The sequence below is a fragment of the Prionailurus viverrinus genome, chromosome C1 (genome assembly GCF_022837055.1).
Source record: "Prionailurus viverrinus isolate Anna chromosome C1, UM_Priviv_1.0, whole genome shotgun sequence".
NCBI classification, from domain to species: Eukaryota; Metazoa; Chordata; class Mammalia; order Carnivora; family Felidae; genus Prionailurus; species Prionailurus viverrinus.
Window position 1 is genome coordinate 136,493,864 of NC_062568.1, and position 288,358 is coordinate 136,782,221.

General features: G+C 41.8%; 1 protein-coding gene and 1 pseudogene across 1 annotated transcript; both read left to right on the top strand.

The window, feature by feature from the left end:
- The first annotated feature begins 3,298 nt into the window (after positions 1-3,298).
- On the top strand, positions 3,299-212,932 carry TGFBR3 (transforming growth factor beta receptor 3). Its single transcript, XM_047870799.1, has 18 exons — positions 3,299-3,622; positions 17,348-17,401; positions 29,534-29,716; positions 91,770-91,954; positions 136,056-136,193; positions 158,984-159,167; positions 164,108-164,276; positions 166,013-166,160; positions 170,931-171,120; positions 173,031-173,365; positions 173,771-173,923; positions 176,543-176,683; positions 176,872-177,030; positions 181,975-182,274; positions 185,447-185,567; positions 195,197-195,238; positions 197,481-197,588; positions 209,456-212,932. The coding sequence occupies exons 3-18, from the start codon at positions 29,656-29,658 to the stop codon at positions 209,572-209,574; spliced, it is 2,553 nt and encodes an 850-aa protein (XP_047726755.1). The 5' UTR covers positions 3,299-3,622; positions 17,348-17,401; positions 29,534-29,655; the 3' UTR covers positions 209,575-212,932.
- LOC125172558 (60S ribosomal protein L17-like) lies at positions 116,418-117,034 on the top strand (annotated as a pseudogene).
- Positions 212,933-288,358: the final 75,426 nt, after the last annotated feature.

The window sequence follows — 288,358 nt, forward strand, 5'->3', positions numbered from 1 at the left end:
GCCCTCTACTTACAATTCTTTTTGAAATATTTCTGAATAACCAAGACACCACCTTGGGCCAAAAGAATCTTGTGTCTTATGGTGACAAATATTATAACTTGAATGTAGTCCTGATTTGTAACCAATGGAAGGAGAGGCTTCATCCCCCCAAAATCAGTTAATATTGCTGTTAATAAAGGGTAAGGGTATCCTTTTTTTCTTTTTTAAACTTTGCTGGAGAGCCAAAAATTTATTTTAAAGCTTTGCTCAATGCTTCAGGTGTCTGGATTTATGCAAATAGTATCACATTATTTGTGTAAAGATTTAAAGAGGGGGCGCCTGGGTGGCTCAGTTAAGCATCCGACTTCCGCTCAGGTCATGGTCTCATAGTTTGTGAGTTCGGGCCCCACGTCGGGCTCTGTGCTGAGAGCTCAGAGCCTGAAGCCTACTTTGGAATCTGTGTGTCCCTCTCTCTCTACCCCTCCCCCACTCATTCTCTGTCTCTCTCTCAAAAAATAAATAAATGTTAAAAAAATTAAGATTTAAAGAGGAAACATCTCTAAGACATTGTCAGTTTTGTAAATTTCCATATAATTTCTTGTATTTTTCCATATCATCTACTGAACTAATTAAATAAGCCCTGAATTTTATTTTATTTATCTTTTCAAAAAAAATTTAATGTTTTACTTATTTTTGCAAGAGAAAGTGCAAGCAGGGGAGGGACAGAGAGAGAGGGGGACAGAAGATCCAAAGCAGGCTATGTGCTGAGAGCAGCAAGCTCTATGGGAGGCTCAAACTCACAAACTGTGAGGTCATGACCTGGGCAGGGTCAGATACTCAACCTACTGAGCCACCCAGGTACCCCAAACAGCCCTGAGTTTTAAAGATGTTTTGGCAAAAACAAACAAACAAACAAACAAACAAACTCACAATAAAACCCAACCAACCCCACATCTCTCAAATCTTTCATTTTGCCAATATGTGAAGTTTTGTGGAGAGTATGTCCTGGTAGTTGAAGACTTGGGCCAAGAGCTAGATGGATGTAGGTGTGAATCCCGGCCCTCCCACTTATTAGTTATACTCTCTTGACAAGTTATAAGGCCTCAGTATATATGTAGGTTTGTTGACAGGTCCCAGTTTGTATATAGCCTTATAGGACTGTAAGAAGTAAATATATTTACAAGTATAGAATATTTTGGACTCTGCTTGGCACAGAGTAATTGTTCAATAGATTTCGATGGTTACATGACTGAGAATGTGGCTCCATTGTGAACAGTCACTTCACTGTTAAAAGACAAGACACTCCTAAGAATTAAGTTACTTTGGTTTTTCTCTCTCTTCTTCAACAATGCCATTTTATCTAGAAATTAAAAAGCCTTCAGGCACCTGGCTGGCTCAGTCAGTAGAGCAGGCCACTCTTGATCTCAAAGTCATGAGTTGGAGCCACATGTTAGGGTAGGGTTTACTTGAAAACAAAACAAAACAAGACAAAATAAAAACCCTTAAAAAATTAGAGAGCTTTGGGGCGCCTGGGTGGCGCAGTCGGTTAAGCGTCCGACTTCAGCCAGGTCACGATCTCGCGGTCCGTGAGTTCGAGCCCCGCGTCAGGCTCTGGGCTGATGGCTCGGAGCCTGGAGCCTGCTTCAGATTCTGTGTCTCCCTCTCTCTCTGACCCTCCCCGTTCATGCTCTGTCTCTGTCTCAAAAATAAATAAACATTAAAAAAAAAAATTAAAAAAAAATTAGAGAGCTTTAACATGACTGATACATTTAAATGTGGGATTAGATATTCATACCCAATTCAAGTGTTCATGTCTGCACTTGAAACTAAAACTTGACAATGTGAGGCATGAATACTATGTAATTTGAGTCTATGTGAAATCTAAGGCCTTAAATCTATAAAGACTGTCAAAACTGAGGCTAACTTCACCTAGACTGTTTCTTTCTTAAGGGTAGTATGCCTATGTATATCTCCGAGGACTAGCTCAACCCTCTCAAGCTAGGTGGTCCATAAATATGGGTAAGGAACAAATGGTTCATGGAGGAGGTTTTTACAGGTAATTAGGTAACCCAGGTAATCAAAGACCATTTGACCTTTATAAAAATATCTCGTGGATTCCCTCTGTATTCGCACAAGACAAAGGAGGATAAGAAATACTTCCTCTTCAAAGAAGGGATTAGGGAAAGTAGGGAAGGGAAGTAGGGAAATCGAATAACTTCCCAAATAATTATATAAGCAATAGTGTAAGAAACCTCCCTATTCCATTCCAATATATTAAAGGCCTAGGTCCAGGGCACTTTAAAGCTGGGAGAGGGGTCCTAGGCCAAGGTCCTCATTTTGCGGAGGAGAAAACAGCCTTGGAGAGTTGAAGTTGTCTGTCTAAGGTCCCACAGCTGGTCTAAGGGTGAAAAGACAGGACTGGAAGTCCAGTCTCAGAAACTTCTCACCACATGATCACTTCAGCAGCCTGTTGGTAAAAGTGTCCTGTGCCTTAAGCATGTCTTGTAATAGAAAAACAAGGTGTAAACGGTAGTGTCAAAGTGGGGTTCTGATTACTGCATTCGTCACTCTTGCGGTGTACAGCTCGCAGGCGCAGGTACGCAGAGGCTGCACCTTCGTTTGCATCGAGCGGACGACAGGATCACGCCAGTAGTGTTGACTTAGCTCCTCTATTTGTATTCATGTATTTATCGAGCACGGAGAATGGCCGGGTAACGCGCTCTCCGCTGTTAGGAGGCGGCAAGACCCCATTGGCGCCCACCCTCAGAGCGCCACTTGAGAGAACAAGCAGGATCGGAGGTGGGAAAAACAAACAGGGACAGAATGAAGGTGTGCATGAAGGAGTTTTGCTAAAAAGTGGGCAGGAGGGTGTGATCAGTTTACTGGAGGATTTAGAATTTTTGTATCGAGCCCGAGGTAACCAAATAAAAACCCAACTCCTCCAGAGACCTAGAAAGTTTGAAGGACGTAGTTTGAGGGAGCGAACCCCTGCAGCTAGGCGAACCCCTGCAGCTAGCGTCCGCGGACCCCCACCGCCCGCAGGACGGAGACACCCACTCGCCGCCCCACCTCGGGCGCGCAGCAGCCCGGCCGCTCCCCGGTGCTCCTCCTCTCCTCCACCACCCTCAGCCCAAAGGGAAACGCTGGCTCCAGCAGCGCTCGGGGCTCATCCATCAGCCGGGGAGGAAAAGGGGGAGGGGGAAGGGGCGGGCGGCGAGAGGAGGAGTTTCTCCGCCGCGCGGAGCCCTCGGTGGGGCGGCGGGGGAGGAGCGCCCCTCCCCCCGCGCGCTGATTGCTGCGGCGTCCCGCCCGGCCCCGCCCGCGTGTGTGTGTGAGGGAGAGCTATAGCGCTGGGTCGGCCCGATGGGGGTAATCGAGGGTTTCGGGGACGCGGAGTGGCGCTTTCCTCTTCCCAGTGAGTGAGGGAGGGCATTCGGCGGCTCTCGTGCTCGGCCACTTTCCCTGGACGATTCCCGGAGCTCCCTGCAGGAGGTGAAAGTCCCGGCGGGTCCGGATGGCGTAGTTGCGCCGCGGCGCAGCAGCTGCTGGAGCTCACCGCCGCCGAGAGCTGGGCGGGGAAACTTTCCTCCGCGTTCCTCCGACTTGCGGCGGGTGGATCTCTGCGTGACACGCCGCTTCCGAGGTACGTGCGGGCCCGGCCCCGCGGCGCTACAGCCCGTGCCGGGACGCCCCTGGCCGCGCCACTAGCCCTGCACACGTTCCGGCCTCGGGCTCTGCAGGCTGCGCGGTGCCTGTCGGCTCTGCACGAGGCTCCGTGTCTGTTCACGGCCGGGGTCGCTCCGGCCGCACGGACCCCTCGGGCTCGGGAGGGCGGCGTTGGTCCAGCACTGTTTACGCTCGGAGGAGCCGCGACCCGTGGCCAGCGGTGCGTGGGGAGCGGCCGTCTTGGGTCGGGTGGGCAGCGCTCCCGGCGATGCGCTGTCCTGGGGAAGACGTCTCCTCCTCCACGCCTGTCCTCACTCTTCCTCTCCACGGTTTTTTTTCCGACCCCCGCGGGGCGCGCCGGCCACTTACCCCCGGGCGCGTGACAGCGTCGGTGGGAAAGGTTTGTTGTGGGTTTGCACTCAATTGCAGTTGCAGAGGCTGCGCCCGGAGACTCGCGCACCGACGGGAGCTGCGCTCCCCTCAGCCGGCGCCCTCCGGGTGTAGTGAGGGCGGCGCGGAGCGCTGCAGACCCGGGCCCCGTAGAGAACGCGCCCCTCTGTTAACGGATTAGCCCCTTACCCAGTTCATTTTGAAGGCTTCCCTTAGCATCTTCATTTGGTGAGAACAAACTGGAAATCTTGGGCTGTGGCTACAAGAATCTGCTTGCAGACTTGTTATTAAAGTGGGCATTTGCCCACTTTCCAGAATCACGTAGTGCAGGGAGTCGGCGTGGTCAAGCGGGAATTACCTTGGCACAGTGGAACTTAGTTTAGTGTGTACCAGAAGAGCTGAGAAAAGAAAATCACTCAATATCCTTAGCTGTGAAATGGGAATAATAATAGGTCTGGTCTCATAAAGTCACTGTGAGGATTGAATGATTTAGTATGTGTAGAGTACTAGAACCGTGCTTGGTGCCGAGCAAGCGCTACACAGGTGTGAAAGCTGCTTGTCCGGAGACGGAGGTGATGGGAAAAGAGCAAAGAGGGTGAAGGATGCTAGGAGTGACAGCCGGAGATGGGGAACCAGGCATTTTCTGAACATCTGCCATCTAAGAAAAGTAAGTGAGCGGTTTGGGTGGAAAGAAGCATCTAGAGGTAACAAAGCACATGCCAAGCCCTTTTAGTTGTCCTGAAATGGTACTTTAAGGCTGCAAACAGTTACTTCACTGTGAAATCAGCTATTTCTCTCTAGTAATAATAGCTACCGTTTATTGAGCCCATGTCACTCTCCTGCATGCCTTGAGGACCATTTAAACCTCATACCAACTCTGTGGTAAAAACATTATCAGGGCCATTTTACAGGTAAGACTGTAGAGGTTAGTAATTTGCCCAAGCTAACGCATAACTTTCTGTTAGTTCTGACTCCAGAGCTAACTTAGCCAGGGAGAGCTAACAAGTGCAATCAGATTGTGTGGGGTGAGCCCAGGCATCTTCTGTTGTTCAGGTTCCCATTTGAGTTGGACATATCTCTTGAAACAGTAATAAGGTATCTGTAATTAATTTAGGTGATATACTTACTGGGATGCCAAATTATAGCTCTGAAACTGGATCCAAGTAATTAGAAACAGAATCTTGATTTGGATTAATTCATATGAATATTTATTCTTAATTTCTTTTATTCTCTACACATTGTCAGAGTTACTTGGCTTCCTTAGGAAACAGCTTGGGGTTGGCACAGGAGGCAGGGAAATAATTCTTACCCCCTTAAGGGCTATTAAAATGAAATTGATTTCATGCCATTGTGTCAGTTAAAGGATGTTGCTCTGTTTCTTGGTGTTCTCTGCTTTTGGCTTGAATTCTGCATTGTTTAGTGTTTCAAGGCTTCAGCATAGTTTCAGCCCTTCACTTTGTCTTTGTCATTTGTCAACTTTAATTTTTCCTGTTTTGATGGAATCTGACCATTACATGGCAGCTTTGCTTAACAACTGTTGATCCAGCTCATGTTTTTAAATATAAAAATCACCAACTTACTTTTGAACCCCAGCACTTCAAAGGCAACCCTGGGGGAATTCACTGTTATTTTGAATATTAGCCAATAGGGGGAGTATAACACACTATTGATGTCTGTCAGACACTTAAACCAGTTTTTAGGGTATTAAAAATACATTTAAGAAATGGGAAATGTGGCTTTATCTAGCGAAATCACCAAGTTGTTTTCTGAGTTTACACTGGAAAACTGGGTTTAATTTCAACTGATTATAATAAGAATGACCTTGAGGACAAGGCCTATATGTTGGATATATGTCAACTCTCTCGTGGCTGGACAGATATTAAATACACGTGCATGTAGTTTTTTCCATTTGTTTTCCCTAAGAAGTGTATGTAAGATAATTTTGTGTAATTTGAACAATATTTCAATTATCCAGGAGAACTGGGAGTCCAGAGAGATCCATTGTGTATCCTTTTGTAATGGTCCTCATTTGTCTTTTGTAGAAAATTGAATGTAGTGAGTTTGTTTTCGGGAAGGTTGGTACACTCACAATCCTGTCATTATAATTCTTCATTAGCATCTTCCAAGTGTAAGACTGAGGGATTGTTATCCTGAGTAGCAGCAATTCTAGGCATTCTTCAGAGGCTTATATTTTGGTACATAGTAACAGTTCAGACGTATTGTATTTGTCTTGTAGAGGTGTGACGTGTCTATAGACACTGATCTTGTAAATAAAATATGAACATTATTTAAGCATTAACATGCCTGGGGGCACCTGAGTGGCTCAGTCGGGTAGTTGTCCGACTTTGGCTCAGGTCATGATCTCACTGTTCCTGCGTTCAAACCCTGCGTCCTCCTCTAGGCTGGTGGTGCAGAGCCTGCTTGGGGTTCTCGCTCTCTCCTCCCTGTTTCCTCTCCCCCGCTGGTGCTTTCTGTCTCAAATTTTAAAAAAACTTAAAAAATTAACGTGCCTGGAAAAACAGTTAAACTGACTTTTAAGCAAAGTTTTCAATCTTTGCCTGCAGTTTGGTAGGCCAGTTTCCCTCCTCCTCCTCCTCCTCCTCCTTCTTTGTTTATTTATTTATTTTGAGAGAGTGTGTGTGTGATTGGGGGCTGGGAGGGAAGGGCAGAAAGGGAGGGAGAGAGCGTGATGTGAGCCGATACCTTGACTGTGAGATCATGACCTGAGCTGAAATCAAGAGTTGGACGGATGATCAACCAACTGAGCCACCCAGGTGCCCCAGCTTGTTTCTTGTGTATTAGGTAGTTTTGACTTTATTTCATTTAGCAAGTTAGGATCATGTGAATCCTTTTAAAAAATAACTTTAAAATTTAGTCTCTTCTTTGAAAATCTCAGCATTGCAGAAGCTACTTCAGATTAGCATTTTACTTAGGATTTAACTTAATTTTCTATGTTCTCATGTAGTTTACACTCCTTTAGCAAACATTTTTCAAACCCCCTACTTCTAAAAGGCTTCTGGTGCCTAGTCTTGAAGTTGGTGAATTAGCTGTCCTCTTTCAAGCCTCTGATAGCAGGGGGCCAAGATGCCTTAAGGCTTCCTAAGGCTTTGTCTTGGAAAGCCTTTATAGATTGACAGAATTGGTTAATTTAAAGGAAGGGATTGTCCAATTCTTTTTAAGACTCAAAGGAATTAGGGGTGCCTGGGTGGCTCATTCAGCTGAGGGTCTGACTCTTGATTTCGGCTTAGGTCCTGATCTCACGGCTCATGGGTTGGTGCTGACAGTGAGGAGCCTGCTTGGGATTCTCTCTCTCTCTCTCTCTCTCTCTCTCTCTCTCTCTCTCTCTCTTTCTCTCTCTCTCTCTCTCTCAAAAATAAGTAAACTTAAAAAAAAAAAGATTCAAAGTAATTAATCTTTCCCTTTTGCATGCAAACTTAGTTGTAGCTTGTGAAAGTCAGGTGAGTTTCCTGCAGGGAGAATCTGGGCTTAACCTCTCAGGGAACTCAAAGTGTCCTTTTGAGTATGCTGCTAAGGTGATCTCTGCTGACTTCTTTAGTACCTAAGTGATCACCAATTTCCTGGGATCATAAATCTGTGGAAAGTTCTGACTTTACATTTCAGGCTTAACAAAACAGTTAGAATTCAGACTGATAAGTATTAACATTGCTGTAATGTATTTTTCTGGATGAATTTGCTGTCGTCATTTTGAATTATCCCTATTCTTGACAATCTATCTTGAACATGTTTTTTTTGTTTTTTTTTTCCCCTTTGTTGCTATTGGACAAAAACTAATTATAATTGTCAGGTTCATTAGTTAATGAGGACAGCCTTCCCTTTTTTTTTTCTTTCTTTTGCTCTTAACAGCTATTTGAAAAACGATTTTGTTACTTTTATTCTGTGTATTGGAGCATTTTCCTTGTGTTTTTTTAACTTGAAATTTTGAAACTTAAGAAATATTAACTACTTTTTGAAATTTGCATAACTCAAGTAAGCAAATGTTTTTAAGGATCTTTAACTTATAAGTAACCTTGTATCACCTGTAGGAATATTGACAGTTTGCAATGTAAAGTAATTTGCGGTTATATGAAAAACTAGCCTTTCACAAATAACAGTTAGCCTTTAACAGTTTCAGCAAGAGCTGTTGTGGTTTTGGAAGAAAATTACTGCACCAAGATACACAGCAGTAATTTCTCTGGTTCCACATCTTCAGAGCTAATACTTGGAATGATACAGCATTGTCTCTTTGTAGCATTGCATAAAACAAAAGCTATTGCTAATTTGTTTGGTTTCCAGTCAAGCTGAAATAACACAGTTTGGAAGGACTTTATAAAAAATGATCTAGGTCCATTTCCTGGGCTCTGTTCATTTCTGTACCTTTTTGAAATACAACATTTGTTTGTTAACTGACATTGAGCTTTCTTTTCTCTGTTTGCAAAGCCCTTGCTAAAGATTTAGGACAGATTTCCAAGCAATTTTCCTTCTTTCAGAGAGAATAATGATTTTTATACCAACCAAGATGTGCACAGTATTTAGTGTTTGGAACAACATTTGTAAAAATTCTGCATGAGGCCACTCTCATTTGGACCTTACACACTTTTTTTTTTTATTCTTTAGTTTCCTAGGCCAACCATCAAGACTTATAGAAGGACAACTAAGGGCATCTTTATTTAATTTATTTAATCTTCAATTATTATTGAAGGTCTGAAACAACAGCCCTAGAGTTATGCCCTCAGGCCATCCTGATATCTCCAGCTTAGGGTAATTACAGGGGGGAAGAAAAAAAAGATTAACACTAGTGTTTGTGCTGAAAGTTTCTTCAAGTCTGGGAAGAGGACTCTGAATAAGAGTAGAGTGTGGCAAAGTTCATTTTTAGGATTTACTGTTAAATTGTTGCCACAATAAAAATTTAAGATAAAATCTAAAATGCAAGCTCTATCTCTATGAGAAAGGATGGTAATACAGAAGCATATAGTCTCCCTGCGTCTTGGGCACTGGACTCCAGGGGGAAGGGGGTCAGAGTAGGGTGCTGTTTGTGGAGGAAGAAGCACCTGCTGGCCTTTCCTTCCAAGTACCATAATTCATTTCCCTGGTACATGCTGAAGGTCAGGATTTTGTGTGAAATTGCAAATGGAACATTTGTAAAAACACGTGTAAGTTGATTAGTCCTTGAAAGAATGATCTGTAGAAAACAGTCTTTACAGATACTAGTCCTTGAGTTTTCCTGTTGATCGGATTGCCCTGTGAGACAAGGGCTGCAGTGTGACAGGTGAGATGACTAACCTCCATTGATGGGTAAGGACACCAGATGGACCAGGTGGATGGTCTACCAGAACTTTGGATTTCTTGTTTTATTCTTACTGTTTTATTAATGGAAACTTGGTGAATACTTAATTTCAACTTGGCACATGAAAAGATTCCCTTTTGAGAGTATACTTCTATTAGCATTTTTAGTGATTTATGTGTCTTGACAGTATGAAATTGGTCAATGAATGCAAAAATACACGGGTGTGTATTTGCAAATTCCATTTCATCATTCACTGTATGATGGTTGCTGGAGAAGAATGTGGCTCCCCTCCTCCCCCATAATTAGAAGGTTATTTTAGGTGAAATACTTAGATTCCAACGTGATACCCAAGTCCTTTTGTGTGGTATTGCCTGTGTTGTTATACGTGATCTCTTTTTCTGTTTTTCCTTTAAAACAAAACATACTCAAACACAGAACTCTCTTCTGAGTGTCCATAAAGAATAAATGTCTCCTTTTGTTATATTAGACTTTGTGCAGTTGGCTGGCAAATTAACTTCAACTTTGAGGGAAAGCACCACTGACTCATTACATACATTTTGTATTATTACATTGTAAGGTCTTCCCTATGTGTGTGGGAGAAGTTTCTGATCTTCTAAATCAGCATTGTGTACTATTGTTGGTCTGTCTCCTTTTGTCAAAGCCTTTCAGAGCAGACATTGCTTAGTTTTTAAATTTTTTATAGAGATTGTTACCTGTCGTCGTATTCATAATATACCATCTGAATCGTGAAAAAAACATTTAAGATAACAGCCAACTTTGTGAAGGCACTCCTGTCTTTTTCTTTTGACTTCATCATACTCATCCATGACAATTGTTGCATCATGTTTTTGGAGCCTGAGGAAGGATGACCTACTTTGATACATTTCATATTCTTTTGTATTTATGCCTTTTTCAGTTTGTGGCATCTTTATTTCATTATTAGAGTGGTTGCTTTCTAAGATATTCAAGATTTTCATTTCATTCAGTGTGTGGGCAAACAGTTTCCTGTAGAACCCGTCCTACTAAATTCTTAAAAATAGTTCCAGAAGGTACCCCATTTAGATACCTTGTTGGGTGGAGGGCTTTTGGTAAAGTTCAAATGGGAGATAACTGAACACAAAGCAGGATTCTGTTTAGTTTAACCAGGTAGAAAAGGGAAAGTAGCATCTAATTCATTAGGACAAAATTCACTTTTGTATAATAATGAGGGATTTAAGTGTTTTCTTTGGAATTAATATATACTTTAACTACTTAAAGGTATAGGTAAAAGGTTTGCAAAAGAAACTTTGCTAAGGCTGAGGTTCTGGAGTTGGCAACTCCTGTAACCCCAAAGATCCTGTTCTCTGAAGCCAGGAAAAAGCGGTCTGTTTCCAATTATATATCACAAAAATAGGAAAATTAAGCCAAGAAAAATGATCATTTGGGGGTTGGGCTCCTTTTTTGTAGAGGGTAAAGGAGGAAAGACTATAGATGAATATTTTTAAAAAAATCTGTCTTTTCTGGTTGGCTTTCAGAATTTTCTCAAGTGTTCTCTATTGGAAATGAAGAATAATTTTGGGATTAAAGACTCCTCCTTCAGTTCCTTTTTGTTTCTCACAGAGCAAATGGAAGAGTAGTCAGGCAGCTTCTGCTGACACGAGGGTGTTTGGTCCCAGTGTTCTGGGACCTGGCTGGTATTTTTGGTAAAGCCTTTTCCAGTCTGAATGGTGCCACGCTGTGGGCTCCCAACATCATACCAGGTAGTTGGTGCTGTGTTTTTTTGGTACACGTTTTATCAGACTTGAATGGAAATGTGGTCCCTGATGCCGAGCATCATTCTGCTGGTGAAGAAAGAAAGGCTAGGGATGCTGGTGTGAGAAGCCTAACTGGAAGCTGGATGATGTGTGGGTGCATATAGTGTCCTCAGCACTTGTCAGAAGCACCTAGCCTTTCTGAGTGCCTACGGCTGGTTTCAGGATTAGTGGTCCTGTGAGACCCAGGTGTTAACTAAGAAATCTCCTTTCTACCACCAGAAGATCGCCCCCAGCAGGTCTTAGTTCCTGTTTCTCACACCTTACACCTCCACAGAGTGTTGAATAAAACTTTCCTAATGGTACAGAATCTTTGGTAACAACACAGTTTGTCGGGGCTAGTGGTGTTTGGCTATTGGCTCATTTTTTCTCACCTCCTATTGAAGTCCTTGGCCTGCTGCAGGCCGGCTCCCACACCCACCATACGAAGGCAGGGTGTGAGAAAAGGGGCAAAGTGTGAAACTTGTGCTTGCTTTAAGTGGTGTCTGCATTGTCCTCTCTCTGGGGCCTTTGCTGCTTAACTCTTGTCTTTCCCCCACCTTTTTATCATCTTAGTTTCCTTGGAGCTCTTTCTTCTGGTTTTCTCCTTACCTTCTCGATCTCTCTTCAGGTTGCCTTTCCAGTGCTTGATTCCTATGTGTTGGCATTCTCCGAGGTTTTATATTTTCCCTTTCTCTTCTCTTCTCTTCTCTTCTCTTCTCTTCTCTTGTCTTGTCTTGTCTTGTCTTGTCTTCTCAGTTTCCATATAGTTGCTCGTATTTCCATGCCTCAATGGCCATGTTTCTGCCAGTAACTTCCAGTTTTATATTTCATACCTTTATTTCCAGTAACTACCTTGTTGTTCTGTAGGTCTTTCTGTTAAAAGCAAGTCCCAAACCCAACCTACTATTTCTCTGTGCTCTCTAGTCTCAATCCTTTATTTCCTGTGTCAGTAAATGGCACCAGTTACCAGGCTAGGAGCCTCAGGCACACTAAACTTGCTTCTGCTTACTTCCCTGAGCCGAGTAATACCAGTCACGTGTAGCTTACCTTTAGCAGATCTCAGTTGACATTTTCTTTCCCTTTCCAAATCATCATCTCACGTGCACTATTGCAGGGGTCTTCCAGTTGGTTTTCCTGGCTTCATCATCTCTATCTTCATCTTTTTATCCATTTTGGTTGGTACCTTCTAAAACACAGATCTGTGTTTTCATTTCTTGCATTTTATTTTAAAGTTTATTAATTTTGAGAGAGATTGAGAGAAAGAGCATGTGTGCATGTGCAGGAACTAGAGAGGGGTTGAAAGAGAGAGACAGACAGACAGACAGACAGAATCCCCCAGGCTCTGCACTATCCACACTGAGCCCCTTGAGGGGTTCAGTCTCATGAACTGTGAGATCATGACCTGAGCCGAAATCAAGTGTGGGGCATTTAACTGACTGAGCCACCCAGGCACCCCATGTTCTCTTGGATTTTAACGGTTTTTTTTTTGTTTTTTTTTTTTAATTTATTTTTGAAAGAGAGAGACAGAGCACGAGCAGGAGAAGGGCAGAGAGAGAGGGAGACACAGAATCCAAAGCAGGCTCCAGGTTCTGAGCTGTCAGCACAGAGCCCAACGTGGGGCTCAAACTCACGAACTGCGAGATCATGACCTGAGCCGAAGTCAGATGCTTAACCGATTGAGCCACCCAGGCTCCTTTTGCATTTTATTTATTTATTTATTTATTTTTTTAAATTTTTTTTTTCAACGTTTATTTATTTTTGGGACAGAGAGAGACAGAGCATGAACAGGGGAGCGGCAGAGAGAGAGGGAGACACAGAATCGGAAACAGGCTCCAGGCTCTGAGCCATCAGCCCAGAGCCCGATGCGGGGCTCGAACTCACGGACCGCGAGATCGTGACCTGGCTGAAGTCGGACGCTTAACCGACTGCGCCACCCAGGCGCCCCACATTTTATTTATTTATTAAAAAAAAAAAATTTTTTTTTTAATTTTTTTTTTTTTTTTTTTTTTTTTTTTTTTTTTTTGCGACAGAGAGAGACAGAACATGAGCAGGGGAGGGCCAGAGAGAGAGGGAGACACAGAATCGGAAGCAGGCTCCAGGCTCTGAGCTGTCAGCACAGAGCCCGATGTGGGGCTCGAACCCACAGACTGTGAGATCATGACTTGAGCCAAAGTTGGACGCTTAACCAATGAGCCACCCAGGCGCCCCCCCAAAAAAAATTTTTTTTAACGTTTATTTCTTTTTAAGACAGAGAGAGACAGAGCATGAACGGGGGAGGGGCAGAGAGAGAGGGAGACACAGAATCAGAAGCAGGCTCCAGGCTCTGAGCCATCAGCCCAGAGCCCGATGCAGGGCTCGAACTCATGGACTGCGAGATCGTGACCTGAGTTGAAGTCGGATGCTTAACCGACTGAACCACCCAGGCGCCCCTCCTTTTGCATTTTAAAAGTCACTGCTCTTCCATTATCCTTGGCACAAGATGTCTGGTTATTAATAATGTAGCCTCAGCTGCTTTTTCAAGCCATTTCTCCTACTTCTCCCTAAACCTCTCTCTTCCCATACCAGAGCCTTTATGGATTACAGAGCATGCTGGGTGCTCTCAGGCTCCTTTGCTTTTGTACTTGTCTCTCACCTAGCGTATCTTCCCTTCCTTTCTCTGGTGGTCTTCCGCTTACTCATGCAAGGTCTGTATCTACGTTGTTAGAGTCTGTAGGGAAGCTACACATGGCTCTTCCTGGCAGGTGGTTGGTTGCATCTTCCCTTAATTTATTTTACAGCACTTTTGCTACCTCTGGAGAACTTATTTTCTTTGTCTGCCAGATTGTGGCATTATCATGTCTCATCATCTCTGTATCCTGGGAGTGTGGCATGGGCTTGGTATATAATATATATTATCACATTGAATTCTCCAACTCAGTTCCACTTCAGTTAAAGGTTTGGAGAGAGGCAAAGCTTACAGTGGATGTGAACTGTAACCATACAGAAACTGCAAAGGAAATAAACTCAGAATCATAGAGTTTAAGGTTAGAGTGGGGGTTAGAAATAATCCTCTTTAAGTACCTTGAAAGATGAGAACAGGGAGGTTACATGCCCTGCCCAAGATCACACTCTGCCCAAGATCAGACCGCTGGGGAGTAGTGCTTTTTTAAAAATTTCTCTGCAGTATACTCCACCCAACAGCCAAAATGGCCCCGATGAAGCCTAAGTCAGATCCTGTTATTCCTTTGCTTAAAACACTCTAATGATCCTATCTTAGAGTAAAAGCCAGAATCCTTACAATGATCTGTAAAGCCCCACACAACTAGCCATCACTCCCTTGTCACATCCGTTACCTTTCTGATCTCATTCCTGTGCTCTCTGGTTCACTCACTGTGCTCCAGCTTCCTGGCCTGCTCTCTGTTTCCTAACCATGTCAGACATGCTGTCTCAGGACCTTTGCATGTGCTGTTTCCTTTGCTTGAAATATTTTTCTCTCAGATATCCACAGAGTTCATTTCCTGTAAGTCCTTACCCCAACAAAGAACCAAACCAAAGACCCCAAATATTTCCTTTCCCTCTTCTCTGCTTTGTTTTCTTAGCATTTATCTATATCTCAGACACAATTTTATATTTTGTTTATAATTTGTCGCCTCTGACTAGAAGGTAAGCTCCATGAGGGCAGGGATTTTGGTATGTTTTGTTCCATATTGAATCCCTGTACCTGGAACAGTGCTGGCATGGAGCAGGCACTTGATAAATATTCGTTAGATGAATAAATGAATGAGAAGATTTTGTGGATTTCTTATATCTCCCGTTAAATGTACACTTAGGCATTTCAAAGGGAAAACTATCAGATCTGTCTAGAAGGAGGAAAATCTGACGTTTAAAATGCCTCATTCAAGACCTGTCATACTAGAACATTGACCTCTTTTTAATTGACTGAAAACAGCAATCGTGGGCTCTCCCCAGCCTTACAAGTGGTTTGGGAAGACTCCCAGTTTACCTCTCACAGGCTTGGGCTTGCTGTGGTTTCTCTCTGCCTGTGATTTGCCCTTTAACCCATTGGGCTGCATAGATGAAAAGTAAACATAGCATTAAAGAAAAGAGCACGGGGAGAGGGTATAGGGCAGAGGAGCAGAATTTCCCTGCGGCCCTGACATCTTCCCTTGGCTCTGGGCCCATCCACAGGGCCACTCACCGACCTTCCTGAGTTGCTTCGGGGTACGCTCTAAGGAATAGTCTGGAGCCGGCTGGGCCAGATGACTCTAGAATTTGCTTTGATGTTCTAATTTCTTTGAAAAGAAAGTTAAGTTTAGGCCAAAGGGACAATGGAGAAAGGTTTTTTTTTCTTTTTTTTTTTAATTTTTTAAATTAAATTACCATCTTCATTTTGAAGAGAAGTTTTAACCCTTCTGAGGACAGGATTGCAGTTGAAATTACTGCCTGCTTCTGTCAGTGATGCTAGTGAGGAGTTAAGACTGGTGGGATCTGTTTTATGAAACCAGTGACTTAAATCCAAGGGACAGTAAGTTACAGTTCTGAAGAAGCATTTGATTCTTCAGGGTAGGGGTTATGTTGAACGAAGAGCATAATTTGTATTAGTGTAACAGTGTTGTTAGAGTCATTTGCCTCCTGCCTCTTTTTTTTTTTTTTAAGTTTATTTATTTTTGAGAGAGATCGAGAGTGCAAGTACATGCAGGGAAGGGGCAGAGAGAGGGAGGGAGGGAGAGAGAGAGAAAGAGAGAGAGAATCACAAACAGGCTCTGTACTCTCAGTGAGGAGCCCGTTGTGGGACTCAAACTCACGAACCATGAGATCATGATTCAGTAACCATGAGATCACGACCTGAGCTGAAATCAAGAGTCTGAGGATCAACCATCAACTGATCAACCAGACTGAGCCACCCAGGTGCCCTTCCTCCTACTCTTTTTGTGATAACATCATTATGGTTCCTCATCAGGACAGGAAGCCCAGCTAAGGAAGTCAAAGGCTTAGGAGGAAGTTATTGGCCATGTACAAAGCTAACAGCATAATTTAACCCTTGGATTCAAAACTATCAAATTGAGAATAAATTGTCTTGAATGGAGATGTTATCAATGACCTGGTTAAAAATCATCATCACTACCATTTCCTGAACCCTGGGAACATACTAGGTATTAACATAAAGCATTAACACATGCTTTATGAGTTACTAATTTACTTAATTCTAATAACAGCCCCCTTAGGAAAATAGAATCATTATTTCTATGTTATAGATGAGACTTGGAGGTAAGTTGCTCATAGTTCCACTGCTAGGAAGAGGCAGGGCAGGGATTTGAGGGCCTGGGGCAGGGTTTCCCAACACTTGCACTACGCTATATGTAATCTCCAACAACACATCAAGCACACGCTTTATATTTACTAACTGCACTGTCTGCGATGCTTTTCTTTCCGATATTGTCATAGCTCTGTCTTGCTCTGTCATAGCCCTGTCCCTGTGCTCAAATGTCGCCTCATCTGAGAGGCCCTCTAAAAAGGTTTCTGGTAACCAGTTCCTATGTGTGTGGGGGGCTGTCTTCCCACACACCACTAATTCTGACACTATTTACTCTACCTGGAGAGATAACATTCGATTCCACAGTCCCACAGGACTGCCTTCTGCTTGACGGGTCACAAGCCCAGGCTGCAGGTTGGAGATTCCCACAACCCCTCCTTGGGTTTGATTAACTTGCTAGAGCTGCTCACAGAACTCAGAAAAACATCTTACTAGATTTCTGGTTTATTGTAAAAGGATATAACTCAAGAATAGCGAGACGGGAGTGATACACAGTGCAAGGTGTGGAAAAAGGGCATGGAGCTTCCATGTTCCCTGGGCAAGGCACTCTCCCCAGTCTCCAAACCCCATCCTTTTGGGTTTTTACAGAGGCTTTGTTACATAGGTATGGTTGATTAAATCTTTGGCGATTGGCAGTTAGTCAACCTCCAGCCCCTCTCTGAAAAAGAACTCAAAGTTTCCACCCTCTAGTGAGCTGTTGGTTCTCCTGGTAAGCAGCCCCCATCCTGAGGTAGGGTCCAGAAGTCACCTCATTAACACAACAAAAGACACCTTTATTCCTGTCATCACTTAGGAAATTCCAAGGATTGTAGGAACTTTGTGCCAGAATCAGGGAATAAGACCGAATGTGTATTTCTGGTTATAAATCACAATATCACAACTTCCGTGACCACCCTAGGTCTAAAATAATATTCCTCCTCTCGGCACTCTCTCTCCTTAACCTGCTTTATTTTTCTTTCATAGGACTTCGATCACTTGACACATTACAAATTTGTTGTCTTTCTCCCCCATGAGAAGGTAAGCTCCGTGAAAACAGTGCCGTGTTTAGTTCATTGCTATGTCCCCAGCTTCCCCAGCACTAGCCTGGCACGTGGTAGGTGCTAATAAATGTTTAGTGAGTGAATGAATGAAGTGAAATAAAACCACCCATTGAGCCTTGCCTCTCTGGTTTCAAAACAAAATAACTTGTCATAGGTCGGATCGAATCATGCCCACTACAATGCAGGGCCTGGTTGGCATCCATAGAGGAGGAGCTCCCATTTGTAGTGTTAAGAGAATCAGACAAACCTGGGCTTCAAATCTGGTGCCAGGACTTAGTAGCTGGTGACCCTGGGGCTGTTGAGTGTCTTGAAGCCTCACTTTTCTCACTATAAAGTAGTATTCTTGGGTTGTTGAGAGGATGAAATGAGAAATTGTGAAAAACGCAGTAGGTGCTCAATAGGTGGTAGCTGAGTATTTTGTGGGGTCAGAAGAGGAAAGCAGGGTGTTAGCCTCTACTAGGAAGGGGAACGTGGAATAAAAACATGAACAACCACAGAATAATTACAAAGCAGCATGCGGACAATTCTTGGCTGTGCTACAAACTAGCTGTGTAACGGTGGGCCAGTCACCGAGCCTTTCTAATTCCTGGTTTGCTAATCTGTGAAATTAGAGGGCTGGAGTAGATGTTATCTATTTCTAACATTCTGGGTTGGCTCTGAGTAGAAGATAACACGGAACAAATTATCCACAAAATGTCAAGGAGACTGTGTTCGCAGTGGAATGGGATTAATTAGAATGTTTTTTGGAATGAGGTGAGGGGGATGAGTAGAGTTCTTGGAGTTTTAGGAATAGAGTAAAAATGGCAGTTTTGATAAATTGGGCAGATGTGACAATATTTAGGTTTCGTGTGTGTCTACATTGCTCAGAAAATAACGATTTAAATATATTTTGTTGGGGCGCGTGGGTGGCTCATTCGGTTAAACATCTGACTCTTGATTTTGGCTCAGGTCATGATCTCATGGTTTGTGCGATTGGACCCTGCGAGTGGGGCTCTGCATTGACAGTGTGGAGCCTGCTTGGGATTCTCTCTCTCCCTCTCTCTCTCTACCCTTCCCCCTGCTCATGTGCTCTCTCTCAAAATAAACTTAAAAAATATTTTTGTTTATATCAGCTATGTATTAAAAGTAGTTACTATAGTCTTAATATTTTATTTACACTTAGGTTGTCAAATTGAATGTTTTTCTTGGCTAATACTTTCCAGTTTTGTTAAGTCATTCGTGCTAGCCATTACATGACCATGTATTTCAAATTTCCACAAGTGTGTTTGAAGTCTCATTTTATAGGAGGGATTCAGGATTAGTTGTTAGTACATATAATGACAATTATAAGTACGGTATAGAACAAAAGATTTTTTTGTTTAATCTCTTCGTATTAGAGATGAAGAAATTAAAGCCCAGAATGGAGTGGCTTGTCTAAGCTTGTAAAACATGTTGATGCCAGAACTCTTGTCTTTCCTGTTCCTTTGAAGCTGCCTGAGATATAGGTTCTTTCTTATACACAGCTGTTATTTGTCAGTTTATCATTTATTATTGAGAAATGTTTTGATAATTCACCATCTTTCCATCCTTTTAGCTGTAATGTACAGAATTGTGTTTGATACTGGTTACCCATTATGGTACCTTCATTGGATGCCTACTATATGCCAAGTAGGTAGACTACTGCTACTAGCCGGGAGACTGCAGTCCTTCTTTCTAGAGTGAACAGATGTAGGAAAGCCATGCCTGGAAGGAAATAATCACATAAACATCTATCTGCAGAGTTGACTTGAACTACATTCCAGGTGTCTAAGTTCAACTGTGTCTGAGGGAATCATAGGAGGCTTCCTTAAAGAAGTAATGCTTATACACAGAGTTGAGACCTGAAGATGTTAGTAAGTGGCTGTGTTAGGGAGATTACAGAGCATCACTGAGTTCTGACAGGGTTGGAACATTGCTTCTGAAAGCAAGGGCTTGGCCCTTTTGTGGGACTGAATTGAGGCAGGTGTGGCTGGAGCATACAGAGGATGAGGTCAGACTAAATAGGCAACATCCAGCAGTCATGGGAAGGGTTTTGGTCTTTATTCTTGACACCAGTGGGTGACTACTGAAGGATTTTAATTTTTTTTTTTTTAATTTTATTTATTTATTTATTTTTTACATTTATTTATTTTTGAGAGACAGAGTGAGACAGAGCACGAGCAGGGGAGAGGCAGAGAGTGGAGACACAGAATCCGAAGCAGGCTCCAGGCTCTGAGCTGTCAGCAAGCACAGAGCCCAGTGCGGGGCTCGAACCCACGAACCGTGTTTCATGACCTCAGCTGAAGTCGGATGCTCAACTGACTGAGCCACCCAGGTGCCCCAGGATTTTAATTTCTAATGTTTCACATGCCTCAGCTGCTGAGGCCTTTCTTTACCAAATAATCAGTTAAATAATTGAAATGTTGTCTATTAAGGGATTACCCCCATTTAAGAGAAATAATGTTTTATTGAAAGTCAGTGGAAAGAAAGAAAAAAATGTGCTAAATTGTAATTAGCAGACTAGAATAGTCTATTGCTGAAGTATTTATTCGGAATTCATTTATTTGCAGAATCCCTGTGAATGTAAATAAACGTGAATAAAATATTTTAGTAAATTACTAAATTACAAAATAGTCTAATGGAGGTCTAGTAGATGTAGCTTCCCAAAAGTTTTTTTTAATGGCCTAGTGCTTACTAGGGCCTAAGTGATGTTGACTGGTGTCCTGATACTCAGCTGTGCTGACTTTTGCTGTAATAATTGCAGCTTCGTGATTCAGTAGGCCCTTTTGGTGATAGCTGATTCCTCACTCCAGGCAGCTTGGTTGGTGCCATTGCCAGCATGAGTTCCTCAGCCTCCGGCTAAACCCCTGAAGCTAAATTGGGAATGGTAAGGTAGAATTGAGGAGGGCCCTGTCGCCAGATTCCTGAAACTTACACCAGTGCTGTTGAGGCAGTCAGTCGCTTTAGCACCCTTTCGCAGCAGCTTTGCAGTATTAGGACTATCTTTAGGACTCCTATCTTGTATTGAGTTTGGAGTCATTGTTTTTTGGTAATGGAGGTATTTTTTTGAAATTCTAGATGATGAAGTCTAAAATTAATACAGATTTTTGGTATAAACTATATTATCTCACTACTAGTAGTTTGCTTGGTTTTTTGAAAGTCTAGGGATATTTTAGCCATAAAAAACTTCAGTGACTACTATTTAAAAAAAGTTTTTTTAACATTTATTTTTGAGAGAGAAAGAGCATGAACAGGGGAGGGGCAGAGAGAGAGAGAGAGAGAGAGAGAGAGAGAGAGAGAGAGAGAAAGAAACACAGAATCTGAAGCAGGATCCAGGCTCTGGGCTGTCAGCACAGAGCTGGGCACCCCACATGGGGCTCGAATTCACAGACCGCAAGATCATGACCTTAGCCGAAGTCAGACACTTAACCGCCTGGGCCACTCAGGCGCCCCACATATACATATATTTTTAATGTACTTTGGGCCAGGTATTGTTTTAGGTAACATGCCCATATTCTATCTCACATATTATAATCAGAATGTCAGATAAGGGAGTGGTAGAGGCTGTCCAGTGTAACATGTCTGGGTAAGCCAGGTTTGGAATCCCCAAGTACAGTTCTCTATTAATTAGCTTATAGTTATGAGCAACAGCAATCTTTGAATCCAAAAATATTAAGTGTGAAGGATTGTCCTTGAAATATTGCAAGGGTGGGTGAAAAATCTTTCCTTTGTGAACTTGAATAAAACGTGGTCTTTTACAGCAGTATGAAGTGCATCCCTTTCTGCTGTATTTTGCTTGGGCAGTGAGATCTGTTGTGCTTGGGATAGACAGAGGGGCTTTTAAGGACTGGCTGAAGGTCAGCCTCAAGGTAACTAAGGATTCTGGGGCCAGAGATGTGTTGGTCATACTCTGGGTCAGGAATGAGGGTGGGCCAGGCCCTGGAGGTGCCGGGGAGAGCAGAGTCCAGCGTCTCTGAACATCTTGTAACCTCTGTGCCTCCTGCCTCCCTTCATGTGGGAGTCTTCATGTGGAATTCCTTCCCATGTGTAAGGTAGTTCAAAAGTAATTCTTCTTTTCCTGCCACTGGCAGCCACAGAATGTTGGAACTTTAATCTTAGGCCTCAGGATTCATTCTCTTTGGTAGAGATAGCCTGCTGTGACAAATAATGATAGCTCTCTTGCTGTTACACGTACAGTCTTATTTGATTCTTGCAATGACCCTGTTATGTAGGGAAGGTTATTTTCTTCTAAAAAATGAAGAAACCGAGTCTCCATTCTCATCTAAAACTCTTTTCTTGTGTGATCTGCTTCTAAGAGTCTTTTTTTTTAAAGATTTTATTTTTTTAATGTTTATTTTCGAGAGAGAGAGAGAGAGAGCATGAGCAGGGGAGGGGCAGAGAGAGGGGAACAGAGGAGTCAAAGTGGGCTCTGCACAGCAAGCCTGACATGGGGCTTGACCTTATGAACCATGAGATCATGACCTGAGCCAAAGTCAGATGCTCAATCAGCTGAGTCACCCAGGTGCCCCAAGATTTTACTTTTAATAACCTCTGTACCCAACATGGGGCTCAAGCTTACAACCCCAGGATCAAGAGTTGCATGCTTTACCAGATGAGCCAGCCACGAGGCTCTCTGCTCTGAGAGTCTCCATGGATTTTCCGTGCACTCTAGGCTCCTTTCAGTATATTCTCAATAGGGTACTCAAGAAAATGTTTATTTATTTTTATTTTTTTCCTGTTATATTGAGATATAAGTGACATAATGTTGTGTAAGTTTAGGGTGTAAAACATAATGATATGTGTGTATATATAGCAAAATGATCACCACAATAAGTTTACTTAACATCCATCACCTCAGTCACAGATTTTTTTTTCTTGTGATGAGAACTTTTAAGATTTACTCTCTTAGCAACTTGCAAATATGTAATACAGTATTGTTAAAATGTAGTCATCATGTTGTATATTACATCCCCAGGACTTAATTGATCTTATAACTGGAAGTTTTTACCTTTTGATCATCTTCCCCCACTTCCTCCACCCCTAACCTCAGGCAACCATCAATCTGTTCTCTGTTTCCGTGAGTTCAGTTTTTAGATTCTACATATAAGTGAGCTCATAGACTGTCATATGAAATGTCTGAGGTATTTCACTTAGCATAATGCCCACAAAGTCCTTCCATGTTGTTGGAAATGCAGCATTTCTTTTCTCTTTCTTTCTTTCTTTCTTTCTTTCTTGCTGAATAGTATTCCATTGTGTATATATGCTGCATTTTTTAAAAATCCATTTACCTGTTGATGGACATTTAGGTTGTTTCCAGGGTCTTGGCTATTTTATTTATTATTTTTATTTATTTATTAATTTATAATTTTTTTAATCTTTATTCACTTTTGAGAGACAGAGACAGAGCATGAGTGGGGGAGGGGCACAGAGCGAGGGAAGACACAGAATCTGAAGCAGGCTCCAGGCTCTGAGCTGTCAGCACACACAGCCCGACGCGGGGCTCAAACCCACGAACCGTGAGATCGTGACCTGAGCTGAAGTCGGACACTCAACCGACTGAGCCACCCAGGCGCCCCAAGGGTCTTGGCTATTTTAAATAGTACTGCAGTGGACATAAGGGTGCAGATATTTCTTTAGCACAGTGATTTCATTTCCTTTGGATGTATACCCAGAAGTAGAGTTACTAGATCATATATGGTAGTTCTATTTTTGATTTTTTGAGGAACGTCCATACTGTTTTCCATAATGTCTGTACCAGGGAAATCTTTTTTTTAAATTTTATGCGAGAGACAGAGCGCGAACAGAGGAGAGGGATGGAGGAGAGAGAGAGAGAATCTTAAGCAGGCTCCATGCTCAGTGTGGAGTCCAACGCGTGGCTAGACCTGACCTGAAATCAAGAGTCAGACACTCAACCAACTGAGCCACCCAGGCCTTCCCCCCTGCTTTTTCAAGTAAACTCTATGCCTAACGTGGGACTTGAATTCATGACCCTAAGATTAAGAGTTGCAACCTCTACCCACTGAGCCAGCCAAGCGCCCCTATACAGGGGAAATCTTAACCCAATGGATCATAACTCTTCCCTGCTTAAACCCTTTCTTGAACCTTATTTCTATCTCTCTCTTTTCTTTTTTGGCTTTGCAGCCTCTTTCCCTCCAGTGCCAGGGGCCTTTAATAGTTCCCGTACCTGGAAATCTTTTAAACCTCACTGTTTTAAACCTCTACTTATCCTTCAGGTTGTGGGTACTTTTCCTTTAGAGCTCTTATCATAGCATGTAATTACAAATTTGTGAGCATTTGTGGGTTTATCTCACCAGACTTTAAGCCCATGAGGGCACAGAACGTATCTCGTTCCTTGGCTGTTATATTCCTATTGCCTGACACAGAGTAAGCAATAACTAAAGACCTACTGAAGGAAGAAATAAAGCTCAGGAAATTAAATATCTTACCTAATGTCACAATAGGTGCCACTTCTAAATAAAAGTTCCATGAGGGCAGGATTTTTGGTTCCTTTTTCAGTGCTGTAGCTTTGGCATCTTCAACAGCACCTGGCTCATCGTAGTATTTGTTGAATGTTGATTGCGTTTGAATGTGATTCCAAAGAGTTCTTATCCAAATCCAGAACTTTCCCCCTTTTGCCAAATCTGTCTGAAAATGGGGATTTGGAATTAACCAGTTTCTTTGTATAGTAGAGAAATCTGAGACTTGCTGTTGTGATTCAGTAAGGTGGCTTTGCTTTCTCTGTGTACAGGTCTTAAAGGGCATCCAAATGTCATCAGACAAACAACAGTATCTCTTCTACATCCTGTATACCCCTTTTTATAAGCTGCCAAGCTAGATATTGATGTCATCCATCCTGCCTCTTTTTTTAAATCCCCTGAATAACATGTTGAATAACCATGAGACGAATTCCTTTACCAACTTTTCTTTAACCATTTACAGACTTAGCAGTATATTTTCTCCCCAAAATTCACGTACATGGCCAACCAGAAACATTTTAATGATCCGTTAAAAAGTAATTTCATGTTTAAGGGACCAGAAACTCAGGTGTTATTTTGGTGTTTTTTAAAATTCCACTCAATGGTATTTTTTTTTTTTATTCTACTCAATATATTTCTGTCTTGAAGATCTTCAGATTTGTTGAATATTTTCCTCATTGACCAAAGTCTTAGTGTTAAGATAGGACAATGCACATGTTTGTGCTTCATCTTGCCCTTTGCATTTTCGGAGAGCTTGGGAGTCATACCACATTACCATGGATTCTTTATTTATTATAGTTGCCACCTTTAGTCCTGAAGTCAAGTCGTAGTTTGAGATCCATAATGATTTGTACAGAGGGTATATGTCAGTGTGGAAGTCCCAGTGTGTGATGGCAGCCCTGTCAGGCTTCTCCCTCTCTTGGAAAAACTGTTTTCCAACAGAGATTGAGAATTGAGGGGGAGAAAATGGTGTCTTGTTTTTTGTGACAGATCTGGATCTGGGAGGTAGAGCCTGCAATGGGAAGACCTGGTTTCTAGTCTTGAAGCTGCGGTATTATTTTGGGCAAGTGCTGGGCTTGGAGACTGTGTTCCTCTTCATCATTGAAATCATGTTGCTCTCTTCTACCTTAAAAAGCTATGATGTATCTATCTCTAGCATGCTAATTCCTTTAATTGAGAAATAGATCCACTCCAAGTTAATTGTAAATTCTGATTTTGAATAATCTTGTGGATATAGCCAGAGCTATTTGGTCATCAGACAGTGTGGGGCAGCATGCTCTGTTTAATGGCCTCAGAAATAGAGGAACTCTGAAATTAGAAGAATTAGGGGTGCCTGGGTGGCTCAGTTGGTTAAGTATCATACTTTTGATCTCAGCTCAGGTTTTGATCTCAGGGTTATGAGTTCAAACCCCATGTTGGGCTCTGAGCTGGTCATGAAGCCTATTAAAAAAAAAATTAGTAACACATTTGTGTGTGTGTGTGTGTGTGTGTGTGTGTGTGTGTGTGTGTGCATGTTTTAAATCCATTAAACTCTCACTCAGAATTTTTTTCTGCTCATTTGTAGGTACTAAAAGTTCTGGTACCCTTTGAATGGAACACATTACCTTGACATGTGAACAAAATGAGTGGACCCCACATTGTTCTTTCAAGATCGCAGAGTACCTTATTTATATTTCTAAAAGAAGCATTTAGTTCATGAAGTCCAAAGAGATTCAGTGAGTTTAGAAAACCAGGGTGGTGAGTCTGGTCTTTACAAATTGAGTGTGATAGAACCTTACAGAAAAAAGAGGAGTTTTTATTTCCTCAGTTTTATTTCAGATCTACAACTTAAAAAAATTTTTTTTAATGTTTATTTTTGAGAGAGAAAGCGTGTGTGCAAGAGCATGAGCAGGGGAGGGGCAGAGAGAGAGAGAGAGAGAGAGAGACAGAATCTGAAGCAGGCTCCAGGCTCTGAGCTGTCAATACAGAGCCGGATGTGGGGCTTGAACTCACGGATCACGAGATCGTGACCTGAGCCCAAGTTGGATGCTCAACCGACCGAGCCATTCAGGCACCCCTCAGATCTACAATTTTTTAGAAGCCTCAGTCATGCAGCATTGTTCTAGTTGGGGAACTGATCCCTAAACTAGATGCTGATATGTGCAAGTCTTGGCCAAAATTGGAGTTTCACAGAACGGGAATGACACGCTTCCCTTTTTATTCTCCTCTGCCTTAGGATCCTGTCACCACTTTGAGAAGATTAGACAAAAACTCTTTGCAGTTTATTTTCTTTTTGAACAAGTTACATTATGAAGGGACTTTTAAGCTACAAGAAGAAAAGCTCCCTCTTTGTTAGAAGCAGCAGTGTGCAGTTTCAACTTGTCCTGGACTTCCTCGGAGATGTTTTAAGATCCGGTGTAAACTTGCTGTGGTTTGCCTTTGGGCATCAAACTGTTTAGCTTGGCTCTGTTATATCTGTAATTGCTGCATTTTAATAATTGCCCAATATTCTTGTCAGCAATTTGCAGTCTATATTTTTAATAGAACGTTTTGCCTTTCTTTTCCCCAGGTTCATTCAGACCTGGTTTAAGCCCCTGGATTAATTCTCACAGTCCCACAGACCCTCTGCAGCTGTGGGTAGGGGGTGACACATGCTCATTAAATATTCCCACAAGCCTTGTGCTGGTTATAGTTTATGTGCTCCATAAAAACCCTCTGGGAAGCCATCTTCTCCTCAGATCTCCTTACAGGCTTTGCTTTACAAAAATTGCCCTTAGCATTTGCTCAAATAACATATTCTTCTGGAGAGAGTTTTCCTTATCAATCCATTCAGGAAATTTAATTTTTTGAAGGGAAAAAATAGGGACAAATTCTTTGCTGTCATTGACTTTTTAAGTTCACGGAGGAGACTTCCATTTCATCTGAGGTGAATGTGGAATTATGGTGACAGCAGTGTTGGATTCAGGGGATGATTGAAGTCAATTTCATGGCTTCCAAAATTACCTAATTTAGTCAGTTTTGAGACAGACCATTGTGTCACAATGACTTGTGCCTCTACTTGACTGGCAATTTTGTTCTTTTAGTGATTCTATTCTTTAGCTTCTCTCCTTTTTGTATCTGTTAAAGTGTTCATTTTTCAGTAAATGAAAGATTGAACTGGTTTTTACAGTAGCTAAGGATTATATTAATAACCACACCCGAATTTTTCCACTGTATCGAGGTATAAAAATCCCTCAAAAGTAATGCACAGGTAGCATTTATTGATTGCTTATTATGTGCTCTGCGCTGTTCTAAGCTTTACACACACACACACACACACACACACACACACACACAATCCTCACAATATCCCATATGATAGGTTTATGCATGCAGAATAATCTACCCAACATAACCCATTTGGTAGGTGACAGAGTAAATTCATACCTAGGCAGGCTTTTAACGGTTACCATAATCCATGTTCTATTTATACTGGGCTTTTAATCACTGTCTCTCTCTCTTTTTTTTTTTTTTTTACGTTTATTCGTTTATTTTTGAGAGAGAAAGCACAAGAAGGGGAGGGGCAGAGAGAGAGGCAGAGAGAGAGAGAGAATCCCAAGCAGGCTTCGCACTGTCAGCCCAGAGCTCGATGTGGGGTTCCATTTTAAGAACCCTGAGATTATGACCCGAGCCAAAATCAGGAGTTGGACGCTTAACCGACTGAGCCATCCAGGTGCCTCTTTGTAATCACAATATTACATCAAAATTGAACAACTGTACCTCCTGCATATATAACAGTTTAGTTTCAAGGCATACATAAATAATTCTTTTTGATATTAGGACCTGATTGTTATTATTTCTGGATAGGTAATACCTGCAATACCCCAATGGTACAAAACTCAAATGAGAATCAGTAAAAAGGCTCCTGTGCTCTCCCACCTCTGTCCCCAATCGACCTCTTTCCCTCCTTCTCACAGGCAGTTAGTTTACTACTGAAAAGAGCCATTTTAAATATCTTTTCTTGAACACTTGATTCCATGAACTAAGATCACTTAATTAGAAACTCATTTTGCCATTATCTTTTTATATTTTTGTACTGTATCTACAAGTACCCAAACTGGCTTTGTCTGTGAAGTTAGCAAGCCGGTTCTGTAGATAGTATTTCCTGCATGAGGGTAACAAAGCTGTAGTCCCCAGATATTCGAATTGGTTCCTGAAAACTCCATGATCTTATCTGCTCAGCACCTAGATCAGGCAGGGTCTTTGTGCTTTTAGCCATGCCCTTACACAGTGCCTGGAACATAGTAGGTGCTCAATAAATGCTTGTTGAATCGAACAACTTCTGTGGGTTGTGCCAGGATATAGGGCTGGAGAATATATTTGGTGCTTCTAAATGAGGTAATCTTTAGGGCCATTGGAGGGATATTCAAGTTAAACAAACCACCATAAAACTTGTTATTCAAGGCTCTGGTTAGCATAAGGTTAGAAAGGACCTCTGGATCCTCTGGTCCAGTAATCAGAGAGAGAGTCTCAGATGGGATTGAGAGACAGGGAAGACTTTCCTCCTATTAAAATGTCAGACAGTTGACATGAGAATCTCTCCTTTTGATGGTTCTTTTTTTTTGTATCTTAATTTGATGTATCTTAATGTATCTTAATTTGATGCTTGTAATGACTCTGTCATTATAACAATAGATTGAGTCTCTGATCAGAGTTCTTTGTATTTCCTTGTTGACACTAGGAAATTAATATATCAAGTGTCATTGATTACTTTAGTGTCACAGCATAACTGGTAATATTCTATTGTAGATGCACCTTGATTTTCTTCTGTATTCCTGAAAATATTATATAAAACCAAAGGTTTAAAGTGTCTGGGGTACCTGGCTGGCTCAGTCAGTGGAGTGTGCAACTCTTGATCTCAGCGTTGCAGGTTTGAGCCCCATGTTGGGTGGAGAGATTACTTTAAAAAAAAAAAAAGGGTCAAAAATAAGCATTTCTTTATAAAAGTATTTGCTTTAAAAATCTTTATTAGGTAATTAGCACCCCCCACTTCAGCTTCCTGGAGTGCTGTCTAAGCATGTTTTAAGATAAATTTATCTTACACCCTTTAGAAATTCTTTTGTTATTATTATTATTTATTTATTTATTTAAAAACATTTTTTTAATGTTTGTTTATTTTTGAAGGAAAGAGAGACAGAACCTGAGCAGGGGGAGGGGCGGAGAGAGAGGGAGACACAGAATCCAAAATGGGCTCCAGGCTCTGAGCTGTCAGCAGCAGAACCCAGCGAGGGGCTGGAACTCACAAACCGCGAGATCATGACCTGAGCTGAAGTCGGTCGCTTAACCGACTGAGCCACCCAGGTGCCCCAGATGCTTTTTTTTTTTTTAATGTTTATTTATTTATTTTGAGAGAGAGAACAAGAGAGAGCATGCACATGCCCAGGAGGGGCAGAGAGAGAGAGAGAGAGAGAGGAAAGAGGGAGAGAAAATCCCAATTGACTCGGGGCTTAATCCCACAAACTGTGAGATCATTACCTGAGCTGAAATCAAGAGTCAGACACTCAACCGACTGAGCCACCCAGGCACTCTTAGAAATTGCTCATTTCACTTTAATGTGTGTTTTTGAAAAGGTGTTTCTGCGTTTAAGTTTTCTTCTTGAAATATGTTTATTTTTACAGGCAATTTGAAAATTGGAAAGAAGGATTTTTTAAGGCCACTTCTGATTTGCAAAGGCTGTCTACAATCTGAAGAAGTCTCGGCTGAGGGTGACCAAGTGGGGCACGCTTCTGGAGAAATCAAAATGGCTTCTTACTATGTGATCGCCATGTTATCCTTGCTGAGTTCCTGTGTAGCCACTGCCGGTGAGTTGTATAATATAGGTTGCAGACTCATTATATTCTTCTGGGTATATTTTTCCTCAGCCTCTTCAGTTTGGAAAAATTTAGGAAATGTGATGCTTATGCAAAACGTATTTATGTTCTTCGAGGAAATAAAATATTTGACCACAGATTACATAGTATGTTTGCCTGTGTTACATTTTACTAGACTGGTGCTAGACATTCTCATGTTGGTGATGTAGATACCTAACTAACCATCAGTGGTGACATAGGTAGAGAACAAATATGCTAATGTTTAAACCTGCTTCATTTTGTTACATGCATAGATTACATTTCTTTTCTTGTCCTAAATTAAAATTTCAAGAAAGCTTTTTTGTTCTTTATCATAAAATAAATAGATCTTGTAGATAGAGGTGACATTCCATCTCTGCAGAGATGCTTAGGAGGTTATTAATTTTGTCTATTCAGATATTTTAATGTGTAACTTTAGGAAAAGTACAGAACTGTGCTTCCTGGAGGCCATCAGAGTATGAGATTGGAGATAAGAAGAAACAAAAGATTTGGTGGGAACATTGTAGCTTCAGTAAGAGTATTAGATCCCCCATGCCAACATCTTAGCGTTCCCAGTCAGGGTTACTTAACAAATTTGGAAGCTTAATTTGCCCTATTTTGTGGTAATTTGCTTTGTGTCTGTTCTATAATGAGCTACATGAAAGAGTTTGTTGGACCAGTTCTGTGAAGTGGCTGGTCTCCACAGGAGTGCATGCATTAACTTGGAAAATGATTAGCCTCTTGGTTTTGGCTATTGAATTCACCTACAGATGAGATGATAGTGATCATAATAATAACCATTTATTGAGTGTGCACTACAGCCAGGCACAGGGCTAAACAGTTACAGGATATAACAGTGAATAAGGATGTTATTTCATGAGCTCTCTTAATCACAACTCTAAGGTAGGTAGGATTATTTTGTCCCATTTTACAGTTGATGAAATGAGGTATGGAGTGATTAAATAATGTGCACAGCGTCGTGCTGCTGGGGAGTGGAGGAGCCAGGTTTTACCTCTATGCTCTTATCCTCTGTGCTCCACTGAAGAAGCCAGTAAGAAGCTGTTAAGGCTCCAGTAGATTCAGACCAGGAGTCATTTGGAGGCACAGGCTGAGTGAAAGTCAGTTTGTAGAACTTGGTTTATGGGATTGGACGGCAGACTGTCGCTCTTGTTGCAAATACCTTGGGAGAAAGTCACTAGTTTTTTTGTTTTGTTTTTTAAGTGATGGTGTGAATTTGAACTGCCCACTCTCTGTCAGCAGTTTCATCTTGCCTCATGATTGAAGAGTTATTTGTCTTTTAGCCTCTATGTCAAAATTGATCTTAATTAAAATTTAATTGAAAAGTAGTAGCGAGAGAGAGGGAGCGAGGGAGAGAGAGATGGCTTGATTGAAAATGTGCCTTTAAAAAAAAAAGTGTTGTTTTGATGACAAGACGTATAATCATACCTGGTGGGTTTGAGGCAGAATTTTCTGCTTTCACTGATGCCTGGGACAGACTGAAAAACATAACTGAAGAAGATACTTCATGGGAAAGTGGTGAGTTTGATGACTCTGTATAACCTTGATGTATTAGATAATGAATCCGTTTTGGTTAAGACCTTCCTTTTTCTTCCAGGCCATCGGTAAAATATTTTTTTGAATTGTATACATAATCAAAATTTTGCTGAGAATTACAGTAAAATTGAAGGTATAGTAGAGTTACAAATTTTGTAGCAACCTGAAGCAAGTGATTAATGGTAGAGGTAGAGATACCTTTTTTTAATGCTAAATTTTTATTGAAATACAGTTTACATAGAGAAATGTACACATGAAGTATGTCGCTCAGTATATTTTCACAGACTGAACACAACTATGTGAGTAGCATTAGAGATGCCTTTTTGAACAAACTATTGCCTAAACGAACGAATAAGAAGGAAGAAATGTTTTGTATATACTGATAGCCAGTAAATCACATATTCACTGAGTCCTTCTGAGTGCAAAGCACAGTACTAGTCACTTAGGGTCATACAAAGGAATGTTAAGATTCATCCCTTCCTTTGAATCATTTGTACTTTAGTTAGGTATATAAAATAAAACCATATAACAAAATAATCAGTACATGGTGAATACCAAATAAAAGCCAAAAGACCTCAGAGAGGTCAGAAGGGGAAGCCCTGGTGGATTGGGGCAGCTAGGGAGAGCTTTGTGGATGTGCGGATGTGCTCCATCTTTTTTTTGTTTTTTGTTTTTTGAGAGAAAGGGAGAGAGTGTGTGCATGCGTGAACGTGCAGGAGAGGGACAGAGAAAATCTTTTTTTTTTTTAAAATTTTTTTTTTTCAACGTTTATTTATTTTTGGGACAGAGAGAGACAGAGCATGAACAGGGGAGGGGCAGAGAGAGAGGGAGACACAGAATCGGAAGCAGGCTCCAGGCTCTGAGCCGTCAGCCCAGAGCCTGATGCGGGGCTCGAACTCACGGACCGCGAGATCGTGACCTGGCTGAAGTCGGACGCTTAACCGACTGCGCCACCCAGGCGCCCAGAGAAAATCTTTTTTAAAAATGTTTTTTATTTTTTATTTTTGAGAGAGGGCACAAGTGGGGGAGGGGCAGAGAGAAAGGGGGACAGAGGATCTGAAACGGGCTCTGTGCAGACAGCAGTGAGCCCAAAGTAGGGCTGGAACTCAGAACTATGAAATCACAGGATCGTGACCTGAGCTGAAGTCGGACACTCAACTGACTGAGCCACTGAGGTGCCCCAAGAGAGAGAATTTAAAGCTGGCTCCATATCCAGCATGGAGCCTGACCCAGAATTTGATCTCATGACCATGAGATCATGACCTGAGCCAAAACCAAGAGTCGGACGCTTAGGGACTCCTGGGTGGCTCAGTCAGTTAAGCATCCGACTCTTATTTTGGTTCGGGTCAGGATCTTACAGTTCCTGAGATCAAGCTCTGCGTCACGTTCTGGGCTGACAAGGTGGAACCTGCTTGGGATTCTTTCTCTTTCTCTCTCTCAAAATAAATAAATAAACATTAAAAAAGAAAAAAAGAGTTGGACATTTAACTGAGTCACCCAGGTGCCCTGATGTGCTCGATCTAGAACTCTGTTTTGAAGGCCAGTCAGAATCTAAAAAGACAAAGGCACGGGGTTGACCAGATGGGGGGAACCATGCCTAGCATGATACATGGCATGTAAGAGCTCGATGTGTTTTTAAAGGGTGGATGACCTGGAGAAGTGATACGGGAACATAGCAGGAGGTCTGTTTGGAAGGAGGGATGGGAGTAGATTGTGGAGGGCCTTAAATGTCAGAGCGAGGCTTGTGGTTTTCATTTTGAGGTTTGGATTCTGTCTTTTTCCATTCCCATGTAGCCAGAGATATATACTGTTTAATCTTAGAATTCAAACTGTGGCTTCAGAAAGTGAGGCTGAGAATATGGTTTCATTAGCTTCAAAGACAAAACTGATTAGCATATAGGCCAATAATTTATCAAGGGCTTGCTTTCTGCTAGCTAATTTCTTTTGTCTTTATAAGAAACCCTATGAAGTGGGTGTTAGTATTATCGTAATTTGCATTTTACTAATGAGGAAACTGAGACTCAATTTGGTTAGTAATTGTATGAAGTCCCATAACTAATAAGTGACCAAACTGGGACTTGAACTGAACTCGGGCAGTTTGCTCTAGAATCTAGCCCATCCAATATTCCACTGGTACCTCTGTGTAGGAGCCACCAATGAGTCATCCTGGGACAAGATTAAACTCCTTTCACCTTAGAAGAGATATCTAAATCATCGGAATGGAAGGACCCTCAAATAATGGGTCATCTTTATTTGTGTTCTTATTTCACTGACATGACTGTGAAGGTCTATTGTAGGGTTCTTAGTAGTGAAAGAGATAGTTAACCAGGGAGGGCAGAGAACAGCACAACACATAAAATGAACTCAAGTCAGGATACTAGGCCTGTTCTAGCTCCATAGACTAGCCTGGGCCTTTAGTGAAAGCCTTTCCTTCTCTGCTGTGTTTGAGGGTGAAGGAGGCAAGGAAGGGCCAGCAAGCCGCATCCTAGGGTTAGAGATTGCTTTGACAAAACTCATATTTTTCCTCCCCTCTCTTTTTCCTGGGTCATCTTACAGCACTGTGGGTAGGGAGGGCCTTGCTCTTGGTGAACAAAAGCTGTGTGAGGACCATTAAGCTTCCTGGTTAGAAATTATCTTAGGTTTTTGGCACCTTGTCTTAGATTCTGCAGTCTCTCTAAGAAAAGTGGAAAGTTAAAAACATAAATGCTTGCTCCTGTGGGCTTAAGGCTAAGTTTTCAGTTTAAGAATTGTTCGACTACACATCTTTTGAAAATAATTAATTTCTCTCTCCGAGGCTTGCCAGAGTTAGATAGGGCTATGTTTCCAGGAGCCTTAATAATGAGAAAAAGAGGCACACAGAATTCAAGGAAATCAGTTTGGTTGGAAGGCATGGACTTGCCTGCAGTCCCCTGGCCCCTCGTGCCAGGTCCTAGGGCACTGCTGCCATGAGCTCTGTAGACACCCTCCTCGCCTCAGTGCCAGCAGCATGTTGGTGGGACGGCTGTTTCCCTCTTTCCATTGTTGCCATTCTGTGCCTAGATGCATCTTTTTGGAGGCTTGTCCATGATCTGCTCACACATTTCTACTGAGCAAACATTTCTTTGCATCTCTACTGAGTGTACCTGGAGCTCCAGGTATAGTCCACAGGACAATAGAGATGCTTTTATTTGGAGCTGTTTTCCTGCTACTACTTTTTTTTTTTTTTTTTTTTTTTTTGAGACAGAGTGATTGAGTGCAAGCAAGGGAGGGACAGAGAGGAGGAGAGAGAATCCTAAGCAGGCTCCTCATCGGGCTTTGCCCGATGGCAGGCTCAAACTCACGAACTGTGAGATCATGGCCTGAGCTGAAACTAAGAGTTGGACTCTTAACTGACTGAGCCACCCAGGCACACCTGGAGCTATTTTCCTAAGAAAGCTCTGAACTCTTTGTGTCCATGGGACAGCAAGCAGAGAGATTAACTGGTTAATACTTAGTTTGGAATGGGACCAGCTGGCAGCCTTGTGGGGAGGCTAAACTATTGGTAATGTCATTTTATATTTATAGTTTTCAAATGCTCTTCCACATACTATTTCATTTGATTCTCGTAGTCCCTGGGGTAGGCAGGTATTGTTTTCTTTATTTCCAGAATAGGGATTATGGGACTCAGAGAAAGTAATTTAAAAGATGGTTTGATTCTTGGTCAGACCAGAATACAACACTCTTCTGTAGACAAGCTGCACCCAACAAGTCTTCTGGTCTTTATATGGCAGTACACCCCTTAGCACCTCTTGAAACGGTGCTAGCTGGGCACTCTGCTTGGCGCTCTACACCCGTTGTTCATCGGATCCTTACAGAAGAAAAATGTAATATATAATGAGAGACAAATCAGTTAAAAAAATTTTTTTTTAAGTTTATTCATTTTTGAGAGTAAGAGAGACAGAGCATGAGTGGGTGAGGGGCAGAGAGTGAGGGAGACAGAATCCAAAGCAGAGTCCAGGCTCAGAGCTGTCAACACGGAGCCTGACATGGGGCTTAAACCCGCGAACCGCAACATCATGACCTGAGCCAAGGTCAGAGGTTTAACCAGCTGAGGCACCCAGGTGCCTCAAGACACAAATCAATTTCTTTTTTTTTTTTTTTTTAATTTTTTTTTTTTTTCTTCAACGTTTATTTTTATTTTTGGGACAGAGAGAGACAGAGCATGAACGGGGGAGGGGCAGAGAGAGAGGGAGACACAGAATCGGAAACAGGCTCCAGGCTCTGAGCCATCAGCCCAGAGCCCGACGCGGGGCTCAAACTCACGGACCACGAGATCGTGACCTGGCTGAAGTCGGATGCTTAACCGACTGTGCCACCCAGGCGCCCCCACAAATCAATTTCAATAAAAGTTAAAGTGGTCATTTTTATGCAGTCATACCAGTAGTAGCTGGCAGAGAGGCATCAACTCCAGAGTTCATGCTCTTTCCATTATGCTGTCCAGGAGGAGCAGCCATGCTTTCTCCTGGACTTGCGATGAATGCCCAAGGACTACAGAAGTGGCTCTTCCACAGTTTTCTCCTCTCTGCCACCTGTGTGATCAGAGGCTGCAGCTCATAATGAAAGGACGATGGGGAGAGTGCCAGTGGGGGTGGCCACCAGAGCATATAGAGGGCAGAGGAGGGATAGACTTAAAGATCCAAAGCAAACCTGGCAAAGCCTTCTCTTGCTGATACTACGTCTCTGGACCCAGCTAGTTGATTTGGTCTGTGATTATTCTTGTTTTCGGGTTGTTATTATAACCACTTTTGAGTTTAATTCCTCTTTTGGATATCTAGGGAAAAAGATGTCAATTGTGATGCCAGCTTTCACCATGGTATGAACTTTCTATTTATCTTAAAGAGTAAAGAACTGTAATTAAAAGACCCAGAGTGGAGAGAGTGACCTGTGTTTTATGTTGTGTTCTTTTTGGGGGTACCATGCCCACCCAAGCATGATGAGGTCCCCCCTGCTCCATGTTTTTGCACAGAAATGGTAAACGAACATGCATGTGCACGCACACACATGAAGCTGCAACACTTAGCAGTAGTCAAGTAAACGATGGATTTGTTTCCCAAAGATTCCCTTACCCTGAATCTACTAGGGTGTGTGTGTTGGGGAGGGTGGGCAGGGTGGAATATGACATGATGTGCAATAAAACTTTTTTTTTTTTTCATTTGCGAAGATGGTTTACCAGCAGATAGTTGGGTAACTAGCTATGCATAGACTAAGAAAAATGTTCACCAGGAACACGAGTAAAATTGTACATAGGCTTGATGTCAGACAAGTGAATAGAACCCAGGTTTCTCCCTACTTTGCATCCTTACCTTAAACTGTATAACTACTATGCTGCTTTATGGATTCTTGATTTATTGGGGTTATTTTAGGTCACTGGCAGTGGTCTGTTTTATAAACACTAATCAACATTTCCACCAGCACAGAGCTATCTGTATGTACCCACACAGCTGTTTGATTGCTCAGAGCCTACACTTTCACACACTGTGGATGTAGGAAATGAGGCTTTCTCAGCTTGTTTGCTTTGATAACTAATCTTTCATGCTCTGGGGCTACCTTGAATCATTGCTAGAGCTCTGAGCTCCGAGTGCTGGTTTTGGAAGCATTGTAGGATCAGGGAGTGTTCCGGGAAGGATTCCAACATGAGGCCTTCATTTAAGATGGCCCTGCACATGGGCATTGAGGTATTGAGGTGCTTGGCCCTCCTGGAAGATTGGCCTGGACTGCACGGCATCCCTGTGAGCTGCTGCTTGCTGAATTACGCTTTTTTTTTTTTTTTTAAACCATTCTCTGCCAGAGTGGCCTAAAAAAAAAAAAGATTTATTCTGAAGTCCAGTATAGTCACATTTTTGTTCTCTGAGAGGACACTGTAAATCAGGCAGAATTCTAGAGGGCTTAAAAAATGCACTTGTTCTCAGAATGTTCCTTCCAGGGACCAGGCAGCAGGTGCTCTGGGGACTGAGGGCCAGCTATTCTCCTACCCTATCCTGCCAACTCATAGCAATCTTACCAAAAAAAAAAAAAAAAAAAAGAAAGAAACAAACCCAAAACCCAAAAAACCTAGAGTGGAGTATGGAAAATCTTAATGCCTTCGAAGGAAAATTGATTTTTCTTTTTAAGTTATTCTCTGTGTTGGCAGTGAAGGGAACTTTATAGTGAGAAGTTGTAGTTATGGCAGAAGGAAAGAGTTCCAGTGTAACTGCTTTAAGTTCTTTGCATTGCTTCCCTTTGTCCTCATATGCTTGGATGAGTTAGTCCTAGTCTAGATGATAGACTAGAACTGTCAGGAGGAACAGCTCCCTTCCTGCTCTTCTGCCCCATCCAGGAGGATGCTAGGGTAGCCCTGCCTCCGGCCTCTGGGGAGAGCAGAGCACCAGCTTCCAGAGTTGCACCTGGACTGTTGTTTCCATCGGTGACGCACTGAGCTGCTGTAGCACTTTGCTGTGCAAGTTTTCCAGTGTGATGCATCTGTGTGTGCACTCTTGTTGCCGCATGGTGAAGCACAATGCCGCATAGCTCCCACCTGCCCCTTTCTTTTGAGTGAGAGGAGAGCACCATTGATCGTTTCACCTTTTTTTTTTTAATTTAAATTTTAATTTATTTTTAAACGTATCTCTACCTCAGACATAGGGCTCAAACCCATGACCGTGAGATCAAGAGTCAGACGCTCCACTGACTGAGCCAGCCTGGCACCCCTCATTTCACCTTTTCAGTCATCTTTTAAATAACTGCTGTGTTTGGATAAGGACATGTAGTCTGGTCAGTAAACTTGACCTGCCTAACCAAGCCTCATGTACTTTGCTAGCTTCTGAGGCACAGAAAGGGGAGAAGTTGGGTAGTGCAACAATGACTTTTTTCTACCTTGTAACATGGTTGTTTCTTAAAGAGTTAACTGATTTATTCAACAGGCATCTATTGAGCATTCTAGACACTATTCCAGGTGTGGGAGGTATAGCAGTGAACAAAATAGACAACAGTTGTTGTCCTTCGGAAGCTTACATTCTAGTGAGGAGAGACTGACCAGGAACAAAAGAATTATGCATAGGTTAGCAGGTTCAGTGGAGAAAAAGCAAAGGGGCTAGGGATTGTTAGTAAGGGACTACAGTTTAAAGTAAGGTGGATAGGGGCACGTGGCTGGCTCAGTCAGAAGAGCATGTGACTCTTGATCTTGGGGGTCGTGAGTTTGAGTCCCACATTGGATGTAGCTATTGTTAAGAAAATAAACTTAAAAAAATAAAGAAAGGTAGATAGGGAGCACCTCACTGGAAAGAGGACTTGAATAAAATTTTTGCAGAAGGTAAGCTAAGTGGCTATCTCAGGGGAAGGAGCCTTCTAGGTAGAAGGGAAAGCAAGTGCAAAGGTCCTGATGTGGCAGTTTGCCTGATGTGCTCAAGCAGAGAAGTAAGCAGGCCAGGCAGCTGCTAGAATGGAGAATCCAAGAGTTCACTGGGGGCAGGTGCAGGGCTGTGTATGCACCCTTGTTGTCCTTGTAAAGTCTTTTTTTTTTTTTTTTAAATGTATATTTATTTTGAGAGAGAGAGTGTGAGCACAGACGTGTGGCAGGGAGAGAGGGAGAGAGATTTCCAAACAGGCTCCTGGCTGTCAGCACAGAGCCCAACGAGGGGCTCGATCTCATGACCCTGAGATCATGACCTGAGCCAAAGCCAAGAGTTGGATGGTTAACTGACTGAGCCAACCAGGCACTCCCATTGTAAAGTTTTTACTCTGAGTGAGACAGAACCACAGCATTTGAGCAGCAGAATGATATGATCTGGAGGATGTTTTAACAGGATCCTGTGGCTACTGTGTTGAGAATAAACTGTTGGGTGAAGGTACATTTGGGGATTACTGATTGATGGCTATTAGGATATTTGAGCAAGAGTTTGACGGGGGCCAGGATCAGATTTTAGAAGAGAAGACCCTTGGGAGTGATATGCTTATGAAATTAAGAATGATTTTGTGATTTTTAGTTTTACTTTTTTCAAAGTTTATTTTGAGAGAGAGAGAGAGGAAGCATGAGGGAAGGAGGGGCAGAGAGGGAGAGGGACAATCCCAAACACTGTAAGCGCAGAGCCCAGTGTGGGGCTCAAACTCACAAACCGTGAGATCATGACTTGTGCTGAAACCAAGAGTTGGACCGTTAACGGACTGAGCCACCCAGGCGCCCCTGATTTTGTGATTTTAATGTGTTTCTTTAGGGGGAAAAAAAGGATAAAGACTTGTATCTCATATCAGTGGAATACTATGCTATAACCTATTAGTAAAAGTAATTACTTCTGCATAACAGTAAAAGCTGTATCTTAAACCATCTAAAGAAAATCTCTTTGCATTGTGAATGACTGTTCTTGAATATTCACGGTCTCAAAAGCCTGGACCTTCTCTTCCCAATTTACTGACTCTCCTGATTGCCACGTCTCGTTCTTTTCATTCCCCATGTGGTCTTAATTTCAGGATTATGGATTTTGAGGATCTTACCACTTTTTGCAGAAGTGCTTCTCATAACAAAACTAGTGTTTGAGGTAAATACAGTTGTGCCCATCTTTATATAGTAAATGAATGTGTGTAAAGTGATTTTTATAGATTAAGCTGTATTAAGCTTAAGGTTGATTTAGCAGGTTTTTTCCTGTGAAGAAAATAATCACTTTAAAATATGTTTTATAATATGGATATTTATAGTGGTTTTGCCTGAGAGTGGGGTATACCCCCCTTGCTTTTGGAGTTGGAAATTCTAAACAGACCAACATTAGAACAGTTCTTTCTAAACTTTGATGTGCATACAAATCCTCTGAGGTCCTTGTTAACATACAGATTCTGCGTTAGTTCTTTTTTTTTTAATTAAAAAAATTTTTTTAACATTTATTTGTTTATTTATATTATTATTTTTTTAATATTCTTTTAATGTTTATTTACTTTTGAGACAGAGAGAGACAGAGCATGAATGGGGGAGGGTCAGAGAGAGGGAGACAGAATCTGAAACAGGCTCCAGGCTCTGAGCTGTCAGCACAGAGCCCGACGCGGGGCTTGAACTCACGGACCGTGAGACCATGACCTGAGCCGAAGTTGGACGCTTAACCAACTGAGCCGCCCAGGCGCCCCACCATTTATTTATTTTTGATAGAGACAGAGTGTGAGCGGGGGAGGGGCAGAGAGAGAAGGAGACACAGAATCCAAAGTAGGCTCCAGGCTCTGAGCAAGCTGTCAGCACAGAACCCGACGCAGGGCTTGAACCCATGAACCGTGACATCATGATCTGAGCTGAAGTCAGACGCTTAACCAACCGAGCCACCCAGGTGCCCCTGCTTTAGTAGTTCTTGATGGGTCACAGACTATACGTTTTTAACAGGTCCATATGATGTTGATGCTGCTGGTCTGTGGACCACATTTGAATGCATAGGTCATCTATTTTCTGAGTGGACTAATTGTAACAGAACCTGTAAACACTTTCTAGAAAATTCTAACTCGTAAATGGAAGTTTGGTGTTAGCTTGCTTTTGAAATAGCTACCTTTAAAACCTTTCAGTAAACTGATTCAGCTCCAAGGGATTTATGTACTGGAGAGGAAATTAGTATGAGGGGGTGAGCTCCTCAGACACCTTTAGCTCTTCAGCTGTTAAGTGTGATGCACCCGTAGAAACCAGGTGCATCTTTATTAGCTGGGGCTACATCTTGACATAATCATTATAGTTATTAAGGAATTTTCCCTCAGTTCTTCTTTCATGTAACTCCTTTGCCTTTTCCTATTTTTTGCCTTGTGACTTAGTAGACCAAGGCAGGAGACTTTGTTGATTCACGGAGCCTGGGAACATTGTCACAGGCAACTAAACTGAGGAGACTAGGTAATGAAGGATGGTACCAGCTGACTGGATAAAAGGGGGAGTTGAGGTAGGTTAAAAACGGTGCTAAAAAAAAATTAGTGTTAGGTTGGGCACACCTCATTTCTGCTCTAGCTGTTTTAAACTCTGGCTTCCTCACTAATTCCTACTTAATTCCTTTTTTTTTTTTTTTAAAGTTTATATATTTTGAGAGAGAGAGAGAGAAAGAGTTCATGCGTGTGTGAGCAGGGGAGGGGCAGAGAGAGAATCCCAAGCAGGCTTGTCGTTTTTAGTGCAGATCCCAACTTGGGGTTTGAACTCATGAACCGTGACATCATGACCTGAGCTGATACTAAGAGTTGGACACTTAACTAAGCCCCTCAGATGCCCGTCCTACTTATTCCTATTACCAGTTTCCAAGCTAGAACTTCAAAAAGTTAACATTTTTCAGAAGGGAAAAAAATTTCCCTAAATTTTCTAAATTGTTGATATTTATTAAACATCTTGACACTGTATTTATTTACCACTTAATTTTAAAGATTTAATTGGTTTTATTCACTGACTTATGAATCAGGCAGCATCCCATTTAGCAGACAGAAGGGAGCTCCACGGAGCTGTACAAAATGGTAGGAGGGAGTGAATAAGGACATTGTAGCAGTAATAAGTGTACTGCTTGTAGTAAGGTCACTGTTCTTTAGGGGATGGCAGGGGTCTGCCAGGCATATTACCTCACTAGTGCTGACCAGGTAATTCCTGAGTAACTGGTTAAAGATTCTGTTTCTGGGAGAGCCAGAACTATGATTCAGTTAGTTTGGTGATGTGGGGCTTAGCATCAATGACTCCATTTTCAGCCTGTTTTCTTGTTTGTACCTATTATTTATTTATTTATTTTGAGAGAGAGAGGCAGAGAGAGAGGGGAAAAGAGAGAGAATCCTAAGCAGGCTCCACACTGGCAGCGTGGAACCCTGTGCAGGGCTCGATCCCACAAACTGTGAGATCATGACCTGAGCTGAAATCAACAGTCAGATGCTTAACCAGCTGAGTCACCCAGGCACCCCTTGTTTTTAACAATCCCCTCCTCTTCCTATGATCACACTCTCAGCCTGAGAAATATGATCAAACTTGAAGGCGTTAGCATCACTCCCAGCTACCACTGTGGAGCTCTCACTCTGCTTATCTTCTTTGTGGTATTCATGCACAGGTCAGAACTCCAGGTTCATGTTGTTTAAGTTGGTCATGCTCTTCATTTCTTTTCTGACTTTCTGCTCATAGGGAGGTCATTTGCTTGGTGGCTAAGTAGCTGTGAATTCACTTAAAGCTTTTGAGAGAGTACAGCACACTAGGGAGAGTATCATGATTATTAGAAACAAGGCAATTCCCATTGTCTGGAGTGTACCTCAGAGCCGTAGTCCCCAAGATCCAAACCAGTCAAAATAAAATTTTAGTCAAAGAAAATCCCATTGAAGGAGTCACTCTTTTAAGCCAAGTGGCTTGCTTGTCCAGTGATATTTAAAAAAAATTTTTTTAATGTTTATTTATCTTTGAGAGAGAGAGCACAAGCAGGGGAGGGGCAGAGAGTGAGGGAACACAGAATCCAGAGCAGGCTCCAGGCTCTGAGCTGTCAGCACAGAGCCCGACAAAGGGCTCAAATTCACGAGCCATGAGATCATGACCTGAACTGAAGTTGGATGCTTAACCACCTGAGCCACCCTGGCACCCCAGTGATTTTTTTTTTTTTTTTTCAGTACACTCTACCTTCAATGTGGGGATTGAACTCATATCCCAAGATCAAGAATTGCATGCTCTACCAACTCAGCCAGCCAAGCACCCTCGTCCAGTGCTTTTATGTAGCTGAATTTCACCTTCCCCAGAAGTGTTAATCTAGGTTCAGCAAGTGCTGTTGGCTATAGCACAAGCTAAAGGGTCATCAGTGATTATCTTATTATCAAGGACAACTTTGGCCAGAGTCCTGGGATTTATTTTGGGCAGCTCTTGTGTTAGCAGTAGATTCTCCAATATCTTCAAGAGTTAAGGAGCTGACACTATATTTATTAAACATTGGGATAAGACTCAGAGAAGCTTTAACCTCTGTGCCTGAAAAGCTGTGTTTTAAAATAACTTTTGTTTATTTGTCCATGGTTTATAAGGTTTTCTGATTTGCCTTCCCGGACCTCATCGCCATCTCTGGTGGAGGAGAGCAATGAGCAACCTAATGCAGCCCTGGAGCTTGCCTCAGACCCCAGGTGGTGGTCATTCTGATTTTGAAATTGGACCAGAAGAATCCAGAGGAATGCAACAACATTTTTACTTCTTGCTCCCTGCTAGCTTTTTTCTGGGCCTCCCCAAAATGTGTTTATTTTGCCGGCCATGCATGTGGAGCAGTCTGGAATTCTGTGTGGCACTAGATAGTGAAAAAAAGTGGAAAGATTTCCACATGACAGAGGTTATGGGAGTTGGAAATCTTGGATTATGCAGGACTCTGTGATTGAAAGGAGGAAATTTGGGAATGAGATTTATTTATTTTTTTTAATATTTATTTATTTATTTAATATTTATTTATTTTTCAGACAGAGAGATACAGAGCATGAATGGGGGAGGGTCAGAGAGAGGGAGACACAGAATCCGAAACAGGCTCCAGGCTCCGAGCTGTCAGCACAGAGCCCGACGCGGGGCCCAAACCCACGGACCGCGAGATCATGACCTGAGCCGAAGTCGGCCCCTTAACCTACTGAGCCAGCCAGGCGCCCCTTAAATATTTATTTTTAAGAGAGAACGGGGAAGGGGCAGAGAGAAGGGGGACAGAGGATCCGAAGTGTTGACAGCACAGAGCCTGACACAGGGCTTGAACTCATGAACTATGAGATCATGACCTGAGGCAAAGTTGGACACTTAACTGACTGAGCCACCCAGGCACCCCTGCACACTTTTTTTAAATTTGAAAATAAGTCTAGGGGGTGGAGATGTGGACTAGAAGCAGTTCCAAACTTTTAAGTATCAAATTAAGAATTTTCACTCAGAAGAAAAAAAAGCCTTTACTGTGAAAGAATTATCTGAACTTCAATAGCTGGTTAATGTATACTTTGAGAGCAGTGTCTGTCATATTGTAAAAGACCCTGAGGGCCTGACCCCAGCAGACCCCCCCCTCACCACCTTTGTCACCCCAGGATTGTCTCCAAGGATGGCTTCACTGTCACCAGCCAGGTCTCAGACTGGCCCTCTTAAATGCCCAGCAAGTGTGTGGTCTCTGTTTTGCCATGTTTAATTAGCTCTGGAAATACGCTATCAAAGGCTATCTGGCAACGGTTCGTTAATGGTACGAGGTGAATTCAAAAACACTAATTAATTGGTTTAGATTATTTGCAAAGCCCATGCTGAAAAACCTAATGCCTGTAGGAGAAAGTTGGCAGAAAGACTGTTCAGAGATTAACCTGGACCTTACCCAGCTCAATTGCCTTTTGGAATTAGGCCAAGAGGGGAGTTGTTTTTCTTTTTGGAGAAGTGCTTGTGGTCACATTGTTTCCTAAATTCCCACTTTACTGCTCCAGGGTCTAGTCTGATGCAGCTCAGATGGACCTTGCTGAGCTAGGGAACTCAAAGAGCATCTTCTAGAGGTTTTGTTTGTTTTTTGTTTTGTGAGAGAAATGCAATTATTTAACATTCATTAACTAAATAAATACTTCCCAAGGGCCTCTTCTTAGAGAAAGGAAAGGGAGCTCTGGTTTGTTATGAAATAATTCAGGTTTTAGTGTTAACCATTCAAAGGCACCAGGATCAGGCCTTAAGTATCTCCCCCACCCTCCTTAAAATAAAACAAATCAGATTCCTCATTTCTCCTGTTTGGCTGGCCCAGGACAGCAAACTGCTACTGCATTTGGAAAATGGTGTTCAAAAATTTCAATTTGCAATCAAGTGCGTGCCAAGGTAAATTGTATATACGAAGGGGGAAAATAGGCTTGCATTTTATATTTTGTATTTTGCTACATTTGACATGTCTTATAAAATAATAATACCTAGAATTAGCTCAGCCAGATGAATTAGAAAGATAATGGAGGTCCCTGCCCCTTAAGATGAGAGAGATTTGAGGCTTTTTGGGCCAGGTGCCAGTGCTGGTGACTCTGAGAGCACTGCAGTCAGTTGAAGATGAAAATAGAGAAGAGTATTTTGCGTTTATCTCAGAGCCAATAGAATGTTATATGAGGAAGCTGTTTTCTAAGCAGTATATAGCACTGTTTGAAAACACCCATCCAGAAATCTGCCAGTCCCTGGGCCTGGCCCTGCCTCCTACCGACAGACCTCAGTGTTTTTTCCCCATCCTTCTGGGCTTGAACAGCCTGTGAGTCAGTGGTTACGTACAAATCTCAGGCCAAATCGTACTTTATTATCATGATTCAGGAGAAAAGAATTCTAATGAAAAATTTCAGAGGCCTGTGCTGGGCTGTTTCATATTGTCAGATCTTCCTGAACTCAAGGAAGGCCCAACAAAATCTGTTATTTTCTGTTTATTACTCAACTTGGAATCTGCTGGAAAAATCTTACAAGAAAACCTCAGGAGAGTGTGTGCTGGTTGAAGAATTTATTTCTGAGTGCACAGTGGCCTCTGTTTACTCTGTGTGAGGCTGGCTATGCTGAGACCTTGGGCAACCTGCCTCCTCCTCAACCAGCAGATCTGGAGTAGGGACTTCGAACTTTTAACCCTTTTTGCACATAGTTCCCCAGGCAACTTGATGGAGTTGGTTGCAATGCAGATCTCAGAGCTGTGAGATAACATGAAAGATATTTTTTAAATTGGTAATAGAGCCTTTGAACCAATAAATGACTATGGTTTTTGTTTTTTTGTTTTTGGTCTGATTACACTTTGATTTTAGAAAGTAATTTTGTGCCTCAATGTCAAGACTTACTAGTATATTCCACATAAGTTGTAAGACATTATGGATAATGTTACAACTAATAGTTAAATTGATGTCTTAAAGAGTGATTTTATTTAAAAAGATACAAAAAAAAGTTACTCTAAAATAACCATGATTATTTATATTTAAGTCCATTTGAGTGGAAGAGAAAGGGGTTAGGATTGCCATTGATAGAGTGAAAAGTACACAGCATCTGTAATGTATCATGTAGTAGTTTTGCTGTCCATGAACATGGTATACCTCTCCATTTGTGTAGGTTTTCTTTAATTTCTTTCAGCACTGCTTTTTGTGGTTTTCAGTAGTTTATTTTGAAGACTGTAGTGTGTCCAAATATGAACAGTGTTCCTCATGCATGTCTGTTTCATTAGAATTAGGTATGAGAACCTCTCTTTAGAGCTGTAATTCTATCTTCTTCAAACTACTCTCCATTAATAATGATGAAAACTAATTCTTCCTCTGGCCATTTGGAGAGTGAGCTTAGTCATTGATAATTAAAGCCACTGATGAAGTGAGTTATTGATCTGGCTAGCTTTACTGTAAGTTGTCAGAACTCAGAGTTCAGTGTGTACTTAAGAAATATGTTCTTTAGTTAAGGCTCAAACTGGTGTTGCTGACCAGGGATAGCCATAGCATCTCTTCACTGAGGTAAAATGAGCATCCTTGTTCCTTTGGACTAAAGGTCAGTGTTAGGGGCAATATCAGAATGCAAAGGTTGAAAGTTTTATCCTTTTGCTGGACCCTTGGGTTTTCCCAGCATATTTTTCTAGAGCATTATCACTTCAAATAAAGTGAAGCTTTATTTGAGACTTGTAACTAAAGAGTTTTGTAGAGATTTTGTGCTCCAAATGTGAGGAATGCCTGAGGACTTTAACAAGGCAAACCTGTTGGACTGTTACACTCTTACTTAGCAAAAGTACTTTACCACCACAGTGTTCATTCTTCACAGAGATTGTACGGTAGTTGTTCCTTTGGGCTGTGGATCCAGAGACAGGTTCAGGCCCAGATGTTGCTATTTGCAGGCTATATGATGGCCTCAGTGTCCTCACATAAAAATAGAGATATCAGCAGTATCTATCACACTGTGTTCTTGTGAGGATTATAAATAGGATAATGCATATCAATCATAGGGGCATGTTTATTTTAAATAAAACTTTAAAAAATAGTGTTCTTTGAAAATGTTAGCATAGTGAACATACTTACTCAGTCTTTTAAGTTGCAAGTGTTACTACTCAGACATATTTTTTTGATGCAAGAATCAGATCTGATTGTGAAATACAATTTTGCAGATAAGACTCTGTCAATGCCCAGTTTCTTTATTTTCCTTATGGTCCGCTCAGAGCAGTATAGTCAGTACTGATACAGTATAAGGGGTGTAATGAAGCTGGGAGGAGGTTGTGAATAAGCTTTCTTTTCTTCTTGTTTTGGAGATTTGACAAGTTTATGACTTTCAGAATTTCTATTGCCTGATCTGTAGGATACTGCTAATTATACTTAGTCTGTTGATTATTCTGAGAATGAAATGCCTATAAAGCAGCCAGCAATTTGTGGCACATAGTAAGTCTTCAAAAAGTTAATCATTACTTAGAGAATCTGTATATTTTGGAAAAGAAAGAGAGCTAGAACCGACTTATGATGGGCAGAGTGAGTTTATTGTTCAACTGTGTGCTCCCAACAGAGATAAGGCAGGTCAGGGTATTTCTTTGGGAGATGGCTGATTTGCTGTTGGCTAAGCTAGAACTCAGGTGGCTTTGAAATGAGCATAACAGCTGAAGGGCTAAATCTGGAGCCAGGATGGAAAAGACCTTGCTCCTCTGGAGGAAGTGAGTTGGCCTTTAGCATGAATCCTCAAGAAAGGTAGTAGTGGCACTGAGGAGTAGGGCTGGGGGAGAGGTCGGAGAACCCAGAAGCAATGGAATGAGACCACCTAATGGTAATTTTCCTCATCTGTGTAGTACCTCTGGGCTCAGTCCCACCATCCTACTTAAAATTGAAATCCCTCTGAACCCCTGGTATCTCCCTTCTTTCTTATTTTGCTCTGTTTTTTCCCTCATAGCACTTATCATTTTAAAACATGTTTATAGGGGCGCCTGGGTGGCGCAGTCGGTTGAGTGTCCGACTTCAGCCAGGTCACGATCTCGCGGTCCGTGAATTCGAGCCCCGCGTTGGGCTCTGGGCTGATGGCTCAGAGCCTGGAGCCTGTTTCCGATTCTGTGTCTCCCTCTCTCTCTGCCCCTCCCCCGTTCATGCTCTGTCTCTCTCTGTCCCAAAAATAAATAAACGTTGAAAAAAAAATTAAAAAAAAACATGTTTATAATTTACTATTTTTATTATTTATCTTCCCCCACTAAAATGTAAGCTCTATGAAAGTCATGTCACTTTGCAAAAGCTATGGTGCAGCTTTTCCATATATATGAAAATTCTCAAGTAGAAGAGTTTGCACATTGTCTTTGTCCCTGCTTGAACGTCCTCTTTCAGGGAGAGGGCAGGGACTGTTCACTGATAAATCCCTCGTCCCTTGCACATAGTGGCTGCTTAGTATTTATTGAATAAATCAATAATTAAAACCCTGTCTCATTCATAAAGTACGATAAAGAGAAACAGCTTTGCTAAAGTAACAAGTCTGAATCTTAATGTATTTTATTTTGGAGGAAAGAAAAAGTGTTGGAGACTATTCTGTGGACACCAGGTGAGGAGTCACTGTTTAGATTCTTAGATAAAACAACGTCTGAGTGACCTGTGGTGGTTGATTTAAAGGCAGGTGCTGGATCTGTCACAAGATAATGTCTTTGACAGCAAAAAGATATTGCTTCTTGGTAAACACTCTATAAAGCTTAGCATAAGACTCTTTAGCACTCTGCACCTTGGCTTAAGAGGTAGTGGTATATTACATTCAGGAGCTGAAGGTTAACTCTTTAAACCAGTGGTCCTGAAGGGGTCCGTGAGGTCAGAAGTATGATAATGATAATTCTAAGTGGTCTTTCACAAGGTTAACACCGCAGTGATGGTGTAAAAGGAATATTGGATAAAACAGCTGGTGCCTTTGTGGGGATCGAGACAGTGCCACACATTACTTTCAGTTAAGAATGTTCTTGCTGAAGGAGTTAAAAATCCTCAAATACATGTCTTTTTCATGTTTTGTATGATGAAATGGGCACTAGGCAAGTAGCACTTCTTATTCCAAAGTGCAGTGGTTGTGCTGAGGAAACATTTGTGCAGTTGTTTGTATTGTGAGCTGAACGAGTCTGTTTTTCATGGAATGCCATTTTACTTGAAAGAAGAACTGACAAACGATGGTTATCTAGCCTTCAGTGCTTGGCAGACATTTTTCGAAAATGAACAAAGCGATTCTGTTATTTCAAAGAAAACAGTGTACAATATTAGTTGCCAATGAAAAATTTTATTTTTCAAGCAAAAATTAAAGTTTTGGAAAACTTAACATTCATCACCATGATCATACAGTTTCTCAATAGTTAATACTTTTTAATGCGATCAATGGAAATATTCACAAATATGATTTTTTTGATATCATATAAGAAATATGTCAATATTTGTCATATTTACATAACTCAGTGAACCATGATTTTCCAGATGGCCGATACATGATGTTACAAAATCATGTGTGGGTAATAAAAGATCTCACATCTTGATAGTGTAAGATAGAGCAATTGATTTTTAAAAACTTTATATATTCAGATAATTTTGGACTTACAGAAGGCTTATATAAGTAGTACAAAGAGTTCCCATATACCCTTTACTCAGCTTCACCTTATGATAGCATTTATATGCCCATAGAACAATTACTAAAACTACAAAATTAATCTTGGTACAATATTATTAACTAAAGTATAGAATTTATTTGGGTTTCACCAATTTTCCCCTTAATGTTTGTTTTCGATTCCAGGACCTAACTCAAAATTTCAAATTGCATTTGTCATGTCTCCTTGGCCTCCTCCAGTCTGTGACAGTTCTTTTAGTGACATTGCCACTTTTGAAAGAGCGGTCACTTGTTTTGGAAAATGCTCCTCAATATGAGCTTATCTGATATCTCTCATGATTGCATTAAGACTATGCATTATCGGGAAGGGTACACAGAGATAATGTGCCCTTCTCAGGGCATCAAATCAGGGTTACATTAAGATGATACGTCTGGTTACTGGTGATGTTAGCCTTTATCAGTTGGCTAATGTGGTCTCTGCCATATTTCTCTACTGTAAAGTTACTACTTTTTCCTTTGTAATTGGTATTTTCAGAGCAATGGATTTTAATGTAACAAGGTAGGAAAAGTTTATTATACGATTCAGATTCCACATCACATCTAACCTTTAAGTAATGGCTATTTAATGAGTTTAGGTAAAATATCAAAGAAGAAATAGCTAACTACAAGTATATGAAAAGACTATTAAGATTTGCTTCCCCTCTCCAACTGTATATCTGTGTGAGGCCAGATTTCTTCATATCCTTCAACCAGAATAATGTATCACAATAAATTGAATGCAGAAGTAGATCTGAAAACCCAGCTGTCTTCTATTAAGCTAGACGTTAAAGAGTTTGCAAAAATGTAAACCAATGCCACTGTTCTCGCTAAGTTGTTTTATTTCAAAAATAGTTATTTTTCATAAAAGATAAAATTTGCATTAACATGCAGTAGGTTTATTATTGTTGGTTTTAAATGAATTAAATATTAAAAAATTTTTTTTTAATTTTTATTTTTGAGAGAGACAGAGATAGAATGCGAGTGGGTTAGGGGCAGAGAGAGAGGGAGACACAGAATTTGAAGCAGGCTCCAGGCTCTGAGCTGTCAGCACAGAGCCCAACGCTGGGCTCGAACTCATGGAGTGTGAGATCAAGACCTGAGCCGAAGTCGGACGCTCAACTGACTGAGCCACCCAGATGCCTCATGAATTAAATATTTTAAAACATTTTCTCAGTTTTAATTTCTGTTGTGCTAAATGTTAGTAGCTATAACTCATACCAACAAAATCTCTTTAGAGTCCTCAGTAATTTTAAATCACAAAGGGATCTTAAGACCAAAAAATTTCAGAATTGCTGCTTGCTAAATAAAAGAAGAGATATCTTGGCATGTGGAGGGGGAGAATCATGTCTTCTGGCCCAAATGAAGTTTTGGTGAAGGATTTCACCTAGAAGTCTTGCCCTGGGGAGGTTACTCACTTAGTACCTCTGTATCTGTTTTCTCACCTGACAGATGAGGGATTGGCCTGAAGATTTTTGGTTTCTTTCAGCTCCCAAATTTTATGATTCCAAGTCACTGTTGCTGTCAAAGATGTTGCTTAGCAGCACGGGCATTATCGAGCAATACAAGTAGTTTCTAGAGAGTGGTATTTACACTGTTAATGATGAAGAAGATCATATCTGGAGGATATGACATTGTAATATTTGTGAGGCTGGGATTTGAGAGTCTTGTTCTGACTTTTTAAAAATTAGTTCTTTCAGTGTCCCCTTCAAAAAAATTGTGGTTTTTGGTCTTAAGTGGTTTTTACTATACTGAGTAGGAGAAAGATTTTTATTTATTGCTGAATATTTTTTTTGTCAGTTTATGTGTATCGCAAATTAAAAAGTGTATGATTTCCTAGGATTTTTGTGCTATAATGTTCTGTGTATATATGTGTAAACTTCTTTTGTGTGGAGATTTATAAATATTTACATAAATCATTTTTCTTTGTTATGGGTTCTTCATATATCACTGATGTCTACACTGAAGCAGGCTTGAGTTGTAATATTCATTATATACTTAAAATCTTCATGAAGTTAATTATTTTAGTACTTGGTTTTTAAAAAAACAACTTGATTTTTTTCTTTAATGTTTATTTTTGAGAGAGACAGAAAGTGTGAGCGGGGGAAGGGGCAGAGAGAGGAAGACAGAGGATCTGAAGCTGTTAGCACAGAGCCCAATGTGGGGCTCGAACTCATGAACTATGAGATCATGATCTGAGCCAAAGTTGGATGCTTAACTGCGCCACCTAGGCGCCCCTAAGAAAACTTGATTAAGACGCTTGAGACATCCTTGATATTTACAAATGTGAACTTTAAAAAAAAAAAAAAAAGCCACCTGGAATGTATTGAGAATCCCAAACTTTGGAACTAACATTTTCCTTTCTTAGTTTAAATGGAAGGAGACTTGATGACTTTGGTTTTTAAAGATGAAGAAACAAAAGGGAAGGGGAAGCCAGTGGTATATTGTCCTATTAAGTATCAGCCTCAATCAGTTTTTAAACAGGATCCTGAATTCCTGTCAAGTGGATTTTGTAATGGAAACTGCCACAGTTGAGGGCCAGCCCTGTCATGTTCACCAATTTGGGCATCTCTGATAGTTAGCAGAAATATAAATATCTAATGTAGTGTGTGTTTGTTATACTGTCATAGGAAAATTTTGTAATTGATTTGAGCCAAATTCTTCCAGTGTTTAAGCTACTACTTGGAAATAAGATTTGGAAACTGAACTTTCTTCTTTTTTTTTTTTTTAATTTTTTTTCATGTTTATTTACTTTTGAGAGACACAGAGACAGAATGTGAGTGGGTTAGGGGCAGAAAGAGAGGGAGACACAGATCTGAAGCAGGATCCAGGCTCCGAGCTGTCAGCACAGAGCCCAATGCGGGGCTCTCATGAGCTGTCAGATCATGACCTGAGCTGAAGTTGGACGCTCAACTGACTGAGACATCCAGGCACCCCTGAACTAACTTTCTTTAGCACTTCTACGATTTAGTAAATTATAGTAAGTTTAGTATGCATTATACCTAAAAGAGAAATTTTTGATAATCTTACATCAGAAAAGTTTCATTCATCACATTTCAAGAGTCCCTTTTCAGTAGTTAATTATTTCAGGTTATTTATACAACCTGGTCTAAGAGGAAAATGCTCACCTGCAATGAGGCAGCTTAACAGAGTATACGCTTCGGAACACAGACTTGAGAGCCAGCTGCCTAGGTGCAAATCCCAGGCCTGCCACTAAATAGCCTTGTAACCTCTGTTTGCTTCAGTGTCTTCATCTATAAAGTGGAGCTAATATAATAATAGTATCCATCTCACGAGATGGTTTTGAAATTTAATGAGATACCATGCTTCACCTGCTCAAAACCTGCCTAGCACTTACTAAGCTCTGCTAAGCCATAGCTTTTAGTATTTGTGTGCTATTAACATTATTAGTTAACATGTGGTATATTTTAGGTTGCTTATTTCTTCGTGACATCTGAATTTCTATCTTATTAGTAACATTATCCGTAAGTAATGTTTTAGGGTAAGTTACATCTGGGTAGATTTTACATTCATAAGGCACACTGCTAGAGTTCTAGATTTGTGGTATGTTCGTATTTTAAGGATCCTTAGAGATGATCTGGTTCAGCTCAGCCTGATACATAAATCACCTTTGTAATATCCTGTTGACTGAGCCTCTAGCCTTGACTTGAATTTAAAATATCCCCGACCCTTGGGAAATTCGTCCTTGTGTTGTGCAATCCACCTGGCTGTAAACCTCCACTCTGAGCTCCTTTTCTGCCCTGTAGAGCTGCATGGAATTTGGTTAACAAATAACCCACCTGACTGGTGGTAAATGGATTCTGGATAACTAAGGGTTGTCTAAAAGTGACCAGAATGCTGCATCAATGAGACTTAAAGTACTTTGCTCCCTGTTGGTAAAAGAGTAAGGCTTGTATTTGTAGACAGAGTTGCTTTGAGCAGTTGGGTACACATTTGGCATAGAAACTTGTCCCACTGAGCCTGTGGTTGGGGCAGTGAGCCAGAGGGGAAAGGCAGCGCCTGGGTCTCTACCCCTCACTTCAAAACACCCCCATGCATTGTTGTACAAGTCCTTTCCTGGAGGAGGATCTTCTTTGTGTTTAAAAGTTTGATCTGCATTATGTTTTTTTAAATTGCCTATTTCTCCTGTGTAGAATGGAAACTCCATGAAAGAAGAGGAGAAGGCTGCTTACCTTGTTTACTGCTATATCTGTAGCAGCTACCAGAACCTGGGATATGTAGGCTCTCAGTATTCAAATGATGGGATTACAGATTAAACACTCAAATGTGAATATGTTTTCAATTTAGTGCAGGGAAATAAATGTCACTTTTACTTGTATGTCGTGGCCCATTCTTTGTGCCTGGGCTGAAGGAGAACCTGTCAGAGGATAGGAAATGAGATCTCAGGAAAAATATTAATACTATTATTATTTGCAGCTTTCATATACATTCAGAAAATGTATTTTTTTCTGTTTTGATATGTGATGATTTTCTAGAAAGGAAAGAAAGTTTTCTAATTTTATCAAAGGCAGAGGTAAACGATGCTATGATGCTATCATATAGATATATGATGGAAGAATTGGGTTTTGAAATCTGCTCAGCTGGATAGCAGCTTCAGACTGTAGCCCCAGTGATGTTATATGAACTAAGCTCTACTCTGAGTGCTAATGAAACAAATTGGCCAGAAATATGAATTGTGAAAAGCCATCAAAAGATTACAATTTAGGAGAAAAATGTCGTGAAAATTCTAACATATAAAATCCAAATAGTTCCTTTTTCTGAAGGCTTTAAACATTTTTCTTAGGTTATAGAAAATATATTTAAAATTAAAATGACATTAGCTGAGAATTTTGCATAGTTAATTAAGGAAATCTGAGCTTCCTTTTTCCTTTGGTGTTTGTATTTCTCTTTAATGTGCCAGTAGCTGAGTTTTCCATAAAATGAGGACATACATTTAAGTTAGAACTCATTGACATATTGCTTGGTTATCTTGGGTCAGCATTTTCTCTGGGAAGAAACACCTTTTGATTTTGGAACCAGAATGCCAGTTCCTGCCTTCTAGTCCAGGTACCATCCTCCCTGCATGCCTCTGCTCCCCCTCCCCCACTAGGGCTGATGTTGGCTTAGTCACTTGACTCAGTCAGTAAGTCAATATGACTGCCAGTGAGTTACTTAACATCATTCTACTTCAGTGTTTTCAGCTGTAAAATGAAGACAATTGTATATGTCAAGGTGGTTTTGAGGAATAAATACATAAATACAAGTAAAGTGCTTGGAAGATGGCCTGGCACATAATAACTACTCCATAGATGATAATTTATTTGTTTATTTATTTATTTATTTATTTTTGAGAGAAAGAGAGCACGAGCATAGGAGGGTCAGAGAGAGAGAGTGAGAGAGAGAGAGGAGAAAGAGAATCCCAAGCCGGCTCTACATTCAGCGAGGAGCCCAGTGCGGGGCTTGATCTCACATCAGTGAGATCATGACCTGAACCAAAATCAAGAGTTAGATGCTTAATCAGCTGAGCCCCCAGGCGCCCTAGATGATAATATTACTGTTGTCAAATGTGGATATTTTGAAGAAAATATAGTGACAAATAGATTCTTAAAAAACTTTGGAAATTACCCTCTACAAATTCCAAGGAATATGAACATTGTTTCCATGAGGCCTTAGTGTTTGTAAAGTTCTTTGCCATTGAGGCCACTTGCTAGGCTTCCATTTATGCTTCCCTGTGTGAGGTATGGAGTTCATTTCTGAGGTGTTCCATTAATCATGAACTAGGAATGCTGTAAAGAAAAGAAGGTAGTTAGAAAATGAAGTAACATTTAATTTCCTAAAGCTAAACCTTTACTTGGAATTTTAACTTTGTTGAATTTCTAAGTAAGGAGATAAAAAGCTGTTCCATTCTTAGATTCACATTGTTCATAGGCAAAATGGAAAAAGGAATAGATAAAAATTACAATTTTGAGGGGAAAAGGACTTAAAAATTTTTTTTTAATGTTTATTTTTGAGAGAGAGACAGAGTGCAAGTGGGGGAGGGGCAGAGAGACAGAGAGGGACACACAGATTTCGAAGCAGACTCCAGGCTCAGAGATGTCAGCACAGAGCCTGACATGGGGCTTGAACCCACAAACCATGAGATCATGACCTGAGCTGAGGTTGGATGCTTAACCGACTGAGCCACCCAGGTGCCCCAAAAGGACTTTTTTTTTTATAATTGTCTACATCAATCAAATTCCATTAAGATGTTGTCTTAATGATCATTTTGTGTCTTCAGAGAATTGAGCAGATTTTGAACATGCTTCCCCCCCCCCCTTAAAATATTTTGACCATCATATTGAACAGTATTTGGGTTTTATAAAAATAGAGGTAATTAATTGTGGAGTATTTTGATGTTCAGCAGGCAAAGGAAACATATTACTTTGTATAAACTGAAGTTAATATGGAGTCTTTAAAATCTAAATTACTGAGCTATTTGCCTAAGGACAGACGTCTTAACGATTTACATTTCCTTTGGCCTGTAATAAACTACAGTGGTGGGATTAGCACAGAAGCATCCTATGTGTGAAACATTTGGGTCCTGTTTGGAAAGCATGATGGATCCAAAATTTCAGGTTTACCTTTGGAGTTACACTGATAAATTAGGAAACTTTCACCCCATTTTCCTCTTCTTGCTGTGGTCTAATTGGTTCATGGTGATAAAGACAGAAGCATATGTTTTTGAGAAAGGTAAGCCTTCATTTTGGTTAAGTTTTAAATGGTCACCATCTCTGGAACTGTCACTGGGACCAAGGAATGTTTATTACTTCCATGTTGTTAACACGGGATGGGTCTGAAAGATGTGAAGTGAGGTTTATGTTTGGTTCTATTTTGTGGCTTCTTTGGGCTCCAGCCAAGGTAACTTGGTTTTGTAAGGGCCAAGAGGACCTGCCTTGTAACCTCTTTTTTATAGCTGTTTTTATGTTTGTATCTGAAATCATCTGCCTTAAGGACAGAAGCTCTACTTTGCAGAGGAAAAAAACCAACTGTTTCTGATCTTAGCCAATGGACAATGATGGGAGTGGCCATGGGTGTATGTGTTTCCAGACACAGTTGTGTTTCCTACCTGCTGTAGTTGTATTCAGATTGCCCAAGCAGATCTTGTGGCCTTTTGGCAGGGTTGCCTTGGGAAGATGGAAACACAGTAGGGGTAGTTTCTAATTAAGAAGGACCTCTAGGACTTCGGTCCGGAGGTCTTCTTTTTTGACCTGTGTGTGTCAGGTGGGGTGCGGGGTTTCCTGCTGTGGAGTGGGGAGAACCGTGTCATACCTTCACGGAGAAGGGAGAAAGCACCTGAGTGGCATACATGATTCAGAAGACAGACCCAACTCTATCTTTACTTTTCCAAGGTTCTTCCTGTTGCACAGAGCTCTGGCCCTGCCCCTGGGGACTGTGGAACCCTCAGGGAGGAAGTTGCCACTCCTGTGCCCTTTATTCTTCCTGTGCCCCTGGCTGAGATCTGTCGTGTGGGTCTGGGCCCCACCTTGAAATCACACTAGTACTTAGCTGTTTGCTTGGTGGTTCCTCCTCAGTGTCTGGCCTCCTGTAGGAAGTACTGGCTGGCGTGATTGCAGCTCCTGTTGACCCACAGAGGCACAGGGACAGATAGCCCAGACTGTAGAACCCAAAGAAAGCTCTGGGTGACCTCTGCTATTTAGCAGCTGCTCCTAGCCCCAGTCACTGTGGCAACTGGGCTCTGTTTATGAAAATGAATGAGGACCTCAAGGCTGGGGCATTCACACCATGGACAGAGCTCCCCCTGGAAATACATTGCCTGCCAGATTGCCAGGGCTAAACCCAAACAAAGACATACCAAACAAAAGTAGCCGGAGAAGTGTTCTGCCCTTGGGGGACATGCACATGGCCTAATTTGCCTGGTATCCTCCTTTACCCAACAGAACCATGCCAGAATGAGCTTATCTTGGGTATGCCAGAGAAAGGAGACAAAGACCCTGGTACTCCTATGGGTAATTTTCTGAGCATACACTTGCGTTGCAGGGCTGGTGTCTAGCTGTGGGTTTGGAAGGAAGTTTAGTACGAAGGATCTGACTTTTTGAAAATCTTATTTTAGGTTCTGCTTTTACGTAAACTGTAAAGCTATTTCTGGGTCTGCACCTTTAGAATTGACCTTTGTCTGGAGGAATAACTGAGTTTGGAGTTTGTCCTCTTTGAGTCCTTGGCTTTCACAGGGATGATCCAAACATTCCCCGTGGGAAATGGTGAGCGATAGACATCTCTGAGCACCCTCTGAAACCCAGAGCTTCCTTTGAGGAGACTGCTATATTCTGGGTGCTTCTAGCATTCTTAGGTTTTATGACTCCATGGCTGGGCCCTTCCAGCATATGTGTCTTTTAGCTTCATTTATATGCTCACTGGGGTATAGATAGATGAAGCTATAGTCTGCATTGAATGTTCCCAGAGTTTGGAGCTGGAAGGACCCATAAAAATCACCAAACCACACTCCCCTATTTTGTTTTTTTAAAATTTATTTATTTTTAGAGAGAAAGAGAGAGCATGAGCAGGGGAGGGGCAGAGAGAAGGAGAGAGAGAATCCCAAGCCAGCTCCGCACTGTCAGCCCAGAGCTCAACACATAGCTTGATCCTGTGAGCCGTGAAATCATGACCTGAGTTAAAATCAAGAGTCAGACGCTTGGGAGCACCTGGGTACCTCCGTCAGTAGAGTGACCCACTTCAGCTCAGGTCATGATCTCCTGGTTTGTGAGTTTGAGCCTTGCATTGGGCTCTGTGCTGACACCTCAGAGCCTGGAGCCTGCTTTGGATTCTGTGTTTCCCTTTCTCTCTGCCCCTCCCCTACTCGCTCTCTCTCTCAAAAATAGACAAACGTTAAAAGAGAGAGAGAGATGCTTAACTGAACCACCCAGGCTCCCTGCACACTCCTCTATTTTAAAGATGTGTAAGCCAAGGCTAAAAGGTCACTCAGCTAGTTTGGCAGAGCTGGGTGCTCAGGTCTTTTAATGCTGATCCAGAGCTCCCTTCCCAACACTATGTCTTGTCACTGTGAAAGGCTGATTAGGCTGTGGGTTAGGTGTCCCGGTAGAGGAGGGACAGATGGGGAAGTCGAGAGGGCTGGCTTTGATTTGCCAACAGAACAAAGATATTCAGGAATGACATATATTCAGAGAAAGAGGGGCTCTCACATGTAAGCCAGCCTTAGCAAAAAGTTTAAAATATCCAGGGTGCCTGAGTGGCTCAGTTGGTTAAGCATCTGACTTCGGCTCAGGTCATGATCTCACAGTTGGTGAGTTCGAGCCCTGCATTGGGTTCTGTGCTGACAGCTCAGAGCCTGGAGCCTGCTTCAGATTCTGTATCTCCCTCTCTCTCTGCCCCTCCCCAACTTGTGTTCTCTCTCTCTCTCTCTCTCTCAAAAATAAATGAATAAATATTTATTAAAAAATTGTTAAAGTTTAAAGTATCCATTCACAGGGTACCAGGCTGGCTCAGTCTGTAGAGCATGCAACTCTTGATCTCAGGGTTGTGAGTTCAAGCCCCACATTGGGCATAGAGCTTAGTTAATAAAAATAAATAAAACAAAAAACTAAACTATCTATTCAATGCATTGAGGAGGCCTTCAGGCCCCCCGCCTGCTCTTCTTGATCTGATCAGATGTTAAGGAATTGGGATAAAAGGACCTGGGGTGGGGGTGCTACTGGTTGTGAGTGCTGTGAGAAGAATGTGAGCTTAAACCAGAGTCCCTTCCTAGAGGGATTCAAGCCTGCTCTACCCCACCAACTCTTTACTCCTTAACTTCCCCTATATGTCCTGGGGTTTGAACAGCTGCTGTTCCTCATGAAGGTGACCATCCTGAGGGACCCTTCACTGCAGGGAAGGGAGTGAAGCCAAGTGTACTGGGTCTTACTTCAATACTCAGGCCTTTGCCATTACTGGGGTGGCTGCCACTATTTGCTCATGATAATTCTTTATGAACTCTCTGTTGATAAACCAAACCAAATCAGTAGTGGTCTTCCTTTAGCTGAGGATTTAAGTTAAACTATAATCATAAGTACCCTTGTTGGTTTCCATTCATTTCAGTACTGCACATTTGTATTTTGGGGCATGGAGGTGATGTTTCTGCCCTGTCTTGGCTGAGGTACCCGTGTGAAATGTGAGTTTGCCATTTGGTAAACTCTCCTCCAACCGGCTGATGAAGCTAAAGTACCGACAGGGTTGATTGGTCATATTTGAGAGTTCATCATGGGCATGAATATTGGTACAGATGAATCCCATGCTTCACCCTGTATAATTATAATCAAAGGAAGAAGCCCACTTTTCCAGGTTTATTCTATAACTATCAAGGCTTTCAAGTTCTCCTGGGGAAGGGATAAGGAAGAGGACTGCTACAGTATGCTCTGCACTGGTTCTGTCAGGCTTTGGAAAACAGACCTCAGGGTGATCTGAAAAGCCAGTACCCTGAACTAGCTGAAGCCATTAACCAAAATGATGTCTGGACAGTCTGGAGCTGAACAGGTTTCTGTAGTATCTATTTACAGTTAGCCAGTGAGGTTAATAACAACTTAGCCGGGAGCCAGTGCCCGCACTGGCCATAACTCACTTGTGTTCTGGACAGGGGTCAGAGAAACTGAATAGATTTATTCATTCAGGGAGCAGTGAGTAACAGCAGCCTTAGCTGCAAAACCAGCTCTTTTCAGCTTTTTGCTGACATGCACGATGATTGTTTTTAACAGGTTGGCTAAAAAATGAACCTGTGAAAGTCAAGGCTTTATTCCTCTCTGTCCAACCCTCACGTGCTTTCTCATAGCTTCCTGTAGTCATTCAGTAAACATTTATCAAGTGCCTACTGTGTGCCAGGAACTGTGTTATCACAAACCAGTAACTTATTCTTAGTTAATGAATGATCTTATGCAGCAGGCACACAAAGAAGCCTTAAGAAGGGGTGGATAATTGGGATCTTTTATGTCTCTTCCTGCTTATTCTTTGGTGCCTTCACATCGGGGAAAGGAAGTGGAAGTCAACTTAAATTAGTTTATTTTGGTAATAGCAGTTTTAGAAAAGGTTTGGAGAAGGAAATTGAAACTATTGAGAAGTAGGAGGTTTGGGGACTACTGCTGGAGTTTTCCTATTCCTTCTAGCCCAGGGACTTTGTCCCAGTTACCACTGATAATGGACCCTTTTCATGTTTAACTGTCTTGTCAGTAAGTCAGTGACACATGCTGAGAATAGAAACCAGTACCATTCCATGTTGTAATCGCCAGTCTATACACGCCCTACTGGTTCTGTTGTTGTGATTGTTGCTATGATGCTTAGCGTGAAATGCTAGCCATTTGCCTGGCATTTGACATCACACCTACAGGGTCCCTACTACAAGCTTACCTTCCTTGGAATCCCAGGACCTTTTCCACATTGACACCACAGGAAGTGGTGGAGGAGAAGGGATAGGAGCCTTCCCTCGATAAAACGATAAAACGTGGCCTTTGTTTGAGGCAATAAAGGGAACTGTGTTCATCTGTTTTAATAGGGAAGCCCTTTGCTTAGGTAATTTTTTTTCTGTTAAATTCTGTTTTTTCAAGTATTTAGGGTTAAGTGTAACTTTCTCCATTGTTTTCTGTTCTTCCGAAATATGTGACTTGCAATGGTTGACTATATGCTAGATCTTCTGGTAGGAAATTAAACACAGATGTAGCCTCTAGTCTCTGCTCTATAGATGCTCCCTGACCCATGAGGGAAGACAGAACATCAGATGGCATGTTGAGAAGATTTAAAAAACAAATGTTTATTTTTCAGAGAGCTCAAGCAGGGGAGGGGCAGGGCAGACAGAGAGAGACAGAGAGACAGAGGATCAGAAGTGAGCTCTTCGCTGACAGCACTGAGCCCCACGTGGGGCTTGAACTCATGAACCTTGAGATCATGACCTGAGCGGAAGTCTGAGACTCAACTGACTGAGCCACCCAGTTGCCCCAGGCTGTTTTGACTTTACCAGGCATAGGGTTATCTTAACTGAAAACAGATCTCCTGATGGTTGTAGGAATGTCTTAATAGATATCAGTGCTTGTTCATAGTTCCAGGAAGAGTGATGTGATGCTATCTTTGGCTCTCTTAAGGGTGATAGAGCCTCTTTCTCTTTCCCCAACCCCCCAGCATGCCTCTGCCTCTCTTCGCACTCATTGGTGAATTGATATAGTGCCATCTATCCTTGAACCAGCCACTGGCAATGAGTAATAGAGTTGCCATGACTGGCTTAGACTGATCAGCTAGAAAATCAATGACATTACTTACCATAGGGGTCTCCTGCGAAAATAAACGTGAGGAGACCTTCCAGTAGAAGAAATGCACATCTAGTAGGACCCTGTAAGGATAAGAGGTCAAAGACAAAGTAATGGAGAAGAGGTCCTGGCTCTTGTTGGTGTTCCCTCAGTTCCCTAGATAGCCTTATAGAGGGCCTTCTAATGTGGTGCTACATTGTGTACCTGCCTCTCTCCCTACTTCTAGAGTATAGCTTCGTAAGGCTAAGGTACTCTGTCTTAATATTTGTGGTCGCCATACCTGTCATATATGGGATTTGAACATATTGAATGAAAAGAGATGTTTTAAATTTTTTCATGTTTAATTTTTATCAAACATTCCTTGAAATAACTTTACCATTGACATCTTATTTGTTAAATATTTTATAACACCTTAGAAATACAACTCACATACTGTATAATTCATCTATTTAGAGTGGTTACAATTCACTGGATTTTAGTATGTTCATTCACAGAATTGCCCAACCACCACCTAGTCAATTTTAGAACATTTTCATCAATCCAAAAAGAAATACCATACCCTTTAACTGTCACTCCCCACTGTACCCCTCCTCTAGCACCTGACAACCACTAATCTATTTTCTGTTTCTATGGAGTTGCTTCTTCTGGACATCCCATGCAGTCATTCAGTCTGTGACTTTTTGTGTCTGGCTTCTTTTACTTAGCATAATGTCTTCAAGGGTCATCCGTATAGTAGCCTATATCAGCACTTCACTCATTTTTTATGGCCCTATAGTATTCCATTGTATGTGTGTAGCACATTTTCTTAATCCGTTATCAGTTGGTAGACATTTGTGTTGTTTCTAGTTTGGGGCTATTACAAATAATGCTGCTAAGAACATTTGTGTACTTGATGTGTGGGCATATGTTTTTATTTCTCTTGGATATATGTACACCTAGGTGTAGAACTGCTGACTCAGGTGGTAATTCCATGTCTAACCTCTTGAGGGACTGCCAAACTGGTTTCCTCAGTGGTTACATTTTACATTCCCAGCTGCCATATATGAAGCTCTAGTTTCTCTACATCCTTGCCAGCCCTTGTTGTTATTTGTCTTTTTGATAATAGGCATCCTAATGGGTACCAAGGGGTATCTCCTTGTGTGTTCATTGATTAAAAAAAATAAATAAACATTTAGTTGGTTGTGTCAGAAGCTCCCTGTTAGATGTGAAGACATAGAGATGAGTAACCTTGACCTTTTCTGCCTCTCTGATCTCACCTTCTTTATGTCTTTCCTCTTAATTGGTGTTTCATACCACTAAATTGTTTTGTAGTCTCTACACTACCATGCTATTTCTTACCTCTAGACCTTTGCTTGTGTTCTTCCCTCTGCCTGGAATATGAATACGAATGCCAATGCTAAGAATAATAGTAGTAATACTGCTCAACTCTTTTTTTAATTTTTAAAAAATTTTTATTTACTCTTGAAAGAGAGAGAAAGAAAACATGAGTGGGGGAGGGGCAGAGAGAGAGGGAGACACAGAATCCGAAGTAGGCTCCAGACTCTGAGCTGTCAGCAAGCCCGATGTCGGGCTCGAACTCATGATCTGTGAGATCATGACCTGAGTGAAGTTGGTTGCCCAACCGACTGAGCCACCCAGGTGCCCCAATACTGATTAACTCTTATACAGCCAGTAAATCATAGAGCTGGCAGTTGGCTCCAGAGTCTGCGTTCTTAGTGCATAAGTACTGTGCTATATATTTTTCTCTTTTAAGTTCAGCTTTGTTGAAGTAAAATTTACATAGACTAAAATGCATACATTTTAAGGGTACAGTTTGATGAGTTTTGATAATATGTATATAGCTCTTAAACCACCACTTCTATCAAGTTAGGGAAGATACAGGTTTTTTTCCTGTCACTCTCTCCCTTTCCCCTTCGCCTGTGTTCCTTTGTGGTGAGTATCCCCGTTCCCAGGCTTAGTGACCTGCTTTCTGTCACTAAAGATTAGTCTTGCCTATTCCAGAATTTCATGTACTCTCTTGAGTCTGGCTCCTTTTGTTCAGCAACACGTATTTGAGAGTTAACCAACAAATTGTTTTATGTATCAGTGGTTTGTTCTTTTTTGATGCTGAGCATATCCATTGTACAGATATACCTCAATTTGTTTATTCATTCACCTGGTGATGGGCATTTGATTGTTCCCTTTTATTATGAAAAAAATGGTATAAACATTTTGCAAACATTTCTTTTTTATGGACATATGTTCTAATTTTTCTTGGATAAACACCTACAAGTGCAATTGTTCTGTTGTATGGTAAGTGTGTGCTTAGCCTTATAAGAAACTGCCAGCCAGTTCTCCAAACTAGATATATCTATATTGATTTAAATTTTTTAATTTAATTTTTTTAAAGTAAGCTCTGTGCCTGACGTGGGGCTTGGACTCATGACCCTGAGATCAAGAGTTGCATGCTCTACCAACTGAGCCAGCCAGGTGCCCCCTATATTGATTTTGATACAGATTTGTCCTTTCTTCTCCTTTTTGCTTGTGTAACTTCAACTAATTTTTTTCTTTAATGTTATCTTTTAAAAAGTTTTATTAAGTAACTTCTATACCCAATGTGGGGCTCGAATTCACACCCCCAACATAAAGACTTGCTTGTTTTTCCAACTGCGCCACCCAGGCACCCCTCAACCGAGTCTTAGCAGTTACCTCAGACACCACCTGTTTGGAAGGCTTTTTTGACACTTTTCATCTTTCCCTTTTTTGAGGTAGATTAGGGAGGTTCCTCTTCCATGTCACCATGGCACCTTGGTTATCGAAATTGTTCACTTGCCCATCTTTCCATCAGACTGTGAGCTTCTTGAAGATGGAGAAAGTGCTGTTATGTCTGTATCCCTAGCACGTTGTGTGATACCTAATAACATCCAGCTAGAGACTCAATAAATGTTTGTGAATGGGTGACTGATTGGCACAGTCTTCAGCTTACAAGAGAGTTTATGACCCTGTAGGGGAGATAAAACAGGCATGCAAATAACTGTAATGTAAAGTAGAAATTGATAAAGGTGAACAAGAAACTCTATGGGAATTCAAAGAATTATTTTTTTTAAGTTTATTTATTTTGAGAGAGAGAGAGAGAGCTAGAGAGTGCTGACATGTGCTCACAGGCGAAGGACAGGCACACGGAGAAGGAGAGAGAGAATCCCAGGCAAGCTTTGTGTTGACAGAGCCCAACACTGGGCTCACCCTCACGAACCCGTGAGATCATGACCTGAGACAAGGTCAAGAGTTGGATGCTTAACTGACTGAGCCACCCAGAGAGATGGCTTTTAATGGCGATGGTTTGGGAAGGTTAGTAAGGGAGGTGGCGTTTCAACTGAGCCCCAAAAGATAGATTTAGATGTATAGAGATACTATTGATTCTAAAAGGATTTAGCTTGAGTTTCTGTTCCAAAAGATCAAGGAGGCCAGAGGATGAAGGCTGTGCCTGGGCTGGTTATACCAAGATTCTGTTTTGTAATGTTTTGCTATTCCCAGCAGGGACTATGTACTAGGTACTAGTACCAGCAGGTGTTAGGAGATTCTGTTTGTCAGGAGAATATGAATGTGTCTGTCTGTGTGTCTTTCTGTCTATTATCTCTCCAAATTCTCATAGCTTCTCTTATCCTCTTCTCACTCTGCGATGTGATAACCGTCACACAAGTCAACACTGCCAACACCCTGCCTTGGAGGTTGTCTCATCTCTATGGTCCCAGACACCTGGCTGCACTTTTCAGCATGTTTGTCTACTTCTCTTTTTTATTGTATGTTCATAGAATATTAGAACTGGAAGCTTCCAAAATAATCAGATATCAGGATCTCATAGTACAGATGAGTATTGACCTTGAGACCCATGTAGTTGCCTGGTAAATAATGGTATATTAAAAGCTGCCATTTGTTGAGCACTTTAGTCTGTGTCATGTAATCCCCGTGATAGCCTTGCACAGTATAGATATGTCTGCATTTTACAAATGAGAAAACTGAGGCAAAGTCTCTGATGGTACAGAATTGAGGAGTCAAAGCCAGGTTTTTTTTTGTTTTGTTTTGTTTTTTCTACTACTACCTCCTACTGAGCCCAGGCAAGCTCCCAGGTCTGCTGGGTCAGTGGCCATAGAGAAAGAGGAGGTTGGGCCAAAGCCCTCAAGTAGAGGACAGGCTATTGTCACACAAGTGGTGTAGACCAGGATTCTCTGCTGCCTAGAGAGATACTGGAGTGGTGGTTTCTTTGAACCACATATGATGCTGCCCAAAATAAGACTTCCAGAGCAGAAAACTAATCAACAGCATTGGCTATAATCAAAACTATTTGTATGACAGAGTATATGTTTTTAGTTTTTAATTAGGTACATAAAGCTGTTTTTAGGGCACTTAGGCGGCTCAGTTGGGTGGCACTTGGGTAGCACCCAACTCTTGGTTTCAGCTCAGGTGATGATCTGATAGTTCCCTGAGTTCGAGTCCCACGTCGCAGAGGGGCTCCCTCCCTCTCTGTCTCAAAATAAGTAAATAAACTTAAAAAAAACCTGTTTTAATTATACAAGTAATACTTAAAATACATTTGCATGGTAAAAACTTAAATAACGTAGAAAGACAAAGAGCAAAGTCCCAGTGGCCATTCATCTCCCTGACCCCACTCTAGCACCACCCCCACCATAGGTAAGGACTCTTTACAGTTACAGTTATGTATTCAGTCCTTTTTCTATGCACTTATCTACCTATACACATCATTGTAGGAAGTTGATAGGTCATATCATTCTTTACATATTTTTCTATAATTTTTTAAAAAGCTTAACAATATGTCATTAAGATGTTTCTGTCAGTACAAATAGCACTGTTTTAACTGTAGTGTATATATTTCATGGTACAGATGTACCCTCATGAACATTTAAGTTACTGCTAGTATTTGTCTATTGTAAATACTATGGCAGTTAACACCTATGCCTGTAATACTGTAATACCTTTACAGTTATGTTGTAAAGTTATGGTGTAATTACAGTTATGGTGTAATACCTTTACAGAGGTTTTGGGCACTTTGGTTGCTGCCCAAACCTGGCTATTTGGCAAAGGGCTCAGAATATTCTTATTGGCCTTTATTATTGAATGATCACACCCTCTGAAAAGTATTAATTGAGCTTTCTGGTTGCTTCATAGGCAAAACGTTAGTAACTACTTAATACGTGCTAGGTTCTTCCTTATGTATTATCTCATTTAAATCTTTTAAGAATTGCATGAAAAATGTGCTACTATTTACCATTTATCTGAAACTAAGACTTGGGAAGATTGTGACTTGCATACAGTGACATGCCTTCTAAGAAGCTAATTCAGAATTTGAACCCTTGTCTTCTGATTACCAATTCAGTGTCTCTTTCTCCATTGTTCTGAAGCTGGTCCATTCTCTTCTTAAAGTCTTTAAGGAGAAAAATTATAGGAAGTAAAATGTCTTTGGGATAATGCATGATAGCGTGAGTAGAGAAAGGAAGAGTGGGCATCCTCTTGATTGGGGGTAGGAGAAGTGAAGCCTCTTTTCCTATCATCAGGCTTGGAGGTGTGATTCATGTCTTCAGGAGGCTGTAATAGAGGCTACACTGGACAGGCCTTGGTGCCCTGACAGCAATGTCCTGCTTTTGTAGGGCTGTGGATTTACTATTCATGCTAAAAAAATAAATCATCACTAGGAAACGCTGTATGTTTAGAAGCACCTGACTCATGGAGGCCCTCCCCCAACAGGAGAATGGCCCTCAGTGGACAAATTGTTTTAGCTTCCTTTGAAAACAAAGGAAGTTTTCACTTCTATGTGGATTAAAGGTTATTTTCAACCTGTGGGATGCCTTAGCTCATTGAGAAGTGGCCCTTTTTACGGGGACAATGAAGTGGAGTGATAGTCAGAATTGAAGGGTTGAATTTTTTGTTTTGTTTTTAATGTTCTTGAGAGAGAGAGAGAGGGAGGGGGCGGAGTGTGAGTGGGGGAGGGGCAGGGAGTGAGGGAGACACAGAATCCAAAGCAGACTCCAGGCTCTGAGCTGTCAGCACAGAGCCTGACGCGGGGCTCGAACCCATGAACCAGGAGATCGCGACCTGAGCCAAAGTCAGATGGTCAATGAACTGAGCCACCCAAGCACCCCTGAAAGGTTGTTTTTAACTCTTCCAGGACCCTGTGTTTGTGGGTCTCCTGAAGTAGGTGTGAGCAGCCTTTCCTCCTAGAGGTGAAGTTTGAGCAATTCAGAAAGAGGAATCAGTTCTACTTTTCTGGCAAAATGTCCTGTGTTCATGGAGCATCCTATTGGCAGTAAAATCAGAAATTTAAAAATAAGTCATCAAATATACTTGAGGAGGAAAGCTAAGAAAACCTGAAAAAATGGAAAGACAACAGAATATAAACCCCTTAGAGAATAAATAATGTTCTTATAATGAATGTGTCAGCATTTTTAACAGATGTGTGTTCAAGTGTGTGTTGATTCAGTATGTATGTAAAAGCCACAAGCACAAATGTAGTCAATGTTTACATTAAACTCCCCACCTCCAAAACACACACATGAAAGGCCCCTCTTGTGTATGTGCAATTACATCTCTGAATACTCCCTTGGTCCCTTTTTCCTCCTCCTTTCCCCAAACACATATTTTGCTTACTTTCCTAAAGATACATGATATATATGAGAGAACATACTCAATTGACTCACACCTCTCCAAGTAGTGTATAAAGCATGATGTTTTGAAACACCAGGGGCACAGGTCCACGGGGAATCCGAAATGCCATCTTCCAGCCACAACTGTGCTGGAAAGAAAATAGAAAACAATGAGGCATGTGCAGAGTCAGCTCTTTGTGTCTCAGCTCAGCAGTTTTCCTGCTGTCCTAAACTTCACTTAAAAAAAAAAAAAAGCTGGGCAAAAGAGGAAATGATCCAGTTTTTAAAAATTTTGATATAAAATAGCAGTTTAGGGTTGTGGGGACACTTACTAAAAAAACAGAGCTTAGTGGTGAGAAGTCTCACTCTTCTTTGCTTGGTTGTGAGGACTTGTGTGTGTGCACACATAATATAATACACACCTTACCACATGCATAAAAATAAACCCAGCCGTGAATTTTCTTGGTGGTGTGGTATAAGCTGCATTTGGTCATCATGAAGCATGGGCTTTATTTTTGCTTCTGCTGCCCACTTGCTGTGGAATCTTGGAAATGCTATTTTATTCCTTAATCAAATAATTCCATTTAACACATCCTTTTTGAGTGCTTATTATGTGCAAGGCCCTATCTAGGGGCTAGGGAGGTGTGTGTGTGTGTGTGTGTGTGTGTGTGTGTGTGTGTGTGTGTGTGTTTTAATTTATTTATTTTGAAAGAGGGTGAGCAGGGGAGAGGCAGAGAGAGAGATGGGGAGGATCCCAAGCAGGCTCTACGTGCTCAGCATGGAGCCCAACATGGGGCTTGAACTCACAAACTGCAACATCTTAACTTGAGCTGAAATCAAGAGTTGGACGCTTAACCAACTGAGCCACCCAAGGGCTGGGGGGATTAATAAGAAAACGCTTTCTTGGCTCTAATATGCTTAGATGCTGGGGGAATCACACAGCTTGGTGCTTTGGTCTATGCCCATCAGAGAAGAACCCGCCTGATGTAGGAATTCAGACGAAGGGTTAAGGTTATGTCTAGCTTAGAGGCTTCATGGAGGCAGTGAAGACCCATTAAGGTGAGCTTTAAAGTGTGCATGGGCCGTCAGCATATTAGGGACGGAGAGTGAAGATTAGGTGCTGAATCTGGGGAAACAGGAGGTCTTTTGGATGACCAGGCCCCAGAAGAAAGTGGGGCTGTGTTGTGGTAGGTTCTGAGTGCCAAACTAAACTGTCCCTTAATTTCTCTGGGCCTTAATTTCCTCATCTGAGGAAATGTGTTTTTATTTCAATGTGCCAAAGAAAGCGAGTATTATGTTTGCACCCTAGGCATGCAAATCGCCACTGGTCTTGTACCTTAGTGCTTGAAGACAATTAGGGTGTTAGCCCTTTATGAAAAGTAGACAGCAAAACTCCCCGCACCCCGCACTTGCCTTCTTGTTTTTCCATTTCAGCACCATTATCACTAGCATACTATTTACTATAGGAAGGACTTACAGAAACTTGTTTGGTAAATAGGAAGAAAACCCTAAGTGATGTGTCCAACCATTTTCATGAATGCTGCAGGAATCCAAATATACATTCTGTAGTTTACATTGAAAACTTCATTAGTGAAGTGTTATTTCAAACATCTGTAATTGTGTCTGTAAAAGGAGAAAAGCCAAGGCAGAGGGAAATGTGAACATCAAATACATTCTTGTTTTCTCCCTATTATCAGTAGCATCTTTCAGAAAGTACTGATTAGAGATGAAGGCTGTTTCCAGTTGTTGGTTTACTTGCCTCATAGCATACGAAGTCAAGGCTGGGCTGGGGGCCACCTTCCAGAAGGCAGGGACTTCCTCTCTGACTGGAAATAATCCTGTTTTTTTTTTTTTTGACCTTCAGAATACTCATGGCCTTGCTGGAGTATATGGGCCAACATTTGCCCTGGCAAGGCCAGGGCAGTTTAAGATTGGTGTCTACAGAGATTGCTTTATAGGCAGTTAAAAGTAGTGGGAGGAAGGTGACTGTAGTAACTCAGACATTTACATCCTTTCCGGCCTAAAAATCAAGGGGATGATTTAAAATGGGCAGTATTTGAAAACAAACAAACACCAACAATAACAAAACACTTCTTGGAGTTCCTATTTGTCTAAATTTTTAAGAACTTTGCCAAGGTCAGAGTGTTCTTTTCCAAGTGACCTTGTCATGAAGAGGGATTGCATCTTATTTATTACACTGCACTAATATCTGCAGTCTTCTCCTAAAGATTGGCAAATATGGACGTTAGAAAACACAATTTCCATGCCTTTTGAACAGTATGTTCTTTTTTTTTTTTTTTTTTTTTTTTTTTTTAATTTTTTTTTTTTTCAACGTTTATTTATTTTTGGGACAGAGAGAGACAGAGCATGAATGGGGGAGGGGCAGAGAGAGAGGGAGACACAGAATCAGAAACAGGCTCCAGGCTCTGAGCCATCAGCCCAGAGCCTGATGCGGGGCTCGAACTCCCGGACCGCGAGATCGTGACCTGGCTGAAGTCGGACGCTTAACCGACTGCGCCACCCAGGTGCCCCTGAACAGTATGTTCTTTATGATGCTTTGTAAAAATACTGTCAGGTGGCTAGGGATTTTAATTAACACACTAATGCTAACTGGAGTTAGACTTCATGGTAGCTTTTTTTTTTTCTCCCCATCCAGTTAGAAGCAGAGTCCAAAGCCTAACATAGAGCTAAAAATTATTGTTCTTATTTTATTTATTTTATTTTGTTTTGTTTTATTTTAAGTTTTATTTATTTATTTTGAGAGAGAGAGAGAGAGAGCATGAATGGGGGAGGGCAGAGAGAGAGCGAGAGAGAGAATCCCAAGCAGAATTCTCAAGAGAATCCTGAGCCCCCGTTGCGGGCCTCAAACTCATGAACCTTGAGATCATGACCTGAGCTGAAACTAAGAGTTGGACGCTTAACCAACTAAGCCATCCAGGCACCCCTGTTCTTATTTTAAAGCAAATATGTAACTAGAGTTCTTGTTGTATACTGGGTTCTTGAATTCCCCGTGAGGTCAGTAGTTCTCACTACTTAGGGTCACAGTTTGATTCTTTCAGATACATAATTGAAGAGATGATAAATGATAAGGTACTCAGTGATTATATTAATTCATATGTGGTGACATGAAGATGTTTTCTTTAATAAGAATATCTGTTATATGGGAGTAAATAAAAAAAAAATCCTATCCTAGTAGAGTTGAAATCCTATATTAGTTTAGGGAAAAAAGGGGTGAAATAAGTACGTTTTATTCTGCTTACATAAAGGGATATAAAAAATGCATGTTACTAAATTTCTTAATACTTCATTTTGCTCTTGATGTGCTCCTACCAGGTAAAGCTATATGTGAATGTTAATGCTTGTAGCATGAGTCTAAAGTTTCAGTTGAGGCCAATAGGTGGAAACCATAGTCTCTAGTGATTTTCAAAATAAAATCCCATAAAGGCCTCACTTTAAAAAAAGTGAACATTTTGGAGGCGCCTGGGTGGCTCAGTCAGTTGAGCATCTGACTCTTGGTTTCAGCTCAGGTCATGATCTCATGGTTCGTACATTCAAGCCCTGCATCGGGTGCTATGCTGAGAGCATGGAGCCTGTTTGGAATTCTCTCTCCCCACTCCTCTCTCTCTACCCCTCCCCCCCCCAAATAAATAAATAAACGTCCTTTTTTTAAAATAAAATAAAATATTAAAAAAAAGTTAATATTTTGGAATCCAAGAAGAATCTGACACTGTCTAATCGCCGTTGGGTTAATTCCAACATCGGCACTGTGCACTAGCTCATTTTGTTGGCTTTTAGTTGTGTGACTGTTTGCTGGTCACTGAGTTACAAAAGGGAAAAATTTGATAAAAAAAAAATAGATACAGAAAAATATGTTGTACAGTTTTATTCAGTCCATAGTTCTATGTATTTGCTTACTGTAGTTGAGAAAGTCAGGAGTGGTAAGTGAAGCGCAAGGGTTAATATGAAAAATAATTGAGAAAAATGAGTAGAAAGAAAGAAAAATAGATGTTTTCATACTCTTTGTCAAATGTTTTTCCAAAGACCAGCCTCAGATTTAAAGTATTATGCAGCTGTAGGCTTTGGCCTCCAGCACTTTTCTGATAGGAATTCAGCCTTGAGTTGAACTTTCAAATAGGTTATTTTCTTTTCTTTTTTCTTCTTCTTCTTTTTAATGTTTATTGATTTTTGAGAGAGAGAGAGAGAGAGAGAAAACACAAGTTGCGGAGGGGCAGAAAGAGAGGGAGACACAGAATCTGAAGCAGGCTCTGGGCTCCGAGCTGTCAGCACAGAGCCTGACGTGGGGCTCAACCTCACCAACTGTGAGATCATGACCTAAGCCGAAGTCGGAAGCTTAACTGACTGAGCCACCCAGGTGCCTCTTCTTTTTTTCTTTTTAATTACTAACTGACCTATCTGTTGTAGTTTGTTGATCTATTTTCTCCTCTTCATCCCCTCCTGTTGCTTTCTTCATGAGCTGCTGTCTGTTCTGGAATTCTGGGCATCCACATGTAGAATTCGGGTTCCCTGCCTCTGCCTTCACCAGGGATGGAGAAAAATCTGACCCAATATATCACTTTACAAGTTTAATTGTGGAAAATGTTGGGGTTCGAAGCTGACGGCCAAGAAAGAATTCTTGAGACATCTTTGGTGCAAAAAGGTGGTTTTGTTAAAGTTCAGGGCAGGATCTGTGGACAGAAAGAGACACGCTGGCGTTGTGAAGAGTGACTGATTATTTATCTTCAGGTTGGGAGAGGGTTAGGGATAGCAGAAGTCGCTAAGGTATTTTGGAAACAAGGTTTCCCAGGATGTAGAGGGGCTAGCTGCTGTTAGGAAAAGGTCATTTATTGCTGTTTAGTAAAAACTCAGTCATGAGTCCATTCAGATGTACTCAGGGGGCCAAAAGCTTGGAGTAGGATTGCCAACATGTATTTTGTTGGGGGTGGGGGAGTTGAGATAAAGGAAGTTTCAAAAGTAATTTTTATATGTTAAAGTAGACTTACAGGGTCCTGGGGGGTTGGGATAATGTTAAGCCAAGATTCCCTTTCACCTTTAGGAAAGTGTCATTATTGAGGCAGCTGAGCTCCTAGAGGACGGTCACTGTCTGTTTGAAGGATTTGACTGTCAGTGGGCTGTGAGTTGTAAGGAAATTTAATTTTTTTTTTTTTTTGCCTTCATTTCTCACATCAGATTGGACTCGAAAGGGTTCTAATCCACAGTTATTTTTTTCCATGTTCCTATTTGTTAAAAAAAATTTTTTTTGATGTTTATTTTTGACACAGAGACAGGGCATGAGTAGGGGGAGGGTCAAAGAGAGAGGAAGACACAGAATCCGAAGCAGGCTCCAAGCTCTGAGCTGTTAGCATAGAGCCTGATGCGGGGCTTGAACTCACAGACTGTGAGATGATGACCTGAGCTGAAGTCGGACACTTAACTGAGCCACCCAGGTGGCCCATCATGTTCCTATTTCTAAAGCCCCCTCTTTACATAATTAATACTTGCATTTCCACAGGGGAGGGTGCTCCACTCCGTTGTCTTTGCTTAGCCTTTTTTCAGGAATGGTCTTTTAGGATGGGTCTTAACTGCAACCAGTTTCTTTCCTCGTTAACTAATTATATAATAAAGCCATTAAAGTCCAAACTTTTTGTTAGGCAGTTCTAATTGATCAGTCTCTTATGTAGGTATCTTGCTTTTAAGCTTCTAGAATTCTTTGCTATTACTTTAGTTTGCTTTAGCAATATAGGTAGTATTAGCCCTAGTTTGTAGGTGGCCCACATCAAGCAGCTTGTTACTGGCAGGGCTGAGACTAGAACCCCAGTCTTCTAACCCTGTGTTCAGCCTTCTTTCATTTAAATTCTTAAGGTCTGTTATGTTGTGAGCTGCCTTTTTTTTTTTTTTTTTTTTTTGAGAGGGAGGGTAGGACGAGGAGAAAGGATGTGATTTTCTACTGATTTTTCATATATTTATTGGTAATATTTCATATTTGTGTAGGGGTTCCTGACTTAATTAAAGAAAAAAAAGCTTTCAAATGCCTGATCTCATTTGTTTCCTAACAAGCGTGGAGATTAGCCAGGATAAGTATTATCCCTGTTTTAAAGATAAGAAAACTGAGGCTCAGGGAAGTGATAGGTTTTTAGTGAAATTGGAGTTGTGACCCAGACATGGTTGGACCAAGACTAAAGGGAATGAGAATTACATATGAGCTTTTCCTTTCTGGAACATACGTGGATGGAGCCCTTGTTATGTGTCATTTGCTGTGTTGGATGTTGTAGACTCAGAAATAAACTGTTTTTAGATTGGTATAGTACAGGTTCTTAGAGTTGACTGGGGTAGTACTTGTAGTTAGCTTTGTTTAAGGAAGTAATGTGTCTAGTATGGAGGAGGTGGTGAATTTGCAAGACTTTAAGTTACAAAACTATAGCCAGATGTATGTTTACCTCTGTGAGTGCCTGTTTTATTTGCTGGTTTATTCATTCCTATGCATTAGGATAAAAAAATAAATATAGTTCTGTTTTGGCTCCCTGAAATAGTTTTTATATTTTCTGGAATTTCCTCACTTATTGTCTTTAATATTCCAAAGTTTTATTATGACTCATTTGGGCCATGCAATAATAGAAGAAGTAGGAGTAGGCCTGTTTGAAGAGGCTCATTAAGTAATTTGGAGGAAATATATTTTTGAAGCCTGTAAATGCTAATTTTGTTCTTGGTCTTGAGATTTGTTTCATGAGTGTCAGTTCTGCATATTCTTGTATGTTTTGGATGAGAGAGGGTGAAAATTTAGGAGTTAAAAGAGCATAGTTAAATTTTTCTCTTTGGCTTAAATATGTAGTTTTACTATAAACTACTGAAAGTTTCCTGTTCTTGTTTAATAAAAAAAGTGCACTTCCATTCATTGTTTCCATGTAACTTCCTATGCTTTTTACAGTAAAAAAAAGGTCAAAATTTAGGATAAATTATGCGTTATCTCTGGGGCAAAGAAACCCTATTTCATTTAAGAAAAGAGCTTTACAAAGTGAGCCTTCTCAGAGCCTGTGATCCTGCAACAGTCCTCAGTATGTGCCTTTTAAAAAAAAAATTTTTTTTTTTTTAAACATAATCATGGTTTGCAAGGATTGCAGTCTGACCCGTACTTCTAACTAACATCAGAAGGCAGGGAAGATTCCATGTCATGACTTGATTTTAGAAAGCTGCAGATCATAACACTGTTCTAAGGAGGGGCTTTTTGAGTGGCTTTGTGTGTTTTCTTTGTAACGTGGATGTTCAGCCTGCAGCCTGCCCTACACTGTACTGTACACAATAGATCGTTTGTACTGACTCGAAAACAGGGACCCCTGGTAGCAGTGTCTGGTCGCAGTGACAGTGTCCACTATCATTGGTGGGAGAGTGAAGGCGGGAAGGAATAGTGATTACAAGTTCCACTGAGGAACTACAGCGTAGAAGAATGTGCAGATGATGCTAAAATTGTAATTAATCTGGGATGTGTGGGTCAAATATGTGTTCATCCTGAAAAATAAAAAAGAGGGGGAGACATCACTAGACCCTTCCTTCCTAACTTCCTAACTCCCTTCCTTCTTTCCTTCCTTCCTTTTCTTCCTAACTTTCCTTCCTTTCCTTCTTTCTATACCTACATACACATACGCACACACATACACACACACAAGAGAGACCTAGTCATGTATTTGCTTTCTCCTTCTCTTGAAAAGAGAATATTTCTAAAATGCTTGAAACCTTAGAACAATAGAAGAGTAGGACCTTTAGCACAGTTTTTGTGTGAACTCAATTCCCAGCAGTTCACCCTTAGTGCATACGTTTCACTTTCTTTGATGGCTTGCCATTCAAATTAGATTTTGTGTAGAGAGTGTCACTAATATTATTGCTAATATTGTCACTAATGTTGTTACACAGTGTCACTTTTATAGTAGGTTTGTGCATCCATAACACCTGAAGGAAACCAAAGTATTTGGTGAGTTACAAGGAAGATAAGTGTCAGAAGTCCATAGGGGTTACTCGGTAGGTGGGACTGCCCTTGTCCAAGCTTGTTGACTTAGAATTGAGTGTGCAAGGTGATGTGTGATGGGCTTGGGGCAGAGAGACAGACCTGCAGTCAGTTGAGGAAAACAGAAGTATAAAAAGTATAGGCAGAATTATACAACACAAATAGGGGACCATTTGGTGTAGAGACAAAAACGAAATACGATAGCAAAGTTTAATAACCTGTCATTAGTATGCATAATGATGACCCCAAGTACTCAAAAAAAAATTAATGGTATTCAGGATGCTCAAAATATTTAAGGTGGCTAGGAAATAATTTTGTATATAGTACATTTTAGGTAGATTTCCTGCAAAAATTACTTAAGTCACTTTCTTGAAAGGGGTAAAGCCTTATTTATTTGGAAGATTTGCTTATGTGGATATCTCATTCCCAGTCAGTGCTGAATAAATGAGGCATTTATTGTGTGGTGGTAAGGTGATTCTTTGGGCCAGATGAAGTAAGGTAGGAAGAAAGGAATATGATGTAAAATACTGGGCGAAGGAATTAATTATTACCTTAAATAATGGCTGAAACTTGGGTACATTTTTCTCTGCAAATCTTGAAACAAAGTCCTTTTTGTTTTAGGAATTGGCATGCAAAGGATTTCATTTTCAAATTGACCATTTGAAAGTATTAGAGCTTGTCTACATGTGAGAAAGGTGAATTCCCTCTGGCAGAGTGGTTTCCGAGGGTTCACTTGGGAGGAAAGGAGAGGAGCTAGTTGATCCAGAGTGGAAAAACACCGAAGAAAAGTTTCCCCCTAAAGAACACACAGATTTCCGAAAAACAGAAATTGCTTTGATTGAATGTGACAAACTTTAAAAAAAAGAAAAAAAAAGTCAAGCTTTGAAACATCCTATGACACATCTGTTTTGAAAGGTTGCTTTGTCAGATACAGATGTGTGTTTGACAGTACTTTACTGTGTGTGAGGTTTTGTTATGAGCATGCTCAGTAGGTGTTTTTTCTGAACAGGTATCCCTTTATCTCAGTTCTAAATTTTGGGGAGAGTTTACTCAACAGCAGTACAATTATTTCTTATATTTGTCTTTAGGTTAAACACAATTTGATTGAATCAAATCCCTCCCTTCTAGCATTTTGTTAAACTGATAACTGTTTAGATTTTACCTTTTCAGAAGTTGTTTGTTGACCCAGCGTAGCAAACTCTAAAACTTTTCTTTTTGGGGGGGGGGAACTCTTTAAAAAGTAATTTCCACACCAAGCTTGGGGCTCAAACCCACAACCCCAAGATCAAGAGTCCCACGCTCTGCTGACTGAGCCAACTAGGCACCCCCCAAATCTGAAACTTTTGATTAACTGAATGGCTTTTTTTTTAAAAACAGGATCAGAAAATCCCCCAAATGCTTTTAGCAAACTAATGCCACTTTGTTTTTTGCCTTCAGACATACATTGATGTAAATTATTGGTTTAAAAAAGTAAAAACAAAAAACAGAAACAAAATAAAACCTCTTCTAATTCTAGAAAAGGAATGCTAGAGAGAATTGCCTGGACCCCTGAGTGAACTTCACTGTAGATTGTATTTTCTCTATTTTTAATGAAGCCATTGAAGAAAAGTTATGCGCCTGTGTTTTTTGTAAAATAACTTTTGAAATCCCTGATCCTTGCTTCATTACAGGCCTCTGAAATTCAGACTTAGGAAAAATATTTTCTTATCCAAAGAGCTGATTTGTTTCCTTTTTATGAGATCTTGTAAGCATCACATTTTCTCCTTTACCTTGACTACTGGGAAGCTCAAAACTAGGTGAGGTGCTCACATGAAGTAGTTTCCTTTAACTAAGTTCTTTTTTTTTTTTTTTTAACATTTATTTATTTTTGAGAAACAGTGAGACAAAGCATGAGAGGGGGAGGGCCAGAGAGAGAAGGAGACACAGGATCTGAAGCAGGCTCCAGACTCTGAGCAAACGGTCAGCACAGAGCCTGATGCGGGGCTTGAACCCACAAACTCTGAGATCATGACCTGAGCCGAAGTCAGAGGCTCAACCGACTGAGCCACCCAGGCGCCCCTAACTAAGTTCTTTGATGAGATTTCTCTTCTGTCATTACCACTTTTCAATTGATTGGCAGCTTAGGTGGATTTCTAAGCCCATTTAACATTTTTTCTTACAACCCCCTCAATTTCCTTTCTAGAAGTAGTTGAGTATATAAATTACAAAGGAGTATATAGCATGACATTTTAGTTGGATCAGGAATTTTCTTTTTCTTTAAAAAAATTTTTTTTATTTGAATATGGTTGACACATATGGCTGACATATAATCCACACAGTAGATTAGGAATTTTCTAGGAGTAGAGCCACTAAAACTGAGGTACTGGTCAGACCTATCTTGGTACATTAATTTGCATTTCTTGGACCAGAAGTTGTGGAAAACCTGTCTGAAAACTAGGAAGGATTGTAATAGAAGGACTTTATATACCAAATAGTTTATACAGGCATACCTAAGAGATATTGTGGGTTCAGTTCCAGACCACTGCAGTAAAGCCAATATCGCAATAAAGCGAGTCAAATGAATTTTTTGGTTTCCCAGTGCATATAAAATTTATGTTTACACTTTACTGTAGTCTGCTAAGTGTGCAATAGCATTATGTCTAAAAAAACCCAATGTACATACCTTAATTTAAAAATATTTCTCAAAAATTCTAGCCATCATCTGAACTTTCCATGAGTCATAATCAGTGATCACAATTCATCATAAGAAATATAATAATGAAAAAGTTTGAAATATTACAAGAATTACCAAAACGTGACACAGAGATACAGAGAGAGAAAATCCTGCTGGAAAAGTGCCATTGACAGACTTGCTCAACCCAGACTGCCACAGACCTTCAATTTATAGAAAATAGTATCTGTAATTGGATGCCTGGGTGGCTCACGAGGTTAAGCATCCGACTTTGGCTTCGTGAGATTGAGCCCCACATTAGGCTCCACGCTGACAGTGCAGAGCCTGTTTGAGATTCTCTCTCTCCCTCTCTCTCTCTGCCCTTCCCTCTGCTTGTGTTCTCTTTCTCTCTCTCAAAATAAGTAAATAAACTTAAAAATAAACAGTATATGTGAAGCACAATAAAACAAAGTGCAATATAATGAAATATGCCTGTAGAGATCCCTTATGTCCTGTGGGTGACAGTGAAGGTACTGATGTACCTGAAACTCAGGTTCCTGTAAACTCTGATATTCCGTGATTCCTAATGCGAAAGGACGTTGAGATAGGCTAAAAAGTTTGTTTTGTTTTGTTTTGTTTTGTTTTTTAGGACACAGGCCATAGCTGGAGAGGTGGTAGTAATAGTAATTATAGTTGTATGATAATAAAAAGGAGTTAATCCTCTAAACTGTCTTATGGGGGCAGATACTATTATTATCCTCATTGTAGAGATGAAGAATCCAAGATATGGAGTGGTTAAATAACTGCCCCAGGTTACAAAGCTGAAGTGTGGCAGGGCTGAGATACAAACCTAAGACACTGGCTTCATGGTCTATAGAGAATTAGGATTTTGGTTGTTTGAGGAATTCATCACCCAACATGTCATTATGAGCACCTGTCACATGCCAGGCACTGTCATGCTCTGGTATAGTTGGAGGATAAGCAAAAGAAACATACATGATCCTTGCCCTCATTGGGTTTCCAACTAAGTAGAAGACATAGAAACATACGCCCAAATAAATGAATGGCTCACAAATGCCCAAATGGATTTATAACCAAAAGTAGATACTGGCTATAAAGGGAAAGTGTAATAGTTGTAACTGGTTTATGGAGTCTCTTAATTTAATCAGATGTAAAAATGTGGCTCTGGGCCAGGGCTACTTAGCTGGGCACAACCCTCTTGTTCCCTGGTCTACACGTAGTGATCTTATCAGTGGCACTGCTTGATTGGCCCATACCTGCTGCAAACTCTGGAAACACCAGCTCCATAGATTCTCCTGAACCTTTTAGCTTCACTGTGAAAGGAGCAACAAACAGCACACTAGTTGTTCATAGATTTCTCTCCAGACCATTAGCTCTGTTTTCCTCATAACAGAGACACCTGAGCAGTGAGCTACCTGGCTAGGAGAGGAAGGAATATGGTTTATTATTATAATTGAGTTTGACATACATACATCGATGATTGATAATTTGGCATTCACATTAAACATTTCCTTCATGCCTTTAACAACCAATTGTTGAGGGGCATCTGAGTGGCTCATTCGGTTGAACGTCTGACTCTTGATTTCAGTTCAGGTCATGATCTCATGTGGGATTGAGTTCTGTGTTGCACTCTGTGCTGTGGAACCTGCTTGGCATTCTCTCTCTCCCTCTCTCTCTGCCCTTCCTCCACTCATGTGTGTTCTCTCTCTCTCAAAATAAACATTAACAAAAATTGTTGAGTGCCCTGATTATATATAAAATCCTTAAATTAAATGTAGTTCATGGCCCAGTTTGTACACATGGCTGTAATTAGTAATATTTGGCATGGCCAACACAAGTTGGTAGATTTTTCTTTTTAATCTCTTGTCTCCTATCTATAATCAGGACCAGTGGTTACAGGCTTTAATTCAGCTCACCAGCAGTTATGGTTTTCTCCTTCCATCGTTCCTGACTATATCCCCACTTACAGCTTCTTGTCTTGTCACTTACCCAGACTCTGCACCCCAGCCCTACCTGAGGGCTCACCAGTCCCAGAGAATGCTCACTGTAGCATGTTATGCCTTTGTGTTTCTGTGCACATCCTTACCTCTGTTTCTCCCACCTTTTCTTTTTCATCAGACACCAGTTTGCTAGAGGTTAAAAAAGAGAAAATCCATTAAGTAACTATCTTAGGCTCAAACTGAGGTCTGGTTGATGAATGGGTTTGGCAATGTGATCCCTCAGGGTTAATGAGAGAGAGGCAGCTTCCCAGCCTTCCAAGTCCCACTTTGCCAGAAAATATTGCATTAGTAGGAATTAAATTATAATTTTTATTGGTTATGTGCCTAAATTGCATTTAATATTTTGAATCCAGATCAAATAAGTATTTTTTTCTTTTAATAAGGAAGTAGACTTTCTTTTAATAATTTTGTGTGTCTCAGACTCACACAGGAGAAAATAGATTGCATTTTCTTCCATCCTTCAAATCTTCATATTGGTTCTTGGTCTCAGTGCTGAGCCATTTAGGCAATAACATCCCATAAATTCTACTTTCCCCATAAATGAATACCAAAGGGGAGTTAGTGTCCTCTTTATTCCTGGCTTCCTTTAGATCGTGTCAGAACAGGAATAGACGTACCATCTTACAGATCAAAAGTAAACAACAAGAAAGTCAGCCAAGGTGATGCCAGATTACTCTCTGGATTTTAGAAATTCCCTAGAGGTAGAAAAATGGACTGTTCTCACCTTTGGGAGTTATACTTCCGGAATTTGCTCAGAGAACAGGAATTTTTACTCCAATACTGCACAGCTTTATTTTAAATCTTTCCACTGCAGTTCTTAGAAGTAATTTTGGGGGAGAAGTGGCTAGGGAGTAGTATAAGAACATCTTATCTTAGATATTTTATTAATCATTCTAAAAGCTCAGAAAGAAAACATTTTTTCAATGGAGAAAATATTTTCATTCATTTACTTCTCCTCCTCCCCTCAAGGGACTTTATGTCTCTAATAGTACTTGAAATTTGTAAAGCATTGGCATGTATCGTGTCTCATGATATACGAGCCTCTCATAAAGTAAGAGAAAGAGAGATTATGGGAAACTTCAAGACAGGGTCCCATAACTGGTAAGCAGCAGATCTGGATTTAAAATGTCAGCTCTCACATTTCCTGGTCCAGTTGGCTCTAATATGGGGACCCTTCTCTTGCTATGCCTAGTGGTGACTTCTGGAACATACTTCATCAGCTACCTGTTCTCTTCAGATTATAAAAAACACGAAACAATCCCACTGCCTCCCAGAACTGCATGAATCCCTTCTGATATTTGTTGGTTGTATAGTGGTATCTTGCTCAAATGGAAAAGTGTGTGCCCTTTATAACCAGGCACTTCCCAACACTTTGAGAATTTAAATTCTTTTTTTTTTTAAATGTTTTATTTATTTGAGAGAGAGAGAGACAGAGAGAGTGCAAGCGGGGGAGGGGCAGAGAGAGAGGGAGACAGAATCAGAAGCAGGCTCCAGGCCCTGAGCTGTCAGCACAGAGCCTGATGCAGGGCTTGAAGCCACGGGAGAACCGTGAGATCATGACTTGAGCTGAGGTCGGTCACTTAACCCACTGACACCCAGGTGCCCCCAGAATTTAAATTCTTAAAGGTACCCTGCCTTTTCTTTCTTTTCGGACTTGTAAAAACAAACTTGAACATGGGAAATTCTTCAGCATGGTTGCACCATGATTTGAACTCAACAGTATACAAATAAGCATTGGCTTTTGACCCAGTTGGCAGTTGACTTCTTGGAAGAGGGCTAGTTGCTCCAGTGGAAGGTCTGGATTTACATACTTACTTGGGGGATGAAATAAACTATGATAAGACATGCCTAAGGAGTTGTATTATAGAAAAATCTGGCTGTTTTTTCCTGAGAAATACAGATTACAGGTTTTAGGCCACTAGAAACTCTTCTGCTTGTCTTTTTTCTACTAAGGATAAATGTTAGCCTTAAGTCAAGTTTTATTGTTGAAAAGCCTAGGGGGGAGTTTGGTAGAAGGGCCCCCTTTGGATCTTAATGGTGGTACATTCCACAGCTCCATCCCCAAAGGGTTGTAGCTCAATGAGTTGTAATTTGAGATGGTATAAACACCAGCCTATGCTGTGTACACAGCAGGCACTCTTGAGCTCAGGCCTTCCAGGTGTTTTTTCCTGGAGCTTTGTTTTGCATCCTATCCTAGAATATGTCACATTCCCTTGCATGAAGCTCACTTAGAGCCCGGCTGTGCTATTGCTGAGAAATCATCTTGGGTGCCCTTTCCTACAGATTTTCGCATCCCATTGGGGGTTGAAGGAATTTTCAGCTCAGGGGAAGAATAGATCCTGCAGTGCCCAGGCACACAGTCTATGGGAGTTTGTCCCTCTTCACAGCTGACAGCATTGCAGAATTCCCTGTGGGACAATAACAGAAACCCTTATTAGCCAATGGTGTTGTTGGAATAAAATCTCCCCACTGCAATGTCTTGGTCCCAGGCTATAATGTTACCCCTCCATTCCCTCTGCATCTTTACCACTTTTTATTGCAGCTGAACACACGCTCCTCATTAGTACCCTGGGTGATATGGGGAATCAGTGTGCTGGAAATTATGTGCAATAGGTACCAGATGTTTGTGTCAACTTGGTATGCATTGGTATTTAAAATGCTTAAGGATCACATTTATTAAATGTGAAAATTACTTATTGCACCTCCCCCCAAACAATAACTCCCCCACCCCCAATGTTTTACTCTCTGTTGCATGAGGTGTGATAATAATTTCTTTGGGGACAGATTAAATTTAAAGTGTGTGCAGCAAATGCATCTGTTCCCAGATGCTTCGTCTGCATTCTGTCAAGCCTTAGGGCTGGCCTGCAGCCAGCGTGGATGTGGGGGTTCTGTAACAGAGATTGGAATGCTGTGTTGTAGCTAAAGGACATAATGAAAGGGTGAGTCCATTTGCATTTTTTTTCTTTAAGCGGAACTGGGAATTTAGACATTGATGTTATAGCCAGATCTTAGGAACATTTCCCATGTGTGCAGATAAGCAAACATGAGTGAAAAAGAGGAAGACGACATTTGGTAAAATGAGAAATAAGTTTGTGCTTTCTCATTGAGTTTATGAAATCTTTTAAATCAACTAAAAGTTTGCAAGTGCGAACTAATCAGTCTGTTTTATCAAACATGAGTTAATGTGTAGGTTTGGCCAATAAGTCTGCTTGTTCATCAAACACTGAGGTGAAGGACAGGAAAATGCAGGGTAGAAGCCAGCGGTGACTATCCGTGGGAAAAGTTTAGACCTGGAGGCTGAGAGACCGGGTTCGAATCCCACCCTGCCCTCTACTGGTGATGTGTGACCTTTGGCAAGTTACTTAGCCTCTAGGGGTCCCTGTTTCCACCACTCTAAAATGGGAGTTTTAACAGTACCTTTACAGTGCTGCAATGAGGATTAGAAACAATATGTGCATAGTGTGTGGCCCAGAGAAGGTGCATGATAGCCGTATACATGAGGAATTAAACCCTGGCTTATCACAGGAGGTGGAGGCCTAGGGTGTCACCATATGCTCCACAGTGTTGCCCCAGGTGGCCCAGCTGCTCAACACAGGGCTCTGCTTTGTGAAGGAGGCCACTTGGTCTGGGCCACCTGGTGAGCTTCTCTCCACAGGGTTTACTTGAATCTGTGCTGTCTTCAGGTCAGTGAATGTTTTTAGTCAAGAGAAGTAGCATCTTGTGAGTGAATTGGGGCCATGGGTCTGTCCTGGTGGCTGAGGAGGGTGTGTTGAGAAGGAAAAACACAGTCTGACTTCAGGGTAGGAAAGAGGACAAGTCAAACAAAACACAACACCCAGCAGGATTTGGGGGAGATCAGATTGCTTGTGTAGCCAGCAGAGAAGGATAAACTCAGCTCACGCTATCAGACCAAGGGAAAGTTAGACTTCTTTGAGAATTACCCACGAAGAATCCTGGATGGGGCAGATACTAGATGCCTGGAATAAAAAGAAGTATCTAGATGGGGAGGCAACAGTGGGAAATGTCTCTGGAGGCGGACCTGTATGTACATTGCTATTAAGAAGCAGTCCGTCGAAGTATGCACCCAGTTTTGTGGCTTGCAGCATGTGATAGTGGCAATTATATCTGTTCTGTCCACATTAGAGAGTTTCTGTGAGGCCTCAGATAAAGAATCTGTACAATGTTCTTTTTTTTTTTTTTTTTTTTTTTTTAGTAAAATGCCTTCTGACTGTTAACATTGGTGCAAGGTGAACAGGAATGTGCATTTATGATATTGGTGCCTTTAGCCAGCATTTCTTTCCATATCACTTATGCCCTGCTTGACCCTTACGGTGGTAAAGTTGCTTTTGCTGTGCTGATTGGCATCATCACGGAGCACGCCACTCATTTGCCTCATGACTTGGGGGAAGAGATAGCTCAGGGAAGGAAGGGCTGTGGGTTTCCAGTGGTGGCCACAAGAGAAACTCCCAGCCTTCCGATGCTGTCAGTGAGAGCCTGTGTGAGCAGTTCCTCAGCTCACAGGTCACCACAGAAGTGAGCAGATGAGTCAGATAGGGTTTCAGAACATGTTTTCCTAGTTTCCAAGCCTTTGTGGCTATGAGGTGCTGCACTTGGGCCCCTTGGTGGCCGCCTTGCTAGCTTAGGTCTTGTGTAGTAGAGCCTGGGGGTGGGTCACACTCTTCCTAGGTGGAAGCTTCCCTCTGGATGTGGCTCTGGCCTTGTGTGAGCAGATGCAGTAGAAGCTGCTTTGAGGCCAGTTGGGAGAGACGGGAGGCCAGTTGCTAGAGGCTTGCTCTGGTTTCAGGAGAGGGGCAGGAAGGCCTGCACCTGACCAGAGGTGGCAGGAGGCTGGAGGCTTGCTGATGGCAGAGGGGAGCATTGTGCCACCTGGAGAACACAAAAACAAGTTTGTGTTTCCTGCCTGCTGTGACATTTGAGGGTGGGGAAGTCCCAGCCGGGACTTGATTCTTAGCAACCAAAAATGCCACCCTCCTTTGTATCATGATTGATTCCACCACCCCTCCCCCCACTCCCTTATTATAAGATGGAAGTTTTATCTACTAGGTAAAGAGTGAAAGGAAGAATTCTAGGATAGAGTCTCCTATTTGTATGAAATCCTTTTTTTAAATGTTTATTTATTTTTGAGACACACATACACACACACACACACACACACACACACACACACACACACACACACAGTATGAGCAGGGGAGGGGCAGAGAGAGAGGGAGACATAGAATCCAAAGCAGGCTCCGGGCTCTGAGCTGTCAGCACAGAGCCTGGTGTGGGGCTCGAACTCACAAACCGCGAGATCATGACCTGAGCTGAAGTCGGGCGCTTAACCGACTGAGCCACCCAGACGCCTTTGTATGACATCCTTTGAGCATCTTGTGGTTCTTTCCCTTTCCTCTCCCACCGCCTTCCCTCATTAATATTTGAGTATGTACTGTATGCCAGACGTTATGCTGGGATAAAGGATACAGCAATAATCAGAATAATAGGGCTCCGTTCTTCTGTGGTGTTTGCAGTCTTTGGGTATATGTAGACATTAAACAAATCATTGGACAAATGATTATATAAGTATAACCACATGAAGTGCAGTGAAGAGAAATGAAGAGTACCATGTGAGTATTTAAAAATGTATTCTCTAATGTAAGAGAAGTAAGAGAAGCTTTCTTGAAAGATCAGAAGAATGAGTAAGAATTTGCCACCCCATGGCAGGGCAGAGGAACAGGAATGGTGGGAAAGTCTTCCTGGAGGATACCTTGTATATGGAGTCTCTGGTGGGAAGAAGGTTAGCATTTTTGATGAAATAAAATAAAGGTAGATTAAGCTGCAAGTGTCAGAAAACTCAAAATGATACCGGCTTGAAAAAAATTACATGTGTTCCATATAAAAAGAAGTAGTCCAAAGCTGATCCAGTAGCTCCATCTTCATCAAGGACCTAGGCAACTTCTGTCTTATTGCTTTGCCCCACTCAGCATGTTGTTTCCATTTTATGGCCCAAGATGGTTGCTCTGGCCCTACTCATCACATCTGTCTTCCTGCCCACAGGAAGGAGGAAAGGGCTGAAGAACACAACTTCCCTTCGAAAGAAATCTCTTGGAAATGGCATGTGTCACCTTTGGTTATATCTTCTTAGCCAGAATTTTGTCACATGGCCATACCTAGCTGCAAACATTAGCTAGGACTTCCAGTACAATATTGAAAAGGAGTGGTGATAAGGGACATCCTTGCCTTATTCCTGATGTTAATGAGAAAGCTTCTAGTTTCTCTCCATTAAATATGATGTTAGCTATAGGTTTTTGGTGTTGTTTTTTTTTTTTTTACATGCTCTTTATCCACTTGAGGAAGTTCCTATCTATTAGTTTGCTCCGAGTTTTTATCATGAGTAACTGTTAGATTTTGTCAAATGTTTTTTCTACATCTGTTGATAGGATAATATGATTTTTCTTCTTCAGCCAGTTGGTAAGATGGATTACATCAATTGATTTTCAGACATTATGGATCTGGGTTGAATCCCACTTGGTTGTGGCATGCATTTCTTTTTTACATTGTTGGATTTGGTTTGCTTGTATTTTGTTGAGGATATTTGCATCTGTGTTCATGAGAGATATTGGTCTTTTCTTTTTTTTAATTTTTTAAATGTTTATTTTTGAGAGACAGAGATACAGGACATGAGCAGGGGAGGGGCAGAGGGAGACAGACACAGAATCTGAAGCAGTCTCCAGGCTCCAAACTGTCAGCACAGAGTCTGACGTGGGGCTCGAACTTACAAGCCATGAGATCATGACCTGAGCCAAAGTTCGATGCCTAACCGACTGAGCCACCCAGGCACCGCTAGTCTTTTTATTGTCTTGAGGTATCTTTGCCTGGTTTTGGTATTAGGGTAACACTGACCTCACAGAATGACTTAGGAAGCATTCCCTCTGCTTCTACTGAAAGAGATTATAGAGAATTGGTGTAATTTCTTCATTAAACGTTTGGTAGAATTTGCCAGTGAACCCATCTAGATCCAATATGTTCTTATGAAAAATTTCACCATGCAGAGATGTGAGCCCCAGAGGTAGGTGTGAGTGTCATTCCTTGGGTAACCTTACAACAGTTACTTAAGTGCATTAAACTTACTCTCTTTTTCTTTAAAATAGGGATACTACCACTTTATTATGACGGTGTTCAAGGTTATACAAACCCAGCACTGCCCAGCCTATAGTGAGCACTTAATAAATAGGAGCAATTTATTATTATTTTTTTTACTACCCTAGACTGACATTGTGTGTTGAATTGTTGAAGCTACCATTTCTTATATACTTTTGGAAGATAAGGGTACATAATTCCTAATTTCTTTTCTTTCTTGCTTTTTGGCTTTACGGATAGCTTAATCATACTTGTAGCTTTTTTTTTTTAACTTAGAGGAAAAAAATTCATTAAGGGATCTCAAAAACCAACTACTACTCTGGTATATTTGATGGTCAGAGATGCTCTATATGGAGTGTGTTTAATCATTGACCCCAGTGGGTCTTTGAAGTGCATCTATCCAGTCAGTTGATCATAGTGTGCCCTGTGCGTTGCTTTTTTCTTTGACCTTGGACTGACTCCTATAACACATGGCTGGAACTATAGCCCATTAAGTGGGATCTTCCCTGCCCTGACTCTGGCAAGATAAAAACCATAGATTCTAAGGTGAGGATTGCTTGTCCTTAGCAATCTTTAGGAAAGACTTTATCCTCTGATTTGTTGCCAGTGAGTTTTTTCTCTAGCCCTAGTGTGGTGATTTAAGGGAGATCCTGACAGGTGATGGTGGCATTGTAAGGAGGAGGGCAAGTCAAGCAGATTGCAGACATGTTTTGGGTGGAACCACAGGCCATTTGGAGCTTTGCACATACATACAAAAGTGGTGCTGAAGAGCTTTTTTTTTTTTTTTTTTTTTAAGTTTTTCTCTATAATCTCTACACCTATCATGGGGCTCAACCTCATGACCCCAAGATCAAGAGTCGGATGCTCTACTGACTGAGCCAGCCGGGTGCTCTGTTTTCAGTTTTTATTTAAATTCCAGTTAGTTAACATGCAGTGTAATATTAGTTTCACGTATACAATATAGTGATTCAACACTTCCATACAGCACCTGGTGATGATCACAACAAGTGCATTCATTAATCCCCATCACCTATTTAACCCATCCCTCTACCCTGAAAAGCATTTTTATATGTGCTCAATTTATGATAATGGAAAAGTCATGGCAGGAGGCTGTGAAACCAGTTCCCCAGAGTTGAGTAGGAAGTAGTAGGAGACTCTGGAGCTTTGGGGTGTGAGATATACCAGACACCCCTCTGCAGTTGGTGAGGACAGGAGGGGAAACAGTAGGGGGAGCACCTGCTCATACTGTTTGCCCTACATGGGGACTTCAGGGACTCCTATGTCCCTTACCTGCTGCCTTTGCCACTGTGACATCTTCCTTCACCACCGCTGTTTCTCAGAAAGCAGCTGGGGACAGTACAGCAGTACAGAGAGCAGCAGTGATTATTTGAGAAGGTACATACTTCATTTCAGACCAGATAACTATTATCAACCTAGACAATTTCCATGAGTTCTGAAATAGACTTGGCACACTAGGCAGGGTGTCTTCTTATAGTGTAGCAGTGGGGCTGCAGGATTGCCTGGTTCTGAATGACATTTGCATTTTAATTTTGCACTGGGTCTGTAATCCTGGAGAGTACTTTTACTATGTATAAGTCAGGAAGAACCCGTTGGGAGTGAGTTTAAGTCTTTTATCAGGTTCCACTTGGAAGGCTGCGGTTTAGTGGACGCTATATGATCAAGTCTCAGTCTCCCCACGTATCCAGTGGAGACAACACCAAGCTTGCAGAGATATATTATGGGTTCCTCTTTCTTAGATGTCTCTTTCTGTCAACCCAGCCAGTGTGCAATGAGGCCCAAGTAGTACCTCACATCACTCTTGCCCATATTACCTCCTTACAGCCGAATCCAAGTCTCTAGAATGGTGCCTCAATCAACAGTCAGGGAGGAGGCAGTTTTTGTTGTTGTTGTTGTTGTTGTTGTTGTTGTTGTTGTTGTTTGTAAGCCCAGTGATTCCCTTCACAAATATTTTTTGAGCATCTTCTACATGCCAGATGCTGTGATCGGTGCTGGGGACACAAAGATGAGTAACCCACAGTCCGGGAGGTCATACTGTACCAGCAGGGACAGATGTGTATACACTGGTGGTTACAGTGTAGACAATGAAACCGCAGAGATGGGCAAAGAAATTATGAGAGGATGGAGGAAGAGTACCTCCCTCAGCTTGGGGTGTTTGTTGTGGGGACAGAGTTCGAGTGGAAGAGGAATTTGGGTAAAAGAAAAAAACTTAAATAAAGGCATGGAGTTAAGAAACATCATGGTATCTTTGGAGAACTTTCAGCCAGTTGGGGTTGCTGGAGTAGGTTGGGGTGAGGCTGGAGAGAGAGGAAGGGACTGATCAAGAAAGGCCTTGTGTGCCTGGTGGAGGAGCTTGGGCTTTCTTCATAGGCCAGAAGTCCTTAAGGGACCGGACATGCCCACAGAGATGGGAGGGGCAGGCATTCATATTGGGAATAACCATCCCACTGAGCACCCTGGGTAATGTGGGTGGTGCTTGCATGGAAGGTGACTTGGAGAGCTGGAGACCAGAGTCACCTTTTAGGAAGATCTGCAGTTGTCTAGAGACAGAGGTGATGAGAATCACAGAAGGTAGAGCTGGGCAGGAATGGATGTTAGGATTTAAGTTTTGATGATTAGAGGAAGGGAGAACCAGGAGGCGGGAGCCGAGTATTTCCAGGATTCTACTTTTCCTATTTGAAGCTCTACTCATATGCTTTGCCCTCTCTTGGGAGGATTTTTCTGACCTCTGGCCCAAATTTTGCCATACAACGCTGGCCCCAATTAGCCCTGCTCATTATATCTTGCTTTGTATTGTTCTTAAGTTTGTTTTGCTCTAAGAAGGGGGAAGTGCTTAAAAAGTTGAGACTGTATCTTATACTTTTTTGGTGCAATTTTAGGTGTTTAATGTTATTTATGCATACTGTTATTGGGCTTTAGGCAATTTATTCCATTTACTTCTGGTTTTCTTCTACGAGAGGAAGGAATTGAACACAGATGTCAAACGGGAGGTTTCCTCCATCCAGAGGAATACATTCGTGACTTGTGTATCTAAAAGGGAATTTAAATAATCAAATACACATCAAAATCATCTGAAAGGAATTCAAGAGATGGGGGTTTTAGAATAGGTTAAGCTTTTTTGCCATTCAGTTCTGGAAAGAACTTACCTGGAAAGGTTCCTAAAGGTTGGCAGTGGCTTGATCATCCAGACTAATTAATTTAACTGTAGCACAGTTAATTGCTGTTTCTGAGGGGTTTGTGTTTATGATTCTTTCTGCAGATCCAGAGCCCGGGACCCAGTGTGAAGTGTCGCCTGTCAACGCCTCCCATCCTGTCCAGGCATTAATGGAGAGCTTCACTGTTTTGTCGGGGTGTGCCAGCAGAGGCACGACGGGGCTGCCACAGGAGGTGCACGTCCTGAACCTCCGCGCTGCTGACCCAGGGCCTGACCAGCCTCAGAGAGAGGTAGGCATAGGCACCAGCTTTCTACTCACTGCCCCTCTGAGTTTGTAAAGACACTTCTCTGTTTTTCCATTCCGGGTTTAGCAAGGATGCTCATGTGTGAATATAAGTGGGGAGGAGGGGACACAGTGTACGCAGATTGCTCTCTAGACTGGGCAAGTCTAGGACATCATTCTGGAGAGATTTTTCAGCCTTGTAACTTTCCTGGCTACCCCTATTGGAAAGAATGTTCTTAAGAATTTCATCTTTTAAACATGGCTGTCAAAAAATAAAATAAGGTGCCATTTTTCTGTAATTGTAAGATGTCTTTCTCATCTCCTCCTGTGTCCCTGTGTTTCTCATTTCTTTCCTTTGTCTTATGAACCTGCTGCCCCTGCAGGATGAGTCGGTGGAAATTGGAGAACTCTTTGAAATAAAGATGGTGGTACTTTGTACCTGAATGAAGAGTGCTGGAGGATAGCTCCTTATGCTATCTAGGCAGCTTTTTGAAGATAGTGCTGGTCTAGGTGATAGTGACGAGCCAAGCTCGTAGTGACTCAGTATTTCATCTGTCCTCAGTGCTATTTGAAGCACTCATACACTTAGCCCACGAAGTCCTATTATTATCCTCCTTTTACAGGTGACAGGTGCAGAAATAACTTACTCACACAAGGTCATCACTTTGAAAGAAAAATGGCCTCCTCTTTCCTGTGGCTCAGAAATGACCTAGTTTGTGGGTAATGGTTGTCATACTGGAATATAACACACAGTTGCCATTCTTTCTTTTTTTAAACTTCTGTGTGTCAGAAATGTTATCAATCAGGTATTATCCCTCCAGGGAGAGAGAAATCATAGTAAATCCTGATCACAGCGAAGTGTAGGGAAACTAATGCAGAATGGAATTTGTCTTTGCGTTTTCTCCTGGTCAAGGAAATTCATTTCCAGAATTATTTGTTTGTGTGCCTCAACCACTCTGCCTTTTGTGGGGAGTAGGAATAGGAGAGAGGTGAGGTGTCCAGAAGGAAAAGCAAACTGATTTTCATCTCATGAAAGTGTGCAGAGTTGGCTCATTTCAAAGACAAATCATCTAACCTTTTCAGCTACCCTGGAAATTATTGTTAATACACTTGGTTGCTTGCCATTGTTGCTGCAACACATATTTCAGGTCAGATTTCTTTATCCTAGCAATGTGTCTTTAATTCTTAACTTATGGGGGAGATTTGTGGTGGGAGGGAAAGGAGGAGGAGGAAATGCAGTTCCTGTGAAGCGTTGCTGACTCCAGCAATTCTTTAGCAGCAATAATTACTCATTTTATATGTGCTCTCTCAGAGGAACTAAGAAAGAAAAGAAAGTTTGAGCTATTACAGAAGCAGCAACAGCAGAAATTCTGGATGTTAAATTGTGCAGTACTGTTGTTGACTCTGAAAATAGATTCCAATAAGACGATTGAAGTAAAAGAAAAACACCTCCAGGAATGATAGCAGATTTCTCCACCGTTGCATTTTCTATGTTAGATTAAAATGTTCATGGCAGTAAATTACTAAATCAGCTCTTTCCCCCGGCTTGTTATTGGTGCAGGATCAACTGTAAGATGTATTATAAATCCACCCTTCTCTGACATACATACTCTGAGGGTACATAAAACTAGCTGGCATCCAGGGACGTAGTGTGTTCAGTGAGGGAGTAAAGAAATGGGGTCTGTAGGGGATAGTCTCAAAAATTTGTTTAAAAACCTAAACATTACTCTCCTTTCTTCAGTATTCATATAATACATGTATATGTATGACTTGGGGTTAGTGATTTGAAGATATTTTTGAGATGAGGCAACTGAGGGAAATTGCATCCTTTCTTTCTTTGGGGACTTTTTAGGAATTAGATGGTTGCAATTCATTCCTTTTTGAAAACAAGATTTTGGGATATGTGATCTTTGGAAATTCTATCTGGCACTGAGTTGCTCTCAGACGTTGGAGTATTTTATGTACAGATGTGAGTACATCAGAGTGGTTGGGCCCAACATCAGAGTGGTTGGGCCACGAGCGAATGAAAGAATGATGGCAAAATGGGGGTGGAGAGATAGTAAATATTAAATCTCTCATCTTCTCCATGTATGACTGTGCAGCCACGCAGTTTTTGAAATCATTTGAACTACATGTCCCCGCAGTTCCACTTCTCTAAGTATTTACCCAAAAGACATGATAACGTATGCCCACACAAAAACTTGTCCACAAATGTTGATGGCAGTGTCATTCGTATGAAAGAGTGGAAACAACCTGCATGTCCATCTACTGGTGAATGGATAAATAAAATGTGGTCTATCCACCCGATGAAGTGTTACTCATAAAAAGGAATGAAGTGCTGCTGTGTGCTGCCATGTGGATGAACCTTGAAGACATGATGCTAAGTGAAAGAAGACAAGACAGACACATATTCTGTGAATCCATTTATATGAAATGTCCATAATAGATTTATAGAAACGGAAAGTAAATTAGTGGTTGCTATGAGCTGAAGGGCAAAAGAGAGAAATGGGGGTTGATGGCTAATGAGTACCGGGTTTCTTTTGGAGGGACAGAAATGTTCCAAAATTAAGTGGTGGTGATGGTTCCCCGACTGCATATGAATATACTAAACACCACTGATAAATGTGAATATACTAAAAATGGTTGGGTTGCATTTTAAATGGGTGAACTTTTTTTAAACCAAGATTGCTTACTACCCCAACCTGAGGTCACCTAATTCTCTTCTCACTGGATAACTTGGTTTTTATAGATATCATGTGGTCTGTGCTAAAAATCACGGCTGATCCATATTTGGAGTAAGAGAGGAAGGACCAGAGGTAGCCTTTGTGCACGTCTCTACTGACCAGTGAAGGCAAATACTCGTCAAAGTGAAATGATGCCCTTATGTATAAATTAGCAAAAAGAGTGCCATGCTAGCTCCAAGGTATAACTGACCTTGACTCTGATGACCAAGGTAGTTGTTTTTCACCATTTCCCTCTTAAATTACTAAATCAGCTCTTTCCCGTAGCTTGTTATTGGTGCAGGATCAACACTAAGATCTATTATAAATCCACCCTTCTCTGACATTTTGCTAAATTCCTACCTCCTAGGCATCTTAAGGTTCTTCAGCTGAAGAGAGGCTGCTGCTATTCCTGTGTGAAGGAGGTGACAGAGCCCTACACCTGGAAGTAATAACTGCAGCAGGTTGACAAGATTTGGGGAAATAAGTTACGCTTAAGTCAGAGAAACAGTTTTAGAGGCCAGCAGAGAATTTGTGTCAGAAACTCGCTTGTGACAATAATGTATACAAAGCCTTCTGTAGCAAAGCACTGCTTTGCCACTGGCCTCCCTGCTGGGTTCTCCTCAGGACAGTGCAGAGACCTATAATTGTATTTTTCATCTGAGACCACACCTCTCATTTGTAATCATTGGTTTTGGAAACAACAGGCCTGGAAGTGAACAGGAAACTTGAAAAAGACTCTCTGGCGACAGAGAAGGGCAGAAGACAGTAAACAGCCCAGAGAGATCAGTTTTGTCTTTAGGAATAAGCAGACACCGGTGTCATCATTTTCATCCTGTGAAAACCAGCTCTCGCTCTTTGCCTTCTAAAACGTACCCGTCCCCCTGTCAGAGTTTGGGCCCTCGGGGTGTTTCCTGATTCCTGAGAAGGGTTATAGCACCACCAGAGGCTTGCTTACAGTAACGTACTTTCATTAGTTGCTGGAATGGCAACAATTTTGTTTCCTATCTAATTTTTATTGTGACCTGCTTTTATGTGGCCATGTGTCTTTTCTATTTCCGACTTACCTAATTGCCTGTTTACTATGAAAAGCTGCTGAGACCAAGCCCCTAGTTAGCATTACCTACGTATATAAAAGACATGGTGTTTAAATTTGTATATTTGTCTTGACATTAAAGCAGTAACTCTTAATGTCTATTCCAGTAACTGGTTGTATGGAGGAAAGATCTGGAAGGCTCATTGTCATGGGAAAGGGACCAGGTTTAATAACTTTATCCCTCAGAAAGTTCAGAACCGTTCATACTTTCATGTATTTGCTTATTCTCTGCCTCATTCCAAAGAAAGGATTTGGGATAGGCTTACAGTAGACATCTCAACAGTGTAAGCAGAAATGCAGGATGAGGACAAAGCAAAAAGAAAAGCATAGTTGTTGGCTCTATGGGTTAGTGTGTTTGGTATGGTTGAGTATGAAATTTGGATCCACATGTCTTGGCAGGCGGGGCCAAATGGGATGTGTGGTTAATCACACATGTGGCTGCAAATCACTTTTACTTTGTACCTTCTCGAGGACTGTGGCATAAAGTTGTTCCTTCCCTGCTTTTTAAAAAAAATTTTTTTTGATGTTTATTTAGTTTTGAGAGAGAGAGACGGAGTGTGAGCAGGGGAGGGGCAGAGAGGGGGGGAGCCAAAGAATCCGTATCAGGCTCCAGGCTCTAAGGTGTCAGCACAGAGCCCTACAGGGGGCTGGAACTCAAGAACCGTGAGATCATGACATGAGCCTAAGTCGGATGCTTAACCAACTGAGCCACTCAGGTGCCCCCCCACCCCTGCTTCCTTTTGAGGGCAGGAAAGACCACAGTTGGGAGAAAGAGAAGCAAGTAAGCACATCTCTCTGAAATGCTAACTGTTCTGCTTGCTTCTTAACAGTTCCCATGCCCACTGAGTTACAGTAACAGCGACGACCATGGTGATGGTGGTGGTGAAGTGTCTGCTGGGGGCTGGCTACCTCCCTGGCACTTGTATTATTTCTGCCTGTCCTCATTGTCACCAGAGAAAGGAGCAAGGCTTAGGGAGGCAGTGGACGCTGGGTCGGTTGGACTCTTCTAGCACAGGCTTTCCCCACTCTTCCCATCCACTTCCCTTCTACCTTCCGATCTTACCTTGTTCCCGGCTATGAAACCTGCTGACCACTCTGGCTCCACCTGTTAGGTGAGCCAGCTGATCTCCTACTCAGGGTTTGGGTTTCCTGCATAGGTTTGTGACAGCTCATTCCAGTGTCCCCAGTCCCTTTTCATTCCCTTCTTGTGGCTTTGGGGCAGTATTAAGGTTGGTCTCTTGCTGTCTTTTTTCCTCTCTCATTTAGAAGATTATCACATCATACATTAGTAATTCTAAAATGCAGGAAACTGAGGATCCCTTGCACTCTACGTGGCCATTAATGGCCATACCAAATGCCACCTCCCATCTGTCCTTCATTGTTGATTATTTCCTTCCCTCCCTCCCCCCATAAGGCTTTCAGCTGCCTTCACAAAAGTAACCCACCTGTCCTCTGCTTCCATCCATGACTTCTTGTGACCAAACTTGCTTGAACCATGTGATAAGGGAGAATGAACAAATTAAAGGACTCTTCCTGCTATGAATGAAATAGGCGAGCTTTATTCCATGGACTTTGACTTCTGATTTGACATCTTTTTTGCTTACTTTGAGGAATCTGGCAGTTCAGGAATTAAACATTTTGGAGATCACTACTACCTACCTACTCACCTGTCTATACATAGTCTTGTCTCTGTTTCCACAATGTTAGTAGGTGAACAACATTTCTCTTCTCCCTCAGTTATTTTTTTTTTAATTCTTAACGTTTATTTATTTTTGAGGGATAGAGAGAGACAGGGAATGAGCCAGGGGGGCGCAGAGAGAGAGGGAGACAACAGAATCTGAAGCCGGCTTCAGGCTCCGAGCTGTAGGCACAGAGCCCGACGTGGGGCTTGAACCCATGAACCGTGGGATCATGACCTGAGCCGAAGTTGGACACTTAACTGACTGAGCCAGCCAGGTGCCCCATCTTCCCCCTCAGTTATTAAAATACAGACAGAGCAGCCCAGGGGTGAGTGGAATGGGCCGTGTCTTACCTTTACTCATCACCACCCAAAGAATGGATACAAAATTACAAGACTGGCTTTTTGGAGACTACCTATGTTGGAGCAAAAATATCAGATGAACACGAAAACAGTAGCATACTAGCTACATTCCTTCTCTGCCTGGGACATTTTTTCCTCTGCAGTTATTCATGAGTGATTTGCCAGTGCTCGTCTTGTGTATGTGCAGAAAAAAATCCAAATAAACTCAAGGCTGTTAATGTTTCAGAGATCTTACATGTAGTATATGCTTAGCAAGTGTCAGAGTAAACCGCTCACACACAGACATTGTATATTGGTGAAATTTAGTTACTAAACAAATACCTTCCATGTATAAATGCTGCCTGGTGTTTGTTTAAATGGAGATTGTTTTGGAAATCACTCCAGCATTTTAGGTGAGATTACCTCTGAACTGACCATTTTGTGCAGATCTACAGCAGATAGAAAGTTAAACTGACAACAAGGGTCACATTTCTCTATTCATTTGAGTGCTGCTGTGGAACTTATTTCATTAATTTGAAAGACAACTGAATCTGACTCCCATGCAGGATTGGAGGCTCTAAATAAACAGGCCAGTCACATCATTTGAAGGGAGCTGCCCCTTCACCTGAAGATACTCAATACAGTTTTTTTTAAGTTTTTACTTATTTATTTTTGAGAGAGAGAGGGAGAAAGAACAGGCGGGGGAGGGGCAAAGAGAGGTAGGACAGAGGATCCCAAGCAGGCTCCAGGCTCCATGCTGACAGGAGGGAGCCTGATGCAGGGCTCTAACCCACGAACCGTGACATGACCTGAGCCAAAGTCAGATGCTTAGCTGACTGAGCCACCCTGGTGCCTGAGGTACTCAATACACCCTGCTGGGCACTATGAAGGTGCTAGGCTAGGAGCAGGGTTGGGGACAGCAAGGCAACTAGACCTGGCTGCTGGCTCAGCAGAGGACAATGCAGGCCAGTTTAGAACGGGCCACACTAGTGAAGGATAGTTTCTAACATGTTGGGGCAAGATGTTGAATCAGAAATTATAGCCAACTCTGAAATAAGAACTCTTCAGAAACCCCGTTTTGGAAGTGTAGAAAAAAGTAAAAGCAGAAATCAGAGCGATAATAGTAAACATCAGGGGTTAGCAAACAAATCGGGACACAAACCAAGTGAAAAAGTTACAGCATTCCTACCAAGATGCTGGCTGGCCACATTGCTTAAACCCTGTCATTTATCATAGTAACGTCCAGATGCTGTGAAATTGCCCTCCGAAAGCACTCCTTCTTGCCCCACCAGGGGGACTGAGCCTGGTTGGTCTCTGCCATCTTAGCATGAGGTAATGCCGGGTTAAGTTCTTTGCTGCTTGAGAGGTGACAGATTAAAAAAACCTTTCATGATTGCCTCTTCCCCAGTCTGGAGAAGAGACTGCCTGGACCCCCTTTAAAATTTTTGCAGCAGCATTTTCCAACCAGCGTGGTGTTTGTCTTTATGGAGGTTGGGATTACAGCCCTGATCCATACCGTTGTTGCCATGGTAATTCCTCTTGACTTTTAAAAAATTCTAATTTCCTAAAAATGTTGTTAGAAAATGTTTTTACAGGAGCCCCCTCTGCATTTGAAAATGGGATTTTTTTTTGCTTTTAGGACTTTTTGGAGAGTATTTTAACAAGCAGTAGACCAAAGTACGAGGCAAGTCTACAAATCTGAGACCCAGATGTGCTGATTGGGCAAATGCCCAGCTTGTGTGTGCAGTGTCCAAATCTCTAACTTGTACTTTCTTGTTTTCATTGCTTATCTGCTATCTTGACATTTTGTTTGAGAGTAAAAAGAAATTTACTGCTAATATCTCTGATTAAACTACTCAAATTCTGCAGAAATGTTTCTTAAATCCCTTTCATTCGTTCCCCCACTGTGTTTTCTGAGTGTTTCTGTGAAAATGAGCACAGAAATTATTTAATTATTTTACTTTATTTATTTTATTTTTACTTTTAATTACTTTAATTATTTTACTTTTCTTTCTTCCACATTGAAGATGCCAGGTGTGAATGTGGCGCTGCTGATCATCTCTCCACGCTATTGTGTTTCTCTTATCCTTGTCTCTCCCACTTCTTGAATGAGTGAACATCTGTGCATCCTGCCTTTGCCTTCTTTCCTCTGCAGCCTGACTTCTGTTCTCCTGAGCTGATCTCTGATGATGCCCTTCAGACCGACTCATGGGATGCTGGGATTGGAGGGGTGCCCTGGAGACAGTCTAGACTTAACTACCGTACAGAGGAGACCGGGGCCAGGGAGTAAAGTGACGACTTGTTCACTGTCAAACAAGAAGTTGGTGCCAGTGCCGGACTGGAACGCAGAGGCCCTGATTCCTGTGGCAGAGCACTTTCTACCCCAGCACTTTTCCCCACTGTTACTCCTCCTCAACTCCTTTTTCTGCACCCCCTTTTCTGACATCTCTCTCTGGACTCCAGGATGTTACCTTAGCCTGGTTCACCTCCTTCCCTACCATCTGTTTTTCTGTTTCTTTCCCAACTCTTTGTTCCTTCTCAGAGGTTCTTGACTGGAGTATGGTCTTTGGCCTTTTTTTTTAAACCCTGTCTGTTGTCCCTGGGTCACTCATCTATTCTTTGGATTCTCTGGATTCACACCTCCATGCGAAAGACTCCCAACACTCCCTCCAGGCTTCTCCAGTGGAGCTCCAGTCAGGTCTCTAAAGAACCCTGCCTCCCTGGTCTTACCTCAAGCTCCCAGTCACTTCCCAGGCGTGTGCCTCTTGGTGAGTTACTTCATTCTCTAAGCCCCATATGCTCATCTGCAAAATGCAGATGATAGTAGCAATTCCTTAGAGAGTTTACTGAGGCTTAGAGATGGCTGTATGGCACTTAGGGCTGCCATGTGTGCCTGGCATACAGTCAACAATCAAATGCTAGCTCTTTTTATCATCTCTGAAATGGAATGTGAGCCGGACTTCTTCCCCCAGTGCTGTTTATCAGTCCAACTTCCCTGTCCCATCAGTGTCACTGCTGCCATCTGCCATAGGTCCTTTGAACCATCTTGGATTTATCCATCCCTTTCAGACCCTGTATTGGTCAGTCACCAGGTTTTATTGACATTTTCTCTGAAATATCTCTTGAATTTCTGTGTTCTTCTCCACTTACCCTGCAGCTTTTTTTTTTTTTTTTTTTTTTTTTAATTTGAGAGAGAGAGAGAAAGAAAATCTTAAGCAGGCTCCATGCTCGGCATGGAGCCCAGTTCAGGGCTTGATTCCAGGACCCTGGGATCATGACCTGGGCTGAAATCAAGAGTGGGAAGCTCAACTCACTGAGCCCACCCAGGCACCCCTTACCCTGCAGCTTTTTAAACCAGTTTCCTGGGACTGGTTGTTTCAGTCTAGCTTGTGAACCATTTCTTAAAACCAGTTTTCTCTACATAACATCTCATAATTCATTCATTTACAGACGCATTCAGTGAGAACCTACTGCCTGCTAGGTAGACATTCTGCTACATCCTTTTTTATTTAAAAAAAAAAAATTTTTTTTTTCAACGTTTTTTATTTATTTTTGGGACAGAGAGAGACAGAGCATGAACGGGGGAGGGGCAGAGAGAGAGGGAGACACAGAATCGGAAAGAGGCTCCAGGCTCTGAGCCATCAGCCCAGAGCCTGACGCGGGGCTCGAACTCACGGACCGCGAGATCGTGACCTGGCTGAAGTCGGACGCTTAACCGACTGCGCCACCCAGGCGCCCCTACATCCTTTTTTAAAAATGTTTTATTTATTTTTGAGAGAGAGGGAGACAGAGGATCTGAGGTGGGCTTTATGCTGACAGCAGTGAGCCTATGTGGGGCTCGAACTTACAAACCATAAGACCATGACCTGAAGTCAGACACTCAACTGACTGAGCCACCCAGGGGCCCCAATTCTGTTACATTCTTACTCATGTTTATGTCTTCAGAATTTACTGAGGATTGAGAGCAAATAAATTTTAATGCAGTGTGACAAATAATATGACCATTATTTGTTCTAAAATTAACAAAATTTTTCAGGAGCCCAACAGAGGCAGTGGTAATTCTATCTGCAGGTGTGGGAACGATTCCCAGAAGAGAGCATTTAATAAAGGGTTTGAAAGTCAAGTAGAAGTTCCTGGGCAGAAGGGAAGAGAGGCCTCAGTATACACAGAGGAGAAAGCAGAAACCACATGTAGAGGAAAAATTCCTCCATGTACATGTGTGTGGCTGGGGTACAGTTCAAGGAGTGCAAAACTGGCCTTTGGGCCAAATTCTGCCTGCTGCCTATTTTATATGTACATAATTTACATACCATAAAGTTTATTTTTCAGCTCTCCAAAAGAAAACTTTGTACCCATTAGCAATCACTCTCCATTGCCTGTGGTCCTACCCCCTGCCCTAGACAACCACCTTGAAGTAGAAATAAAGTCTACTTTATTTCTTTGTTTTGGGTATTTTATATAGGTGGAATGGTATAGTGCATGTGATTTTTATGACTGGCTTCTTTCACTTAACATAATGCATTTGAGATTCATCCATGTTGTAGCATGTATTAGTTATTTTAATTCCTTTTTATTTCCGAACAGTACTCCATTGTATGGCTGTACCGTTTTGCTTATCCATTCACCAGTGTGATACCTAGTTTTGTAAATAAAGTTTTTTTGTTTTTTGGGTTTTGGTGGGGTTTTTTTGTAAATAAAATAAAGTGTATTGGAATATAGCTGTGCCCATTCATTTATCTATCATCTGTGGCTGCTTTCTTACTACAATGGCAGAGTTGAATAGTGTGACAAAGCCTGAAAGATTGATGATCTGGCCATTTGCAGAGAAAGCTTGCCAACCATTGGAATAGAGGATGGGGACAAAATGGGGACAGTGGGGGGTGGGTAGGGTGGGCTGGGGCTCGAAAGTGGAAGATGAGAGTGGAAAGGCTGCATGAGTGAGGGTTTGGACTAACCCTGTGGATCCGTGTTTCTCCACGTGTATGTGGTATGTGAACCCTTTTCTTCCGAATCCCTCAGAGATGCTTCAGTGCAGATTCCATTGCCCCACACCTTTCTTCCTAATTCCACCTGAAGTTCCCTCTTAACTCAATCTGTGTCATGTTAGAAGCCCATTTCTAAGTCTTAACTCTACAGCAACTCTTCCTTGGTCCTTTATCCCTCTCCCTCTCCCTCTGTTCTAAAATTGCTCATTCCCCACCCCAGCACAGTCTGTACCTCCTCAGAGTATGGGATTGTGTATTTTCTTGTAGTATTTGCTGCTGAATCATGTGTTAATCTTGCACACCCAGCTGGTGAGTGGAGTCCTTAGGGGCAGGAACCAAATCTTGGACCTCTTTTGCTTTGTGCATATTAGGTTCTTGAATGATGCCAAGGTGTTATTTAAAAGTATCACTGTAAGTCTTCTGAAACTACTCCCCTTTTCCACAGTGTACTTTTATTTGATTTGCATTGTATTCGTGGACTTGGTGTTTTTGTTCTCAGGCCTCTCTTAACCACTCTAGCTAAGCAGGTATCCTCCATTTTGTATTATGGCTTTGATTTATTTTCCCTAATTAAATCTCATGCTATTGCAGTTTAAAGTATCCAGAGCCCTGTGTCAGTCTTTCCCCAGTCCATTTCTGAATTTTTGTTACATTTTTCTCTACTCTTACAGATTGTAGTCATCTGCTAGTAAACTAGTTAGTCCTTTCCCTCAGCTGGGTAAAAAGCTGTAAGTGGTTTTCAACTCCATGCAGCTCCCTTGGGTAACTCATATGACCTGAGCCAGATTTGAAGTAAGGCCATTAACAATGATCTGTCCTGGGGCCACCTGGGTGGCTCAGTTGGTTAAGCGACTGACTTCAGCTCAGGTCATGATCTCACTGCTTGTGGGTTTGAGCCCCACGTCAGGGCTGTGTGCTGACAGCTCAGAGCCTGCTTCAAATTCTGGGTCTCCCTCTCTCTCGGCCCCTACCCTACTAATGCTCTGTCTCTCTCTCTCTCAAAAATAAACAAAATTAAAAAAAAAAAAAGGAAAGAATGATCTGTCCTCATGATGTAGGGGATGATTCCCAGCCAATTCTTAATATGGCTGGAATTAATTAGCCTTGATTCCGCCAATTGAGAGAGGGCATTTTACTCTACCCTGTATTGTTAAATATCTAATAACTTGATTTTTTATTTTGTTTTTTTGCTCAGTGAGCACTTAAAATATCCCTGCCTGTATAGTAATTTGTTCCCTGTTTAATGTGGCTTTTTCCTTTGTTTACTCTGGACTCAAGTCTTTGTAGCTTGTTTTCTAAGTCAGCTCAAAAGTTGCTGGTCATTGGATTTGGCAGCGTTTTCAAGCTTTACCCACCAGAACCCTACAGGAAGTGGTGTGTCGGCCAGAAGAGTCTGTTTATTTAAAGCATGGTGTCCAGTAGAAGCAATCCATTTATGAGGGTCTGTTCTTAAAGATGCAGGAATCTGAATCTGTATTTGGAAGACCTGTTGCTTTGACTTCTATTGCAAATGTGTGCTCTGTCGTTTCCTTTCCAGACTGCCAGGGCACCTCAGCTAGACTGGTGGTTAATTGAAATAGTCCTTTCTGAGCTTCTTGGCCTTGTCTGAAATGCTAAAGTATCAATGTCCAGATACTAGATAGCTCTTTTAATCTCTTAAGAATAGGATTGAAAAAGATATTTTTTTATGAATTGCCTTTTATAAGTTTATTGGTCACTATTTGTTTAATGTTTATTTTTGAGACAGAGAGAGAGAGAGAGAGAGAGAGAGAGAGAGAGACAGCGTGAGTGGGGGAGGGGCAGAGAGAGGGAGACACAGAATCTGAAGCAGGCTCCAGACTCTGAGCTGTCAGCACAAAGCCCAGTGTGGGGCTCCAACCCATGAGCTGTGAGATCATGGCCTGAGCCGAATTAGATGCCTAACCAACTGAGCCACCCAGGTGCCCTACCATTTAAAAATATTCTGATAGGGTTTTGCTCTGCATGCCCTCTTGATTTAGAATGCTAAAACTAAGTTGAAATGGCTATGCTTTGACTCCTGGGTATGGTTCCTTGCCCACAGTCATCTGGTATTGTCTGGGTTCTAGTCCAAGACTATCCTGCAATAGTGCTTTATAGTAATGGCATTTTTTACCCAAACTCTACATAGAGTCGCTTGGCTGAAACTAGAATTTTTATACCCTTTGGGGGAAGACAGGCAAATGGCAGATATGATTTGGCTTCTATTGAAGATAGAAAGACTAGCTGGGTTTAACTATGAGCCAAGGAGAGTCACCCACAGGATCCAGGATCACTGCAGTAGCCTAATTCTTGCCTGGAGCCCAAATACCACATTGCACCCATTAAAGTTTAGATTCTCTTTGTTGATAACATGTGTACACTTAATCTGATTCTTTCTGAACTTGCTACGGCAAATTGGTGATGTGGATATAGTTTGTATGTGCCTAGCACTGGGCTTGCCACAGGGTAGGTACTCAGTACGTGTACACTGATTTAGATGGAAAGAGCATTCATTATCTTAGAGGTGAGCCCTTGGCAAGTGTGGCCTCCTAGTGATATGCACACATGTGCAGGTTCCTTGGGAGAGAGGGAAAAAGAGACCTCACAGCTGAGAGGACTAAGAAATGGAGGGTGGAGAGAAGATGGGATGTCACTTAGCTGTAACCGTGCTGCGGGGTGGGGGGTGGTCTTTTAGTGGTCTACAGTTGGATCTTTTTGTGAGGTGGAAGTTGTATTGAGATTTCTACTTCCAAATAGGTACAAAAGAGCTTTGACTTGCTTGAAGTCGGCAGTAAATTTAACAGTTAAGAAGTTAAGAACAATATTTTACACATCCCGCTGCTACTCCTCTCAACCTCAGGTCTATAGACATGCACTAGTGCTTTCCTTGGGAATCAGTAGTTTCTGAAGATCAAGGACAAGTCTGAAGTCTGAGGGAGCTGAAGGTCCATCTGGACATGGACATGCACACTTTGGTGTGGTATTTCTGGGTATTTAGGGTGTCCCCTTTGCTTGTCACTTTGAGTTGTAGATTTGGGAACCTTCCAAAGTCAAAGGCGATTGAAGAGTTTAATTTCCAATGATGAGTCACGCTTGGGCATTTTGCCTTTGTCATCTGGCCCCAGAGGACTTAGGGGGGCCAATTGTTCTCCCTTGTATTCTGAACATCCCCCCCCCCCCTCACCGATTTTATCTGGTGCAATTGGCCAAAAGGCTCTACCTGTTCCCCACTGTTAGTTCTTTCTGCCTAGCACCATTTAGAGGTTTTAATACTGGCCCTTTATGACTCTGTAAGTTATTAGTGCGTGTGTTGCTGCTTTGTTTCCTGCTTTCGTATGGGCTGAAGATTCCACTTTCTCTCCCCTTTATCGTTGCTGGTTGTTAAGATAGTGAGAATGTAAATGAAATGGTAATATTACCATTGTGAACAAGTCTTTCTCTGAAAATATTTTTTTTTCATTTTTAATGCTGTAAATATCTAATTCCCAGTGTTTTAGTTGGAAGCTGTTCAAATTTCCCAAATCATAAAATCTTTCAAAGCCTTCTCCAAGTTACTTTTCCTTGATTCCATTCTCCTCCTTTTTGCATTAAAAAAAAGAAAGAAAGAAAGAAAGAAAGAAAGAAAGAAAGAAACCCAGCCTATTTCCAAATAGGGAAATGACCTCTGTTTATTAGAGACCACAGTGGCATGGACCCCTAACTTGCTGTGAGCTTTTTTGATGTGTTTTGGAGCTGTGTACAAGAGTCCTGTTTAGTCCCGTTTTTGCCATGTGTTTTTATATACATTTCCTAAACACTTTCCCTGGCTCGGTACTATTACTGTGTATACGTCCTACATGTGTTTCCTATTTTTTATGACTCATACTTACGGTACTCATAAAGATTTATCCTTTATCTTGGCTCTGAGTAATGAGTCCACTTGCACGTTTCCAGCAGAGATGTGGGTTGGGACTTTTGTATTTAATCTTGCAGGGTAGGCCTCTTCAAGGCACAGTGCAGGAAACATGACATATTCATCTGAAGGCACTACTCACTTCTCCTCCCCAAGGGAACAGTCAGCTCAGTTTTTGTGAATTTATTAATTTGTATTTTCCAAGTTTTCCTTTCCCTTTGCCCCTTTTAGCCATTCTGCTGCTTATTGCGAGACCACCATGAGGCAACTAGATGGAACAAATGCTCTGCTCCTTTTCCCTGCTGGTCACTTTGTTAAAGGGTTTGGTGGAGAAAGAAACTGAAATAGTTAAGCTGAAATGATATCTGTATTACATGTGGCAGCAAACACCCAGGGGGTCTTCTTGGGTTCAAATACACATTCAGACCCAAGAGCCTGTCACAGGCCGCAGGTGGCTTTAGTCTACTTAAAGAGATCTAGGGTGGGGACCACAGCTTACAGCTGGGCAGCCTGACATCTCTCTTTTTCGGATGCCTTGTGACTGTCTGCACACCAGTTCATATCACCATCCAGAGCTGTCTAGTAGATGGCTCAAATGCCAGGAGATCTACATGGTATGAGTTTGTGTGTCTTGTCCTGGTTTAGAAACTTTATACCTCTGGGGCACCTGGGTGGCTCAGTCGGTTAAGCATCCGACTTCAGCTCAGGTCATGATCTCATGGTTTGTGAGTTCAAGCCCTGCGCTGGCTGGGCTCTGTGCTGACAGCTCAGAGCCTGGAGCCTGCTTCGGATTCTGTGTCTCCCTCTCTCTCTGCCCCTCCCCTGCTCAAGCTCTGTCTCTCTCTCTCTCTCTCTCTCTCTCTCAAATAAACATTAAAAAAAAAATTAAAAAAAGAAACTTTATACCTCCTGGGAGCTAATATGCAACTATGCTCTATAGGAATAGTGTCCATGGTGGCCATGAAGGAAATGCCTGATTTATGAGAGTCACTGCTCTCAGGGAAGCCCCCAAATCTCTCTTCCTATCAGGTATTTTTAATCTTTCCAATGCTAATACAGTTTTCCAGTTAGGGATAGAATTCTATCATGAGCAACTTGCCTTTTATTATAGTTGGCATGTTGTTGTAGATTACCAGGGTTACAGAGTTAAGAGAGTTAACAGAAGATCAAATTCTCATGTAAAGGAGGAATACATTTTGCCAACTCTTTGTCCACACCTGTGGTAGGCTAAAAAATGGCTCCCAAAGATATGCCTACATCCTCTTCCCCAAGATGTTACTACATGAATGTTTTATAGAAAATGCTACTATATGAATGCTTTATAGAACAAGTCTTTGCAAATGTGATTAATTGAAGGATTTTGAGGTGAGAAGATTTTCCTGGATTATCGGCGCAGTGTCTAAATGCAATCACACGTTTCCTTGTAAGACAGAGGTTTAATATAGACAAAAGGGGATAAGGCCGTCTGACTGTGGAGGCAGAGATAGGAGTGACAGGGCCACAAGCCAAGAAATAACAACAGCTGTGGGAGGCCGGAAGAAGCAAGGAGTGGATTCTCTCCTAGAGCTTTGGAGGAACAATGGCCCTGCTGACACCTTGATTTGGACTCATTAACCTGATTTGGCACAGACTGATTTTAGACGTCTGGCCTCCAGAACTATGAGAGAATAAATTTCTATTGTTTTAAGCCACCGAATCTTTAGTAATTTGTTACAGCAGCCATAGGAAACTAATACACTCCCGATTTCACATTAGCTTGGGAGATTATCTTGAGTTCCTTCCATGTAGTTCTCCTGCCCCCATTTTGTTCACTGCACGTGTTCTTCATCTCTAAAAAAGACACTACCACCCAGTTGCCAAGCCCAAGAACCTTGGCATTATCCACGACCTCCTGTGTTTTCTCACATGTCATGTCCAATCTTGTTTATTCTACCATAAAAATATACTCTGAATCAGCATCTGCTTGACACCCCCCAACACACACACCAATCCTCCCCTCTTCAGTGGAGCCACCATCACATTTTTATTTGAGACACAGTGAACCCCTAGCCCAGATCCCTTCAGAGAGCACAACCCGGAGCTAGGGTTCTTGCCTGGCAAACTTGGCTCCACTGTTTATGAGCTGTGTGACTCTGTGCAGGTTTTTAAATAATAGTATCTACTTCATAGATGCTATGCCAATAAAACAGTTAAGATGTGACAGGTGCTTTGAACAGTGCTTGGGCTGTAATCTCACAATGAGTGTTAGCTGCTATCATTATTAACTAATAAGATCTATTCTCCACACAGCAGCCTCAGTCATCCTTTCAAGTCCAAGTCACAAAACTCACCAGCTGAGCTTCCTGCAGTGACTTCTCATTACATTTAGGATAAAATCCCTGGCACAGTGGTCACCCCTCACCCAGCTTCTCACCAATCTTGCGGCACTGTAGTTGTTAGGCCTGATGTCCTCCAGAGGCACAGAGCACACTCCTGCCTCCAGTCCTCTGCCTGGAGCGCTTCTCCTTCCTTTCATCCAGTCCCTGCCCTGCTGGTATCTCCGCAGAGAGGCCTTCATTGACCATCCCATTCATTTATTCATTCATTCATTCATTCATTCATTTATAATTTTTAAAATGTTTATTAAAACAATTTTTTAACGTTTATTTATTTTTGAGAGAGAAAGAGAGAGAGAGACAGACAGACAGACAGTGTGAGTGGGGGAGGGGCACAGAGGGAGATACAGAATCCAAAGTAGGCTCCAGGCTCCAAGCTGTCAGCACAGAGCCTGACGTAGGGCTGGAACTCAGGAACCATGAGATCATGACCTCAGCTGAAATCAGACACTCAGCTGACTGAGCCACCCAGGCACCCCAATGTTTATTTATATTTGAGAGAGCAAGCTGGGGAGGAGCAAAGGAGGGAGACACAGGATCCAAAGTGGGCTCTGTGCTGACAGCAGAGAGCCCAATGGACCTCCTCCTTTAAAATAGCCATACTCACCCCTACTGTCTCCAAACCATGTTTTACTTTTTAAAAATAACTCCTATCATCTGGGGCGCCTGGGTGGCTCAGTCAGTTGAGTGTTCAACTTTGGCCAGGGTCATGATCTCACGGTCCGTGAGTTCAAGCTTTGTATCAGGCTCTGTGCTGACAGCTTGGAGCCTGGAGCCTGCTTTGGATTCTGTGTCTCCCTCTCTTTCTGACCCTCCCCCACCTATGCTCTGTCTCTCTCATTTTTTTAAATAAACTTAAAAAAAAAACAAAAACATGGGGCGCCTGGGTGGCGCAGTCAGTTAAGCGTCCGACTTCAGCCAGGTCACGATCTTGCGGTCTGTGAGTTCGAGCCCCGCGTCAGGCTCTGGGCTGATGGCTCAGAGCCTGGAGCCTGTTTCCGATTCTGTGTCTCCCTCTCTGTCTGCCCCTCCCCCGTTCATGCTCCGTCTCTCTCTGTCCCAAAAATAAATAAAAAAACGTTGAAAAAAAAATTTTTTTTTAAATAAAAAAACAAAAACAAAAAAACTCCTATCATCTGATAAAATATGACCTGATATTTATATTTAAATGTGTTTGTTTTCTGTCCCTTCTACAAGAATATCCATGAGATGTTTTATTTTGTGCACTGAGATCGCCAGTAATTAGAACATACCCAGCATATAGTGAACACTCAATAAAGATATGTGAAATAAATGCTTGAGTGAATGTGCAGAAGTTGATTGTAACAGTCGAGTTTTATTAAATAGACTGTTAGCAATTTTTATTTGGAGATTTTATTTTGGAAATAATTATGTTTTCTGAGCAATCCGATTATTGATACTAGTATGTTTGGGTTAGTCATGAAGTAGTGTTTCCTTTAAAAAAATTTTTTTTAATGTTTATTTTTGAGAGAGAGATGGAACATGATCAGGGGAAGGGCAGAGAGAGAGGGAGACACAGAATCTGAAGTAAGCTCCAGTCTCTGAGCTGTCAGCACAGAGCCCAGTGCAGGGCTCAAACCCACAAATCGTGAGATCATGACCTGAGCCAAAGTCAGATGCTTAACTACTGAGCCACCCAGGTGCCCCAAGTAGTGTTTCCTAATTCAGGTTTCAAGGTGTAGTGAATTATGAGTGCTAATAGAGAACTTGGCTCTCCATTTATCAAGATCTTTTTTGTTTAAACTTGAGCAAATCTATAGAACCATGTGAGTCTCAGTTTCTTTATTTGTCAATAAAAGACTGGGAAGATTGAGATTCAGTATTTCTTTCAGTGCAATCTTTTGAGTTTCTTTTCTTTATTTCTTCTTTTTTTTTTTAGTCTACATTAAGAGTTAAGGTTATATATATATATATTTTTCAATATATGAAATTTATTGTCAAATTGGTTTCCATACAACACCCAGTGCTCATCCCAAAAGGTGCCCTCCTCAATACCCACCACCCACCCTCCCCTCCCTCCCACCCCCCATCAACCCTCAGTTTGTTCTCAGTTTTTAAGAGTCTCTTATGCTTTGGCTCTCTCCCACTCTAACCTCTTTTTTTTTTTTTTTGTTAAGGTTATATTTTTAAATATAGTTAGTTAATTCAGGTCTCCAAATTGAAAAACAGCAAAACTTGCATTTAGTACAAAACATCAATTGAAATGTAGATAAAAGTGTTTCTTGGATTGTTAAACTAGAAAATGTTTTTAAGGAAACCCTTAGCATCCAGTGGGAGCCACTTAATAGCTGAAATGTAAACTATGTGTATCTCATATCTTCATGTGTATGTGTGTTTTAAGAAAACCTGGATTACGTAGGGTTTACAGATCTGGGACAAATCTAGCCTCCAAATACTTGGGAAATGCTTTTGAGTTTGACTGCTTAGATCTTACTGCCTTGTACAATAGAAATTTCATGATTTTCCAAACAGTTTTGCTGTTTTATCAGGACAGGGTACACACAAAGAATTTCCCACTCTCTTTTATTTATTTGAAATACTGAAGATTAGAAGAACTAATCATTTCAGTTTGCCCGAGCAAAGGCCCTTCCTCATGTAATTAGACCCAGGCAGCTGGACAGTCATCAGCAGCAGCCTTCGTAGACTGTGCACCAGTGCAAAGCATTGTGGGAGTGAGGAGAGCAGGAGCTCGTGGAGCTTGTGCTTGGATGTGTACACCAGGGCAGAGAACAACACCTGTAAACAGAAAGGACAGAGACATTGAAACATATTATTGCTCTAAACACATATGATAAAAACTTAGCCAAACAGGCTTAATCAAGGACAGCTGGGCTGAGATAAACACAGAAGTGCTAAGGAATCAGGCATGTTGGAAGGATGTGGGGCTGGGGCTGGAGGAGGCTTGTTGCTGGAGTAATTGGAGCCAGGTGTGTTAGCCTGGCAATGGTTTTTGGAGGTGAGAATTTGGAGAGGTTTGAAATAGGGATGTGGTTTGGCTGAGAGCTAGAGGGAGAATTTTCCATGACTAGGGGAGGAGGCTGGTAAATAAAATGGAGCCAGTTGAGGAGTATGAAATACGTTGAAGAAAGCAAGTACCTTGGCAGCTGTGAAAGCTTGTGCTTGATAGCCTTGCCCGTTGGTGTTTATGGTGGAGAATGGGCATTCAACCATGTACTCAGGTCTTCAAAGTTGGATGAATTGGTATAATCTTTAACACTGGGAGGGGCAATTTAGATAGACCTCTAAAGACAAATGTTTGTCCCCAAACCTCCCAGCCACAGATTGGGGAAAATCTCTAGCTCTCCCTCATAACCTGGTGACTTCAGCTTCCTTGGAAGGAGTTCATGGTTTTAGCACTTCCCATGTGTGCCTATTTCTCTAGAGTCATATTCCAGATGGAAAGGCAGGTGACTGAGTTTCTGTTCATACATTTGAGGTTGATTTGGAGTAGATGAGGTGTTGGGGTTAGGTGTGGAATGAATGTGGTATTCTCAGGACCATGCATTCTTTGTTGGACTCTGAAGTCCCCAGAATTGCAGTGAAATTTGGAGAGTAAGAGTTGGGTCTGCCCAAGTTAGCCTTGCCTCAACAGGAAGATGGTGAAGAAACCTGTGAATTTGTGCTATCCAAGCTCTGTCTCTTGGGCCTGGTCTTTAAGGAGACCCAGATCCCAAAGGTTGAGGGGAAGGCTGGGAAATGGCAAAAGAAATGTTCTTTATTTGGAAGCCAGGTGGCTGAGGATCAAGTATGCAGATGTCATTGGTTTCTCATCCTACTTCAAAATCCAAGTACCTACAGGCAGGAGGTAATAGTAGCACACTGATCAGGGCCAAAATCAAACACTGGTAAGCTGCTTCTTCAGAGGATTATGGAAACTGGCATTTTGGTCTGTCTTCTCAACACCTTTGCAAAGGACTTGTTGTTAGCTCTAGTTTACAGGCATGGAAATTGAGGCTGAGAGGCTAAATACTCTACTCTAGGTCCGGAGTTTGGAAGTAGTTGGCAGAGCCCAAGCTTGTATCTGCAGCACATAATTCCTATAGATGGGGTCAATGTGCAGTGAGTATCTTTGGGCAAGGTGGGTTTTCCCAAGGTTTAGACATTTATTCAATCATTGAATCAGTATTTATTAAGCGCCTGTTATTGTCAGGCACAGTACCAGGCATTGGTGGCCCTGACACTCCTAATCTTGAGAATTTGCCAAAGGTAGCAAAGATATGGCAGATAGTGAATTCTTCCCCTGATCTTGCTCCCATTGAGATGATCTCAATCATTTTGCTCTCCTTAACCATGAGCTTAAATATTGGTCCTGGTGTTGTTTGTTGACTCAGTCATATTGGAAAGGTGGATCTTTGAACTACAATGAAATAGCCATCTGGTAAGTATTACATGTAAATAGCTGGGTTGTCATCTATAGGTTAAGAGCTTAGAAAGAGGGGCAGGTTGGGACGTCCTGTTACTAACGATAGTTCTTTTCTATACAAACAACTCTCTCTACTGGATTATCTGTGCCAAAATATTACCAAATAGCTTGGAAACAGGTTAGTGTTTTGCCCTTTAGGGATAAAAAGACCATGGAGTTGAATTTGGAAAGGAATCTTGGAAAATGTTTCAATAAAAATATATCATTCACATGCCCAAAAATTCAGCACTCCAGGGCTCCTGCTGGCAGAATCAGGTGAACTTTGAAATATATTATGACTTGATCTTGGATTCTTGCATATCTCAAGTAGGCTGAAAGTTATTTTTGTTTTATTGGCAATGACCTTTTATCAGAAATACCTAGCAGATATGCTTTAGATAGAAGCCAGTGGGCTTTGTGGTAATTTTCTATATATACAACTGCCTTCTTTCCCTTTCAATTTTATATAAAAACATAAATGGAGAGATTTCTCAGCATCATGTTGTGGAATCTACCCCATATGTTGGTTCATTTTTCCTTTGTCTTTCATACGTTGATTCATTTATTCGTTCTAAAAATGTATGAGTGTTTACCAGGTGCAGGCATTGTTCTGGGACTAGAAATACAGTGGTAAGTAAGGCAGAATTTCAGCCTTCATAGTGCTTATGTTGTTTTGAACATAGGGTACCCATTTAGGAGACAGGAAGGGGTGGTTGTTAGGGTGGTTAGGAAAGGCTTCTTTGAGGAGGTGCACTTGAATGATGAAAAGGAGTCATGCACAGGTCCAAGGGAAGAATAGGCCAGATGAAGGACCTGCTGATGTCAAAGCCCTAAGCTTGGAAGCAGCTTGTTGGAGGTAAGTAAGAAGGCTGGGGTGGCTGGAGTAGAGTGAGCAAGGAGGAAAGCAATAGGAGATGGGATGAGTTAGTTAAGGGACAGATCATGTGGTGCTTTGCAGGGGGCAAAGTTATTTCTTGGCGTTTCTTATGTTTCTGTGTTCTTATCCACTAGTTAAAGGCTGGCTCTAAATTTGGAAGACTTGGGGAAGCCCTTCTTTTCCAATAGTAGAGAGTTGAATCTATAAAGAAAGACGTAGATAGTTCCATTAGTAAGATAAGTAGAAGCTAGATTACTGGAATGGTTATTTGAGTTCTAGTCTCCATGATGCCATAACCAGCGTGGAACTTGGGCATACCATTACCTCTTCAGGTTTCAGTTTCCTTATCTACAACAAATATCTGAAGTAGAATATCTCTAACGTCTCTTCTATCACTAAAAATCAGTGGCTTTATTATACACAAATTTGATTTTGTGTTTTTTCCTCTGGCTTCTTTCAGAATTTTATCAGATCTGTTTGCAGTAACCAAGTCCAGTGGTTGTAATTTCACCCTTTTCCCTATTCTTTTGCTTCTGGAACAGACAGTAAAGTATTTGGGGGGAAAATGGCAGGAAGAAGTAAAACAAGTGGAATAAAAATGAGAGAACTTCATAACTTTGCACCTTGGATCCAGAGCTGGCCAGTGTGCCTAACAGTGACCATTTAGCACATTGCCCATTGACCTAAAAGAATTCCCTGTCACCAAATGAGTCAGCTGTAATGACTGAGACTTGTTCCCAGCCTAAGGATTTATGGTTAACCAAGAGCAGCCATTGTCTTTATTAAGGAGGATTATCCCAACAAAATTATGTTTTTAGAACCTGACGGTGTAATCATGTTGTTTGCATTGACTCTTCTAAAATCATATATTTTTTTTTTTTTATTTATCGGAAGTTCTGTATTTCAATAGTAACTAGAAAAATCTGCCAGTCTTCCTGCAATTCGGTCTAAATCATGAAGCTCTCTCATTGAAAAGTATGTCTAGAAGAAATTAGCAAAATCAAATAAATTAACTTGTCTCATTATCTTGTCAACACTACCTATTTTGAAAGACCACTATAAATCTTTATTTGCCCTTAGGATTAACTTTGAGTATTTCATGATTTGTTTTCTTTCTGCCAAGCCTAAAGGACTACAGGGCATACACTGACCCGAAGTTAAAGTAAAAATTAAAAAAAAAAAAAAATGTGGCGTGGGGTAGGAAAGAAATTCTCTAAGACATGTTCACACTGGTCTGAAAAGTTCAATAAATTCATTTTGGAATATTTTCAGTTTTTGAAAGAGGAAAAATCTTCTGTTTTGTTCTTTTGTATTTACTTTGGCAGATTAACCTAAACTTCTGTCAGTCTTTTCATTGAGTACACAAGCCATTTAGTGTGACCTGGCATTTCTGAACGGATGGTTCAGTCACATCAGGCCATTTTTTCTTGTCAGCTACATCTCTTCCTAGGGATCTGACATAAAGACTGTTACTGTCAGTTGGTCACATAACTAGGCTTTGTTCTAGCCTCTTCATTCATGGGGAAACTGAATCCCGAAGTAAGATTCTTCGGCACAACTTTTCTTTACCCCCAAGTGAATGCTATGTCCAGACTCTCACACTGGAAGGAATACAAGATTGGGAAGCATCACTGTTAGTGGTCGTGTAGTAGTGAAAGTTCCTTTTCTCCATTTCTCAGCCAAGGATAATTAACTGCTTCTCCCTGACGGCAGACAAATCATTTTCTGTAAATCAGACAATCCTGTTTTCATTCCAGAATTGCTTACCAACAGTTCACTTGATTTTTCAAAAAGTGGGAGAGATTATGACCCCAAACTGTTTCAGGTTTGTACTGGAAACTTGTTAGGTCTTGTGAAGACTTAGGAGGGCGTCTCAAGAAGACATTCCTAGGATGAAGAATGTCAGAGCTGTTTTCCTTTAGGGATGGTAAAGTAGAGGCAGAGATAAAGGACTGTTGGACGTACTTCTTCTACAGGAGAGAACAAAGGATCAGAGATATAGATTTTTGCATATAACTGGGACCAGAGTTACCAAGCCCTGTGAGTTGTTCCTTGTAAAAAGTGTTGAAGGCGGAGTGCACGTGAATTCTCCCAGGAGCCACTGCTCTTCCTCTTCCCATAAGCGGCCTGAGGTGATCTCTGAAACTGGTTCGCTATTCACTTGACCCGGAAAACCCGACAAAATCATGCAAAGCAAGAGGTTCAAATCTTTGTGTTCACTTTAAGAACACATAGGAAACTGCCTAGGCCATCAAGGGTATGCATATCCGAAAAGCCACTAAGTATCTGAAAATGTCACTTCGCAGAAGCAATGTGTGCCATTCTGATGCTACAATGGTGGAGTTGGTAGGTGTGCCCAGGCCAAACAGTGGGGCAGGACACAGGGTCGGTGGCCCAAAAAGAACTGCTGACTTTTTACTGCACATGCTTAAAAATGCAGAGAGTAATGCTGAACTTAAGGGTTTAGATGTAGATTCTCTGGTCATTGAGCACATCCAGGTGAACAAAGCCCCCAAAATGCGGCGTAGAACCTACAGGGCTCAAGGTCAGATTAACCCATATGTGAGCTCTCCCTGCCACATTGAGATGATCCTTACTGAAAAAGAGCAGATTGTTCCTAAACCAGAAGAGGAGGTTGCACAGAAGAAAAAGATATCCAGAAGAAACTGAAGAAACAAAAACTTATGACCCGGGAGTAAATTCTGCATAAAATACATGCAAATAAAAGTAAAAACAGAAAAAAAAAAAGTGTTGAAGGCAAGTACCTCAGAGTAGTTCTGATTCTTTGATTGTTTTTCGGTTAAAATATACCCCAAACTCATCAAGTGTTTCTTGAAGGCTTGTGAGCTGGGAACAAACCCAGGGAATGAATTCCTTTAGGTCCGAGAGACTTGGATTTGAGGAATAAAGTTTAATTTCCTTACCTTGTGAGATACTCTTTGGTAATTCAGTAATGACACCATATAAAATTTGGAACAGCATCCAAAATGGGATTTTTTTTTTTTTTTTAGCTCAATTACCAATATATATTCTTTTGGGCAAATAAGTGAAGCAATTGAAGTGGATTTAATAAATTAATGCATTAATGTCATTAAGTGATACCTGATATGCTAGAAATAGATGTACCCTTTATTTTTCAGGAGGCAAGCCATGGTCACAGGTGAGTGAATTATATTACATGGTATTCTTTCTTTGCCTTCACTGATTAGTTAAGCTTGGCTTTCATGGCCCATTGATATCTGGCTGCAGTCTACCTTTCCAATTTTATTTCTCTATATTCTTTTCTACATTTCCTCAGCTTCATGTGAATTAGGTGTTCCCCACACCTTCCCATGTTCCCTCTCCTGCTTTGATATTTCTCTTGAGGCTCTCCCTGCCTGTGTCCCCTTAATTCTTCCTGTTCTGCCCTGTTTACCCTCAGGACCCAGTGAAGTGACCCCCTCTCTCCTCCCATATATCTTTTTCATCCTTTAAACTGTGAATTTCTTGAGAACAAATTTTGTACCTACTTTGCATTTGAAGTCCTTACAGAGTGGCATTTCCCAAAAATACATTTCTGTGTTGTCTGTCTTCACAGTTTTTGCTGAGTTCATATACTACCTGTATTATTACCAGTATTTCTCTTTAAATTAAAAAAAAAACAAACTGGCTTTACCCTAACATCCTCAACGTGAAATTACGTTTTTAATACCCATGAAAATGAAGACATAAACTATATATAAAAATTTCTTCTTTCTTTTTTTTTTTTTTTAATTTGTTTTAATGTTTATCTTTGAGAGAGAGACAGAGACAGAAACAGAGTATGAGCAGGGGAGGGGCAGAGAGAGGGAGACGGAATCTGAAGTAGCCTCCAGGCTCTGAGCTCTAAGCACAGATCCTGATGTGGGGCTCAAACCCACGGAATGTGAGATCATGTCCTGAGCCAAAGTCGGACGCCCAACTGACTGAGCCACCCAGGCGCCCCCAAAAATTTCTTATTTCTTAACATTTCTTAGTTGTCACCATGCTTTGGGAAAGATTGATTTGCCAAGTGCCTTACACATACTAGCTAGCCATTTAGTATCTGCCGAATGAAAAAATGGCTGCACAAAGCATATGAATTAAGAACGTTTTCTCCCTGTTAGCTTAGTAACTTCACAGCTATTAACCTGGAGATGAAACAAGGAGAAGCCAGAAAAGATGCAGCAAGCCTTTAAGTGGAGCCATTCATTCCTACCTGTGAAGCAATTTGTGTTAGATATTACTAATTACTTCCTTATGTAATGCAAACTGCTGGGCCAGTGGGGCCTGTGGATAGCTGACTCCCTGCTGATTGAGTGAGCATCTTGTTTGAAACCCCAGAAACTGTGCAAGGGGACCCCCTCTCCACAATAGGTTCAGGAAGTAGCACTATACATGGAATGCATCTAGAGGAGAGGAACGTGATAAGTGTGCGCACATATCACATTGTTCTAATCAAATTTCTTAATGTTCTATTCGAGGTAATTTGAGTTACAGATCTCTCCCTACCAATTTTTGTTTATGAATGCATTGTGTACTGCCAGTATAATTGAGTTCTGAAGATATTTTCTATGAATTCTGGCTAACGGAAATGATATATTTTCTTACCTTTTGAGGATGTTGTCAGGCTACTCAGGTGTACCACTTTGAGCTCCTTAAAATAATACATTACAGTACAATACAATACAATAAAATGTTCTGTGTATTCAAGCTGTAGTAACATAGTTAATAATTAACTGCAATAATGTTAATAAAACTTAAAGGCTTTGTAAATCCCTGAAGAAATTTGTTTCTGAGTTGCTATACTTTATAGTTGCTGCTTGTATATAGTAAAGAAGTAATAAATTATAGTTCCTTATTTGCTTTTTAAACTATAGCATAGGGGTGCCTAGGTGGCTCAGTCAGTTGAGCATCCAACTCTTGCTTTTTCAGCTCAGGTCATGATCTCACAGAACTGTGATATCGAGCCCCGTGTTGGGCTCTATGCTGACAGTGGGGAGCCTGCTTGGGATTGTCTCTTTCCCTCTCTGTGCCCCTCTCCCACGTGTACATGTGATAGAGAAAGTGCAAGCAGAGGAGGGGCAGAGAGAGAAAGAGAGAATCCCAAGCAGGCTCCCAACTACCAGCACAGAGCCCAATGTGGGGCTTGAACCCACAAACTGAGATCATGACCCTAGCTGAAATCAAGAGTCAGACACTTAAACAACTGAGCCATCAAGGTACCCCAAACATTAAAAACAAACAAACAAACAAACAAACAGACACCAAACTGTAGCATAGATTATTAAATTAGAGACCCTAGAACAGGTTGTTTTCTTATTTAGTGTTAAATGAGGTTTAGATTATTTTTTTCTTAAATTTATAGAAAGGAATTAGTCCATGTAAGGTCAATATGGCGTGAAGTCTAAGGTTTTTATCAGAAAAACCTCTCCCCCTCCTTCTCCCCTCCACCCCCCCCCCCACCCTGCTCCCTCTTTCTCTGTCTTTTAAATCCAGGGTTGGGATCAACAGCTGTTCTAGCATGGGCAGGGTAACTTGATATAATGGTATACATTTTTACCCTGGTGTGCTCTCAGAGCAAATTTGAAATGGTTGTTTTGGAAAATGTGCTATGAATTTATCTCTAGACCTTCGCACCAGAGCAGTTAGTTCAGCCCAGCAAATCCCTGGCACTTGATGTGCATCTTTCATAACAGAACTTTGATGCTGTGACTTGATGCCTTGAAATCAGCACAACAAAATGGTGCTTGAAGAGCAGTGTTTACTTTGATCATTTTTCAACTTCTGTGCCCCAGCCTTTTCACGGAGTACAAATTGCTTTACCAGAGTTATGGGGCTGAAGCCCACGGACTGTTTTTGTAGTCTGGTTGCTGTGGTGATTCTTAGCCTTCCATGAAACTCCATCTCCAGGGAAACAGAAACCTTTGCAGCTGTCTCAACCTTTTGGTATCATATCTGGTAGAGGTCTTCACTGAGCTTGTTGCAGGCCGGAGAGTGGTCAATAAACAAATATGTGGAAATAGGGCATCTCATTCAGGACATGTTGTCTTATTTCCAAACAAGCAACTCCCTTATCCTTCTTGCAAATTATAGGGAACTTTGAAGTATCTCCAAGGCTGGCTGAAGCCAGAGTTTAGTAAGCCGTGGAGATGTTGGTCATGATAATGATATGAGTAAGAACTTAGGGAAGATGGTTGATGACATTATAGAGTTGCCAGGTGGGGAAGAAAGAGTGGTGGCAAAGGAAAAGCTTAATGGGGCTTGTGTGTGCTTGGAGAGGAGAAGTTGGTTTAGGAAGAGGGTTTGGGCTCAGTCCAAGGATGCCAGCAGTTTGGTGTTTGCAGGACTGTGAGGAAGGCTATTTTGACCTTTCGTCTCAGTGGAGGGCAATATAGACAAGACCTTCTTCCCATAGGAACCAAGGGAATGGAAAAAAATAGCCATGATTTTAGAGGGTAGAAGTAATAGTAGCTACATTTAGAAGAGCACTTACTGTGTGCCAGTCACTGTTTTAAGTGCTTTCCACATATGGCGTGTTTAATCCTTTGACATCTGATGGAATAGGCACAGGTATTATCCCCACGTTATAGTCAATGAAACTGATGCCCATGGAGTCTTAACATGTTCAAGGTCCCAAGGCTGGTGAGTGGAGAACTGAGATTCCAAATGGCTCTGAGTCACTGCTATTAACACTAGGTCAAACTGCCTGTAATTTAGAAAGGAAAGCAGAGTGACCCAAAGGATCGAGTTCCAGGGGACACTGGCCAACTTGGAAGAAAACATAGATCTTGGAAGAGATTAAATAATGCCTTAAAGTGTGTTTATTGATTGTTCATTCATTCATTCATTCATTCATTCATTCATTCATCATTAAATACTTATGTAGGACCTACTAAATGCCAGGTATTAGACTAGACCCTGAGGTAATAAAAAGACAAGTCCCAAACCCTCCTCTTAGATGGTTGATATATGCAAAGTTGATGTAAAACAAGGCAGCAGGTGCTCTGTGCTGTAAGAGAAAGATCGTTTGGACGGAGGTCAGGAGCATTCACTGGGAAGAGCTTCCTTCTTCTGAGGGCACTGATAACAAGACAACTTCTTAAAGGACATGCCATTTTTTTCTGTGAGGTAAATAAACTTGATCCCGTATGAAAATGAAACTGCAATTTTTTTTTAATTGGAAATGGAAAGGAGATTTTATTTTTTAAATGTTTTTATTTATTTTATTTTTGAAAACGAGCGAGCAAGAGAGAGAGATTGTGAACAGGAGAGGGGCAGAGAGAGAGGAAGACAGAGAATTTCAAGCAGGCTCTGCACTGTCAGTGCAGAGCCCAGTGGGGGGCTTGAACTCCCGAACCTTCAGATCATGACCTGAGCTGAAATCAAGAGTCAGATACTTAACCAACTAAGCCACCCTGGTGCCCAGAACTATAATTAAATTATGTTAATACATACCGTTACCTCTTTCTAAACAGAACTTAGAGGTCTTATTTGCTGTGTTTGCATACAGCTTGTCCTTGAGAATTTCCAAACCACAGTAGAGCAGTACGTCTACTTTATATAAAGAGCTCTGGTAGGAGTGGGTTCCAGAGTAGTGAATGGAGAGCACTCCACAAGGGAAAGGGTTTGAGAAGGCTGAGGTAATCCATTGTTATAGGAGAAACTTTCCATGATGCCTCAGGTGATGACTGTGCAACGTTCCTAAAATCTGGTGAAGGCCTTTCTGTAGTACATAAATTCTTAACTATGGGCAAGCATATTAGTGCTTTAATTCATTTAAATTTTAACTCATTTCTTTCTCATAATAACTGTAAAAGGCTGGTACTGTTATCCTGGTTTTTATATAAACAAGGTCAGACGGGTAAGGAATGGAGCTGGGGTTCAACACAGGGAGTTTGATGCAAGTGTCCATCCTGTGCTGATTAGTCGTATTTCACTTTTTGGGTTCCGTAGTAAGCCATAAATAATCAAAAGGCAGTCTTTCAGACACTAAGATGTTCTTAGAGTAGCTTGAGGCTGATATAAGATTCCCCCTTCCCCATGAAATATCTGGTCATTAACTGTCCTAAGAGGGACGGCATCTACTTGGCACATCACCCACATTTTTTTTCTCAGTGCTTATTGGGAACCTCCCATGGTGAGTGGAAAATTAATAGGAGAAGAAACACAAATTATATAGTTTTGCTACTTGTTAGCCCAGGTTAAAAAGTTTGTTTGCTTAAGGAGGTGGTATCTGATGATGACTTTGACTTTATCAGGTTTCTCTCTTTTTTAAAAAAATTTTTTAATGTTACTTATTTTTGACAGAGACAGACAGAGACAGAGCATGAGTGGGGGAGGGGTAGAGAGAGAGGGAGACGCAGAATGCAAAGTAGGCTCCAGACTCTGAGCTGTCAGTACAGAGCCCAATGCGGGGCTCGAACCCACAAACCGTGAGATCATGACCTGAGCCGAAGTCAGACACTCAACTGACTGAGCCACCCAGGCGCCCCAGATTTCTCTATTCTAAAAACAAGGATATTTTAGAATATTATCCAACTGTAATGGTCTGAAAATTTTGAGTTTCATTATCTTTCTTTGAGAGAATAATAAAATTTTCTATCACATTGAGTTAACCATAACTTTGTAATAAGTATAAATTATCTAACTTCAACAGTTTTGTGTGATTGCACTGATTTCTTTTAAGGTTAGTGGGATTTAATTTAATAAATTTTGAAGAATAATGGCTTTTTCAAAGCTACTTCTAATTTTAGAGTCTGGGCCCTTAAGCAGGAGACAATAGGCTTCCACACACTCGCATATATACACCAAGACAGATGTGATCAGAACCTACCACAGTAGGATTCTGAACTCTTTATAACTCTCCTCACTTCCCTGACAGATTTGCTCTATCCTAGTATCATTTTCTTTTGAAATAATTACTATTGAGAAATACTCTTGAGGACTTTACAGTATTGCTTATTAACTATATGGATTTTATTTATTTATTTGTTTACTTATTTATTTATTTAAATTTTAAAAATTATTTTAGAATCTTAAGCAGGCTCCAGACTGGGTGTGGACACGGGTCTTGATCCTATGACCCTGGGATCATAACCTAAGCTGAAATCCAGAGTCGGGGACACTCAACCAACTGAGCCACGCAGGTGCACCTATGTGTATATGGATTTTTAAAAACAAACTTAAGCAAACTTCTTTAGGGAAGAAATGAAATAGGAAGTGGATAAAGCGATTCTGAAAGTCTCAAGCAAAGTATTCAATAATTAAATCACAGAATTCCTAGACTCTAGGGTCGGAAGGGGTCTTAGTGCTCATCCAGTCAGGCTTATACTTAGCTTGTGAATTTTGTTTCTAAAATATCTCTGACAAGTGGTCATGCAGCCCATCCAAGTAGTTCTGGACATTGGGAAGAGGGGAGAAACCAGAAGATCAATCATGTTGACAGATTTTGGCTGTTTGTTACATAGAAGTTTGGATTTGATTTGTCCTGTCTGCTTGTTGCCTCTCCTGACCCTTGACATCCTCTTCCCTCCCCCACACAGCCTGGACATATCTCGGTCTTGTGTTGTGTTACAAGCATCTTTTCGTGTGTCTGGCTTTCCTCTGGACTGTGAGGAAATTGGTGAAAGATAGGCTGTGTCCTACTCATCTTCTTTTGTCAATATTAATAGAAATAATTGTCATGGTGCCTGGCACATCATAGGGTGCCTAACTAATGCTGTTTGAATAAATGAAAAAAAATGCATAGGAAACACGTTCCCATCTGAAGATAGCTTAGTGTGTAACTTAGCCTTGACTGTCTTAGATGAAGGAAATCCTGAGGATTGATGGGACCTTTCAGCTCTTCTGAGATAAACTGAGTTCCTTGTATCATGTGACAGTCTTTCCAGGTGAGGTTTGAAACTGAAGAGTTAGTCTGCTTCATCCCATGTGTAAGTTCAAACCACATTTTTTTGGTGTGTGGTGAAAACATAGTAAAATGTTAGCCAAGGGCTACCATGTTAGCCCTTTTGGAGTGTATAGTTCAGTGGCATTTGTACATTCACAATGCAGTGCAACCATCACCACTGTCTCATTCCAGAACATTTTCTTCACTCCAAAAAGAAATACCAGAACAATTAGCAGTCACTTTTATTCTCCCCTATCCCTAGGTCCTAGTGATGACTAATCTGCTTTCTGTCTCGGGATTTGCCTGCTCTGGACCTTTCATATGAATATAATCATGCAACATGTGGTCTTTTGTGTCTGGCTTTTGCACTTCACATATGCTGTCAAAGTTCATTCGTGTTGTAGTATGTATCAGTATTTTATTCTTTTTATGCTAAGTAATATTCCATTGTATGGATATGTCACATTTGCTTGTTTTGAATCACATTTTTATGGCTGGGTAATATTCCGTTGTATGTGTGTGTATCACACCGTCTTGAGCCATAAAAAAAAAGATGTGATCTTGACATTTCAACAACATGGATGGGTCTAGAGGGTATCATGCTAAGTTAAATAAGTCACATTGAGGGAGACAACTGCCATATGATTTCACTCATATGTGGAGTCTAAAAAACAAAATAGATGAATAAATAAACAAAAAGCACAATCAGACCTGTAAATACAGAGAACAAACTGGAGGTTGCTGGCAGAACAGGGAGAGGGTGGGGGCTTGGCAAAATGGGTGAAAAGGAGTGGGAGATACAGGCTTCCAGTTATGGGATGAATAAGTCATGGAGATGAAATGTACAATATAGGGAACACAGTCAACGGTATTGATACAGCATTGTCTGATGACAGATGGTAGGTACACTTGCGATGAGCATAGCGTAACTATAGAGTTGTCAAGTCACTGTGTTGTACACTAATGCAACATTGTGTGTCAGGTATAATTTAAAAATTTTTAATCACACTTTTATAGAGAGATTTGTCATTATGATGAATCAAGTTTCTTATTTCTGCCCAAGCATCATGAATGGCAAGGAATCTTAATTATTCTTACAAAATCCTAGTAGTTTTGTAATATTTAAATTTATAATCCAGGTCTGAATATTTTGTAATGCACCCCCCACCCCCACCCCATGCTTCTACTTTTCCCATTTTGGCTCTACTTACTGCTCATTAGAGAATGAGTCAGAAACAGAATGGTAGACTATGGTAGTTTTGCTGAAAATGAGAATTAGAACGCTAGCAGCTGTTGACTTAATAGGCGTTTGGGACTTGACTGAATTATGAAACAGAGCTTAAGTTGTTTGATCTTGGTATCTTTTAGGACCTTCCAGACTTTGGTCAGAATTGGAAAATTTCTTCAGAGGTATATTATGAAAAAGTAACCTGTACCTTCTGCATTTAAATGAGAAACTAAGCCTTTGTAAAACTTTGAAATTCTCTTTAAATACAGGTGCTGTTGCTGTACTTATAAACATGTAAAGCTTACATGTTTAATACGCTGAGTAAAGTTCAGAGATTAGAACCTTTTTTCCCTCATTCCCATAAATCTCATAAGAAATGAGATTATATATAAAAAGTTAAGACACTGTTAGTATTTTCGTATGTGAAGGCAGAACTCTATATTTCTCGATGTCAAAAGGGGGAACAATTTTGGTTATTGTATTGAAAATGAATTGCTGTCATCCCTTTTTCTTTCTCTTTCTCTACACATTCACCAATTCCCAATAATATAAATTGGTTTATCAGGCCTTAAGTTTGCTGACTATGTGTATGGTTTTGACAGGATTACAGTATCTTTATTACTGGGAAATGAATGGCTGGATAGTATTAACTCTATAACTTGAAAATGGCTGGGTTAGAATTTGTACTTGTTTCATTCTGACATAAAATCCATTGCTAGTTGGTGCCATGGCACTCGGTGTTGATTTATCTGCAAATAAATGTTGACAGGACCATTCTTTTTCTTTTAAAATTTTTTTTTAACATTTATTTATTTTTGAGAGACAGAGAGAGACAGAGCATGGCGGGGGGGGGGTGCAGAGAGAGAGAGAAGGAGAGACAGAATCTGAAGCAGGCTGCAGGCTGTGAGTAAGCTGTCAGCACAGAGCCTGATGCAGGGCTTGAACCCACAAACCGTAATATCATGACCTGAGCCGAAGTCGGATGCTCAACTGACTGAGCCACCCAGGCACCCTTTGACAGGACCATTCTTGATCTAATTAAGAAACATTGTTTCTATGACTTAGGTCTTTTCCTTTTTCTTTTAGTTTTTATTTCCCTTTTTCCTTTAGGGTATTAATAAGTATTTGAAGACAGAGAGAAACTTCAGTAGATTTGTCACCAGGTATCCTGATCTTTATTGTACCTTTAGCCCTTTCCAGTTAAAGCAAGTGTATTGAACTACTTTTAATGCTGTCTCAAGAAAATAAGAAATTTAAACCCTTCAATACTGGCTTTAGAAGATATTATTCCATCTCAAACACTTAACTATAACATGCCAAATTCTGTATGCATATTTTGGCAACTTTCTGTTTACTTCTGTGATCACAAGTCTTACCCTGAAACTGCAGGACTCAAGGAAAATTGATTGTGTGGAGGAAAATAGGCAAAAGTACTGGACTCTAATGTAAATACTGCAAACTGAATTTGTTCTATTGTCAATTAGGCTTTTCTGACAGAGTTCACTGCCTGAATTAAAAGCATTTAAAATTCTGTGCCTCTGAAAGATAGTGGAACATTCAATCAAAGAAAATAATGTTGTTGTTGTTGTTGTTGTTGTTGTTGTTGTTGTTGTTGTTTTTCAGGAAAAATGCTCCCAAAACACATAATGATAATATGTTCTCCCCACTTTGGCTTCTAGGTTATTTCTCTCTTTCTCAAGATAGACCATGTAACGTTGAAACTAAAGTTCCTTGAAAAACATTTCCACTTAAAATCATAACCTGGCTGGATGAGACCAGAACATCCTTAGGGGGCCGGTACTGTGAACTTCAGGAGTTGTTTTTGTTAGAGTTTTCAAAGGAAACCAGACTTTACAGAATTCCCAAGGCTTTTCTACCCTGACCAGAATTTAGTTTCCTTAGAGAGTAATTTGGTCTAATCCACATATCAACCAGGAGCCCCTGGAGTTCAAGGAATGATTGAGTCGCACCTCTGCTAATTCAGTGACTTGTAGAAATACAGAGGGTATATTTTTGCAGACTGTCAGAGCTTTGAAGTTCTCATGGCCCTGTCCACTTCCTGGTTTTGCAATTCTACATGTGGTCTGGGATACAGCTGATTCGCTCAGATGTGAAATGCAGCTAACGCCATTTTGAGTTCCACAGTGCATTTGTTCATGAGAATTACAGTGAGCATTACTAAAGCTTTTGTAGAGGAGATAGAGGAGGATTTACATCAAAGCAACTCACAACTTTAGCTGGCAGTGTAGACATCACAGTTCATAAAAATGCTTGTTGACCCATCCCTGTGGAGTTTCACTTACCTCCCAGCTTGTGCTTAGCTTCCCATCATCTTGCTCACAACTCATTGCCCTTCCTTTCTTCCTGATCTTTTCTTTTCCAGGAGCAAAATCATTCCTGCCTCTTACTCCTGTAGAGTAGGCTGCTGTCCTCTTCTTGGCCTCAAGGCCAACACTGAAGGTTAAGGTACAGTGGGAAAGTAGGGAGAAAAAAAGTGAAGGACAATGGGAGATATTCACTCTACCCCTAGCGTTGCCACTCTCTGGCCATATGACTTTGGGAAAATTTTTTACCTCTCAGCACCAGCTTCTTCACCTTTAAAATGGAAATAATTAGATAATTAGACAGAATCTCTTCTGATGGCAAATCTTTACCCAGTAGAAGGCTTGTGGACCTGCCTGTGTCTTTCCTTGGAAAACAATGATGATGGCTGTCCCTATTCTCGCTGTTATTCATATTAACAACAGAAACACAAATGCAGTGTTTGAAGCCCATGCCTCAGTAATTACTCCTCTCCAGATTTCTCTTTTGTGCTGAAAAGGTGACATTGTATGCCCATTCACAGTTCTTTACCAGCTTCAGGTTAATGTACTGGTCTGGGGGAATCCAGGTGTTCTCCTTTTATAAAGCTTAACGCATCTTAAATCACTGCCTGAGCACCAGTGCGTTTTGTGTTTTTTGCTATTACAAATTCACTAACTTTAAGATGGTGATTAAGCAGCAATCTTTACTGAGATCTATGACTGCAGTTGGCAGGTGGAAATGATTAATTCAGCCCTCAGATCATGTGAGAATTGGCTTCTTGCTATGCCTACTTTTTAAATTAGCTCCCCTTGGTCACCTCAGTGATTCTCTTTATTATGTAGTTCAGTTCACCACAGTATTGACAAGCCGGCCATTCTGACATCTTATTATTATAGACGTATCATGTCAAAATACTGGTTTATTAAACAGTTAAGTAGCAAAAACAGTTCCAAGCCCATTATAAAAAGTAGAAGTTGAAAGGAAATACATTTGTGTAGTACATGTTATATGGCACTTTGGTTATAATAGTAGTGTTAAAAACAATAATAGTGTTTGGGATGGGTCTGTTTATTAAGTGTGACAAGGAATATAAAAAATAAAAGCAGGCTTTTTTTTCACATTAATCGATGTGCAAATATTGAGTTCCTTCAGTTTGTCTAGAATTGTACTTTCTGATGATTCTCGCACACTTCTTTGCCTAAATGAAAAGTGTTTAAAATTCTGTGCTCTACGAGAGGGTAGAACGTTTGGTCAAAGTTTCTTATCTTTGTTATTTATCCCTGAGAAGGAAAACCTGCTCCAAAGGCTTTTTCACATTTTATCTATTTGTATATTCATAACTGTTAAAGATAACAAAATAATTCCTGTGTGTTGTTTGCTTGTTTGTTTGCCTAGTGTGGTCCCCAGACATGGCATAAGTGCTGCTCTGCCTTGTGCTGTACACACAGCAGAGGATGATGATCAGGGTCACACACACAGCAGAGGATGATGATCAGGGTCACACAGCCTGGGCGTGACCTTGGAGTTCCTCCCAACATATATTCCCAGCAGCCACGGCCATTCGTTTTGGTAGCATGAGTTGGAATCTGCTTTTCTCAACTGTGTTTTAAAGTTCAAGTCAAACTTGATAGTGAAAGTTAACATTCTCTTTACTAGATTCACCCTCACCCCTTTTGGCCAGAAAACCATGACAGTATGACTCTGTAACCATTATTTGAAGCACATTTCATGAGTAACTTTTATTTATTCTTTCAGAAAAGTTGTTGACTGCTTGCTGGATGTTCAGCTCTGTGCTAGGCCCAAGCATGCAGAAATGAGTGTGACTCAGGTTCTGCCCTTGAAGAATGCCTTGAGGATTTCACAGTGTGTGTGTGTGTGTGTGTGTGTGTGTGTGTGTGTGTGTGTGTGTGTGTAAATGACAAACATCTAAACAGATTATTGCAGTGCAACACGGAGGTAGTAACATGAGCATGGTCTGTGGGAGCACTGTTCCTCCAGCCTGTGTGCGGATAGGGAAGGATTTTACTGATTTTGAGCTGGACACACCTGTCTGACCAGGGGCTGGCAGGAAGATGCTGAAGGCCAGAATCCTAAAAGGCTATGGTGGGTTCATGACATACAGTAAGATATTCAGATGGCAGATACTTAATACTAAAGGATGATGGAAAAGTGCCAGTCCAGTGTTAGACTTGCCATCAGCAGTGGCCTGCTGAGGGTTCCCACAGCGCTTCTATCCCAGAGCATGCCCACATCCACGGTCCCCCCTTTCCCTGCCTCTCTTCCCCATAGTGACTGAGCTGCGGGCTACTCTGGGAAGGAAGGGCCAGGGTCTCTGGAATCCCCTTGCAACTCTCCCAGGACCCCTTTAGAGGGCCATGACCTGTAGTTTCAGAAATATTCTTCTGTTTATATCAGCTCTTGTCCCTCAACCCCCAACCCAAATTTAGTTCCGAGTATTTTTCCAGGGCATTCAAAATATAGAGCAGAGAGGGCAGGCTTATTTCTGCATCAGATTTCAGACTTTTATTTTAGTTTTTTTTCCCCCTGTTTTGTGGTCATAATAGATTATTTTCAGAAGCTCCCAGAGAATCCTGAATCCTGTCCTTGTTTTTAGGGGGAGGAATTAGTTTTGGAATTGAGTTGCTGTATCCCTCTCATCATGTTAAATGGTTTTAAAACAAAACCATTGGGAAAAAGAGCTCGCTATCATTTGCCATAGCAATGTGAAATCTCTGACCCTAGTGCTGAGAGAATGGCCAGTTGACTTCCTGGGTGAGGGTAGAGACACGAAAGGGGTCAAGATTCTTTGAATTCAGCACCAACTGATTAATGTTTTTCTAGAAATTCAGAGAAATGTGAAAATAATATAATAAGGAAAAATGTTTAAAGGTCCAAATCCACCCCTCCAAGAATATTTTAAGGGAATCTTTTTTTTAACTTGTTTTATTTTTTATTTTTTTAAATTTACATCCAAATTAGTTAGCATATAGTGCAACATTGATTTCAGGGGTAGGTTCCTTAGTGCCCTTACCCAATTAGCCCATCCCCCCTCCCACAGCCCCTCCAGTAACCCTTAGTTTGTTCTCCATATTTATGAGTCTCTTATGTTTTGTTTTTATATTATTTTTGTTTCCCTTCCTTAAGGGAATCTTTTTATACCAATTCCCAAATGGCAGAAGATAAGCGACGGCAAATAAAATATCAGCTGTAGGGGATCCTTAGACCAGAACATATTTTCAAACACCGCAGCAGCAACTAACTACTATTTCCCATTCACAGCAATTGGTTGCACATTTTGGATGCATCTGGGGTCAGATTTGAGCTCCTAAAAGTCCTATTGCCCAAATAGAAGTGAAATTTGAGTTCAGCTGTGGTAACTCAGCATCCTGAAATAGATTTGTGTCTCATTGTACGTCTGTGTAAATTATGGGTGCTATGAAACCCAGATTCAGGATGTTTTCAGTTACTACCAACAGTGTTGCTAAGTGGATGTCTCCTTACCTCTGAAGAGGGGATAGATGATGGCTATATACAGACCAAGGTGTGATTTTATGGGTCTTGGTTATAGACACACTGCTAGAGTTCTTTCCTTATCTATCTACTTGTAAACTGATTATTGGATCTTTCATTTCAGAGCATTTGGTCTGTTTTTAGAGAACAGGAGTCTCTCTGGTAGTGGTTTGGATGACTTCATTGTTTCATAGGTCCATAGGGACTGTTACAAGAATCAGAAATGTTGAAAAGGAACCTCACTGACACTTTAGCAAAATCGGACAGCTGTTAGACTCTCAGATCAGTTGTTTTGCTGGCTTTCCTTATGTTTGTTTTAAAAACCCCATGAGTGGCGGGGAGGGTGTCTAACAGGAAAATTTTGAAGTCACTATGATAGAACTACCTTGCATCTCTGCTGTGAACCCTTAGAAATTCAAAACAATTTTCATATGGCATCTTTCCATAAAGAGAGTAGAGATTTTTTCTTTCCTGTAAGTACATAATTCATTTCCATGAAGTGATTTACAAAGTTTGAGACAATATATAGTTTTTGCTTATAAGAGATCATTTTGGGGGGTACCTGTGTAGCTCAGTCGGTTAAGTGTCCAACTCCTGGTTTCAGCTTAGGTCATGATCTCACAGTTTTGTGAGTTCGAGCCTCATGTCAGACTCTACACTGGCAGCTCAGAGCCTGCTTGGGATCCTCTCTCCCTCTCTCTGCCCCTCCCCCACTCACACTGTCTCTGTCTCTCTCAAAAGAAATAAATAAACTTAAAAAAAAAGAAGATAATTTTTGGAAAACAAAATTGTCATTGTTTTCTGGTCATAACGTGGACAAGGACAGTTTTCCTAAGTGAGAGATACGAAGTTTGTCTTTCCACTTGGGGGCTTTATGCTCCTTGGAGTTGGCCTTGATTTTGGTCAAAATTGTATTCAGATTCCCCAGGAAAGTACTCAGAAAAGATTTACTTTGCATTTCTTTATAAAATAGGAGAAATACATTAATTACATCTGGTAGTTAAAGTGCACAGATAACCTCAGTAGACCTAGTATAAATAGATGCCATAGAACAGATCAGCGTTCTCTTAGCTCAGAACCAGTGAGCTTTTATTCATTTAGGGGAGATCAGCAATGTATAAGGGACAATGTCTACATATGGGATGTGACAGATTAGACTTACTTGCATTTTCTCACACTGTGAGGAAGACTGAAATGCAGCACTGTTGAGACAAACATGGTTAGAGCAGAAACTCTTGGACAAGGCTTTATGGACCACTTTGTGGTCAAAGTATGGTTTTAAGAGGTCACTGAATCCCCAGAAACTGCATGTACAAGTGTTTTGTTTCTGAATTGTCATCTAGTAAGTTCGTTCTCTGAGAGGATGACATGTTAAAACCACAGATATAATCTCTAGTTTAAATACATGGAGTCATTTTGTTTCTGTTTCTGCCTTTAGAATGTTCCTACTCTTCTACAGGGGACTCCTTAACCTGGCTTAATGGGTACTTAACCTGGAATTCATGGGCCCTGTAGTGAATGTGTTTTCTCTGACATTGCTTGCAAAATGTAGTGCGCATATGGGTTTTTCTGTGTGTGGTGCATCTTGCATTAAGTTCTCAAATGCTTTATTACTGCCGAAGATGAACACAGAAGCCACCTATTTACAGACTAGTCATTGTTCCCTCATTTGGGATGCATCCCCTTTAGTCCCATTTGCCTTCACAGCCACATGGCCCCTAGGTTTAATTTGTTATTTCTTATGAAGACCATGGACTAAGTGGTGACTCTTACTTTCATGTAGACTTAACATAGGATTGAGAGTCAACCCTTAGAACTACTGTTTGGATTGCCAAGCTGGAAATCATTGGATACGCACTTGTATCATTTCTCCACAGCTGTTTCTTTGCTGCCATCTGCCTCAGCTCTGGTCATGAGACCATGATCATGGGGCAGTAATTTACCCAAGAAAACCTTTAGCAGAACGTTCTTATCCTTGTAACTGTAGTCTATCCTAAGTTACAATTGGTTCTGAAGAGGATTTTGTTTTTTCCTTGGCTTTTTTTTTTTTTTTTCCAGCCTGAGAGAAAGTAGGCACCTTAGCCAGGAATTCTTTCAGAGATATTCCGAGTATGTTCTCCCCACCGTTCGGAGAGCTTTTATACCTTCATTCTTTTGTTGGTTGTTTTTGGTTGTCCTCTGTATTCCCTTCAGCAAGATTTATTCCAGTAGAAGAAGGTTGTTGAGGGATTAGGTGAGTGGGTGCTTGGGGGACTCTTTGTTCATGCCAAATGATCTTTTAAAAAAAGTATTGAGTATTTTTCTTTTAATTTCCCAATCATAGTGTGAATTCTTCTTTGCCAGATGGTTTTTGGGGGTTTGCCTGGGTCCTGTGTGCCAGAGTCGGGGATTCATCTTGGCCAGACGCTGCCACATATTGAAGAGGGAGCCGTTTCCAGGAAAGCTCAGAGCTGTGGCTCCTAGAAATCTTTCCTTGATTGTGTGAGCCAGGCCTCGACACTTTTGACCATCTGGAAGATTTTGGACCCCAGCACCAATATCTGTCTCATACACATTTTTCTTTTCATTTCCTAAGTTTTTTTTTTTAATTCTTGTTCATTTGAGATATATATTTATTGCAATTTTATCTACACACTTCAAGAGTGGTATGCCTGAGGGCTGCAAAGAAAATTAACAGAAAAAGAGTTGACATCCCTCTGTGGATACCCATGGCTATTCTTCGTGCCATGATGGTGCTCAATAAACAGTTTGGAAGGAATAAATCTGGAAACTTTTTACTGACACATACTGTTCATGACAGAGTGTTTCTTAGCAATTTTTCAGGTACTCTTGTACAAGTAATGACTTCATCTCTCCTTTCTTCACTTTCCAAAGTATATGCTTTCTGTAGTGTGCATCTCTCTGTTAATACTACAGTTTGAATCTTTGCCCCAAGCCTGTCTTGTTTACAGTGGCCATTGATCTGTTTATTTCTAGATGCGGACAGCTATGTGAAATGCTGTGAGGTAGAGTTTGTACAACCAAGAAATGTGTTATTATGCTGTAGCTGTACTCAACATCACTTTTCATTAGTGTTCTGCTTTTAGTAGTTTGCATATGCCAAATGTAAAGATGATCCTAGCTGTGTTGCAGAAACAGGTCATGATAGTATTGCTTGTGTTCTGAAATTTTTCTATAAATTAGCTAGCTACGTCCCTTTGAACCTATCAATATATTCAGCTTTTTTCACCTTTTAGGTAACATAAATTTATAAATTTGCTGTAGTAAATCAATCCTTTAAATAACTGTCTATCCTCTGTTTCAGCACAGTATTATAGTAAGACATATCTTTGCCTACTGAGTGTTTGCAGTCTGTTTCAGAGATTAAGACACACGCTCAACAGTTAATGAATAGAGATGGTATTATACACCAGAGTGTAAATTATTAATAGAATAAAGTACTTCCATGGCATTGTAAATTAGAGAATTAAATATCCAGTTGGTACTCACCGAGTACCAACCCTGTGCTAAGCTAAGGCATGGGTACTGAAAGTAAAGTTCGAAGTTGTATTATCAGTGACCCGAGAGGCTGTTGTGATAAGCGACATTGGTGTCAAAGGCAGTTCCTACAATAAAAGGCAGAGATATGTTGAGATCAAAGTGGGCCAGCAGCCACTGGAAGACGTAAAATAGTCCAGCTTTGAGTGCTCTATCCTTAATGGCTGTATAGACTCAGATCATAGATCTGGCCATTTAATGCTCATAAGGATTATGGCTGAGATGTTCCGTTATTCCCAGTGTATTACTCAGTCTCTGTCTTGCCAGCTAAAGTCATTTTTCGTGCTTTCCCTCTCATCACTTTCTGGTGCTCTTGGGTGAGTTCAGCTTGTTAAAATATGTGCTTCTTGGGTCTTGCTTCACCCCTCTGTACAGAAAGCCAATATGAGACATGCTTCTCTGAAAGCATCTGTTCAGTATTTCTTTATTCACCCTTTTGCTTCTCTGTGTTCATGTTGACCTATCTTGGCTGGTATGCTCCGGGAGGATGTTGAACCCACTGTTTCCAGCTGTCCTCATAGGTGCTTTTTGATGATGTTAATGATGATAGTGATAACCTATAATAGTCCTTGATCCACTATCAAAAGTGGTCACAGCTTTCTTATCCAGGCTCATGGTTTTCTTCGCTGTTTTGTTTTTGTTTTTGTTTTGGACCAGGTCTGCATACAGTCAGTTTTTATTCTGTGTGTTCTCTATACTTCATTTTTTTTTTGGAAAGCCCCCTTAGGCTAATAGCTGGGTTGATGAAAACTCCCCTTGGCAGCCCCTTTCCTGCAGCTTTCAGCACTTTTTTTGGCAGAACTCACTTCACTTTTTAGAGGTTGGAGTTCACCTGGAAGAGAAGAAAGTCCTTTCTCTAGTGATCCACAGGGATGATCCCAAGACATTCTGTAATCCCAGTTTTTAGCTTAATCATTTGACTTGAAGGATAAAGCAGTCTTGAGGGAGGGTAACTTTTGCTCTGTCTTTGCTAACTTTGGGGGGGAAAAAGTGTTCTGATTATTTGTGTTCCCCTATTACTGGGAGCTGAATCATGTTTTAGTTGCGATTAGTGTGGGTTGCCATTTTTGTAGTAAAAATTGGTCAAATACTGGCAGCAGCATCTAGTTCAACCTAGTATGTCTTATCCATAGAATCTAAACTACCTTATAGCTTCTTTTAATGGTGAGCTGTGGAAAATTATTCTGGATGCTATGCTATGTGATTTTAATGGAAAGTCAGTGTTAAGATTTCTCTTTCTGTTGCTTCCTAGGTCACTTTGCACCTAAATCCCATCTCCTCGGTCCACATTCACCACAAGCCTATTGTGTTTGTGCTCAACTCCCCACAGCCCCTGGTCTGGCATCTGAAGACAGAGAGGCTGGCAGTTGGGGTCTCCAGACTTTTCTTGGTAAGTGTTTGAAACCTTCCCAAAGTGTCCTTAGCATAAGGATATAATGACACTAAAACTTTGCAAGGTTTTTTAAAAGGCTTATTTCATTGAAATAATACCAGAGTCCACAGTGTATTAAATTGGAAGAATGCTCTTAGTGGTATTTGGGCAGTGTAGGTAAGCAGTCACGGAAAACAAACACCGCACGTGTGTGTCTGACTGTGGATGGAGGATCTGGTCTAGTTTCCACGTTAGAGCAGGACCTGCAGTCATACTCTGTGTGGCCTGGGCTTTGGTCTCCACTCTGAGACTCCTCTGGTGGCATCAGGAGCAATGTAAACATTGTAAACAGTCACTAGGTGTGTGGTCTCTGACTGCAAAATAAATACACACAAACCCATTCTGTTTGTATATAACACAGGCCTACTTTCTGATACGAGGATCTGTTTGTTGAGAGAGTGACACAGCCAGTTCCAAAATGAAAACATTTGTATTTTATAAAAAAGCTGGAACCCAGCTCTTGTGGAAAGATCCAAATATTACCTACTATTTGTAAATCATGTCCTTTTGAGTTTGCCAGAACATTCAAGTTTGCTGGTTGTGGAGAAATTGATGGGTTGTTTGGATGGAATTTTTGGGGTATGATATCATGTCTGATGATGCGCAACACTGCCCTTCACAGTGATAACTCACATTGTCTACTGCTAGGGCTCCATGCTGATGTCCTTAATTGCAGAACGTTAGGCTTTTAAGCCTCATCACCCCAAAGCATCCAAAACAAAAAGAGACCTCAGTTAATAGTCTTTTTCTTGTATAATGAGCATATCTGTACTTACATTTGAAGAATACACTTAAAAACTCAAAGGTACCTGTTGAATAAAGTAGGAATCCATAATCAGTACAGTTAATAAGTAGATAAATAAATGAGTAAAGAGGGATAAGGGACAGCTCTTCATTATAGTCAGATGCCAATCAATGATATAGAAGGATAATGGAGTTAGAAATTCCTGGTTTTGCAATCATCATAGTAAAAGTTTATTGGGCAGGAGTCATCAGTAGAAGCTAAATGTAGCAGAAGTGCAGGGAGTTTGAGGAACTGTATATTTTATTTAAATTACCCAAATTACTTACTAATACCAAAAGAAGAAACAATAACTATATATAGTGGAGATACCCTACAGCACCTTAACCAAATCTTCAAAATCAACATCACCAGTATGGTGCACATGGACATTATGTGCCTTTAAATGTGATAACCTGCATCATTTATCTTATATTCTAGCCAAACATGCACATAACCTGGATCTGGTCATGATGAAGCATCAGGCAAAACCAAATTGAGTGACATTCTATCAAACCCAGATAGGACTTACACAAGAAGCTCTTACCCCAGACTGGCTCCTTCATACTCATAATCATTGTCAATCTCTTGTAACTAAAGGTATTTGTGATAGTAAGTAATGGCCATGATCATAAAGTCTTATGTGCATTTAGCCCTTAGAGTGCTGAGCTATATTGTGCAATACTGTAAACAGTAGCTATAGGTGAGCTATTTAAATTTAAAATAACTAGGGGCACCTGGGTGGCTCAGGTGGTTAAGCATCTGCACTGACAGTGCAGAGCCTCCCTGGGATTCTCTCTGCCCCTGCCCCACTTGTTTTTGTTCCCTCCCTCCCTTCCTCCCTCCCTCTCAAAATAAATAAACTTAAAAAATAAAACTTTTTTAAAACTTAAAAAAAAACTTAAATTAACTAAAATTACAAATACAGTTCCTGAGGCATACGAACCACATTTCAGGTGCTTAGTAGCTACACGAGGCTACCACACTGGGCAGGTTATGGACAGGTTATGAGTAAATGCTTTGCCCACCCGGCTTTGAATCCAAATAGTAACTCAAGGCAAATTATTTTATTTCTTTAAGCCTGATTTTCCTCACTTATAATAAAGGAAAATTAATAGTCCCAGCATCATGGGGTTGTTATCTTGATTAAAAGAGATTACATGTAGCATGTTTAATACAGTGCCTGACCCCGTTCATAGATATTACCTGTTGTTGTTGTGGCTATTTATTAATAGTCATAGTAAAGAACACTTGGAAAAGATGTTGAATTTCTATTTTTATTTGTTTATTTAGAGAGAGAGAGAGAGGAAAAGAGCACACACAGCGGGATAGGGGAAGAGGGAGAGGGAGAGAGAGAATCCCAAGCAAGCTGCACACCCAGCACTGAGTCTGACGCTGCACTTGATCTCAACCATGAGATCATGACTTGAGCTGAAATCAAGGGTCAGATGCTTAACTGAGCCCCTCGTTTTATATATAATATGTATATATATTATAAAATATAATTTATATTTCTAATTATAAATGTCCAGCTTGGCTTGTCCAAGATTAAAAGGAGTTCCTATTTCTCTGGGCTACAGGTCCAGATGAAAAGTGAGGGCTACAAATATCATAGTTGTACTGGTCACTTTCTGGATTCTTCATGAACCTACCCCTCAATGGGTTATAATGGAAAGTATCTTACTCCTAGCTATTATTTATTTGCTTTAATTTTAAGATCTATAAGAACTGCATCTTGGCCATCAGTTTAAAATGCACTAACAGTTAAAAAAGGAGACAGTTTTAGTTAAACAACTTAACATCATCCCTCTTTGGAGTCGATCCCATGTAAGGAGATTGCAGATCAAGTGATGAACCTAAAATTACCAACACAGGGGAGACAGCATTGGGAGAAGCCAAGGATTTACATTCTGGGACACTTGAACTCTACTTTATTATCCAGCAGGCTTTCTTTAGGTAAAATGGTTTTCTCCCATCTGTACATGTCTTCAAGGCCTGGAAAAGCTAGTAGAACATGTGTTGCTCATTCATTTTCTCAGGTCCGTGGAGGAGGTATACAAGCTCTCTCACAAGCCAGGTAGCTCTCCCTGACAGTGTGTGAGGTAAAGAGGGTAAAGGCAAGCTCTTCTTTTACTCTGTGTTGCTGGAAAGGAATTTCAGGGTCTGTGCATCCACTGGACAGCCATTGCAGCAGAGGGGTCTGCTGCTGGATGACAGACACACCAGGGATGAGGTCTGTTGATCCATGTATAATAGCTAAGAGTTCAAATTTAGAAACAAGACCGTTACATTATTTTACAAACACTTGAGAAGGCCTGTGGGACTTTCAGACACTGGGACTTAGCCGTTTCCATCACTGTCTCCTCCCAGGTTACCCAAAGAGCTCCGAGTTGTAGAGGAGAGAGGCCGTCTCTTGATTCTTTGTCTAAGATGTGTATTAATGTAGTGCCTGCATTACTGTCTTAAAGCTATCTTTACTTTCCAGGTAAAGTTACAGCACTACACAGTTCTGTTTTTTGATTTTTGTCTTAGTTTTTATTTATTTTTTTAAGCAGGGTGGTGAGAAGAGATGAAGCAATGATATCTACTCATCTGTTCAAGATGACGTTTTAATTTAACTTGACATGTCTGCATTTATTATAGATGCCCAAATTTAAAAGGGAAACATTTCATAATTAGTTAGTAGGAACTTGTGTTGCTCTGAATGTCTCAGCCACCATGAGAATGACTAAAAATATTATACTTTAATACTGTCTGATGAAGGTGTCTGGCTTTTTTTCTGTCAAATCATTCCAGCCCTCCTTATGATTTCACAGTGCAGGCAAGAAGGAGCGTGTCAGGCAGGGGGAAAATGGGATTGAGTTTCCTCTGCGAATGTAGTTCCTTTATCTGGTTGTTCTGGTTATGTAGGAAACGGAATGAAGGGTGATTGTGTCATTGTCAAGCAGTGAGTCTTTGAGTATGAGTCTCACGCATGTGTATATGGATGTGCACACGCACATGCATGATGGAGTTGTCACAGCTGTATAGATTTTCTTCTGTAAGGTGTCTGGATGGCCCAGAGAATATTGAGTAGGTTAGAGCTGTCCCTCAGTGCAATTAGAAATAAGAATAATCCTAACCCCTCAGTCTGTCATGTTGAAACTACAAAGAAAAATCTCTTAGAAGGATTTTTATTTTTGCAATTATTTCCACATAGAAGAAGAAGCATAGTTCAGTGGGGCAATAAATATCTGAACTTCCAACCTGAGTTTGCTTAAAAAAAAAAAATCATAACAATACTAGTTTTTGTTAAGAAACATGATGCAATTTGAATAGACATTTCACCAAAGAAAAAACACAAATGGCTAATAGGCACGTGAAAAGATGTTCAATATCATTAGTCATTAGGAAAATGCAAATTTAAAACCACAATGAGATGCCACTTCACGCCCACTAGGATGGGTCTAATAAAAAAGGCAGATAATGACAAGTGTTATTGAGGATTTAGGGAAATTGGAACCCTCATAAATTGCCGACAGTAAAGTAAAATGCTGCTTTGGAAGACAATTGGGCAAAACCTAGGTGTACAGAAAAAAAATCACCCACAAATGTTCTCAGCAGCATTATTCTTAACAACCAAAAAGTAGTAGAAACAGCCCAAATATCCATCAACTGATGGAGGGGCTAAAAAAAATGTAGATCCAGGGTGCCTGGGTGGCTCAGTCAGTTGAATGTCTGACTTTGGCTCAGGTCGTGATCTCACAGTTTGTGAGTTCAAGCGCTGCATTGTGCATGGAGGCTTCTTGGGATTCTCCCTGTCTCCCTCTGTCTCTGCCCCTCTTGTAGTGGGGAGGGGAAGAGAGAGAATCCCAAGCAGGCTCGGTGCTGTCAGTGCAGAGCCTGACGTGGGGCTCGATCTCACAAACCCTAAGATCATGACCTGATCTGAAGTCAAGAGTCAAACACTTAACCACCTGAGCCACCCAGGAGCCCCTAATCTTGTTTTATTCTATTCTAAACCTGAGTGCGCTCTCATGCAAGGTCTACAGACTCAGACCCTTGGGATAAGCAGAAAATCTCAAGATGACACATAAAATGTCTAATCCAGGGGCCTTACACAGCCTTTTAATGTCAGGCTTAGTTGCTTTGCATGCTTATAAGGAAGAAAGGTATCTAAGATAAGGAAACCTCGAAAAATAAGCAGCAACTTCTTCCAATTTCACTTGTTCATGGGATTACTGTGCTGCAACTTATATTTTCCATCCATTGACATTAAAAAAGGAAAGAAATGTGTGTATACATGTATATGTTTGAGTGGAGGTGTAGAGTGGGAGGGGATATTGGTTTCTAAGATAAGGTTTCCAGAGTTAAGAGAGATACAGGATGCCCATTAAGTTTGAATTTCAAATAAACAACAAATACTTTTTTTTTAGTATGCCCACATGATACTTGGGGCATATTCGTATTAAAAAATTATTCATTGTTTAACCAAAACTCAAATTTAATGAGCTATTCTGTATTTTATCTCACAGCTGTACTCAGAGGTAATTCGGGTTTTTCTTTCTGGTTAACAGCCTGGCCTGAGTACCTGGGTACCAGGAGGCCTGAGCACTAAGTGGCTCTGTCACTAACTAGTTCTGTATTATTGGGCAAAATCACTTACTTGGGCCTCAGTTTCCTCATCTCTAAAGTAAGGAGGTGGTAGTAGCCAGTCTCTGAAATTCCTCTCAGCTTTTAAACTCTCTGATTCGTTGATAATATGAATGTTAGATATTATATCCCAATTTAATTGGAAACAGAAAATGGTAATCTGAACATTGCCTCTTCAGCAAATCCAAGTAAATATCAGGGCAGGGCAGTTGGAAAAAAAAAATGAGAGAAACCAAACGCAATGCTATTGGCTTTGGAATAAAAACAAATCAAAATTTAATCCTAATGAAAAATGTAAATTAATACCAGTTACAGGCTTAATATTTAAAATCTAGTTTTGTGTGTCTGAGAAGAAGGGAGGGGTAGGTGAAGAGGCGGGTGTTGCCAAAATCTGGTTTATTCCTTTTACTTGCACTTGGGGGGGGTGGGGTGGAAAGGTCTAAATTTTGGGGCCTCTGCCACCAAACCACAGGCAGTTCTCTGGTCCGCACTGCAGTTTGGATGACTGACAAGGCTCAGTGAAAAACAAGTGCTATTTGTTTTCCTGTGCCCAGTATTTAACTGGAAATCAGAAGGCAAAATTTCCAATCAGTTGTTAAATAGCCCCAGATGTGTGCTTAGCTCCACTCTAGGAAGGGACTTGCACAGCCTAAACCACAGCGCATGTCCAGGCCTTCCTTTTCTTAACTCCAAGTGATGTGTAACTGAGAGTTGTAGTATCCAAAAATGCCCTTTGAATAACTCAGGCATTCAAGTTTGGTTGTGAAGAAGGGAACTTAAAAAAAAAAAAAAAAAAAAAAAAAGGAAAATCCCTGTATTCTCCACTATGTTGCATTTAAAAATCTGGAAATGATTTTTTTTTTTTTCCTAAATTCCTCCTTTCCCTTGCTTGGCACTTCTCCCCACGCTTAGAAAAACATTAGATTAGCATACCTGCTATGACGGTTTCTGTATCCGCTTGTTCATTCATCCAACAACCAGTTTTGAGTGCCTACAGGATGCTGGGGACTGTGCTAGGTATGGAGGGTTCCAGAGAGAAATGGAATGGACTGCCTGCCTTCCAGGAGCTACCCATTACATAGGAGAGATGGTTAAGAGATTGGGAATTGCATTTCAAAATTTTTAAAATGTTTTTATTTATTTATTTTTTCAACGTTTATTTCTTTTTGGGACAGAGAGAGACAGAGCATGAATGGGGGAGGGGCAGAGAGAGAGGGAGACACAGAATCGGAAACAGCCTCCAGGCTCTGAGCCATCAGCCCAGAGCCCGACGCGGGGCTCGAACTCCTGGACCGCGAGATCGTGACCTGGCTGAAATCGGACGCTTAACCGACTGCGCCACCCAGGCGCCCCTGTTTTTATTTATTTTTGAAAGAGGGAGAGCATGAGCAGGGGAGGGCAGAGAGAGAGGGAGACACAGAAGCTGAAGCAGGCTCCCGTCTCTGAGCTGTCAGCTCAGAGCCCGATGTGGGGCTTGAACCCATGAACCACGAAATCTGACTTGAGCCAAAGTTGAACGCCTGATAGATTGAGCCACCCAGACACCCCAGGAGTTGCATTTCAGTGTAAAATGTACCATTGTTGGAGGAGCACCTGGGTGGCTTGGTTAAGCTTCTGACTTCGGCTCAGGTCATGATCTCACAGTTTTTGAGTTCTAGCCCCACATCGGGCTCTGTGATCACAGTTGAGCCTAGAGCCTGCTTTGGATTCTCCCTCTCTCTGCCCATCCCCTGCTCTGTCTCTCTGTCTCTCTGTCTCTCTCTCAAAAAGAAACATTAAAAAAAAAATTAAAAAAAAAAAAGTACCATTGTTGGATCCTGAAAATTGGAGAAAATGAGAATTCTCTTCTTCCAAATGCAATGAAGGCAGCTCCCTCTGTGAGGCTGATGGAGGAGCAGTGTGGGTTGGGGTTGCGGACACAAGAATAGGTTTTTGCTCAACCAGGAATGTCACTCCTGTGTACTAGGAGTGTATAGACTAGGGGTCTAGATATACCATTTTGGATTTTCCAGTTAGGCTTTCCCCTAAACAAATTCTCTCTCAAAGACAGATTAAATAACTAAACATTTCAAGATTGGTTCTTCTTCTTTTTAAAAAATGTCTCTTGTGGAATGACTCACTGTGCCCTTTGGGATATTCCGAGTGGTTGTGTACCATGCATTTTTGTTCCAGAGGCTGCTTATCTGTTGGTTTTGTGGCTTGTCCATAAGAGCCCTAATTGTAAGGGGCTTGATCCTCTCATGAACTAGGGTCAGTCAACTACCATATTTCCTAGGAATGAGTTTCTGGCCCATTTGTGGTCAAGAGAGCTCTTCCTAAATGTCACTGTGGCAATTAGAGCATTGGAATGAGTCCAGTTTCAGTTGGTAATCCTGGTCCAGAAAGAGTTTTTTGGAAGACTTCCTAGGATTATCTTAACTTGCTGGGTTAAGGCTTGGGAATGTTGCCAGTGAGTGGCCCCTTGGCCTTGTGAGGTTTGCCTGGGTGTATTCTTCCTGCTCGAGACATCCTGTCCTGGAGCGTTCACGCAAGCGTAGACTTTTCCTGGCTCCACTGGACTTTCTGTGTCATGTCTGTGTGCAGGCCTGGGCTCCAGCTCTGTGAAGGCTTTGCTTTCACTCAACAAATTGAGGTTAAATAAACTCTATTTTACCAAGGAGAGAAGACAGGTTTCTTCGTGTAGAGTCCCATTCCTTCCTTTAAGGCTTTGCTGTCTAAGGCTACTCTGGCAACCTGATGGATCTGCCCTTCCCAAGCTTTGGGCAATTGTATCAAACATCATATGTCTGGTGCCCTTGGTTAATGTGGTAGGCAGCTTGCAAGGGGCTGTTTGGTAGAAAAAGTGAGTGTTTTGTTAAGGGAGGTTGCAGAATGTTTTTTCGTGTAATAGGAGGGGGAGAAACTTATCTCCTGGGAGATTCTGGTGAGGCCAGCTTGAAAGCTTGTGGCTGTGTCATGGTCCTCTCACTGCAGACAGTGAGGCCCTTGGTAAGCATTCCCCACAGGTGGCCTGCAGTCCCCATCTCTAATGGGGACTGCATGATGGCCTGACTCCTTTCTGGGAATGGAGTCATTGGACTTATTTGAGGCAGCCCAGCACCGACACTCTAAACCTCCATCATCCAAACCCCTAGCTTGGAAGCGGATTTCTGCAGAGGAGGAAGGGGTCCCTTTAGCCTTTCTTGTTTCTTTGTCCAAGGTAGAATTTATATCCCGAGAACAGTTTTTGCCCTTGGTTTTTGCCTTTGGTGCTAATACCCTATCCTCAGATGGCCTCTTAATGCCACCAGGCCAGGGAGTCCTCCTTACTCTCCTGCCTTGTCCTGTTTCGGTGGCAAATGACACAACTGTGATCTTGGGACCCAGGGTATACCTGAAAGTCAGGGTATATAGCCATCTGCCACCTCTGCCAAAAGCCCACAAAAGCTCATTTGATCTCTAGCCATTCTGTGTTTATGACATAGTCTGTTCTGGAGATTCTATAGTTTCTGGCTGATACAGGCTGCTGGGTGATGTTCAGAGTTACTGTTTGGAGCCAGCACTGCTCCAGCCCTTGAAAACACGGTTCATATATCCTTTTCTGGAAGTTCAGACAAGAAGGCTACAGTCCAGGCATAGTGAGGAATGAATTATGGCCTGTCAACCTTATGATCTGTCAGACAACCCTTGTGGCCCATTGTGAGGCTATGTATACATGTATGTGTACATTTGACAAACACTTAGTGCATGAGCCATGTGCTAGGCACTCTTCCAAGTACTTCACATATATTACCTTATTTAACCTTCATAACAAGCCTGTAAAGTAGATACAATTATTATCCTCATTTTAACATGAGGAAATCGTTTCCGCAAAGGGAGATTAAGTTAATTTGTGCCTGATCGCACAGCTAGTAAATAAATGGCATCTATAACCCATGTATAGTGCTTAGAATAGTGCCAGGCACATAGTAAGTGCTTGATAAATGTTAGCAATAATAATAAGTATTTTTTAATGATAAGGATTAGTAGTTTGGGTTAGCTTTTCCCCTACTTTCTCCCTTTTATCTCCTATCTTGGACTTTGATCCGGGGTTTGAATGGGAGCAAATCGGTGTAGCCAGGGATATTGGAATTTAACTGTCCACTGTCATCTGGCCCAGGGCTTTCCTTTTGCAGAGGGAAGGTATTTAGGTTGAATGATTTCCCCTGAGATGTAGATGCAGGACATTGCCCTGATCACAACCAACTACATATAACAATAGTTTTCCTAGATACAGTGTGAAGCTTTTGAACTAGTGTCAGCCATTGCCCTCCCGCTGACTGGAGGTTAGTCATTGAGGCTGCCACCTTAAAAATAGCATTCCAAAAGCGATTAACCCCCCCTCAACCCCCTGGTGTTTTGAGCTGTTTTTTTCTCCAGTTGTTTTCCCCTTTGCTTAGAGCCCCTGCCATCATCCCTCAGTCACTATCTGTAGCAAAGAAGGTAGCTGGATGGCCTCCTGAGGGACGTACATAATCTAAGTGCCCCTTACTTTTCAGAAAGGTAAATGGAGACCTCACTGGGGACAGTCACACCACTTGATTCAAGGGTGTGACTTTGATGTCCTCTGTAACCCTGGTCTCCAGCCTGGAACCACTAATGACTGTCCCAGCGACAAGGGCTTCAGAATTGAACCTGAAGAGCCAAATCAGGGTATCGCTCACCAGATCCAGTGAGGAGCTGGCGTGAAATTGCCTCTCTGGTTTCATTTCAGCAGAGTGTGTTGTGAATGGCTTGCTACAGTACTGGGATCTAGGTAATGCCAGTATTTCAGTTGGGTGTGGGTGTTAAAATTGCTTCTTGATCCTTTTTCCAACAACATTGTCCCCCAGGCTCCTCTGGTTAGCTTGTCTCTGAATCAGCTTTACCAGAATACCCTGCATAGCCCTCTGTCTTTCACCCTCTAGGATCATTTATTTCTTCATCCGGGGTGGCCTGGAAAATGGAGGTAAGTGTAGAAACATGGCCTGCCTTTGGTTGAGAGCTAATGTTAGGAAGGTCAAGAGGGCTCCAGCCATTCTTGGGGCTGAAGGCCCTACCTCCATCATGCACCCCTGAAGGAAATATCCTTTAGAACCTTTTTTTCCTAAACTGTTCTTAGGTCTGGGGTTGCTAGGCCAGAATATGCAGCTCCATTTCTCTTCAAGCCTTCATCAGCCATTCATAGAAGCTGTAATAGTCAGTGGTTATCCAAAGAAAGAGAACCAGTAGGGGATATATATAAAGAGATTTCTTGCAAGGAATTGGTTTATGCCGTGTGGAGACAGACAAGGCATGGCAGAAATCTGCAGATTGGTGATCAGGAAGGAGGGCTGGAGCTCTCCAGCCTGAGTGGAAGCTGCTGTCCACAGGTGGGATTTCTTCTCAGGGAAGCCTCAGCCCTGCTCTTAAATCCTTCAACTGATTGAATCAGGCCCACCCAGATTATCTAAGATAATTGCCCTTATTTATTTATCTGATTATGGCTGTGAATCACACTTACAAAATACCTTCACAGCAACATCTAGATTAGAGTTTGATTGAATAATAGGATATAATAGGAATAATAATAGCCAAGCCAAGTTGACATATAAAACTGACCATCACAGGGAGCATTTATATCTTAAATTTATACACCCTGATAATTCTTGCCAACCTAGGTCTACCATAGTTTCTCTTCAAATGATTTCAGGTCCTTTGGCAGCTTTTGTTGTTTACTATACCCAATCTTTCTTCTTCCCAACAAGTAATTACTTTGTTCCCATAACAGTCATCACTATTTCCATTTTCTCTCCCCTACTTTTTCCAGCTGAACTCCTTAGACTGCTGGGGAAGGGGGAGAAAGAGAAGGAAATAACCAAATGGAACGGGGGAATCTCTATGCAAACATCAGGAAAGGACATAGTCCCCTGCTTTGCCTTACTGCTTTCCCTTTTCACTCTCTTAAAAGCCTGGATTTGTATTGCATAGTTTTTGGAGTCTAATAGACATTTTAATTCTGCACTTGTCCTTTGCTAAAGCTATGCAATCTGGGGCTTTATGTAACCTCTCAGAGCACTAGTATCTTCAGTTGTCCCATGTGAAGATTCAGAATCTATGAAACGTTCACTTAGTAAGTGATCAGTAAGAACCTTCATGGCTATTCTCTCCCAGTGTTCTGTTGATAGGAGGCTAAGGTGGGGCTCTGTCTACCCAGATCTACTGATTTCTTGAGTTCAGTAGTTGACCACTCCATGGTAGTGGAGTAGAAACAGCTCTCTAATGGGAAAGAAAGCCTCTGGTTCTGTTGTCAGCCTGCTTTCTACCAGCTGTGTGCCTCGGGCCGATCCTGTAGCTTCTCTGAGCGTTAATTTCCTTGTCTGTAAAATAGAACTTAGATTATCTATTTGATGAAGAGGAACACTATAAAGAGAATTCTTGGAACCTATTAGGAGCCAAGCACTTACAAAGTTCAGTTTGTGCTCTTGAACCTGGGTTGGCAGATTGGATATAACTTAAAAGAAAAATAAAAGAATCTTCCCTAGCTAGGGATTCCCAGAAGCATGTTTGGAGGGCAAAAACAGATAGAGGATCATGGCAAGTGATGATAATGATGTCAACATTTTGTTTTTTCCTGGAAAAATACCCTTTAGATGACAAGTACGCTTTAAATTTTGAATCACGCTCATCCTAAAATCCTGCTAACACTGGCAGATGAGAAAGGTAAGTTTAGGAATCTGGAGAGCTCATTTTGTAAGACCATCAAGGGTCCCTCTGTGACCTGGGACTCTACTTTGGAAAACTCTACATTGTAAAGCAGCTCATGCTTCATTAATTTGGTAACCTGTGTGGACTGAGTCTGTCTTTCAGATGCAGTGACATATTTTGCTTCCCTTTGTATATTCACATATACTATCGTTTCTGTAACATTTCCACGGGAGATTAGAGGATTGCTTTTGTAGTGGCTTACATTCAAGTTTGTGCGTGTTTATAGTGAGAGGGCTGCATCTCAGAGCTTTGTTCTTGGCATGTGTAAACATGTTGGGTGTTAAGAACAGAGGGCTGTTTCAATCCTTTAGTTCTCTATATTCCATTTCAGCAAAAATAAAAATTAAAAGCAGAGGGTGACCATCATGAATGTTTTGAGAAAAAGTGTTGAATATTAGTTTTAAGTCATTTTAAAGGAAGAAGGTAATCTGGTTTTAGATACAAAATTAAAATCACCCAAGATTTTTAAATGGTTGCATGGATTTGTGTTTCTTGAATGCACGATTGGCAGATGCCATAATCACATGGCTCATGAATATGTAGCATTACAAATTAAGACTGTAGGTTCATGGGCATGGAAGTTATTATTTCTTTAAAACAAACTTAAAAAAAAAGCATTGAGTCATGATATATGGTTAATAGAAAACATGTTTCAGATCATATTTCACCTCACGTGGCTTTGGAGGAAATAGGCAAGCACAGCCCTCCCAGGAATTGGGTAGGAAAAACGTGTGATTTTCCTCTTTCAGAATGTAGGGTTTAGTCCTCATTTGGGAGGTAAATATTTCAGTACTGTTCCAGTACTTTATGTTAGTTTGTTTTTACTGGATGGACTTTGTGCACAAAATACACCAAAGCATCATCTCAATGCCTTTCTGTGTGGGCACTGTTAGATGAATTCTAGGACCCATCTGCCATCAATACTATTTATATAAAAACCTAAATTCAAGAGAAATTCCTATTCTACTTTACGTCTTTTTTCCCCCTAGAATGGAAGGAACTAGCAAATACTTGACACCACAGGTGTTTTGGAAATGTCGATGTGTTTTTCTTTGCTTTTTTTGTTTTCCTTGTTATGCTCTATTTTCCCAATCAGGCAACTCCAAAAAGAGATTTGTCTGCACAGGAGTCAGGGAAAAGGAATAGCAATGGTAAAAGTTACGGACAGGGCAAGATAGAAGAGGGAGAGGAGCTGATCCTGATTGTCCACAGGCTGCACTTTCATCAATGCCAAAGTCATGTAAATGTGTGAAGCTGGGTGTGTGAGCAGAGCAGCCCCACGGAGCTTTGTAACCTGAATAGCAGGAGCTCACCAGCCACAGCTCAAGCTCCAAATGGACCACAGCTGAGCTATAGGGTGTGTGTATGTGATTCCTGGAACAAATTTTCCTCTGCGATGTCAGCAGGCTTTTCTTCATCTTTGGGGAGCTGTGTCTCCTCTGATTTCACAAGGCCCACTTCTTTCTTTTCAGATGTGCAAGAAGATGACTCTATCCATGACTTGGCTTTACTCTCTCGTCTTGTTGTTTTTTTTCTTTTTCTTTTTTCTACCACTGCAGAGGAGAAGATTCATACTTGATCACTATGCTGCAATCCTGTTCCTGTTTGCTTCACAAAGATTATTTGAAATTTAAATAATATTTGTATCTATGGCCTACAGCAATGATCCTCAACTATGCATTGGAATCATGGGGCGGTGGGAGGAAGGTTATAATGCAGTTTCCTGGACCCCACATTCCCACCCATCCTGGAATCTCCAGGATGATTATACTGGTCTAAGGATCACACTTTGTGAAGCATTGGATTTGAGATGGCTTCTTGACATTAATTTATGTTCTGAGACCAGATCAAGAAGCAGATGGATAGATGGATATTATCAGTGTTTCCTTACAATCATATTGGAGGAGGTCCTGGAGTAATACTGTCCAATAGAAATAAAATAAAATAAAAACCACAGAGGGAATTTAAAATCTTTTGTTAGTACATTTAAAAGGGAAAGGAAAGGCACCTGGATGGCTCAGTCACTTAAGTGTCTGACTCTTGATTTCAGCTCAGGTCATGATCTCAGGTTCGTGAGATCGAGCCCCAAGTCTGGCTGTACACGGACAGCATGGAGCCCGCTTGGGATTCTCTCTCTCTCCGTCTCTCTCTCTCTGCCCCTCCCCCGCACATGCTCATTCTCTCCCCCTCTCTCTTACTCCCTCTGTCTCTCCCTTTCAAATAAATAAACATAAAAATATATTGTTCAAAAGTAAGGGAAATAAGTGAAATTATTTGTAATGGCATATGTAATTTAACACAGTATATCTACATAATAGCATTTAACATAATCAATAAAAAATTGTTGAGGTTTCTTTAATCTTGTACTATATGACACAGTACAAAATCTAGTATGTATTTTACAGTTGCAACACAGGTCAGTTTGTTTAGCAATATTTCAAGTGTTCAATGGAGTGTGGCTACTGTATTGGACAGCTATAGAGCAGGTACAGTGTGCTCTGAGCCATTGGCAGACACGTGACTGATCGAAGTGCTCGTTCTCATTTCTCCACTACTTCCGTATGTGAGTGACCTCAGAGTCCTTCTTAGCACAGAACTTTAGGCAGGTACTACCAGTTGATTGGACCTCAAGATTCATTCATTCACTAAATACTTCTTGAATATCTTTTCTAAATACAACACTATTTTAGGTGCATCACGTATACCCATGAACAAAGCAAAGATCCCAGCCTCTGAAGGAGCTTACATTCTGGTAGGAGGAGATGGACAATAAACATAATAAATAAGTAAATTATATGGTAGTTTAGAAGGTGACTTTCCAAGAACATGGAAAGCAGGTTTGGGGGTGTATCAGGATTGCTAGAGTGGGGGCTGCTGGGTAGTTGGATTGTAATTTTTAATTGGCCCCATGAGAAGATAACATGTGACTGGGTGAGGAGAAACTTCAGATGAGACTTCTTTTTTTTTTTTTTAATGTTTATTTATTTTCATGAGACAGAGCATGAGTAGGGGAGGAGCAGAAAGAGAGGGAGACATAGAATCCAAAGCAGGCTCCAGGCTCTGAGCTGTCAGCATAGAGCCCAATGCGGGGCTTGAACTCACAAACCACGAGTCATGAGCTTAGCCAAAGTCAGATGCTTAACCAACTGAGCCACCCAGGTGCCCCTAGATGGGACTTCCTTATCAAGACTGTTCATCAGGGAACATAAGGTGAGGGCAGTGGGGAGGGGATAGAGGAAGGGGAGGGGAAGGGCATAGGATGAGTGAATCCTTATAGTATGGTACTACCTTCTCTCTCCCCCCTCACCGAAGACCAAACTAACTCGGGGGAGGCCCACAGGGATACTGTGATGCAACCACCAGGCTTCTGAGTCAGCTGATGTGCTGAGTTAAGTGCTAAAACAGAGAGCCTCATTTCCAGGAAAATGGTGACTGCACCCACCGGCCAGGATTTGTTCACCTCACTAGAACTTGGGAGATAAATCTTGAGGCTTCCATGGATCTGCTTAGGACTTTAAGAGTTAAAGTTTAAATGCAGGTGTGGAAACAAAAAGGGCTGGTTGCCTCTTTGCTTTTTTCTTGCTCTTTTGGACAAGGTTGTTGAATCTGATCCAGAAAAAATAATAAACTTGGCTCTCGTTGCCTAGCCGTAAGTTCTTGTAATAAAACTCCCAGCACTGGCAGATAGAGTAATGTTCTGCTCTTTAAAAAAAAATCTGGTAGCATAACCAGAATCTACAATACAAATGTCGTGCATGGTTTAAGTAGGGAAGAGCATTCAGGAGGTGGCTCAGTGTGCATCTCAGTAGCCTGGGGTTTGTTGGGCAGTACAGTGCTTCACGTTTGCTCCTTCTGGCCAAGGATCAGGATTCTTAAAGCTCTATGCTCCGTTCATTCCCACAGGGAGATGTTTGTCATGTCAGGGAATGTCAGAGGATTGGGTTTTAATTAGCAAGCAGGAGGAAAGTTCGCTGAATTCAAGGGAGGACATGGAATGATGTAAGAATGTGTTTTTAGGTGGAGGTATTGGGTGAAAAGGCAAATCATGGGCTTTAAATGTTGGCTGAAAGAGCATTTCCACAGGCAGTGAGAGAAGTAAGGAGTTTGGGTTACAGGAATGAAGAAACTATGGCATATCCTTTCCTGTAAGTAACAGAACCGATTCTCATTCAGCAAGCAATTATGGAGTCCCTGCTTTGTGCCAAGCTCCATGCCACGCAAGCTCCGGAGATTTAGAATGAGCAAGGTGCTTGATTGACTCTTGAGCTGTTTTTCTTTATCAGTTTTGCTGATAAAGAATCACATTTCATGTGAGAGAGGGGCTCGACTAGAGGTCTGACAAGGCACCTGCGCACTGCTCCACCCTGAAGACAGAAGGGGAGTCTGGGAGGCTTCACAGAGAAGGTGGTTCTGTGGAAGTTCAAGGAGAGTTACCAGATGAGGAAGGCTGGAAAGAGCAGTCCAGGTGGGAGGGACCTGGATGTAACAAGACCCAGGAGCCTCAAGTAGCAGGATGTGTTCTGCCACCAAGCGATTCCATATGGTGAGTACATGGGGGAGTGGTAGCCAGTGGGGCAGGCAGAGGCCCTTTCTGGTCATATGCCATTTAAGATGCTTAGATACTGTCCTGCATCATCATGAGTTTACTCTTTAGAAAGATCTCCCAGCAACAGGGTGGAGGAGTGGTGGAAGGAGACCAGATTGGAAGATAGGGGGTTACTCTAGTGGTTGAGATGCAGGTGTCTTGAGATACAGGGCCAGAAATGGGGTGGCGGCATGGCAAGAACCCACCAATAAGGTGGAGTAAAAGAAAATACCTGCCATTTTATCCAAATATAAAATCCTTGCTCTTAACATTTTTTAAAACATTTCCATATTCACTCATAGTTATTTTCCTTGAAGTGGTGATTGTAGCCCCTCCTTGTATTAGAAAAATATTGTTTCTTGCTCTTCTCTTTATGTCTGTGTTCTTCCACAGACTGTAACCCAATCCAGACTCAAATAAGGATACCATACCATGAAGATCAAGTAGGAGACTAGAGTGCCAGATGGTAGAGGGGATGACAGTGATAGATCATGTGTTTATTTCAGCAGGGTTCTTAACAGGTTCTAGCATGATGCCCTTACAGACCAGGTGAGGACAGTTCTATGGGGTTACTTTGTAGTTGATGAACAACCTGGGACCCCAGCATGTGCTGTTTAGCATCTTTGGGTCAGCATGGGAGTATACCTGTAAGTCACAGACCTTAGCCTGGTCTTATTCCACTGCTCAAGTATTTAGATGAATGTATAGAAGGCACGCATGTGAAATTCAGTGATATTGACAGCTAACAGAATAAGGATTTTCTTAAATGTTTGTTTATTTATTTTGAGAGAGAGAGAGAGAGTGCAAGCATGAGCGGGGAAGGGACAGAGAGAGGGAAAGCGAGGACCCCAAGCAGGCTCCATGCTCAGCACAGAGCCCGATGTGTCACCTGATCCCACCACCGTGAGGTCATGACCTGAGCCGAAATCAAGAGTCAGACGCTTAACCAACTGAGCCACCCAGGCGCCCCCAGAATAAGGATTTTTATGTGTCCGACACAGATTTGAAATATGGGTCTAAGGAATAAATATAAGACTTTGTGTTTCTATGAAAGAATTACTGCTATAAGGGAAGGATGGAAAGAACCTCAACCCGGTAAAATGAGCCCTGGGGATTTAGGTGCCACCATCTCCACCACCACCTCCCCGGCGTGAGATGCCGCTCTTTCTCCCTGAGGTTATTGCAGAAGCCTACTATTGGTCTCCTGCTCTTGCCGCTCTTCGATCTAGACTGGCCACAGCAGCCAGAGGTAAAAATTTTTTAGATGTTTTCGTGAACTCTCAGTGGTGTCCCATCTCACCTGGACTAAACACCATAGTCCTTAGTGGCAGTCTGCCAGGTCAGATTGGACCTTCTCAGCTCTGTGACCTCTCTGACCTTTTCATCTACCTGTCCCTCCCGCTCCATCCCGGTGCGCCAGCCACACCGGCCCCGCCTCTCTCCCTTCCGCTTGCCAGACCTTTACATGCGCTGCTGTTTCAACCACAGATGCTTTTCCTTCTGACCTCCGCAGGGCTTTATGCTGTGACTTTCTCAGCTGGACTTTCCCCATGACATTTAAGCCTTCGCTTCTCTCAGTTTATTTTGCTCCATAGCGCCTCTTGGGATACTACATATTTCGCTTATTTATTGTGCTCCTCTGGCTTCCTTAACAGACTGTAAGCTCCACAAGGCCGGGGAGTTTCATCTGTCACCTTTCTGTGCGATTACCCCAGCACCTCCAACACAGTGCCCGGCACAGATGAGGGAGGTGCTCAAGAAATATTTGGCAGGTGTATGTTTGAAGTATAAATTAATGAATATGAGATAAGAGCAGAGTTCAGCTGATAGAAAACCTAATGTGATTCTGGGCTGCCTGCAGTGTCCACATATATGTAGAAAAAGATTTATTGTAAGGAATTGGCTCCTGTGATTATGGAGGCTGGCAAGTCCAGAATCTGCAAAGTCCATGCCCCGATTTGAATCCGAAGGCCAACAGGCTGCTGTAGAACCTGGAAGAGCTTATTCCGGGGGGTGGGGTCAGGCCTTCAACTGATTGGATGAAGCCCACACACCTTAGGAAGGACAGTCTGTTTTACTTAGTCTACTGATTTAAATGTTAATCTCATCCACAAACACCCTCACAGAAATACTCAGAATTATGTTTGACCAAATTACTGGGCACCCTATAGCCCAGGCAAGTTGGCACATAATTAACCATTACGGTGCATTTGTCAGACCACACCCCAAACCCCAAGTCTTGTCCTGAGCACCACATTTCAGAGACTATGCTGGTGAAGAACTGATAACCACAGTATCTGAGGAGGAGGTGAGGGGGCTGGAAATAGTGCTCTGAAGAAGTAGAGTCAGGATTGGAGTCAACTGACATCTTCAGATGCTTGAAGGCTTATCTCGTGGAGGAAGGAGGAAGGAATTCTTCCTCTGGAAGGCATAGCTCAGACACATGGGTAGAAGGCAAATCTTACAGATAGAACAGAAATCTGCCTCGGGAGCTGATGAGGTCTTCTTTCTGGCACGGTTAGCACAGAGGCTCACTATGACCAGGAGTCCGAAGTCTCCTGTTTGGTCTTGCTCCCGTGCCGATCCTCTGACCTTGTGTGTGCCATTTAGCTTCTCTGAGGTTTCTTCCTCTCCACTGTGGAAATCCTAGTAACCTAGCTCATAGGTCATCCTGAGGATCAGATGGAAATAACAACACCTTCTAAAACTCGGTGGGGGTTGGGGCCGACTTTTGTCGGCGTGCAACTTTGTCAGAGCCAGGAGAACTGGTGATCAGGAGGAGTGCTGACTAACCCCGTGCCGCAGCAGAAAATTTCCACTGACCTGCAGTCAGGGACATTTCACTGCCTCTGGCAGCTTGGCTTTCTTCTTATTGGAATGTGCCTGAGGAGCGGCAGTTAACTCCTTTTCCAAATTCCTCAGCTGTGAGTGGACGAACCTTGCTGCTGGCCCCCGGAGAAGACAGACTGGAGCAGGGTTGGTGGTACATGGAGGGATCAGCCAGGAGTTGCCCCTTCTTGAAGAATCAGCCATGCCCTAGTATCGCTTTTCTGTTACTTTCGGATGCATTTGGGAGTTGCTCCTTATTTCTCTCTTACACTGTATACCCCACCTTCTACTCCGAAGAAATGTACTCTAGGTACATGGTGTTTAAAACTCAAGTGCTTTATTTTATGGCTGTAACATGAATGAGGACAAAAGGAGCGGAACATCCAGGGATACTTGCCGAAACATTCAGAACTGTGCTGGCAGAGGGACAAAGGCCTTTGCACTGTTGTAGGTTTTTTGGTGACAGGCTTGATAAAAATGACTTTTTAGCACAAGTGGTTTTCAGTGAAAAGAAGATTTTACTACAGTGCCTCAGTCATAAAAATCAGATAAACACTGAAGTTCAGTGTTGGTGAGTAGCTAAGTCTCAGAGGGTTTATACATATGTTGGCATGGTTATTGTTTGGCAGGTAAATGGTTCAGGAACTTTTTCTTCTGCGGGCATTGTTCAAAACAAGGTTAAAACTGGACAGTCCCCACTGATTTTGTTTATATGTAACTGGCATCAGGACATGTTTTGCAAATGTCATTAGCGTTCTTCGCAGCACTTCATGGTACCTGATACATAGTAGGTGTGCATGAGGTGGTAACTATTGTTAGAGGCCATGGTTTATGTCCAGCTTAGTAATGATTAGTTTTGGGCTTCCTAAACCAGGAAGCTTCTCTTATTCTTTATTAAGTACCTAACGGCCCAAATTCTAGCATAGAGATGACTGTCAACTTGAGGATTCAATCTGGGGATCCAGTAGACGTTTGAATGTTAGCAACATTCAGTCAGACCAGGATCTCTCAGGTGCAGTACTGTCGACATTTTGGGTCATCTTTGTCACGGGGGCTGCCCTGTGCACTGTAGAACGTTTAGCAGTATCCCTGGCCTCTTTGCCAGATGCCAGTAGCTCTTCCCTCCCAGTTGTGACAATCAAAAATATTTCCAGATGTTGCCGAAAGTCCTCTGGGGGACAGAATCACCCCAGTTAAGAACCACTGGTAGAGAGGAAGCTGCAAGGTGCCCACGCTGCCCCTGACCCATAATAGTGCTTTTAAAATTACGGATCACTCAGTCCCAATTAAGGAAGGGCTTCTCAACCAGGGCTGACCTTTGGAATCACTCAGGGAGCTTTAAAATGATCTGAGGTCTGGGTCCCATCCCAAAGGTTCTCATTGGTCTTGGGTGTGGCCTGGACCTCATAATATTTAGAAGCTCTTAGATGCTTCTGCTTTTCAGCCAAGAGTGAGACCACAGCATTAGTAGGTCATGGAATCAATTTGGCGAAGAACGTCTTTGCTAGCATTTAAATATACACAGTAGTGCCTGCTGATCTGAAAGTTTTGCTTTCCATGGTTTTAGTTACTGTTGATCAGTCGCAGTCTGGACGCAGATGCTCCTCTTCTGATGAATTGTCAGAAGGTCCGTAGTAGCCTAACACTGTGTCACTGTGCCTACGTCCTTCATGTCGCTTCATCTGCTCACGTAGGCATTTTATCATCTGACATTGTAAGAAGGGTGAATACAGTACAGTAAAATGTTTTGAGAAAGGGAGGCCACATTTATTTACAACATATTGTTTTAATTGCTCTATTTTATTACTAGCTATTATTGTTAATCTCTTACTGTGCCTAATTGATAAGTTAAACTTTACAATAGGTAGTTATGTGTAGGAAAAAACATGGTGTACATAGGGTTCACTGCTGTCTGTGGTTTCAGGCATCCACTGGGGGGTCTTGGGAGATATGCCTCAAAGATAAGGGGGGACTACTGTACCTGTGTATAATTGAATAGAAAATAACAGTGCCTAGTACATAGTTGGGGTGCGTACTATGTTGTTTGTGCATTAAGGTTGCAAACATCGCTGTAAGCAATAGAACCCTAAGCAAAACCCCTGCCCTCAGCCTGCTTTTAGTCTGGTTATTTGTAACCCCCTTCGGAAACTCCTTTGCTCTTTGTTAATGAGAAATAGTTAATGTGAAATTTAATACATTTATAGCAGTGTGGCTTGGGAATTTGTGAACCTTGTTGCTGACAGTTTGAGGTTTCACCCTGACATTCATAAAATCAGTTACTTTTATAAATGCTAGCCAATTAAGATGACATGTGCATATTTTCACCAGCGACTAAATTTGATTGCAGTGCAGCAGCAAGATGATAATTTTCCTCCTTTGTATGTGTTAATTATATATACCATGATGTGCTAGGTCAGCGATTGTCTAGATGCATCCAGCAGGAATGTGGTGCTTGCATAAATCATCCTGAAAGTTTTATTAGGATCAGTCTAACAGCCTCTTGACTTCATTATCTGTGGGTGTTTGGGGGTCTCACAAAATAAACTGTAACATACATTCATCTCACTTCTAGGCAGCAGTGCGATGTTGTAGAAGACTGACAGCCTCCAGCCATTCTCTTTATCTCATTGCCCAGGACAACACAAACCAGTGTCTCTGGGATGGTGGCTGTCAGTAGAGGCTGCAGTTATGGAAGACCTGGACATCAGGTTTACTTGCTAACTGGACTTTGGATTGCTTGCCCTGATCTTGAAGCCCATGACAAGCCCGTGATCACACTCCCTAGTTTCCACTAGGCTAGAAACTCTTTACTTGAAAGACTGGCCTTCAACTGAGATATCAGGAAAAATAGCAATGATCATTCTTGTGATAACTCACAATGCACTCTGCAGTCTCTTATCACAGAGTTCTTTACAAATTCTAATGGACAATCCTGCGTCACTGGTTTCTTAAAAATACCAGTAGTTCTTTGCGTCACTGCTAGCTTTGTTGTTTCCCGGGAGAAGTAGCCTTGGGACTGTTTCTTGAATCAGCTGCTGAAAAAAGACCCACCTGTATAACAAAGAGAAGAGGTTGGATTGACAAATACCCATTGTCTGATAAATGCTTTCTCTAATTATGATTCAGCTCCAGGTGACTATACCATATTAAACATGTACATTGTTCTATTTCCTCTAGGTGTCTCAGGGTTCCATGGTCCAGTTTTCATCAGGAAACTTCTCCTTGTCAGCAAAAACAGAAGAAAAGAGATTCCCTTATAGAAACGACCGTCTGCTAAGTTGGGCTCGAAAGGAGTACGGAGCAGTCACTTCATTCACTGAACTCAAGATAGCAAGAAACATTTACGTTAAAGTGGGGGAAGGTAAATTTTACGTGGTTTCAGTTAATGACTGATTTATGACAGTCACTTGTTTTCTTTTCAGAGACCAGGTGGTTAGGGCAAGGAATCCTAGAATTACAGAATGTTGTAGCTGGCAGGGACCTGAGAGATCACCAGGCCTGCTCCCCTCACATTCCTTCCTTCCCCCTTTTTTTTTTTCTTTTTTCCCTGAGGAAACAGGCCTGGTAATGGCCAAGCAGGATGTTGGGAGTAGCATGGTTGAGAGAGGAGAGGAGGCTGTGGTGCAGGGTTTAGAAGACGTCCACACACAGAAATCGGAAGTGAATGAAGGGTGAGAATCCGAAGTGAAGGAAAGGAGGTGATCGCTAATGGAATAGAGGAGGAGTTGGCCGGCTGAGCCAACAGTTAGGGCTTCCTCTTACCTGTTGATCTGCAAACATTTGAAGCCAGTGTTGGTTTATGGTCTTGAGACGTGGGTTAAATTTTGGACAATAGCAGCAGAAAAGTGCTTAAATATATTTTTAATACTAATGCCCATTACAAGGACAAATTATTGGAGAAAGGAACTGTGTGGCCTTGATAAGAGATTTGCCCGTTTTAATTTCCTTGCCTTGCAGAGGGATATAAATATCTGGTAACTCAGTTTGAAAGCACATTTTTAAAAATAACTTCTTTCATCATTATTTTTAGTTGTATGTATTTGGAGACCCCATTAGTTACTAGAAATAACAACTCTTGTGAATGAGTCCTTGTTATAGTCAGGTGAGTATGTGAAAACTGCATTTCAGGTCTTCAGCGTCCATCTGCTTTCTGTTGAACTCGACAGCACTTGTCACCTCTTTCACAGACAGCATGGCAGCACAGCCTTGCTCGTTGAATGCTTGTTTCCAGCCCGTTCTTAAACCTGGGCTGTTTGACAGTTGCAGGAAAGGTGGACTCTGATGTTGGAGTATGTGCTAAGTGCAAAGGCCACATCAGGTGCTTTCTTTTCGCAGGTACCCCACTTACCCTCACCAGTAATCCTACGAGGAAACCATTACTTCCATCCTTTTACAGAGGGGTTAGTGGTGGGTTAAGCTAGCTTGCTCAAATCCGCATTATTAGTAAGTGGTGAAGTCAGAATTCAAACCCAGGTTTCCTGACTCTCGAGTCTAATGCTTGTTTCCTGATGCTGTATTTTAAGTCTTAGCTAAGTAGGCACAACCTGATAATACAAGTAGGCCACCTGGGTGGAAAGACTTGTTTAGCAGAGAGAAGAATTTTAGGTGAGTGTTGGATACAAAAGCTGGAGTTTGTTACTGAACTCTTAGGTGGTTAGGTAACTTGTAATAGAGGTCAGCTCCCATTGGAACAAAATGCAAAACCTCTTTAACAAAGGTTCTAAGCCCTGGCGCATGGCCTGCATTTCTGAAGCAGAATTCTAGTAGCGTAAAAGGATATTGATCACCTGCCCCCCTCCCACTTGGAATTTGTTACCATAAGAAAATGTGTTACAGTAACATTTAGAGCTGTTGAGCTGTTCTCTTGACAGTGCAGGAACTTTTATGCACAGCTGTTGCCTGCCTTGAGAGTGAGGGTTGGTTAAGTGACTTCCCCAGGGCCACACACCGAGTCAGGAATGAACTCAAAGGCCCTCATGTCCAGTCCAGTCCAGTAAAAACTGGTGACTCCTTGGTAACACCTTTGGAGCCCCTGAAACTTGATTCCAGACACGAGTCGGGTATGAGTCACTGGTATACACTGTGGAGAACAACCCTTGGGGGAAGTGAGGTTCCTTGGTTAGGTCGGTGGACCACAGGGTGATGTTGTCTGTCACCATGGATCAGGCTTCACTGAGCAGGACTCATCAGCCAGCTTCCCAGAACCTGCCCATCTCTCGCTAGCTACCTCTAGGGATCCCAAGCCAAGATCCCAAGCAAGACGAGCAGAGTCTCCTCTTGTTCTATCCCCAGTGGCTCTCAAATGTGGTCCGTGCCCCAGCAGCATCCTCATCACCTGGGAACTTGTTAGAATTGCCAATTCTTGGGCCCGCCCAAGACCAACTGAATTGAAAACTCTGGGAGTAGGGTCTAGCCGTCTGTGTTTTATTTAACAAGCACTCCTGGTGATTCGGATATGTGCTCACGTTTGAGAACTGCTGCTCTAACCACTACACCTAGAATGGAAGAATTGAGGACTTGCCGTTCTTACTCCAACTTGTCTCATTAACTGTGACACTTCCAGCACCCCTCTGATTTGCCACGTAAGCCTCAGTTTCCACAGCAGGAAAACAAGGAGTTTGCATTATTTCCTAGGTTCCCAGAGTATATCATTCCAAGTCACAAAGTTAGTCGTCAAACCTTTCCTAAAATACAAATAAGCATGTGACTTTCTCCCCCCCCCCCCCCCCCAAAACTTGCCAGGTTTCTACCCGGGGATTCCCCTTTGTGGTTTCCTTTCTACTTGGCAGTTGGTATAAGTTTTGATGCCAGGCATGCGGAAGGTCATTTGGGGGGAAAAAAACTCGGGCACACACATGTATACGCAGCTTATTCAACCTAGTGACAATGGCATCTGGGACTTGAGCCCTTAATAATAGCAACTTTTTTTTTTTTTTTTAAGTTTTGTTTTATTTATTTTGAGAGAGAGAGCACCCAAGCAGTGGAGAGGCAGAGAGAGAGGGAGAGCGGGAATCCCAAGCAGGCTTCCGCACTGTCAGGACAGAGCCTGACTCGGGGCTCGATCGCAGGAACCCTGAGATCATGACCTGAGCTGAAATCAAGACTTGGACCCTTAACCGACCCAGCCACCCAGGCACCTCAATAATAGCAACTTTAAAAAAATTTTTTTTTCAACGTTTATTTATTTTTGGGACAGAGAGAGACAGAGCATGAACGGGGGAGGGGCAGAGAGAGAGGGAGACACAGAATCGGAAACTGGCTCCAGGCTCTGAGCCATCAACCCAGAGCCTGACGCGGGGCTCGAACTCCCAGACCGCGAGATCGTGACCTGGCTGAAGTCGGACACTTAACCGACTGCGCCACCCAGGCGCCCCAGTAATAGCAACTTTTAAACAAACCTTTCCTAGTGGCTTAGGAGGGTCACAACGTGGGTGAATTTTTGATATTTGTCTCAAATCTCACCTCATTGTTTGTTAATTCAGGACACCTGTACCATATGCCTACTACATGCCAGATGCAAACCAGACCCACCTATGAACTGAACTGAATATACAGGCCAGAGTCTCAAGAGGGTCCTAGTCTCTGGAGTTCCAGACTAGCCTGTCGCTGGCCCATGCACACACCCCCTGATTCTTGATTAAATTTCAGTCTTGCTACTGTAATATCATTTTCCATCCTGTGATCTGGGGGAGGCGTCCGCAGGGCTGCAGCTATGGGGTGTGCATTCCTCATCTGTTCATCCGGGAAAACCCTCAGCAGACGTGGAGGGGAGGCCACTCCAGCTGCCTCAGTGGAGCCCTGGCCTCTTCTCTCTAAGGGGGTCTTCAGGGAAGAGTGCAGAGGGAGGATCCAGGTCTGTTGTGCAGGAGCCTGCATCCTGGGGCCTTGTGAGCTCCTGTGGTCCCCTCTGTTCTAGGCCTGGTGCATGGAGCCATGATGCTACAGTGTGTGCTGATACCCAGGCTTGGTGGGGGTTGGGGGCAGGGCAGTACCAAACCAATCTTGGGACCTCCTGGGCTGATTCCTCTCTCCTGAGTGAGACTTGCATGTGTATTTGAACCCTAGCATCCTGTCCATTAAATGAAAGAGGCAGAAGTTTGTTTCATTACAGTGCCAGGGCTCTGATTAATTACCCCTTCTGAAAAAAAGTTTGCTACACCTAGAACTTCCTTGACACTGGTCCCAGCTGTCACCCTGCCAGCAGTTTCAAGTTCTGTTTAAACATTTAAACCGCTGGCTGGAAATCCCATCAACCACAGTGCTGTGTAAACGGCATGTGCCCTTGTGGGAGTATCTTTAGACTCTTGGTACTTGTATCGCTTTCCCTGGTGGAGGTGATGAGCAGCCCTTAGCACAATGAGATGATGTTTGCAAAAGCACCTTGTAAACTGTAAAGTGTTATAAAAGCATTAGTCATCTGTAACGAGATTGTGAGAAAGAGTGAAAGTCTGCCCTCACTGTTTCCCCCAAACTCCCTCCTTCAGTCTTTAGATCTGTAGTGCTGTGACGAATAAATATGAGGGAATGATTCATTCTACATAGCAGGCCAGAGAATTGATTAGGTGGTTGATCCCCCTATTAATTGAAGTAGCAAATATCCAAGGAGGAGCATATCTGGATAGATAATTGATTTCAGTGTTGAGTATGTGGACTATGAAATAACTATTGGATTTTTTAGGTGAGAGGTACTTGGTAGACAGATGCCAGCCCAGGACTGCAACTCAGAAAAGGAGTCATGATCTAGGTACAGGTTGAAGCCCTAGGAGCAGTTGAGGTCATTTGGGAAGATTATGAGACAAAAAGAAGATTGAGGAAGGAATTGAGTTCTTAGCCTTGGTTTTGTATCAAGATCAACTGTGGAGCTTTTCAAGAAGAAAGCTGCCTAGCACCACCCTGCCCCCCAGATCTTCTGACTCAGAATCTCTGGGATGGGGTCCAAATAGGTGGATTCTGGTGTGCACCCAAGATTGAGGATCGTTGGTGTCTAAAGAATGGGCAGAGGAGGGGGAACCAGTAAAAGAGATGGGAGGTAAGTCAGAGAATGTGGATGAGGACAACGCAGTATCACAGAGAACAGGAAAGGAAAGGATTTAGACCAAAAGAGGCCACTAGAATTGGTCAGTAGGAGGTCACTGGTGACCATAGGGGAGGTATTTGAAGGCAGTGGTTGAGTTCTAAGGCCGTCCCTAGGGCTTGTGGTTCCCTGTGTCCTGCAGTTGCTCAGTTACTATCACCTTCTTCCCTTCGAGTCTGATAATGTGTAGCTCAGTGGTGTGATGAATTGTCCTGTGTTTCTTTCAGATCAAGTGTTCCCTCCCACGTGCAACATAGGGAAGAATTTTCTCTCGCTCAATTACCTTGCTGAGTACCTTCAGCCCAAAGCAGCGGAGGGTTGTGTGATATCCAGCCAGCCCCAGGATAAGGAAGTACACATCATTGAGTTAATTACCCCCAGCTCTAACCCCTACAGGTGAGTGAGTGAGTGTGTGTGTGTGTGTGTGTGTGTGTGGGCATGCGCTGAACTGAAAAGAAATGAAAATAAAGATATATGCTGACTTGAGGCAGAGACAGTACAACCCTACTTGTGTAGGAGGGAGGGAGCTGTTCATGTGTTGGGTGAATTAACAGAAGTTTTGAAGAAGGGAGTGAAGGCACCAGTGGTATATTTTATTTTTGGCATCTGTCTCTAGATCCCCTATATTCTAGGTGAGTTTCTGAAGCCTATTTTGAACTTTCAGGCACTAATTAATTACAGTACAAAATAATTCTTGCTCCATTGTTATCTCCTTTAACTGAGGTTATTCCTGATAAAAAAATTATAAAATATGCCTGTTAACATAATTATAATTTTAATCACATTCTGTTTTTAATAAAATTCCATTCATAGTGTCCTCAGAGCACATTTGCATTCAGAGCTGTGTGTGCTATGAAGGTGTGTGTGCATCGGGGGTGGGGGAGGGAGTGTGGGTGTGTTGGCGCATGGCCCTCCGTGGCGACACACCAAAGAGCCATTAGATACAACCTGCCTCTCCCTTACGTTCCTTTTCTCCATCTCCCACCCTCAGCTTCCTGCCCCAGGACTAGCAATTTAACCCTCCCTATCAAGAATGATTAGGGAATTAAAAAGGGGATAAAAGAGGAAAAGTGCCTCTTTCTTCTACTCGAGTCTGCATTCCTGTGGACCACTGCCTTAAATTTATATTGTAGAGGGATTTCAGAATTAAAATTCTAATCAAATTTTGCTTTCAAAGGTGAATAAACTACACATCAGTTTGGGGAAGATTCCATTCTGTCCCACATGAAGAATTTTGTGGAAAATTAAAAGAGAATGGGAATAGAATCAATCTGGCAAACATGCTTAGATATTAAGCCTCAGGCTTCATTTGAGTGTATCATTCATCATGTGCTTCACAAGTGTGTAAAACCAAATGGAAAGAAAGACTTTCCTTTAAATTCAGAATGACAGAGATGTTATTGTTTGGTTAAAAAAAATTCTCCTGCATACTGAATTCTTAGAAGTTTGGGTTGTCTTCATCAATTTTCCAGTAATCAGTTGGTTGACCATCTGTTTTCTTTATTTTAATAACTGTATATCCAGAAGTTTGGGAAAGTGAGTGCAGATATGATTCTGTAGCAAATGTTAATGGCTTATGCAAACCTTATTTAAGTCAAATTCTCCAGCCTTTCGCCTCTTATTTCATCTTAGGTGTCCTAGTTTTTTTGTTGTTGTTGTTTTTGTTGTTGTTTTTTTCTGTTTCGGGGGTTTGTTTTGTTTTGTTTTTTTACTACCAGGCGTCCCTCCTCCCTGCCACCTTCCAGGATTTTGAGCATATGCAAATTGGAAAGTTACACACTGAAGGTGTTGAAGGTTGAAAAGCAACGATTCTGCTTTAAAAGTAAATTCCTGGTTGCCCAGATCCATTTCAAACAGTGGCTGCCTTCAGTAACTGTCTTTTTTATTCCCCCCAAAGAAGGAGAAAAATTTTAGTGTCTAATTATCAGCAGGCGTATTTTTCTATTGTTATGTAAAACTATTTTGTTTTGTGTGCACTAACAATCTGTTTTGCACATGTCATTTGCCTGGGATCAACTCCAGCTTTTTAATCAACTGGCCAGACACTGGAAACATGAAGACTTGGAAGAGAGGAGATAGTTGCAACTCTCTGGCATTTGGGTTCTAACTTTGCCTTTGTTTTCCATTCACAGTGCTTTCCAGGTGGATATAATAATTGACATAAGACCTTCTCGAAAGGATCTTGAGGTGGTCAAAAATCTCATCCTGATCTTGAAGTGCAAAAAGTCTGTCAACTGGGTGATCAAATCTTTTGATGTTAAGGGAAACCTGAGAGTTGTTGTAAGTTTGCTGAGCATTTCTTTGTTTTGATGCATGGCAACAATTTAAGCTGTGCTTGTATGTGTTATTTTTGTGACGTTTTTGCTTTATATGTATTATTTTTGTGAAGTTTCTGCTTCTCTGAGCTCTCTGTGATTTTTCACTTTATAAAATAGGCTGCTCCATGGTTTCTCCTGACAAGGGCAGACAGTGTGGTGGCTAAAAGCATGGCCTCTGGGGTCAAGATCAAGATTTGAGTCCAGACTGCCATTTACAAACTGTGACCTTGGGCAAGTCCCTTAACCTCTTTAGACCCCAGTTGCCTCATTTGTGAAATTCCTGAAATGTATGAGTGTGCTTTCCAGTCAGAGTAACTGTAAAATAATGCGCACAATGGGGCCTTTCATGGTTGACAGTCCTGTAATGGCCTCATTGTCATGGTACTGAATATCAGCTCTTAATTTGGGGTTAGGTATTTAGGGAAGGTGTGGAAAATTGGGCTGACCCCAGCTCACACCGTTGTCTTTTCTTTTAGAGATAAATACATGGTATTGGCATGCCTTTTTGCTTGCTTCTAACTTCTGAGGGTGAAACACTGATGCTAGAATCACAGTAATGGGGTGGTTAGTGAAATAATATAGGAAAAGTACCCCCAGCCTACTCCCTAACTAAGCATTACTTCCATGAAGGAGATATGCTTAAGAAGTTTGTTAGTTGGTTGGCATGATAGGCAGACAGCAGCTAGTTTCCTAAAAAATTAAATGTTGAAATTTGGTAAAATAAATCTTTTTCAAATATGTTTACGGCATTAACTGTAACAGCACGTTGCACAAATTACATTGAAAGTTCAAGAAAACCCCCCCTCGTCACTTTTAAGAAGATAATTACCTTAGCATCTCTTTTGTAAGGCTCAAATTTTTGTGTATTGCCTTTTTAAAAAGTTGTGTCTGATTCCCTCTTTCAGTACCTGCATTGAAGCAATTGGAGAGGGTTTTATGTTTTCCCCATTTTGGGGGAGGGATGCCTCTGGTTTTGGTGCTGTTCATTCATGGCACCTTTAGCGTGATATGACAGTGGACAAAGCCAGTGCTCCGCTGGGGCTACCTCATGTACAAGCACTCACCAGAAGCAGCAGGCAAAGCCACAAGCATACACATCTTAATTTTAAAGTACTGTAATTGTTTCTGGTTCCTGTGGGTTTTTGTGTTTTTTTTTTTTTATAATTGTGAGAGGATCCAAATAAGCCATCCTGTGTGAGGGCGATACATTAATTTGGTGTCGAGAACAAAGCCCAGCCGCAGTTTTCTGAAGTCAGAGCTGTTTCAGTTGCTTTCCCTGGCTTGGCCAGAGGGGTGTTGGTGACCTGGGATGTCTGCAGCGTTTGCTGCCTGGCACACCAACCAAATGTTTTTAATTTCAGAATAACAAAAACAGGAAAGGGAATTATGTTTTGAAAGGCAAAAAACATACGGTACATTTTAATTCCCTGCTGGAGTTGTGTAAATGTTCTTTCGGCCCTGACCCTTCAGTGGCTCTTTCTGTACCTGAGCATGTATGTGTTCCTGGTCCATGGCAGTCCTGGAGTTCACTTTGAATGTCTTCAATTTTCATATGAGTAAGACAGACTAGAAATGAGATTGCTCATCCCAGGGCAAGATCTGTTTATATTCCTCTTTGGCTGTACTCCTGTTCCCGGCCAATTTTGGACAATGCATGACAACATTACTAAACAATTAGGTAATGTTTCATGATGTTCTTTTTTATTCTCCCAATCAGTTTCATGCTTTTTGATTTCCTAACTCCCAGTCTCAGATGTGAGTTCTGACTATGCTCTGAAGGAAAGGTACCTGCTATTAAAAAAGTATACATTCATGCTTAGAAAAGGGAAATGGTTCATAGTGGCCTTGTTTGTAGTATCTTCTTTAGAGACAGCCTGGTAGACAGGCTGTGTGCACAGGGTGAGTTCTCAGCCACGTGTGCTACTTAACTTCTGAGTGAGGGGCAGAGAGAGAGAAAGAGAGAGAGGGAGAGAGAAGGAGCAAGAGAGAAGTAGGTCTCACCCAAAGCAGGACTCGAGCTCACTGGATGTGGGGCTCAAGCTCATGAACTGTGAGATCATGACCTGAGCTGAAGTCAGATGCTTACCTGACTGAGCCACCCAGGTACCCTCCTTGTATTTTAGAGGAGAACTAAATAACATATGTAAGTCTTCTAGCATAGTGCCTGCCATAAAAAGGGAATTTATCTTCCTTCCACAGGAAACTTTTCAAAAGTTTGTCTATAGGAGCAATTAACTTCTCTAAACAAAGTGAAAACAAAATGTCTGCTGAAGGAATTATGAGGCACTTGATTGGGTAAATGTAAAGAAGAGTCCCATTAAACACAGGTGGCATGTGGGTGCCTGTAGGGGGTGGGTGCACAGGCAGAGTGCACCCTCCAAGAGCCACAAAGGGCAGTACTGTGGACAAGAACTGGAATACTAGAACTGTCCTCATTACTGTGCCCAGCTCTGGGTTTCTCTTCAGGTCCCTTATGGACCGTGCATAATCACATTTTGGAGGAACCTCCAAAACAAAAGAATAGATGGAGGAAATATTTGGTTACACTATTTCAAATGGCCTCAGCCAGCTTGTTCTTACAGAAGACATGTTTTAATCCCAGTGGGAATGGACTACATCTCTGACCAACCTCTCCCGTACCCCATCATTTCTGATGCAAGTGTGTGTTGGGCAGTGGAGGGGAAGGGGAAGAGGGAAGTGCTCAGACTCTACCTTGCTCATCATCCTTCATGAAGATGTGGCTGAAATATGGTGGTGGTATTTGGAGACCCCCTTGAACACTCCCATTTGGAGTAGCTACACCGAAGCCTTAGAAAAGCCTGGGGACTCCCTGTATCCCGAAATAGAGGGTGAGGAATTTGCTCATTGCTGGGAAGGAACCAATTTGCCAAGCCTTGCTGTTTTACAAACGTGTAGATAGATTTCTAGCCTTGTAAGTCCTGAGGCGTAATCAATATGAGTTGTACTGACAGCTCCTAGATTTAATGTGGAAAGGTGTAAACAAATCATTCCATATTGGTACAAAAAACACAGGTGGCGGTTGTGATGATAGTATTCTGGAAATATAGTATTTTCTCAGCTGTCCAACAACATGAAAGACTAGGGCAGATGAGGCCAAGTTGTGTTGTTTAGGCCAGTGTTACAACTCCCGCCAATCAAAACGACATGCTGCTTTAAAAGACTAGAAGAAGCTGCACCTAGGAAACTAAGTTTAAAGAACTACTTGGATCCTTCCTTACCTCATTTTAGTTTAGTTTTTTTTTTTTTTAACCCTTCCTTCCTCTAAGGAATTTTCTCTAAATCAGGGTAAGTGCTGGAATATTCCAAACCTGTCAAGCTGAGTTTTTCACAAATGGCTACAAAGCGTGGTTAAAGCTCTGTCTGGTTCCTTTGCATGCATTATTGTGACTGGCTGCTCTGGAAGTTTCAGATAATCACTTTGGGTCACAGAAAAAATATACTGGGGGAGATCCTTTAAGCTTTGAATTGAAAATATGTGTCCTTAGCCAATATCCCACCACCAAAGAGGCCAAGAGAACTTAGAGCCTGTGAATCTTCGATGGTTTTATAGTGGGAAAGGATTAATATTTAGTCATGTTCGGGGCACACAGAATGGGAAACAAATGGAGAATTCAGGAAAAAATGCTGCATGTATGCAGGAGAAAATAATTGGGCATGGAAGTTAAAGTGATTTTTATACGGCGTGAAAATGGCCTAATCTTCATGCTGGAAGGGCTTTCTAGTCTTGTTGGAGCAGTTGTTGAAACTACGGTGCCTTCGCTTTGGGATCTCCTCTGCATCCGTCAGCTCCTTCACTGTCTGACAAGGTCACTGCTGTAGGAGCCAGAGGATGTGGAAACTTACCATATCCTGGTTACTCAGTCCTTTCTTGGAAGGATTCCTATCACTCAGTTCTAATTTTGTAATTAATTACCAAGTGAAAGTCAGCTTACTGGTATTGCTGGATAAAATATTGGCACTTAGAGGGACAGTAACCCAAATCAATTAATTAATTTTTGGAACATAAAATCGAAGCATCTTCAGTTAATAAAATTGACAAATGAATACAATTACAGGATTGCTGAGCTGGCCATAAATTATAACTGAAATCTCAACACTGGTTGTTCCACCATATGGAATTTAATAGTTTACAAAGATGAGATGGTCTCCACAGTGAAGTAACTGCATTGTGCCTTCTTTCATTTAAATCTAGGGTGCAGAAAATAGAAGCATGGACATATTTTTGGCAGTATAACATGCACATTTTTACACTTTATACATCATTTTAAATAAAAATAAGGGAAAGTTTGGTATTATATATATAATTTAAACATTTTATATATATATACACATACATATATATATATATACATACATATATATATATATATATATATATACATACATACATATATATATATATAATTTAAACATTTAACTAACTCTGGTAACCTAGTAGGTATACTCAGTATGTAGCTACTTGTAGATCATTGGATTATTTTTATCAGCATAAGCAACCCAAATGGTAAGATCAAACAACATGAATAAATTTCTCTTAATCTGCTGTTAAAGATTTTCACATCAGTGTTCTTAGCCCAAGGAAAGTAGGGATCAAAAGAATAAATAGTTCCTTCATATACAATGTAGAATCTGTTCATTCTAGATATTGAATTTGTACTTAAAGCACTGTTTAGTTTTAGACTCACGAGTGAAATTTTGCTGTTATCTTCAGGCTCCTAACAGTATTGGCTTTGGGAAAGAGAGTGAAAGATCCATGATAACAACCAAATCAGTAAGAGATGACATTCCTTCAACCCAAGAGAATCTGTTCAAGTGGGCTTCGGACAATGGCTATAGTCCAGTAACATCATATACAGTGGCTCCTGTGGCTAATAGATTCCATCTTCGGCTTGAAAACAGTGGTAAGTATGGATTTTTTTTTTCTGTAGTAAAAATATCCCCTAAATGAGGCTTTCCAATGAGGAACTCTCATTACATCTCATATGATACTGTTTTTCTGTTGTAAATTTTGATGATTCATTTGACTGCATTTTACTATCAAGTTTAAGAGTATCTAGAATCATGATAGATTGTTTTAAAGCAACGATCTTTGGTACTTTCGTACAGATTTTTCTGTACCAAATTCTTTTGGTACAGTTGATTGCATGGTGGAGAACTTTGTTGTAGATCACATAATTCACTGTGATTACATTAAGAACAAATTAGCCTGGCTTCTTCTCTCAGAAGTGCCTGCTAATCACTGACAGCTGAGATGCAGAGCGGCTGGAACTACGGGGGAAAAGTCCTGGGTCAGACTGCATCTTACAGGACAGTAGTCACGAGGTGCTTCCTCTTTCTCACCCAGAGGGGACGCAGGAGTCATTACCCCAGTTGGATGGAGCAGAAAGTGGAATTTTAACAGGTTCTTGAGGTTTTGCCAAGCCTCTAACTAGCGAGACTCAAATCCAGAGTTTTCTGATCTCCAGACCTGTTCCTCACCCCCTGGTACTGCCGCCAAGGACCGTGCCCATAGATTGAAGGTTAGGAATACGGGCCATTTGTTCACTGTTTGAGGGCAAGTTGCTTAATTTCTGAGCCTTAGGTGGTTCCTCCTCAGTAATATGGGAGAGCAAATAGGCCCTACCTCAAAGGGTTGTTGTGAAGGTTTTTGTCAACGTACAAATTTAAAACCCTCCAAAGCTCTGGCCTCTTTTGGACCCATACAGCTGTGCTGTCTGCCATCTTTTCCCAAAAGATAGTATTGAAGGAGAGTTAATGTCCCCAGTCATGTTCACTTCCTGCTCCCACTGAGATGGATTGACCTCAGGCGTTGACTTTGAGACTGGATGGATATAAACAGTACTGGGGAAATGTCTCTTCCCTAAATTGTTGAAAATAGGACAGAACACTGAATATTGATTATATGGAAACAGGTCTTTCCCTTTGAAGGAATAAGTGTACCTAAGCAGCTTTTTCTTTTCTCCTTCAGGACTAGGCCAGGGTGCTCAAATGCCTGTTAGAATTTAGCAGGCAAAAAGGAGGTAGCAAATACTATTTCAAGAAATCCCTGAAGAATGTATTCTAAAGAATCTCTAGATTCAAGGGAAGTATTACAATGGCACTTGAAAATATTATTGTCCCAATAACTTATTCAAATCATGTATTTTTTTAAAGTTTATTTATTTATTTTGAGAGAGAGAGAGAGAGAGCAAGCTGGGGAGGGGCAAAGAGAGGGAGAAAGAGAATCCACACTTTTAGCACAGATCCTGACTTGGGGCTCGAACTCACAAACCATGACCTGAGCTGAAATCAAGAGTTAGATGCTTAACCCACTGAGCCACCCAGGCGCTCCTCAAATAATGGATTTTTATATCTTACAGGGCCTTAGAAATTATCTAGTCCATGGTTCTCAACCTTGGCTGTATGTTGGAATCATACAGGGAGCTTTAAAACATATTAATGATTGGATACCTCTCCATAAAGTCTGATTTTAATTGACCTGGGGCACAGCCTGGGTATAGGGAATTTTTTTCAATCTCCCCAAATAATTTTAATATAGAGGACTAATGATCTAATCCAACCTCTTAATTTTAAAAATTAGAAAACTAAGACACAGAGAAGTAAGCCACTGGCCCAGAGACACTCAGTCAGTTAGAAAGAACACCAGGACTGGAATTCAGGTTTCCAGACTCCTTGTCTCCTTTACACATTGCTTGATAAGAGTAATTTTACACACACCCATTCTGTGCCAGTTCCTCTTGTACTTGCCTCTAATGATGATGACTGTGGCCTGGCATCAAATGCTGACAATGTTGCCTTCTGTCACCACCAGAGGAAATGAGAGATGAGGAAGTCCATACCATCCCTCCTGAGCTACGGATCCTGCTGGACCCTGGCAGTCTGCCTGCCCTGGAGAACCCACCCATCCGGGGAGGGGGAGGCCAAAATGGAGGTTTCCCCTTTCCTATCCCCGATATCTCCAGGAGAGGCCAGATGGAAAGAGGAGAAGATGGGATCCCCCAGCCGAGGGACCCTATCGTCCCCAGCTTGCGGCTGTTTCCTGGTCCCGAAGAGCCCAAGGAGGTGCAAGAGAATGTGGATATTTCCCTGTCAGTCAAATGTGACAGTGAAAAGATGGTCGTATCTGTAGAAAAAGAGTCTTTTCAGGTCAGTGCAATTTCTTAAAGGAGAGAAGAGAAAGCCACCTCCCTCCCCATCTTGCCCCAGTATGTGTTAGTTATTTCCCTCTAGCTCTTTCACTTTTGAACTCTGGGGACCTGATACTGTTTTCTCAGTTGGATGGGCTTACTTCCCCTTGGCTGTGTTTCTTACCCGGGTCCTGTTATTCTCAGTTAAAGGGGGTTCCAGATCCTTGTGTGTCAATATTTTGCTATTGAATTTCCAAGGCCAACAAACACAATCCTTGGTAGGCTGGGAAGAGGTAAGGGGGGAGGGGGAAGGCAGGCCTCCAGCAACCAATACCATATGGGAAGACCAGGAAAAACACGTTCCTTGTGTGCTGCAGAACTGCTTGTGGGCCCCCCCTTATGTCTTTGGTGGTGGTTGTTTCAGGCCAACAACTACTCGGGGATGGAGCTCACTCTGTTGGATCCTACCTGCAAGGCCAAGATGAATGGTACCCACTTCATTTTGGAGTCTCCCTTGAGTGGCTGTGGTACTTGGCACCGGCGGTCAGCCCCGGATGGAGTGATTTATTATAACTCTGTAAGTGTTCCCCAAAACAAAGCTTGGCCCTTTGCCAGATCCCTTTCCGGGTGTTTCCTTAAAATTAGCCTTAAGATTTCTATGAAAATGTGCAGGGGCATATACCCTAGGCCTAAAAAAGCCAAGTGTCAGTTCTCAACAAATTGGGTGTCCTTTGACCTTGAGTCGACACAGCTGAGCTAGCCAGCTCCATGGTCTCTGTGGCCTCATTTCAGTCTTGTCCAGAGGTAGGAGGACTTCTCCCTTCCTCGTGAACAAAATAATCAAGAGAAATCCAAAAATGGCCCTCAAGAAATTATTATTAAGTATTATTATTAAGTATTATTATTAAGTATTAAGTATTCTCCAACTTGAAGAAAAGAGATTAAATTGAAAAAAATCCCCTACTTTTGAAGTTCCCCAGAGAAAGATTCCACAGATTCCCCCAATGATTATCCACTATAGTAGCTATCCTGCACTTTTCAGAAATCATTCTTGTCAGTTCATTCATCTGAATCTTTTTTTTTTTTTTTCAGATGAAGCCTATTCTTGCAGAAATAGACACTAGGTAGTAAATATTAAAAAAATTTGAAACATGAAATTTCAAAAGAACTTTATAGTATTAATTTTGCAGTTCAGGTTATACTTTTGATGGTAAAAATAAGGCTCAAAAATCCGTGTCTGGCTTTGACATGATGTGTGTGTCTATGCTCCCAGCACCTACTCCAGCTTTGCCACGGGCTGGGGAGGGCATGACTCTCATTCACATTCGTCCCACTGCCCTTTGGTAGATACCCTTGACCCATCCAGAGGAAAGACTGGAGATCAGGTGCTCTGTCACTGTGGCTCATGTGAGGACTGACTCTATGGGCCCAAGTTTATTATTCTTCAGACTTAGAGTGTTTGAGCTGGAAAGAACCTTAAGATGCTCTCATTCAACTTCCTCATTTCACAGGTGAGGAATTTGAACTCCCGGGAGTTAAGAGACTTGCTTAGATTTGAGGAACTAGTTAACGGCAGAGCCAGGACTGAATCCAGCTTCCTGACCTCTCATCCACTAATCTTTCCCTGACACAAGGCTGGCCCAACTAATCTCCCTTTGTTCCTGGAATAATTTATTAACCTTTGACCTCTATGATGAACACACCCCTGCCAATTCCAACATTAATTTTTGTATATTACCCAGTTTTTCCAGATATAATGAATAGCATATAGTACTGACATACTTGATTTTGGAATTTTAAATTTACGTCTAAATTAACACCAATAGAGGCTCTGGTTATCTGTTAAGTAAAAATAATATCATTTTCCTCAGAAGAAAAAGGTATATCCCAAGCCCTTAAAATCTCTTTCTTCTCGTGTGTGCGCCTGTGTGTGTGTCTGTGTATTTGTGTGTATATTATGATGATAATACCTAGGGTAAGAAATGTCCTAGGTACTTGCTTCAGGTACATCAGTACTTTCTTGTGAGGAACCGGTAAATGGAGAGGTGGTTTTTCTACATTCTCTTCCCTTTAGTGAATATTTTAGGTGTTCGTTCCAGTGATAACTATTTGTAGCAATTTCCAGACTTACTATATACTTTTGTTTTGCAACATATTCAGAAATTAGGCACATGACACGAAATCAGACCAAAAAATATGACTATTCTATATACACAAAAAAATTAGGATTTTATTTATGGAGTCACAGTCCTCAGGTGAATTTTTCATGTTATCTAGAACTGACCTAGGAATAATCATCTCAACTAACATTAGGATAGACTATCATAGAATAAAACAGGATTCTTTCCTCCATCTGTATACCATACAGAAAGATACGGGGGAGGAAATAAGGAAAAGGTAGAGGAGTACAGAGATAAGATGAGGAGAGGCTGGCATAATAGTAAACATTAGGTACTTTGTTTCCAACTCAAACTTGATAGAAATCTCAATGGATACAAATTAGCCAGCTCTTAATATTTCTTAGAATTTTTGATGTAAAGAGAAGTCCCTTAAGGAGAAGGCCCCTTCCCCTACAGGCTGGCCTGCTGACAACCCCATTCAACCTTATTCCAGTGCCTAGTGTTTTCCTACTGTTTGAAACAAGTTTTATTCTTTCACCAGGAAAGATGCATACTTTAGTCAAGTTTTAATTTGAATGTACTTTGGGTTCCTCTTTATTTTTATCTCTTTGAAGATAAAATCCTGAAACACTTGGAGGTTTTTCTTATTTTGAGAGAGAGAGATGGGGGGCACAAGTGAGCAAGGCCAAAGAGAAAGAAAATCCTATGAGGAGCAGAGAGAGAGAGAGAGAAGGAGGGAGGGAGGGAGGGAGGGAGGGAGAGAGAGAGAGAGAGAGAGAGAGAGAGAGAGAAGTGGGGCTCACCTGGGGCTCATATTTTTACCCAAAGCAGGGTTCATGTTCACCCCATGTAGGACTCAGATTCACCAACTGTGAGATCATGACCTGAGCCAAAGTCAGATGCTTAATGATGAAGCCACGGAGCCACGACCCAGCCGCCACTCAGGAGCCCTGTTTTGTTTTAAGTCAGGTTTTCAGTTTGCAACTGAATTATTACATTGGTGTTGGTGTGAGATAGAACCAGATCATGTGACTGGGTGTTTCAATGACCATGTCTGCGCTTTCTTTGCCTTTTAGATTGTGATGCAGGTTCCATCACCTGGGGATAGTAGCGGCTGGCTAGATGGTTATGAAGATCTGGAGTCAGGTGATCATGGATTTCCGGGGGATATGGATGAAGGAGACACTTCCTTCTTCAGCCGGCCTGAAATTGTGGTGGTATGTGTTTGTTTGTAGTAAGTAGTTTGTGAGAATGTTGTCCTTTTGGTCGGCTTTAATTAGGGACCTTTGGGAGTGGGGGGGCAGGGATTAGATGTTAAAGGCCAAAGGTTATAAAGGTCTAGGGTGTTCATCCTTCATTTGACTCTGATTTATCTCTGTTTTGTTTGTTTGTTTGTTTTCACTAGTTTAACTGCAGTCTGCGGCGAGTGAGGAATCACAGCGGCTTCCAGGACCCACTCCACAGGAATGTCACTTTCAACATGGAGCTCTATAACACTGACCTCTTTCTCGTGCCCTCTCAGGGGGTCTTCTCTGTGGCAGAGAACGGACACATTTATGTTGAGGTATGCTACTTATGAACATTAACTAGCCTTGGGCTTTTAGGTCAGGGCTGAATTATAGTAGCTCCTGGGGCAGACCTCATCGTGTTCTTCCCCACACCCCTTAACCAGTTCTGGGTAAGGGCTTGGCTCAGAAAATGCATCCAGGTTGATTTCTTTCTTTTTTTCGTATTTATATATTTTTGAGAGAGACAGAGACAGAACATGAGCAGGGGGAGGAGCAGAATGAGAGGGAGACACAGAATCCAAAGCAGGCTCCAGGCTCTGAGCTGTCAGCACAGAGCCTGACGCAGGGCCTGAACTCACGAGCTGTGAAATCATGACCAGGGCCAAAGTCAAATGTTTAACCAACTGAGTCACCCAGGCGCCCTGCATCCAGGTTGATATCTGACCAAAGCAAGACATTTCAGGATTTGCTACATGGAGAGAGTGTTTTACAGATGAATGTTTTTTTTGTTTTTGTTTTTGTTTTTTTAATCAGCAGTGTGAATTCTAATAAAGTCCTGTTCTTGCTTTGTCCTTAGTATTTTTGGAACAGGAGTTCAGTATTTGCACTGTTAGAGTTAACCAGGAAGATTTCACACCACTGCTTTTTTTTTTTTAATTGTTTTAATGTTTATTTATTTTTGAGAGAGAGAGAGAGAGACAGAGTGACAGAGTGTGAACAGGAGAGGAGCAGAGAGAGAGAGAGAGAGAAACACAGAATCCGAAGCAGCCTCCAGGCTCTAGGCATTAGCACAGAGCCTGATGCAGGGCTCAAACCCACAAACCGCAAGATCATGACCTGAGCTGAAGTTGGATGCTTAACCAACTGAGCCACCCAGACGCCCCTCACATCACCTCTTATATCATCTTTTAAATTGAACACACCTCAGTGAAATGCTGTGCGCTTCCATATCTCATGAAAATTGGGTTTTTTTAGATCATTATCTAAATGTGTCTATAAATGTATGAAACTATTTTGTATACATAATGGTAATTATTATGTATAGCATATATCTGTGGAATAACTATGAAAATATTAGGTAGTGGTGGGAATAATGAAATAATAACAGCTAACATTATTGCAGATTTATTTTGTGCCAAACTCAGGTTATAAGTGTTATAGTAATTGACTCTTCAAAGCAGTCCGATGAGACAAGACTACTGATATCCCCATTTTAGGGATGAGGAAATTAAGGTACAAACTTGTCTACAATCACGTAGTCAGTAACTAATTCATACTCAGGTTGTCTGGCTCCAGAGCCCATAATGTTATCTACTAGATGCTACTATCATTTATCCTCAAAGGGTCACTTAAAGGGGAAGAAAATGTAACCCTCTCACCAGTGCAAATATCCAGGTTCATGGATTAGATTCTAGAAAAGGATAAATATCTCTGTGGCCTCAGAACACCTGCTGGTCTTACAAGAACATCATCCTCTGATGAGCTAGTTTTGGTGCTAAACTGCAAGCTGGTGTTCTGCTTCACTGTGAGAGGATTGAGAAGCTTACAGGGTGGAAATGGGGTACTTTGACACATTGAAAGTGACTTCAGAGCACATATTTCTATTTCAGAAAGACAAAGAACTCTCACCTTTGTCCTCATTCTGGGATGGAGCCCACTGGCTCTAGACGTTTTCCTGGATCTCTCCTCCTTTTTGATTCCTTATTCTGAGAGGTCTTCTCTTTTTTGGGGGTATACCTTTTTTCTCCACTGGGGAAAATATACTGCTTTCTACATGCTGTTCCTAATTATAGATCTCTTCTTATCCAAGATCATTTTTTTCTTCTTGCGTTTCTGCCTGCATAGTCCACATGCGCAGTTGGTCAGTGACCCTCTGCTGTGCCCTGGATTTTAGGGGCCCTGCTTAACTGCAGTTTGTTCTTTTTCAAACGTGTGCCTGCTCTGCTGACCTACGGCTTTGCTGCCGTATACTCATCAGTGGCCAGTCTTCCTCCTGTATCCTACCCTGGACCTTTTGGTTTTTCTCCCCAGTCCACCTAATGCTGGCTTACTTGAAATGCTTTTTTTTTCTTACTTTCACATTTATATCTTTTCATATACTGACTATATTTTCATCCTCTTTTTAAAAAAATTTTTTTAAGTTTGTTTATGAGAGAGAGATGGAAGGAGAGAGAGAGAGAGAGAGAGAACAAGTGGGGGAAGGGCAGAGAGAATCTGAAGCAGCTCCAGGTTCTGGGCTGTCAGCACAGATCCCGACGCGGGGCTCAAATTCGTAAACCCTGAGATCATGACCTGAGCTGAAGTTGGATGCTAAACTGACTGAGCCACCCAGGCACCCCTTCTTCTTCTTCTTCTTCTTTTTTTTTTTTTTTAATTTGAGTTAGTTAACATACAGTGTAGTCTTGGCTTCAGAAGTAGAACCCAGTGATCCATCTCTTATATGTAACACCCAGTGCTCATCCTAACAAGTGCCCTCCTTATGCCCACCACCCATTTAACCCATCCCTCTACCCACCTCCCCTCCAGCAGCCCTCAGTTTGTTCTCTGTATTTAAGAGTCTCTTATGGTTTGTCTCCCTCTCTGCTTTTACCTTATTTTTCCTTCCCTTCCCCTGTGTTCATCTGTTAAGTTTCTCAAATTCCTCATATGGGTGAAATCATACGATCTCTTTCTCTGACAGAGTTACTTTGCTTAGCATAATATACTCTGGTTCCATCCACATTGTTGCAAATGGCAAGATTTCATTCTTTTTCTCTGGGTAGTATTCCATTGAGTGTGTGTGTGTGTGTGTGTGTGTGTGTGTGTGTGTGTGTACAAGGTACCACATCTTCTTTGTCCATTCATAAGTCTGTGGACATTTGGACTTTTGCATAATTTGGCTATTGTTGATACCACTGCTTAAACATTGGGGTACATGTGCCCCTTCGACTCAGCAAATGACAGCTTTTCTGTTAGTTCATTTTTCTTGGGGGCATTAAAAAGAACTGTTTATAACCTCCAAATTTTACATCTAGAATAGAACTACTAATTATAGCTGGCATTTATTGAGTAGCTGAGAACTGGTGTTTGTGTGTAATTGTGACTTTACACATGCTCACAATAACTGTTTCTGGTAGGTATTGGTGCCCTTATTCTGTGTGGGAGGAAACTGAGACTCAGAGTTCACAGGGCACAAGTCACAGAGCACGCAATTTCCTGAGGCTCATCTGCTCATCTCCCTCCAAGGCCTGTAGTCCTTCTACCACTCATTTCCAGGCCATTTTAGAGTAAAAGACTTACCATGGTTTTTCCTCCAAAACAACTTTTTGGGATACCTTCGACTTTGTGCTACTATGTACTTTCTTTGAGATTAGAGGAAAGATTTGCATTTCTTCTTCTGTCTGCATTTTTGCATTGTGGGTTCTGACTTCATGTTAAAGGCCACTTTTTAGTAATAGGATATATGTAATTTTCCATCTTTCCAAGATATCTTATTTTTTTAGAAATATTGCCAAAACAATGATCTGTGAATATTTATAGACTACCAACCATTATTTCCTAGAAAGATTTCTGACTAGGTGATTTCCCAAGGCCACATCTTGGGTTTGGTTGAATTGACCCTGTGGCTACCATGAAGTACTTTAGAGAAAATGGACTTGAGGTCAGAAGGCCTGGGTTTTAAGCCCTGGTTTTATCCAGTGCTTGCAAAGTGGGGTTTTGAATGAGTCATCCATCCTGGATGCTGTTTCTCCTCCATTTATAAAATGGAGATGAAAATATTTATCTCACAAGATTGTTCAGAGGGATTGAGCTTTAAGGCCCAACAAAGTGACATGATCACAATCATCTTCACTGTTGAGTGTCTTGTAGTTAACCACGTAGGGAGATTTCAAAATACTGCTGTGCCCTATGCGATGTCAGGGATTTCCCCTGGGTTCCCAGAATGGAAAGTGCGTTTATATCTCCACGCCTTTTGAAAGGATTCTGGGGCTATTGGCTTATGATTAAGGACTAACTTTATTTCTAAAGTGTTTAAGTTTATTTTGACCCTAAGTTTAGTAAAGGAATGAGGCATGAGGGGAAAGGCAGTTCACACAGTATCCATGTGTCACCAAATGGAGAATCCACTCTGGTCCGAGGATTTTAGCTGAGTTCAGGATAGTTGAGGTTTGAATTCTGTTTACACTTGGCCAAACACCACTTCCTGTTTCTAAAGAAAAGAACCTTAACAAGGTTTGGACGTAGCCCATACAAATGTTTTGTAAGAGGGAAGTATAATGAGTTGGAAACGTTTCCAGATTAGATTTCCCTTAAAATACCCTTGGGCTTAAAGAGCGAAGGGAGAGTACTTGGCAAGGCCTATTTTGGACCTGTGAGCAGCTAGGACACTTTGCCAGGCTCGTGATCGCCACCAGATTGCACGGTTCCTGAACCAAACTGGGCCAGCTCTGCCTGCTCACTAGGAAGCAGGACTTTAGATGAATCTGTAGCTTTATTGCAATGTTTTAGGCTCATTCTGACTTGCTGCAGTTTAGAAGTTCAGTCCTCTCTGCCTAGGTTAAATAGATTTTGCTCTGTTTTTGAGCAATTTCAAAAAATAGCTTGTGCTACAGGTGGTATGCTACTAAGACATGATACAGTATTATGACATCAGGGATTTTGCCTGTTGGTGTTTGTTTATTTTGGAAAATCCATTTTAGGTGCGCGCTGTGCTTTTATTTTTATTTCCCAGAGGACTTAGGGGAGGTTGACAAGATTTATTCATCTTGTGTTGGAATCTTCCAGACTGACATTGGAACCAAATAATTCACCATAATCATCCATATCAAGTTTAAATGGGAGACGTCTTTTTTCAATGAGTATATATTACTTTTGTAATTAGAAAGAAGACTGTATAAGTACACTATGAAAATAAAGCAGGGTCCCTCATCAGAAGCACTATGTTGATATGTTACCCTTGTGTAATAGAGTAAAAGAGACATGCCAACTTGCTTCTGATTGGTCTTTCTGTTCTTTTGTAGGTGTCTGTTACTAAGGCTGACCAAGAATTGGGCTTTGCCATCCAAACGTGCTTTATCTCTCCATATTCAAACCCGGATAGGATGTCTGATTACACTATCATTGAAAACATTTGTCCTAAAGATGAATCTGTGAAATTCTACAATCCAAAGAGGGTGCACTTTCCTATTCCCCAAGCTGAGATGGATAAGAAGCGATTCAGCTTTGTGTTTAAGTCCATTTTCAACACCTCACTGCTCTTTCTACAGTGTGAGCTCACACTGTGTACCAAGAAAGAAAAGGACCCCCAGAAGTTACCTAAGGTGAGTAGGCCTTCATCCATCTGTATGCTATTTCGACATTTTTAGGTGAGGCAGTGACCTACCGGAGAAGTTTAATCACGAGTTATTGCAGGTTGAGGTTTTTGGTTTGGGAACTGCCCAATTGAAGTAATAAAATCTGTGTTAGCAGGGAACCGTGAGTTTTATGGAGTCTTAGAGAATAAATCCTGACAGTATGACTTCTTTTTTTCCATGCATGCTACTTAGTAGTATCTTACAAATGATAAATCAAGACTGTTTTCCATTGAGGGAGAGGTCTGGCTTTATCTTTGCTATTCAGATAGCGTGCAGTGCCAAAAGTACAGAGCCGAAAGGACAAGTTCAGTGTGAGGATTAATTTTTCCAGGTCCCGCTGAGACTTGTATTGCAATTGTTTTTTGACCTTCTCTGTGTGAATTATAAGGTTGACTTGTCTCAAGAGGACCTCTAAGGGAAACTAACAAATATTTTAATTTTTCTCAGCTTCATACTGGTTCATCATGTTTACCTTATGTCACTCCCCATATTGAACCAGTACATTCTGTTGCCACAACAGACATCAGAACATTTTGACCTTGTTGGAATGGCTGCGTAGGAGGGATCTGCAAGGTTAATTACAAACCCTCATTAGTTGGGCCTTGTGCAAGAAGGGTGTCTCTGCCACAGTTTTGTTTCTGTGATCTTCCATAGTTATGTATAATTCCTTACATGCATTTCATCTGTAGAAATCTCACACAGTGTCAGCTGACTTATAAAACTTTTGTAGTCACATATAAATCAGTGTCTAAAACTAATAATTGATTGGTATCATTAATAGTTTATGTGTGGAATTCTCTCTTAATACATAGGTAGATATAGAGGGAGGAGGAACAATTAAATCATTATTACTGGATAAATTAAATAATTATTACTGGATAAATGCTTTACACTGTTATATTCCCCTGGGCATCCATTTCTCCGATAACATCAGAGAACATTTTATAATACATATGAAAATGTAGCAAATCTGGTCATGATCATTTGGGAGCATGAATACATAAGATGATTTAGACTATGTTCTTTAGGTTGCTTTTGGAAACATTGATGCCTTAGCCTTGTGGGCATTCACCTCCCAGTGGCCATTTGTGGACTTGTGGTATAGAAGCATGGGAAAACTTAATGCTTGGCTGTGACACACAGCTGGTCCCTGCAGCTGGTGGAAGACTTGTAGAAGTTTGGGATCTAGGAGGGGAGGCCTGGCAGTTACTAGGCGTCTTTATTGAAGGCTTTGGTTATTACCTCTCGCTGAGCCTGGCCTGGCATAGTCCATAGCATATCATTCTGTGAAAATTAATCCCAGTACTTCATTGCAGAGAATTCTAAGGAGAGTTCTAAGGCCCAGCAGATGACATGGGATGTGACCCCAAACCTAAAGTCTCTATTTACGCCCAAGGCAAGAGAAAGTAGAAAGAGCATGAGGACTGAGCAGGAAGGCCCACTGCTTACTAACAAGATTTTAAGCAAGTCCCCTGAGCTCTCAGAATCTGCATGGCCTCATCTATAATTGAAATAATAGTAGGGGCGCCTGGGTGGCCCAGTTGGTTGAGCGTCCGACTTTGGCTCAGGTCATGATCTCATGGTTTGTGAGTTCGAGCCCTGCGTCGGCCTCTGTGCTGACCGATCAGAGCCTGGAGCCTGCTTAGGATTCTGTGTCTCCCCGTCTCTCTACCCTTCCCTGGCTCACGCTCTGTGTCTCTCTGTCTCTCAATAATAAATAAATGTTAAAGGAAAAAAAATGAAAAAAAAAAAAAGAAATAATAGTAGCTGGCTTCCCTTAGGAACAGAGGAGCAAATGAGACAGTAACAACAGTCCACCATTTATAGTGCAGTGGCTTCGGATGAACTGTTACCACTCTCCTCATGTTTACTGCTTGTAGGTAATATTTCCACAGTTCTAGCGACTTCTCAGTGCCTTCTATGATGATAGAGCCAAAGAATCTTCCTAGGAGGAGTACTCAAAGATCACTGGGTCCATCCCTGCCCTTAGCTGATGAAACTAAGGCCGGAGTTAAGTGTCTTGCCCAGGGTCGAGCCGTGAGTTGGACGTAGAATCGTAGACTCTTACTTATCTGAAGAAATAACAGCAAAGTAAGAAGGCTTTTCCTAACATGCAGATCTTTTCAACAATGAGGCCTTTCCACAGAAAAATCTGTTGTTTCCCTTTATAAGGAGGCTATTGTAAAGGCTTCCTCTGGGTTTTGGGGGAAGGGAAGGAGTTATTTTCTTATAATATGCTGTTCAGAGCAGCAATGACAATAGAGCCAAAAGCCTTTGCTCTTTTGTGATTGGAAGAGCTGGAAGTTCATTAGCTTTTAGGGATGGCTTGCTATAGACTTCTTAAAGGGTTGATATACTTCTTACAACAAAAACAAGTAGATGCCACGTACATCAGAGTTTTACCTATTGATAAGCATAGACAAGGAACTGAAGATGTTTTAAAGAAAAACGTACTAGAGTGTGATTACACTTTTTAAAAACAGATATAACAGGCTTGGGCGTGCTAATCCTAAGTTCGGGGCCTTAACATGACTGTAAACAGCTAATCTCATGGTCCCCACACCTGGCTACAACTCCCCAGGACTCCAGTGTGGAACACTATAGCAGGTGACCCTGGTCACCTATACCATTTTGAACGAGTCTATACCAGGATTTTAAAAAATCAAACAAATTTGACAACATTATTATCTTTTTGGACAACAGATGTAAAATCTGTCACTTTCATAACGCCATGCATGAAGTTTCCCACAATCACAAATCACAAATATGAACCATTTATGTGAAGCCATCTTGGTGAAGGGCCAACATTCGTCATATAGTTTTTTTTTTTTATTATTTTTCAGACTAAATAACACTAAAACCTCTAGTTGTTTTGTGGGAAGATGGGGGGAAAAGGCAATGTTTATAAGCCATCCAGTGATATTTGAATCTTCAAGTGCAGCTGAGAATATCCTGGGTCTGCCACTATATCTCCCAGATTATTTATGGTTCTTTGGAAAACGCCCAAATCTCCTGTTTTTCTCTGGTAAACAGCTGTGAGCTGTCTGATAAGGGGCACTGGCCAACTGTGCAGGCTGAGTTGGTGCAGGCTCTTCGGGGTGACCCCTGACCCTGCTTTGCTGTCTCTGCCTCTCTGCAGTGTGTGCCTCCAGATGAAGCCTGCACCTCGCTGGACGCCTCAATGATCTGGGCCATGATGCAGACTAAGAAGACCTTCACCAAGCCCCTTGCTGTGATCCACCAGCAAGAAGAAGTTAAAGGTGCGTTTTGGAAGGCTCGCTCAGAGCCTGGGGGTTGCCCGTTTTAAGAAGTTCCAGTACTAGACCCCTAGGATGAGCCTGGGTAGCTCAGTTGGCTGAGCATCCAACTTTAGCTCAGGTCATGATCTCACAGTTCGCGAGTTTGAGCCCCACATCGGGCTCTGTGCTGACAGCTCAGAGCCCACTTTGGATTCTCTGCCCCTCTCCTGCTCATGCTCTTTCTCTGAAAACTAAGTAAACATTAAAAAAAAAAAAAAGCTCCAATACTAAAAAAAAATACAAAAGAAGCAGCAACAGCCCCAATACTGTAAATCAAAGTACATTTGTATTCAAAAGATAAATTAAGGGCCAATTAGTAACTTTAGAAGGAGTTTTGCCAAAAGAGCCTTTTATTTAGTTAGGTCTGCTCTGACATGTGGCTGAGTTATTAGTGATATGTTTGCCAATGATTTCCTCTTTAATATTATATCAGAGTCAAAGTTGTCCCTATCCCAATGTCACTCTCCCTTGCCATTCAAATATGCTCCCTTGAGTGTGCAAGAAAGGCTCCAAGTTCCTCCTGGCATGCCCGGATTTAGCAGCCCACAGCCCATCTTTCTGTGGTCTACTACCAGTGATTCTGCCGAGTGCAAGCAGTTCCAGGGCTGTATCAGGATCGCAGATGCCTTTGGGGAGAGTGTTAGGTATATGAACACCATTCATCTTAGGTCAGAGCAGAAAGAAGGTTAAGAACCACTGTCCAAATGCATTTTTATAATTCAGGTTTCAGAATGTTACCCAGGCACATTTGTTGCTTGAAGCCAAGGGTGCCTCTTCTTGCACACCCAGGAGCATCAGCAGTCTGCATCTTCTTGTGGGAGAAAAGGAAGGACGTGCCCTAAGAGGTGTGGCCTCAGGTAGACAGGCAAGGCAAAGCCAAACATGGTGTAGGCCAAGTCAGCCAGACCAGCGGAGAAACCGAGCTGGGCTCCATGGAGATGTTAGCAATGGACATGAGGTCCTGTGGACTGTGGAGAGCATCTGATGGGGACGGGCATCACAGCCGAGGGGCATGGACAAACAAGAACACATCAGGCAGCTGGCAACATCTGAGGGGGTGGAGCCAAATACACATGGGCTATTTGGGCAGCTACATTTGTCACTGTCTAGAAACAACCTATGACTATCTGGAAACATTGTCTAGGGGTGCCAAACAAAGAGAAGTCTGAGAGTGAAAGTGGATTCCTAGCCTCTGGGGCTAGCTATTTCAGGGCTAGGTCCCATGCCACCTTCCACCACCAAGGGACAGAGAGGAGCTTGGCACTGGAGCCTTGATAGAAGCCAGCAAGCATACTGTCTCCTCTTGGTGAGCATTTGCTAGGAGGCCTGCCAGGTGGAGCTGACACCTGCTGTAGGCTTGGGGGCAGCGCTGGGATGGCATTTCTGATGTAAGCATTGTTGGATTTGGCAAGACAAGGCAGTGGGGGCTAAGAGGATAGGCGCACAGGACCTAATAGAATAGAGGCATGTGGATGTGTCTACTTTCTTCTTTGGTTGAGTGACCTCTGTGAAAAGAGCCATTCTTACTGACGTATCTGTATGTCATTTGCCCTCTTCCTACTGCTCACTTTGGAAAGGCAGGAGATACAGTGAGGAGGGCACTGGCTTAGAGTCAGGAGCCTGGGGCACAACTTAACTTTACCTGTTGTACTGTTTGAAGAAGCAAACTAGGTTTTAATTCATTGCCCAGCCATTCTGAAGGTGGTGCAAAATGGACATACTAGATGTTTATTGGTTCCTTATTAACACTTTTTGTTGTTGTTTTACTCTCACTGATTGGTTTTCAACAATTTGAAACTGTGTAATAGCCACAGTCTTTCTGTAAATGGATTGCCCAAATAGTTCCCTGTTTTGGGGGACCAGGGGAAAGAAATAAGTTAATTATGTTGCGAAGTATATCACAGTTGGGCAACATCTGGCTCATTTTGTACTTTTGTGAGTGGTTTAACAATAACAGCAGCCACTTGTATTCCATTTGTTACTCTTACCTTTTTTGAGAGAGGTAGTTCCGCTCATAATTGAAGGCAGCCGCTTGCTTTTTTCTATGCCAAAGAATAATTAGGCATTAATACACAGCGGTATAACTTCCAGTAATTCATTCATGCTTCTTTTAAGTTTGGTGGTATTTTTCTAAGTAATTCCTCTTGCAAATTAGGTAATTACTTTTGTTTAAACTTAGTGTAATTATCCTGAAAGTTCGGTGGTGGTGTTTTTTTACATGAAAGTTCAAGAGGAAAATTTTACCAAATATCAAAGCAGTTTCATGAGATTTGCTGATTGAGACTAGATTTTAGCGGAGAAGCTTGTGGTGAAGAAAGTTGATTGCTTAGGGTTGTTAAACAAATGCAGGTTAGACTATCAGCCAGCTTCCCTTGGGCTGTGTGCAAATAGGCTTTCTAACTTTGCACTGAATGGCAGTTCTGGCAGTTTTCAGCTCTCTGAGTGACTCCTCCCACCCTTCATGTTTATTTTCTTTTGATTCTGAAATCATTTCTTCATGATGCAGGCCATTGGAGTCTGTGTTTTCCCTCTGCCTCTCAGTAAATTGGAATAATCAGTTGAAATGGGGATGTGACCATTTGCCTAATAGCATTAGGTTATTTGAATAATAACTGGGTCATCATGAACAGTCTTTCTGCCAGCTTTGTGTGTTACTTTTGTAAGCCACAGAACCTGTAGTATCTCCAGGAGTATCTCTTACTGGACGAATTTGGGGGTAAAAATTACCCAACCAATGAGATGTTTGACTGCCTTTTTAGCCACACAGGTGCTCTTTGAAGGCCGTGCTGAAGTTCCAGGTCTCCCTGGTCATTGGTGCATCTTATTTCTCCACACTGGATTTTCTGGGGCAGCAGCAGATAAAGGCTCAGGTTATCAGCTTCTCAGCCAAGCAGAGAGCTGGTCTGTACTCCCAGTGCTAATGGCCTGGTCACATTTCAGGTGGTGTTTCTTCCTCCTATGGACACAGAGAACAGGCTGCCAAGACTAAATACTTCTGGGTCCCTCCTCTGGGCCACTGTTTTTTTTTTTTTTTTTTTTTTTTTTCAATTTATTTATTTATTTTGAGAGAGAGAGAGAGAGAGAGAGAGCACGCACCTGAGTGCGCACATGCGTGAGGGAGGGGCAGAGAGAGGGGGAGGGGCAGGGGGAGAGGGAGAGGGAGAGAGAGAAAATCCCAAGCAGACTCTGCACTGTCAGCACCAGAGCCCTACTCAGGGCTCGAACTCACAAACCATGAGATCATGACCTGAACCAAAGTCCAGAGTTGGACGCTTAACCCACTGAGCCACCTAGGTGCCCCTGGGCTGCTATTTTTAATGGAATATGCCTGAGCTTCCACAGCACATAATCACCACCTTAGTCCCTTGGGAGCTAGCTTTGGGTTAGCATTATTTTGCTGCTAAAACTTTCAACAGATGATTGTGCTGGTGGTGATGATAGGGAGATGATAATGATTATCTAACATTTACGGGGCATTTGCTTACCTACAGGGCTCTGTGCTGAATGCTTCATGTGGGTAATCATATTTAATCATCATAGCCCCTCTGGGAGGCAAGTATAGAGCAATATTGGATAACCTGACATAAATAAATGGTGGGTCCGAGATTCAAATCCAGGCACTTTGATTCCAGGGCTTATGTTCTGTAAACCCTATGCCTTATCCTAGGTAGAGGTTGATTCTAGGTTTTAATAAAAACTACAAGCAACATAGGTATCTATCTTCTCACACCCTTTTCACACCCCTTCTCCTATTCATGCCATTTCACACTGGCAGTCAAGTTCATACTCAAATACGCTAATGATTGTGAACTGAAAAGATGAAGAATTTTAGGAAAAAAATCTGTTCCCCAAAGGGTAAGATGTTGGGACACATGTAAGCCGTTTAAGAGAGTATTAAAATTGAGAAGTTCTGTGACTCTGAATTGTAACTCACAAAAAAGCCCAGAAAACATGAATAGTCGATGCATATTATGGTTTATGGCAAAACAATTAAAATAGTTGAGGTAGTGCCATCCTACCATATTTTCTGAAATATTTTGAAGTATAGGCACGTTAGTGCTGTTTGCTTTGGATGCTGTGACCATTTTTGTGGCATTTGAGAACACACTAGGGCTTGCACAATAAAAATGGCTCTACCACAGCAGTGATGATTTTTTGAAAATGGTGAAAGGGAAGATAATCATTTGTCTGAAATTTAGGGCACATATAAAAAAAATGAGTGAGAAAGAACAATAAACATCACCCCCAAGTTTGCCATGATTTATATACAATATGTAATTTTTAGCAAGTTAAATGTTCAAAATACTGAATTTCCACTACATAACTTTTTAAAAATAAGTGTGCTCAGGACAGCACCTGGCATATCATGGGCACTTGGTAAATGTTAATTTCCTTTCCTTCCTCTTAACCTCTCAGCCAAACTGGGTTTTTGTGGGGAGTAGGGGTGGAAGGGGAATGAAAGGGAAAGCTGTAAACGTCAATTGGAAGTTAATCCAAGAGAGGCGTTACTTTTTGGAACATACTTGATTTTTCCAGAACAAAAATACTCTAAAGCACCCAGCCGGGTTTTGTCCTCAGGCTGAAGTAGAGATGAGGGGAAGCTGAGTAGAAAGATGGTAGAAATGCTTAACTGACAGACCGAGACATTCAGTCTTTATCCAGTAAGGGACAGAGGTATCTAGGGACTTTTTACTTTGGAAAATTTTAAATATATACGAGAGTAGGATAGGATAGGATAGGATAGGATAGGATAGGATAGGATAGGATAGGATAGAATAGGAGAATGAACTACTATGTAGCCTCCGTGTAGTTTCAGCAGCTACCAATTTATGGCCAAACTTGTTTTGCCACTTTCTGTCCCTGGATTGTTTTGAAGGATATCCAGACATTTCATCTCATCCATAAATATTCCAGCATGCACCTCTAAAATTTAAGAACAATCGAAAAGATTGGGGTATCTGGCTGGCTCAGTTGGTGGAGCATGTCACTCTTGACCTCACTGTTGTGGGTTTGAGCCCCACGTTGGATGTGGAGATTACTTAAAAATAATAACATCTTTAAAAAAAAAAGACCTTGGGTAGGTAACCAATGATCAAATCATTTAGGAAGACTACTCTGAAAGCAGCATGAAGGTTGTTTTGGGGAGATATACACAGTATAAGATATACATGATAATTACAGTTATTCAAAAAATGTTTATTGGTACCCACTATATGCTCGGCATATAGTAAACCTGTCTGTAAGGCCTTGTGTAGTGCAGAGGTTTACACCTTGACTCTGTTGATGTTTTGAGCTGGGTAACTCTTGGGGTAGAGGGCTGTCCTATGTATTGTAGGATTTTGAGCAGCATCCTTAGTCTCTGTCCACTAGATGCCCATAGTAAACCCCTCTACTACCCGTTGTAACAACCCAAAATGTCTCCAGATATTTCCACATGTCCCAGTGGGATGCAGGGGGCAAAAATCACCCCAGGTAAGAACCAGTGATCAAGTGGAAGGGTGCGGATAAGTGACAGGGTAATTGGAGTGAATGCCATAAATATTGAAAGAACCAGCAAAGGGGTTCATTTACAGTGAAGTTAGTAAAAACTGCACGTTAAATGGGGTCTGCACAGAGGCCTCCTGAGTCCCCAGCTTCTTCATCTTCCTATCTTTCCCTCTTTGCCAAACACCAATAGATGTGGGTACCAAGTAGACACCTTGTTCCCCTGTGGGCCTGCTCGATCCTACCATATTTAGGAGAACTGAATTGAAAGCTGGAAGCTCAAAGCTGTGGTCAGTTACTCATGCATAACCCCAGAAATATCCCGTTTATGAAAACCATGCCCAACAAACTGAAATTTGGTTCTAGAGGCAGACCAAAATTTGCTCAAGAGTATATGAAAAGATTTAATTCAGAATGCTGATTATAGTTTGTTCTTTCTGCAAATGAATCTCTATTGTTAAAATTCTCTTTGCAGCAATAGCAAGGATTCCTTTCTTACCATCTTACCCTTAAACCAAAAGTAAATATCGCTGCGTTCCCGTTTTCCTTTCGGCATGCCAGCTCGATTATAGGGTTCCGGCGGAGATCAGGCTCCTTTAGTCATACACAGGGGTTATTGGGGACTTTTGGAACCAAAAGGAGGATAAAATCCTGTAACCTCAGTGCTGCAGCTTGTGCTTGTTATTGTTTATGGAGGAACTTCACCCCGGGGGAAATAAGCACCAAATGTTTCTGTTTAGCTGTGAGAAGGCCCCTATTTGGGGTGGGGGGAAAAGGATTAGATCATAGCCTAAGTCCATTAAGAGTATTAAAACAATGCCATCCATCACAGAGGCCTTGCTCTAAAACCCAAATTCTCACATGTGAGGTCTCCTTTGGGGAGAGTCATTATTTAAAACCACTTAGGGATTCTGAGTGAAAAAGTTTAGCCATGGGCGGTTGATTGGATGGAACTCTTCCCAGACGCGTGTATATTTCTCACATGATGAACACTATAGAGACCTTTAAATGCCTTTGGACTTAGTTCAGCGAATCAAACCACTGCATCTTGGAACTAGAATTTTGTGGTTAGATACCCCTACTTCATAGGGTTCTTGGGAGTTTAAAATGAGAAAATCCAAGAGAAGGCTTTTTGTCAATTGTAAAAAACTATACACATGTATAAATGTAAGACATCACCTTCACTATTTTATCACTGCCAATAGGCTGATAGGACCAAACCCCTAGGAGACAGTCTCTTGTGTGCATTTTGTAGTCGGTGTGTGTTCTGCCTACTGAAATAGATTTTCTTAAAAACACACAATCATTTTAATTTTAGTAATTCTATTTCAGTATAACCTGCACATGTCCTCACCCTCGTGCCCCCGTGTTGCACAACTCCAGGGGGCAGTGTTCAGTTGTGGTGGCTTTGATTCATCCGGGAGCATTCCTTCCCCTAGAGCTGGACCAGGATATTTGTGCTGCAGCCCAGCTGCGATGGTTAATCCTGAGAATTTACAATCCTGTGTAGCTTCTTTATTTTTATAAACAATGACCTCGAATGCTGCTTGTTTGGTCAGTTTTTCACAAGTTCTTTTCACTCCACTGTGGATTCCAGCACAAGGTGTGTGTTCCTTCTTTATGGAGTGGAAATGGAGGTGAAAAGAGAGGTGCTAAACACTGACCACTTGAAACCCTAAAGAGCGGGGGAGAGTCTGTGCCAGGACTCAGCACACTATTTCCCTAAAGGGCCAGATAGTGTTTTTGGTTTCTTCCTCATACAGTCCCAGCCCTGACTACTCAGTGCTGTTCTTGCAGTGTGTAAGTGCGAGCAGTTGTAGACAATACAGGAACGATGAGCATGGTTATGTTCAAAGAAAACTTTATTTATGGAATAGGTTTGAATGTCACATAATTTTCATATGTCATAAAATATTTTTGGTTTTTTTTTTTTTTCCAGTCACCTAACAATGTGAAATTTAGGGCACCTGAGTGGCTCAGTTGGTTGAGTGTCTGACTCTTGATTTCAATTCAAGTCATTATCCCAGGGTTGTGGGATAGAGCTCTGCTTCGGGCTCCATGCTGAATGTGGAGCCTACTTTAAGATTCATTCTCTCCCTCTCTCCCTCTCTCCCTCTCTCCCTCTCTCCCTCTCTCCCTCTCTCCCTCTCTCCCTCTCTCCCTCTCTCCCTCTCCCTCTCCCTCTCCCTCTCCCTCTGTCTTCCCCTCCCTCCCTGCTCTCTCCCCTGCTTGTGCATGCTCTCTCTTTCTCTCTAAAAGATATATATGTGTGTGTGTGTGTGTGTGTGTGTGTGTGTGTGTATACACACACACACACACACACACACACACACACACACACATATATATATGTATATATATACAATAAAAATAAATGTGCGCCTGGGTGGCTCAGTTGGTTAAGCGTCTGACTCTTAATTTTGGCTCAGGTCATGACCTCACAGTTCATGAGGCTCTTTGCTGACAGCATGGAGACTGCTTGGAATTCTCTCTCTCTCTCTCTCTCTCTCTCTCTCTGCCCCTGCCCTGCTTGCTCACACTTTCTCTCTCTCTCTCTCTCTCTCTCTCTCTCTCTCTCTCTCTCTCTCTCTCTCTCAAAATAAAGTAAATAAAATTTATTCTTAGTTCATGATCTAAGCTTTTCTCACCGTTAGTCACAAGTATCTTCTTGATCAGTGCTTTCCTGTTAAGGACAAAGTGACATTCCCTAGTCATTAGCCTACTAAGTAGAATCTGGAATTTGGGATCAACCCCTGCCCTGATGCTTTCCAGCTGTGACCTCGGGCAAGTCACATGATATCAGAGTCTCAGGATGCTCATTTGTAAAATAGTGATAAGAATTCTTTTTCTGCATCCCTCACAGGGCTGGTGTGAACCTCAAATGAGATTTGAACACGAAAGAATTATAGGAATGTCAAAGCATCTTCTATATAGCCTTATTCCAGGCTTCTTCTATTGTGTCCATTTTCGAAAAGCATATCAACAATCTAATGATCCTTCACTGAATATTTCTGGTCAGCCTATTCTATGCTAGGCTGAGCCTTGAAGATGTACAGATAAGGAAGAACTTGACCCTGCCCTCAGGGCAGAAAAAAATGTAGAGAATTACGATGCGATGTAGTATACGTACAAAAACTGTGGGGTGGAATTAGCAGAGAGGGTAGAGACCAGCCCTGCTGGGGTGGAGGTTGGGGCAGTGGGAGAGTCAGAGAAGGCCTCCCGGCAAAAATACCAACAGTGCAGGTCTAGGGGAGAAGGGGTATTTCAGGGAATGGCTTGCAAAGTGTGATGACATACAGCAGCATGGAAAAGTTAAGGAGCTTAAATAAATATGGGTGAAGGACCCCTAGGAAAGGAGACTATAGACAGGTCGGTAGAGGAGGAAGGCGGAACTTTGTGTGCTCTGCTAGAGCTTGGATTTTCTTTCCTATAAGTTCAGGAAGTCATGGAGCAGTTTAATCAGGACAGTAACTTAATCAACTCTGGGCTCTGGAAAATTCAGTGTGGGGGAAAATATAGAGGAGGAAATATTTGGGGCAGAGGCAGCAGGGCAGTGGGTGGAGATAAGGAGACCAGTTAGGAAAGCTCTGTAACCAATGCAGATGTGTGATGAAAAGGAGCTGCACTAGAGGATAATAGCACTAAGAAGAATAAAGACATTTTTACAAAATTTGTGTACATTAAAGTAAAAGAACTTTTTTAAAGTGGAAGAACATCATGAATACACTGGAGAATTATGGTATTTGAAGGTATCGTATCCTCTTGTTAATATAAAGGTGTGTACACACACACACACACACACACACACACACACACATTGTCACACTCAAATTAAGTTGGCCTTCAGGTTTTCTTCAATTTGGAGAACCTGTACAATTGATGGTTAACAAAGTGCAGTGTTTAAAATTTCTGAGTAACCCATGTTACAGTTTTGACATCTAAAGAGGATAATTGACAAAGCTTTCACCGAGTATTTATTAACAAATAGGAAAGTGGCAGTCTCTGCTCAGATTTTGATGACCTTTTGCTTAAAACTTGGTTTCTCTGTGGAATGCATCACGATTTATGTATTTTTTCTTTCTTTCTTTCTTTTTTTTTTTTTCCAGAAACCAGTCTAAGCATTAAGGAACCGAATCCAGTTCCTCCACGTAAGTCTTTACGCATCTGTTTTGAAATGAAGCCTCCTGGGCTTTTTATAAGAATGAGTTGGTTATGGAGCATTTGGCAAACTTTGAGTTTTGATAAGGAGACTTCTGCTCCCATTCCCTTTCTCCCCCATTTTTTCATAATCTTGTACTTTCTTTTTCCTTTCCTCTGTCCTTCCTTCATCCTTCTGGGTTTTTTTCCCTTGTCTGCCTCTTTTAAATATGAATTTGTTGACCCATTGGCATGTGTGGCCTTTCTTAGCTTTAGAGAGAAGAGTTCATTATTTGCATACCTGTATCAGCTGTGATCTAAAAGCATTAACTTACAGCTATGGGAGTGGTTTGCTTATGCATCATCAACAGTAATTACCTGCTCAGAGAAGTAGGGCTAAGGGAACTAGTTGCTGGGTCTTCTAGACAGTCTCTAGTCCAAGGGGGGCGAGGGGTGGTTATGGAGGCCCTGGGGGGACGTGTGTGAAAAAAGAGAGAGACCAACTGCTACAACATGATGCATTGGAAATCATCCGGGCCAATTTTGTCACTCGCTCTGGATGAAAACTCTAACCAAAAGATTTAGGTAGATTTGCCTGTGGTTATAATTGGCAGTCAGACAGGACTAGAGCCTGGGCTTCCTGCTGTATACCCAGAAGCTCTTCTAGATGGTGTTGCCTTGTGAAGAGAATCTCTGCTTTTTTTTTTTTTTTTTTTTTCTTCCCTACGACTGTCTGGGTCAGTCTCCATTACTGACCCCATCACATTACACATGAAGGTCTAGTGAGTTCCTTTATGCAAAGCACTATACTGTTCTAGTTAAGGATCTTACTTGAACAATATTGTGGAACATTATCATGAACCCACAAAGAGACACATATGGACGCATTTCTCTCATACTTACCCAGTCTAATTTTCATAAATAACATCTCTATTTTTAGAATTTAGGAGAAGTTTTACTAAAAACTTTCATTCATGCCTCTCTTTTGCATCTGTAAGCATAAAAAGGCAAATCATCTTTTAATACCTGCAGACTAGACTAAATTGTGTTGATGACTTGGTTCATCTTAACCTCTAGAGTTCTTCCCAATTCTTACTCCTTCCTCAGGATCCCAGACCTTTTACAAACTCCTTTTCTTCACTCCCTGCTTTCAGCAGGTGAAGTAGTGCAATCCCCATTTTCCAGAAGTTAACACACCAAAGAACACATGGCCTAGAAGACTAGCCACCAGGTTGGGAATTCCTAATTTCTAGAATCGTTGCCAGCATGACCTACTTTTCCTGAGCCCTTACGACTTAGTTCTGGGGCTACTCAGGGAGTCATATTTGTCTACAATTAGATCTTTTACACTGAAGTGAGATGAAAGGCAAAGTGATTTAATCACATGGAGATCAGCTGGAGTTGCTTCTGACTGGAGAGGAACATGGTATTGAAATATTGGGGAGATTGTACACCTGAAATTTATATTTAAAAAAAAAGACATCTTGGAAATTTTATCCTACTGAAAACCCTTCTCTCTTAGAAAGTGATTTTAACTTTTTATAAGTGATTCAAAGAAGGTGTTTCTCAGGAAATGTTCTATTTCTGTAGCCTGGAATTAATTTCAAGTATAAACATCTTTGCCAAGTGGAGGAACAATTGGTTCTATTTATGTGTTTTGCTGACCATAAAACTGCCATCCCTCCACACCGAGACGTGTTTCCGTCCCCCTTGTAGAAAGATCACGGTTGGAAAAGTGTTAAAGAATAGGTTGTTTTAAATGATACAATACATAATTGTTAAGATGGAGGGTTTGAGCTGAGACCACTGAAAAGTTAAAATCTATAGGAAGAGTCGATCCTTACCTCATGTTTCCTCCTTGGCACTCCCTTTCTTCCGGTCATCTCTCATACTTGTAAATGTTCATGAAAACATGTTTGTAGAGTATTTGAAGTGTGTTTTCTTGTATCATTGTTCAAAGTGTTTGCTGTGGGTCACATTTCGATCATGGAAGTTGATTTTCCAAACCATCTTCACACGGAGGCTGCAAACTGAGGAGGATATCTTGGAAATCGGATCATTTTATTTTCCTTTTGGGGGGGAAAAAAAAACATGCAAGTTTCAAATACACTGCATTTTCTTGGAATCCTCATTTCACCCTTGTTTTATTAGTCAGGGCTCAGCCTTCCCAACAGTGCTTGTGGCACAGATACAAAATTGTAACATATAATGCAGATTCACTGAAAGTATGCATTGGCTTCCCTTCCTTTGTAGAGATCTTCCATGGTCTGGACACCCTCACCGTGATGGGCATCGCATTTGCAGCATTTGTGATCGGAGCACTCCTGACAGGGGCTTTGTGGTACATCTATTCTCACACAGGTGAGTGTGACTGTCAGATAGTAGTTGCTGTGAATCCTGTATGTCTGCCACACAGGCGACCTTTCAGGGTTTCCTTGCATGAATGGATGGACTGACGAATGAGAGAAAGTTCATCCCCACTGTTTGCACATGAATGTATTTGGCATAAATGGGGTTTTGCAAAAATACAGTGTGCCTGAAGCACCATTAGAAAAGGAATGTTCAAGGGTGCCTGGGTGGCGTAGTCGGTTAAGCATCCAACTTTAGCTCAGGTCACTATCTCTCCCTTTGTGGGTTCAAGCCCCTCGTCGGGCTCTGTGCTGGTGGCTCAGAACCTGGAGCCTGCTTCAGATTCTGTGTCTCAGTGTTTCTCTGCCCCTTCCCTGCTAGTGCACTCGCTCACTCGCTCTTTCTCTCTCTCTCTCTCTCTCTCTCTCTCTCTCTCTCTCTCTCTCAAAACTAAACATTTAAAAATAAAAGAAAGAAAGTAAAGAAAAGGAATGTTCAAACTATGTTAATTGCAATTGAAATGTTGGTCAAGTTTAGCTACTAATAAAGCTATTTTGTGGTTAGGGTTGAATTAAAGACAATTAATGTAGACAAACCAGAAATACAAACCCTTCCCTCAAAGCTAAACACTTCAGTGCAGACATATGAATGGGCAGGAAGTGAAAAAGGAAGCGAAGATTTTATTATCCTCTCTGCCAAGATGTTGCGCACTGCCCACCAGAATCCCCAGTCTCAGTGGCTTATACCAGAATTTCTTGACCCTTTTAAAACCCATGCCATGCCCTCTTTGATAAGCATAAATTTCTCATGTCTTTCTTCTATAAAATTGTTTAAATTTTTAAAATATATTTTCATGAGGGGCACCTGGGTGGCTCAGTTGGTTGAGTATCTGACTTCAGCTCAGGTCATGATCTCACAGTCCATGAGTTCGAGCCCTGCGTCGGGCTCTGTGCTAATAGCTCGGAGCCTGGAACCTGCTTCAGATTCTGTGTCTCCCTCTCTCTCTGCCCCTCCCCTACTCATGCTCTGTCTCAAAAATAAATTAAAAAAAAAAAGTTAAAATATATTTTCATGATTTGCAAACAAATAAAAATGGTGAAACAAGGCGCTTTGTTTTCAAGCTGTGCTCCTCCTTCCCCCAAATTCTGATATGCCACACCCCTCCCCTTTCCCCTTCCCCTCAATCCAAAGGTTGAAACATTCTGGCCTGAACAGAGAACCTGTTCTGACCCCAGTACAGAATGCAGGCCTGGCAAGGGGCGAGGCTGGTGCGATGGGGGAGGAACAAATGGACCTTCCTTCTGTTGCTTCTTTCTTAGTTTCCTTGCAGATAGACATAAGAAAGAAAGACATGCATTTTGGGGTATGTCTAGAGAGCTACTTAGGCTTATGTGTCCTTGGATACTTTGAGTTTATACTATGAACCTAGGTAAATTGTGCTTGATTGATCAGCCCGAGGTCAGTGGCAGGTTCAGCCTTTCTATTTAGAATTTCATTGATTTTCCATTGAACGAATGAGCGCCATGATCTTTGGCTTTACTGTGGGCCATTCAACCAGACAAGCTAAAAAGATGACTGCTTTAAAGGGAGACGAAGCACAGAAGGGCATTTTGAGAAGTCACCTCTTAATCCCTAAGCAGAATTTTTACTTCAAGTACTGCATCCTCTGGCTGAGATATTTTAGATTATGGCCGAAGGAGATCAGATCCATTTGTGCCTAGCATGGAAAGTCACACAATCCAAAGCAAAAGCTTAGGAGTTGTGATAGTGGAGCTTTGAGTCCTCAAACTATTGTTCCCAATTGGCGATGTTTGAGTGAGGTATATATCATGTGAGAGAGAAAATGAGACTCTTAATCCTAAATGTAATGATTCTGAGGATATACAAACCCCTGGGAATCAATTTAGGCATATTCTTCCTCATGAACAGTTCATATAAGCACCAGAAGGGACGGCTTTTAGCAGAGTAGTATTTTAGAGTAAGTAATTTGTCAGAGGCGTACTGACATGTTCAGATCTCACTCTAGCAGTTCCTTTTAATCTTTCCCAATCTCCTGCCTGGCTGTGAGGTTCTAGGGCCGTTGGCAGCTGATGCTGTATTTTGGGAATGAACTTGGAACTACACCAAAAAGACTCTGTCGCCCTGAGGATTTTATATGGGCTGGTTATCCACCTATGCTTAACATGTCCCTGCTGAGAGCAATGACTGGCCTTGGCCATGGAGCTACACCCTCAACCCTGGAAGTTCATCTCAGGCCGGGTAGGGCCAGGCAGCCAGGTCCAGGCAGTATCGGGCTACCACATGGCACTCACTATTGGCACACACCCCACTAAACTCACTCCGATAATCCCAGACTCTTGCGCACAGCCATGGTCGCAAACCTGATAAAAAGCAAAGCTTGGTTTTATGGCATTTATTGGTCTGCTCATTAAATTCCAAGGTTTGTCGTTCCTGCTCCCTTCTCCCACAAGCCAGACACTGAAAGGGAGGAGTTTTTACATTTTGTTAATATAGAAATAGGTTTGGAAGTAGATTAAAGAAAAACAAAGCCAAAAACCTTTCCTATTATGGTTTCCAAAGCAATATAAATTACACTGATTTGGAAGTTAAAAGGTTTATAGACACTGTCATTTGGGCTCTAACCCTGCTAGCATCACATATGATACAGCTTCAGAATGACTTTTTATTAAAAGCTGTAGCCTCTGGTTCATTTTAAAGACTTCTCATACGGAAAACCAACATCATATAAGTGTGAAAAAGGCCCACTTCAGAACCCAGTCGTACTATCCTGTCCAGAACTCCTTCAGTTTCCTACCTGGATCAGCTAGCAGCAAGGTTAGATGAAAAGAGATTCTATTGCAGTAGTCAATGGAGAGAGGTATGTATACACAGACTCAATGCATTCAACATCCACAATAGTCTAAGCTGTGAAACTCAGACCTTGTATGGTATATTTGGGGGTTCAAGCAGCATCTGCCTCTGTGTCAAAAACAGCCCCTAATTCAGACAAATTCTCTTTATGTTCTTCATTTCCATCCGAGCACAGAGCACCAAACCAAGTCATGTGTTTGAATTGTGGATACATACTTCCATACCTGGAACGTGTGTTAGTCTAAAAAAGCTGGGTCCGTCCTCTGTCATATCACAGCTTTGGGCGCCATAAGCAATACCTCCTGAGGGCTATATTAACTCTGGGAAACTCCATTCCTAAAATTTACATTATCTACTAAGATACCACAAAAAGGAGTAACAGTCAGAATAGAAATGGTCCTGGAAAGGAACCATAGAATCTTCATGCTTCTGCTAGTCTGGCTAGTGCAGGAGTCCCAAACTTGTAGTTCTTAAAGGTCCCAAAAATCATATGCAGAATTGTATCTGTCATTTTTTTGATGTGAGGGGCAAAAGTATTTACTTGTATTTTTTAGTAAAACTTTTTAGCCCTATTACAGAACATATGCACATAGCTTAAAGACTGAAATAGTTCTACAAGACTTATTAGAAGAACATGAGCCCCCTACTGCCCCACTCCCTTTTCTTGCTCCTCAGAGCACCATTCCTGACTCTTAGCTGATTGTTTTGGACATTAATCTATATATTGAAATAATAGAAGTATAGTATTGCAACTTCTTGACTTAACAGCTTTAGGCTTTTTCTTTCAACAATGGAAAATGATAATTCAGTTCTTTGTCATCACTGTGTCCCAATTATACATTCACGCCCCTGATTGTCCCCCAACCCTACCATCCTCTTAACAGAATTATAGTCAAATTTTGGGTAGATCAGTATTTATTGTTTATATTATAACTACCTAAATGCTAATCACAATTTAGCTATATAGTATATTATTGTTTCTCCTGTATGATTTTTAATTTTACCTAGAATTGATGATTATCTCTCCCCTCCTTCCCCACATTAGTTTTGTTTTTTAACCCCTTTTTAATGTTATTATTTATTTATTATTTGAGAGAGCAAGACTGCTCACATGAGCAGGAGAGGGGCAGAGACAGAGAGAGAGAGAGAGAGAGAGAGAGAGAGAGAGAAAATCCCAAGCAGGCTCCACACTCAGCACAGAGCGTGATATGCAGGGCTCCAACCCATGACCCTGGGATCATGACCTGAGCCCAAACCAAGAGTCAGATGTTCAACTGTCTGAGCCACCCAGGCAGCGGGCTTAGTTTTCTGTACGCTTCTCACTAATTCATCTGTTGACCCTCTGCCAGTTGTCTCAGTCTCTTCTGAATGCATTCAGACAACAGTATTCCACTGGTTCATTTTCTTCACTAAATCTTTCCCGGAGCCTTTTTACCTGTTCATGTCTGAACTGGCTGCCCTCTATATTGGACACTGTTGTCTTCTTATATTCCTTCACTACTGTTCTGGGAATTCCCTGCACCTTGGGAGTTTTGAATGGCCTGTGTCATTCATTCCATGTCTTCTCCTCCGCTGTTGAAAGGGTACATAAGAAGTAAATGTTTGTCACACCTTGCATATCTGAAAATATCCTCAGTTTATACAAACACTTGGTGGACAGCTTGGCAAGGTACAGAATTTTAGGTCATAAATAATTTTTCTTTAGAATCTTAGAAGCACTCCTCATTGACCTTTGGCTCTGAAGATTGCTTTTGGGAAACTCAGAGCCATTCAAATTGCTGGCTTGTTTTGTTTGTTTTGTTTTCTGGGAGAAATTTTACAATGACAGTCCTTGACTTAGGTGGATTTCATACATTATGGAGCTCTTTAAGTCTAGAAATTCATGTCTTCCAGCACTGAGATTTTTGGAATCATTTGTTTTTACTCCTATTTTCTCTGTTCTCTCATTCTAGAAATCATTATAAAGATGAACCTCTTGAATGATTCCCCAATTTTCCTTTCTTTTCTGTTTTCTACTTTTTTCCTTAATTTTCAAAGAGATTTCGTCATCTTTATCTTTTCGTTTCCTACTGAATTTTTAACTACTGCATTCAAATGTTTCAATTCCAAGCCATTTTTCCTATGAATTAAAAATATATATCTTATTCCTACGGGTGTAATATCTTATCCCTCTGAAAATATTAATATAGGATTATTTAAGAATGAGTAAGTTTTGAGGATATAGATGGGATATACTGATTGTGAACTTCCCTTAGGGTGATCTGGCTGCCTTTTATTTTTTTTTTTTAATTTTTTTTTTCAACGTTTATTTATTTTTGGGACAGAGAGAGACAGAGCATGAACGGGGGAGGGGCAGAGAGAGAGGGAGACACAGAATCAGAAACAGGCTCCAGGCTCTGAGCCATCAGCCCAGAGCCTGACGCGGGGCTCGAACTCACAGACCGCGAGATCGTGACCTGGCTGAAGTCGGACGCTTAACCGACTGCGCCACCCAGGCGCCCCTGGCTGCCTTTTATTGAGTAACTCCTAATAATTCATCTTTGGATCTTTCCTCTTGAGGTTTCCTCACCAGGTTTTCTATAAAATAGGTTTTCTTATTTTCTTCCTGGAGAGTGCAGGTCTGGCTGTCAGCGTTCTAGGCACCACAACATCCAACCTACAGGACATTCATTTAATCCTCCTCTTTGAGTTGGGTTCTCTGCTCTCAGCTGTCCTGGTGTTGTTCACTCCTGGAAACCTCAGTTTCATATTCTGGAGACTGAACTTCCTGTCTCCTTCCCAGATGAGGATGGGCAGGGTCCCACTCCACAGGGTAAAGAAGGGGATTTAGAAAAATCTCACTGCTGCTTATACGGCAGCAGTCAGTCAACCCTAGTGCTTGCAGCCTCAAGTTTGCCCTGTCTTTGCGAGTAACTGATGCCACCATTTCCTGAATTTTTGAGGGTTCTGTACTATAACTTGGTTGTTGCTCATCTGTTCTTACTGTTGGCTTAGGTTCTGGCTCTCTTAAATCTGCTACATCACTTACTACTCACCCATTTCTTCACCAGCCTTCAATATTTTATTGATGTCGCCACTCCTGCTTTTCTTTTTTTCTTTCTTGAAGGTTGATGCCTTTTAAAAATCTGTAAAGTGTCAGGGCACCTGGGTGGCTCAGTCAATTAAGTGACCAACTCTTGATCTCAGCTCAGATCATGATGTCACGGTCTCATAGGTTCGAGCCTCACATCAGGCTCTGCACGCTGACTGTGCATGGAACCTGTTTGGGATTCTCTCTCTCCCTCTCTTTCTGCCCCTCTCCCACTCTCTCTCTCTCTCTCTCTCTCTCTCTCTCTCTCTCTCTCTCTCAAAATAAATGAAGAAACTTTAAAAATAAAATCTGTACAGTGTCATTTTGGTGAGATTTTTCTCTTGGCCTCCTTGTAGGTTGTCATTGTGCACCAATGTCTCAGTCTCTTGATATCCTAATTGGAATTATTTCACTATCTCACCCCTGTAAGAAGAGTGAACTAGATTGTGTTTAGTTTAGAGAAGTATTCAGTCACTGTTTATCGTTTCCAAAATTGAGCCTCCCCATTCTCCAAGCTAAAAGACCTTCCTTTTGCAGACAAAACTGTGCAGGAGGGTGGGTGAGAGGTTGTCATCATTTATCTTTACTTTATGTAACTTGCCTTTGTGGCCACTGAACAGAATGTACTCACAGTGTGATGATAATAAGAGGAAGAAGAGAGGAAGACGGAAGAGGGCAGGGGTCCGGGGCGAGGCTGCCCTCCATGTGTGTCTCTGTACAGCCCTGGGACTTGAAGATCTAGTTTGTTCAACTGCTAGTCTTGTTACCTTACTATGAACCATGTTTCCCTTTAGTAAACATAGACGTGACCCCTTCTGCCCAGGGTCATTGGCGGTGAGAGCACTTAAGCAAGAATGCATGTGAAAAGTCTTATGAACTCCCAAGTCCTACAAAAATGTAAGATAATGAACGTTTCTCAGATATGTAGGCAGAACAAAAATCTAAGAGTGGAAGGAATGCTGCATTCCACAGAGCAATATAAAATGCTGAGGTCTCAAAGTAGGCATGCCTGTCCCAATCCCTCAGGTTTCTGTTCAGCAGTCCTCAGTTGAACATACCATGTGTTCTTAAAGTAAAAGCCAAGCACCTACTTAGGTTTACCTGAGTCAAGTAAGAGCTTTTAATTAGGAGCATCTCTAGGGGCTTCAAATGTTTCCAGAAGTCTGAAGTTTCTTCAGGCTCCCAAGTTTAGTCCAGGTGCAGAGAGAAGCAGCAGGAAGACAGGTGTGACTAAGGTAGGGGGCAAGAGGCTGAGTCCCAGGGATCAGGAAGATGCAGCTGGAACAGATGGGAGCCCTGGTACGACTGTAAAGAAGGCAGGAATCCACTCTCGGCACCCATGTGCTCAGGTTAAGTTAAAGTAAAATAAGCCACAGAAAACCAAAATGTGGGGGCAGATAGGTTGGCTGTACTGCAGGAATATAGGAAGAAAATGATAGGCAGGACATTTTGAAGGGTTTTAATTCCTGCCTTGGAACCTCTCCCCCCTTCCTCATAAATTATAACAACATCAGACGTACCCCTCCTGATGAGTTTCGCCTGCAGAAGGAAAATCTTTTAGCTCGGAGAGTGGAGACGGACCATTTTTGGAAATGATAAATAATGAATGAACATTTCTATAAACTAAAGGTAGTCTATCTAGTTCACTATCCTTATGGGAGCAAGCTTGTAAAATCATTACAATTAGGATATCAGGAGGTTGAGACATTGACTGTTCCATAATTACAACCAACACATAGGCCTTGCAGACAGTATCTTTTTCTTTCCCGCATCAAGTAATATTAAAGCTAAGCCATCCCCAGGCATATGGTTTTCAATCCAATGCTTAAGTGTCTTCCAAGAAAGAGATTCCATAAATTCCCCTTATAACTAACCAATCCCCATAATCAGCAAGTTCTTTTCTCTGTGACCTAAATCCTTAGTGCTACCATTTAAACTCATTTCCTCATGTTCTGCCCTCAAGAGAGATAAAGCACAGCTGTCTGCTCTTCTTTATAATAATCCTCTTTGGGTGATATTTGCAAACATTCTCCTTTGGGCTAAATAATTGAGATTCCTCTCACCTTTCTTTAAAATTCTTCTGTTGTTGTTGTTTCCCCGTGGAGCCTCTCCAAGTTATTCACATCTTTCTGAGATGAAGTTTCTTCCCCAGAACCTGCCATGCTGCAAGATGCAGAGATAAGAATCCAGTTGTAAAGTAGACTGCCAAAGAGGTGGCAGGAAATCAGATCTGGACAACTCCATGCCAAGCTAAAGAAATAAAACAGATTATCCCTTAAGAAATAGATTTTTCTGTTTCTGAAAGCATCTCTAGCAACATCTTGGCTCAGCCACAGGCGAATATGTGAACTGGGTGGAATTATTTCTAATATACCCTCTTCCAAAGGCCTCCTCCTCTACTGTCCTTCCTCCCCACATCTCTCTTCCTTAGTGGGGTTTGAAATTTTAGGAGCAAAGCGTGAAGACTGAACACATTTCTCCTGATAGCCAACTATGATGTTCATGAGTAAGGACCCTTCCTTCAGTTCCTTACATTTGCTAAGTGGGCCTATTCTGCTTAGCTCTGGGGTCCTCCCTGCCCTTCTTCTCCGGAAGTAGGGTGGTTGTATTAGTCACCCAAGGGATATGTTACGAGTTAGTGCTCCAAGAAATCAGAGGTCACTGTGATAGAGAGCAGAAAGCCAAAGGGCCCATCTCAGAAAACCCAGGGGAACTCCGTTGGCTTTTAAGCAGAAGCATCTGCACATCAAACTTTTGTTTCTCAGGGTGACTGTTTCTGTTGCACCACTTCTATCTGACAACAGAAAATCCTTGTCGTAATTTGTCAGAAGGTGAAAGCTTTTGGGGCGCCTGGGTGGCTCAGTCAGTTAAGTCTCCGACTTTGGCCCAGGTCGTGATCTCGCAACTTGTGACTTTGAGCCCCGCGTTGGGCTCTGTGCTGACAGCTCAGAGCCTGGAGCCTGTTTCAGATTCTGTGTCTCCCTCTCTTTCTGCCCCTCCCCCACTCATGCTTGCTCGCTCACTCGCTCTCTCAAAAATAAACATTTAAAAAAATTTTTTTAAAGAAGGTAAAAGCTTTTAACAATGTGTGAGAAATCTCATCCATGTGAAAATAGCCACCACAGTAGGAGAAGGTATTTTTAATATTTCTAAAAACAGTATTTTCAGTATTTCTGAGCAGATTCTCAAAGATTCTCCTTGGCTTGGCACATTATTGGCTCAAAGTCAGTAGATTGGCTTTTTTTTTTTCCTCATTTTTTTTTCCTGGAGTATAGCCAACACACAATGTCACATGAGGTCAGGTGTCCAGCATAGTGATTCCACAAGTCTGTATGTTTTGCAACGTTCACCACAGGTGTAGCTACTTCGAGGTCAGTAGATTATTAGGTTAAGTTGACTTGTCCACCGTGGTGAAATACATCCTGCAATCTTGAGAGGAGAGGGGGCTTCTTTGTTTTGCTTTGCTTGAGTTTTCATTTTAGACAGTGTTTTGCGTTAGCACAAGAGTTTCCAAAACTGGAAGCTGAAAGACCTTTTTAATGGGCACTGATTAAAATCAACTGGCATGCCAACAAATTACATTCGGCAAACAGACATCAGAAAGCAAGTACTCATACTTCCTGGGCAGGGAGTAGTATTGGCACTTTTCCTGACTCTGAATAATCAAGCCCGTGTCCAATTCTGGATGAGACAGACTTGCTCACTGTCAATAAATGAGGCAAGGCCACCATGCTTTAGCTGCTATCAGGCTGAACAAATGAAGTCCAGGTGAGCCAAAAAGGGAAGGTGGAGTGTTGATTCCTGCTGCTTTTCTTTTTAAATGGAGAAAAGTGTTGCAAAAATGCGCTTCATGAGAGGCCCCATCAGTCCTTCTAATAGCATAATAATGCAGCTGGGTGTGGATCAACATGTGGGTTTAAGGGAGCTGAATTTTTAAAGTATATCACAAGTTGTTTGGGTCCCTGGAGGCTTTGGGGTTTTTTGTTTGTTTGCCTTGGGGTTTTTGTTTTGTTTTGTTTTTTTGACATCAGAATAGCTAAGAGATTTGATTTCCTTCTAGAAATAAGCTCCCACTCTGGGGAAAGTGAATTTCTGGCAGAAAGTCACTGTCATGGAGGCAAACTTCTCCAGATCTTTAATTACATACATACATGAAGGGTAGAGGGTAATGCTGGGGAACGTCCAAAATATAGATTGCCTAAAAAAACCAAGAAGAGTGGAAATACAGTTTCTCTGCCTCTGAGGAATATTGGCCCCCTATCCTCTTTCTATCCCACCAGTCCCGGAAGAAAAGATAATCAGAGGAAAGACAGCACAGGCCAAACAATGCAGCAAGCATACAAATGCCCTGAGGTTGATGCAAAAATGTGTGCTGTAGTTGTGTGGTTTGTGAAATGGGTGACAGGGGAAGCTGTAACCAGATGCGAAGGCATGAACGGGTTCTACATTTTGCAGAGCTGCTCTTTTGGCAGAGTCCTTTGAGGGGCCCCAGAAAGGGAATGGAAGTAACAGGCTGAGATCCCGCCCTTGAGGAGTCGAGGAGCCTTTGCTCTGTGTGTTTTGTTTTAATGAAGTGGGCGGAGGGTTGCTTATCTCTCTGGCTGATAGCTGTGTATTTCAGCAGGACCGGGAAAGAGGAGGCTCATTCAAAAACAGAGCTGGCCCTCTGGGGCTGCCAACATTAGAAGAGGGCGACTGCTGACCAGAAGATTATTAAGTTTATGCCCTGACTTTTCAGAGAAAATGCAGTGTTTTTCATTGGAGAGCATTGATCCCTTTTCCCTACACAGAGCCATTTTTTGAGGGCTGCCCTGAGACCAGTTTCGCTGAAGAAAAGACTTCACTCTAGGGCCGTTTGCAAAGTGCTAAATGCAAACCATGTGTGTGGGTGACCCAGGGTTTCCTCCTCCTCCAAAGCACTGCACATTTGGCACAAGGAATGGGTTTAGCTAAAATTCAGTGGGATGTGTAATGAAAAGTGGGATGCTTAATGTGTTAGGAGATATTCTCACTACACCCCCAGTGAACTGCAGGATGGAGGAAGTTGTTCCCAGGCAACCATAGTTCCCCGTGTGCCAGCAGCTAAACTCCTTTCCCAAAAGGTTTTTCTGAGAGCAGGCTTGTCCTGCCTCCATTTCTCAGCTGGGTTGTGTTCATGGGCCACACAGCACTTGGCTGTGCTGTAGCTCGGGCAAAATCTAGGCTCACCACCCCCATTTTGAGCAACTATATTCAGAAAAAGGCCCCCGTACTGCAGACCTCTCTCAGTACAGTTTAAAGGTCTCACCCTCTTGGGGTGCCCGGGTTGGCTCAGTCAGTTACGTGACTTGGTCTCAGGTCATGGTGTCATGGTTTGGGGGTTTGAGCCCCCTGTCAGGCTCTGTGCTGACAGCTCAGAGCCCGGAGCCTGCTTCCGATTCTGTGTCTCCCTCTCTCTCTCTGCCCTTCCCCTGCTCGTGCTCTCTCTGTGTCTCTCAAAAATAAATTAATGTTAAAACAGTTTTTTTTTTAAATAAATAAATAAATAAATAAATAAATAAATAAATAAATAAATGTCTCATCCTCCAAACCTGACTGTATCTTTATGAGAAGAGATAGGCTGTGTGTCCCGAATACAGGGGCTGGTCAGTTGGTACCAATGGTGGCGGTTTCTTCAAAGGTCCTGGGCACTGAAATCCCAGGGATTTATTGTCATCTGTCAGTCTTAGCCACTAACACTGCCTATCATAGGTCAGCTTGTAAACAGTTCTCTTTTCACCAGGCAAAACAAAACACCAACAAACAGGACCACTTTCTGTGTAAGGCCTGGTCTACCTGCTTCTGCCCCCGGAGGAGAGAAACATCAGATAGAACAGCAAAGGGGGAAATAACTGGCCTTGTCACGGATGCGCACACGTAACACGCGTGTTTCTTCGTCCCTTTTCTTCATTAACCGCAGGGCAGACGGCAGGAAGGCAGCAAGTGCCCACCTCCCCGCCGGCCTCGGAGAACAGCAGCGCGGCGCACAGCATCGGCAGCACGCAGAGCACGCCCTGCTCCAGCAGCAGCGCAGCCTAGCTCTCCGCCTCCGCCCGGAGGGGACCGGCGGCCGCCCGCCCCGCGTGTCCGCGCCGGAAGGCCGCAGCGCGGTGCCATTGCGAAAAGAGAGTGAATTCCAACACGCAGGCCACCTGTTGTATTCCTCCCCCGCCCAGGGCTAATACACGTGTGCCCCCTGGGCTTCTGTAACACACTAGAACTCCTGTGAGAAAGCCAAGGTGGTGGCCTTCTCCACCAGCCCCGCCCGGGCTTGGGGGTTTTCAATGTGAAACACGTGCCAGTTTTCAAAATGCTGCTTTGTCCAGGTAAGACTGTCCATAATTTGGGGCCCTGAGATTTACCCTGACTCGAGGAGTTGGTGAGAGGATGATAACCAGACAGTAGGACCAGTGAGGAGATACGGCCAAAGAGCCTTGTATAACTGAACCAAGATGTATAACACAAGAAATACTTCAAGATTTTCTCAGTGTGTTCCTCCGTGTCTAATTTGCACCTTCTGGACGCACACTTCTCACTTTGCTGTCACACCCTCTGGGGGCTAATGTCCGCTTGAAGGGTGCCGCCCTCAGGGAGTGCACCCTGACACACAAATCGCAGCAACATTCCTTTCTCCGGCCCTGGGCCAAAACCAGTGCTGATAACCTTACCTGCTCCCCCCTGTCCCACACTCGCACACCGACTGCAAAAATGTCTTAATGCAAAGTTTGTATTGCTTCATAAGCATATAGAAATAGAAAATGGCCAAAATCTGGGACTGCATATTTGTCCCCATTTATGACATTGCGTTCTGAGAAAAATTATAAATTGGGGCAAATTTAGCTTTAAAGTTGGAGAGGAATTTGCACAGTAATGTAAATGCAAGTACAGGTATAGACCATGTCACCTGGCACATCTGTTTTCTCCGTTGAAAAAGAGAAAATTCATTCCCCTTTTTAAAAGACCCTGTGTCTTCAGAGTTGCAACTTAAGTGTATTTGGGAGAATTAGTGTTTCCACTCAAAACGTGTCAACCTTGTTAATAGACCCTTTTGTGAAAAACGAAGCTCTTGTTCGTGCAAATGCACGGCAGATCCTGTTGGTTTCTGGTTGGTTATCTGAACAGTGTCACCGATTCTGCCAAGAAAGTGCTGAGATCTGGAAAAGGGCACTCGTGTGGACTGCTTTAGTTCTCTTGCCTTAAATATATTCCAACCTCAAAAAAGGATTTGAGATGGATTTCATTAAAATGGAATAATATGATGCCACTTTGCAGCTAAAATAAGCTCAACTGATAGTCTGTGTTAAAAAAGAAGGCCGAGGAAAGTTGCCATGCCAATTCATTTACTACTGAGAATAGCTTCGTTGCAAAGAAATATTCATCTTCTTCCAGAATTCTCCCCCAAATGACTCCAAATCCTACAGAAAGAACAGGCTAGCTTCTACTCCAAAATATTCATAAGTGAATCTCACTGCCCTTAAAATAAGGAAGTTGTGCTTGGTTCTCTGAATGGAACCCTAAGTAGAAAATGTTGATGATACCCAAGACCTGAGGGCAGTGTCTGTCAGCCCACAAGTAGGTGGAGATACTGACAGTCATTGATATGATACTGATCTGTCATGTTAGTCACTGATATGATAGACATACCATCCAATCATAGAATAATACTCTGATTTGATAAGTATAGATATTCAATCTGCATAATATTAACCAGAACAGATTACTTGAGGGCTAAGATTTCCAGGCTGCCTGCATTGATTCATTGAAAATTTTGCAGATTTCCACATACAAATGAAGATACGAGATTAGAGAATTGATTTCCTTCAGTTAACTTTTTAACATAAGGGTATCAGAGTGGAGGACCTAGATTATGCTACCTGTGTTTGAAAATAATGCGCTTTGCCTAACCTTCAGCAGAATGTATTGTTTTAGCATATTCTATGTATAAAAAAGTTTAAAGATGTCTTCAAAGAAGACTAGAGTCTTTAAGTCACATATAGCTATATTTTACTACAAAAATGTGTGTATAAAGATATATTTAAGTGTTTTAGATAAATTTAAATTACTCCATATGAAATGTTTAATTTCAGTTACTGTGAATTCTTTTGATCAGTTCTTTGCTGTTTAAAAAACCCTTTCCATCCTCTTAAAAACAAAATCATCTATTAAGAGGTATTAAACAGATCCAATTCTTTAGATGGGCAGGGTTAAATCCTTTTGTGATGATTATATTTAAATGTATATTTTTGAGAGAGATGCTACATTGCCAATGATTTTATAAATAATTTAAAATTAATTTACAAATTTATGGATGCAAACCAAAAGATTTTAAAAGAAAGAGAAGGAAAACAAAATCACCTTTTAATTGTTCGGGTCTTACTGTCAGAAGTATTATTCAGATCAAGAAATCTGTGTTGATAATAAACCCGATCCCATGTTCACTGGAGAGTGAATGTCATTAACTATCTATCTCAGAAATGTTTCTAAAAAATGTTTTTTAAAAAAAGTGTTCTCTCCCCAGTTTTGTATTACAGCATTTCTAATCACTTCATACTTCACAGTTTCAATACAAAGTACAAGCTCTAGTTTATAACAAGTTCTGCAAGTTTCCTTAAAACTGTTGTTATATTCCAGTTAAATGCTTCTGTCTACAAAGTCTTTCGTTACTTCTGCCGGCTACACTCTAATTCACAGAGATCATTTTTGTTGTGTTTGACCAAGCCAAAGCTATTGTTGAAATGCTCCAAACTCCCCAGGCAGAGTGTCTGTGGGATACCTTATAGCTTTCACCATGTGGTGTTCACCAGCAGTTCCTCTGTTTTTAAAGTCAGAGGTGTCTTCTGTCTGAGCTGCTTCTAGAGCATTGTCTACACAAACAAACAAAAATGATCTTTTCCTTGTCTGTGATAAGACTGTAAACCCATGTTCTGTGTGTGTTCTGTAGGGGGCGTGGTTGTGAGTGTGTGTATGGGGGGGTGCGCACATGCGTGCTGGTCATTTCGTACAGTAACTACCTCATGGTGTGAGTGATGGTTGTGGTAACAGAGCACATTTGGTTGGGCGAATTGTGTGTGTGTGACCTTTTTCCTGTTTGTGTTATCTGGGGGTTGTTCATGAAACTGACAGATGTTTTTCTAAAAAGGACTATTATCAGTTTCCAAAAACAATGCTTGTTTCTTCTGGGTTTTCCTGAGTGAGCCTGATTTTGTTGCTGTGTTTCATCTATCAGGGTAAAAAGAGTACCCTTAAAATCCCTGTGGCCAGTTTGAACACCCCTGTTGTATTCTTTTCTCTGTTCAATGTGTTGGCAATTTTATGAATATGCTTAGATGTATAGTTTTGATAACCACAGTTTTAAGTCCTTTATCTGTGCATAATAAAAAAGATACATATCAATTTATTAATGCGTGTCTTGTTTTATCATCATTAAATTCTACCCTCAGGATGACATAACTTTTTCCTTGTGACTTTGTCCTAAATGTATCATCTGCTCCAACTGTGTTGGTGAGGAGTCGGGAGGGAAAAGGCTAAGAGAAAACCCTAGCTCAGTAGAACAGAGGGAAAGAATGGACAGACCTGAGAAAGTAGACAGCAGGAGCTGTCTCTGTTCTTGGAAAAACATGGTGGGAGACCCAGAAGTGAATGTCGGCCCCTGAATCCATTCCTAGCCTTTCTGTCCATCTCCTAGAGCCAAGGAATGGGAAAAAATATGTATTTGGATCTCCAAATACCTCAGTGTTGCTTCCAGCATTCTCTATGGATATGGCACTACCACCACCACCTTTTAGCTGCCCAAGCCAGAAATATGGAAGTCTAACTTGACTCCTCTCTGGCTTCCCACGAATTAATAAGTCCAGGTTTATTCAACCTCTAGAGTATCTCTTTCTCCAAATCACCTGTTTATTTCTACTCCTGCTGCTGAAACCCAGAATCCAAGGCCCATTATCTCTTAAACTGAATTACTGCAGGGACACCTGGGTGGCTCAGTTGGTTAAGCGTCCAATTTCAACTCAGGTCATGATCTCACAGTTTGTGGGTTCGAGCCCTACATCAGGCTCTGTGCTGACAGCTCAGAACCTGGAGCCTGCTTCAGATTCTGTGTCTCTCTTTCTGTTTCCCTTTGCCCCTCTTCCCCTTGCACTCTCTCTCAAAAATAAATTTTTTTTTAAAAAAACTGAATTACTGCAACAGCCTAACTGGTATGCAGACTTCAGATTTGCTACCCCCTAATTCTTTCTCCACTATGCAACCAAAAGAAATGAAAAAAGGCTCACATCATGTCACTTTCCAGTTAAAGCCTTTAAGTAGTTCCCCCACTTGCTTTCAGAATAAAGTTCAACCTCCTAAGTATGGCTTAAGGAGAATAATCTGCCTACCTTCCCAGCAACTTCCTTCACCTGTTGGAAGCTCAATTTCTATGTGGCATACCCCCCACTAGACATTTGTATCATGAAAACAACAGCTTGGTTTTTTCCTATTAAGGATTAAATTATGATATCGAATATATGTTTACAAACTGCTGTCACATGTCCCTACCTTCTCCTCCCCTTTTGAGAATTAGTGAAATTAGGTGGTCGGAAACAGACCCAAATGGTATTGAGGCCAGTATCCCCCTCACCCCAACACTTCACACAGGTAGGTGTCCACAGAGCAGGAGCAGGTGAGGGGCTTAAGTAGCATTTCACTCCAGTGAGTTCGAAGTCCTCATTACAGAAGAGAGCCCAGCCACTTTCAGATCAGTATTGTCCTGGAGCCAGCGCTTCTCAGAGGATGGAGAAATTGGCAGGTCAAATAATTTTTCTGCCGTTAAAGTGGGGAGCAGAAACCTAGGCAATCCATAGATTAGCTTCAGAGATTCTATTAACTACCTGAAATTGTATGTAAAATTTTGCATTGATGCGTCTGGGCTTTTTGTTGTTCTGGGGTTTTTTGTTGTTGTTTGTTTTTTGTTTTTTGTTTTGTGGGGTTTTTTTGGTCCATAGCCATTTTATAGTTGCATCCTCTCAAATTTTTTCCTGCACATTCAATTAATTTACATGTATAAAATGAATGCAAATAATACAGACATGTAGCAGTGAAGCAGCCCCCATAATTCTCACACTTAAAGGTGGTAATACTGATTTATTGTGTATTCCCAGGCATTTCCTTATGTTCGTATCAACATGTACATGTCACTGTAATGCATAAGATTGTATCATAGCATTTGTGACTTGCTGTTTTCACATGGCATATCTTCCTATAAGGTTTTGTGTGTGCTGATCATCACTTTTTTTTACTAGACTTTCCTTAAATTGCCAAAGTAAAGCATGGTCATTGTAGGTGGTAAAATAAAGCAAAGTTGTTAATGCTCTTTCCCAGGCAGGCACCTCTCTGGAAGAAGTGATGTTAACAGCCTTTTTTCTTTTTCCTAAAGTTTATTTATTTGTTATTTATTTATTTTGAGAGAGAGAGAGCATGTGCAACCATGACCAGGAGAGGGGCAGAAAGAAAGGAAGAGAGAGAATCCCAAGCAGGCTCCACACTGTCAGTGCAGAGCCTGATGTGGGGCTCAAACCCACAAACCGTGAGATCATGACCTGAGCAGAAATTAAGAGTCAGATGCTCAACCAGTTGAGCCACCCAGGCACTCCAAGAGCCTTTTTTTCTAACTCAAACATACAAAATGTGTTCACAGAGGAATTTTTGTTTTGTTTACTAAAAATTGGATCACAATATATATACTCTGAAACTTGCCTTTCTCACTGAACATGGTCCACCCTCTAGGTTAATTGACCTAGAACAAATTCATGCTTTTTAATGGCTGCATAATATTTCATATAATTAGCCAATTCACTGGTGATTGACATTTAGAAGTGGTGTTTTTAGGGTTTTGCGAAGATATCCTGCTGCTATTAATATCCTTATATATGTCCTTAAATTCTAGTGCAAACAAAGTAACAGTGTACTATCAGTAGATTTTAACATAATACTTTCAGAAGTTCATAAATCACAAAGACCTGAATATGGAAGATTTGAACAGTGCAATTAAGTTTGATCTAATGGCCATATACATAGAATCCTGCACCCCCAAATTTGAGAATTTTGTACATACAGAATATTTACAAAAATGGACTACTATTAGACCATAATGGAATTCATAGCAAATACCACAGAACCTAATTATACCGGTCAAGTTTTTTAACCACAACCCAAGTAGTTTAGAAATCAACAAGAAAAGGATAATTTAAAAATACTCAATACAGGGGAACTGTGGGCTTAGTCAATTAAGAATTTCTGCTCAGGTCACAATTCAGTTTCTGAGTTTGAGTCCCGGGTCAGGCTCTGCACTGACAGTGCAGAGCCTGCTTGGGATTCTCTCTCTCCACCTCTCTCTCTGCCCCTCCCTCACTTGCCCTCTCTCTCAAAAATAGATAAATAAAATTAAAAAATAAAAATAATAGATTTGGAAATTTTTTAACTCCTAAATAATTCATGACTCAGAGTAGTACTCTTAATAGAAATTGGGAAATACATAGAGTTGAAAAATAATGAAAGTACTAAATTCAAGCATGCAGCCAAAGCAGTAATTTAGAAGAAATTTATACCTGTAAAATGCTTGTATTGGGGGAAAAATGTTACAAATGGAAACATATCCAGTATAGCAAGTTAAGAAAAGTTCCAAAAACTAGTAATTAAAAGATTACTGGAGATAGATAAAAATTAAGAAAAACAAACACGTGTTAGGAATGAAAGAGGACAAAACAAGATTCTGCAGAGATTTTAATAAATAAAGAATCAAGATAAACAGCTTCATTTTAAGAAGTTTGAACACTTACTTCCTGGTGATGTGCTGTTGGGGCCCTTGTTGGAGGAACAGAAACCACACTGGGTATTTCAATACAAAGAAATTAACATAAGGAATTGGTTAAGCGGGTGTCAGGTGGCTGGAAGGGTAAAAAGAGGACACTGAATTAATAAATGTAGGAAGAATTACATCCCTGGGGCTGAGGACTATTGGAACTTGCAGTTGGCAGGGGTTTCCTCAGTTCCAATACCAGGAAGAAGGGTAGATCAGGAACTGGAAGGCCACAGCTTAGAAGATGGCATGAATGATTTCCTGGAAAAAACTAATTTGCCAAAATCCATTCAAGAAGCAACAGAAAATAGGAAATACATTTAACCATTAAGAAAATCAATGGTTTAAAATCTACTTACAACAAAACAGAATAAAATTAAAAAACAACATTAAAAAAAAAACCACTGCCAAACTCAGATGGTTTTACAGGTAAGTTCTACTGAAGAATCAGTAATACCAGATCAAAGAATCAGTAATCAAAGAATCAGTAATACCAGATCATGGTGATTCTTTTATTTGAGGGATGGCAGGTCAAAGGGAATGAGTTTTTTTAATATTCATACCTATTACCACATTACTTTCTCTAACAGTTGTAGCAAATCACACTGCCACAGCCTTCCCATCGGCACTGGACACATGAAACAGAGCTTGGGCTCTAGACATCAGACTACCTGGGTTTGAATCTTGGACCTGCCATTTGCTAGCTGAGCTTTTTCCTTAATTTAAGAGAAATCTATTTCTTAGCATCGTCATAAATATTAAATGATATAAATCCACATAAAGTATTCAGGATATACTAATCACTTTAATAAATATCATCTAGGGGCGCCTGGGTGGCTCAGTCCGTTAAGCGTCCAACTTCAGCTCAGGTCATGATCTCGCGGTCTGTGAGTTCGAGCCCCGCGTCGGGCTCTGTGCTGACAGCTCAGAGCCTGGAGCCTGTTTCAGATTCTGTGTCTCCCTCTCTCTCTGACCCTCCCCCATTCATGCTCTATCTCTCCCTGTCTCAAAAATAAATAAACGTTAAAAAAAATTTTTTTTTAATATCATCTACTATTATTGTTACCAGCATTACATACTTTGAATTTGGCCAATCTTATAGTTGAAAAACTATGTCACGTTATTTGAATTTGCATTATCCCCACTGCCGGTGAGTTTGTTTTGTTTTAAGCTTTCTTTATTTGTTTTGAGAGAGACAGAGCTATCGCAAGCAGGGGAGGGACGGGGCGTGGGGGGGGTGGTGGAGAGAGAGAGAGAGAGAGAGAGAGAGAGAGGGAGAATCCCCAGCAGGCTTTGCTCTGCCAGCTGCGGCAGAACCCAAAGTGAGGCTTGAACTCATGAACCTGTGAGATCATGACCTGAGCCAAAACCAAGAGCCTTTCACTTAACAGACTGAGCCACCCAAGCACTGCCCCCCCCCACCCCCGCCACTTATTTTTAAAGTAAGCTCTACACCCAGCGCCGGGCTTGAACTCACAACCTCAACATCAAGAGTCACATGCTCTACCAACTGAGCCAGCTAGGTACCCCATTGCCAGTGAGGTTTAAGTTATAAAATTATTAGTCTTTCCCAGGTCCTTCTATACATTAACATTTCCTTTGCCCATTTTTCTACTGAGTTGTATTTTCTTAATAATTTCCATATTGGTGATATGATCTATCACACATCACGTATGACAAATATTTTCCTAATCCATGATGGTTTTCTCATTCATCCTGCTTATAATGAATATTCCCAAAATAAAGTGTTTAATTTTATGTAGTTGAATATTTCTGTCTTTTCCTTTTGACTTCTGGGTTTCCTGTCGTGCTTAGGTTCTAACTAAAGTTAAATGCTAATTCTTGTGTTAATTTATTTTTAAAATTTAGATCTTTATTCCATATTTTTGTGATGATATCAGGATAGAGGTCTTTTTGTTTTCTTCAGATGATTACTCAGTTTTACCAGAAGCTTTTATTAAACAGTTCATTTATTTCCTGTTGGATTAAGATTTTGAAAAAGAATCGTGAGAGTGATTTGGCCTTAGCAGATGTTAACATTTACTATAAAATCTTATAATAAGAATATTATGGTAGTAGCATAAGAAGAGTTAAATAGATTACTCAAACAGATAAATCAGAAAGAGATCTAATTCATTGGGACCTTAACATACAACAACTAGTCATTTTCATTAGATTCTTAAAGGATTCTGTGACCCATAATAAGACATATAGGTTGTCTGATTTTCCCTGTAAAAAAACCAGATCTGATTTTTTTCCTGTTATTTAAAAACATTTAGGGGAAAAAGTCTGAAAAACAAACATTTGATTAATATTGGGCCTATCTGATATTTTTCACGGTTCCACACGGTTTAGCCAGAGGGTGGGTGATGTTACCCAAATGGGTCTGGAGGGCAGAGCATCAAGCCAAAGAGGATTGTTCTCAAGCCTTAAGATCTAGGAATTTTTCTTGCTAGGGTTTGGACTTGCTTGAGACCTGTCACCTGTTCGTTCTTTCCTGTTTCTCCCTCTTGGAATGGGAATTTTGGGGGAGGAAAATAAATTTCCCTCCACCTTTCTGAGTTCTTAGCTGCAACCACTATAATAAAAGACATACATACCAGAGGAAAACAAACACGTTTATTAACATGTATACCTCATCTATACATGGGAGACGCCCAGCAAAAAAATGAGTAACTTAAGGAGGTGGCTTTAGAATTCAAGATTAAATATCATCTTAATAGGGAATGGGGAGGGGTGATAACAGGCCTCTTACAGGGGAGTGAATGGCTTTTATGGAAGATGAATGGGCCCTTAGAAGGCTAGATGAGAGCTTTGATAGTTTGTGACAAAGTTGGGTGTGGTGTCAATTTTCTGGTCTCCTCTCCTATGATGAGTCAATCTTCCCTGATTGATAAAATTCCCAGGAAGAGTATTTATGACAATTGGGTTACTTTTAGAAGGTCTGTCTTTAGCCTGATAAGAGGGAGTCCAAAGAAAGCCCTTTCCTGCACCTGCTGTTTTTCACGAAACTACAACTCGAAATAATCAACGTACCAAAGTGGCACATTTTGGGGTGGCATGTCCTGAGATCCTACAGACATTCTGGGTAGTGTATTCTGCTACCCTTCAGAATGTCTACCCATGCTTGTCCCACTGTTGTATTTTGGAAGCACATAACTTGTCTGGTTGCACAGGTTTACAACTGGAGAAGAATTTTGCCTCAGGATTTTGAGTCATACCTACTTCATTTCACACTCATATATGATTTAGATGATATTTAGATGAGACTTTGGACTTTCGATGCTGGAATGAAATGATGCTGGAATGAGAACTTAGGGGTCTGTTGGGCTGGAATGGATATATTTGGCATGCGAGAAGGGCATGGATTTAGGGGCCAGGGGTGGAACACTATGGACTAGATATTTGTCTCCTTCCATATGTTCATATGTTGAAAACCTAATCTCCAGTGTGATGCTATTTGGAGATGGGCCTTTGGGAGGTAACTAGGTCATGAAGGTGGAGCTCTCATGATGAGATTAGTGCCCTTACAAGAAGAGAAAGGAGAAAACTTGCTTCCTCTCTCCCTCATGGGATATGATGAGAAGACAGACATCTACAAGGCAGGAAGTGGCCTTCACCAGATACCAGATCTGCCAGCACCTTGATCCTGGACTTCCAGCCTCCAGAACTGTGAGAAAGAAATGTTGTTTAAGCCACCCAGTCTATGGTACTTCATATAGCAGTCCAAGCTAACTAAGACAGAAATGCATTTCTGTTACTCCTCATCTTCCTCCCCTCCCCATAAATACTTATAGAATAATTAATATTATAAGTATATAATTATAATAATTAACATCAAACACCACTTACAAAGTGTTGATTTCTTCCACTTGTGAATGTTATAATTCTGTAAAGAAGAAATATTACTAGTTGGTATTTTCAAGGCAAATGCAGATGTCTTATTTGTTTCCGAGCAAGCCAAACCTATATAGAACATTGTTCTTCCTAATGCAATGTGTTTAAAAATGGGCAAGTAGCTAGTTTAAATTTTATAGATGTCATTGATGATCTAAAGTTTGAGTTTTGACATGTTAGCTGCATTTGTGTCTAAATTTCTATCTCAACTTTTTCAGAGGAATGAACACTGCCCTTTATGTAGATTTGATTTCACACTTAAAGGTCATATGATATCACCTCTCTTTCTGTAGAATGTCATAGCTTAAATTGATTTTTAAAGACCTTCTCCAATTACTGCCTCTGAGATTTCATTAAAAAAAAAACTTTCAAGGTAGATCCACATGACTGAAATGAATTCTATCGTCACTTAAAAAGAAATGAGGGTCGGGAATGTGAGTACAAACACACACACACACACACACATGCACACACACACTTACATCTCAGCCATTTTCTGCTTTCTTTTTTATTAACATGTTCTTAATATTTTCTTGCAGCTCAGAAGCCCCAGAACATGATCCTTTTATAGACCACAGCACACCATCTGTACAAGAAGGATGGGCAAGAATTTCTCAGCTTTAAAATCCAACTTGGTTCCTCCCACTTGATGGATCAAAAATCCAGAGCTGAAAGTCTTCATAAGTGATTTGGGTGGAGCAGCTTTTGCTGGTCTGTTACTCATCCTGGTTCATAAACTGCCTATGACATAGTTCCTGCAAAGAACACAGAGCACTGGACAAGAGTGTTGAGATAATGCTGAATTTTAAAAGGAGAAAAACACATGGATTTTGTTTGGTGAAGGGGGAGGGTAGACAGAAGACTGGGGGCGCCTGGGTGGCTCAGTTGGTTAGGCATCCAACACAGAGCCTGCTTAGGATTCTCTCTCTCCCTCTCTGCACTTTCCTCACTCTCTCTCTCTCAAAATAGATAAGTAAACTTGAGAGAGAGAGAGAGAGAGAGAGAGAGAGAGAGAGAAAGATTGGATTGTTGGTGTTAAAACCCAACCCAGATAATAACAATCTACTCCAAAAGTGGAAACCAGAGCTTCAAATATCTTCTTGGTCAGAAACACAAACTTCTAGGGTCACTGCTCTTGATTCAAGATAAGTACAGTATCTACAAAAGAGTCTTTCCAGAGGGAAGTCTAGTTATCAAATCTTTTTCTTAAGTGGAGAGGAGAGGTGAAAACAAAAAGCTTCTTAGCCTACCAATTAGCCTTAAAATTAGAAGCATCTGCTGGAGCGTCCAACCTGGACTCCAGGGAAACCCAGCATTCTTCACCATTACACTACAGTTCCAAGAGAAGGTAACTCAGTTATTGTGAGCAAACGGCAAAAAAGACAAATCTTTAGCCCAGCCTGATTTTCCCCATTTTGCCTGATTGATTTTTTCCTTTCAATATATTCTAAGAATGCCAATGTGTGTGATAGAAACTCTTTAGTTTCTGCAAGGAAATAGTCACAGGAAGTGTAGGAAGCAATTAGGAGAAGTATGTCATGGAAATAGGATTTGGTTTCAAATCATTTCATGCCTTTGGATCTAAGCTCAGCTGCAGTGGAGAAAAATGGAAGCAACTCTTAGGAGAGAGACCCACCCCACTCTGCAGGGCAGAGCCCTCCACTTGCTGCCTGCCCTCTGCCCTCTGCCCTCTGCCCCCTGCCCCAAGCCCTCTTCCTATCCATCCACAGTGACCTCTCACCATGTTAACATCTCCTTGCATCCTAATGTCCTTCATGGCTCTGCTGGTACACATCTTTCTCTGTAGAACCTTCAGAACTCCTCCACCTGTGAGTTATTTACCCCTTTCTGAGCTCATGGCACAAACCTGTTACTATCTATCAGCAAGTGCTGTCGATTTCACTTCCAAAACATATTCTAGGGCTTTCCGACTGCACTTTGGTCTAACTCATCCTGCCCCCTCACAACTGCCCCTCACTCCTCAACCCCCACTCCACCCACAGACCTCCGCATCCCTCTTGTCCTGCTACAGTTTGTTCCCTGTGTGGCTGCTGGACCATTGACTTCACAATATGCCACATCTCGTCAAACCCTCATGGAAAATTCTACAATTTCCCAGCACACTTAAAATAAACTCCAAATTCTTTATCAAGGCCTTTATTGGTCCTTAGATTAATCGGTAGTTTTTCTCGTTGATTCATTTTTGTCTTTAACTTTTTAGATTTTTAAGTTTTGACTAAAAATACAATTCGGATAATTTGAAAATTTAAGTGATATAAAAAAAAAAAGCGTGCATTAGTAAGTCTGGCTCCTACTCTCGTGTCTACCCAGCCTATTTTCCCTTAATTAATAGGTAATTAAGTTTTACAAGTTTGTCATGTTTCTTAAAATGCAAGCAAATGAATATTTCTTCTTCTTCTTTTTTTTTTAATGTTTATTTTTGAGAGAGAGAGAGAGAGAGAGAGCCAGAGCATGAGCAGGGAAGGGGCAGAGAGAGAGGGAGACACAAAATCTAAAGTACGCTCCAGGCTCTGAGCTGTCAGCACAGAGCCCAATGCCTGGCTGGAACTCACAAACTGTGAGATCATGACCTGAGCTGAAGTTGGAGGCTTTACCGGTTGAGCCACCCAGACACCCCGAGTATCTCTTCTTATGTGTGTTATGCAATATGTGTAGCACATACACAACCTGTGTATGTAATAAAGTAAATGCACCCGTGTTGCATTTGCTTTTCTCACTTAATATATTTTATTTCCATTCCTTTTTTTTTTCTTTCTCCATATAGGCTTCTTCTGTGGGAATATACCATAATCTGTTTCACATGCCCCTTTTAGCGGGCCCTTGGTTTACAAACAAGATGCAATGTGTTGCCTTATATGTAGATTCATTGGTTTGTGTGCAGGAATATATCAAGAGTAAAGTTGCGGAAAAAGGTTACTAGGTGAATTACAGAATGAGTGCATTTCTACTTGTAACGAATATTATAAAATTGTATACTATTAAAATTAGACCTTACTTTTTTTTTTTTTTTTTTTTTGCTCTTGCTTGCTTGGATGTTATAACCTAATTATTTTTATTTTATTTTTTATTTATTTTTAAAATTCCAGTATAATTAACTTCCAGTGTTATATTAGTTTCAAGTGTACAATATAGTGATTCAACAATTCTGTACATTACTCAGTGCTCATTATGGTAGGTGTACTCTTAGGCCCATTCGTATATTTCACCATTTCCCCCCACCCACTCGCCTTCCCTCTGCTAACCATCAGTTTGTTCTCTATAGTTAAGACTCTGTTTTTTGGTTTGTCTCTTTTTTCCTTTGTTCATTTGTTTTGTTCCTTAAATTCCATAGATGAGTGAAATCATGGTATTTGTCTTTCTGTAACTGACTTATTTTGCTTAGCATTATACTCTCTAGATCCATCCATGTTGTTGCAAATGGCAAGATTTCATTCTTTTTATGGCTGAATAATATTCCATTGTATGTATATATACCACATCTTCTTTTTTTAAGTTTATTTATTTATTGAGAGACAGAGAGAGCACAAGTGGGGGAGGGTCAGAGAGAGAGTAGAGAGAGAATCCCAAGCAGGCTCCACACTTAAGTGCGGAGCCTGATGTGGGGCTTGAACTCACAAACTGTGAGATCATGACCTGAGCCGAAACCAAGAGTCAGACACTTAACCGGCCGAGCCACCCAGGTACCCCTGTTTTAATTTTTTGAGGAAGCTCCATGCTGTCTTCCATAGTGGCTGCACCAGTTTGCATTCCCACCAACAGTGCACAAAGGGTTTCCTTTTTCTCCACATCCTTGCCAACACTTGTTTCTTGTGTTTTGATTTTAGCAATTCTGACAGGTGTGAGATGATATCACATTGATTATCAGGGAAGCACAAATCAAAACCACAGTGAGATATCACCTCACTTCTGTCAGAATGAAGTTGCACCATTTGTATCAACAATGCCTGTTTTCCCACAGCTGCACCAACTGAGTATTTTAGCCGATCTGATGGATAAAAATGGTATCTTAATGTAATTTAACTTGTATTTTTCTTATGAATGAGGTTGTGCATCTTTTTACATATATAAGAACCATTTATTCTTCTCGTTTGTGAACTGTCTGTTCTGCCCTTTGCCTGTTTTTCTTCTGGGTTGTTGTCCTTTACCTTCTCAGTGTCTACAAATTCTTTATATATTAGGGAGATTAGCCTTTTATCTGTGATTATCTTGGCATTTAAAGCCCTAAGGATCTGACCCCTCCTCATCTCTGTCCTCAGCTAATATCAGTCTCCTGCCCACCTGTTATGCTCTAGCCACAAAGTTCTGTGATCTTTTTCTTGCCTGAAGGACTTTATGTTTGCTGTCCTTCTGCCTGGAATGCTGTTCCCCAGATCATCACACAGCTGGCTAGTCCTTATCATTCAGATCGCAGGTCAAGTATCACATGAGAAAGGCAGATGAGTCAGCCTACAGAAGACACCCAGTTCCTCTCCATCACATCACTCGGGTTTGACTCTTTAAGCAGCACCCATTCCCCACTAACGTTTTTGGGTTTTTTTTTTTTTAATTTTAGTTTGTTTATTGTCAGTATCTCCTATCCAGAATTGGAATCTCCAGGAGAAGCAGGGTCTGTCTTGTTCATCACTGTCTCCCCATAGCTTCAAACGGTGCCTGGCACAGAGTAAGTGTGTCATATGCAGATTGTGTAATTAATGGATACTTTCCTCCTTTTCTTAGGCATTTCACGTGCCTTTACAATGAGTTTTATCTGTCATATCCTGTAGAAGGAAGATAGAAAATAACATTTTTTTTTAGGCTGCCAGTATGTGCCAAACACTGGACTAGGCTTTATTATATATCTTATTCAATTCTGGTCACTTTGAGCTGGCTGGTATTATGTCCGTATTTATTAGTAAGGAAGCTGAGACTCAAATAAGCCCCCAAGGAAGCTATCTGAGAACACATGTTTTGTATGTGACAATCCAAATGAGGCCGGCTAATTTCAAAGCTCACTCCCTTCTTGTGAGAGTTCTCTTGTTCTGTGGTGTGTAAAATTTACTTGCCCCCAAAACTAAATGACCCCAGAATGCTATATATTTTTATACTATTCCTGGGAAAAAAATATGATGGCTTGTAATGCTCAAAGAAACTCAAAGGATACAAATAAACTGATGTAATAATTAGATATATCCCTGGTGCGACTCACTAAATCACAGAGTACCAGTAGGAAATAAAACAATAGCCAATGGCACAGGCCCAGTGACTGGAACATAAGTAGATATTTGATAAATATAGCCTTCTTTCTTTCTAGGGGAGCTGCTTGAAGCCAAGTCCTATTTTAAAATCATTTAGTGAACTAGTTATTTAAAGGATTCCTGTGGTGAATCCTCTTCCAAAGCAAAGGTCCTTTTGTGAAATGCATAAACTCCTCCTAATCTTTTTATAAATATAGATTTTTATATATTTGGTTGGCTTAATGTGTTCTGTAAGGAATTTGTTTGCTAAGTCTAAGTGTGGGTGTGGATGTGGATGTGTGTTTGGGAAATGGGTAAGGAAGAAGGGGTTTGGTTGTGCTGTGTTGTAAACCTAGTTGGTCTGGGTAGAAGCCATGAGGTTTTAGAACTGTATTTTGAATGAGATGATAAGACAATAACAAAATACAAGATGGGAAATCCCTAGACTGCACAAAAAAAAAAAAAAAAAAAAAAAAAGAGGCAGCTAATGTACCAGTTTCTGCTGCTACCTATTGACCCCCTGGGTTTTTACAGAGCACTTTCCAAGAACCTACAATGAGACTTGCTGGGTCATGTCTATTCCATGACAGTTCACGCATTCATTTGTTTATTCTTGCAAGGAATACTTAATTTTTTAAGTATTTTTTTAGGATTTTATTTAAATTTTAATTGTTTATTTTAAGTAATCTCTACACCCAACGTGGGGGTTGAACTTGCAAGCCTGACATCAAGAGTTGCATGCTTTGGGGTACCTGAGGGGCTCAGTTGGTTAAGCGCCAGACTCCTGATTTTGGCTGAGATCATGATCTCACAGTTCATAGGACTGAGCCCCACATAGGGTTCTGCACTGACAGTGTGGAGCCTGCTTGGGATTCTCTCTCTCTCTCTCTCTCTCTCTCAAAATAAGTAAATAAACAAACAAACAAAAAAGAGAGAGTGAGTTGCACACTCTATTGACTGAGCCAGCCAGGTGTCCCTGAAGATTTAAAATTTTTTTTTAACGTTTATTTATTTTTGAGGCAGAGAGAGACAGACCATGAACGGGGGAGGGTCAGAGAGAGAGGGAGACACAGAATCTGAAGCAGGCTCCAGGCTCTGAGCGGTCAGCACAGAGCCCGATGCGGGGCCTGAACTCACGGACCGTGAGATCATGACCTGAGCCGAAGTCAGATGCTTAACCGACTGAGCCACCCAGGCGCCCCCCTGAAGATTTTAAAGTAATCTCTGCACCCAATGTGGAGCTTGAACTTACAACCCTGAGATCAAGATCATATGCTCTGATCTGAGCCAGCCAAGTGCCCCCAGTGAATACTTATTGAGTGTTCAGTATGTATGTATTCTAGGTGCTGGGGACACATCGGTGAATGGCAGACCTGCCTTTAGAAAACTTACATTCTAGGCGGGAACACAATCAAATAAGCCAATGCTGTGCAGAAAAATAGAGCAGTGTTAGAGTGGTGGGAATAGGTTGGGCTAATAAGAAATGCCTTTTTGATATAGGGAGGGAGCACCCACAGAGAGCACATTTGAGCAGAAACCCAAAGAAAGTGTGTGGGGGGAGAGTATTAACTATCTTTGAGGAAATAAGGAATGCAAATGCCTGAAGTAGGAGCAGTATTGGTGGGGTGCTGAGGACTGGCAAGGAGGCCATGTGGCTAGCATGTTTGGCTAAGAGAGGAGTATAAGGGACGAAGTTAGAGGTTGGAGAATGCCAGAGCAGGTAGTCGGATAGCCACGGCAAGGACTTTGGATTTTATTCTGGATGAGATAGGAAACCATTGGAAAGTGTTGAATTGTGAGATATGATCTTACGTTTTAATATGTTGGGTGTTTTTGGTTTTTTTTTTTTGAGAGACAGAGCTCAGGCTTGCATGCGACCAGGGGAGGGGCAGAGGTAGGGAATGAGAATTTTAAGCAAGCTCCATGCCCAGCATGGAGCCCAGCAGGGGACATAATTTCATGACTGTGAGATCATGACCTGAGTCGAAATCAGGAGTTGGACACTTAACTGACTGAGCCACCCAGGCGCCCTGATCTTACATTTTAAAAGGATCACTCTGGCTGTAGAGAAGAAACCGAGGTGAGAAGACCAACGCAGTGGCTCTTGCAAAAGTACTCATGAGAACTGTGGCAGTTTAGGCCAGGATAGGAGCAGCGAAGTTGGTAGGAAAGGGTCAGATTTTGCACGCATTTCAAGAGCAAATCTGGCAATATATGCTAAGTGATTGGATGTGGGGTATGAGAGAAAATGCAAAACCAAGGATGACATCAGTTTTCTGGCCTGAGTGATTGATTGGAAGAATGGAAAGTGCATTGGTAGGAAGGAGGGTGGTGAGATTTGGTGGAGTACTCAGAGACTCTGGCAATATGTAACAGTCATGGAAGCATTGGGCCTACTAAGGAAAGAACGGGACTGTAAGACCTGGTCAGTGTGTACTGATAGAAGCTGGGAGAGTGTGGATGAGACTGGATCTTGGGAGTGCTAGACCAAGGGGGGAGGATGGGAAGAACATAAGGTTGGAAAAGAGTAAGTGTATTAGCTATCTATCGCTACATAACAGTACTACCACAAACTTAGCGGCTTACAACAATACACTTTTATTCTTCTCACAGTTTCCATAGGTCAGGAGTTCCAGCACAGCTTAGCTCCATCCTCTGCAAAGCTGCAATCAAGGTGTCAGCCAGGGGTGGGATCTTATCTGAAAGCTCACCGGGGAAGGATCCACTTCCAAGTTCACGTGGTTGTTCGTAGGATTCAGGTCCTTGCAGATGATTGTAATGAGGGCCTCAGTTTCTTGCTGACTGTCTGCCAGAGGCCACCGTCAGTTCTTTGCCACATGGCTCTCTCCTTAGGGAAGTTTATAACATGGCTTCTTGCTTCTTCAAAGCCAGCAAGGGAGACAGTCTTCTAGCAAGATGGATGTTATGATCACATGCAATGTAATAATCACTTATATCTCAGCATGTCTGAATCACATTCAAGGGGAAAGACCACACAAGAGCGTGAATACCAAGATGTGGGGAAATAAATTCTACTTACATAAATGGGTTAGAAAAAAGCTTAGGGTGGAAAGCTGCCACCACAGGGTGAAAGTGCCCTGTGGTGAAAGAGGTTAGCTAGTGAGATATTGTAATGGGATCACGAGTACCTTGTTATATCACCCGCAGAAAATTACTTTCCATCTGATGCCAATATACTATTGTACTTTGATCATAAACTCCACTTGCCCCCCAGACCCTTTGCTTCTTACACACACAAGTTAATGATTACCGTCTGATTGTTTTCTCCACGTTCACATGTAAATCTTGTTTTCTTCACATTCGCCACGTGGGTAATATCCTGTGAGCTCAATAAATATGGAGTCGAAACCTGTTCAGGGTTCTTGTCTCCTCCCAGACATTAGCCTCTCTTGTATTCAATTCTGCATCTGCTCTCTTGCTGGACAAGAAAGAACTCCAGACTCATAGTCTGCAACACCAAGACGCATGATCATGGAGGTCACCTTGAGTCTCTTGTCACAGAGAATTTATTGGTATGGGAGCATTCTCCCATGATGCAGGATTTAACACTGGTAAGGCCTCTGGGCAGTAGTGCTAACATGCTGCTCACAGAAGGCAATGTCCCAAATTAAGTAAAGTAGAAATGTCAAAATTTCTGTGGCAGATGGTGGAAGGAGGACCAAAAGGCTCAGAGTGGTGGGTGTGCAGGAGTGGCTACACTATGTAAGGCAGGGAAACCCCACAACTCTGTTCTTCAGGAGGGCCCAGAGGATACTGTGTTTACCCAAGCGATAAACAGCACACTGTAGACAGGCTGCTGAATGTCTGCCTCAGAGGCTATGGCACTAATCAAGGTGCAAGGAAACTGGTCTGGACAAGGGAGGATATGGTGGAAGTGGTGAGAAGCAGGTAGATTCTAGAATGATGAGATTTGACAGGTTGGATGTGAGGTGTGAGAGAGGAGTCACAGATGACTCTAAGGTTTGGGGGCTGAGCAGCAGAAGGTGGAAGGTACATTTACTGGCATGGAAAGAACTGTAAGGACAGGAGATTTGTGAGTGTCAAAACCCAAAATTCAACTGAGCGTTTTATTTGCTTTATTCAATGATTTGTGGGTCAGGCAGCATCCGATCTAGCAGATAGACAGGACCTCTGAGGAGCTGCACAAAATGAGAATTATAGGCGGAAGGGAGAGGAACAAGGAGGTTATACTGGGCAAAAAAACAGGCCGGTTGTTGCAAGGTACTTTCCTTTCAGGGATGGCAGGGGTCCATGAGGCAGATTATCTAACTAGTGCTGATCAGGCAATTCCTGATTGACTGGTTTAAGATTCCATTTCTGGGAGAGCTGAAACTATAATTAAGTCTAATTAAGTCGTGATTTGGAGATGTGGGGCTTATGCTAAGTAAGCAGCTCCATTTGGGGCCGTTGTCTTATTTTTAACATGGGGAAATCAGGAGTTCTGTTAAGAGTGAGATGTGTGTTAGGCATTTGGATAGAGATTGTGAGTAGACAGTTCAGTATGTGTGTTTGGAGTACAAGAAAGGTCTGAGTACAGAGATAGAAACTTAGGAGTTATTAGCTTATGGGTGTGTAGGCCATTCATGGGATTGGATGACATCACCTAGGGATTAGGTGTAGATACAGAAGGGGTCAGAGACTCAGAGCCCCAGAGCATTCCAACATTTGGGAGATGAGAGAGAAGAGAAAGCCAGGGTCTGTCACAGAAATGAGACAGAGAGACACAGACAGGTATCTGTGAAGGGGGGAAGAGACCAGGCCATAACAAGGGGAGTTTTTGGTAGTATCATCTGATGTCATGAGCTTCAGAGCTGGAGGTTTTAAAGAATATTGAGAGAATGTTTTTTGGTAGAGTCTTTGTGACAGGATTAAGAACAGGAGCAGCTGAGCTCTCAGGGTGCAGCCAGGCAGGGTTCACATGTAACAAGTCATGAACAAGTTCAGATACAACCAGAGAAGAGGTTGGGCATGCAGGGATTTTAGGGATGGTGGATAGTGAGATTTATCCTTTCCTATGCCTGCCACACCCCCTTTCAGGTCACCAAAGAGATTCCAGTAATTTTCCAGATCATTGCTCTCCTGCACCTACCCCCATCTTTCCAAGAGAATGCCTCAGTCAGACTTATTCCTGGACTTTGGTAAAGACAAATTCTGAAGACAGGAGAGACATAGACCAAAAGGGGTGTGTGTGTGTGTGGAAGGGATTTAAGAAGGGATTAAGTCATTAAATAGCTAGGAGTGGAAGAGGTCATGGGAATGTGTTGGGGGTGAGGTGGGGAATGGGGTTGTTGGGAAAGAAAGGGAATGGGGATTTGGTAAAGAAAAGATCTAGATTGATTTAGATGATTTAGATTCTTGTGGGGCTGGAGGGAATTGGGATAGAGAAAAGAGAATACGAGAAGTCCTGCAGGGGTTGTGAATTGGACTCCTTTAAATATCAAGACACGAGGAACAAATGAGAGTCCTCCTCAATAAAATCTTTGTTGAACTGCACTCCTTCAGTGCAACAGTGGTTTGGGGCTGGGCATGTGGGTATTGACTAGGGTAGGGTTTTGTTTTTTTTGTGTGTGTGTTTTTTAAGTTTATTTATTTATTCTGAGAGAGAAAGCATGAGTAAGGGAGGGGCAGAGAGAGGGGGAGAGAGAGAGAATCCTAAGCATGCTCTGCACTATCAGCACAGAGCCCAATTCGGGGCTGAAACTCATGAACCGTGAGATCAGGACCTGAGTCAAAGTTGATGCCTAACCACCTGAGCCACCCAGGTGCCCCTGACTAGGGTAGGGTTTAAGGTAGATAAGGATACTTGGACTCTACCTATTGATTCAGGACAAGGTTCTGGCCCCCTGGAAGAGATAACAACCAGATAGGCAATCCTTACAGAATACTACCATGAAAGGCTTATCCAAGCCTATTCATTCATTCATTCATTCATTCATTCATCTACCCATACGTTCAATCAATGAACCAATCAGTCAATTCCTAGAATGTCAGCTCCAGGACATACGGACTGTCTCATTTTCTCTTACATCTCTAGCACCTAGATCAGTGTTTATTCATTCATACCACAAACATGTATCGTGGGCCTGGCTTACGGCAGCCCCTGTGCCAAATACTGCTTTATGCTGGTGTATAAAGTAGGCATCTTCTTGTGCTGCCCTTAGGACCTTACTCTGTAATGGAGTCACAAATGAACAAATACATTTATAATTACAAGTTGTGGTTTTGATAAATGCTATAAAGGAAATGTACATGATGGTGGGATAAACAGTAAGGAATGACTTGAATTAGATTGGTTAAAGTAGGTGTCTCTGAGAAGAATCATTTATGCTTAAGCCTGAGACACGGCTACCCACGGTGGTGACAGAAGGAATATTTACTTTCTAAGCGAAGACAACAGCACATGTAAAGGACGTTAAGGACCAAAAGATCTTCATAGTTTTTGAGGAACTGAAAGAAAGCCCATAGAGTTATTTACTGCTAAGAAATAAGAATTTAACCAGGTCTTACTGACACTTTCCCCCTAAATGCTTCTTTAGAATAGATATTAATGAATGTTCCATAACAAAAAGTAATGCCAGCAATAAGTTTTCTTTTAGCATTGAGAAAATATTTAATATTTATAGTAATTAGTTTATTATTTGCCTTTTATTTTGGTTTATGGTATTTATCCACATACTGAAACAAATCTTTTTTTTCTTTTTTTTGTTGTTATATAGTCATATTTATCTAACTTTTCACTCATGGTTCCTGCCTTTGAGGTCATCCACAGAAGGGCTTCCCTATCTTAAAATTACATAATGGCTTATATTCTCTTCCAGGACTTTTGTGATTTTGTATTTTACATTTAAATCTTTAATTCAGAGGTGCCTGGGTGGCTCAGTCAGTTAAGTGTCCAACTCTTGATCTGAGCTCAGGTCGTGATCTCATGATTCGTGGGTTCGAGCCCCATGTTGGGCTCTGTGCTGATTTTGCAGGGACAGAGCTGTCTTGCCCTCTCTCTGCCCCTTCCCCGCTTGCACTCTCTCTCTCTCTCTCTCAAAAATAAACTTTAAAAAATCTTTAATTTATCTGGATATTTTCAGATGTATGGTTCTTTTGTTTTCATTGTCTCTCAATAAAGCAGAATGCTTTTTTCTTTATACATGTTCCTCATTTCTTGTTATATTAATTACTGGGCATTTAAAATTTTGTTGTTTTGTTGCTACTATGAATGGACTCTTTTTTCCATTGCATTTTATAGCTGGTTATTGTGGGTGTTTGGGAAGAAATATATATATATATATATATATATATATATATTTAACATATATATATATATATATTTAACATATATATTATTATATGCTTTTTAATAAGAATATTGTGACCAGTCACTTGACTGAGATCTCACTTCTGTAGTCCCCCCAGTTGATTCTCTCTGGTTTTTCAAAAGTTAAAATTTGCAAATAATATTATTTCTTTTGATCTGAAAGGCTCAGCAGGGCTTCCCATTGTTTTAAGTGCATTTCTTTGACAGCTGTTGGGGATGAACATCTTTTCAGGTGTTCATTGGCCGTTTGTTTTCCTTTAGTGAACTGCCAGTTCACTTCCTCTGCCAGTTTTTCTGTTTGGTATTTGTAATGTTTTTATTGATCTGATAAAATCATTTGAAATTCATTTCCCTGTTGAAATTTAAAAATAATTTCTTCCAAGAGAGAGAGTGAGCTAATGTCAAATGTAAATGTTAGCATGTGAGCAGTCTAGAAACGTTGAGAATCCTTGCTGGAGGCTACCTACCTGCACATTGATTTTTTGTCCCTTGGTTCTTAAAATCCAATGGGAGGTGGGGTAGGTGACCAATAAAATACGTGCCCAGAGCAGGGAATGTGCTATTCCAATTCAACAGCCAGAACCGGTTGGCCAGGGCTCCCCCCACTCGGCCCCTCCCTGCCTGCACACCGGGTGGTCTCCCCACCCCCACCCTGCCTGGTTTGAAGGGATTATTCAGGATCAATATTTGAAATCGTTGTATTTTTTCCTAACTGGAGTTAAGTTTATAAGCTTTTTTTATTTAACCACCAAACACCAGAAATAAAAACCTGGAAGAGAGCCAGTTTGACTCGGAGCCAGTACACTTTCTCATAGCCAAAAAGCTCGCCCTTCATCCTCGTTGTTTTTTCCCCTGAGTTACTGACATTTCCTTTCAAAAGCTGATTCCCAACTTCTCAAATTCTTCATCCGTGTCGTTCGGTCCCCAAATGATTTCCAGAGATCCTGCCCTCCCAGTCCAGCCCCCGGCCCAGCCCAGCCCCTGACACCTGAGCTGTAAACCGGGGCCCGAGCCACGTGACCTGGACTCGAGCTCTAAGCTCCTGGGGGAGCTTTAATTACTCTGCAAATGCAGAGCAGGGCCCTGGTGGGAGGAGGAGGGGGCCGCAAGAGCATCTGATGCATCTGAAGGCCGTTCCACGCAGAGACGTGTGGGGGGAGTTTTGTTCCTACTAACCACGAAGGGCTGCAATAAATCCATGCACAGTTCACTTAACAAACACATGCTGAGCACCAACTGTGTACTGGGGACTCTCCGAGGCACTGGTGAACAAGACTAAACCGACTCTGGCGAAATTGCCCAGTGGGAAAGACAGGCATGAAATAATCCCACCTCACAAATTCAATAACTACAAGTGTGAAAGTTCTGTTTAGGCAAATGTGAACGATTTCATGGCTTAGCTCTGAATCCTTCGAAAGGATTCAGAGGAACAGCAACAAGTCGGCCCCCAGGGATTTTTGGTGGCGGTTCCTTTCTAATGCCGCCCACATCTAGGGGTGGGCCGTCCTGAGAAAACAGCCCTAACAGGAGTAGGGAGGTCTAAGGGGGAGGGTTCGGAGCAGCTGGGCGGCAAAAGAGCTGTTTTCTCTCCCTCTTTGGGAAACTATTTGGAGGTGCAGCCTGGCGGCTCTCATGACCTCTCACAGCGCTTTGGGGACGGTCTGCGACGGGCCGGGCCATCCCGGTTGGCCTTGGAAGTCAGTTCTGAGTCAGCTGTCAGTGACCCGCAGGGTTAGGGCTCCTCCCCTCGTCTCCCCGCTCCTTCATGCTCAGAACTCATGTTCCAGATGGACTCAGCTGGCAAGTGTTTGAGACGTGTCTCAGCATCTTGTGATGTGTTCCTGAACCTCCGGCCCCCAGTGGGGTGAGTCACTGGCTCTAACTTGATCCCTGCTGCTCTTGGCCCCTTCTTCCAGGGTCCATAAACCCAAGCCCATCATCATCTGAGAGCAGACCACCAAGTCCCTGTGGCCAGGCCTGGAGGGGACAGCTGTGCCGTGAGGCGCAGTCTGCTGGCCCTGCCCTGCAGGGATTCTTTTTCTCCCCCCTTTCCTCTACAGGGATTCTTTCTGCCAATTCATTTGTGGAGGGATGAGGGTAAAAGCACCCTCCCTCTGGGTCCTTCTCCTTCCCAGCTCTCTTCGCCTGAATTTCAGATACCTGGGCTATGGGACCGAACAGAGCTGAGAATGCTGCCAAGGCAGGAGTATTGCTGTTACATCCTTTCTGTCAGTTTGGGGTAGGCACTGAGTTGGTGAGATCTGGAAATGGGAGGAGGTTTGCCTTTGCTTAAGAGACTGGATTCAAATCCTGGCATTCTTACTTCCTAGCTGAGTGGCCTGGGGCAAGCTTATAGTGGTTTCCCCACTTAAAATATAAGTAAGCACCCAACTCATAAGACTATTGTAAAGATAAAATGAGATAAAAACATGTACAGATTTTAAAGAAATTCCTAAAATATAAGTGATAGTAGTAATGCTGTTGTTGATATTACAGGCTCTACAGGGAGGTTCCTTCTTGGTAGGTTTTTGCAACATCGGGTTGGTAATAATGATTTTTACGTGCGGTCTCTCCTTTTCTGCCTTTTATTGGATCAGTGTTCCAAAATAGCTAGTCTGACATCTTTCTTTCTTTCTTTTTTTTTTTTTTTTTAGCACTTGATTATACTGATTCCTTTGCTCTGGTGTCTCTAGGCTGTGGTTCATCAGGGTGTGGGTGAGGGCTGGATAGGAGAAAGACCTGGAGTCTTATTTTCTCCCCAAGCATGAGGGCTTGCTTCTCTATGACTGACCCCCAGGGAAAGCCCGTATCCATCATCCGTCCATTGATGGAGGTACTCATTTATTCCACACACACTCCTGAGCTTCCACTATGTGTCAGGTGCTATGAGAAGTACTAGTTTTAAAAAGACGAAAAATGCTCAGTTCTTATGCTCAGGGAGCTCAAAGTCACAGGCATTTATAATCCTGGTGTGTGAGTGATGCTATGAAGGTAGACGTGGGGTACTTTGGATACAACCGGGAGGCACCCAATCTGATGCGGGGTGTGGGTTGTGATGGTGTTCTCTGCTGGATTCCACAAGATTAGGAGGATTGGGCTAGATAAAGTGAGGGAAGGGCATTCCTAGCCAAGAGAACATGTGCAAAAGCCTAGAGGACCAAGAGCTTGGTGTGGATTTAATGGGCTCTTCCAGGAAGGAGTGGAGTGCAAAGTCTTAGAGGTGGGCTGGGGAGTGCCAGGAAAGCATGGGGGCTGCTCTGTAGGTTTTTCACTGATGTTCTAGATCTGTCATATTTACCCTATGGTTTCTCATTTCTTTTTAAAAAAAATTTTTTTTTAACGTTTATTTATTTTTGGGACAGAGAGAGACAGAGCATGAATGGGGGAGGGTCAGAGAGAGAGGGAGACACAGAATCGGAAGCAGGCTCCAGGCTCTGAGCCGTCAGCCCAGAGCCCGATGCGGGGCTCGAACTCACGGACCACGAGATCGTGACCTGAGCTGAAGTCGGACGCTTAACCGACTGAGCCACCCAGGCGCCCCGGTTTCTCATTTCTTAACATCCTGTCTCAAATGGTGCCCCCAGAATGGAGTTAATTTCAATAATTTTTACATGACCTATATGAAGCTGGGGAGATTTCTGTTTTCCATGGTGTTATGAATATGTTTTCACACTTCTGATTAAACATGATAGATTGAATACACATGCTCATCCCAGATGCCTTTTAAAAATATCACCGAAATGAGAGCAGAGAAGAAAAAAATAGATATAAACAGAAAAGAGGAGACAATAGCAAATGAGAAATGCCAAGGAATTCCTAGAATATGAAAATCAGATGAAAGCACCAGAGAACTGAGAGGTACCTTGATTGGGTTCCCTGTGAAACAGACCCTGAGAGGAGGATGTGATAGAGGAGGTTTCTGGGAGCCACACCTGCAGGAGAGCAGAGGAATCAAGGCTGGATGGGTAGTCAGTCATGACACTCTCAACTGACCTCACAGGAAGCTCCTCAGAGTAGTCCCAAATGAAGGCAAGGCGTTTGTACACCAACATAGACCAGTCATTGGACATGGCTGACCATGGAAGGGGGATACCTTTGGGTGAGGCAAGTCCCTTTATCCAGTGCCAATGCCTAGGAAGGAACTCAGCTGTAAGCCTTTATCAGCCCATAATTCAAGCAGCAAGGAAATGAGAGCGTCAATTTAAAACAGGAGTGTCAGGGGCGCAGTCAGTTTAGTGTCCAGCTCCGGCTCAAGTCATGATCTCACTGTTTGTGAGTTCAAGCCCCCCGTCCGGCTCTGTGCTGACACCTGGCAGCTCGGCGCCTGGGACCTACTTTCCAATTCTGTGTCTCCCTCTCTCCCTGGCCCTCCCCTGCTCACACTGTCTCTGTCTCTCTCTCAAATATAAATGAACATTAAAAAAAAAAAAAAAAGGAGTGTCAGGGTGGTGCAACCTAATACTTATTACAAAGAGAGTCAAAGGAGGAGCAAGCCCATTCACACCACAGAACCCTGGAAAAACTCAGGAACTGGTGGTGCAGGAGCCTCTGAGGGACAGGGGAAGGCATGGAGCTGAAAACAGACACGGTCTCAAAGTGCATGTGAGGAGGTTCCCACCTCTCCCCAGCCTTAGAAGAGGACTGAAGGTTTACTATGGCGGGACATTAACCAGAAAGGTTCCAGTCCCTGAGACGCTAGATATGGCAGAGTTAGGTAGGGGAGGCCCCTGGAAATGCAAGAGGTGGGGACAATCTTCTGAAAACAGGGGGAATTCCATATTAGGAATGGTGAGACCCCCCAGTCCCTTCCCTGACCCCCAATCAGCTCACAGAATTCCAGCAGTGGGGCTTGTGGAGACCAGGCAGGAGTCTAAACAAGAAATTCATCTCTAGGGAGATTGGCCAGCCCAAGAGAAAAGACCCACCATACTGATGTTTGAGGGTTCTCAAGTAAGAAGTCCAGCCAGTCACCTTATCACTTGAATGCAGATTACCAGGCACTGTACCTCACACATGGCCACATAGCTTTTATCAGTTTTATAGTGCCTTACTCTCAAATATGATCAGGAAGTCAATGATGGTATACTCATATACTTGGAGAAAAACTCAAATTGAATGACAGATATGAAAGTTTGATAGATGGCAGAAAGAGCCTGGAGGAGGGGCACCTGGGTGGCTCAGTTGGTTAGGCATCAGACTTCAGCTCAGGTCATGGTCTCACGTTCGTGGGTTCGAGCCCCACATCAGGCTCTCTGCTGCCAGCATGGAGCCTACTTTGGATCCTCTGTCCTCCTCTCTCTCTGTCCCTCCTCAGCTTGCATTCTCTCAAAAATAAATAAACCTAAAAAAAAAGAAGAAGAAGAAGAATCTGGAGGAAAGAGTGCAGGAAACAAGAGGAAACTAAAAACAAAACAACAACAAAACCCTTCAATGTCCTTAAAGAGGATTAATTAAAAAGAATAAGACAAGTAATCTCTTGTTTATAAAATGCAACCAGTGATAAACGATGGAGGAGCTGGGTAGGTCTCTGCTCCACAGAGTTGTTCAGGGCTCAGAAGACCCAGAGTCTGCCATCATGAGCTCATGGCTTCCAATGTCAGCCTAGGGAAAAGAAAGAGGATCTCTCCAGAGGGTTTTATAGGTCAGGTGTGTAAGTAGTGAGCATCATTTCTGCTCACATCCCATCAGCTAAAACTGACATGCTGTAGCCCTGTGCTCAGGAAGTAGAAGGATCAGTTATGAGGAACGCGTTGTAGTGTCCACCACAAGAAGTGCTGAAAAATAGTCAAGGAAGTCGCAGAGCAGGCCTGGAAGTTAACTAGCCCACACCGGAACAGGCAGATGGAAGTCTCCAGGAGGGAATGTCTGCCGGGGTGGGGGGGGGGGGAAGGAGCTGAAAGAATATCAGACATTCAACTGAAAAGAAAGGTTTAATTCGGAGGATTTTACAAGCTTTTGTGACTGTGGGAAGAAATTATGATAGTGAAAAATGGGCAACTGATAAAAGGGAGGAAATTATTACCTATAGAAACAACAGTGAAAAAAGAAAATGTAATCACATTATATTTCATAGTAAGAGGAAAACTAGTGATTTAACCAAAACTTCTAAAGTATGTATTTTGGAAGGATGAAATAGGATGAAGGATAACAAGAAGCAATAGTGCTAACTCCACATTTTCTGTATAAAAAGCCAATGGGTAATATATAAAAGTATTGACCTGGAAGGTAGCTGTATAACCCTACTGGTTAGAAATACGGAAGTAAGTGCTATACAAAGTAGTAGAAAACCCTTGAAAGGAAGATAAAGGACATGAGAAGGAATAGGCGGGGGATTTCTGTGGTTGTTGTTTATAAACCTGGTAATATCGGAGCACCTCACTCAGTCGGTTAAGCGTCCGACTCTTGATTTCAGCTCAGGTCATGATTTCATGGTTCAGGTCATGGGTTCAAGCCCTGCATCAGGCTCTGCACTGACAGTGTGGAGCCTGCTTGGGATTCTCTCTCTCCCTCTGCCCCTCTCCCGCTCACATGCACGTTCTCTCTCTCAAAATAAATAAACTTTAAAAATAAAAAAATAAACCGTGTAATATTATTTGACTTTTAAATCCTTGTACATGTATTACTTCAGACATAATGACATAAAAAGTCCATGGATAAGACCAGCTTCAGGCATGACTGGGTTCAGGAACTCAAAGTTATCAGGACTCAATTTCTCAGCTTTGTTTTCCCTGTGTTGGCTCTGTTTTTAGTTAGGCCCCTCTTCATGGGGTACAGGACCACCTAGCCCGTCTGTTTTCTTTTCCTTCAACCTTTCCTTCCTTCCTCCCTCCCTTCCTTCCTTTCTTCCTTTCTTCCTCCTCTCCTTCTTTCCTCCCTTCCTCCCTCCCTCCTTTCTGTCTTCTTTTGTAATTAAAGAAGTTTTTAATGGTGGCTGAAAAGCACATGAAATTTGCCATCTTAATCATTTTAAGTGTATAATTTAGCACTGTACATTCACGTAGTGTGTATTCACATTGTTGTGCAACAGATCCCCAGAACTTTGTCATCTTGCAAAACGGGAACGCTATACTCCTTAAACAACAACTCTTTCCTTCCTGCCCCCCCGCCCGACCCCTACCCCCAACTGCTGGCAACCACCATTCTACTTTTGCTGTCTTCTTACAGCTATTAGTGCCAGCAGAGAGAAACCTCACTTTCCTGATAATTCTGACAAAATCCCAGGATCGAGTTCCAGTAAACTGACCAGGGCTTGGCTGGCATCCCCAAAACAAATGGCCCGAGGGTCAGGGGTGAGCCCAAGCAGTGCTGACAGTAGAAGGGGCTGGGGCTCCGGGCAAACACACACGGTCCCCATGGAAACGCAGGGATGGGCAGGTTGTGAGACATCCCGTCCCACCCTGCTTAGACGCTGCTTGACCTGGAGGTTTACCTGTACCTCCATGACCTTCCAAGCAAACAAGATGATCTCAGTTCTCCGTGGGATTCTTTTTTTAAACCTTTTTAGCATAAACTGTTTTTAAAAAAGATTTATTGTTGGGATAGGTAGAAAATTGTAATTATTAGGTTGACCTTCTTTGAAAACGTTCATTAGTTATGTGTATTTTTTACTATGAATTGTCTGTTCATGCTCTTTGCTCATCCCATACTATTAATAAACACACTTATCAGCTTCCCCAATTCTGATAAATGTGAAAAAACATATTAAAAAAATATTTCCTAGAACCTTGTACAGGACTTTAGAGAGTACCTAGTAGTGTGATTCTCATTTTACAAAGAGAACCAAAGCGTCTGTTAGTGAAGTATCCAGCCAGCTCTAGAACCCTGCCGGTGGTGGATGAAGGAACAGAAAATCTGGTTTGATCCTCCACCTGTTAGATTGTGCTGCTTCTTCAATTACTCCTAAATTTGGTTCCCCCAAAGTCCCATTTCCTGCCCAGTCACCATGTTCAGGGATTACAGAGAGCCTCTTTTATTTTCTCACAGTTTGCAACATTCTTAAAAGACTGAGGATAAATAGCTGAGAAGATTTGAAGCTAATTTGAGGTCCCTTGTGATTCATGCTATAATCTTGGCATTTGCCCAGCAGCACCTTGCAAATCTTCACTGCAGCTAGCACAGTTTTGGACTGAATTTTGCCATTAGAATAATATAAGTTACAGTAAAAAAAAGAGAGAGAGAGAGAGGATTCGTCTTGAAACCCTTTGTCGAGGAATGAGAATGAAATGCAGTGAGCAAGCTGCCGATGTTTTTCAGGGGGAGAGAGTGAACCCCACACTGCAATGTTGGCCTTGGCGCCTCCCTGCTTTGCAATCCTGGGCTCTCAGGAAGCTCCTGACCACACCAGAGATGGAAAATACCCTGACTGCAATGAGGCAGCCTGTGCTCCTGCGGCTGTTCTCACTCAGCATTAGTGATGCGGTCATTGTGTGGGTCACAGCAGATGAGATTTGTGGAAGAGGAACTGGAGGGTTTAGAGTTTCAGAATGTAAACCGAACTCTTAAAGAATATGAGGCATGAGGCTGGATTTTCTGTCACTGAGGAAATCTCTCTATCGAGGGTAAACTGAAGCAATTGTGCTTTGTTGACTTTAAGGCTCAAGACTAATCAAGTATCTACTACAGTTTGGAAAGCTAAATACTGAACTCTGTATTCTTACCTGTTAACTTTGTGTTTCTTTTTTCCTTGACAGGGTGCACGACTCAAGCCATAATAGGTCAGGCAGTTGCCTCACTTAGGCTGCTGGCGGGAGGAGAGTAGAAGAATTTTTTTTTTTCAGTGTGGAAATAGAGAGGCTTAGAACTATTGAGAGACGGCACTAGAGATTCAGATGGTTGAATCTTCAGGAAAAGCGAAAGGGTTGGGTTAGAACTAATAATAATAGGTAGGGCACTTGGTATGTATCAGGCATTGTAGGAAATCTTTATAAGTATTATCTCATTTAATCTTCATAGCAATCCATGAGGTGGGTACTCTCCTCTTCACTTCCCAGATGAGAAGACTGAGGTTCAGAAGTAAAATTAACTTGCCCAAAGTCATACAGCTAGACTTCTTGGGGCCAGAGCAAACAATCTGACTCCAAGACCCTGGGCTCTTAGCCCCTCTCTATGAAAGCTCCGTGACTGCTCCGGAGGTTGTATACCCTACTCCTGAAATAGCGACTGGCAAATAGTAGCTGCCACCCCAAATATGAGCTGGCTGAATATATAAATACTCCATGCTGCCTTAGCCTGGGTCAGGGTCAGTGTTCTTTGCAAGCCAGGGAGGCCAGAAAGCTGCATTTAGATGTCCTTTCAAACTCCTCAGAACTTTCTGTTCAGACTTAGAACTTCTTGGATAATGGTGCAATAATGTACAATTAATGTCTTAGCAGGATAAAAATAAATATTTAAGAAGTGGTGATTATTGTGGTTATCACAGAATTATTTTTAAGAGTGAGAAAAAAGGTAATTACTGGATGTCCAATGGTAGAGAGTTGGTTAAATAAATTACAGAAATGCAGCAATGGAATACTTAACAGCTATTAAAAATAAAGTAATACCACTTTATATTTTTAAATATAAAATACCTTATTTTATATTTATATATTTTAAATTTATTTTATATTTATTATTTTATATTATTATAGATTATATATTATATATGTTATATATTATATAATAATATTATTATGTAAATTATTTTAAATTTATTTTATATTTATATATTTTAAACATAAAAAACAGCTACTAAAAATAAAGTAATACCACTTTATTTATATTTATATTTATTTATATTTATAAAGTAATACCACTTAAAAATAAAGGGTACCACATGGCATAAAAACACATTATTGATATATTGTCTGGGGAAAAAGCAGGTTACAAAATAATAAGTAGAGTATTAGCCCAATGATGTACATATATTTATGCATAGAAAAAAGTCTGAAAGAAAATATATTAAAGTGTTAATAGTGGTTATTTCTGCATGGCAAGAATATAGACGGTTTTAATTTTCTTCATGATGTTTTAATTTTTTTTTCAAATTTTCTAAAACTATAAAGCAATAATGTGATTTTTAAAAAGCAGTCCTCAAATTTTGATAATTTATTTATTTAAGATTTTATTTATTTATTTTAAAAGATCTTAGTTTTGAGTAATCTCTCTACCCAACATGGGGCTCGAACTCATGACCCCAAGATCAAGAGTCACATGTTCCACTGACTGAGCCAGCCAAGCATCCCTGATTATTGCTTTAAATGAAGATATGAGGGGCTCCTGGCTGGCTCAGTTGGTAGAGCACGTGACTCTTAATCTTGGGGTCATCAGTTAAAGCCCCATGTTGGGTGAAGACATTACAAAAAAAATGAGATATGAAGTTGCAACTTAATGAAAGACAACAGAGTGTAGCTGATAAGAATATGGACAATGGAGCCATTCTGCCCGTGTTCAAATCTCAGCTCTACCATTTATAAGCTGTGTGACTTTGGTTAAATTACTTAACTTATCTGTGATCTGTTTCTATGTCTAGATGTATATCATACATGATATTACTAATGATATATCCTATATATTACTTCCTACCTCGTTATGAGGATTAAATAAGTTCTTATATTTAAAACACTTAGAACAGTGTTATATGAGTTTGTTACTATTATTGTCATCATCACCACTTTTATCATTAAAAAGTCTCTCAATTCTCTTATCCAGTTAAAAATGCACAGGCAGAGGTGAACCTAGGTCAAGCATTTTAATGCTTATATATTTGGGACTTTAGTCCATGTGTGTCTAGGATATACCAACAGGACCTCACTCAGGAAGAACCTCAGCTGGGCCTCCCAGGGTTCACTATCACTATCTCTGAAGTAAGAAGATTTTATGGAAACTCAAATTGATTTTGTCCTTATTTATTAACCAAATTAGCCAGCGTATAAAGTTAAAACCAGGAAAAAATTAAAATGAAGGGGAAAGAGAATTCTTTCTATCTTAACCCTCAAATCACTTTCTATTCTGACCCTTCACTTCACTGTGTCCTGCAAACATAAGCCACCTTGTAAAACTTCAAATTTGTATCTTCCCTCTCCTCATCCCTCACCCTCCTCACACCCCTCCCCTCAGCCAGCACCCCATTCTCACCTCCGGGCCTGGCTTTCACTACTGACCTCCACATACATGAGGCTGGATTCCAAACCAGCCTGCACCATCCCTGACCCTCTGACCTCTGGGGTCCTGGGAAAAGGAGCCTGAACCCGACCCCCACTCAGGAGAGTGAGAGGTGGTGGTGAGATGCCCCCACAGGACCTGCTCCCAGGCTGGCCTTATCCCGCTGTGGGGGCTGGGATTTCCTGCCCGGAAGCACTAGGCCTGGACACAATGGGGGTTATCGGTCACCATCGGGGGATCAGAACCACAGTGGGAGCCCTCTACTTAGCTGTTGGTTTTCCAGGCCTTTCCTGTGTGAATCTTTACTTCCGTGGAAGCTCTTGTTTTGGTCTTTTCCAGGACGGAAACCTTCCCCCAGCTTCCTTCCCCTCTGTCATCTTGGGTGAGCTACCTTTCACTTCCCATCCTTTCCAAATTTGGGTCTAAGTCAACTTAAACTGATAATTAACAGAGGCTAGGTAAGGAAAGTGTTTCCCTTCTTCCTAGATCTTTTTTTTCTTTTTAAAAAATTATGGGTGAAATTGATCAGTTAATTGGCTTCCATGATGATAATAATAATTCCATCAACTGAGCAAATTCACAAATTATACCTGTTTTGAGGTTTAACTCCTTAATTTAAGAGCTTATTTGGCTTATTTAACAGTCCTCAATAGAAGGTCTTTCTATTTTGCTAAAAAGCAAAAGTATTAACAAAATAAAAAAGAAGACACAATTTACCATGTTGTAAGTCTTAATAATACAAACAGCAGAATTGCTTTTAAAATTGATGTGGCAAAATACCAGCTATCATTTACTGAATACTTATGTATCAAGTGGTTAGTCATTAGCTAGAATGAGTCATTAGCTCATTCAGTCCTCAGGACCACCTATTTTATAAATGACAAAATTGATCCTCAGAGAGGTTGAATAACTCACTGAGATCACTCCAGATATAAATGTCAGAGTTGGGTTTTGAACTCAGCCTGTGTGACCACAAAATTTTTGCTTGTATCCGACACTATACTGCTATCTCCCAAAGAAGCTGCCACCACTCATACCCACCAGCAGTCCCGAATAAAATTATAGTTCTTGGACATGGCTTTAGGTCTGAAAGCTTGTCTCCTATCCATACTAACCCTGACCTCAGCTTCTCAAAACTCACCACCCCTGCCCACAGGACTTCAATGGCTCTAAGCTCAGAAAAGATGATGGTGGGGGCGCCTGGGTGGCGCAGTCGGTTAAGCGTCCGACTTCAGCCAGGTCACGATCTCGCGGTCCCTGAGTTCGAGCCCCGCGTCGGGCTCTGGGCTGATGGCTCAGAGCCTGGAGCCTGTTTCCGATTCTGTGTCTCCCTCTCTCTCTGCCCCTCCCCCGTTCATGCTCTGTCTCTCTCTGTCCCAAAAATAAAATAAACATTGAAAAAAAATTAAAAAAAAAAAAAAAAAAGAAAAGATGATGGTGTTTACTCGCATGAATGCTCCTATAATTCAAATGAAAACTAAACTAAACCACCAAGTAAGTATCAACAAGTTAAACAATGGTGTGATTTTCCTGATGTGTATCTCTGTGTATGTGATTATATATAGGATATGATAGCAGATTCTTTCCAGACAATTCAGAAAAGTTGTTCTGACTTTTCTGGAATATAAGCACCCTGTGCTTACTAGCCTCTTGGGTAATTCAGTTTAGCCAACTCCTACTTCCCAAGTAAGATGTGGGAAAAGGGAAAGCAAAGAAAAGGAAAAGAAAGAAGGAGGGAAGGAGATGGAGGAAGGTAGGTGTATCTACTCAGAAATGGAGGTGTGGGAATAAAACAAACAAAGAAAGAATTGGTGTCCCCTCCTTCCAGCTGGGTGATTCCTGACAGGCTTCATTCTCTCCTCTCTTGCAGGAGGGTGAGAGCTGTTGTGGACTGTGAACCCCACAGGGGAGGAGGGGTACCCACGTCTGAGGGACCCCCCAGAGGGAGGCCTGCTCTGACTCAGCTCAGTGGGCAGTGGGCCAGACTTGCACCTCCCTGTTTACACTTGGATTCCTCTGGGACCCATCATACAATGACTCAGATTAGCTCTCACTGCCCTCAAAGTCTGAGGAATTGTCAGTGCCTGCTCTGGGTTAACACCCCAACAGTCAATTTAAATTATTGAATTAATTTTTGTGACATCCAGCCAGGCTGCCTGAGGGGCGGATCCCTGAGGTCATGATGACACGTGTGCTCCTTGGATCCCTGCAGTCCCTGTGGTTTCCACAGGACCTTGGGTCACATGCAGGGCCACTGGTTGTGCTTTGAGGAGCACTACCCCCAGAATGTGGTCCACGTGAGAACCCGAGAGGGAGGATACTGGGCACTTTTTGGGAAAAGGGTGGTAGCTGTGCAGTCTAAGGAGCCATCTGCTGTACCCTTGGGTGAGGTGACCTCATGCAAGTGGGTGCCTCTGTGGTCTCCACCTGAATAAAAAGGCAACTGTGGGTCCCTTTGAGGTGCCGTGAAAGCCATATGCCTTGGGTGAGCTCAGAGTTTTTCCAGGGGAATCCAAATTTATCAACCAAGAGATTTCCTAGAGACTTCTGAGTTTTGGCGAGAGAGCCTTCTTCCCGTGCCTCACATAATCTGCTCAGGGTTTGTGAAGTTCATGGCCTAGGAGCTCTGGGTAACTCTCTGTGTATTGGGGAAGCACTGCTATCCAGCAAGTCCTTGGAGGTCATGCGACCTGGACAGGGAAAAGGTCCAATGCAGGACTCAGTTCTGCTTCATCCAAATAAATGGCTTCAATTCAAACCCAATGAGGAAATCTGGCTTACTCCGCAGGGACTGCTTTGTCAGCCAGACGCAGAAAGGTTGGATGCCCAATGATGTCAACTCACTTGGGTCTCAGGTCCAAGAGTGGCCCAGGAGTGAGGTATAGGAAGGGCTGTTCCCATGGTTACTGAGAACACCACCGCCCCTGCTTTCCTCCTTCTTCTGCCCACTCCAGTCTCCCAGCACCCCTTTAGAACACCACCTTTCCTTGTCTGTAGTGAGAGTTCTCTCACCCCAGCCCACCATCTCCAAGTTCAACACATGCATTATTCAACACCAGGCCAAGTGCTTGCTGCTGAGAGGAAAGAGCCCTCTGCCTCCTCCCGTGGCCTCCTGGCTAAAAATGCTCACTTACACCAGACAGCAGGTAAAGTGTGACATTCTCGACAGTTTCTTCTTAAGCTCTTTGATTCCTTGTTCCCAGTTCTCAAGTCAGTAAAGTTCCAGGTGTGATTAAAAATAAAACAGGAAACTGGGGCGCCTGGGTGGCTCAGTCGGTTAAGTGTCCCACATCCCCACATTAGCTCAGATCATGATCTTATGGTTTGTGAGTTCGAGCCCTGTGTCAGGCTCTGTGCTGACACCTCAGAGCCTTGAGCCTGCTTTGGATTCTGTGTCTCCCTCTCTCTGCCCCTCCGCCAGTCATGCTCGGTATTTCTCTGTCTCTCAACAATGAATAAACGTTAAAAAAATCAAAAATAAAATAAAAATAAAACAGGAAAAAACAGCTTGGAAGAAAAAGGAGATTTGTTCCCACTTCTCCAGTTGAAGGATGACTTTAAGGACAGGGCCTGGTCTCTAAGAATTCTTTGTTTTATATATGTGCTTTGGGAAGTCATAATCTTTTCAAAGGGCTTTTTCACTGCCTTGAGGAAAGTGCTGTAGCTTCCTCTGGCAAATGGAGGCATTGGAGAATAGAGATGAAACTATTTCACAGCTTTAAATAGGAAACAAAGACTGGACGTGAAGTTCTTTGTAGTTTATAATTCCATCTATCATGTTCCCCAGAAGGAGGCCAGGGGACCCGAAGGGTCTTCAGTTGTAAAATGTGTGTCCCAGACAATCAATATTAGATTTGTGGCAACATATAACAAAAGCTTTAAGAATGAACTGGGGGGCACCTGGGTTGCTCTGTAGGTTGGGCATCTGACTTCGGCTCAGGTCATGATCTTGCAGTCCATGAGTTCAAGCCCCATGTTGAGCTCTGCACCGACAGCTGGGACCCTGGAGCCTGCTTCAGATTCTGTCTCCCTCTCTCTCTGCCCTTCCCCCACTCGCACCCTGTCTCTCTCTCTCAAAAAAAAAAAAAAAAAAAAAAAGAATGAACTTGGACCCAGCAGCTCCACTTCTAGGAAGCTCTTCTGGAAAATTGATGAGAGTTCTGCAAAGATCTCATTAATGATGTCCATCACAGTGTTTCTTATAATAACAAAATATTAGGCACAGCCTAAATGAACAATAGGGAATACATAACTGTGATTCATCCATTATGTACCATTGAAAAGAATATTGTCAAATGAATAAGGCAGTATGTGTAGTATGACTCTAGTTTTAATTTAAATTTATTTACTTATATGACCCCAGTTTTAATTTTTTAATAATTTTTTAATGTTTATGTATTTTGAGAGAGCATGTGCATGGGCGGAGAGGGACAGAGAGAATCCCAAGGAGGCTCCATGCTGTCAGCACAGAGTCCAGTGTGGGGCTGGAATTCACGAACTGTGAGGTCATGACCTGATCTGAAATCAAGAGTTGGATGCTTAACTGACTGAACCACCCCGGTGCTCCAACCCCGGTTTTAATTTTAAAAAGATCTATATGCCTCAGAAAAATATTAAAGTGATATTATTTCTGGGTAGCTTAAAATGTTTTCCTTTATGTTTTCTAAATTCTCTGCATTAAATATGCATTTGTTTTTACTACAAATAGACAGTTAATGTTCCAAAAACAGTACACAAGAAGATAACTAAGATTCCAAGTACTGGGTGAGAAAGAGGATGGCCACTTACTGATCTTACTTAACAGCTTTAGCAAGGACGTGGGTAAGTCATTTAACTCATCTCCAAGGCTTAAAGCTTCTTCACGGGCCCATCACCCAGCCTTGGGGTGAGGCCACAAACTCCTGATGGGACCTATCGCTCAGAGTTTAATAGTTTGTTTTTTTTTAATGTTTATGTGTTTTTTAGAGAGAGACAGAGCGCGAGCAGGGGAGGGGCAGAGAGAGGTAGAAGCAGAATCTGATGCAGGCTCCGGGCTCTGAGCTGTCAGCTCAGAGCCCAATGCAGGGATCAAACCCACGCGAGATCATGACCTGAGCCGAGGTCCGACGCTTAACCCACTGAGCCACCCACGTACCCCTAAGATTTTAATAGTTTTATGAACACTTTATGTTAGGTGCCACTTACAGGTTCTATACATTACTTTCCATGACTTGCGAAACAGGAAGTGGTAAAAATAACAATAATAACAGCCGAAATTGGTTCACTGGTTTCTATTTACCAAGCACTTGTTAAGCATTTTACGTACATTAACTCATTATTTTTCCTTTATTGACTCCTCTCTCTCCCTTGGCCCAGGGGATCTGTCAGTTCCTCCTTAACAATATATATAAAAGCTAAACATTCCTCACCACCTCCCCCACTGCCACCTGCCTCTTGTGAGCCTGAGCCGCTGGGCCTCCCAATTGGTCTTCCTGCAGCTGCCCTCCCCCCACCTTGCAGTCTTTTTCAACAGAGCAGTGTGTTAAAATGTAAATCAGATAATTTCACTAATCTGCTCAAAATCTTCTGATGGCTCCCCTTTCTGCTCAGAAGAAAAGCCAAATTCTTTATAACAATCTATAAGGCTCTACATGATCTTCCCCATTCTTTCTTTGTACACCCACAAATAAAACACCTTGCCCTCTGACCTCATCCTCTTTTATCCTATACCGATATCACTTAGCTTTGCTGAAATGGCTTTTTTTTTCTTCTTTTAAAAATGTACATACTTTAAAATAAAATTGTATACATTTAAGGTGTAAAAACATGGTGATTTGATGTACATATTCATAGTGAAATGATTACTACAGGAAGGCTAATTAACATATCCTCACGTAGTTGTCATTTTTTATGTGTGATGAGTGCCCTTAATATTTTCTTGCATATTCCCAATGTTCCATACAGTTTTACTAAGTATAGCCAACATGCTTGTACACTATATCCCTAGACCTATTTATCCTACATGATTGCAACTTTATGCCCTTAGACAAATATCTCCCCATTCCACTAGCCTCAACCTCCCCAGCTCTGGTAACCACCTTTCTATTCTCTGCTTCTGTGATTTTGACTTTTTTTTTTTTGGATTCTACATATAAATCATACAGCATGTCTTTCTCTGGATTATTTTACTCAGCATAATGCCCTCCAGGTTCATCATTTTTTTTGCAAATGGTGACATCTCCTTTCTTGGAGCTGAATAATACTCCATTGTGTGTATGTGTGATTGAGTGTGTGTGTGTGTGTGTGTGTGTGTATCTCAGATCTTTTGTATCCATTCATTCATTAGTGAACTCTTGGGTTGTTTCCAAATCTTGGCTATTGTGAATAATGCTGCAATAAACATGGGATTGCAGATATCTCTTCAAGATTCTAATTTCATTTGGCATAATTCACCAGTGAAGCCATCAGGTCCTAGGCTTTTGTTTGTTGGGAGGTTTTGATTACTAATTCAATCTCCATACTTGTTATTGGTTTGTTCAGACTTTGTTTCTTCATAATTCAGTTTCTTCATAACCTCATGGTATGTTGTATGTTTCTAGGGACTTACCCATTTCTTCTAGGTTATCCAATTTGTTGGTGTATACATTTTCATAGTAATCTCTTGTGATCCTTTGTATTTCCGTGGTCAGCTACAAAGTCTCCTGTTTCATTTATAATTCTATTCATTTGAATCTTTTTTTTCTTAATTATCCTAGCTAAAGGTTTGTCTCTTTTGTCTGTCTTTTCAAAAAGCCAACTCTTAATTTCATTTCTATTGTTTCTCTAGTCTCGATTTCATTTATTTCTGCTCTGATCTTTACTATTTCCTTCCATATGCTAATTTAAAGTTTAGTTCTTCTTTTTCTAATTCCTTGAGGTGTGAAGTTAGGTCTTTTCCTTTTTCTTAACGTAGGCATTTATTGCTTCCCTCTTAGGACTGCTACATCTCATAAGTTGTGGTATGTTGTGTTTCCACTTTCATTTGTCTTGAGGTGTATTTTTTAAACTTCCCTTTTGATTTATTCTTTGATCCATTGGTTGTTCAGATGTATGTTGTTTAATTTCCACATACTTGTGAATTTTCCAATTTTCCTCTTGTTCTTGACTTCTATCTTCATACCATTGTACTCAGAAAAGATACTTGGTATGATTCCAATTTTCTTAACTTTGCTAAGACTTGTTTTGTGTCCTTACATAAGATCTATCTTAGAGAACGTTTCACGTGTGCTTGAAAAGAACGTGTCAGATGATTTTCTGTCTGAATGATCTATCCGTTATTGCAAGTGGGGTATTGAAGTCCCTTACTTTTAATTATTGTGTTGCTATCTGTTTCTCCCTTCAGTCTGTTAATATTTGTTTTATATATTTAGGTGCTCCTATATTGGGTATATATATATATATGCAATTGTTATATCCTCTTGTTGACCTCTTTATCATTATATAGTAACCTTTGTCTCTTTTGCTAGTTTTTGACTTGTTGTCTGTTTTGTCTAAGTGTAGCCCCCCCGCTCTCTTTTCGTTACCATTTGCATGGAATATATTTTATCATCTTTTCACATTCAGTATATGTGTGTGCTTAAAGCTAAAGTGAGTATCTTATAGGAAGCATGTTGTTGTTCATAGTATTCCCTTATAATCCTTGTTGTTGCTGTATGATCAGTAGAGATGTCTTCTCTTTCATCACTGATCATAGCTGCAACTGTATTTTAATGCAAAGATAATGTGTAACTATGGAGCCTTGAGACATTTTTATTCAAGAAAACCAAGTGCCGGTGGAAATTAGTAAGATTTCTAAGGGACTAATTTAAACTATGGAACCAGTAAGGTCACCTACCTTAATGAAGGTTTGTTCCAACAGTACTGGCCTCAGTTCCTAAAAACTGTCTTGCAGACTGGAAAAGTCAGAGAGAGCATCTCTGTGTTTCGGGAGTCTCATGACATTACCAGAAAAGGCATGTCTCAGCACATAGAGCAGTGGGAATTATCTGATAACATATGGAAACATTTTTTTAAATTATTTTTTTAAGGTCTATTTATTTTTGAAAGAGTGACAGAGTGCGAGCAGGGAAGGGGCAGAGAGGAAGACACAGAACCTGAAACAGGCTCCAGGCTCTGAGCTGTCAGCACAGAGCCCCACGCAGGGTTCAAACTTACAAACAGCGAGATCATGACATGATCTGAAGTTGGACGCTTAACTCACTGAGTCACCCAGGCACCCCACATATGGAAACATTTTATGGGCAGAAATAATTTGAAAAGGAGGTTAAAGTTGTCATGAAATTAACCATCCTTATTCATTTCCATGATAAAATCGTAATGGGCAGAATTCACTAACTCCTTATTGCTTTCTTGAATTGTTTTCAGAATGGCAGTTTAGAAGAAGGAAGGGAAAATCATGACACTTCTGAATTCATACAAACCATGTAGCATGAACAAATCTGTTAATTCTTAAATATTTAGCTAGGATTGATAAACCATTATTCGGGAATGAGCTAGAATATTTAGGAGAATGGTAATATGGGTCTAATTGTTACTGATTAGGTGATAGTCCAGTGCATTTGAAATATAACCAGTTGAAGTTGAATGTGTTACCTATTCTTCTTATAACTGCAGAAATTAAAATTATCTATTTCTATTAAATATGGTAAACCCAGGTTCTAAATCAGACACGGCACTCTGAGCTCTACCAGAATACTAAAAATCAAGAGTTAGTTCCAGGAGAGCAGGGATTTTGATTGTTTTGTTTCATAGTTGTGTCCCAAGCATAGTGCTTTGGACCACGTAGGCACCCAATGAAGAGTTGTTGAATAAATAAATGATTAGTAGTAGCTGCCTGTCACTAAGGTTCCAGTGTAAATAATAATAATGGAAACCTCCTTTTTGTTGAAGAGGTATCATAGTTCAAAGGCAAAGTAACCTCTCCTGGCAACTTCCAAAATACAGCTATAAAACATCTCCTAAAGGATTAGTCCCCTGAGTGATGAAGCACCCCGATTCAAGGTTCCAAAAACTCAGCCTGTCGGAAATATCAGAGTCTTAAAACAATCATGTTTAAAAACACTGTTGTTTTAAGGATTTTCTTTGATTTAAATGTTGTTTCTCTTGGAAAGGGCTTGTTATTTTTCTAAGCAAGTTAGGTCATTAAACTGGGCATACCGGGAAAGAGGCAAATTAAAGAAGACATTTTAAAAACAGAAACTATGGTTACTTTACTGTATGTGTCTTGACAGAGTTTCTGATGCCTTAAATTTAATTTTACCAATAAATTCTCTTTATTAAAAATAGACTGAAAATATAATTTGAAATAAAGTATTTAATATTTAATCATATATTCCTAATGGGGTTACTATGAGGAGTGAATGGTCTAAAGAATGTGAAGTACCTGAAATATACAAGATAATCATTCAACATAGGAAGTTTATTACTCTAGTGGGCAGAGCCTATCCTTATGTAACATTTTGATATTTTGTCATGGATTTTCTAAAGGTAGCTTGATTCTTTAAAACATTACATTAAGGGGCACCTGGGTGTCTCAGTCAGTTAAGTGTCTGCCTTTGGCTCAGGTCATGATCTCATGGTTCATGGGTTCAAGCCCCACAATGGGCTGTGTGCTGACAGCTCAGAGCCTGGAGCCTGCTTCAGATTCTGTGTCTCTGGCTCTCTCTGCCCCTCCCCCGCTCACGCTCTGTCTCTCAAAAATGAATAAACATTTTAAAAAATAAGGGAAAATAACATCCAAGAACTATTAAAAATAAATAAATAAAACATTACATTAAAATATCACTTATCTTGATTACTAAGTTTCTGGGTTTCCCTAAACTTTGTTACTGAGGCAAGTATCTCATTTGCCTTACCCTAATCCTGGCCCTGGTGGGTGACTGTGATCCAGGGATGATTTAATCAAATATATATATATATATATATATATATATATTTGAACTATTCAATTGTATTTATTTTTTTTTAAGTTTTTATTTTCATTCCAATTAGTTAACATACAGTGTTACATTAGTTTCAGGTGTACCATATAGTGATTCAACATTTACATTCATCACCCAGTGTTTAGCATGACAAGTGCACTTCTCAATCCCCCTTACATATTTCACCCATCACCCCCACTACAGCCCCTTTGGGAACCATTAGTTTCTTCTTTATAGTTAAGAGTCTGTTTCTTGATTTGTCTCTCTCTCTCTCTCTCTTTTCCTTTTCCTGTTTGCTTGTTTGTTTTGTTTCTTAAATTCCACATATGAGTGAAATCATACGGTATCTGTCTTTCTCTGATTGACTTATTTTGCTTAGCATTATACTCTCTAGCTCCATCAATGTCGTAGATGGCAAGATTTCATTCCTTTTTATGGCTGAATAATATTCCTGTGTGTGTGTGTGTGTGTGTGTGTGTACATACCACTTCTTTACCCATTCATCAATCAAGACAGTTGGGCTGCTTCCATAATTTGGCTATTGTAAATAACACTGCTATAAACATAGGGGTGAATGTATCCCGTTGAATTAGTGCTCTTGTATTCTTTGGGTAAATACCCAGTAGTGCAATTACTGGATCATAAGGTAGTTCTATTTTTAGCTTTTTGAGGAACCTCCATACTGTTTCCCATAGTGGTTGGACCAGTTTGTATTCCCACCAAAGTGCAAAAGGGTTCCCTCTTTCTCCACATCCTAACCAACACTTGTTGTTTCTTGTGTTGTTGATTTTAGCCATTCTTACAGGTGTGAGGTGATATCTCGTCATAGTTTTGATTTGCAGTTCCCTGATAATAAGTAATGATGACCATCTTTTCATGTGTTTGTTGGCCATCTATATGTCTTCTTTGGAGAAATGTCTGTTCGTGTGTTCTGCCCATTTTTTAATTGAATTATTTTGGGGGGGTGTTGAGTTTTATAAGTACTTTTTTTTTTAGGTTTATTTATTGATCTTTAGAGAGACAGAGAGCATGAGCAGGAGAGGAGCAGAAAGAGAGGGAGAAAATCCCAAGCAGGCTCTGTACTGTCAGTGTGGAGCCAGATATAGGGCTCAATCTCACTAACTGTGGGATCATGACCTCAGCCAAAATCAAGAGTTGGATGTAAGGTGCCTGGGTGGCTCAGTCAGTTAAGTGTTTGACTTTGGCTCAGGTCATATCTTGTGTTTCTTGAGTTTGAGCCCCACCTGCTTGGGATTCTCTCTCTCTTTCTCTCTCTCTCTCTCTCTCTCTCTCTCTCTGCCCCTTCTCCTCTTGTGCTCTTCCTCTCAAAAGAAATAAATTAATGTAAAAAAAAAAAAAAAAGAGTTCGATCCTTAACCAACTGAGCCACCCAGGCATCCCTATAAGTACTTTATATATTTTGGATATTAACCCTTTATCAGATATGTCATTTACAATTCTCTTCTCCTATTCCAAAGGTTGTCTTTTAATTTTGTTGATTGTTTCCTTTTGCTGTGCAGAATATTTTTATTTTGATGAAGTCTCAATAGTTTATTTTTGCTTTTGTTTCCCTTGCCTCAGGAGATATATCTACAAAGAAGTTGCTATGGCCAGTGTCAAATAAATTACTGCCTGTGTTCTCTTCTAGGATTTTTATGATTTTAGGTCTCACATTTAGGTCTTTAAATCATTTTGAATTTATTTTTGTATGTGGTGTAAGAAAGTGGTTCAGTTTCATTCTTTTGCATGTTGCTGTCCATCTCTAGTCATTCTTGATGGCACTGTATGGTCATCTTACCCAAAGGCATCCAACCAATGGACAGTCAAGTAACCATTTGTATGGTGAGGCTTGAAATGATGAGATAGGGTAATCAGATTCCTTTTTGATGAAAAAGATCTAATAATTTGAAATATGGAAATTCAATAAAAGTATTAAGAAGTTAAATGAAATGATTTTGAGGATTTGCTTTAAATAACTCTTTTTTAAAAAAAAATAAAAAAGAGAGATAGAAGTTAGCAAAATGTTGATCATTAAAAAGTAGACGATGGGGGGCGCCTGGGGGGCGCAGTCGGTTAAGCGTCCGACTTCAGCCAGGTCACGATCTCACGGTCCGTGAGTTCGAGCCCTGCGTGGGGCTCTGGGCTGATGGCTCGGAGCCTGGAGCCTGTTTCGGATTCTGTGTCTCCCTCTCTCTCTGACCCTCCCCCGTTCATGCTCTGTCTCTCTCTGTCCCAAAAATAAATTAAAAATGTTGAAAAAAAAAATTAAAAAAAAAAAAGTAGACGATGGGTTTTTGGAGTTCCATTATCTATTCTCTCTCTATTCTTATCTATTTAAATTGAAGCTATTATAAAAGTAAGCCAATGAGGGGTGCCTGGGTGGCTCATTCCATTAAGCATCCAACTCTTGATTTTGGCTCAGGTCATGATCTCATGGTTCATGTGATGGAGCTCCACATCAAGCTTAGCACTGTGAGTGGAGAATCCGAGCTGGGATTCTCTCTCCCTCTCTCTGCCCCTCCCCGGCTTGCATGCATATGCATTCTCTCCATCTCTCAAAATAAATAAATAAATACATAAATATTTATTTAAAAAATTAAAAAACTAAGCCAATGGACAGTGAAGGCAAAAGCCAAATATCTGTATCAAGAGTTGCCATTAGATAGGATCGTGGGTGGCCATAATAAGCAATAGGTATTCCAAAGTTATGAGAGATTTAAAAGAATGAGTAAGTATTGGAAACTGGTCAGCCTAGAGAATAAAATGGTTCTGTAATTCAGAAAGGCAGATGACTTAGGAAAGTGACCTCTGCTCCTTGTAGATTTCTAGTTCCTGGTTCCTTTTCCCATGGGGCTCAGCCATACTATAGCTTCTGCCCTTGAATTCCTATGCCATTCCTGATTCTCTTTTTCTTGCCTCATGTTTATCTTGTAAAATTGATTTCCCTTTTCTTGAGAAAGCTCCAGTTATTTATTTAAAAGAAATAATTATTTGTATTTGTTACAGTCAGAATCTGCCCAAGTGGAGTGGCCCTACCAATGTTGGAGTCAAATGGTATTCAGCATCTCATAGAGGGTTAGGAGAGACCCTTGTGGGAAACAGGATGTCGGGTGATCAAAACCAATTCAATCTGCCCTCTAGGTACAAAGGCACCAGGAGAGAATTAAAAGCAGTTTTCCTAAGAGGTCTTGACAGTAAACAGGCAGAACTAATAGACAGTTTGCCATGACCATTTCCTGGGGGAATATGTTGATCTGAGAAGTAAATATGGTCATTGACCAGTCAAGTTGACCTAGAGGCTCTGTGTGTTAGGCCAGTCTTCTTGCCTGAGGGGGGCCTTCCATTTTGAGTGCTATCACAGCAAGGTAATCTCCCGTTTGGATAAAGATGAAAGGCTTGGAGGACTACCCTTTTGCCCTCCAATTTACCACAAAGAATAAAGGGTTTCTAGGCAGGATGAAAGAAGTAATCTAGGAAAGAAGCCAGAAAAAGGATTCCAAAAGGCAGTGTCAAGAAGCAGGTTATGGGGAAGTTAGAACAGAGGTGAAATAGGCAGAATTTGGTGCCTGGGGTAGGACAATTCTCTGAGGAACAAGTTGTGATTATCTGTAAGCATCAAGGGCACCAAAGGGAGAGGGGTCAACGTGGCAGCCTCCGTGTAGGAGATCTTGCTAGAGCTAGAAGATATACATGTAATTCACAGAAATCTGGGCTGGGAAAGAATATATATTTGTGCTTCAGAGCTGAGCAAAGGAGGAATAGCCCACTTTATTCCTTTCAGGAAAGTGCGGTGGTGCCATATACTTCCTGTATCAAGGAAGGTCATGTACTCACAAAGCAAGGAAGAGACACAACAGAAGTGAATACGAGTATCTGTAAATTTAAAGAAGGAAGTAATATCCAACCATGCCTCACCACACAGAAAGAACCACCTTAAACAATTTAGTTTATTTTCTTATTTTTTCCATGCATTTACTGAGTCAAGAATATATGCTGATTTTTAAGTGTCATTTAATTCAAGAATATTCACAAATCACTTAATTTAGGAAAAGGCATTTAATGATATTTAACATCTGTCCCCAAATGATTTATTATCTTTCTTCATCAAAAAAAAAAAAAAAAAAAACAAAAAAACACCAACAAGTTAGGTCATTTAACATGAAGCCTAAAGATGCATAAAAATAATTTCTCAAGTTCTTTAGCAATGAAAAAGTTCATTATGTCATTCTATGCAATACTGCTTTTGTGGAGAGGGAGAGAAAAGACCTTTTGTTTAGTAATTTTCTTGGCACAGGGTCCTCACTATGTAATAAGCTTAGCCATTGTTAGCAAAATCTGGACAAGAACAGCACCAGTTATTGTTATAAGTGATCATCAAATAAGGCAAGAGATTCCATATGAACTGTAGGTTAAAGGATATGGCTCAAGAAATATGTTTCTTGGTGCTGAGAGAGGAATGGAACCAGCAGAGGAATAGCTAAGTTAACACTTCAGGGCTGTGTCACTTGGGATGTTTTTTTGCTGTAAGTGGCAGCAAATTTTGACTCATTTTAATTAAACAATAAATACATATAGTATCACACTGCATGCCCAGGTTTGGTTAATTTAGCTAATCAATAATGTCAGCAAGGACCCTGATTCTCTACATCTTCAGCTTTGCCTTCATTGGTATATTGGTGTGGTCCTTAGTCCAGCCCCTCTCACCGCTGTGGGATGACTCCGGCAGTACCCACACATCACAACAACCAGGGAAGATGAGCCAGTCTTCTATGAAGTGTCTCTCTTTAAGAGAGGGGAATCTTCCTAGAAGTTTCCACCTACAGACTTCCCTTATGTCTTATTGGCTGGGATTATGTCGTACGTCCACATCTAAAGCAATCATATACAGGAGGTCGCCCAATCACAGTCCATATCCTGTGTTTGGATATGAAACTAGCTTTCTTTGAAGACCGTGGTTTGTAAGGAGATGGATATGAGCAAAATTGGGGTGGTATTGGAAAGGAGGGAGGAAGGAAGATGTCAGGTAGTAAGCACCAGTGTCTCTCACAAGGGCTAAGTGGTCTCTGAGCTACACAATGTCCCAAATGACATACACAGTTTACTGAGTTCCTGAATATGGTCCTAAGCATATAAGAGAAGCGCTGCTCCTTTGTGCATATGTGTTATTACTTTTGATAATTTTATCAATTGGTCAGTGTATGTCTTCAAATAATGTCCAAGAAAAGACCATGGGCTGATCTATTTTCTGAGTCCCTGACTATCTGAGCATTTCTTTCTATTGCCTTCAGTAATCAGTGACAACATGGCTAGATATAAAATTATAAGTCACAATTCTTTCTCAACAAAAGTTTGTAGATATGGTTGCATTGTTTTCTGTCAGCATGGCAGAGAAGTCAGAGATTAGATTAATTTATGCTCCTTTGTAAGCAAATTATTATTATTTTTTTAATCTGAGTGCCTGAAGGATTCTTTTCTTTATTTTCTCAATTTAAAAATGTGCTCAAGATAAATCTAGATGTGGGTCATTCTCTTTAATTTTACCTAGAATATAATGAGTCCCATCCGTCTGCAGACTCCAATGTTTTTCATGACAAGAAAGCAAAATTTTTGTTATGTCTGATTTGTCTCCGTTTCTCTCGTTCTTGTTCCTATCGTGCTCATTGGGTGGAATCATGTCTCTGCCCTCTGTGTCTATCACCTTCTCGCTGCCGTTTTTACTGCCTCATTCTCCTCTATACTATAGAAGAACATCTCAAGTATGATCTTCCGAACACTCACTTGCTTTTCCACAGGGCTTGTGCCACTCTTTATTCATCCCGACATATTTGCATGCTATATTATTTGGTATGAAACTTATTATAGCTTTGGTACTGTTGATATTCTTAATTATCTCATCCATCTCTCACTGCCTTTCATCTCACTCTGTTGTCTTTGCATCCCATCCTTTGCTCTGTGACTATGCGCACCTCTTTCCTAGAAGCCATGTCTCCTTGCGTCTTTCTGAGGATATCACACAGGCTTCTAAAAATGTTTCTTGGTTCCTCTGCAGGAGGTCATTTTCAGAGGAATGTTCCTCATCTGGTCTTCTGTGTAATTGTTTTTCATGTTTCCAATGACAGTTTTTCTGATTACTCATTTTTGAATGAAAAAACCAAAAACGAGTTTCAGATTCACCCACAGGCAGGGTGTGTACATTTTATTTGGTCTTATTGATTGGACATTTGGGTAATGATGGAATTTTCTCAGATTTATAGCTTGATAAGAATGGGTGCCTGTGAAATTCTGATAATTTAGCTGGCATTCCTGTAGTGTGGCTCTGCTGTGCTGAGTTCCTTCCTCTGGGTCTGGTCCTATGATAACCTCCTCGCTGTGTATTGCTACAGAGACAATTCTTTCTATCCTCAGCTACAGCATTTTATTACTGGGGCTATTCCTTCAAGAATTCAATGCAGCCAGCACCCCCAGTCTCATACACTTCCTAGAATTAGTCTCTGAATGAATGTTGACAGAGATGGAAAGAAGTATTTATATCAACTCAACATCTAACATCCACATGGTAAAGAGATAACTAGTTTCTTCTAGGGATTAACTAGGGATTCACAGGTTTCTTGTGGTGTAGACTTCAGGTCTCTGAGTAGGGGAATAGAGCAGCCAGGAGGAACAAAACCTCTTCCTGCCTTCCTTAGGATGGCCAGAGATCCTCTATATCTTGAGAAAAGGCAAGACTGTTAGCCAGGTGTTTTCCCCTCCTCATTTAAAAAATTTAAGTAAAACTTCCTTCTAGATTTTAGCAAGTGGTTTTATGTTGGTCTTAGCTTTAGGTGGTAAATGGGGTTTTTATATTTATGTCTTCCTAGGTACTTTAGAAGAAATTTAGGCGAGTTTCTATCAGGGCAGTTAGTCTGGTGCTGTTTAAAATCAGAAGTAGGGGCACCTGGGTGGCTCAGTCCATTGAACATCCCACTCTTGATTTGGACTCAGGTCATGATCCCAGGGTCATTGGATTGAGCCCTGTGTCGGGCTCCGCTCAGCATGGAGACTGCTTAAAATTCTATCTCCCTCTGCCCCTCTCCCCAGATTGCACTCACTCTCTCTCTCAAAATAAAAATAAAATCAGAAGTTAAAAACAAACATTTTAGTTGATCCAAACTGCATATGAGTGAGCCAGTAATGTACTTGGCTGCTAAAAAAAACAAAAAAGAGGTACAGACCAAGGTTGGCAGTATTCTGATTGCACTCTCTCAGATGTAACTGGGAGTTTGGGGTCCACTTATGGCCCCTATTATTAACAAAACTGCCAAAGAATATTTGGTAAATAAGAGCAAGTTCAAAGGTAAATAACTAGGATGCTGGATGTCGTATCATGTTGATGGCATGGAGGTAGTTCACATTTAAAAAGAGATGGTGTGGGAAGGGAATGGGGAAGACCTAGTAACTGTGATAAAATATTCAAATGGTGGTCAGGGGAAAAGGGATTACATTTATTCTGGTTTTCTCCAAAGAGCAGAGAACAAAGATCACTTGGAGAAAGTTATAAAAAGGCTCCACATAGAGTTGACTGGTGATGGAGTGGGCACCTCGTAAAGAAGACCCTAAACTGCCTGGCTCTCTCTGGAAGGTCAAGAAGATCCTGGCTGATCACCCATCAAGGAAGCTGCAAGAGAAATTCTGTGGGAAGTTGGGTGATCCTGTGACCCACATTTTAACGGTTTTGGAGTTTCGTCCTTGAGGTTTCTAACTTTCAGGCTGGGTGAGTGAGTGATTTGGATTCTCCTGCCAAGAAATCACCAAACTGTGAGAACTCAGCTGTTCTGAAGACTGGGCTCCATCTGGACAAACGAGCCCCCAGGAGAGGCAAGTACCACTTTCTCCTGGGCTCTACCATTCCCAGAGAAGGCTACTTCAGAAGCAGACCATGACCAAGCTTCTGTCAGGGAAAGTGGAGAATGGGAGCAAACAGGTGGTTTATATGTCATCTCATATAGTCCTCACCATGGCCCTGGGGGTTGCTTCCCAGACAAGGTACCCGAGATGAAAAGGGGCCAGATAACTTGCCAAGAACAAGAAGACATTCATCCATTGAGCCAGTGGAGGCCCAGAGTTTCTCTGTAAGAGGGCTTCAGGGGCAACAGTTGAGTTGGAATGAGCATCTGGAATATTATCGTGAAGCTGCATTTACTTCATTTGCACTTTCTAATGACGCATTTCATCACACTGACATTGTTTTTTTAAAAACCTTTTTTTAAAGGTTTATTTATTTATTTTGAGGGAGAGTATGTGTCTGTGCAAGTGGGGGAGGGGCAGAGAGGGAGGGTGATAGAGAATCCCAAGCAGGCTCTTCACTGCCAGCGTGGAGCCTGATGCGGGGCTCAAACTCACGAACTGTGAGGTCATGCCCTGAGCCAAAGTCAATGCTTAACCCCCCGAGCCACCCAGGTGCCCCCACATTTTACACTGTTGACATACATAATGCTATTTTTATCTTGTCTTGGAGTGACTTGTGGGGGCACATGAAGATGGGGTTAGAGCCCCTCCATCCCACCCTCAGGCCCTCCTTGGCATCATGTGGGGTGAATCAAGATTTGGGCTCTGGTTTGACTCCAAAGCTCACGCTGACCTCATGGTGAGCAGAAAAGCCTCTTTAAATGTTACTGGGGATTTGTTTTGTTCTGTTTTTGTACTTCATCTAAACGAATATAACTAAATAAGGCAGGAGAAAGCAGACTGCATGATTTAGCCTATTTTCCTGAAGACTCCCCAAATAGGAAAAGCTGGCCTGGAGGCTGGCCTGTCTACACTCCGGCTCTATGCTGGCTCCGGCCCCTCTGCTGGCCCCTTCCTCTGACCTGCAGGTGCTGCCTCTTGTTACATGGGCAGGAGGATCCCCCACCTGCTGCTTCCCAGGGGGACGCTGCAGTCAGTCTGGGTCGAGGCTGGAACTCTTTTTTTCCTTTCCTCCTACAAACAAAAATGCCTCCCCTGTTTGTCCTATTGGGCTTGCAGTCCCAGATGTGTCAGGAGTTGGTTCCCGTAAAGCAGCCCAACCAACGGGCTCTTCCACCGCATTACATAATGGCAGGGTTCACGTCATTTTCCATTGGTTTTGGACTGTGATGCATAGTCCGTTGGGGATGTTCTGAAGTTCAGCCTCCTTCAGAGCCAGGAGAGAAAAGCCCAACAGCAAAACAAGTGGAAAGAAAGAGAATACTGGCCACGTGGCCTTGGGTCTCTTCGGAAATGCCTGCCGGTTTCTGTATTTTGTTTCTGGAAGGTTGTGAACGGTCTTCTTAATGCTAGGTCTTTTTTCGCTCATTCTCAATCCTCCTCCCCTGTCTTTGAAGATTTAACACTGCTCGCCACTTCTTTTCTGCTTGAGGCTACTTCTCCCTTGATTTCGGTAAACCTGTACTTTTGGAATTTTGTTTTCCTACTCACTCCTCTTCTCTCCTTAGCTGAGCATTCTGCTTCTGTACCCCCTTTGCCTTGCCATTCACTTTCAACTTGACATTCCTTAGGGGGTCCCTGTGGTGGATCAATCTTCTGTAACAAATAGTCCCTCAAATTAGAATGGCCTCATTACAAAAGAAGTCTATTTCTTACTCACTTATGAGTCCACAGTGGCTGGTCCTCTTGGCAGGGGGGCTTCCTCCACCTGGGGACCCAGGCCCCTCCTCTCTGTGGCTTCACCATCTCCCTAGACTCCAGGACCTCACTGTTACCTGCATCCAGTCAGCCAAAAGGGAAGAAAAGAATGGAGAAGGCACATCGGATTGAAAACTTCAGCCTGGAAGAGACACACTTCACTTCTGCTCCTTCTCCGTACCGATAACTAGTCACGTGGCCCTTTTTAGATGCAAGGGGGGCTGGAAAATATAGTTCATGGCTAGAAAGCCCCTTCCCCAGCAACAGGTCTATCCTATGGTAGGGAAAGTGATTGGGGTATATAATTGGCCATCTCTGCCAACAGCTCTGGAGTTTTCTCACTAGATCTCACTCTTGGTGACCTACTCATCCATTCTTGTAATTTGCTTTCTTACCTCAGCATTTATGACTCCTAAATCTCCACTTCTCCATCTTTCCCCATCCAAAGCTGGCTCTCTTTCTGGCCCTCCCCAGTTCTGTCAGTGGATCACCATTTTTCTGGCATCATCTATAATCCTTGCCTTTCCTCTGGGCCTTGATCCAGTGCCTCCCTGAGTCCTTGCTGATTCATCCCTTTTCCTGACTCCAGTATCCCACTTTTCTGATCTATTTAGAATGCTTTTGAAAGGCTAATCTTTCTAGAACACTTTTATTATGTCACTGCCAAGAAATTCTCTTTAAGAACCTATGATTCCTTGTTGCCACTTTAGAAATGAGAAACAGTTTTAAATAGTAACAGCCTATAAATAAGACAGCTTGTTAGGCAAAATAGTTATTTTTTAATCTGAAGGGCAAGTCAAGTTCAGTGTGATGAGGTGGAATAACCAACAGACAAGGCAGCCAGAAATTGTTTTTTGTTGTTGTTGTTTTAATATACCCTTTTATCTATTTTATTTATTTTTGAGAGAGAGAGAGGCAGGGAGAGGGGGGAGACACAGAATCTGAAGTAGGCTCCAGCCTCTGCACTATTAACACAGAGTCCAACACAGGCCTTCAACCCACAAACCATAAGATTATGATCTGAACTGTAGTCAGCCGCTTAATGGACTAAGCCACCCAGGCACCCCCAGAAATTGTGATTCTAGTTTACCCTCCACCTCTAACCAAATCTCTGAGCCTCAGTTTTCATTTTGTAAAATTAAGAAGGTAGCATTTTAACTGTTTGAAATCCATGTACAGATGACCTCTTTTGGTTCCTTCCAGCATTAGAATGAATGATTCTAAAAATACAACCTCCTCTGCCTAATTTTTTAAGACCCTCCGTGATTTGACTGTACTCTTTCTCCCGCCTAGTCATTCACACCTTCTTCAAGGCTTTCTCTATTCCATCGACTTGTTTTCTCTCCACATCTCAAATATGCCGAGTGTAGTCTAGCTCGTTGTGAGTGCCATGCTGCTTCCCCTGTCCGGGATCCCCTCCCCTGCTTTCTGCCCATCTAAGGCCCACCCATTCTCCAGGCACTGTCAGTAGCTAGCCTGGGCCATCTTGGAGGATTTGAGGCATTTTGAAGGACATTGTCACCCACCTTACTCAGCCACTTAGGAGTTTCATGACATCAGTTACACATGTAAATTTCCCTTTTTTTTTAAATTTTTTTTTCAACGTTTTTTATTTATTTTTGGGACAGAGAAAGACAGAGCATAAACGGGGGGGGGGGGGGCAGAGAGAGAGGGAGACACAGAATCGGAAACAGGCTCCAGGCTCCGAGCCATCAGCCCAGAGCCCGACGCGGGGCTCGAACTCACGGACCGCGAGATCGTGACCTGGCTGAAGTCGGACGCTTAACGACTGCGCCACCCAGGCGCCCCTAAATTTCCCTTTTAAAATGCTGTCACTACATAATTCAGTCCTGTGATTGCTCCATGAGTTAGTTTTGTTTTCCCAGTTAACTGGCTGGCTGATTGGATTAATTGATGATTGATTGATTGATTTCACCAGTCAACAAGCCTTGGCATAAGGTTGAGCCATGTGAAGTTGCTGATATTTGACCGCTTTTGACCTGCGAAGAAATGGCAATTTCCTATGTAAACCTAATAAAGTATTCTAAAAATATTTGTTATTCTTTCCACTCAACTTAGTCCAATCCTCTAAGGCAGGGGAAGCCAACATCTGAGAATAAGAGTCAAAATCCTTGTGGAGGTAATTGCTGCATTTTCTTTTACTGGTCATTTTCTATGCTGTGATTTGGGGGAAAGAGGAGTGGCACATTGTATCTCTCTCTGAGGTGGGCCTAGGCTTTCATCTGCATCGGACTGAAGGCCTGTGGTATTTGGAAGGACAGATTTTAGACCTTGGTCTTGGAAACTGGGCTCCCCGCCTTAACTTTCCACACAGCAGCTAGAGTCAATGAGTGAAGACTTTAGGAATCCAGGTCCTTTTCTTACTTTCTTTTTGTCCCTATTCGGTCCTCATCAGAAATTAATAACTATCACTGTGCATCACATGAAGGGTTTTGGTGAGATAGCATGAGTTTTAGAATCAAGCAGACCTGTTTCAAAATCCTATCTGCCACTAACTAGATATATAAACAAGTTACTTAATTTCTTGAATCCTCAATTTTGTCATCTGGAAAAGGGGGATAAAAATGGTTAACCAGCAGAGACATACCTTCTCTGTTAAGAGCCCCTTCAGGTGTTTTATCTAAAATACTTGTCCTTTCTGGGACACCTGGGTGGCTCAGTCGGTTAAGTGTCTGACTTCAGCTCAGGTCATGATCTCGTGGTTTCTGAGTTCGAGCCCCACATTGGGCTCTGTGCTGACAGCTCAGAGCCTGGAGCCTGCTTTGGATTCTGTGTCTTCCTCTCTCTCTGCCCCTCCCCCACTTGTGCTCTCTCTTTCTCTCTCTCTCTCAAAAATAAATTAAAAAATGTAAAAAAAAATTTTTTTTTTTTAAATACTTGCCCTTCCTACTGTAGTAGTCCAAGGCTAGTGTCTCATTCAAGACCTGGGCTCTTTCCTTTCCTCTAATCTACATATTGATACTCATACTTCCCACCTTGAATTCTTCCTGAGCTCCTGCTGCACAAAAATACTAAAACAGGATTTCAATGTAGCATTATTTTAAATATGGTTTGCTTATTACACGGATCAAGTCAAGTCCTAGAAGTATACTGGGAAAAGCCACTTACCATCCCACATCAGCAGGGAGGGCCTGGCTTGTGGGTACAGATGACAATTATTCAGTAAAAACATTTACGTTACTGTTATCTCATAAACAAAGCATGGAAGCTATTCTTCCTGTACTAGAGATAGGGAAACTGAGGAGCAGAGGTGTGGCTTGTCTGAGCTTCCGTGGGTTGAGTTTGGGTGTCTCCTGAATGCCGGTTTGGGATGCTGACAGCAGGCCATCCTCTCCCCATTGTGCGTGGCCTTGAGACTCCCTGGGCATCGTGGCCCTCCCCCTAACTCCCTCACGCCATCACTTGCCCTGGCAGGGGAGCACTACCAAGTTGTGCTTTTGCACAGAGGAGGGGAGGCTATGATTTATTGTTCAGTCACTCCTTCATTCATCCTGATTTTTTTGCTCTTTAGCAGAGCCAGAAAGTAGGGCAAGTCCAGGGTGGCACTGGAGTCCCTTAAGCTTCTGGGATTCTCTTGTGGGCTCCGGAGCTGGGGATCCCAGAAAATCTAAAGCTTTTCTACCATTCACCGGCAACTGGCACCTAGTCCTGATGACATGGGCTTCTCCCAGGTCCCCCAGATGCTTAGGGTGGGTCCAACTCACACTGAAAAGGATCCAGCGGGTTCCCAGTCTGGTCCACACCCATAATTCCTGGAGTCCAGTGACTCAGGGTTTCATAAGATACCTCGGTGCTAACTCACCCTCCCCGTCTGAAGAAAGGGTGTTGCCCATTAAAGGTTGTGTCACCTGTGGGCTGGTTCTAGACCTCTGCACCCCAGCTTTCACTTAAATCCTGGGGTTCACAATGCAAGCTGGTATTCAGCTACCCCATTTCCAGCCAGAGAAGAGTGACATTGTCACAATCCGTGAAGACTCCTTAGTGGCTTGCGGTATCCTTGACCACCCTCTCTCCTTAGCCAGTTTTAAATTTATTAACTAGAGGAGGGGCACCTGGCTGGCTCAATGGGTGGAAAATGTGGCTCTTGATCGTTGGGTTGTGAGTTCAAGCCCCACATTGGGTGGGAGATTACTTTAAAATAAAATCTTTAAAAAATAAATACATTTATTAACTAAAGGAGAGAAGTGTAAATTGTCTACATGGAATCTGAGGTAAAGAAGGGTGTCTACACAGCCTGGAGACCAACCTGCAAGAGACTGTGGACTTGGCTCTCAGTCACACACTGTAGGTGTGCGCACAGCTACCCTCAGTCTGAGGTTCTTTCTGGTGTCAGTCCCTTGTGCTCTAATCCAATGGAGCTCTGGACCTTTAAGCTGAGTAGCTGAGTTCTGTTCCAGCCCACCAGTGACACAGTCCCTGAATGTGAAACAACGTGCCCTGGGGGTGATTTAGCACTGAGGAATCTTCCAAAGCCCTGAGTCAAAAGTCTGCTCAATGCCTCAGCCACAGGCATCTCACAAGATGTGCCTCTAGCTTCAGCTGAGAACACACCGTGTACACGGAGGACAAGAGTATTGCCCAGACACGGGGGACACGCTGTCCAGAAGACACGCTGACATTAACGGGCATTCCCTGCTGGAATTTGTCAAGTGGAAGAGTGAATGCTGAGTGTGGGCAAAACCCTTACAGTTTGATGATTTCCAAAGTTATCGTTACTTATATATTTATACATACCTTTATATGTATATAAACAAGATGCTGCTTGTTCTGAGGTGGAATCTGCAGGGCACAGATTTGGGAAACACAGCTTTTAAGCAGCATTTCATCTTTCATGTCTATGTGCCTACCTTTGGCCCACCATATATGTTTACGGCTATATTTTTATTCTATTAATAAATCACAAGTTAGCGTGAAATGTCCATTTACAGGAGAATGATTAGGTAAATTGCTATATGATGGGATAATCTGTATCCATTAAAAATTAGACTAATGGCATGGAGAAGTACTTATGATATCTTGCTAAGTAAAAAAGAAAAAAGGCTAAAATATTATATGAACTGAATTTTGAACCCCTTTCCACACAAAACCAACTAAAAGCAATGTATTACATACAACTATTTTTATACATTGAAAAATAATTCACCTGATATATACCAAGATTTATGTAGTTATTTTTCATGTTTTTCTATGGTGGTTATGTATTAATTTTATCACTTAAAATGTTACTGCTTTTTAAAAGGGACACTTAGAAATTGTTTATTTTGGAAACTTAGGGGGAAGACTCTGGACCTCCCACCAACATTCGCAAACTGTGCACTGAAGTCAAGTGCTGATGACGTGAGTTGAGTCCAGGGAACACAGGCCAAGGTTTGCTGGTCACAGCTGCAACTTTGCCCTTCATATCCCTGAGCTGATTCGTCCCCAAATCAACCAATAAAGTAAAGCCATACACTTTGTTCATAAGGGCAGCATAACTCACATTCTTAACCCGAGCTGTGGAGCATACAGCCCTGTGAGGGGCTGTTTCTCTGCTTTGCTGCCCCTCTTTCCCTGGAGCCAGTCCACATTCAAGGATAGGCAGGCAGCACCTGCTGGTGTGTGTGTGGGGGGGCACCTACGTCTGCTGGTGGCTTAGGTCTGCTTGCCCACATTAGTTTGCTTAGAGACAAAAGATCCTGTTTATCCTTACGCAAACACCTCAACCAAATCAACCCCCAGGGTGAGCTGGAAGGGTAAGAGGGGTCACAAGATGGCGGCATTCAGCCTGAAACGTATGGAAAAGGTTGGATGGCAAGGTGCCTCGGGCGGGGTGCAGTATGTAGAGTTCCTGCCGGCTCTGTTCATGGTGTCCCAGGTATCTCTCTCATCAGCTTAAAGCTCTTCTGATCCATTGCCCAGATGCTGGTCATAGTAAAAATCCCTCTCCTTTGCCCTCTTCAAGGGACAAATCATAAGGCCCAATCCCTTTTGGATGTCTTAGTCTCTGAAGGATTTGACCCTTTGGGTGATTTATGGAATTTGACTTTTGAGGGTCTAGAGGGCACATGAGTGGTGCAGGTGCTAAGTAAGGATAGCAAAACAACAAAAGATGCCACTTGTTCATTCATTCATTTGTTCATCTAATGCATATTGAGTGTCTACTATGTGCTCTTGGGTGACAGCTGGGAACATGACAGATGAGGACCCCGCTTTTATGGAGCTGGCATTCCAGGTTGGTGGGAGAGAGATGATAAGTAGGCCAATAATAAATTACAGTGGAAGCTATAATAATGAAACTATAACATCAAGATGTGATAGAGAATACCCGGGGGTGGGGGTGCATGGTTCTTGCAGAACACCTGCAATGTCCATAGGGGCCCCTAGGGGAGAAAGGGAAATGATTCTCAGTAAAGTACAAAGGTGCCCTTTTGCTGTGTATATGTATATGTGATCATGTACTGGGGCTCTCCCCTTTAACCTAAGTTTTCCTCCTCAGATTTGTCTCACTTAATGGTAAGAAGGACTCCTGGAGTCATTTTACATGTGGGTCTTTCCGAGAATGGAAGGAGGTCAAAGAAGCATTGGGGTTCCATGTAGATGGAGAAGAAAATAGGGATCTGGCATGGTATCTCCTACACCCCCTTTCCCCTGCCTCAGAGTTCAGCTTGAGGAACCCCTGTCTGACCTTTCTGGAGAGAGGCTACAGACTAAAGCAGGAGAACCTTCTATCGCTGAGGACTCCGAGAGACACAGGGCCATGGCAGTTCTGACTGTGCATGTTGTATGTTGTGTGTCCAATACAATACATGCTCATCCATGCTAATTATTGTACTACTATTTTAATGACAAAATATGAGACAGAATTAGGGAGGGGAACATTCCATACAAATGTACCGAGTGTGGAGGTTCCTGGGTATCTGAAAGGCCTGAAGCTCTGGGAGGATCCAGGGCCCGCCCACTCTATGCAGACATCAGCCTTCTTATGGGAGAGCCACCCTAAGAAGCCAGGACAGCAGCCAGGCGCCAGACAGGGACCTTACCAGAAGGTAGGAAGAGGGAGAGAAGAAGCTGTAGGAGGAAAGGCAGAGAGGAGCTTCCTTTTCCTTTCAGTCCTTCCTATTCAGAGAGTGAAGGCAGAGAGTGTTGGTAGAACGTGTACATAGCAAGATGGGAAATAAAACAATTGTATTAGTTTTGTGCAATGTCTCTACTGCTTGGTAAGAAGGAAATACATACAAGCTATGGAATATAAACTACAAAATTTTAGTGATTCTACATGAATTAAATGCTCTTATATTTGTGTGTAAAACAGGTATTGCACAATATAGAGATGAGTGGTAAAATTCATGCTAATAATCTAAAACGTTAATTTTTCTTTATTTAGAACACTATATAGCAAATAGAAAACACCACGGCAAATAAAGACCACAGATGAAATGAAAAAAGTTTTATATTTTAGTACTTTTGAAATATTTTATTTATTTATTTATTTACTGAATAATCTCTGCACCTTCTGCGGGGCTCGAACTCACAACTCCAAGATCAAGAATTGCACGTTTTGACTGAGCCAGCCAGGTGCCCCGGTATATTTTAGTATTTTTAAAGGCACTTTTTCCCTCTGCTTTTTAAATAAGGAACTCCACATTTTCATTTTGCACGAAGGCCCACAAATTATGTAAGTGGCCCTGGCAGGAAGTCTGTGTACATAGCTTCTACCATCCTTGGACCCCAGGAGAAACTTGGGACCCTTCCTCACCTCCACCCCCAGGAGAAAGAGATGCCTGGACCATTGATAGAACAACTCTGCAGTTGGGCCATGTTGTCAGAGGGAGCCTCAGTGGGACAAACAGCCTCCTCTTTGATTTATCTTTCCTTTCATCAAGAATGTTAAAGTCTAGGGGCACCTGGGTGGCTCAGTTAAGTGGTCGACTCTTGATTTCAGTTCAGGACTTGATCTCGCATTTCGTGGGATCGCTCCGCAAATCAGGCTCTGTGCTGGTGGTGGGGAGCCTGCTTGGGACTCTCTGTCTCTCTCTCCCAAAATAAAGAAATAAACATAAAACAAGAAGAAATGTAAAGTCTAAAGGGCTAAGATGAAGTCAGCCAGACTTTCAGTAAGGCTGCAGATTTGCCTGTAGCCTGGAAAAAATACTGTCTCCTCCTACCTCATCTGAAACCAATTTGAGGCTTGTGGCTAAACACCATATCAGGAATATAATTTTATCCCCCTGTGTGTGTTTGTATGTATATGTATCTGTGAATCTCCTTCAGGGCTTATCTTCATAGTTAAGGCTCAAAGATTTGAGGTTCCTGGTTGGGACCCTCAGACTAACACCTCAGTGTGAACAAGTGCAGAGTCAGCTCTCAGAATCTAGTCGCAGGCATTTCCCTCCTGGGAGTCTGCGCCAGGGCTGCGGAGAGAGCGGTGAGGACTGAGGAAATGGTGAGTGGCTCTGGGAGGCAGCACAGGAGGATGTCCCTGAGAGGGGGAGCGCCTTCCTCCCCGACTGCAGGCAGGCAGCGGATGTGGGGACGGGAGGAGCCCTACTGCTAACAAGTGAGTGAGGACAGGGGAATCAATCACCGGGGCCAGCTGGGTGACACCACTGCAGGCCTCCTGTCAACGGGCTGGCCTCTCTCCTACCTGGGCCGGGCAGGGGGGAGTCTGGAGGGTCCTAAGCCAGCAAGACTTGTGCCAAGGCAGGCCCTTTCCAAGGCTGCAAACTGCTCCCCCGGGGCTTTGAGCACACTGGTGGTTTTTTATGCCGATTTGCCTATGTCCAAAGAATCCACCAGAGTAAACAAAACCCTTACAAATGACTGAGCTCCTCACAGAGAAAGGGGCAGGATTGCAGGCTTGTCTTTCTATGGCACCATTTTTTGGTCAATGGGAAATGAAGGAATATTATTAGGAACGTTCATTCATTCATTAATTCAATGTTTATTATCTGCCTACTTTGTAAAAGAAGAGGCTATTCCGGGAGATGGCTACTCCAGAAGAGGATATTCCAGGAGAGACTGAGAGAAGAAAACCCAGGGCCGTGTTTGGAGGCGGAAAAGTTCAGCCAGCATTTAGAGAAAATGAATAGTATAAATAATCAGAAAAGATAAGGGGTTCTGGAGTTTGGACTTTATTTTAATTCCTTGGGCAAATGGGAACCATGAAAAGTTTTTTGTTGCTATCATTGTTTTTGAGGTATGATATACATGCAGTAAAATTCATCCTTTTTTAGCATTCAGATGTTTGCAAGTGCATATAGTTGCATTAATACCACCATGACCAAGCTACGGAACATTCCCATCATGCCACAAAATTTTCTTGTCTCTTATTGCAGAAAACCCTTCCCCCACACTAGCCCCTTGTAACCACTGATCTGTTGTCTGTCTCTATAGTTTTGCCTTTTCCAGAGTGTCCTATACATGGAATCATATAGCAAGTCACTTCTTGATTCTGACTTCTCTTACTTAGAATACCACATGTGAGATTCATGCAGGTTTTTGTATGCAGTTAGTCTGTTCCCTTTTTTGTTCGCCACTGTTCTGTTGTGTGGTTGTGTCACAAGTTGTTTCATCCATTTATCAGTTGAAGGACTTTTGGGTTATTTCCAGTTTTTGGTGATTATGCATAAACTCACTGACAACATTCATGCACGGGTTTTTGTGTGACCATTAGTTTTCAATTTATCTGGGCAAATATCTAAGCATGTAAGAGTAAGATTGCTAGGTCAAATCAGTGTTTATTAAGTGTATATTTCACTTTAAAAGAAAACCTTGCCAAACTGTTTTCCAAAGTAACTGTGATGTTTTGCCTTCCCCCCAGCAGTATATGAGGATTCCAGTTATTGCAAATCCTCACCAGCTCTTGGTATTGTATTTTTACTTTTAACCATTCTAATGGATATGCAATAGATGTGTAATAGGTTGTGGTTTTAAAGTGCATTTCCCTAATGACTAACGCTGTTGAGCATCTTCTCATAGGTTCATTTGCCATTCGTATTTGTGTTCAGGTGAAAGATCTGCTCAAATCCATTCAAGCGACATGATCATAGTTATGCTTTAGGAAAATCATTCTGGCAGCAGGGCACGGCCCTGAAAACGTTGAATCAGGACCAGCAGCACCTGCATCTCCCAGGAGCTTTTTAGAAATGCAGCACCTTGGCCTCATTCCAACATGATCTCCAGTGGTCAGAATGCATGTTAAACTTTGAGAAACACTCCTGTACAGGAATAATTGGAGGAGAGGAAAAAAATGTAGGGATTCATTGTTGCCATTCAGAGAACTCAGGGAGTCCGAGTGGTCAGAAGGCCAAGCAGCTAAGAATCTCCCCATTTCCTGCTGACCCCCTCTGGAAACCTGGCTCATAGTTTGAGTTCCTGGGTTCCACTGCTGGGTGAAGGCCCATGTGGTAGCAAAAAGGGCCTTCAGAAGAAACCATTGCCTGGAACAACAGATACACCTGTTTAGGCCTCCAGTAATAGCCTACGGGACCAGAGTATAGGGAGACCTGTCAGTAAGGTGGAACAGGATAGGATTCTGAGGATGTCTGGGTGACTCAGTCAGTTAAATGTCCAACTCTTGATTTCGGTTCAAGTCATGATCTCACAGTTCATGAGATCAAGCTCCACATCAGGCTCCGTGCTGACAGTGCAGAACCTGCTTGGGATTCTCTCTCTCCCTCTCTCTCTCTGCCCCTCCCCGGCTCATACTCTCTTCCTCTCTCATAAATCGATATATAAACATTAAAAAAAAATGATAGGATTCCATTTAATCAATTCCTCCAGCCAAGACTGAGATTGTCTCTGTGTTGGCATATGGATAAGACTCTGCCTAATCCTCAGATGTACCTCAGATGAAAGTTCATGGTCTACATGAGGAGACAGACACAATTACCATTCAGTATGATGAGTGTCATAGCAGAGAGATATATAGAAAGTGCTGTGAAGCCACCCTCAGCACAGGCCTGTGAGGTGGGGACTGTTATAAGCCCCATTTTGTGGAAAAGGCTCCATGGGTAGTCATAGAGGGGTTCAGGAACTCCCCTAGGTCTCACAGCTTGATTCCCACTGGTCTGGCTCCAGAGTTTGTGATCTTAACTGACCATGCACTATGAACCGGGGGCTGTCCATGAGAACCCTGAGGTGAACTATTGCAGAACCAGTGTCCCCGGCCCAAGCAGCTCCCTGTCCTTGTCCCAGCCCCAACTTGGCCCAGAGGGACTGAAGACATAGAACAGATGCCTAGATCAATCCTTCTAGCTGCCTGTGGAAGACTTGGGCATAGGCTGAAGGCACCAGGCTTTCCTGTTTGCTGTTGAGCTGCCCTTGGTCAAGGCTCCATGGTCATCCTCTGCTCAGGCCACTGCCTTTCATTGCAGGCAAAGCTGGACAGTATCAGAAGTTTGGCCTTCCTTAGATCCCACATAACTGTGGATTTCTCCTCTATGTAAGGAGATGAAGCCAAAGACAGGGTTTTTCTGTTTCTTAGCCTCCCTTGACAGCACGGAGTCCTGAACATTGTAAAGATTTCCAAAAAGGTAAATATCACACAGCATGGCCAAGGATGCCGTCTTCTAGGTTTCTGTGCGATTGGCCTTGGGTGGGTGGTCTGATGAGGCCTTTTATCACCTTAGTCTTCTGATGCCCCTCTACTGTGCCCACAGCAGTGGGGCCCCTCCACCCCTCTGGGTATGGCCTTTGGAAGCCCCTGAAGGAGGGCCACATGGAACTGGGTGGGGGGAGGGGGTGAGAGCTGACTCCAGAGAGGTGCACAGGGTGGGATCCCAGAGGGTCTTGACTGCAGAGGAACCCAGTTTGTGTTCTGAGGGCAACAGCGAGCCAGTGATGGACTTGAAGCAGGGAAACAAGGATTTGGTGGGTGTTTTAGAAACTCCTTTCACAGCTGTGTGGAAGATAAGCTCCTTGAGAATATAAAACGTTGGCTTATTTTTTCTTAAATATACCATATTTTCCAAGTTAAGCCTAAATCACTGACTTTGCTTTTCTCTATGTATTTTTATTTGATCTCTTTAAAAGTTTAAGGGAAACTCTTATTATCTTAAGCCCCTGATGATGCCCTAATCTGTCCTCTCCCCACCATGTGAAACAAGGCGCAGTGAAATAAAGCAGCCTTTTCAAACTTGTGCAGTGGGTTTTGGCAAAACCAGGAAGGATTTGACACGGTCTGGATTCTCAGAATTGTGCTCTAACGAGATCCGATGGCCATCCACCCACACCAACAGGTTCACACTCACCTCCTAAGAAGTTACTTTGGACAGAGAAAAAGGAAGAGCACACCCGAGCTTTGGAAACTTGGCTCTGAGTCCATTAGACATTTGCAGGCCACTGCCTCAGTTTCCTTCTGCGTCACTGGGCTCCTGTTGTTAATGTTTCTCGGGGAGTTTCCTGCCAGTTCCTTCACTGTATTATAAATGTAAACACAGTACCAAAGTTGGCCTTTAGCCCAGTATGGCTCCTTAGGAAATGTAAGTGGTAAACAAATGTCGACCAGAGAAGTCAATGCTGACTGCCTTCTTTTCTAATATTGCCAACATACCTCTCTCTTTACCATGAAAATTGGCCTCAGCCCCATGAGTCTGGCAGCAGCGTCATAACTGGGCTCAGAGCTGCGATGCTGCTTTGAGGTCCACCCACTGCTCTCTGTCTCCGGAACACACCCGACAGGAAGGATCTGTACGTAAAGGCTGTTCATGAGGCTGCATTTATAGCGTACCGTGGATTTCATGCAAATGCTTCCACAGTTTGAAGTGGAAAATGGTATACCATCCATCACTTTCGCTAAGTGATCTCCAACTCTTATCTGTGCTGTTCCTGAAGACAACATAAATGCTCCGCTGTCCTTTATACAAAAGCCTTCCAAACTGTACAGTGACAAACACGTGTGCTTCTGAACAGTACTGTACAGGATATACTATAATACCATACAGAACTTCGCTTCCAGTCTGTACCTCATTCATACTCAAGGAATACCCTTGAGTCCTCGGAGGAAAAAAACCAAACAGGTGAAAATCCTTAGGGCACATAAGTAACCAAAGTTTCAGCTTTTTAAACAGGACATTGTTGGGCTCAAATTGGACTTCGGGTTAATGGGACGAGCAATGCCTTTAACCACAACCCAGGCTTCCAAAGAAAAGTAAGGCAGGCTTGAAAGGAATCTAGCTTCAGGCAAGTTAGGAGTAAAGAAGAGAAAGAAAGAAAGAAAGAAAGAAAGAAAGAAAGAAAGAAAGAAAGAGAAAGAGAAGAGAGAGAAAGAAAGAAGGAAAGAAAGAAAAAAGAAAGAAAGAAGGGAGGGAGGAAGGAAGGAAGAGAAAGAAAGAAATCTGTCCTTTTTGAGCAAAAACTGGTAAGATATTCTCAGTTAGCGTAATAAAAGTGAGTTTAAACCTATCTCAGAGACAGACTTATAAAACATCCTCCCAGAAAGTAGGGATGGGAGTGGGGAAAAGTGGGGGAGTTCACTTGATTTTTCCCTCAGAGACCGAAGCATGGTCCCAACAGGATACAGTGTTCCCTGGATCTGAATAAAGCCCTGAGCAACACACCCTCTTTCATGGTGACACCATCTGGCCCCTGTTCTCAATGTTCAGTATCCTCATTTTCTGTAAATGACGCACTAACCTGCAACAAGGCAGAGTTTCCAAGAGGACTCACATTCAGCTCAGTCCTTGATGGGAACGGGTAGCAAATGGTGAGCACAGCTGGCAAAACTCCAGGTGGGAGAAACACCCTCCTGGAGGGTGAAGTCTAATGTGTCCCATCCACACTGTACTATAAGTTTCTCCTCTATCTTGATTTTTAAAAACTTCGGAGGCCATGTTTATATTTCCAACCTGTCACTTAGGCGTTTTGTTTCACTATTGGATGTATTTCTATCACTGAATGATAGTTTTGTAGCCTCATTTTAATTTTTCTATTTTACCCCAAGCCTCCCTCCCCAGGCCAGATGGGGACCCCAAAACATGATTACCATCAGTTACTATCCCAGGGAATGCAGGAAAAGCTTAGAATAATATCCCCTAGGATCACTTTCTGGAATCAGCATTTAACAGCAAGCCTGAATATTTCTTCCTCTTGCCACAAGAAAAAAATACTTCACTGGAGTAATCATGTTGCTGATGAAACCAAGAAGAGTGCACAGAGGCAAATGTCCCCCATAAATCTGACAGCTGGAGAAATGAGAAGAGCTTCCCTAAAAAGGGAGGAGGCTAAAGGGAATTGTGTTATCATGTTGAGCCATGTTTACGATACTCACGTTTAGGGTAAACACAATGATCAGGGTAAACCCAGCTTGCTAACCTTGTTTTTAAATGTATTTGAAATGTTTTTAAATGTATTTGAAAAGTCAAATAAAGCAAAACTAAAAATTTATAGAGGGCTGGAAGAGTGGCGTTTTTTTGAAAGTGGGGAAGGCTTTAAAAGCTTTAAAGCCTTTGCCCAAATTTCCATTACTGGTTAGCATTTATTATTAAAATGTGAAACTGATGTTTGAAAAGCTCCATATAAGTTTAGACCAGGCTTGATTCAGACAATGTCTTTACCAACTTTCCCCCTACATTATAACTACCTGTTCTTTTTTTCCTCCCTTTTATCCTTGTATCATAGGCATTTCCCCATGTTATAGACTTCGTAATTATCCTTTAATGTATATGTTAATATTCCCAACCACTAAATGCACAATACATTTGTTATTCTCCTTTTGGTTGCTTCTAATTTCTCACTATTATAAATGCTGCTGCAATGAGCATTTTGGGGACTTTGGCTTGCATTTCTAAAGGTAGAAATAATGGATAAAATAGTATGTACATCTATATGCGTCTAGATATTGTTTGCTATTTGTTTTTCAAGAAGATTGTACATAGTCACCCAGTCATTAGCAATGAATTAGAAAGTTGTTCTCACCAGCTTTGGGTATTAATATGTGAAATTTTCTTGTTAACAGCAAAATAACTTACCTCGAAGCTTTAAAATTTTTAGGAATGCAAACATGGCCATCTCTGTCTCTGCTTTCTTAAACTGCTTTCTGCTTGTAAAGTTGTTCCCTTCCCCCTTCCAGAGACTTTGGATTGGCAAATGTGGGGAGAGCAGATTCTCCCCACAGGGTTTAAGCCACACCTCAGAACAATTACATCAAAACATCTGGAAGTGGGTCCTGGGCCCCAGGTGATTTCCATGTGCATCCAAGCCTACCATTGGGATAGAAGGTGGGGTTCAAAGTCTGCTTTGAAAGGGCCAAATAAGACAAGGGATATTGGGGATATAGAGGCAACAGTTTCCCTTTCACGAAGTTTGATGAAAGGCAAAGAGATAACAAAAGTAGCTTGAAGAGGCAGCAGTATCAAAGAAAGGTGCTTTTAAGAAGGAATAGGTGAGCTGCATATGTTTGAAGGCAGAGGGAAGGATTCCATGGAAAGGGAGAGAATGATGTGAGAAACTGAGAGAAAGAAAGATGAAGAAAGCAGGAATGAGGGGAAGGAGTTGGCCCAGGAGGAGGAGTAGTATGGGTTAAGGGAAAATCATTCTTGCTTAAAGAGATGTGAAGGAGAGAGTACGGGGAGGGGGGAAATGCAAGGACATTTTGAGGTGTGGGAGTTTGCATCAGCTGACCCTGATCTTTTCAGAGGAGCAAGAAACTCCTGGGAGTGGGTTCAGGGCAGTGGAAACCATTGTGGTCAACCACTGTGGAGAAAGGGAAAAAAGGAAATAGAGTGTACTAGATGCAGGAGATTCAGTCAACTGGTCAACAACACTCCTGATGAAAGTGCCTATTGAGAAGGGACAACAAACTAATGACTAAAATTAGGGTTGGAGATTATTAGCTGTTATTTATCCACTTTATCCTTGCAAGTTTGTGCTTGTGAGCTGGCTTTATACATTGTATCAGCCAGGGTTCAATCAGGAAAGCCAAGCCACTATGCAGGACATAGAATGACATTTTTTAAAATGTGGGTTAGAACTGAAGCAATGGTGGGATGTGATGGAGGTCTTCCTAAGACTATTGCCTCTGCAGGTGGCATTGGGATTATAGGTCAGCAGAGACTGAAAGCAGGATGTGCAGTGAGGGAGAGCAAAGACAAACTGGAACTCATGAGGGCAATCAGTACCCACATTTGTGTGACTGTCTCCATCTTGGATGTGGGTGACCTGCAGAAGTAGCTGGTTTTGTCAAAGTTGCACATGTACCTGGTCCAGGACCTGGAGGAGCCGAGCCCCACAGCCAACAAGGTGGACCAACAGAGGCCCCACAACAGTTGTGAGCTGCCACGGTGCCTGGGACCTACACAGAAATGGCTGCCTCACTTTTGCCTGGAACCGTGGGGTGGGAGGTGGGGGTGGCAGGGAATTCTGGGAGAGTGGGCTTCAGTGTGCTGACACCTTATGTCACCACACACACACACACACACACACACACACACTCACACAGTCTCTACCTACATAGTGTTTGAAAGTACTCCACAGACTCAGGCAGGAATCGGAGACACGAAGTCGACTGCAAGCACCATTTGAGTTTTAAAAGAGCAGAAACGCCAGCCCCGAGGTTACAACGTGGACCCAAAGTCATATCTAGCGTTTCGACTGGAATGGTGACATTTAAAACTTTATTTCCTGGTCCGGGTATACCCATGAGCGAGAATGGAGACTCCCTCTCCTGGCTGGTGGCGGAGTGCCAAGGAAACTCCTCGCACGAATGTTTTGCGTCATTGCAGCAAGAAGCGTTGAGCCAAAGGCATCCCTGGCGTTTCTAGACATGTGGCCTTAAGGGAGCTTTTCTCCTCTCAGCACACCCTTGGAGCACAGGTGGAGGTGCGGAGTGGGAATGGGAACACCGACCCTTCCCGAACAGGGCTGGGCGGGAGAAGCTAACTCTCGTGGGGCATTTCCGCGGTGAATCTGAGGACGCCACAACGTCCCAGATTCTCATAACGCTGCTCACATATTTGTCGTCCAACGAAGCATGGCTGAAATAACACAACCACCTTGTTACAGGTTTGGGGAATGCAGCGTCAGCTAGCCTCCTGGCCCCGTGGCTACCGTTCCCCTCCGCGGAGGTGGCCAGCTGAGGAGCCAGGCCCTCTCGGTCTGAGGGATTGGTGACCACGTCTGCTCTGGCCTGTGCCCTGCCTGTTTCCTCTATCACGGGGAATCAACAAGACAGAAATTAACCAGCCAGCTCTTCCTTCCTGTAGTTCAGCCTAGGTAGCCACGTGCAATGCCTCAGAGAGGCTTCTGTGTTAGACTCGGATTGCATTTACTTTTACTCAGCAGGTGCAACCAAGCTAAACTGGAAAGCAGAGCCATTTAATGGGACCTGGGTTGGAAGCATTTTGGAAAATGTTCTTGGAACCATGAAAGCCTGGCTTCCCAAAGCTTTGCTCAATCTCTCCCTTTTCTTTCCTCCTCCTTGGTTTTCTCTTCCTTCTTCCCTCTTCTCTTTGTCCTTCATTCTCATTCCAGAAATGCATAACCAGCCACGGGAGTGTTTACTGGGCCCAGGCCTGTGATGGGACTGGGGATACTGAGAAGATACAGCCTTCTTCCTCAAGGGACAGATTAATAAGCACCACATTGCCCTGGCGGGGCAGGCACAGGGGGTGGACGGGCGTCAGGTGAGCTGAGCCTTGAAAGAGAAAACACAGTTACCTGGTGGTCTCCTTTGTTTTTAGTTCTCATTTCTCTGCCCAAATGTCCTCTTTTTGTGCCCTTTGCCACCATTAGACTGAAGAAAGAGAGCCTGGCAGCTGATAGTCAACCTTGAAGTCACACTTCTTATGTGTATGTCTGGGCCCCATATCCTGGGTAAAGAAAGCATTCTCAAATACCAAACTCTCCAACTCCCTGACTCCCCAGAGGCACCCAAAGCAAAGTTCCAGACACCTAATCATTGGCCCACTTTTACTTTTATTTTTTTTTCCTTTTTTTCAACGTTTTTATTTTATTTTTGGGACAGAGAGAGACAGAGCATGAATGGGGGAGGGGCAGAGAGAGAGGGAGACACAGAATCAGAAACAGGCTCCAGGCTCTGAGCCATCAGCCCAGAGCCTGATGCGGGGCTCGAACTCACGGACCCCGAGATCGTGACCTGGCTGAAGTCGGATGCTTAACCGACTGCGCCACCCAGGCGCCCCTCATTGGCCCACTTTTAATTAAGGCCTCTCAGCTGTGCCAGCCTGTTAAAATTTCTGCAATTCTCTTAAAATACAAACATACTTCACTTTCAAGGCTCTTCCCTGTTATTCACAGTTTTATGGGCTGCTTGTGCTAGATTTTGTTGTTGCCTTTACTTTCTCTCCTGAAGCTTAGACAGAAGTTTAGGCCAGAAGCTTAAACAGAATTTGGCTCCCAGGCTGAGAGGTGAATTTATCATCCACCCCGTCCCCTGGTATCACACCTGTCCTCCCATACACACCCTCTGGTACCCGGCCCAACTGTAACCTGAAGGTGCTGATTGCCAGGGGATGGGAATCTGCCGTTAAGGGGGGGGGCTTGAGAATGCTCACGTGGTATCACCAGACCTACAAGAAGAGACTGAGCAAAGTTCGAGATTGCTCCAAGGCTGGAAGTGAAAGTTAATAAACAGGTAAGTCTTTGAAACGAGGTACTAAGAGAGGCAGACGTTCTGTAGATTCTTTACGAGCAGCATGTCACTTATCTGCGCTGCCTTCGGGGTGCTGCAGCTAGAAATCCGAGGGTCTTGGAGACTGCTGTCGGGCTGATAACCCTGAATGCTGCCCTTCTGTTGTATGGTAAATCCGAAAGATGGGAGGTGGGGGTGGTGTCCTTGGACCAGCAGCATCTTTGCCGCCTGGGAGCTTGTTAGAAATGCTGGCTCTCTGGCTCCACGCCTGATCTACGGAAACAGACTTCATTTTAACAAGATCCCCAGGTGATCTGCATGCATATGACCATTTGTTACAGAGCTTTATGGCTAATAAAGCCCTGTCACATACATGAAATCCTCATCTGAGGAAGGCAGAGGAAACTGCGGATTTGAGGTGAGTGATTCATCTTTAGGTCACACAGCTGGAACTAGACATTTCTTACCTTCTACTGGTTTGGAGCTCTTTCTGCTGTATCTTTTGGCATCCTGGCGACAATCAAGAAAGAATCATGGTTCACAGGGTCCTTATGCTGAGCTCTCCCCTCGTGCCATCAGTGCTCTATGTGACTTGTTAATCTCACTGGACTTAGGAGGTGGGGCTTTTATTTTTCTCATTTGTTTTTCCACTAGTTAAGTGGCGGAGCACCAGAAGCAACTAGTGCATTCCAGACTGTTTGAGTTACCCACCTGAGAGTTGGGTTTTGGATTTCCCAGTAGTGACGGGGAAGCAGCAAGGAACAAGGGGATGACACATACAGGGGTGTGACACTGGATAAGTCACCTCACCATCCTGCCCTTAGCCTGCTGGCCAGCCCCAGCCCAATCTGCTGTGTGGCACTTTGGGAAAATTTCCAATACAGCTGTCCTACAAAAGTTCCTGAGAATGAGTTAAAAACCCTCCTTGCAGCTACATTACAGCCTTCCAATTTCAGCTGGCAAAAGGGTACCTTTCAAGAAGGGAAGGTGGTTGAGCCTGGAGTATTTCCTACAAACCCCACACCACAGACTGAGTTTACTGCCAGTGAATCAGGAACATATGGTACTCAACAAGCTTCCCTCTGAACGCGCACTGTTTAATAACCTAGGGAATCGCTGTTTCTCAAAACAGTTGGGGTTTGTTACCAAATCCAGGCCCTCTGAAAGCCAGTTTGAAATGTACTGTCAAACACACCACACTCTCCAGGGCCAGATTAATGCATCTTTGCTTTATCCACAGGAGATTACTTCCCAATAGTACCATTTGGTGGTTGTGACTCAGAATGGGGTCTGATTAGGACCAAGGTTTGAAAAACACCTGACCAGTTATGCTGAGTAAATGCAGCTTAAAACAAATCACAAGCACTGCTTTGGTCACAGTGCAAAAGAACACACACTTGCTGCTTCTATTTTCAGAAAATTAATGAACGATTTCAGTTATGGCAAAACAGCCCTGCAGACAAGGGTCAGTTTGCTCTTTTAATCAAGAAGCTTTGCCAAATATTTACTAAAATAGGGCAGACTCCTTGTAAAAGTATAAATAGTTTTGTTTCTTATTTAAAATAAAAAGGTCCCCAGCACCTTATATGGTCTGGTCCTTTGATGGCACTCAAGTGTTTTTATAGTAGGATTTCCATTGTGGTCTCTGCTAAGGAAAAAAGAAACAAGATTGCAACACGAGTTCAGAGAAAAATGATGCTTCACATAAAAATCTGATAGAAAACTCTGCAGAGTAAACTGTGAGTAATGTTGTCTCGAGAGGATAGAGCATGTGGTAATGCACTCAGACTCAGTGAAGGCCAAGGTTTCTGTAGCAGACTCAGTTGGTTGCTTACTCAAGATCTATCCCTCCTTCTTGATGTGACTTTGCTCAGTTATCTGTCTCTCCCCAGCATGATTCAGTGGATGGGCTTCATGGGCAAATTCTGTTTAAAGACAATCACGGGAGTACTATTGATAGGTTTAAGAATAGGCATGTGATCCAATTCTGTCCAATGAAAGGTGAGAAATCTGCTGAGGGGGTTGGGGAAAGATTTCCTTGCACCCAAGAAAGAAAAGTAAGAAACAGATTCTTCTTCCTGTGGTTATGGCCACATTTGGATATGATATTTGCAAAGAGGCAGCCATCTTGCTCTCCAGCAAGGGTAAAACTGACACAGGGGTGGGGCAAGGCAAAGAGAGTCAGTGAGACATGGAAAAGAGCCCTGACACATCCCATCTGGATCCCACCTGCCTCTTGATTTCCTGTTAGGTGAAGTAACAAATGTCCTTATTGTTTAAATCAGTTTGGGTTGGTGTTGGCAGTATTGGCTGCCCAAAAAGCATCCAAACTTACTATTACATTGTCCTGAAAACTTCACCTCACCTGTTGTGTTGCCAAAAGGCTTCTGAAAGGTTAAAATGTCCTTAAATGATGTAACATAAAGCTGTAGGTTAAATAATAAGTCTAAATGATGATCTATACTGGCTATAACTAATTTCATTTTCATTTCTCAAGGTAGGCAGGTCTGAGTGGTATCCTAAAAGACACTTTCTATAATGAAGCTGAGGTTGAGTCAGTGGTACATGTTGCTAGGACTGTCTGAGTGAATCTCTTCACCTCCCTCATGTGTCCCCCTTCTAACATATTGCTAAGAATGTCAAGACAGCTGATGGGGGTCAGAGTTCATGGTGGAAGGCCTAAAATAGCAAATCTTACTGGGTCACCCAGGAGTTCAACCTCTGGCCGAGGCTGTGGGGACATCTTGAGCTACAGACACATAGGTTTACTATCCCAAATCTGAGATCTCAAGCTCAAGTTTTAGAGGAAAAAAAAAAAGCTTTGCTACATGTAAAAAAGTAAAAATTAAGGATTCTCAATTATAGTCTGGTAGCATTTATGCCTCTGATTGCATTTATCCCAAAAATAGGCTGCTGATTTTCCCCAACAGAAATTTCACCCCAAATTGTTCTTTCTGCATGGAGTCAGAGGGTTGACAAAACAAATAAGAGATATATTCTGTATTTGATATTCGGAATGTCTTTTTTTCTCTCCCCTACCCTTTTGTTACCTTCTTCAAAGGTCTTTATACAAATATTCCAAAACGAAACAGTGAAATAAAAAGAGTCAAAGGGAATTCTAAAAGCATCCTCTGCCTGTATCTGATGAATGAAACGGTTAGAGTTTTCACCTGTACTTATTTGGCTTAGTGCCTGAATTTCCTGTTTCCTCCTATCTAGGAAACCTGGTTCAGCACTCCCCACCAAGTCCATCACAGGAGGTGATTACTGAATGTGCTACCAGCTCTAGCAAGGAAAGGCTCGAGGTTTAACTCTGTAAGGGCCCCTGGTTCTTAGATTACAGGTTGGAGGACTGATGGGTTGCCCAACCAAAATCGAATCTGGAAATATTTTTCATTAGAAGTTAGAATATGGGGGCACCTGGGTGGCTCAGTCAGTTAAGCATCCGACTCTTGATTTCACCTCAGGTCATGATCTCAGGGTTTGTGAGTTTGAGCCCCGTGTCAGGCTCTGCACTGACAGTGTGGAGCCTGCTTGGGATTCTCTCTCCCTCTCTCTCTGCCCCTTCCCTGCTTCCGTACCCCCATGCTCTCTTTCTCTCTCTCAGAATACATAAATAAGCTTAAAAAAAAAAAAAGAAGTCAGAATACTAAACTTTGTTTCTGTATTCACTCAAAATTATAAACTAGGGGTTAAATCCTGTGGAGGACTGCAGCAGAGGTTGTGAGAATCTATTGGCTGAAGAGCAAAACTCATAAATCATTAACCAGATGTTGGTTATGATTCTGTGTTGATGCATTCTCACAATGGCAAGGATATCTCTGGTTGTGCTGACAGTTTGGTGCACACCAACACTCTCTTCAAAGACTGTAAACAGTGTGGTGTGAGCTCTGTTTAGAAAGAATTACTGCTCTATAAAGCTAGACACTGAGAGTCTTTTCATTTCTTTCCTTCCTGGAAAGGTACAGTGCCTTCCTTGCAGGCACTGCTCTGGGCAGCATGGGGCACAGAAGCAAAAACTATACTCTGTAGCAGGCAGAGCCTGACCTCACATACATAACCTTTGGGTTATCTTTAATGTGAAATCCAAACAGAAGGCTCAAGAACTATGTTAACACAGGCCTTTATCCAAGGCATTTGTTACAATTCAAGCCAAGAGAGAGTGACACGGCTGCCATGGTAATCATGTCATCTAGAGCACACCTCAGTTTGCACATGGTTTTCCATGCATTATCTTATTTGAACCTCTCAATAATTCTGGTGGAACTTTGTAGGCCAGAAAAGCAGAGAGGAAATCAGAAGGCTCGAATTACCCACCCAAGCTCACATTTGGAGGGCAGAACTGGCACTTGAGCAAAACCGTCTTACTCCACATCCAGTGCTTCTTCCATGAAACCCTATTGTCTGGACGAATGTAGCACAAGAGCCGTATTACATAAGCCTGAAAAGCACAGTAGATCTAGGCTCAAATTCTAGCCCCACTACTTATTGGATCTGTGAACACAAAGTCCCTACGTCCCTGCCGTGGCTTCCCATCTATAAAATAGAAATAATAATCTGTACATCACAGGTTTGGAGGGCTGGATGCATTTAATGCATGAATGGCACCAAGAGTAGTGCTTAGTAGGAAAACCGGTACTCAGCAATTCCTCAATGAATAATAGTTATTAACAAACAAAGATTAAACTTTGGTTGACAATTTTGAGTGCAAATCCCTTTCTGTGGCTTTTCACTCTGCTACTGACTTTTAGTCAAAGATGTCCTGTGAGCTCTATGGAGTGCGTGGGTGGCTCAGTCGATTAAGCGTCTGAGTCTTGGTTTTGGCTCAAGTCATGATCTTGCAGTTTGGTTAGTTTGAGCCCCATGTTGGGTTCTGCACTGACTCTGCTTGGGATTCTCTCACTCCCCATCCCTCTGCCCCTTTCCAACTCACGCTGTCTCTGTCTCTCTGAAAATAAATAAACTTAAAAAAAAAGATGTCCTATGATTTCTAGCTTCCTCCCCTACCAAATGAAGGCAACAGGGGCTTCATACAAAAACCTGGAAAACCCCTTCTATCTGACCTCTGTTTTTGCACAGGGCTCTCCACAGTCTGTGGGGTGTGTAGGTGTGTGTGTGTGTGTGTGTGTGTGTGTGTGTGCACCCTAGGTGTGTTTGAGGGAGAAAGAAGTGAAGGACCCTTGTATCAAATTTACCAGCTTTTCCTTCATGTTAACACTCACCCAGCACCTAGCCAAGGACTTTCCAGTGGGGGAGATTAAGATGCAAAGGAAAGTGGTGACATTGGTAAACTGCCACAGGTCTCTTGGAAAATAGACACCAAGTCTCTTGGAAATAGACAATACACAGACAAGGCTGCTATTGATTTCAAAGACTTACTGATTCTAGGATGGCAACAACATGATTTGGTAGTTCATTTTCTTAAATTTATATCATTTTTTTAAAGCACTATAGGGCACAAACAAGTAAACTCTGATACTCACATCACCTGGGAGGAATGATAATACAGTGAGAAAGCCAGCACAGAGAAGAGGCTGTTCTTATTACCACACCAAAAGACCTGGATATTCAAAGTAGGGATGGTTTACTGTGTGCCAGATAAACCACTCTAACCGAGGCCCAGGAGGTGGTGGCAGTTCAGAGTCCTCCCTCCAACCCTTTTAAAGGTAAATTAAGCAAGTACTTGCTGGGATGTGCAACATAAGAGAAAAACAGGAAAAGCACAAATTCCTGCATGGTGTCAAAGTGATTCTTGAAGGAGGACAACATTCCTTAGGGTTATAATTGGCCAAAGGGGTCACAGCTCAGGCTCCCAAAGCTGTAAGTCTTTATATTCAATGGTTAGTTGTTCCCAAGAAGCCCAACATCACTGGGAATGTGGAGGGGATGGTTTCTGTTCAGACCTTCAGATCAAGTGTTCACACTCTATACCTACCATTCCCCTTTGACACCTCAGGATCTGGTATGGATTCCAGGGTTCCACTTGACTCCCCTTCTCCTGCCTGTGAGTTCACACATGGAGCCCCCTGGTGTCCTTTCCCAAAAGCAGATTTTTGGTTTGGGCCCTCTAACCTTGGAGACGCTCTAATAACAGGAGATTCTGCATAACCCCTGTATGGATGGGCAGCCTTAGTCAAGCCTCAAGAAATGTTTCTGTTACCATCCTCAGCTGGGGAGGTAAGGGCCTATGGGCTTTAAGACATTTAAGTAAGAGGAATCAAA

Bases quoted from the DNA above. Each gene is read 5' to 3' on its own strand.
- TGFBR3 (XM_047870799.1), top strand. From the start codon at position 29,656: ATGGCTTCTTACTATGTGATCGCCATGTTATCCTTGCTGAGTTCCTGT. The intron at 182,275-185,446 runs GTGAGTAGGCCT...GCCTCTCTGCAG, and splicing joins ACCCCCAGAAGTTACCTAAG to TGTGTGCCTCCAGATGAAGC. The intron at 195,239-197,480 runs GTAAGTCTTTAC...CTTCCTTTGTAG, and splicing joins ACCGAATCCAGTTCCTCCAC to AGATCTTCCATGGTCTGGAC.